Here is a 288,358-nt window from a genome sequence, read left to right on the forward strand (position 1 = left end):
CATGGGGGTGTGGGGTAGGGCAATGGCTCTTTAAGGAGAGCCTGACATTCCCTCATTTGCTGTCAAATTAATTAACTATTCCTTTCCTTTCCTCAAAACCTTGTCATTTTGTTTTGTGATATGACTTTGGTGACAAGGACCAGTTTTCAGGAACACAGAAACAGCCCTGAGATAGTGATGTAGTGCTGAGACCAACTGCAAAGTGTATGCAACTGAATCCAATTGAGGCTCCTCCACAAGCTTTTAAGAAGATGGGCCGGCATGGAGATCTACTTTTCTTGAGGCCACCCAAGACCAGCCTTGCTTGTAAGTTGCCTTGCTTATAAAGTGCCAAGGGCAGTCTGCACGGAGATGTGCCATTGTGACATCTGAGCTGGAAACAACCAAGGCCCAAAAGACTCAGACTGAAACTTTGACCTCCTTCCCCTCTAACTGCGTAAAAGTTATTTAGATGGAGGACCTGCTCCAAGAGGCGAGCTATCACTACAGGGAGCTATATGTAATGTAAACTAGGAGAGGTAGACAGCGAGGGCTGTGGAAAAGTCCGTTAAAATTCCCCTCTGGGTCCCATTATTTCTGTGTGGCTCATCAAGCATTTTTTATCCAACATTTAGTCTTTCATATTCCTGCAAATTGCTTCCCATTTTCTTTGAAGTCTCAGACCCCCACCTCCCTCTCCTGAAAGCTGACACACATTTCATTGTTCCTGACTGCCTATGCCATGCCCATGTGGATTCCCTGTATATATGTAATAAAATTTTAATTTCTCCTGTTAATCTATTTTCAGTTTGATTCTTAGACCAGCTAGAAGAACCTTGAAGGTAGAGGAAAACTTTTCTCTCAAACAAATGCACACCTTAAGATTAAAAGGAGAAAGCTAAGCTGATGGACAGTAACCGTAATGTGGTTGTTAGGGGGGACCTGATATAGGGGAGAGCATAGTAAACATAGTATTCTTCATGTAAGTGTAGATTAAAAATTAAAAAAAAAAAAAAAAGAAAGAAAGAAAGAAAAGGGGGATTACTCCTTAACAGGATAAAACTATTGGTAAATCAAAGATCAATGCATGCTTTAAATATCCTTAATGTTGATCACTTAAAGGGTGTCAGATGATCAGCTATGGAGGTACTCTTTTCTGATAATATTCCTTTCTCTTAATTAAAAAAAAAAAAAAAAGCAGTTACTGTGTGCTGACCTCCAATGAGTTCTGCACAGTGGTATAGAGGGCATGTCAAAGTGTGGGCAAAGGGACTGTTTGTTTCTACGCAGAAGATCAAGGCCTAGCTTGGATACCCAGAAAATGAACTAAGATACAATATGAGGAGGAGCTTCCGGCATCAGCACTCTCTGGAGGACTTGTGCTGGGGGATGATCATCAAAAAGCCTCCACAGGGATCCGGACGATGCTGCGGTTGTGGCTGCATCCAGTCCACCGTCTCCTGGACTTGCCATAAGAATGAGGAGGGAGATGTCTAGGCTGGCATGTGCATACAGTGAGACAACGAATTTGACCGGATCTGTACTGTTGGAACTCAACCAGGAGTTGGGAGGGGTGCAAGTTGTAGCACCCCAAAATCTCATGACTATAGACTATCTATGGTTAAAAGAACATATGGGATGTGAACAGATCCCAGAAATGGGCTGCTTTAATTTGTCTGATGGTTCAAGTACAGTTGGACAATATCCATCATATCATAGATACATTTTCACAAATGCCTAGGGTGCCTAAATGGTTTTCTTGGCTTCACTGGAGATGGATGGTAATTATAGATTTGCTTTGTTTATGTCACCGTATTCCTATTATGTTAATATGTGTATGCAAATTAGTTAGTAGTTTAAAACCTATACATACTTAAGGTACTATACAAGAAGATATGCCAAAGAAATAATCAATCCTCCCAAGTTTCCTTCATATGCTACATCTATAGCTTTTCTTCTTCCTTCCTAATTACAACCCTTACATAGAATTCGTGCCTCATATCGAATTTACCGAGTATCATAATTCCTCCAGGTGGTAAAGATACCTCGAGACAAGTGCTGGGCATAGAAGCCACAGGGCATAAATCTGCAAAGAAGTAAAAAGCTAACCTTTGCAAGCAATATGGCTTCTCTCTCACTTACCAACTTTACATTTCCCTGTATGGCCCCGGAAGATGACTGGTTAGCCAGAGACAGGTAAGATTCCTTAAGGGAGGAACAACCTAAGACAGGCACAGTCGCAGGGGGGCCATCAGGTGAGAATTAGGGGATCAACAGAGGTGAGGCTCAGAACCTCACCCCCCCTGCTTTGAGAGAAATCTTCTGCATCCGTGGATGTCTTGCTGCCCTTGTCTAGCCTGGATTAATACTTAGTCCATAGGCACACACCTGATCATCTGATCATCTACATTTGCCTTCTTACAGCACTAAACTATGTTTTCTACCTTTATCTTGCATCTACCTACCACTTCAGCATTTTATTAAAAATAAAAATAATAATAATAATAGGAGAAATGTGGGATCAACATATAAATCAAGTACAAAAATCAAACGAATATTCATATTTGACCTGATTGTTTATAGGTCATATTGCATGATCAAAACCAAAAGTTTCTGTGATGACTGCCCTTGTACTGTTCACCATGTAAGAATTTATTCACTATGTAAGAATTCGTTCACCATGTAAGAACTTGTTCGTTATGCTTCAGAAGATTGGAGACTGACGAGAATTAGGCTTGAGATAGATTAATGATTGACCCCCCTATACTGAATTTTATTGTTGTTAACAACCATTTGATCAATAAATATGAGAGATGCCCTCTCAAAAAAAAAAAAAAAAAAAAAGGAGAAAAAAACTACATAAATGCTGTACTCTAATTGATCATTTTACTTCTCACAAGAATTCTGGTCAGCAATTCTGAAACAACTTTATAACTATACTAAGGTTACATAAACCAGTAAATAAAGTTGTATGATTGTTGCCAGATTTCTTACATTCAGGAAACAGGTTACAAATAAGGTGGGGGACTTGCTAGAATGAACTTCATGGGGCTGAATTTTAGAAGAATATATCAGTATAAACTCATTTATCTTTTAATACACGTACAGATAGTAGATAAAGCAATTATTATAAACATATGTGCATGTGGTTTTTAGTGTATATACATATATTTCTTGGCCTTGTCCTCTGAGAGGGCCTAAATGCTGTGACACTCAGTAGCAACATGCGCACCTCACCCAGATAAGGTTTTCTAGGTACAGTTTCCCCAAAAAGGAACCAGGGGCCTCCATAAAAATGGAAATTTCTATGTCTGTAAAATAGGAATGAGTCTGAAGTGTCTTGTGGTTCTAGAAAATAAGAAAAATTTTAAAGGGGAGGGAGGGTTGCAGGCATATTAAAACTATACAAGAGCCAACTCAGCTCCCAATAGATAAAGCTAGAATAATTTTAGCAACAAAAATAGTCAGTCATAACCCAAAGAGTAATGTAAATATCCAAGAGTCTGTGAAAAATAACGAAGGAAAAGTGACATGGTGTCAGGCGACCAGCAAGGAGAGCTCACACCTGCCACCTCCCCTAAGTCTCAGACCCTACCAGGAGAGGTGGAGTCACACTATTTTAGCTACTTTACTCCCCAGAAGGAGCAAGGAAGATTTCTGTAGAAAAGGCAGAAACAAGAAAACTGAGATATTTTGAGTTTAATTCTTAGAGGAACTGCAGGCCCAGCAAGGATCTGGAAAAACATCCTGCCCAGACCTGATGACATCGCCGGGGCTCAAGTCCCACTAACTAAGAGATGGAAATTCCTGCACCTGAGTCCTGCCCAGGTTCTTGGGAACATCTACTTGGCTAAAGCCTGATTTCTATAAAAAGTAGAAATTAATCATGAAAGATGATACAAATGTTACTATGTTACTCCTAACCAACCTCGTCTTCCCCACATTTACTCCTTCCTGTACACTCTGCATTGCAAATAAAGTGGTTTTACTAAATTTCAAATATGTACATAGCCTAGCCATGTGTACACAGTTACATGGTAGAAAATATTTAACAATTGGGTTTCCACAGTTGGAGGGAGGGGATGAGGTGGGAATGTGACTGTGGCTCTTGCCAATCTCTGAGGTGTAAATACCCCCACCATAGCCAATTTCAAGCTACCAATAACATGTTGACCTGTGTTCCATGAAAATTTAAAATACTCTCTCACAAGTCAATATAACTCAGTCCAATGTCACTGCATGAATTTTCTTAAGACTCATAGAGTTATTCTGTTTTATAATCTCCTGGATGTATACACACTTCCTCTCTCTTCAAATGTATACCTTGCCATCTGCCCCTCACACATGAAAGTTAGGCACAGTAAACTATGTAGCTAGTTCCCTGAACATTCCCCAACCCCCCAGTTAGAGGCTTGCAAGAATCCCCTTCTTTCTTCTTTGTTTGCTTCTTCATCATGCTAACCCCCAGGCATCCCTAAGACCGCCATCCTTCCTGCACATGGACAAGGCCTCCTCAGCCTCACCTGCTGTAGCAGGACCAGCAGGACAGCATCAGCGAGTGGGGTGAGGTGGGGGTTCACCTCACGTTCGCTGTGCCTCTACTTAACCTTCATGACACCTGAGGAGAGTCTGGCATCATTACACCTGTTCCACAAATGAGCAAAAACAGGTCAGAGAGGTTACCTAACTTACTCAAATGCATGCAGGTAATAAGAGACAGTACTAGAATTTGAATCCATATCTGTGAGATTCTCAAACCCCTATTCTTCACTTTTCTACTTTTCATCAACGTTTGATGAACGAATGTTAATTTTGCTCTAAAGTCCCTAATCTACACCATCATTATATATCATTACAACATTATATAGGGTATGTGTGAATCTCAGCATCTGATTGAAATAAAACCTCTGAGGCTTTACCCTCTTACCTCAAATGTTGTGAAAGTTCATGTTGATTATGATGAATTTTTACATGACAGCTTTTACAATACGAATGTCAGCATAAGTCAAATAGTATTTCTGTAATGAAAAAAATCTGACCCATTTCTACTTCTCGTTGGGTGTTCAGAAGTTATTTTAGAGAGAATACATGAGATAGGGAATGTTCTACTACCCTCTTTTAAATCTTATAAAGCAATGGAGTAGGTGGGTAGGAAGAATGAGAGCTGATTTCTGGGGACCACATGGGAGTGTGATCATAGAAGTTACAAAACCTATAGTGCCTAAAGAAGCATGTTTTTCATTCCATATCCAGGACACACTAATGGGATACATATTTAGAAGTCAAAGGATTGAGTCAAGTGTCCAAATTTCCCATCATCAGTGCCAGGATTGCATTTCAAGGACTCATATTCTCCTGAGTTTGTGGAGGACTGTCACTCATTGGAGCTTTGAGGCTGAATTTGCTTGCATTCAGATTTTCTTTCATCAGGAGGCATTCTTGATTCCACAAGACTGGGAGGTGAGGAAATTGCCTGGAAAATAAAAGAACCTCAGTTGCCAAGATTAGGATCACTGCCTTCCTCTCCTTCCATACCTTTCTATTTTCATCAAGGTCATTGCCAATAATATTCATTCAGATTCTTAGTGTGCTGAAGTGTTATGTACATAGTCCTCACAACAAACATCAGAAAAGAAAGAAAATGTTCTCGATTTGCAATTAAGTTTTCTAAAATCTGGAAAGAATTCATGATTTTTCTTGAATACATAATTAAAAAGAGACAAATTACAAGAAAATAATTATACTTCATTCTATCTGGATAAAAAGGTATGGTCTTAGATATTAAATACACTGTTTCCTCTTGTATTTTCAGAATTCTTTCCCAGCCTTATTTCATCCTTCATATTCATGCCATCTCAAACTCCAGATTACCACATAAAAGTTCCTTTCCAGTTCTAAGAGTCAGAGGCTCAAATTCTAGAAGGAAGTTGAGACAATGTGAATTGCTACTCATTTAAACAAACTCACCTATTTTGGATTCTATGCATTTCGACACAACCAGATTATGGTAGAGATGTTTATGCACAATTCCAGTACGGTAAAGACCAGCATTAGAGACAACAGGCCCTAAGGGATAAGATGCTTCATATCAAACCCAATATAAACATTCACAGGGAAAAAAATGTCATCAGGAAACCAAATAACATCTCCCTTCCATAAATCAGAGCAAAGCGAGCCATAAATTAGGTTGAAGACACAAATTCATACCCGCACTCCATAACAGACACAATGTCAGTCTATATACATGGGAATACTGTGCCTGGAGAAAATGACATACTGTTTTTCTGTATCAGCTCATGTAAGTAAACACTGGGGGAAGAAGCTGTAGAAGCGAATTCTGAGCCTAACCCTACCATGTACTAATTTGAGTAACAGTGAACTAAGGAGATGAGTAGGAAGCTCAGGAAAACGGACATAAATGACCTCTCCATCATTTCATTAACATACTTCCTTAGAGGCTTGGGAATTTACATTATCCCTGGAAGTGAAAAGACTAGAGATAGTAAACACAATTTTACTAGACTGGTGTCCCTTCTATTATCACTGAGGCACCTATAAGAGGAAAATACAAAATTGCTCTGGAGGGAAAAAAACTGCAAAATCCAGGGAAAAATCAGACCCATATAAATATAGACTTAGATAATTAAAAATATGATAAAGAAAACGAGGACACCAGCTTCCATGAGTAGTCAGCAAACAGAAGGGTTAGGAGGGAGTCAGTAACTACAACTCATAAATCATCATGGAGAAAGTGGACAAGTTTGAAGGAAAATGTTAATTACTAAATGGACCTCAGAAGAGGCACCTAAACACAAACAACAACTAAAATAATTTGGAAAGGTTATTGAAGATCTTCCTTTTGAAAATCACACACTCAAATAAATTCAAAAGTGAAACCAAACTTCAATGAGTCCTTATTTGAAAATCCCAGACCACAGAGAAAATTATAAATCTCTCTTGTTAGTTTTCTTATACTATCTGTGAAATAAATTTTTTTTTAAATTTTCATCTCTCTGGGGTGTTTAGTAGTGGAAGTGATAGTAATTATATTAATAATAATGTAACACAATGTGCACTGTTTTGTTTATCAAATATTTATTTAATCCTTACACTGACCCTGTGAGCTTGGTACTCCACCATCCTCATTTAAAAGATGAAAAAGTTGAAACTCAGAGAGGTTATTTAATTTGCCCTTCATGCCAGAGCTGATAAGTGGCAATCCAAGATTCACATCCAGGCACCATGCATGGTACCTGATATATTATTTTTTTTCTGTACATTTTGGATCATTTGAGATTCTGTATAATTAAGTATAAGTTAAAAAACATACCTTGTTGGAGGTTCCCATGTAGAGGCATAAGTCTGGGGATTCTGAAAAAGGGCAGTGCTCCAATGCCTCACCATTAAATGCTAAATTGTCTGAAAGAAGAATAATCCCAGCTAGTGCGCTTGCAAAAATGAACAGGCAAGGGCAACAATAATTCTAAAAGAAGAATAAGAATTTTTAATTATTACAGGCAGCACATATTTCATCCTTTGGCTACAGTTCATTTAAATAAATACCAATTTAAATAAATACCAAGGTTGTTTCCACACCCACGATATCCCAGATGCTTGGGAAACATCAGTGAGCAAAGATCCCACCCCCATGGAGTTTACATTCCAGCAGCAAAGACAAAGGAAACAATTAACCACATGAATAGGTAAACTGTACAGAATTTTGGAAGTGATTGAGTCCTGTGGGATATTGAGCGGAGTGAGGAGGATCTGGGAATAAATCAGGGAGAGGAGGGGAGGCTTGTGACATTAAACAGAAATGACACAAGGTGGGGAGGTAGGGAAGAGCTGGGGGACTAGCCATGAGGGTGTCTGGGGGAAGTCCTTGCTGTCACACAACTCAGTTCAGAGCCCTGAGGCCAAAGGGTTCTGGGGTGTCCCAAGGAAGCAGGAGACAAAGGCACTGGAGGGCAGGGACCGAGTGACCAGTGTTAGGAAAGGAAGCTGCAGAGTGAGCAGGGGGCCTGGCGGGTCACGGGAAGGACTGTGCTTCTCACTCTGAGGAGAATGTAGAGCCCCTAGAGGACTTTGAGCAAAGGGGCGACACACTATTTATGTCTTAAAGGGAACACTGATGGCTCAATGAGACTAGGTTAGGGAGGCCGGGGTGGAAGCAAGGAGCCCAAATAAGAAAGATGGTGGCAGGTGGGATGAGGGGCTATCAGCACAAAGATGAGAAAAGGTCAGACTCAGAGTTAGCTTGAAAGTAGGGCAAACAAACCTTCCAATGAACTGAATTCAAGTTTATGAAAGAAAGAATCAGGAATAATTCTACAGCTTTGGCCTGAGAATCTGTAAGGATGGAATTCCAATCAGCTGCTATGAGGAAGACAGTGGATGCATTAGGCAGAAAGGCAGACATGAGTAGGGTAGAGGGAGAATAAGGCAGTGGAACCCACTAAAAGGGATTCAAAGAGTTAACCAGAGAAAGCCAGAAAGCCAGAGGGGCTCACAGAGTTAATCAGCTAAAGTTTCAAGGGCCAGGAGTGACTTGGAATGTCCAGACAGTCCCCGGATGACAAACTACTCCCCAATGAGACGCCTCCAAGCACAGGCACTCCTCAGCTACAGAAAAGCACAAGAGCACAGCCCATGTCTTCATTTCACCAATTAGATCAGGCCTCCAAGGCCAAAGATTGTCAATCAAGGACCTCTCTGCCCTGCCAAAAACCCACAGCCAACAGCCTACCTGTGTGACTGTAGGCAGTCCCACTCTGCTACTCTGTTACGGGTGCAGTAAAACCTACTTTGCTTTCTTTGATTTCATGTCTCACTTTATCTGACCTCCCTGCAACTCTGAACTGAGTTCCTTCCCAACAGATGGAGAAGGTTTGAAGAATATTAGGAGCAGAGTTTTGGACATTTTAGAACTGTATGTGGAAATGATTAGATGTGCCCGTCTCAGCCTCAGGAGAGAGATCTGGGCTGGAAGTATTTATTTCAGGGCTGTGCACATGCAGATGTCATTCAAAGCCATGAGAATGGGTGAGATCAGCAAAGGAGTATGCAGAGCCGGTGACAAAGAACTGAACTCTGAGCACCCCACCATTAAAAGGCCAGACAGAAGAACTAGGAAATGAGATTGAGAAGGAGAAACCAGAAGACACGAGGAAAACCAGCCAGGCCATGTGTCCTGGGAGGCAAGGGAAGAAACTACTGGAAGGAAGGGTGACCAACTGTATGCTTAATGCTGTTCAAGATAGATACGTATTGTGAAATAACTTCGTGTTACCAGTATGAAAGTCTTCAGTGACCACAAGGAGAAAGAGAGGTGTGACAGGGAAGGAAAAGCCTTATTGGAATGTGTTTAGTTCAAACTGGATAGAAGGGAATCGGAGTATAGATCATTTATTTAATGAGTTCAGGTACAGAAGGGAAAAGAATTATGCCTGTTGGTAGCAGGAGAAAATAAGGTCAAGATACAGTTTCCTTTTAAGAGGCAGTAAGTGGACTTTTATAGGTTGACTTGAACGTCTAATAGAGAAAGAATTGGAGTGATGCATTCTGTGGGAAAAAAGGACAGAATCTGGTATTCAATTAGGAATGCTGGCTTTGATGGTAATCACAGCAAGGTTAAGCTATGATAGTGGTCAGAATGGAAATAACATATTGGTGCACATCTGGTCCATGAGGTTGATATAATACTGGGAGTCTGAAATTCTCTTCCAATGGCCTGAGTTGCTCAAGATAGGAAGCAAAGTCATCAACAGAGAGTAAAGATGAGAAAAAGGGATCTGTGTTTGAGGAAAGAGTGTAAAGGTGAAATAGCCATCTAGGCAGGAGAGGGAATGAATAGACTGATAGTGTAAGTGGGTAGATGATTTAGAGAGCCCAAATAACAGAGACTTAGTAATTGTCTGATGAGTCACTAAAGGAATAGAACTTTGGCTTTCAGTTGTGGAACTAGTGGCGGGAGGGTGTACACTCAAAATAATTAAAATGGGCCAAATTTAACAATGCATTAAAACCAAGAAGCCTTTCACTAAGTTTTAGAATCAGCAAATATTCATAGTAATCATCCCAGTAATAATTTTCACAATCTAATTATGATGGTTTTCTGATGATCTACCATCTGAATATCTTAAGAAAATTAATTTTCTTCTGATAAAACCAAACTTGGTGTCTCAGTTGGATTCACCAACTTCTACTCTCCTGCTGTTAATGGATAACTTATTTTTACTCCTTTAATCATAGAAAATCTGAAACAGCTGTGATCTTACCAGTTCTTCGTTCCTCCATGCATAAAAAGATGAAATTCCTGAAATAATAAACTGTTTGAAAATAGGAAATTAACCAGATGAAGGAATATTAAGTCTCAACAATTTTTCCCATTCCTTCCTTGATTGGCAGATATTTAGCAATAGTCATACAGTACTTCTTTTTTCATTTCCCACCCTAGAACACAAAATTACATTTGATGCTCCTCATAATTTTATATAAATAAAATTTTAATTAGTTAAAATTTTGAGGAAATTTATATTTGCATTTTGTTTTATGACTTACTCCTTACAGGTTTCTGTGATGTACATACTCTAAAAACATAGTAAATACACATACTTAAAGTAAATTAATTATCCTTATGCCTTTAGTCATATTAAATAAAAAGAATATATATATGTGTGTATATCATTCTAATATTCCTACTCAAGCTTCAGATAAGGGTTTGATTTAGTGAATGAGATGTTCTAAAAGAAACTTCTAAAATCTAAGTGTCTACGTCAAGATATCAACTACTTTTTAATTTATTATTTTGATATGTTACTCTTTCCAAGACTCAGGTTCAGTAAGTTGAATTCACTACATGTTCAGTGTTCTCAAAAACTTCATTCTATTTTTTCCTCATAAAACTCACATTTACCGAGGCACTACTATGGTTGAGGGGAAAATTGCCAAAATCATGGAGAACCAAAGCTTGCTACTTAAAATACAGTTACTGAATTCTGGCAGAACATGGAGGAACAGGCTTTGAATTCCATTTCTAATAACAAAGAGGTTATCTCAGGAAGCTCCAGAGACACTGTAGCTTCATGGTTGAGAGTAGATGCTCTGTGTTCTGATCCCACCTTCAGCTCATATTCATTCTGTAACCTTAGACAGATTACCAAACTCTCATTGCGTCAGTTTCTTTTTGTTCTGTAAAATATGGATGTGCACATCCCCATGTTAATATTACATCCTTATAGCTATATGAGGATAAAATGAAATAATATATAAAAAGGTATTATGTGTTCAGCATACAGAAAGCACCCAAAGTAGTAACAATAATTAAAGTTTTTATATACGTTTTCCAATTTGATTTCACAGTGACACAAAGAGACGGTCCTGATATCATTTCTACCATCTCAGTGAAGAAACTTTTTAAAAGAGTCCATATACCTTCCCAAAGTCACACAGTTAGTAAGGATTAGTCAGAGAAAAACTGTGCAAATGAGGGATTCACACAGTCAGCATACAGCAGGGCATGCACTTAGAGGGAAGGGGGGCGATGAGGGGATCCTTGGAGGTAAGGCCAGATGTGAAGGCTTTGTACCAGTCCTGCACCTTAGACCTTGCTCAGTGGGTGATGCAGAGCCAGAGAGAAGGTTCCAGCAAAGGGAATCCAATGGTCATGTTCGAATCTGTGTATTGAGGGTGCTAAATTCTGGCTCCCTGACCATGGCTCATTTTTTTACAAACTAACTTCACTTTCTATGGGAAATAAAACCTCTTTTCTCATTAAATAATTGAAACAATCATTATTCTCTTTTCTACAATATGGAAACTTTCTCTTAGGCAATCAGGATTCATTACACACAGCAAGTGTGTACCCCAAGTTTTCTAAAAAATTCCTGATTCTAATTATTCAATCAAAAGGATGACATTAACTACCTAAAATTTTAAGAAATGTTAAATCCAGATTAACATGTTTGGGATTATATCCAGAAACAGAATATAATCTTTTGTTAGATTATGAAATCTGATTTGGGCCATGAGATAGAGTCTGCCAACTTAAAAGCAATTTCTTTTTAAATGAGATGTGAGGGTCAATGGTTTGGAGAAAAATAAAAGCATGAATAAATTAAAGGCCAAGACATTATAGATTTATTTGTTCTTTTGCCAACTACAGGTCCTATTCACTATTTTCAAATAAACTTTCTCAGTTCAGATTTTATGGTAGGAATTTTGTTTTCATATTCCATCCAAGACTCAACATGCATAAATTATAAGAGTTCTATCTGATACCAGAATTAACAAGAACAAAAAACAAGTGGTTGACTAACAAATACTTCCTATCAGCCACTTTTTTAAAAAATGAACTATCAGGTAAGTTATAATCAAATAAAAAAACTGAATAGATATATTTTTTAAATAACCTAAACTCAGATACTGTTTTACTGATTACATTTCAACCCAAGTGGCAGAAATTGCTTTTCTGATTTTCAGACATTAATCAACAGGCAAATCTCTTATTACCCAAACCAGGACCCTACTGGTTGCACCACAAGGCAATTTGCCAACACTCATTTTTCATTCAATTTTCTGGGAATCCACAAATTTAATACATGATATTAAATAATACTTGGGACTTAATCAGTATGCAGCAAATGTTTCTTTTAATCAGAACAAAGGGTGCTTTTTCAAAATTGTTTTTGTCAAGAATTGTCAATCTTACAGCAGGCAACTTTCAAATAACCTAAGAACATACTTAGTAATCAAACACATTTTTAGCAGTGGTAACTAAGAAATGATCTCTATTCATGGAAATTGGAATACTCACAAGTATAGGGCCCCATATTGGATAGCCTGAGTAGAAGGTAAAGAAAGAGAAGTACCCGAAAAAATCAAATACACCTTGTAGGGAACCCAGAAAAGCACCCAGAACCAGAATTATTGCTCCACTCAGGATCTCAATGACCTGTGAGAAGGGAAAACAAAAAGTACAATGATCATATACCAGTGGACGTTGAGAAGAGATTATTTTCATTTTTCTATGAAAGGAGATATCAATGCTTGAAATAGTTAAATATGAACAGGCCAGGAGCTCTCCCTGAGGGTTTTGTTTCATGCTGTTCCCACCAATCCAGGGGCCACCCCTCATCTTCAACTCCCCCCAGCTTCTGTGCATTCTCACCAACTCCTTTCAGAAGTGGCAGAAGCGGAAGGGAGATCTGGCTGATAACACAGATTGAGTCAAACTATCTTCCACATGCTTTGGGGCCACAGTATGATGGAGGCAGGCAGGCAGTGACCAGCATTCTACTCAGTGTTCCCTCCACCCAATTTTTTAACTTAACATATGGAATATGAGTTCCCAGAGCTCAGCCTCTTGAGGAGCATGGTCAGATTGGAGTCCATTCTCCAGTGTTATGTGAAAGGGTGTTTCCACTATGAGACTATGCCTCTGTTATTTCCACTTCCCAGAACTAAAAGATGCCCCAGTCTTTCCTTAAGGGAGCAACATTTTTGAATGGGAGCTGAGTGGCTCAGACAGTCCTCCTGGCCAGGCATAAACAAGGTTTTCTGCATGATATTTTCTCCTTTCTTGAAGCAAAATTTTACCAGGGTTGACTTACCCCAAAAGCTACTAATACTTCTTTGGAGGCCATCTGGGGTTGTTAACGACTGTCATGGAAGAGAAATACAAAGCTTTGAAGTTTTCCCTTTCACCATTAGCTAATATTTCTTGAGCTCCTCAAAGGGGTTCAGTTCTCCCCATATACCAAAATGACTCTCAGAGAGTGGGTCTGGGGCACAATAATGAGAGTTTTTACATTGTTTAATTCCATTCTGTCTTGGAGTGGTAGACATCATCAGATCATTGTGGGAGGAATGCATGCTTCACTCCACTTTGGAACACTGAGGAGTCAACTTATTTAAATAGCAAACACATTGATCCAGCAACTCTATGTTGAAATATTACCCATTTTAAAGATGAGAAAACTGAGACATTATGAGGTTGTGCAACTGACCCAAACTTATGCAGCTCATAAATGAGTTCAGATTCTATTAGAGATGTTAATCATTATATTATATACTGCTGTATGGAAGACATCTCTCTGGGTAGCTGTAGAGCACAGTTCAGTTTAAGCAGTAGGAAGAGCTAAATTCAAATCCAGATTATATGACTTAGTACCTTATGACCTAGTAAGGGAGACCTCAGTTTTCCCATCTGTAAAATAATTTACATTTCATATGAAAATTACAGGGGCAACTTTGATAATGAATGAAGTCCCCAACTTAATAAATAGTTGGTAAATGCTGACTTTTAACTTTACTATGCCTTGCGTCACAGAGGACTTGAAGTGTATATATGGGTCAACCAACAACCACCTCAATCATTACAGTTAAAAGAGATGTATCACTCATATATACATGGTATGATTACTCTTGAGCAACATAAACCCCTGGTATATAGCATCCTTTGAGACAAAATGATTGCAAAATGTTTATGTGCTTTTTCTCTTCATAAGGTATATAGTATGAGATTAACCACAACTCTTTAAATACTGCTGAATTCTGCCAAAACTATTGACTTTAGGTTTATAATAGTATCTTAATTTCCATTCTTTTTTGGAAATTAGGTGGCAGATCCATTTTCTAATAACTTTAATCATTTTTGTCAAAGTAAATCCATGGCACTTTCTTTGAAGATAATGAATGTATATCTTTCTAGTTCTCTATTGCAGGGGGTTTGTATCACACTTAATCAGCAAAGCACAGAAAGGTGAAGGTCAGAACACATTCTAATTTTATCATGTTGACAATTGCTACTGAAAACTTCATAAAGCTTTCCTACCCTTAATCTTAAATGTAAAACTATCAATTATTTTAGTAGGAATACCAGAGAATTGCAATTTGAGACAAGTAAGCTACAGCAAAACTGTAGGAAAACTATAGGCATATCCACAGAATAAAGGAGAGGAACACTCTTTTATAGAGGAAGATGCTCAGTTGGAAGAGACTCTTATAAACAAAAAGTCCATTGGAGGAAATTGGGAGTTCAAATATGGTGGCTTCCCATTGGCCAAACTGTGACAGTCACTCATTGGCTCATCCGAGAGGAGGCTGCTGGTAGGAAAGCAGTAGGTGAAGGAATATTGTCCTGTAAGGTCCGGCCCTTCCCTTTGGGGCTGCAGTTGACAGAGTGGAAGGGCCTGAGAGCTCCCCCTGCTGGCCTCCTGATGCTATGTCAGTGTGGTTCCCTGTATTCATTTTCACTCTACAATGCAGATTTTCATGCTAATGTTAAGGTACGTGTTCTATTTAAACATTCATAGATTAGAAATGACTAGAAGCCCTTACCTCCCATGCCCGATACTGTGCACAGAATCTAACAATGAGAGACAATTAAAAAGTTTACCACAAAATCTATTTTCATGAATGCCTTATACAATTCTGGTCAACATGAATAATAATAATGACCAAAAGTAGACTAGTTTTCTTTAAATTCCTCCTTATCCATGTTGAGCACCACCTTGTTTACAATTTAAAGCCCAGGCTTGAAATTCATTCATTGGGAACTATGTCTATATTTTAGATTAAACATCTAATATGCTAGAATGCAAATAATGTGGGAACATTGCTTATTCATAATAAATAGTACCTCGCCTGCCTCCCCAGCTTCCTTTGTCACCTCTCCCTGTCTCAGAGCTCAGTCCAGCCTTGTTTTATTTCTCTAAATCCTCCCAAGGTCAAACTCCCTAAAGTCTTGAGCCCTTCCCAGTACTATTCTCTTCTGAAACCTGTTTTCCCTCAAGTTCCACCCAGGTACGTTCTGCTTTTCTTCTAGACGGGATCTCGGCCACATGTCACACTTCCATGGAGGAGCTTTGTTCAGTCCCCGTAAATCTGGATGAAGCCCCTTTAGGAGCCCTCAGGTCGCCCTCCACTTCCCTTTTCCTACCACTTACCACTCTGAGCCTCACTGACTGGATGATTATCTCTCGTCCTTGTAACACCAGCACCTGGTTCGGTGTCTGTCATACGCAGGAACTCAGTGAATATGTGATTAATAAATAAATGAAATTTGGCCCAACCTGACACAGCCAAAGCTCACAGATGAAAATGGGAAATGTGTTTGCAAGGATTGGAGCTTATTACACAGAGAAACCCCAGAGTAATTATGGAGGAATAAAAAACCTATTCTAACCACATTATTTAATTTGACTTATTCAAACATCCATATATTTTAGGTAGAATGCTCAGCCTTTAGGTAAAATAAAGTATGGTCTATAATTTGAACAGTTAGGTTTTTTTTAATGGGAGACATGTAGATCTCCTAAGAATCTACCAGTTAAGACACTGTAACTAGCTCTTAGTGTATGTCAGGCATCATTCTAGTGTTTTACTCAGATTAACCACTTTAGCTCTCACAGCACCCTTATGAGAAGGTACTACTACTCTGATCCTTTCCATTTGACATAGGAGGAAGCAGCCCATCAGTGGAATTAAGTAATTTGCCCAAGACCACACAGCCAGCAATTTGAGGAGTAGGGATCAGAACCTGGTGATCTGTCTCCAGGATATCCTTACTGTCCCTCTGAGCTCATGCAGAACTCACTCATCAAATCCCATGCCCCAGGGATGTCCACACCATCCCTCTTTACCAGACCTGGAAGCCAAAGGGAAACAGCAGCTTGGATTTAATATATGTAAGGGGTGCATGTGTCCATCTCCACATTATCCAAAGAAATAACTATATAATCGCATCTAGCATTTTTTTTTACCAAGGCACCAGAGTAACACTCAAACTCTAAGGGGAAGCCATCCTCATCGCTAAATGGTCCATATCCCTACATAACAACCAGGCACAGCACTCTGCAGATGTCTTCAGTGGCCCACAGGGCAGCACCTCTAACAGCCAATAAAGAAAGGGGACTTTCTGCGCAGAGGGAATCTATAGGGTTTACCTTGCAGGCTTCAGGCCTTGAAGTCTTCTTTCCTCTCAAACCCCTTGTTTTGAGTAAGAGACACCAGTAATGACATGCGTGTCTTCAGGAAACAGCAGCCTCTTCTCACTCAGGTCTGTAGTCTCTTTGCCCAGTACAACATGTTAGATGAGTCAGCAAAAATGCTGTCCTGGTGGCTGGAGAGTGATAACCACACGTGCCTCTGAGGCCTCAGATCTCCCCGGGCTTCCAGAAGGCTGGTGTTGATTAAGAAACTGGCATTAGGGGAGGGAGGCATCTGCCTCTGAGATATCGCTTAATATATTGTTGGAACAAGACATACAGGCAGAAAATATGGGCAGAGGGGAGGGAAAAGGTTGTGGGATGGAGGTGTACAGTATTTGCACAGTAAGAAGAGACAGTCTGACAGTGAGAGCCGTGTCTGGAGGGGGCCGGTGGCCACGTGCAGTGTCACACTCGGTCTCATAGGCTCAGCCAGGTGAGTAGTTTACCGACATCACAGAGTTGATGTGCACTGAGTGATGACTGTGTGCCAGTCACTGTTCTAAGCGCTTCACTCACATTCACTCATCGTCCTCACCAGACCCCGGGCCTAGACACACCTACTCACCCAGTTTCACAGAGGACAGACCTGTGGCATAGAGGCGGGAGCCAGCTCTCCCAGCATCACACGGGAACCGACCCAGGCAACTCAGGATCCGGGAGCAGGGTCAGAGTCGTGGATGTTACCCCCGTGACTGTCACAGCACCTCCTTCCCTGAACAAGTGTCGCACTTTAGAAGGAAAATTGTATAATCATCCGAACCAATAAGTGTCCTGACACAGGGGATGGAGGGATCGGAGCCAAGAGCCAGGCAGTAGAGGAGACGGAGCCCATGTGATGGTGCAGAGCCCAGTCCCGAGGCAGGTCCCAGGCAGGGCCTGGAGGAAGGTCTGGGGTACAGCCCGGACCCGGGTGCAGGTGGGGCATCTGGGAGAAGGAGGGCTGCTCCCAGCAAATAGGTGAGGTCCCCCTTTTAGAATCTGAAGCCCATGGGGGGACTTGGTCACAGGAAGACAAAGAGGGCCAGATACCAGGGCCCAAGGATGTTCAGGGAGGGGAGTGTGTGAGCTCTGGGCGGGAATATACCCTGAGCAGGAGCCCAGTAGCCAGGAAGAGGTCAGGTGCAGGGGCTCTGGGCCCAGGGCTGCTGCCTGAGCCTGGAGCAGAGGCGCCAAGGGACTGATGACAGAGACTAATGTGACGTCAGGAAGAAATTCCAAAAGGATGATGGTAACGCTGTCACCCTCTCTTCTGCCTTTAGCCAGAGTCACCGCAGATGATGGAGTACTGAAGAAGAAAAGGAGAGATGGAAAGAGTGGCAAGTGGAGGAAAAAGTTCCTTTCAACCTTCATGTTGTAAATTTAACTGTACAAGGAAAATGCTCAGAAAGGAAGTTCCTCAAACTCTAAGATTTCAGTTATCTCTTTAGTAAATAAGATCATAGCACTTAGAGAACAGTACATATAAAGGTTAAGGATAGAAGGCATGTAGAGGTGTTAGCAACCAAGACCTTTAGTGTCCAAAATAAATAAGAATGGGAGTCTCTTCAGTTCTTTAAAGAGAGAATGATTATGAGAAATTGCTTTGTAGAGAATCTATGAGAAACAGATTCATAAAAATATCTTCCAGTTGCACGCACTAGCCCCCAAATACAAGAGAGAATATTTCCAAGGAGGCTGAATGGCTTTGGTGCTGAAATATCATAATGAAAAATCAAGGTCAAAATTCAAGTTGGCAATTGCCAAAAGGAAAAATAAATTTTTTTTAATAAAGTCAATATTTGAATTGTTCACTCTCAAGAGACCCAAGAGATTATTGGAAAAATGTATTTCTCAAGACGTGCTGGTCTTAATCCAGTTACTAAATATTATTGCTTGTAGCTTTGGTCTTACCCCTGCATTCACACCCACTACATACTATAATTATGCTCTTCTTGGGGCAGTATCTTTATATGTCTCAATATATGTATAAACTCTTGTTGGGAAAAATAATCAGTTAACCCTCTAAGCTGTTTGGAATATATGGAATGTGTTTATTTCATTGCCTAGTAGTTTATAACTTTGCAAGTTTTTGAGTCACTGCTTTGAAACCATGCCCTGACAGAAGTGACATTATTTACTGTAATTGTAGGATAATAAAATTATGTTATGATAGGCAAGAATTATTGTCACTGTGGCATGAAATAGAGAACCATCCAATCAAATGAAACCAATGATCAGAAATTAGCTCCACAACTGAATCAAGCTCTGGACCAGGGGAATTTCATGGGCTAACAAAATTATGCTCATAATTATGGAATTGTCCTGATGGATTTAGAGCTACTACGGTGTCTCCCTAGAGCACAGGGTGAGGTTAACTCCACCTAAATCTCAAGGCTGGCAATGATCTGAGTATACAATGGATGCTGGAGAGGCAATCACAACGTCCACTACAGGCTGTCAATGTTTTGATAAAAATTTGTTAGCAGATATCTTTCAAAAAATATAAAGCAATATTTTATTTATTTATAACATAATAGAAGACAAGTAGACCTTAATAGTGAAAGATGATAATACAAATAATACTATCTATTTATAACCAACTTTCTTCTCTGCCTTTATTCCTTCCAATACACTCTACATTGCAAGTATAATGATATTTCTAAATTTAAAATAAGTACATGGCTTGTCTTACTTACCCAATAGCAGTGCTGGTAAATAATTAACAACTGGCTTTCCACAAATGGAGGGAGAGGGAGAAAGTGGTAATGTTATTGGTCTTTTGACAATCTCTGAAGTGTAAATACTCCCCCCATAGCCAATTTCAAGCTCTCAACAATGCATTGACTTATATTCCATGAAAATTTAAAATCAGCTCTCATAAGTCAATATAAGTCAGCTCAATACCACTCCATACATTTTCAATTGCTTCTCAAGACTCAATTGCTCTGTCTTACATCCTCCTGTGATGTGCACACTTCTCTCTCCAAGCTTATATCTTGCCATGTGCCCCTCACACATCAGTAAGACACACTAAACTCTCTAGTTAGTTCTTGAACATCCCAAACCCCCTAGTTAGACACTTGCATGTCTCCCCCTTCTTTCTTTTCTTCTTAATCATGTTCACTCCCAGTCTACTCTAAGACCTCAGTACAGAAGAAAAGTCTTCTAAAAAAGTTACGAAACCAAGGATTTCATCGACATCCCATCTAATTAGGATAGAAACTCTTCCTATGTGTGTCCAAAGATTTCTATTCTTCCTATCATAGCCCTTATCACTCCATGTTGTAATTACAGGGTTTCTGTAACTTCTGTAGACAGGGAGTCTGTATCTCCCACAAGGAGCAGCCTGAGAGCAGAGGCGAGGCATCATTCTCTGTCATATGCCAACTCCCAGCAGAGCCCATGGCACAGGGGAGGCCCTCCCTGAATGATGCTGAATGGATGAGCAAACAAACAAATGTGTGTGTGGGTGTGTGGGTGTTTGGAGGAAGACAGGCAAGAATTACTAGAGAGCAGTGTGGAACAATCTGTGCTCAAAGAGGCAAGAGTAACTTATAGGGGTAAACTATGGACACCGTGGAGGACTCAGTTTAGTGTTAGGAGGGGGAAGTTATAAATCAGAAATGTAAGAACTTCAGCAGATTTAAAAATCAAACAGATGTATCAGGAGCTTTTATATCAAATTACCACCATTTTAAAGATGGCCGCTGACATCACAGGAGGGTGTAGGACCAGCAGCGACAGCATCAGTGAGCAGGTGGGGGGAGGGGTGCCCCTCACATTCGCTGTGCCTTCATTTAACTATCATGACACCTGAGGAGGTTGGCATTATTACACCCATTTTACAAATGAGGAAAAACAAGTCAGAGAGGTCAAGTAACTTGCTCAAATTCACACAGGTAGTAAGTGACAGTATCAGAATCTAAACACAGTTCTATGAGATTCCCAAGCCCTTAGACATTACTTCTTCCTTCTACTTCTCATCATCCTTCAAATGATGGATGTTGACAAATGTTGATGTTACTCCAAAGTTCCCATTCTATACCATGGATATGTATCATTACATCATTATATTATTAAAGGACATTCGTGAATCTCAGCAGCCGATTGAAATAACTCCTGTGAGACTTGACCCTCCTACCTCAAATAGAGTGAAAATTCATCTTAATGATGATGATTTTTGTTTATTTGACTATATTTGCAACACTGATGTCAGCTAAAGCCAAGAAACATCTTTACTTAATGAAGAAAAATTATCCATCTGCTTTCTCAGTGGGTGTTTGGCAGTGGTATTTTAGGGAGAATACATGAGATATGGATTGTTCTGCCTGCCTTCTTTAAACTTTATAGAACAAAGGAGCAAGTGGGTAGGAAGAAAGAGAACGTATTTCTGGGGACAACTTTGGAATGTGATTATAGGAGTTACAAAACCAGTAATGGTTTAAGGAGCGTGTTTGTCCTTCCATATCCAGGACATAATAGGACTCAGAGTTAGAACACAAAGGATTAAGTGGAATGTCCAAGTTTCTGAAGATTGGTGCTAGGTCTTCACTTCCTGGGCCATGTTCTCCTGAGTTCATAGAGGACGCTGTCACTCACTGGAGCTTTGAGACTGACTTTCCTTGCTTTCAGATACTCTGTCATCAGGAGGAATTTGTTACTCCACATGATCAGGAGGTGAAGAAGTCACCTGGAAAATAAAACAACCTCAGTCTTCAAGATGAGGCTCACTGCCTCCCTTGCCTTCCATCCATTCCTGTTTTCACCAGGATCATCACCAATAATATTAATTCACTGATTCTTACTGTGCTGAAGTACTATATACCTAGTTCAGAATATGGCACCTAATATATAGAGTGGAGGAGGAAGAAAAAGAAAGGAAAAAAAGAACCTTTAGATTGTGTTTGAAATAACATAATAAGTGAATTAAGTTAGACTGTTAGTAAAGAAGCTGCCCTTGAACCTTTGGTAATCATGAACCTAAAGCCTGCAATGGCAATAAGTATGTATCTATTGATAATCACCCTAAATGTAAATGGACTGAATGCAGTAATCAAAAGACATAGTTACAGAATGGATTTTAAAAAAAATACCTGTCTATATGCTGCCTACAAGAGACTCACTTCAAACCCAAAGACATACACAGACTAAAAGAGAAGGAATGGAAAAAGATATTTCATACAAATAATAGTGAGAAAAAAGCAGGTGTTGGCAGTACTTGTATCAGACAGAATAGACTTCAAAACAAAGAAAGTAACAAGAGACAAAGAAGGACATTATATAATGATAAAGGGGTATCATCAGGGAGAATTTAATCAATCAAGAGGATATAACCATTATAAATATATATGCACCCAACACAGGAGCACCTCCATATGTGAAACAAATACTCACAGAATTAAAAAGGGAAAAAGAATGCAATGCATTCATTTTAGGAGACTTCAACACACTACTCCTCCACAGGACAGATCAACCAGAGAGAAAATAAGTAAGGAGACAGAGGCACTGAACAACACATTAGAGGAGATGGACCTAACAGACATCTACAGAACTCTACACCCAAAGCAGCAGGATACACATTCTTCTCAAGTAGATAACATACTAGGCCACAGAAAGAGCCTCAGTAAATTCAGAAGCATTGAAATTGTGCCAAAGAGCTTCTCAGACCACAAAAATATGAAACTAGAAATAAATAATGTAAGAAAGCAAAAAGTGGTTCCTCCAGGCCAGGCTGGTGAGAGGAGGGTCCTGAGAGGCTGGTGGCCCATGGTGGCCACAAAAATACCCCTCTCAGATCTCTCACTGGGGAGCATAATTAACCAATGGCTTCAGCAACTGGACTCTGCGTCTTAAAGACAAGGAAGCCCACCTCTTATGTACATGTGGGGAAACTGAGGCTCAGAGAATGGGGTGACAGTGGTCAAGGGGCAGAGTGAGGGAGTGGCCACTTCCACAACTAGACGTAAGTATATGGTTCTTAAACTAGCTACACACTGAAAATTAACAGAATGAAGACTGAGAAAGAGGCCCTCACCCAGCCACATAAGCACTTACAGCATTCACACCACCACTTCAAAAAGGGCTTCCTCTGCATCAGCCACAACCCTGCTTTTCCATTAAGCACATCACTGTGTCACACAAGTCAGTGACTGATCACAGCAGGAATATAAAGAAGGACTGTTCCTGGGGGAGGGAGGAACCCCTCTGACAGACACCTTGGCCAGACTCCCCATTAGCCCTGCCGAACTTTCTTAGAACTGCTCTATAGTCAAAAATGCTTCCCCTCAGCCTGCGTTCCTTCCTCCCCTTCTCGCCTCCCCCTGCTCAGATCAGCACACTGGTCTGAGGCTCCCTCAGCCCGCACAGCTCCCTCCTCCTTTCCCCTCACAGATGTCCTCTAATAAACCTCCTGCACATCTAAAAAAAAAAAAAAGAAAGCAAAAAGCCTACAAACACATGGAGGCTTAACAACATACTCCTAAATAATCCATGGATCAATGACCAAATTAAAAGAGAAATCAAGCAATAACTAGAGACAAATGAAAACAACAACTCAACAGCCCAAAACTTGTGGGATGCAGCAAAGGCAGTCTTTTCAAAGAGGAAAGTATATTGCAATACAGCCCTACCTCAAGAAAGAACCATCCCATATGAAGCGTCTAAACTCACAATTAATGAAACTAAATAAAGAAGAACAAATGAGGCCCAAAGTCAGTAGAAGGTGGGAATAATAAAGATCAGAGCAGAAATAAATAAAATTGAGAAGAATAAAATAATAGAAAGAATGAATGAAACCAGTAGCTTGTTCTTTGACAAAAAAAAACAAAATAGATAAACCCCTAGCCAGACTTATCAAGAAAAAAAGGGAGTGTGCACACATAAACAGAATCAGAAATGAGAAAGGAAGAATCACTATGGACACCACAGAAATTCAAAGAATTACTAGAGAGCACTATGAAAAATTGTATGCTAACAAACTGGATAACCTAGAAAAAATGGACAACTTTCTAGAAAAATACAACCTTTCAAGACTGACCAAGGAAGAAAGAGAAAATCTGAATGGACCAATTACCACCAATGAAACTGAATTGGTAACCAACAAACTACCCAAGGACAAAACCCCTAGATGAGATGGCTTCACCACTGAATTTTATCAAACATTTAGTGAAGACCTAATACCCATCCTCCTTAAAGTTTTTCAAAAAGCAGAATTGAAGGGAATACTTCCAAACTCATTCTATGAGGACAGCATCACTCTACTACCAAAACCAGGCAAAGACATCACAAAAAAATGAAAATTACAGACCAATATCTCTGATGAACATAGATGCAAAAATACTCAACAAAATATTAGCAAACTTAATTCAAAAATACATCAAAAACACCAATTTTTGGTCCATCATAATCAAGTAGGATTTATTCCAGGGAAGCAAGGATGGTATAATATTAGAAAATCCATCAATATCATACACCACTGCAACAAAAAGGACAAAAATCACATGATCATCACAATAGATGCTGAAGAAGCATTCTACAAAATTCAACATCCATTCATGATTAAAAAAACTCTCAACAAAATGCGTATAGAGGGCAAGTACCTCAACATAATAAAGACCATATATGACAAACCCACAGACAACATCATACTTAACAGCAAAAAGCTGAAAGCTTTTCCTCTAAGATTGGAAACAAGACAAGAATTCCCACTCTCCCCACTTTTATTCAACATAGTACTGGAGGTCTAGCAGTAGCAATCAGACAACACAAAGAAATCCAGATTGGTAAGGAAGAAGTTAAACTGTCACTGTTTGCAGATGACATGATATTATACATAAGAAACCCTAAAGAATCTACCCCAAAACTACTAGAACTAATAACTGAATTCAGCAAAGTTGCAGGATACAAAATTAACACACAGAAATCTGTGGCATTTCTATATACTAACGATGAACTAGCAGAAAGAGAAATTAGGAAAACAATTCCATTCACAGTTGCATCAAGAATAAAATACCTAGGAATAATCCTAACCAAGGAGATGAAAGACCTATACTCTGAAAACTACAAGACACTCATGAGAGAAATTAAAGAAGACAGCAATAAATGGAAATCTATCCCATGCTTGTGGATAGGAAAATTAGTATTGTCAAATTGGCCATCCTGCCTAAAGCAATCTACAGATTCAATGCAGTCCCTATCAAAACACCAATAGAATTCTTCAACAAACTAGAACAAATAGTTCTAAAATTCATATGGAACCACAAAAGACCCCGAATAGTCAAAGCAATCTTGAGAAAGAAAAACAAAGGTGGAGGGATTATGCTCCCCAACTTCAAGCTCTACTACAAAGCCACCATAATCAAGACAATTTGGTACTGGCACAAGAACAGACCCACAGATCAATGGAACAGAATAGAGACCATAGATATAAACCCACACATATATGGCCGATTAATATATGATAAAAGAGCCATGGTTATACAATGGGGAAATGACCCCCTCTTCAACAACTGGTGTTGGCAAAACTGGACAGCTACATGTAGAAGAATGAAACTGGATTATTGTCTAACTCCATACACAAAAGTTAACTGGAAATGAATCAAAGAACTGAATGTAAGTCAAGAAACCATAAAACTCTTAGAAGAAAACATAGACAAAAATCTCTTGAATATAAACATCAGCAACTTTTTTATGAATACATTTCTTTGGGCAAGGGAAACAAAAGCAATAGTGAACAAGTGGGACTACGACAAACTAAAAAGTTTCTGTATAGCAAAGGACACCATTAGTAGAACAAAAGGCATCCCACAGTATGGGAGAATATATATGTAAATGACTCATCTGAAAAAGGGTTAACATCCAAAATATATGAAGAGCTCACACACCTCAACACCCAAAAAACAAATAACCAGATTAAAAAATGGGTCAAGGATCTAAACAGACACTTCTACAAAGAAGAAACACAATTAGCCAACAGGCACATGAAAAGATGCTCCACATGGGTAATTATCAGGGAAATGCAAATTAAAACCACAATAAGATATCACCTCACACCAGTTAGGGTGACCACCATCCAAAAGACAAGGAAAAAAATGCTGGCAAGGATTTGGAGAAAGGGGAACCCTCCTACACTGTTGTTGGGAGTGTAAATTTGGTCAGCTATTGTGGAAAGCAACATGGAGGTTCCTCAAAAAACTAAAAATGGAAATACCATTTGACCTAGGAATTCCACTTCTAGAAATTTACCCAAAGAAAACAAGATCCCAGATTCAAAAAGTCATATGCACCCCTATGTTTATTGCAGCATGATTTACAACAGTCAAGATATGGAAGCAACCCAAGTGTCCATCAGTAGATGAATGGATAAAGGAGATGTGGTACATATACACAATGGAATATTATTCAGCCATAAGAAGAAAACAAATCCTGCCATTTGCAACAACATGGATAGAGCTGGAGGGTATTATGCTTAATGAAATAAGTCTGGCAGAGAAAGACAAGTACCAAATGATTTCACTCATTTGTGAAGTCTAACAACAAAGCAAAACTGAAGGAACAAAACAGCAGCAGACTCACAGAACCCAAGAAGGGACTACTGGTTTACCAAAGGGGAGAGGTGGGAGAGGGTGGGGGAGGAGGGAGGTAGAAGGGGATTGAGGGACATGATTAGCATACATAATGTAGGTGGGTCACAGAGAAGGCAGTATAGCACAGAGAAGACAAGTAGTTACTCTGTAGCATCTTACTCTGCTGATGGACAGTGACTGCAATGGGGCATGGTGGGGAACCTGATGATATGGGTGAATAGGTAACCACAATGCTGCTCATGTGAAACCTTCTTAAGATTGTGCATCAATGATAACTTAATAAAAAAAAATTTCCAATTCTTAGAGACAACCCTAAACCCTAGAGGAGGTTGGAGAACGTGTGACTTGTTAGTTATCTAAACAAACCCACCTGTGACGATTCCAGTTGTTTTCCTTTACACCACATGATTGTCATAGAGATGGCCACGCAGGATTCCAGCAAGGTAAAGATCAGCATTAGAGACAACATTCCCTAGGGAATATGATGCCTCAGATCAAATCCATGCAAACTTTCAGAGGAAAAAATGTCATCAGAAAAACCAAACTACAGTAATTACCCTCAATAAAAGAGAGCAAAATGAACCATAAATTAGGTAGAAAACACAGATATACACCAACACTCTATGAAAGAAACACTGTCAGTCTAAAAACATGGACACAATTTCCCTGGACAGGATGACACTTTGTATTTCTCTATCAACTCATGTGAAGTAATCATGGGGGAAGAAGCTATAGAGGCAAAATTCTGATCCTAATACTAACATCTACTAATCTGAGTAACAGTAAACTAAGGAGATGAGTTGGCATCTCAGGAAAATAGAAAAAGTTGATCCCTCATCATTTCATTAATAAGCCTTCATAAGGTGTTTGGGTATTTAAATACCCATGGAAATGAAACACTAAACTGAGATGTTAAACACAAATTCACTAGGCTGGTGATCCTTCCATTATCACCAAGGCCCCTTGAGAAAATAAACACAAAATTTCTCTAGAAGGAAAATACCACAAAACCAGGGAAAATCTGACCCATATAAGTAGAAAGACAACTAAAAATATATTAAAGAACATAAGAACACCAACCCCAGAAACCCCACAAATCATTATCCCATAAAATTTTCTTTGCAATGCTAGGGAAGCAGACGGGAGAGTCAGCAAACATAAGGGTTACGAGTGAGTCAGTAAGAGCAGCTCATAAATCATCATGGGGAAAATGGACAAATGAAGGAAGATGTTAACTTCTAAGTGGACCTCAGAAGAGGGAGAATCGCTGACCACAAACAACAACTAAAATAATTTGGAAAGGTTATTGAAGACCCTCGCCTTTAAAATCACACACTCAAAATTCAAAAGTGAAGCTATTCAAGACTTCAATAAGTCATTGCTTGACAATCCCAGAACACAGAGAAAATTGTAAATCTCCCTTCTTAGTTTTATCAAGCAAGATGTGAAATAACATTATTTAGTATTTTAATCTCTCTTGGGAGTGTAACAGTCGTTGTGGTAGCAATAATATTAATAATAATAATCTAACACAATGTTTGATATCTTAATTGCTTATCAAATACTAACTTATTTAATTCGTACACTGAACCTGTAAGGTTGGTACTACACTATCCCCATTTCAAAGATGAGAAATTTGAAACCTAGAGAGCTTATCTAATTTGCCCTTGAAGACAGTGCTAATAAGTGGCAAAGCCAAGATTCAAATCCAGGTGCCATGCACTTAATATATTATTTTTCTGAACATTTCAGATTATTTGAAATATTTTATAATTAAACATAAGTCTTATACATACATTGTTTGAAGAGGTTATGTAAAGGCATAATGAGTCTGGTGATTCTGCGAGGAGGCAATTCTTCAATACCTTATTATTAAATACTAAATTTATCGAGAGTAAAACAACCCCCACTACTGTGATTGTAGCACTGGCAAAGTCTATCCAAACACGCTTGTGGATCTAAAAAAGAATAAAAATTTTCAATTAATACAGGTAGTAGTACATCCTTCCTCTGGCTAAAACTCATTTAAAAATAAATACATTTGAAGTTCATTTCCATGCCCACAATATCCTAGATGCTGGGCAAACATCAATAAACAAAGATCCCCACCCTCATGGAGCTTATATTCTACCAGTAAAGACAAAGAAAACAAGCAAATAGGTAAACCATACAGTATTTTTTAAAGCGATCAAGTACTATAGGAAAATAGAGAAAAATGAGGAGCCTCTGGAAGTAAATCTGGAGAGAGGGGTGGAGGACTGTGCTGTTAACGGGAATGGCAAAAGAGGAGAGGCAGTGAAGAGCTGGGGGACTAGCCAGGAGGGTGTCTGCAGGGAAGTCCGTGTCACATGAAACATTCAGTGCAGCTCGAAGCCCTGAGATGAGGCCACAGAGCTCGGGAAGCAGGAGGGGCCAGGGGGCTGGAGGGCGGGGACCAAACAGCCAGGATGAGGAAGTGAGCTGCAGGGGAGCAGGAGGCCTGGCGGGTCCTTGGAAGGGCCGGGGTTCTTACTAGAGGGTTCTGAGCAAAGGGGTGGCACGATTAAATAGATACCTGAAAGGGAGCACGCTGATGGTCCCAGGGAGACTAGTTTAGAGAGGGCCAGGGATAGAAGAGGGGAGTCCAATTCAGGAAGATGATGGTAGATTGGATGAGGGGTTATCAGCACAAAGATGAGAAAAAAAATCAGATTTAGCTTGACCATTGGTCCAGCAGGATCTGCTGACAAATTGGATTCAAGATTGTCATAGAAAGAGGAATCGCGGGTGACTCTAAGGCCTTGTCCTGGAATCCGGAAGGACGGAGCTCCCATCAGCGGACGTGAGGAGGACAGAGGGTGGAGAAGGCCTGACGAAGGTTAGGAGCAGAGCTTTGGAACCTTTAGAACTCTATTTGGAAATAATTAGATATGCCCGTCTCATCCTCAGCAGAGAGATGTGGGCTGCAAGAATTTATTTCAGGGTTGTGGGCATACAGATGTCATTCAAAGCCATGAGAATGGATGAGATCACCAAAGTAATATGCAGAGCAGGTGACAACATATTGATCTCTGGGGCACCCCACCATTAAAAGGTCAGAGAGAAGAACTAGGAAATGAGATTGAGGAGGAGAGACCAAAAGACAGGAGGAAAATGAGCCAGTCCAGGTGTCCGGGGAGGCAGGTGAAGAAATTACTGGAAGGAGGAGGGAATGACCCCGTGTGTGCTAACTGCTGCTCATGGGTCACAGTAAATGAGGATGGAGAGCTGACCTCTGTGCTACCAGTGAGGGAGTGTTCAGGGGTCTTAAAGAGAGATACAGAGGACATGGAAGAAAAAGCCTTATTGGAGTTTATTTAGTTGAAACTCAGGAGAAAGGAATCAGAGTAGATTCCATTTCTTTAAGGAGTTTAGCCACAGAAGAGAAATGAATTGTGCCTGTACCTGCAGGAGAAAATAAGGGCAAGATAAGTTTTCTTTTGAGAGTGGAAGTGGAGGCTTATAGGCTAATTAAAAGATGTATTAGAAAGAGAATTGGAGTGATGGAGTTGTGTGGGCATAAAGGAATGGAATCTAGTATTCATTAGGAGAGCTGGCTTTAATGTTAATCACAGAGAGGTGATGACCTCTGATAAGAGGTCAGAATGCAAAATTAGATACGGGTACAGAACTGGTTCATGAAGTACATGCTATAGTGGGGGTCTGCAAGTTCGCTTCCAGTGGCTTGAGTCTCTCAGAATGGGAATCAAGGTCATCAACAGAGAGTAAAGATAACAGAAAAGGGATTATAAAGGTGAAATAAAAGAATATAAAGGTGAAATAGCCATCTAGGCAGGAGTGAATTAATAGATTCATAGTGTAAAAGTATAAATGAGTGGATTATTTAGAAGGCACACATAAGAGAGACTTAGTAATTGTTTAATGAATCACTAGAGGAATAGAATTTATGATTTCCAATTGTGGAACTAGTGGTAGGAGAGAAGACACTCAAAATAATTAGAATTGGTCAAATTTAATAACATATAAAAATCAAGAAGCCTTTGCTAAGCTTTATATTCAGAAAATATTCATAGTCACCATCCCAGTAATTATTTTCACAGTCGATATGGTTTTCTGATGATCTACCATCAGAATGTGATAGGGAAAAAAATTATTTTTGTGAATAAAGAAAACTCAGAATCTCAGTTGAATTCACCAACCTCTATAACCCACTATTAATGGTTAACTTATTTTTACTTCTATGATCATAGAAAAATAGGAAAAATGCCATCTTACCGATTGTGTTCTGGCAGCAATAGAGAAAGATCCTGAAAAAATAAACTGAAACAGAAAATGAAGCAGATAAAGGAATACTGAATCTCAACCATTTTCTCCTGGTCCTCCCTTGAATTATCAGACATCTAGCAATAATCATACAAAAACCTCTTTTTAAAATCCACATCCTAAGACACAAAATTATACTTGGTGTTGCTCATGATTTTATATAAATAAAATTTTTAATTAATTTCAATATTGAGCAAATTATAATAATTTCATTTTCTTCTATGACTCTTCACAGGTTTGCATGAGTGTGGATACTTTAAAACATACAACAGACATATATTTAAAGTACTATTATTATCTTTATGCTTTAATTTATGTTAAATGTAAATAAAATTGATTTACATAGATTTTTACCCAAGTTTCTCATATTTTATAACCTTTTGATTTTTTGGACTAGATGTTCCAAAAGAAACATTACAATTTTAAGTGTCTACATTGAGATATAAACTACTTTTTAATTTATTATTTTGATTTGCTGTTCTTTCCGTGACACTAGTTTGATAAACTGAGCTTTCTAGATGTTCACAGTGTTCTCAAAAACTTCATTCTGTTTCTTACCTCATAAAACTCACAAATATTTACCAAGGTACTACTACAGCTGAGGGGAAATTTTCAAAAATCATGCAGAACAACAGCTTGCTACTTAAACATCAATTATTGGATTCTGACAACATGAAGAGACAGGCTTTGAATTCTATTTCTAATAACAAAGAGGTTGTCACAGAAAACTCTAGAGTCATGATAGCTTCATGGTTGAGAGCAAATGCTCTGTGTTCTGATCCCATCTTCAGCTCATATTCATTCTGTAACCTTAAATAGATTATCAAACCCTCTTTGTCACAGGTTTTTTCTTCTGTAAAATAGAGATGTGCATATCCCCTTGTATTATTTGCCTCGTATGGGAATAAAATGAAATAGTACAAAGATAGAGCTTAGATATGCACCCACCATACAGAAAGCACTGGTTATTGACAATAGCTGAGGTTTTGACATACATTATCCCACTTAATTTCAGTGACCCAAAGAGAAGGTCCTGATATCATTTCTACCATGTCAATGATGAAACTGAAGGATGACAGTTTAAACATCTTTTCCAAAATCACATTAGTAAAGATTAGTCAGAGAAAAGACTGGGCAAACAGAGGGACTCTCCCAGTCAGCACACAGCACGGTGTACATATAGAGGGAAGGTGGGAGATGAGGGTATCCTTGGAGGTAAGGCCAGATGTGAAGGCTTTGTGCCAGTCCTGGGCCTTAGACTTTGCTTGGTAGGTGATGCAGAGTTAGAGAGAACTTCCAGCAAAGGGAATCCAATGTCAGATTTGAATCTCAGTGTTGAGGATACTGAACTCCAGCTCCCTGACCATGGCTCTTTTTTTTGACAAATTGACCTCACTTTCTGAGAAAAAGAAACTCTTTTCAAATTGAATAATTGAGACACTTCATTATCCTCTTCTACAATATGAAAAGTTTCCATTTAGGTAGTCAGGATTCATTATGCAGACCCAATGTGTACCCAGATTTTCTTGAAAATTTTAAATTATAACTATTCTATCAAAATGAAAATATGAACTCCCTAAAAATTTCAGAAATGTTAAATCTAAATTACGTTTTGGACTGTATCCTGAGACAGAATATAATCTTTTGTTAGAATATGAAATCTGATTTGGGCCAATAGATTTTGGCCAATTTAGAAGCAATATCTTTTCTACAGAGATCTGAAGGCCAGTGATTTTGGAAAACTAAAAGCTTAAAGCCAACTTGTCATAGATTTCCTTCTTCTTCATTTGACAGTTACATGTTCTATTCACCATTTTTAACTGAAATTCCTCATCTTAGATTTCATAATTGTAACTTTGTTTTCATATTCTGTCCAAGACTCAACATGTATAAAATTTCAAAAGTCTAATACCAGAATAAACAAGAAAAAGAAGTCGCTGATTAACAAATAGTTCCTATTAACCACTTTTAAAAAATGACTCATCAGCTAGGTAATATCATATGACAAAGCTGAATGCAAAATATTTCAAAGCATGTATACTAAAATCCCATTTTACTTATTACATTCTCCCCACTGAGGGGAAATCATTCTTCTGATTTTCAGACAGTAAAAACAGGCAAATCTCTCATCTCCCAGAGTAGGACTCTCGGTTGCACCACAGGACAATTCAACAATGCTCATTTGTCATTCAGTCTTCTTGGAATTCATAAATTTAATACATGGACATTAAATAATGTTTGAGACAATCTGTATACAGCAAATGTGATTTCTTTTAATCAGAAAGAAGGGCGCTTTTTCAAACTTGTTGTGTCAAGAATAACAAATCAAACCCCCTCAGGCAACTTTCAGATACCCTGAGAACAACACTTAAATAAGCAAACATTTCTAGCGATGGTACCTAAGGAATGATCTCTAGTCAGGGGAACTGGAATACTCACGAACACAGGGCCCCATATCGGATAGCCTGTGTACAAGGTGAAGTAAGAGTACTGCTCAAAGAGTTGGAATATGCCTTGTATGGCACCCAGAAAAACACCCACAACCAGAATTATTGCTCCACTCAGGATCTCCAGGGTCTGTGAGAAGGGAAGCAAAAAAAGCACAATGGTCATATATGAGTGCATACTGAGAACAGATTATTTTTATTTTCTTCTGAAAGGAGATCTCAGTGCTTGAAACAGTTACATTTTCAAGCCTAATCTAACAGGCACGTGCTCTCTCTGGAGGTTTTGTTTCATGCTGTTTCTACCAATCTAGGTGCCACCCCTAATCTTCACCTCACCCCAACTTCTGTCCATTCTCACCAACTCCTTAAAGAATTTGAAGAAGGGGAAGAGAGATCTGGCTGATAACACAGATTGAGTCAAACTATCTCCCACATGCTTTGGGGCCACAGTATGATGGAGGCAGGCACACGGTGACCAGCATTCCCCTCAGCCTTCCCTCAATCCAATTTCTTAATTTAAAATATGGAGTATGAGTTCCCAGAGCTCAGCCTCCTGAGCTGAACGCAGAGTCCATTCTCCAGTGTGATGTGAAAGGGTGTTTTCTACCCTGAGATTATGCCTCTGCATTTCCACTTCCCAGGACTAGAAGATGCCCCAGTCTTTCCTTAAGGGAGCAACATTTTTGCCTGGGAGCTGAGTGACTCAGATGGTCCTCCTGCCAGGCATAAACAAGATTTTCCACATGATATTTTCTCCACCTTGAACCAAATTTTTAACTAGGGCTGACTTACCCCAAGAGCTAGTAGTTCTTTTTCGGAGGCCATCTGGGGTTGTTGATGACTGTCATGGAAGAGAAATACAAAGCTCTGAAGTTTTTCCTTTTACAACTAGCTAATATTCCTTGAGTTCCTCAAAGGGGTTCAGTTCTCCCCATATACCAAAATGACTCTCAGAGAGTGGGTCTGGGGCACAATAATGAGAGTTTTTACATTGTTCAATTCCATTCTGTCTTGGAGTGGTAGACATCATCAGATCATTGTGGGAGGAATGCATGCTTCACTTCACTTTGGAACACTGAGGAGTAAACTTATTTAAATAGTAAACATATTGATACTCCCAGCAACTCTGTTGCAGTATTATCATACCTATTTTAAAAATGATAAAATTGAGACATACAGAGCAACTTACCCAAACTTATACAGCTGAGAAGTGAGTTCAGATTCTATTAGAGACATTTTATTATAAGGTCTAATAGTTTGTAATCATTATACCATACACTGCTGCATGGGAGACATCTCCCTGGGTACCAATAGAACACAGTGCAGTTCAAGCAAAGGAAGGGCCAAGTTATCCAGATTTCATGACTTACTGCCTTACTATCTAGGAAAGGGGACCTCAGTTTTCACATCTGTAAAACAATTTAAATTTTATATGATATTGCAGGGGCAACTTTGATAATGTATGAAGTCCCCAACCTAATAAATTGTTGGTAAATGCTGACTTTTAACTTTACTCTGTCTTGCATCACAAAGGACTTGAATTATTGTATATATGGGCTACCAAACAACCACCTCAATCATTACAGTTAAGAGATGTATCACTAATATATACATGGTATAATTACTCTTGAGCAATATAAACCCCTGGTACATAGGGTCCTTTGAGTACTATTCTCTTCTGAAACCTGTTTCATCTCGAGCTCCACCCAGATAAATTCTGCTTTTCTTCCAGGCTTGTCACACTTTCATGAAGGAGCCTTGCTCAGTGCCCCCCAGGCTGGATGAAGCCCCCTTAGTGGCTCTCAGGTCACCCTCCACTTCTCTTTTCCTACCACTTACCACTCTGAGCCTCACTGACTGGATGCTTATCTGCACTTCGCTGTCTCTTGTCCTTGTAACACCGGGGCCTGGCTCAGTGTCTGTCATATGCAGGAACTCAGTGAATACGTAATTAATAAATAAATGAAATTTGGCCCAGCCTGACACAGCCATAGCTCACAGACGAAAATGGGAAATGTGCTTGCAAGGATTGGAGCTTATTACACAGAGAAACCCCAGAGTAATTATGGAGGAAAAAAATCTATTCTAACCACATTATTTAATTTGACTTACTGAAATATCCATCCATTTTAGGTAGAGTGGTCAGCCGTCAGGTTAAATAAAGTATGATCTATAATTTGGTTAGTTAGGTATTTTTTTAGTGGGAGACATGTAGATCTCCTAAGAATCTACCAGTTAAGTCACCATAACTAGCTTTTAGTGTATGTCAGGCATCATTCTAGTGTTTTATTCAGATTAACCACTTTAGCTCTCACAGCACCCATATGAGTAAGTATTACTGCTCTGGTCCTTTCCATTTTACATAGGAGGAAACAGGCCATCAGAGAAGTTAAGTAATTGCCCAAGACCACACAGCCAGCAATTGGAGGAGTAGGGATCAGAACCTGGTGATCTGTCCCCAGAATACCCTTACCATCCCTCTGAGCTCATTCACCAAATCCCATGTCTAACAGATATCCAGACCATGGGTTATTACCAGACCTGGCAGCCAAAGTCACCTGGATTTATATATATAAGGGGTGTGTGTGTGTCCAGGTCCACATTATACAAAGAACTATGTCTATCATTTTACCAAGGCACCAGAGTAACAATAAAATTCTAGGGGAAGCCATCCTCATAGCTAAATGTTCCATATCCCTGCAACCAAGCAGAATACTCTGCAGATGTCCTCAATGGCCCACAGGGCAGCATCTCTAACACACAATAAAGAAAGGGGTTTTCTGTGAAGAGGAAATCTATAGGGTTTACCTTGCAGGCTTCAGGCCTTGAAGACTTCTTTCCTTTCAAGCCCCCTTGTTTTGAGTGAGAGACACCAGCAACGACCATGCGTGTCTTCAGGAAACAGCAGCCTCTTCTCACTCAGGTCTACAGTCTCTCCACCCAATGAAACACATTAGATGAGTCAGCAAAATGCTTTCCTGGCAGCTGGAGAGTGATAACCACATGTGCATCTGAGGCCTCAGATCTCCCGGGGCTTCCAGAAGGCTGAGTGCTGATTAGGAAGCTGGCATCAGGAGGGAGAGGCGTCTGCCTCTGCGATATTGCTTAACATGTTGTTGGAACAAGCCATTCAGGCAGAAAATATGGGTAGAGGGGTGGGAAAATGTTGTGGGAGGGTGGTGGACAGTATCTGCACAGTAGGAAGAGTCGCGTCTGGAGGAGGCAGGTGGCCGCTTGCTGTGTCACACGCGGTCTCACAGGCTCAGCCAGGTGAGTAGTTTACCGACATCACAGATAGAGTTGATGTGCACTGAGTGATGACTGTGTGCCTGTCACTGTTCTAAATGCTTCGCTCACATTCACTCACCGTCCTCTCCAGAACCACGGTCGAGGCACACCTACTCACCCAGTTTCACAGAGGACAGACCTGCGGCGTAGAGGCGGGAGCCAGCTCTCCCAGCATCACACGGGGACTGGCCCTAGCTGTGTGCAACTCAGGATCCAGGAGGCAGGGTTCAGAGGCGTGCCCGTTACCCCAGTGACTGTCACAGCACCTCCTTCCCTGGACAAGTGTCCCAGTTTAGAAGGAAATTTGTATAAGCATCCAAACCAGTAAGTGTCCTGACTCAGGGGATGGAGAGATCAGAGCCAAGAGCCAGGCAGTGAGGAGACGGAGCCCACGTGATGGTGCAGAGCCCAGGCCCGAGGCAGGTCCCAGGCAGGGCCTGGAGGAAGGCCTGGGGTGGAGCCCGGACCCGGGTGCAGGTGGGGCATCTGGGGGAAGGAGGGCTATTCCCAGGAAATAGACGAGGTTCCTCTTCTAGAAACCTGAGCCCATGGGGGGACTGGGTCACAGGAAGACAAAGAGGGCCAGATACCAGGGGCCCAAGGATGCCCAGGGACAGGAGAGTGTGAGCTCTGGGCGGGAATATACCGTGAGCAGGGGCCCAGCAGCCAGCAAGCGGTCATGTGCAGGGGCTCTGGGCTCAGGGCTGCCGCCTGAGCCTGGAGCAGAGGCGCCAAGGGACTGATGACAGACACTAAACCAAAGTCAGGAGGAAATCATTAAAAGGACAATGGTAACATTGTGACCCTCCCTGCCTCCCTTAGCCAGAGCCACTGCAGATGGAGTACTGAAGAAGGAAGGAGAGGAGGAAATAGGAGGGAGTGAGGACAAAACGATCCTTTCTACCTACTTGTAAATTTAGAGCTGTAGAAGGAAGACCTCTGAAAGGAAGTTAGTTAAACTCTAAGACTTCAATTACTCATTTTTTAAGATCATAGCACCCACCTTAGTGAAGAGCAGATACAAAGATTAAATGACAGAATGCATGTAGAGGTCTTAGTAGCACAATCTTTAGGTGTGTTCAAAATAAATGAATAAGAATGGAATGCCTCTTCCATTCCTTAGAGGGAGAATGATAAGAAATCACTAACAAGAGAAGATTCATAGGAATTTCTTCCAGTTGCATGATATATCCCTCAATTACAAGAGAAAACATTTTCAAGGAGGCTGACTAGCTTTTGGTGCTGAAATACCATAATGAATAATCAAGGTCAAAATTCAAGTTGCTAATATCCAGAAGGGAAAAAAGAAATTTTGAATGAAATCAATATTCTAACTATTCACTCACAGGGGACCCATTAGACTATTGGAAATGTGATGCATTTGTCAAGACGTGCTTGTCTTTATCCAGTTACTAAATATCATTGTTTGCAGTGTTGGTCTTAGTCCTGTATTCATGCCCACTGATGTACACATATTTACTACAATTATGCTCTTCATGAGGCTGTATCTTTTTATATCTTAATATTTGTATGAATTCTTATTGAGAAAAATAATGGTAACCATCGAAACTTTTTGGAGTGTATGGAATGTGTTTGATTCATTACCTACTAGTTTATACTTTGCAAGTTTTTAAGTCACTCCTCTAAATCCACACCCTGCCAGAAGTGACATTATTCAGTATAATTGGCATACAATAAATTCATGTTCTGATAGACAAATATTGTTGTCACTGGGGCATGAAATAGTGAACCATCCAATAAAATGAAACCAATGATCAGAAATTAGCTTGATTCTTTTCTGTCTTGACCTCATGCTATCTTTACATAAAAGTAAAGGTTTAGGTAGAGGTTGGTTGATGTCTAGTCTTCAAATTTGAAGGAAAGCAATTCATTTTTGGAGTTCCTGAGGAAACCAGGAGAATTTATCACCACACAGGTTGGTAAAAAGAGAAAGAGCCTATATAGAAAACGTTTGTACACTGGTTCTAAACTTTTCAACTACCTAGTGGAATCTTCTGGGGAGTTTATAAGGCATGAAAACCAGTGTCCCTGGAGTGGACCCACTCACATGGCCCTTTTTGAAACAGTCCCAAGGTGATTCCAATGTGAAACCAGACTGGGGAACGTCTGGGTAAATCTGAAAGATCTACAAAATCAGAGGCTGGAAATGAGATAGGAAAGAAAAAATTAAGTTCTCCAAAAAAGTTTGTCCTTTCTACCAAGGTGGTTCACATATGGTATTTTAGGTGAGAAAACTGAATCTTAGCTTGAAGTTAAGGAAATTTCACTCATTGGCAGCCAATTTTGTAGGATTTCATAGTGATAAGTATATCCTCTGTGGTGCAAGATGGGCATTCAGTGAAGAATTACAGTTCAGTAATTCTCTCATATCTACCTGATGCCTTTGCCTTCTCCTCCCCACCAAAGGCAACCATTCTGTTTACTGCCTATTATTATATTTGTGTTCTTATGAAGTGCATATTTATGTTTACAGACATGTTTTAACTACATAAATGCCATGTGTTATAGATTTCATTTTCCTCTTTTTTTAGTCAGCTCTGTTATAACACCCTATGATATGTATCCTACCTAAGTCTCTACTCTGCTGCCTCTGACCGCTGCAACATCTTCTTTAGCGCACATTTACCATGTTTTATCTGACCACTGATCCAGAGATGAATATCCCAATGGATCCCAACCCAGCACTATAATGATTTGAAGATTCTTCTCATATCCATCTTCCTGAAATCTACATGAAAATTTCTTTGCAATATACCACCAAATCTATGATACCTAGGTCATAGGATATGTACATAGTTATTTTTATAGAGGATTAAAAAATGTTTACTCTACAATGCCTGCACACCCAGAAGTGCACATACAGTATAAACAGTTTCTATATTCCCACTTTCTGTCATCCACGGTACCACCCAGCCCTCTGTTTATACCAGTATAAGAGTTTTCCTATGTCAATTTAGCTAAATTTATATCCCAACTAAAAATAGAAGTGGAAGCCTATGCATATTCTAATTATCCCTGAATATTGATTGAACATAAGTCTGCAGCATGTTCACATGACTGGGTATTCTGTATTTTGATTTGCTAAGTCAACCTTACTTAGGACACAATTCCCTTGGATCATTTCTGACCATTGGCAGACAGGTCAGAGCTACCTACCATTCTGCAGTCTCTGCTCCATATGATTCCATGCTTCCAGAATTTTTCTATGATGCTGGCTGGGTTTGGGGGCTAAAGAGCTGGACTGCTTGCTCTCATTCTTGGTTTCAGAGGGGTTCTGAAAGTGCATGAGAAATATCAGAGCAGGAACCTCTCAGGGCCCTATTATTGCTCCTCCACAAGTGGGAAAGGGAACAAGTAGTGAATGAACCATAGTGAGTAATGGTTGAAATTTTTATAAATTGTCTACCTGGCCTACCTAAGGCTTTCCTCCAAGGTCAATTACACATGGAGAGGTGATGATGGAAAGGAAAAATGGGGAAGGACTAGAATTAGTTCTCTCAGCTTAAGCAGTTCCATATATTAAAGGAACTTGAGTTTCTTCTGCTAGTCATGCAAAACTGTATGATGTGGGCCTCACACCACATACTGAGTGCCTGGATCAATGAAGGAAATCTCCCAAGATGGACTCAGGCAGTGCTCTCAGCCCACGATGGCACTGAACTTCTGGTTGTAAGCAGCTGTGGGGCTTCTCAGGAAAGAGCAACTACTGTTTGCAGCGAGCTGAAGGTGACACACAGGGATCCCACCGATCTGCCCCAGTTCATTGGCCAACAATACCTTCTACATGTCTTCCAGCCGCTTCTTGGTAAGTCATTCTCTGAGTAAGTCATCAAGTCACTTTTGTCTCCTTCCCAGAGTCAGCCTGCAGATTTTCACTCAGTTGTTTTCTGAGCTTTTTAGTGCACTATTTTGGAGGTCTCTCTGCAAGCTACCCTCAAGATTCTGCTTGGGTCCATCCCTAGCTGGAATGTAGTTGAGCTACTGAAATAGAAGTTGCCAAATTTAAGGACCTGATGTCATTAAATCCTTGCTGCTTTTTCCTCTATTTTTCCATCTCCTTTCTTTATTTCCACCAAAAATCCCTGTTGGCCTCTCAATACTTTTCTTCTTTCAAGAGCATATATTTCATAGAACAATTTAAATTTTCTAAAAGCCTAATAAATCCCAGTCTAAAAGTCTAACATACACTATTAAATGAATCTCCATGCAGTTAGGTCCATATGGAATGGAGATAACTGTGCCTTATAGCCAGGCTAGCATGTTTTTTTATGTCAGGTTTATTGAAATATAACATATATACAATAAATTTTCTCCTTTTTAAGATGTATAATCCTATGAAGTTTGACTAATGTATACAGAAGTATAAAGACTACCACAATCAAGCTAAAACAGCTACTCATCTACTAATTCTTAGTATGTTGAACTTTTTTTCTCTTTATCTACAATTGATCTCAAACTCCATCATGTCACTAAAATCTACTTCTCAAGAAGAAGAATCTCTATTCTCACCTCTTTCTCCATTTCCCAGGGAAAATAGGAATATATGTTCAAGAAGAAAACAAGTCAACATCTATGCATATGAGCTAATCAACACTAATTCTTTGATAAGTTTCAATCATACCAAGTCCAGCTTTCCTACAGCAAAACTGAAAACAAAGTATTTATTATATGTGTGAATTATTTTGGGTTTTGTAAATATTCTTGATGAATTCATCCCTCAGTCACTTACACAGAATGAAACAGAGAATGAACATATACACAGAAACTTACATTGCTATAGAGAGTCTGGGCAAGCTATCAGCTACAAACTTACAAATATAAAATATTTAATCTGAGGGACAATTGTGTCATTTTATTATTTGCAATTTCTATTTTTAAAATACAGCAGTTAGGTAAGGAGAAAATGAAACTATCACTATTTGCAGATGACATGATATTGTACATAGAAAACCCTAAAGAATCCACCAAAAAACTATTAGACCTAATCACTGAATTCAGCAAAGTTGTAGGATACAAAATTAATACACAGAAATCTGTCACATTCCTATATACTAACAACAAAGTAGCAGAAAGAGAAATCAGGAAAACAATTCCATTTATAATTGCATCAAAAAGAATAAAATATCTAGGAATAAATCTAATCAAGGAGGTAAAAGACCTATACTCTGAAAACTACAAGACACTTATGAGAGAAATTGAAGAAAAAAACAATAAATGTAAATCTATCCCATGCTCATGGATAGGAAGAATTAATATTGTCAAAATGGCCATCCACCCAAAGCAATCTACAGATTCAATGCAATCCCTATCAACATACAAACAGCATCCTTCAACAAACTAGAACAAATAGTATGGAACCACAAAAGACCCTGAACAGCCAAAGCAATCCTCAGAAGGAAGAACAAAGCTGTGGGGATTATGCTCCCCAACTTCAAGCTCTACTACAAAGCTACAGTAATCAAAATAGTTTGGTACTGGCCCAAGAACAGAGCCATAGATCAATGGAACAGAATAGAGAGCCCAGATATAAACCCATGCATATATGGTCAATTAATACCTGATAAAAGAGCCATGGATATACAATGGGGAAATGACAGCCTCTTCAACAACTGGTAGTGGCAAAACTGGACAGCTACATGTGAGAGAATGAAACTGAGTTATTGTCTAACTCCACAGAAAAATGTAAACTCAAAATGGATCAAAGAACTGAATGTAAGTCATGAAACCATAAAACTCTTAGAAGAAAACATAGGCAAACATCTCTTGAATATAAACATGAGCAACTTCTTCATGAACACATCCCATTGGGCAAGGGAAACAAAAACAATAATGAATGAGTGGGACTACATCAAACTAAAAAGCTTCTGTACAGCAAAGGACACCATCAGTAGAACAAAAAGGCATCCCACAGTATGGGAGAATATATTCATAAATGACTCATCTGAAAAATGGTTAACATCCAAAATATACAAAGAACTCATATACCTTAACACCAAAAAAGCAAATAACCAGATTAAAAAATGGGCAAGGACCTGAACAAAAACCTCTCCAACGAAGAAACACAAATAGCCAACAGGCATGTGAAAAGATGCTCCACATTGCTAATCATCAGAGAAATGCAACTTAAAGTCACATGAGATGTCACCTCACACCAGTTAGGATGGCCACCCTCCAAAAGACAAGAAATGACAAATGCTGGTGAGGATATGGAGAAATGGGAACCCTCCTACACTGTTGGTGGAAATGTAAATTGGTGAACCATTGTGGAAAGCAATATGGAGGTTCCTCGAAAAACTAAAAATAGAAATACCAGTTGACCCAGTAATTCCATTTCTAGGAATTTACATGAAAAAAACAAAAGTCCCTGATTTGAACAGACATATGCACCCCTTTATCACTGCACTATTTGCAATAGGCAAGATATCAAAGCAACCTAAGTGTCCATCAGTAGATAAATGGATAAAGAAGATGTGGTACATATACACAATGGAATATGATTGAGCCATAAAAAGAAAAGAAATCCCACCATTTGCAACAACATGGATAGATCTACAGGATATCATGCTCAGTGAAATAAGCCAGGCAGAGAATTACAAACATCAAATGATTTCACTTATTTGTGGAATAAAAAAACAAAACAAAAGAGAAGGAACAAAATAGCAGTAGACTCACAGACATAGATAAGAGACTAGTGGTTACCAAGGGGTGGGGTTTGGGTGGGTGGCAGGGGAAGGGTGAAGGGGATAAAGGGGCACAATAATTCATAATCACAATATAAGTTGGTCACAGGGATGGTAGTACAGCATGGAAAATATAGTCAATGATTCTGTAGCATCTTACTATGTGTCAGATAGTAACCACACTAGAGTGGGGGATGGTTTAATAATATGGGTAATTGTTGAACCATTGTGTTGTATATTTGAAACCACCATATATTTGAAACCAAGAGAAGATTGTATATGAACATACTCTATTTTTTTAAATAGCAATTATTTAAGTGACACCTTAACCAAAACAATATTTTGAGGCTCTGAAATCTTTGAGTATTTGATTTATAACCCTATGATAGCTCTTCACATATTGGTAAACTCACAGGAGCCCACAATGGATTTTAGGCATGTTTTCACGCCTAAGTGCTGGTGACAGCACTTGTGGACAGGAAGCTTTCATAAAATAGATGTAGATGGAGCGTTGGGTTCCTGCTGCCTGGGAGTTTTGTTAAGACACAACTGACCTACCAAGTGAGAAATAAACTTCTGTTCTTTTAAGCCACTGATATTTCAGGGTGTATTACTGTAGCAGAACCTAATCAATGCTGTCTACTGCAGGTGGAGAAACATGCTTCTACTGCTTTATACAATGGGCACACTGAGACCTCAGATCTGAATTTTTCACTCCTAGATTCCAACTGTTCCAGCAACAGTCAAATTGCCCTGAACTATTATTCAAGAACAAGCTGGGGAATATAATTTCCCCAAAATTACTTTTTTAAAAAAATCATGAATTTACATGGGCGAACAGGAAAAAAAAAAGTCACGGGTGAGGAGCAGAATAAAAGGCTATTCATGTATTTTTAATTAATTATAAAAATACAGGCTTGATTTAAATTCTTATGCTTTGCACTCATTGGAATAAGAAAGTGAAAAACATTAAATAGAACTCAGTCAAGAAAAGAGATCCCACAATCATATCCCAACCCTTGTTTTCTTTTTCTCAGATGCCATTCAAAGTGATCTCTGACTATCCAGCCAATTGTTACCTCAACATCTCAGCTTATCATGGGCAAAATATTCTACCCTCAATCTTTCCAATATTCCCAAATACTAGTAATAATATTTACTATCCATACAATTGCATGAGCCAGACATCTAGTTGTCACGCTTAGTAAATTTATTTCTTACCCTACTTTAACTCCATTTGGAAATTCTTTCTTCTATCTCCAAAGCACATAGGAAATTAGTCCACATATTTTTCCATCTTTATTGCCAAAAAGTCAATTCATGATAACATCATCACTTGCCTTAATTACTTATAAAATCCTTACAATGCCTACAAGATACTGCTTTTATCCATTGTGCATAGGGTTCTAAGTGATTTTAAGATATGAATCAGATCATGTCATTTCTCTGCTTACAAGGCTTGAAATGGCTTCTGATTTCACTAAAACAAAAACTCTCTGTTCCTGTTGGTAGCCCTGAGAGGCTCCCATGATTTTGTGAGTTTCTGTGGACATGGACGTCTGTTTCTTCTTTTGATAAATGATTAATAAATTCATTAAAGATAATACATAAAACCTGGAATAATTCTCAAAATTAAAGGATACTTCCAGTTTTTGTGGAGGTAAACATAGACTTGGTATAATTAAACATTAACAAAGTGTTAAGAGTAATTGATTTAGATATTTACAAAATGATTTGTTTTCTTTTTAAATGTATAATATTCCTTGTTCTACTTGGGAGGAAAAGAGGGAAACTGAAATGAGCTCTGATTGAACCACATGAAATCGATACATTTATATAAGTACTTTCAAGTGTTTTAAACTAATAAATACAGATAATACAGGTAAAATGAAAATAACCAATATGGAAGAGGGAGAATTTGTGAAATGAGGAATGGACCTGGATTTGTACTGGCTTCATTATTAAATACTCATGTGAATTTAAGACAAATTGCTTTCCCTTACTGAGCATAAATGACACTGCTCATAAAATGAAGAGGTGGGATTAAAGGTCTTAGGGCCACCCTTCTAAAGCATCCTCACCATTTATAGCACAAAAGTACTGAGCAAACTTGTTCTCTCACAACCGATAAATTCCTTTGCCCAAAGCAATTATTCATCGTACCCTATACACTCCCAAACCTGTTAGCATAAATGTATTTTAGTTCCAGATTCAGGAAAAGGCACTGTCCAGAGCTAAACTTTAAGTTTTACTGAGGGCTGTGTAACATCTTTAATAGCAATTATTTCTGGAGAACTACAGTTCAGCAACTTAAAAGGATTTGAAGCAGTGCAATGTAGTGGCCAATAGCAGAGACTGATCGAGATCCAGATGGCCCAGTTTTGGTTTTGGTTTTACTAATTTTATACTTTAATTTTTTTCTGCTTTTTTGAGGTATAATTGACAAATAAAAATTGTGTGTATTTAAGGTGCACACTGTGATGTTTTGAGATACATTGTAAAATGACTACCACAATCAAGCTGTTATATATATATAATGTATATCCATCAACTCACATGGTTGCCTTTATTTTGTGGTGAGAATACTTATGATTTACTCTCAGCAAATTACAATTATATATTATTAGTTATTGTAGTCACCATGGTATATATTAGGTTTCTAGACCTTATTAATCTTATAACTAAAAGTTCATACCCTTTGACCAACATTTCCCTATTTCTTCCACATAGACTTCCCTGAGCCCTGGTAACTACCCTTATAGTCTGTTTCTATGATTTGATTATGTTAGATTCCACATGTAAGTGGAATCATGCAGCCCTTGTCTTTGTCTGGCTTATTTCACTTAGCATAATACCTTTCACGCTCATCCATGCTGTCACAAATGGCAAGATTTCCTTTTTATGGCTGAATAACATTCCATTCCATTATATATCCATCACATCATCTTTATCCATTCATCCACTGGGAGACATTTAGGTTGTTTCCATTACTTGACTATTATGAATAATTCCACAATAGACACTGGGGTGCATATATAAAGCAGATATATTTTTAATTTGTTGAGGAACCTCCATATCATTTCCCATAGCTGCTATACCAATTTACATTCTTAACAGTGTGTAAGGGTTTTTCTCCACATCCTGGCCAACACTTGTTACATTTTGACTTTTAGATAACAGCCACCCTAACAGGATTGAGGTGCTGTCTCACTGATTTTGACCTGCATTTCCCTGATGGTTAGTGATGTTGAGGACCTTTTTGTACACCTGTTGCCCATTTGTATGTCTTCTTTTGAGAAATGTCTATTCACATCCTTTGCCCAATTTTTACTCTGGTTGTTTTTTTACTATTGGCTTGTAGGAGCTCCCTACATATTTTGGATATTAATCCCTTACCAGATGTATAGTTCACAAAATTTTCTCCCATTCCATAGATTGCCCTTCATTCTGTTGTTTCCTTTGCTGTGCAGAAAATTTCAGTTTGGTGCAGTCCCACTTGTTTATGCTTACTTTTGTTGCATCCAAAAAATCATTGCCAAAACCAGTGTCATGGAGCTTTCCCCTACGCTTACTTCTAGGATTTTTAGAGTTTTGGGTCTTCTGCTTTACCCATTTTGAGGTGTATTTATTTGTTTTTTGTATGCTGTAAGATAAGGATCTGATTCCCCCCCCACCTTTTTTTTGGCATATGGAAATCCAGGGTTCCCAACACCATTTATAGAAAAAAATATGCTTTCCAAAATGTGCATTTTGACACCTTTATTGAAGATTATTTGGTCATATATGTGTGGGTTTATATTTGAACTAATTTTTCCATTGTCTGTCTTTATGCCAGTACTGTACTATTTTGATTACTGTAGCTTTGCAATATAGTTTGAAATCAGGAAGTGATGCCTACAGCTTTGTCCTTCTTTCTTAAGACTCCTTATGTTATCCGTTGCCCTTTGTTGGTTCCATTCAAATTTTAGAATTGTTTTTTATATTTCTGTGAAAAATGCCATTGGAATTTTGTTAGAAATTGCATTGAATCTGTAGATTATTTGAGGGAGTATGGACATTTGGACAGAATTAGTTCTTCCAATCCATTAATATGGAATATCCTTTCATTTATTTGTGTCTTCAATTTCTTTCAAGTTTTATAGTTTTCAGTACACAGATCTTTCACTTCCTTGGTTAAATTTATTCCTATGTATTTTATTCATTTTGATGCTATTATAAATAGGATTTTCTTAATTCTTTTTCAGATAGTTCTTTGTTAATATGTAGACACATACTGGTTTTAATGTATTTTTTAATCCAGCAACTTTAGTGAATTTAGTGTATTTTTTTTGACAGAGTCTTTAAGGCTTTCATGTATTAGATCATGTCATCTGCAAGCAGAGACAACTTTACTTCTTTCCAATTTGGGTGCCTTTTATTTATTTTTCTTGCCTAATTGCTCTGGTTAGGACTTTCAGTATTATTCTGAAGAGAAGTGGTGAAATCTGAAAAATTCAACATCTTCTAATGATAAAACCTCTCAACTAATGAGGTATAGCTGGAATGCACCTTAACACCATGAAGGCCACATATGACAATTCCCCAGTGAACATCATACCCAGTGGTGAAGAGCTAGAAGCTTTTCCTCCAAGATTAGAAACAGATCTCCAATTTTTTAAGAACAACTGGCAATGATTCAAACGCTGTTTGTTTTCTTATCTGTAGATTGGTATAATAATAACCCAAAGAGTTATTTATTATTAAGTCATCTGTTGCAACATGCTTGTAACATTGCCTGATACATATTAAGCCTTACAGAAGTGTTACCTTTTAGCTGTCTTTAACCGTCAAAAGTAGATGCCCATTGAGATGATGTTTAAATTCTGACATTCTTACTAGATGACAAGTAAACAATACAAGCAGCATTTTATTGGAAATAAGGTAACAGATTTTTAAATTTTTTTAAATGTTATGAAAATACCAAAGAAGAGTATCTTAGCAAAATCAATGTCCAGAAATTTGTAGCATCCAAAATGCACATTAAGAATTGAATAACCAATGGCAAAACTCAATTCTCGTAACTGATATAAGAAATCTCCCAAAAAGCAAGAGTATATTACATGGATATACTCCCTCTTTAGGGAAAAGGAGATGGCACAAGTAGTTGGTGATAACTGGTCATTTAAAGAATTGCTCTTAAGTGGCAGCATGATTCTAAGCTATACCACCTCAATAAGTCAATTATCTCAAGTGTAGAAGAATCAGGGAGAAAAGAAAGTCTGACATCAAATATCAGTTAAGGGAGTGGTTACTTATATTCTAGAATATGAATCTAATTTCCTTCTGCAATCATTACTCAAGTACGATGTACACTGAATTATTTTTAGGACTTCACTAATTAGGAAAGCCCATACATGTTAAAGTATCTTCACCTACAGGACTTTGTCTTGCCTGGAAGTTAGTATGTTAAATTTTGACTCTGCTCATATTTTAGTCCCTGGCACATTTATACATCTATCTCTGTTCTTTACTTCTACTAAAAAAATGTAGGACCTATTTCTTGGAGATTCATACCAGCTAGATCAAATTAATGTCCTTGAGGACATATTGCTAATCTACTATATAGAACAGAACAGAAAATAAAATTTAGATGGATAATATAAATTATCTAATTAACATTAAATTAATGAGCCATAACCCGTAAAAATACACTTTCACTGCATTAGGGATTTTTAAGCAACAAATATGTAAGGAAAGAGTTACACCAATTACTTTTGTATGAAAATGTTTTTTCCCACAAAATTCATGATACCAATTCCAAATTTCCATTTCTCTTTAGGGAGGGAGACAGTTTGGCTAGGGTTTAATAATCCCACCTCTTCTGGTGTTGTCTCAAAGTCAGCAATAAAGGGACTGGGATCCAATCTTATTTCATTATCTGTAGAAACTAGTGTAAGCCACACTGATTTCCTAAAGAAAAAGAGAAACAGAAAGCAGAGCATGTTGGTCTACCTGGTACCAGGTGTTTCTGAGTCTACACCTGGGGCCAGGTTATTTTTACCACTGTTTAACACACCAGGATCATTTTCAATATGGTGGTTTAGGAGGTGTGGCACAGTGCCTACACTTTCTGGATGAAGGATTTGTAATGCCTACTTTAGTAGAGTACCAAGTGCCCAGTAAAACAGACTTAGCCAAATGGATCCTAAGAATGCTAAGTAAAACTGTCAAAAGCTTTCTCTTGCCCACTGTAGTGATAACAAAGGTGGTGTGTGTGTGTACAGCAGTAAATTCATGCACCAAAAACCTAATCATATACTTTGCTGGACTAGTCTTCATTTTTTCTAAGGAAGATAAGCTACAAACAACAGCATAATAATTATCAAAATAGAAATGCTTCGATCACTATTAATCTGGTAGCCTAAAGAGCAGTGATAACTTAAGGGCATTAGGTCAGACTTTTTATATTACCCTAATATATAGGAATGCAAATGTGTGTGTGCATGTGTACACATGCATACACAGATTTAAGTGTTGGTTTCTATTTAGGGGTCAGCTACTTCCCAGAGTATCACTAAATTCCTCAGCCTTGGTTTTGTCTTATGAAAATAAGTTAAAGAGAAGATCAAGAATATTTAACAATGCAAAGGTACTTTATGTCACTGAACTTTATGCCCTAAAATGGTTAAAATGTTATTTTTTCATTTTTTTTTATTAAAATGATATTGCATAAGATCAATTTACTGATTCTACTCACACAAAAGGATTCTGATCCTGTTAAGATATTGAACATTTGCTCTGAGCTCTAAATCTTTTAAGTCAACACTTTCCATATCTTTCTTTAATATTTTTTCCTGTGGTTTTCAGGTGACTTCCAAGATTTATCACTCAGATTTATAACGCTCACTGTAAAATATTTTAGTGCCACAGTAAAACTGTTTGAGCGTATACCATTCCACTGATCTCAAAGTTCATGGGGGGTCATTTGGGGATTCAACGTCTGAGTTCCACAAAATTATAAGCCAAGTACATGTAATAATCAGGTTGATAAGCCTTTCCTTTCATGTATCTCCATGTCATATTAAAATAAAAGATTGGTTTTCTCTTAACTTTTAAGTCATTGACTCTCAACATGGAATTGAACTTTAAAATGTAGCAGAAAGAGTATTCTGAGGGAGAAGATATTAGAAGATCCTATCATGCTTGATTCTTTCATTTACTAAGGTAATGGAGTATTCAGTGATTCTGTTTTGCAGCCCAGTTTCTCTAAAATATCCTAGTTACACTGAATTGTTATGTTTTGGCCCTAAAATGAATATTACATTTAAAAATTTATAAAAGTAAGTGTTCTCAAAATATTTTTGTAAATGCTAATTTGGTGTTTGGACTCATATGTATATGGAAAAGTCTCTAAAATTGTTCTGCAGAAGCATCTGAGAAGTAAAGGTGAAGCTAACACATTCAAAAGGAATCTGTCTGGTCTCTTAGACTCACCTAGAGGCAGAACACTCCAAAGGGATTTTCTGACAGTCACAATGTGTATTCCTAGGATTAAAGTATATCTCAGTTTGAAAAAGGAGAGTATCCTCTGAAACAACCTAGGAGAGCACAAAGTTTATGTGGAAGCCATTTCTAGTAAGACATCAGGCATGCACATCTTTGAATAGAAATAGAAAGTATTCAAGGTCTCAAATTGACTACTGTCTACACATTAAGGTGTATGCAATGGTCTGACCACCCACTGGGACAGGGGAGGAATGTTATCTGTAAGAGTGAATTTAAAGTGCCTGGGGAAAATCTCAGTAGTACGAAGGAGCAAACTTACAGTGCTGCTGAGAGCCATCATTGTGATTTATTCTTGAGTAGGTTTCAACTGTTCCACTGAGAAAGATGATTTGGAGGTCAAATGACAGAGTGGGGTAAAGCACAAGCTCCATCCTGCTTTGGCATCTAAATTACCAACAACCAGCTGTGCATCCCTGGGCATATTGTTAAAACACCTGCTGAGGCCCCAGTTCCCTAAGGAACTGTGTTGTCATCTACCTATATATTACTATAACTAGAAGCAAAATTTGTTTTTAAAATAACAACAAAAGCAGGACAATTTTAGCACGAGGCATAAAGTTTCAAAAAAAATATTTAGAAGTTATTTTTACAAATAATCACTACTCTTACCTTTGTCCTGATCCCGCAGTCATGAACAGGGTATATAAAATCATATGCATATGTTTGTATCCGAGTCACAGGGCAACCCAGTCCAAGATACAATTCATCAGCAAATATATACAGACTGCTGCTGTATGCACATGGGCCAACTGAGACCATCACCCAGTCCATGGAACAGCTTATATTCACTGCAGGAAAAAAACCATATGAGAGAGTATCAGATGTGTATTTACATTAAGGAAGAACTCAAAGAATATACAGCTATGCCCTTTGTGAGAAATACAAGGTATTACTTTCCTAGCAAAGGTAATCATGGCTTAAACAATAGTAGGCAAAAGGTCTTCACATTACCACTATTTCCCAAAATATCTGTATTATTATACCCTCAAATAACAAGATTTCAGTTATTTCACAGGGAATAGAAAATCATAATCTTGTAGTCCCCTGCCTCCTCTTACAGAAATTAGATTCCTAAGAGGGTGGTATGTCAAGGACAACACTAAGGGGCAGACGTGAATGGCAAGCATTAAAATAGGAGAGATGTATTAGAGGTATGCCCAGTGATGCTTTCTGGAGAGAGACGCAGAAAGGGTGGTAATGGTGGAATTGAGATCGTCTGAAGAGAAAATCTACTGTCTGGGTTGGAAAGTCTATGACAATTTTGATGTGAAACCCATTCTTATCCTTGACATTGAAATCTTCAGTAAGTCAGTAATAACCACTTGTTCGTATGGGCTCATGTTTCTTTTGCAAGAAGTAAAAGTGTGCTGGATTTTGACTTCATGTGCTGGCTAAACATTAACCAGAAGTTCCGAGGGGGTGATCAGAGTCAAAGGTCATAGATCCTTCTGTTGTTGAGAAAGAAAATGCAGATTTATTAGCTTTAGCATTTAAAGATGCATGATAAGTAGCAGGGGAAAAAAACCTAATAAATTAGACAGATTACAAAACTTCCAAGTTGGAGAAGAACAAAATAGAATGAAAGACAAAAATAAACAAATTTCAGAAAATCTCAAAGGCAAAAAAGGAGGGGAGAGAGACAAAACATGAAACAAAAATGACAAAAATAAGCAATAAGATGGTCACAATAAATGAATTACAAGTGTATCAGAAATACTAATAAGTGAACAAAATAATCCAGGCCAATGACCAACAGCAGAATGAAGAATTATAAAGTACTTAGATAATCAACTTCTACACAGCATGGAAAATATAGTTACACATATAAGCAGATAAATTTAAAAGCAATTGTGGAAAAGCACATCACAAACAAACCTTACATAGTGACTGATACAAAGTGCCAATGAGAGAAAACATTTTTAAAAGATTTTTTTCCAAGCAGCTGGAGAGCGTTCTTAGCCAGCAGCTGTCCTTTACTTATTATGGTGTTAGAATCATAACCCAAAACCCATCTCTAGATCTCATCTGATAGAGCTTCCTGTTTTATAAAAACCAAAGTAATGGGGCTTAAATCTTATCTTCCTGTTTTGGCATTAATATAAGTAACTCTAACTCAACCTGTCATCCAAGCTAGAATATATAGTTGGAACATGGATTTTCTTAATTACCCTTATAGTCACAGCTGTACAGAACACAGTAAATGTTGAATACACACACACACACACACACACACACACACACACATAAAATCTGAGTTGTAGCCCTTGCTGATGGTACTACCTGTACCAGGACTTCTAGATGAACAGAAATGATACACTCTCCACTTTAGTTTTAAGAAAGGGGAGGGCCAGGAGGGAGGGACAGGCTGCCTGGAGATCCAGGCTTTAGGGAGGCACCATTCTCACAGCTGGGTGGACAGGGCTTGAATTCTGTAGACACACAATTATTAGGTAAGAAGAAACTGGTTAAAACTGCGATACAGTGTATTCACGAGTGAGTGAAGGCCACCCAGTGTGGATATTCACAGTCAAGTTGAGAAGATCTGGTGATTTAACTAAGTGTACTCAGAGCCTTAGACCGATGTATGCACAGGCTGAACTGGTTAAACATGCTGTCGAGGTGGCAGTTCCTCCAGTTACTAACTGGAAGGTAAGCTACAGCAGGTTTGGATGACATTTAGGACCACTTTCCTATGTTCTCATATGTCTTCTTAGTTCTATGTGTTTCAAATACAGCCTCAACTAAAGCACTTGCACGGCAATTCTCTTTGGCGCCGAACAAACCTGCCAAGTAAATAAAGTTAGTAACCTTTTATTCCACCAATAAGTAATTTGGATTACTTAATGAATGCCTGCTCTTCCCCAGGAGCACATCTTTAAAGACAAAACAAAATAAAACAAAGAAACAATAGAAGTATGCTCAGTGATACTCAGGTATGATGATACTAGCCATCGTCTCCTGCAGAAAGGATACAGGGTGGTGAGTAAATTGATAAGTAAATCGGTCTTGCCCTTGGAAGACATAAGAGGCATGGAGTCAGAAAAATTATTAGGTTAAGATTTCCTTCCTAATGCAACTTAGTAACTTGCAACTGATGTTTTCCATTATTCATGCCAATCTTGCCAATACACTATATGTCAAACATCACGAGTTTGCATATCACCTAAAAATTAAATAACATGTGCTATTAAGCACAAATCATACATGATTGACCTTGACCTTATTCTCTTCACAGATTCACTTAGTAAACTGTCCCTCTCTGGTAGCTGTAGAAATGCTAAGATCAAAGGATGATTTTTTTCCACAGTAAGAGTTCATTAAATTATTTCCCTGTAGATGAATCTTTCAATAGTGTAGCAATTGACAACAGGTGGCTGTTGGAAAACAGTCAAACAACTGTATTTAAAAATGACCATCCGCTATTAGTATTTCAGTATCTCGTGCTTCTTACAAATAAGCCTAACGTGACTCTGAGCAAGCCTGAGGGGCTGACTGTCTCTTTATCATCTTCTTTCTGGTATGACTGGTGCTCACTTACAGGTCCACTGCAAAGTAATAATAGTAAGTCAGATCACACAATTCAAAGACTAGGTAGGGTTCAAACCCTGACCGGGAAAGCTCCTAAACCAGTCATAGGGACCAGTAGACTTAGAAGCTATTCAGGATGTCCTTAAACCCTTTGGAGGATCTGAATCTTCCCAGCATGAAAGAATATTTTTATGATTAGTGTGAGAGATCCCAACACCATTTGAGCCTGGAAGTTCTCAGTCTTTCCATCAAGAAAGCAACTGGGGAAACAATGGGGCTGAAGAAGGCAGGTGCTCTAGATTAGGGACCGTAACATCGCAACCACATCTCTCCATGTGTTTGAAATATTATTCTAACGTCACCCAGGTAAGATTATCAGGAAAATCTTTTCTAAAGAGAAAAAGGCTCCAACAGTTGGGGTACAAGATGAATCCAAAAGGATAACTGGACATGGACACACAGGAAGCCTGTGCTTCAGGCTTCACTACTTTTTTTCATACTAATATTAGAATCAAGTTTCAGTTAGACATCCTGGGACTGTCTTGGCTGAAAAGTCACTTGAGAAAAACTTCGGAGCACCCAGAGCTGCTGCACACATTAACTGAAGCAGAGTCTTCCCTGCCTCAGGTATCATGTACCATAGTCTGGCCTGAATGCCTCAGTCACCTGAATTCTAGTCATCCCAGCCAGCCAGAATTTTTTCCTTTCTCCACAGGTGCTGGATTGAAATTACTGACATTACTGAAATATCAATAACTAACTGCTACACATCAGCCATATTATTCTAGGCATTCTGAAAGATTCATCTTACATAAAACAGAAGGACCAGAAAGCATATGTAGTCCTCAGACAGTTTCCAGGCCAGATGGGTAAAGAAATTTACACATGAATTCCAAAAAAAAGATCCCACTTGAAGAAGCAGACATAGCTAAGTGACTTTTAAAAAAGCATACAGAATAAACAAAATAATATTGAAAAGCTGCCTTAGAGTAGTTGACATGTAGTTAGGCCTCGAAGCTGGAAAGCATTTGGATAACACAAAAAACGTGGAGACGATCCCAGGTAAAATAGAAAACTTATAGACAGACCAGACATTGATTTAGATTTATCCTATTGGCTTTGCAGAACCACTGATGAATTTGACATGAGTGAAGGGCAGACAGTATTTTAAAAAGAACAGTATCATCAAGAGGAAATACAAAGAATCTGGAAAGTCAGTTAAAATACAACCAAGTATCTCACAATACAATCAAGTACTGATAATGAGCAGGGGTTCAAAAAGGCAGCCTGACACATAGAACCAAGAATGGTTTCTGAGGTTCTTCTTCCACAAATTAGGATCAAGACAGAGAGAAGACCACAACAAAGGAGAAAACCTTCAGACATTTAGGTAGAAAGAGAAAAAGGGTCTTCGGTACATTGACTCCAATCACAATGGCCCAGAAGTATTTCTCTTCTAGCAACAGTAAGATCACTCTCTGCAGGGAGAAGAGTGCCTGCCTGCAAAGCCATCATATGAGTAACTCTTCCAAGAGAGTGTTCTCCAAAACTGGTCATTTACCATGGATGTTCTCAGCGCATGGCCAAATCAAGGCAGCAAGGAGAAACAAGACGCCTAAGGCCATAGAGGCCTCCACCTGGGCAGCCTCCCCGCAAAGGACTTCTCAGGAAAGAGGAAGTGGTGACTGGCTCACGTGATTTTATAGGGCATCTCAAGCTCAGCTGCCTTCATTTTTCTACTTACTTAGGTGGCCTGGTTCTCTTACCACAGGGTCAACCACCTAAGGGCTGATTGCTCAAACACTGAAGCTCAAAGCTATCAGGCTGACCAACATCCAAAAGACAAGAAACAAATGCTGGCAAGGATGCAGAGAAAGGGGAACCTTCACTGCTGGTGGGAATGTAAATTGGTGCAACCATTGTGAAAAGCAATATGGAGGTTTCTCAAAAAACTAAAAATAGAAATACCATTTGACCCAGGAATTCCACTCCTAGGAACTTATCCAAAGAAAACAAGATCCCTGATTTGAAAAGATATATGCACCCCTATGTTTATTGCTGCACTATTTGCAATAGTCAACATACGGAAGCAACCTAAGTGTCCATAAATAGATGAATAAAGATGTGGTGCATATATACACAATGGAATATTATTCAGCCATAAAAAGAAAAGAAATCCTACCATTTTCAACACCACCAATGAATCTAGAGGGTGTTGTATTGCTCAGTGAAATAAGCAAGGCAGAGTAAGACAAATACTGAATGATTTCACTTATTTGTGGAATACAACAACAAAGCAAAACAGAAGGAACAAAAAAAGCAGCAGACTCATAAACACCAAGAAGGGACTAGTAGTTACCAAAGGGGAGGGTGGGTGGGGAGGGAGAAGGGGATTAAGGGGCACTGTAATTCACAATCACAATATAAGTAGGTCACAGAGAAGGCAGCACAGCATGGAGAAGACAAGTAATGGCTCTATAGCATCTTCCTACGCTGATAGACAGTGACTGCAATGGGGGAGTGAGGACTTGATAATATGGGTGAGTGTTGAAACCACAGTGCTGTTTATGTGAAACCATCATAAGATTGTATATCAATGATACTTTAATTTAAAAAAAGACATATAAGGCAAAAGGAGCTATTTGATTATTGTGTCTGAACATAGTCTATATAGTATTTATGGTAACCCCTACTTTGTTGGTGATGCTCACATAGAGGATGTCTAAAGTTAACAGTGCTTTAAGATTATACATTTTTTAAAATATCCTTTTTTCCTGTCACAAATGAATTCTAGTTAACTTAACAATAGGGGAAAAGGATTGAAATATATTTTATATCAGAATTTTAATGTTATTATTCCATATACCTCCAGCATCCAACTTGGCCAGATAATTCTGATTCATTTCAATAACCATTTGTAAGGTGTGTTTGCTGTATAATTTGAGGATATTCAATTTGACTTTTGCAAGCAAACAAGAAAGTGGTTAAAACCCATAAGACATGAGCAAGAAAGAAGTTTGTGAAACAGAATCAGAGTCAATAAGATGTGTTTAATATAAGCAAGTGAGTTACAAACTAGAGGCACACCAAGGATAGACAGAAGAGACAGAAAATATAATGGAACAAATGAGAGTGTTACTTGGGGGAAAAGATGGAAAGAAAAACTTTTTCTGTCATACCATCAAATGACCCAACAACTCTGTAACCCCAAATTGTCCACCCATTTGTGACATCTAATATGGTCCCATTCTGGCCCCAGATGTGCTCTACTCTACCACACGGAGATAAACCTCTTGGTGTTATACCCAGCTGTGACCACTACCTCTCGTGTCTCTGATAGAGCAAACATGTGTCACTGACCCCAGGCACTTCTGTTTGTGGTCCCTCCTCAGTCCTCAGCTTTGCTCCTTGTAACCACAGAATCACAGTCAGTGGAGAAAGCCAATGCAGCAGACAGATACAAGATAAACAGGGCATACCTCGGGATTGCGGGGGCGTGCTCCTTCCATCCTGCTTGCCCCCATCCTAAATGTGTCACCTCCCTCCCACCCTCATTTATTGCTCCCTGATTCTTGCTGTAAGTTTTAGACTAATTTACACACTCTGTAATGTCAGCACCATCCTTTGGTCTGTGTTCGCCAGAAGAGCTCACCTAATGTGCTTCAAGATAATTTTCAACACCACGTTTCCTTTTTTAAAATTTTGATCTTATTAAAATATTTGGTGAGTTATTTCCATCCTTAGTCTTCTAGAATGTCAGCAACTTGGGTCTAACCCAAAAGTACTTAGGATGATGAAAGACCTAAGAAGTAGAGAAAATGCTTTCTTAAATATAGAACATTCATTACAGAAGGAATTTCAGTGACTCAAAGAGCTAAAACACACTGTATCCATATCAAGTAGAAATGAGTGACCTCATTCTGATGTTCTAATGGTTGATTCTCCAAGGAAAGAAAATGAAAAATAATTTCTTATGAAGTGGAGTAAAAGTTATGTTCTTATATTCAGGGAACATTTAAGTGTTTAAATGATTGAAAATAACAAAAGAAGAACATTTTGTGATAGGTGAAATGTAGATGAAATATATAATTAGAATTTTATAATTAAATTTTCAGTGTCCATAAATTCAGTTTTATGGGACCACAACCATGCTCATTCACTTGCTCGTTTACTGAAGGCTACTTTCACACTCTGAGGGCAGAGCTGAAGAGCTGGGACAGAAGCCCTGCAGACCACCAAGCCACAGATTTCCTCCCCGGCCCTGCATAGGTTGGCCCTCGCTGCTCTGTCACACAGGAGCCGCGCAAGCAGCTTTATAGCCTTCTACGTTTTTATAGTCTTAACAAGCAGCTAGTGCCCCCTGGCGGTAGGCGAATGGAGGACGACTTTGAGTGGAGACACATCGACATTCTCAAATGACGACTTTGAACGACTGCCTCCTCCCTAAACAAACCAAGAAAAGCATAAACACTCACTGTGGCAGTCTTCAGATGATGAGAGTAAATCTTCATATTGGTCCAGACAACATTTTCCACATTTCCTCAAAAAAAAAAGTTATTTCTCAAGAACATAAAAACCTATTTAAAGTATTCTTTTTAATTAGATGCATCTCTTATTCATCTAGTATTCAAAGGTCATGCTCACTATCTAAAGACCTTTTAGAATCTAGAGAAAAGGTTAAAAACCCTTTCTTGATGATAATAAATGAGAACTTTGAGGTACTAGGATTCAAACTCACGTGACAGGCACCCTAGCCCCTCGCCTCCCAGGAGCCGTCCTGTAAACCAGATGTTAATTCTTCTGGCTGCTTTGAAGTGACCCTCCTTCCCACTGGGAAGACACCTTGCTGTGCGAATGTGTCCATTTTTCAGAGATGTTGGTTGAACCACTAATTCCTAACAAAATCTTTAAGTCAATTTACACACTCCATTTGTCTCCTCAGATCCACCCAGGGAACGGTCCCCCTTTTTGCATCTGAAATCATCTTTATATCAAAGTTATCTGATCTTGAAGTTTCCATGCCTGTGGCCTGTGTGGTCTGCCGGCGAGTCTAGAATGCCAAACGGGTTTTATATTCCCTCAACTGCCTTCATCTGGTTAGGGGAGGAGAGGAGAGCTGAAGCTGAGAGACTGAGTTACAGGACAGGGTTGACCAAGCCCTCATTAGAATCTTAGTCCCCTGATACCATGTTATTCTAAGTTCTTGGTCTTCCAGCTCTGTGACTTATGACCAGTGTGACTTTGGAGCAGTGATTAAATACCTCTGTGTCTCAGTGTCCTCATTTTCAAAGTGGAGATAATAGTGCCTACTTCACAGAACCGTGGTGAGGAGTAACTGAGATCATGCACCTGCTGGGGCTATTATACCAGTTAACCTATTCGATGTAGTATGAAGTCCCTGCAGTAAGACTAGTAGGACTAAATTTACCATGTACCTAGAACTCTTAGACTGAGAAATTATAGACTGTTCTGTATTGTATTTAGATAATGTATTATATATAAGAATAATATTCAGATATATATTTATAACTGTTAGAATTTTCTAATTTTATTTAGTGTTCATATTACAAGTTCTATTTCTTATTTCTTATATCTTAGCAAAGACCAAAGGGGAATAGAGTTTCTGATTAAATCAGTGATGAAAACAGGCTGATCACTATGAATTTATAGGCTAAAGAAAAAGGTTTACTAGAACACTAGTTTTAACTATTAAATATTTTAACTTTCTCCTTGATCCATGGCATAGGACTCTTACTGGTTCATTTAGACTCTGCTCTACAGATGGTCTAAGAGCATCAGATTTAAGCTAATGACTTCTGAGGAAAAAATCTGGTGGTGTGTTTGGGAGGACCTTCTTTTATACAAAGTTTACTAGGTTCAATTATTAAACTAAAAACTCACTTTCTAAAATGAGGACACGATGACCACACTTCATAATGTTCTGCCCCTCATAGAAAAGGACACTGGCGCAAAAACAGGAAAAGTAAGGATCAAGGGGTTGGCTTCAGGTTTTGGACCTCAGTGACCAGGACTTGCACAGACCTTCATCCCATTCCTCTTTCTTTGTCCTCTTTTCCTGTTCTGTAGCCAGCAGCTCCTATTGGAATTGTCCTAGGAAAAAAGGCAAATAAACAAGGTGGCCTTAAAAAAACAGGAATAGCAAATTTATACCTTGGAGAGAAAATAAGCAAAGTAGTTAAGGTAGGGTTACTTACGGTGCATAGATTAATGCAGCCCAAGGATATTTTATAACACCAAACAGTAAGATTTTTACAAGGAAATTATATAAACGCCATGCTTCCAATTCAGGAAAAGCTGGTTGATGCCAGGAATCTTGCTTACTAGGGGTGTGCGTTAGTCTTCTTAGCACCCCCTATCTGGCATCAGTTGCCTTAACTGGCATTAACCACGTGACTCAGATTGTCCCTCAGGAGCCTTGGAGGTTATGGCAAGAGAAGGAACAATTTTACCAGAATCAACATCAACAGAATATTAGATAGAAATGTTTTAAAACTAATACCCAAACCACAGAATGTGGACTTTGATAAAATAGATAATCCATGATAGTGGTATGCATAAATGTTTTAAACTCACTGTCTTGAAAAGATTCAATGCCTGTCTGCCAAAGAGTACACTTCCTAAATTATAGGGATTTCCTTCTTAGATAGCTGAGAGGGAAATTCTGATTATTTACAGATATGTATATTACAAATCTTTGGATGTAGCATCCCCCGGAAGGAAAAGAGCTATTTAATAGAGAGATGGTAACTATCTAACAATATAAAATCATATATATATTCCATATATCTATTTCATAATTAGGAGAAGCAAAAATATTTATATCCCTAGACATATATAACCCCTATATTAATTTTTTTAGGATATGATGCCTACCATTACCTCTTTTCTCCCCACCCTCCCTATCCTTCCCTGTGACTTAGAAACACTAGGTCATCTGCAGCAAAAAATAGGGAACTACATTGTAGCTCTGATTCTTTTTCTCTTTGCAGATTTGCTACTTTTAAAATCACACCCTTCACCTTTCTCCACCTGAAAATTTGGAAGCTAATACAAATCCCTATAGCTGTGACTGCAGGGGGATTGCTTTATAGAGGCTGGAATACTGTCTGAGGATCATGTATCTTATCTTACATTTTAAAATGTGTTAGATGATTTTATTTTTAATGAATTGCTCTTTGTTGTTTTACGATCCCTTTATTTAGAAGGGTCTGCCTCTGTTTTTAACTTCATAAAAAATGTGTTTTCTTTTAGTGGGTTAAATATCATTTCTTAATACCCTGTGCTATGGGTCTCACCATATGTAAAACTTGGTATATGCAAGTTTATGTTTTCACTAGCTGTGTAGTGGCCGGTTAATCCTAGTTATGCTGAATAACATAGCCTAGAAACCCAGCTAATCTATTTGGGACCAGTTAGAATAAATGGAAGAACTGCCAGAAACAAATGAAGTTAATGTTGTGGGTGAAATTTTCCTATTCCAGCTCAACTCTTCAGTTTTGAAAAGAGGGAGGAGATGGAAGACAGCTGGAAATGTTCCCATTTGACTGACAGAGCTTCTGGTGGCCACTACGGAGACAGGTTCAACGGGAGACTATCTGAGCAGGTGGTGATAGCTGGGCCAAAATGAGGGTGCTTTGACTACTAGTCAGCACCACTGACAAATCCACAATTAAACTCCAATCTTTTCAGTGTTCTCTGAACAGAACTGGTCCTGAGTTTAGGGTGTGCCTCTTTTAGGTAATTTTGGTAACTGTTTCCAAAAATGCCCTGTTAGCTGTGTTGGGGAGGAAATTTTTTCCTCCACCCTTCAAGGTTCTTCCAACTGGTCTAGGAATCAAACTGCCAGGACATGGATGGATTAACAGGAGAAAAAAAAAAACCAAAGTCCAATGACATGTGCATAGAGGCCCAATAATGCAATTAAGATCCAAAGAAATGACCAGTTTTTAAACTTTTTAGACAAACATGGTATGAATTTATTATGTCTATTATGTCTTAGCATACTATATATATAAAATATCATGCATATTATGTATTTGATGTTTAATATGTATCACAGATGAATGTTTGGGTCCCCCAAATGAATATGTTGAAACCGAATCCCCAATCCTCCCCTGAGGCAGAGCCCTTATGAATGGGATTAGGACCCTTATAAGAGACCCAGAGAACTCCCTCACCCCTTCTACCCTGTGGGGACACAGCAAAAACACATTCTGGGCCATCTATGAACCAGGACTCAAGCCCTCGCCAACCACAGAATCTGCCTGCACCTTGATCTTGGACTTCTCAGCCCCCCAAAACTGTGAAAAATCAATTTATGTTGTCTATAAGCCACCCAGTTTATGGTATTTTGCTATAGCAGCCTGAATGGCCTAAGATATGGATGTAAGTTATCTATTTCAGTGATTTTTCTTACTTTTTAATAGGACAACTTACTGATTTACTATTTTAAATTTAAATTTCTCTTATTATTTACTTATTTAAAGCCAATTACTTCGAGGCTTCCAGTTACAATCTTTTTTTTATTATTTTGGTATCAATAAAAATTATGTACAATTTTTAATGTACATTTACATAAGCAACATTAATGTACAATTACATAAGCAACATTATGGTTACTAGACTCCCCCCATTATCAAGTCCCCACCACATACCCCATTACAGTCACTGTCCATCAGTGTAGTAAGATGCTATAGAATCACTACTTGTCTTCCCAGATACAATCTTATAATCATAAAATACTTTCCCCCATCCTTTTAAAGCTAAGACAGATGTTGATTATCTCAAAAATCGTAAGTTGGTGGCTTCCTGTGACTAAACTCAGTCACTCAGTGTTTGGCAGGATTAGATAAAGTCAGATGACTCTGGGGCCTGTCCTGTTAGGTTTTTTCCTAAATAATGCAAGCTTCAAGCCAGAATGGCACAAGGGGCTCCCAATCTCCAGGAAGTGTCCAAAGGTGGAACCTCTCTGGAATATCCAGTTATATGTATATGTTGGGCAATGCATCAGGGAAGGTAAGCAACCAAATTTCATTTCCACATATGGCCAATCTCTTAAAAGAATAAAGCATCAAAGAATGGGAAGGTACAATGTGAATGGTTAGGCAAAGGATGTGATGTTGTGTGTTATGTTCCTTTAAGAAAGGTCATAGACTCCTTGAGCTTCTTAAAGAATGTAATTTTCAGGGTAGATAATGAAGCCATCACTCCCAGAGTGGACTACATGTGGGGAAGGTAAGTTCAGGGATCAACCATTACAGAACTACTGTTCAAGAGGGAAATAACACACATTGAGCAACTACCATATGCCAGACACCTTACATCATTTATTCCATTACCAAAGATCAAATTTTGGTGCCTAATGGAATTATTTTGGCTTAGTCTGTCTACTACTGCTTTCTTTAAATGTTTGGTTAGTAGCCAACATTTAAAAAGTGGAACACTTCATATTAAACTTCAGGACTTCTGCATTCTCTTGAAAATTAGAAGATCTACAACATTCGGACTTGAGCTAAGTACAAACTGCACCCTCAAAAAATGGTTTAGGCTCTCTGGGCTACCTCAGTTTCCGTCATTCCTTACTTATTTATATTACACACCTAGACCCTACTTATTTTTAAGCTGTGTCCTTTTATAACACTACCTTCCAAAACTAAAGGATATAAGTCAATGTGTAAGATTTACATAACTTCCCAAAATACGAGTTCATTGAATGGGGAAAAAAAATCCATGCAAATGCTTTTTTCCTCTAGTACTTTGGGTCCTTTGGCAGCTTCCTGGCTTTGGGACACTCATCAGGGTCACCACTGTCTGACTTTTGTTCCCATTCTGGAGTTAGTGGGCTTTTCACTTTTAAAGAATGATGGAAATCTTAAGTAGAAATAATTTTTTATGAATGTAATGGATTCATTCCAAATGAATGCTAGATAAGGAGAATCAATATGCAAACTATAAGCACCTTTAGCCCTCGCTGATGCAAAATCCTTGCATATATCCATTGCAGAAATGAAAACTACTAATTAGTGTCATCATTTTCTGAATTTATCAGCCCCTGGTTTCCATTCTGGAGTTAACTGAGGTTTAGGGAAGGGAGTCTGAATATGATGTTGAAATTTAAAGGATGATGGAAATGGCAAGAAGAAATGCTTTTTTATGAAAGTAACAGGCATCCTAAAAGAATTCTGGAAAGGAGAGAAAGGGGGAGGGAGAATAAGCAAACTGTAACAACTTTAGCCCTGACACATTACAGAAACCCTTGCCAGTCCCCATTACTACAACAGACAGTAGTCATCTCTGCTAGCACAGGAAGCTCACATGTGTTGCTTACCCTTATCTCGGTTCCACATCGGCACCTTGGAGCTGAGAGTGCATGAATTAATCCAGACTCACTTTCAGGTTCTGACAGCAGGAGGCACTGCCAGTCATTTTCAAATGACACACATCCAGCCTCTCCCTACTTACTGTTTCCACAGGCCTGCAGTGCAATCAAACTTTCTACTCTTATCCCCGCCTTGATCCAATGATATTCATTTCCACCTTTGTTCCCAAATTTTTCTTAAAGGGTTTAAGGTACAGACAGTAAAGTATTATTATGTTACTACTGAATTTAAAATATGACTTGTGCACAGTTCAGAAAACTACTGAACAATAGAACGTTACTGCCCACATCTGCCAACATTGATAACATTCATGGGAAATTAAAGTACAAAAGATATCATTCAGTTCTAGCTTTGCTTCTTGCTAGCAAAGTGAATGTGGCAATTCACCTTCTTAAAGCCTTGTTCTCTTATTTGGAAAATGACCTTTGTAAAAGCACGCTGTAAAAGTGTAGATTTATATAAGTCAGTAATATTGAGGTTCTCTACCCAAGCAGTAATGTATAGGAAAATGAAAAAAATATTTCAATCATAAGATTGAAGGATATAACATTCAAATACCCACCACTCAACTTTAACATGTTAACATTGTGTTTGTTAGCATTTTCTTTTAGAAATAAAATATTATGGTGGATATGTCCCCCCATATTCTATTTAACCCAATTTTCCTTCCTTCTCCTGAGATAACCATTCCATGCATCGTTTTACAGTTTTACTAAATGCATATATGTAGATAGTATTGTATATTTAGCACATATATTTTTTAAACTTTACAAATGATGTCATACTGGTTATATCATTCTACAACTCATCTTTAATGTTGATAATAAACCTATGGCTTATTCACTGTATCTGCTATATGAGTTAACGTTGGAACAGGTCCTAAAATTTTTATATAAATTCATAAACAGAGGAGTCAAATAACCTCCCCTGAGGCACAGCTGGTCAGTGGCATGTAATCTGAATGGAATAAGGGTTCATAGTTCAAGATGGGTTTTAAAAAAACAGATTAATACAAGTGCTAACATTGAGAAGGGTTCCAGTGTGAAGGGGCGCTTAATTAAATGACAGGCGTGAGCCACTTGCTCACATTCTCAAAGCTCTTCATCAGTTCTATTTTTTCTGATGTCTTCTCCACTCCCCGTAAAAGTTAAGCTAAAAGAATTATAACCCATGAGCAGGCATAGGCCAGCATTATCTCCATAAATGGGTTATTGAACAGTTACTAACAGCGGGGTGGGTGTCAGTGACTCTTCCACACCAACCTCCCAGCTTAGGCCCTATTCTAAGGTCATCACTCAGACATCAAGAAGCGTAGCCTCAAAGACACAGCATGTTTTATTTGTAGAATCACCTCCACATAAAAATCATATACAGACATCTTGTCATGAATATGAAAGGACTACCTTGCCTCTTTGTTTAAAAGAACACTTGTTAAAAACATATGAAGTATTAGGCAACATCCCAACCCTGACTTCTAGATGGCCTCCCAGGAGGTGGGAAAAGTTCCAAACTCTATAGTGATTAGTTTAAGATTAAATTTAAGAATGCTATAATAGAGTTATCAAGATTACCACAGAACAATCTAGAACACAGCCACATTTGCACTCTCACAGACTAGAGAATGAGGCATTTTACGCAGAAGTGACTGATGAGATGTGTTCACCTGCAGAAGAAAAAGATAGGTAATTAATGAACAGCTGCAATGGAGCTACTGGCTAAATGGTGCAAAAATACACTAACAAGTTGACCAATGACAATTGAACATCTACTATGTGCCAGCTACTGGAGGGGAAGGTTGAGGATATTGAGACACTTGGCAGCTTTTAATCAAATGACCAAGCACTATTTAAAGTGAATGGTTTGATCATCAGTCCAGATTATCTTTAAATCTCTCAGACCAGAGATTTAGTTAATTTGACATAACTGAGGTGAGGGAAGATGGATCAGTAAGACCAGAACATATACAGACACATGGAAGTAGCATACATTTCCAAACATGATTATAATTAAATAAGATTCATCAGATTATATAGCTTGACACTATTTAAACAAAAAACACATTAGCAGAAATTTAAGCTTTGTTCCTTCCGTATGCCAGCACTGTCATGCCTTGCCTGTTCTAAGGCTCCTCACCGAGGAGTGCTGGAAGTATGGGACCCAGGGCAATCCAAACAGGCACGTGTCGGCCAAGTTCCAGGAAGAACCAGCAGAGGGAAGATCATTTTGGGGCTGTGTGAGATTGTTGCTGGTAGTGCTTGGAGTGGTATCCAAACATGACGAGCTATACATTTTAAGGAAGAGAGAATTTGTACATCAGGGTAAATTTAAAAATAAACCATTAAGTCCCATTTTGGCTTGAGTCATTGCTGTCCACCCTACTTTAAGAGTAAAAGCTTTACCACCATTACCAGGCTGTGTCTGTTTGGTTTTTTTCATTGTTGTTTTTAAGAATAACACTATTAAGTTTCCCTCTCTCCTTCCCAATACCCCACCACTGGGGCATCCCATTCCCCAACAGAGAGAATCTTGGCTCCGATAGCCTTATGAAGAAGTTTCCCCAAAGACAACTCTCATAAGCTTAAAGCAAGAGTCCTAGATCTTTCAAATTTTTCTTTCATAAAATACTAGAGCATTAAAAGTGTTATTTCACTGACACTTAAAAAATTTAAGAAGTTTTCCCAAGAACCAAAGATCATAGTATCTATATTAAACAAGCACCTTAATCTTTTATTTTTAACTTTTTTTTCAATCCAGTTATGCCCATTCAAGGGTACAGGATTTATGTAAGTTAATCAAAATTGGAAAACATTAGGTCTTGTATAGAATAAAGATCATAAATGAGGATTTAATTCTTAAAAATAGCCGGCCTTAAAGAAGAGACTGAATGGTTCTGCTACCATTTTTCCTTCTCCAAGCATCTCCTGATCTGAGAGGCAGCTGTGTGAGGAGGCATGTGCAGGTCCTGACTTGACATTTCCTAACTAGATGATCTTGAACCCATCAACCACTGAACTCTATTTAACCCATTCAGTATGTCTTTGTAGGGTTCCTCAAAAGCAGAACCTGACAAGGACATTTACATACACATGATTTATTACAGAAGCGCTCCCAGTATGGAAATGAGGGGAGAGGAAGATGATGATAATGACAGTATGCTACTTCAGGCAAAGTCCCAGCCTCAGCAGAAGCTGCAAGAGAGTTCCAAGGTCAAGTCGGCCTCACAGTTCCTTCCCGACTCAAGCACCAGAGTGGCTTTCACACTCCACTCAGTCAGGGCGGTGGGGAGAGGCTAGTGAACTCCCAGGCCCAGCTGGGGTCATTAAAGGCCAAACTGCACAGAAGCAAGAGAGGGGACACACAGAAATGGTGAGGGGGGCACCAGGGGACCTAAGTAGAGCATTTGCACCCACTGAATGACATGGAGGAGAGCTTCACTGGACTGAGCAAGGATGTAAACCATCATTGCAGGGCTCAACCAAGCTTTCACTTTAATAAGTGAAACTTATTAAACTGTGAGGTCACTTTAACTGTGAGGTCGACTTGACCTTGGAACTCTCTTTTACTTTTCACTTAAAAAGTAAAAACTGAACCAGCTGGTCCATTACACTCACCTGGAAACAATACACATTAAAGGAATTTTTCCAGTGACTCCTTTGCTCATTATGTTATAGTAGAGAGCTGAATAAAAAATCACTCCATAGGAAAAAACCTAATGGGACAAAAAGTCCTTTTTAATTGACACATATCATTTCACACAGGAGTTTTAAAGAAATCTGAACAAAAACACAGATAAGTCAAGATGTAAAATCTTCATACAAAGGTCAATCCGCCTGGACCCTAAAGAGACTGTTTTCCCAGAGACCAATAACAGAACGCCAGGTCAGACTCTTCCATTAGTGCAGCCAGTGAGATTTATGGAAACCGAAATCATGAAATTGAAATCATGAATTGCCAGGCTCGAAACAAAGGCTGCAAATTCTACTTGGATTTATTCTGGGATTTTTGCTTCCAAGTGTTGCCACAGTGCTAGGTCCCAGGAAAGATTAGAGAGAGAGGCACTTTTAATTTAAAGCTGTAATTGGAGTTTTGTGTGTTCTGAATATGTGCTCATTGTGGAGACATTTGAAAACATCCTGTTACGGCAAAATTACAATTCCCATAATCCTAACACGGGGATAAATCTGTAAACACATTTAGGGGTATATTTTTCTGTTTCTCATTATCACAAATACATCATAATAGATGACCATTTTTCAACCTGTTATTTTATGTAATAAATATTCTCATGTAAATAAAATGATTCCAAGGACATCTAATTGAAATATAACATTCAATAACATGGTTATTTGTCCACTGTGTTGCTACTGAATATATTATTTTAGTCAAGAGTCTATAAGTTGCATATAAAGTATGGGAAATAGACACTATATGCCCCTTATTTTTCCTACCTATTAAAAATGTATTTTAATAGTCACTTCTAGTATGGCAGAGTAAGAACCACCAAAAATCAATTAAAAAAAAAAAAAGTCAACTGACAGAAACTGTCAAAGTCAACTTTCCCAAAACTCTAGAAATTAACCTAAGCTTGCAACAATCCAAAGAACATGTATTGAAGAAAAACAGCAGTATCTCAGTAAAAATAACAATCTTTGAGGCATTTTAACTTGCTCTATTTCATTTTCCATCTCCCAGCTCCATGGTAATCATGAAAACCAACAGCTTAGCTGAACCCAAAGAGAAGAGTTTACAGCTCCCTAAAAGCCCGATCCCCAGAAAATTAGCATTTTGACCTGTCTGGCAGTTTTCCTGAAAACTGAGTCCTAGCAGAGAGAGAAGTGAGCATTGGACGTCACCATGGACCCCAGCACCAGGCCCACACCAGTGTCAAGCCAGCCTCTAGGTTAGCCCCCTGAGGACCCCCAGTCCCACCCTTCCCAGTCTCCAGGCCAACCCAGGCTCAGGCTGACTGTCATGAGAAAGAGCATATAAATACAAATAAAGTCATACAAATCAAAAAAGTAAAAGTAAAATTGTCTCTATTTGCAAACAATGTGATTTTTTAATACAGAAAACCCTAAAGACTCCACAAAAACAATCTATAGAATCAATACAATCTCATAAAAATTTCAACAGCATTTCTCACAGAAATAGAAAAAAACTCTAGAAATTCATATGAAACCACTAAATACTGCAAATAGCCAAAGTAGCAACAGTAAAAGTTGGAAATAAAACTACCTGATTTAAAAATATACAACAAAGCTAGAGAAATCAAAATAGCATGGTACTAGCATAAAACCAGTCATATAGACCAAATGAACAGCATAGAGAACCCAGAAATAAATCTGTTTACGGTCATTTATGGTCATTATGACTCATTTATGGTTGATTTTGATCTTCACAAAGGTGCTGAGAACATACAATAGGGAAGGACTGTCTCCAATGAATGGAGTTGGGAAAACTGGTTTTCCACATGCAAATGAATGAAATTGGACACTTATCTCACTCTATATACAAAATTCAACTCAAAGTGGACTAAAGACTTAAATGTAAGATGTGAAAACACAAAAATTAGAAGAAAAAAGGAGGAAAGTTTCTTGACATTGGTCTGAGCAATGATCTTTTAGACATGACCCCAAAAGCACAAGCAACAAAAGCAAAAATAGACAAGTGGGACTATATCAAACTAAAAACTTCTGCAGAGCAAAGGAAATAATCAACAGAGTGCACAGAAAACCTGTGAAATAGGAGAAAATATTTGCAAACCATACATGTGATTAAGGTTAATATCCAAACTGTATAAGGAACTCAAATAACAGCAAGAAAACAAATAACCCAATTAAAAATGGGCAAAGAACTTGATGGACATTTTTCAAAAGAAGACATACAAATAGCCAATAGGTATAAGAAAAGGTGCTGAACATCACTTATCAGGGAAATGCAAATCGAAACCACAGTGAGATATTACCTCTCACCTGTTAGGTTGGCCATAACAAAAAAAAAAAAGAAAGAAAAAGAAAACAAGTGTTGGCCACTTGTGAAGAAAAGAAAACCCATGTGTTCTGTTTGTAGGAACATAAGTTGACATAGCCACTATAGAAAACAGTATGAATCTTCCTCAAGAAATGAAAAACAGAATTACCATATGATCCAGCAAGCCCACCGCTGGATATATAGCCAAAGGAAACGAAATCAGTATCTTAAAGGTATACCACTCCCATGTTTATTGCTGCATTATTCACAATAACCAAGATTTAGAAACAACCCAAATATCTAACAGTGGATGAATGGGGAAAGAAGATATGGTATATATATACACAATGGAATATTAGTCATCCACGTGAAGAAGGAATTCTGCCATTTGTGACAATATGGATGAATCTGAAGGACATTATGCTAAGTGAAATAAGCCAGACACAGAAAGACAAGACTGTATGATCTCACTTATAAGTGGAATCTGAAAAAAACAAAACAAAATATCTGAACTCATAGAACCAGTGTAGAATGGTGGTTACCAAGGGCTAGGGAGGATGGGGGTCCTGGGACGATATTGGCCAAGGGTATTAAGTTGCAGTAATGTAGGGTGAATAAGTCTAGAGATCTAACGTATGGGCACAGGCATGATCACTATATATAATTATACTGTACTGAATACTGGAAATATGCTAAGAGAGTAGATTTCAAGTGCACTCATCACAAACAAAAAAGCAGTAACTATGTGAGGAAATGATATGTTAATTAGCTTGACTGCAGTAATCATCAAAGACTCACAACCATAAAGCTCTCAGATGAAAAAAGTCACAAATCTTGACTGTGGATTAGGTGATCATTTCTTAGATATGACATCAAAAGCACAAGCAGCAAAAGAAAAAATAAATGAATCAGACTTTAAAAGTTTAAAATTCTGTGCTTTAAGGATGCTATCAAGGAAGTGAAAAGACAACCCACATAATGGGAGAAAATATTTGCTAATAATGTTTCTGATAAGGGACTTGTATACAGAAAAAGAAGTCTTACAACTCAATAATAAAAAGACAACTCAAATTTTTAAAAAGATAAGATCTGAATAATCATTTTCCAAAGATAAATACAAATGACCAATAAATACATGAAAAGATGCTGAATACCATTAGTCATCAGAGAAATGTAAATCAAAACCCAATGAAATACTGTTTCATACCCACTAAGATTATTAGAATCAAAAAGAAAGGAAATAAGTATCAGCAAGCATGTGGAGAAACTGGACCCTCATACATTGCATATAAAATGAGATAGTTACTTTAGGAAAGTCTGGCAGTTCTTCAAAAATTTAAATATAGAATTACTGTATGACTCAACAATTTTACACCTACATACTTACCCAATTGAAACATATGTTCACGCAAAAACTTGTAAACCAAAGTTCATAGTAGCACTATTCATAATAGCCAAAAAATAGAAACAATCCAGAGGTAGTATAACCACACAATGAAATATTCAGCCATGAAAAGGAATTAAGTGCTTATATATGCTACAACATGGATAAACTTTGAAAACATGCTAAATGAAAGAAGGAATCACAAAAGGCCACATCATATTACATCATTCCATTTATACGAAATGGCAAGAATATGCAAATCTATAGAAAGAGAGATTATATTAGTGGTTGCCACAGGCTAGGGGGAGGTGAGACTGTGGAGTGGCCATTAACATGTATGGGGTATCTTTTGGGTGTGATTAAAATGGGAGATGGTTGCACAACTTTGTGAATATACCAAAATCACTATATTGTTCACACAGAATTTACTGCTTGTTCAACTGAGTGCTACAAGCCTGCTTTTCATTTTGAATGCTAACTAATGAAATTCTAGATCCTGCCCTAAAAATGGAAAAATCTTCTTAATAAATAATATAGAAAGGAAGGCATCAAGAGAGAGGCATCCTCTGTATCATAAAAGTCACTCAAGTAATCTGATTTGGTAAGGTGTTAAACCAAAATACTCACAAAAATATCAACACTGATTTTTGTGTACTATGGCAAACTTGAGAATTTTCAAAACTATTAACGAAGTTGTTACACACATTACCAATCTATTCTTGGAAGTCAGTTCCAAGGGAGTGCTGTCATGCTCTGAAAAACCTTAAAAATGGTTTTTATACACTGGGAAAATACTCTTCAAAAGAAATCTGTGGCTCTGGTGGTCTTTCTTCACAGTTTGTTGTTCCTATAATGTTACTGTGGTTGATCTCTGGATCTCTTAGTGTCACTTTTGCAGTTTGTGTAAATTTTGTTAAGTCAGGCTATTAATCCTTTAGCTCTGGAATTTTTTGTCCTATGTCCCTAATAAGCCATGTTTTAAAATACTGGAAAGGAAAATAGAGGTAGAAAAGTTAGAAATAGGCAAACCTCCACAAAAAATAAGTTTTGAATTAGTAAGTTTTGTGGAGATGAAGTAATATATGGAAGGAAATTAGAATTGTTTTTATAAAACATACACATGCCTCTAAATGGACAGTTGGAGTCTTCTCTACTTAATTTTCTTACAGTTATATTTCTTTTGAGTTCATGTTGTAAAACCCCTTGCAGAGTCCACTTTATCATGCCCCACCAAAGGTCACTGTTGACTAGTCTGAAAGTTGCTGTCAGAAAACCTGGGCTTACTCCCCAGCTCCCCTGCTCCCAAGGTCTATGACCTTAGACAAGTCACCTGGACTCCACTTCACACTAATCACATAACCCCAAAGGACAATGAAAGCTACAGGAGGTTTTGCCTCCATGTCCTATTGAACATTCAAGGATCAAAAAATTCCGACCCTACATGAACTTCTCCAAAACATGACAAGGAGTTATTAGAAATGGCAATTGCAGGCCAAGCTCATTCAGTGACATAGATATAAAAATCATACACAAGATGCTCTCAAACATCCTCAGATCTTCCCTTCCTCTGAACTCCCCTAATGCTTTCTCTCTCTGATGCACGTTACGGAGTACAACATCTCACTGCTGTCTTCAAAGGAAGACTGTAAATTCCAACTTAGTACCTAAGCTTAAGACCTGTGGGAAATTGCTAGCCCTTTTAGATTCAGTTAATTAACATGAAAACTGAAAGTAATACCTTCTTTACAATGTTTCTAGATTTTAGGAGAGGTAAGGACAAAAGAAGACATAAGAGTGCTTCAAAAGTCCTAATATTATACATGTCAATATATTCTCCTCTAACAGGCCATAAGTGCTTCAAGGACAATTCCTGGATCCCCTTGGTCTTTTCAACCTAAAAGTACTAAAACCAGGTGTCATAAAAGTGAGCAGGGCCTTCATCGTTGGTCTCCACTCTACCTGTCTTGCACTGCAAGGTAAGATCTGAGGGTTAGTTTATTATTTGAAATGGTCACAGATCTTACCTCTTTCTGAATCCCACACTCGGTGACAGGGTAATTAAACTTATATCCCCTCGCAGTTACTTCGGTTACAGGACAGCCAGTTCCCAGAGACACTTCATCAGGATGCAAAACTTGATCTTGACCAAGTAGTGTTGGTTCCACCATAGCCCAGAATGTAGAACAAGTACATCCCACTGACACTGGAAACCAAAAAAGAAAGACTCAGACAGAAATTTTTGTCCTAGAGGATGCTCAGAGAAAATCTGAGCATAGCCTCTTACAGAAAAAAGAAAATACGCCCTGAAACATCCTTGACAGAAGCAATGTGATCATTCAGATGAAGTCCTTTAACAGGTGTGAATAAAACATTCACATCGGATCTACCTGAGGACAATCTCTGTTGTCCCCACCTCCCAGCACCATTTCCTTGAGAACTAGAGTTCAGCTGCCTCTGCTGTGAGGACTGGCCCTGCGCTGGGGGCTCCTCAAGTTGGGGTGTGTCTACAGGACCAGGCCAGCATAAATCAGCGGCACACTGAAGCTCCTCTGCAGCTTCTGGCTCCGTCCATAGCAGCCCAACACAGCTTTTGCAGCTAAGGGTGAAGGAAACCATTTATCTGAGCAGCTCTGGATCTGCCAATGAAATGAACCTGCTATGTCTCCTGCCTTGTATCCTGTAAAGCAAAATGAAGAGGCCTTAGATAAAGCCTATTCCTGCCTGGTGAGTCTATCTTCTCGAATCTATCCACAGTTGTGGTGCCACATTAATTCTATCACCAGGAATAGATCCTAAGGCAAGTTTTAAATAGACATGCCATGACATATCCTACAGGTAAAGCTATCCATTATACTTTGATAAGGAAATACTAGGAGTAACAAAATATTCACTGTCTCTGCAGTACTTTCATCCAGTGACTTTTTAATGAAAAGATATATTGTTTAGGTAAGAAAAGATTACTGTAAAATAAGCCACAGGTGGGACACATGGACAAGGTAAGGAGACTGCAAATAAAATACGATACTAAAAAAGGTAAGTTTATGAGTCAGAAAAAATAAGATGTTAGAAGAGAACGAATGAACAGCTTCGTTACCACACCCCATTTAGAAATCACACACACTTAGGAGCGGATGCAGGTAACTGCGTTATGAGTGGATCAGGGTGGGATAGGGACGGGCAAGCTGAAACTTTAAATGGGGAGATCTTTCTCCCCAGCCCAGGTGAGGGGGGTGGAGAGCTACACAGTCATCAACACCTACATATAGAAGGAAAGATTTTTAAAAATTAGGTCTTTCCCAAGTATAAGGGGAAACTAGATAAATCACTTGCTTTGTGGGGAAGGGAAGGGCAAGGAGAGATAGCAACCCTACAATAGAAAAATTGTATGAAAAATAACATGAATGGCAAGTCACTTCTACTCAAAACAACAGTGACAGGCCCAGCAACCTCTGAGGAACTACACCTTCAAACAGCAAACACGAGGTTAGCTCTTGTACCTGACTCTTGCTCAGAGAAAGCCAAAATCACGCACAAAAGTAAAGACGATTGTAACCCCGAAAAATCCTTCATGATGTCAGCTCCCAACCGAGGACCCTTGAAAACACAGGAAGCTGGAAGTGCCTGTCCTGCTTTGAGTAACTTTCCCCCTCCCCCCAGCTTTGAGTAATTTTATACCCAGAGCCACACCCAGCTGACTATATTTACAAATCACTTTTTTCTGATTGTTTTATTTTCTAGGAATATATGCATTTTGTTTTGCTGATCCAAATTCCTTAGTATCTGGAAATAAGGAAAGTACAAAGCACAAAATAAAACTCTTTATAAAAGCCAATCATTTTTATTTGCAGAGAAAGACTTCTTTCTACCTCCTGAACTTGATCACTCCGGTCCCAAAATCAGCAGTGCAAATAAAAGGCCACCAGCACATGTCTGACAAGTGTGACTTCTCCAGGCCCTCTGCAGTGCGTGGAAGAACAAAATGTTCAGGGACTGTCAATGCCTCCTTATTGAATTGTTGGGGAATGAGGTTTAGGGAGCTATTTTAAGCCAGTGGTTTTCCAACTTTAGCAGCATCTGAATCACCTGCAGACTTGTTAAATTGTGTCCCTGGAGAATGCTATTCTGGGCTTCCATGGGGCCCATGAATTTGCATTTCTGAAAGTTCCCGGGTGATGCTGAAGCTGCTGGTCGCAGGACCACACTTTGAGAACCACCGACTCAAATAATATCCCTTTAGAGAGCACCTTGTTCAATGGCTCCCAAATGTTAGATTAATTATCAAAATTATCTGGAGTGCTATTTAAAAATACACATGTCTTAGCCCCACTCTCCTCCAGTGGGATCTGTGGCAGATGAAAGCTTGAGAGTATATGTATGAATCACTGCAGGATCTTCTCAAAATGGTAAATTCCCAGAGTCTAACCCAGGACAGGACCCAAGAATGTACATTGGTAGCAACTGCCCCCAGGTGACACTGACAAACCTTGAGCAGAGGTCCTGCTGCTAAGAAGTGAGCCAATTCTCTTGCAATAGTTTCATTTCACTGTCATGTTTTATATTAGAGGCTTTTTTAAAAACACCAACATTATAAATCCTCTTTGTCCTCTAATTTGAGGTGTAAGATCATGATTTTAAATAAGAACACAGATGTACTTAGGGGCTACTCAATAAATGTCATCTTTGATAAATCAATGAAAAATTAAAAAATGAATCCAAATCCTACTTCTCTTCATATAGTCTCCTGGTATCTCCAGCACCTGGTATCAACAATATAAACATTGTAAAGCACCTATGCTATTTGTGCTGGTAGTTGTGGTCTTTTGAGGATCTGGACTGACCTAAAAGAAAACAGACCAGTCCTACTAGCATGATCCTGGGCCAAGTTCCAGACTCAGCAGCCTGAAGTGTTTCCAGGAGAGGGAAATGTGGGGAAGATGGAAGTTTCTAAGGCCAGGATCCTCACCTGACCCTAAATGCCTTGATGATGTCACTGACCGACTGCTAGGTTACTGCTTCCACACCTGTAGGCAATGAGCTATTATTGGCTGAGTCACTATATAAAGAGCTCTGCCCAGTGTTCTGGGTGGAGGCAGAGACCGAGGAGGATTATGGACCTGAAGACTGCTGGTCACAGCTGTGATCTTAGTGCTCAACCTACCCCCCAGGAGAATAAAGCTGGATATAAACCCTTTTACCAAGAACACTTTGTTGTCATTTATTGGTCTCACTGAATCCATAGTGAACTTGCCTGGGGCGGGAATCTTCAGGCAAGACAGAAAAAAACCCTTTGCCCAGTGTAGTATTTCACACTTCCCTTCCAGTTTTAGTTCTTTCTAGACATACACAGATTATAGCAGAAAAAAAGAGCTGGGATAAATTAGCCTGCCACCATGACATTTTGTATCATCCTCAGCTCAGGAAGGAAGGACTTGGGCTCAGGGACCCTCTCGGACCTCACTCTGGCTTTCTCCACAGTGCTCTCGGGGTAAAAACTGTGCTGAACTAGGGACACAAGCCCTAAGAATTACCTGCCCAAAGGGCCTGAGTTCACATCCAAGGCCTGCATGAGCACTTTCCCCGAGTCTCTCCTCCCAGGTATGCCTGCCCCTGGCCCAGTGGGTGGCCAGGAGGCACTGTCTACTGGAAGTATGGACAGAGCATGGGTGTGTCACCTGTAGTGTCCATCACATGCACTCCTTGCCTGGGAGGCCCCTTACACTTCAGGTCAGAGTGGGGTCAGAAAGACAGGACAAATCGGTCCATGAGTCACGGGCAGGGGAGATGGATGGTAGCTCTTACTATGTTAATAATGTGTCAGCATGGAACTGTGAGGACTCAGAATTCTCAGTTAAAATCTGTCTTTCCATGTCATTATGAAAGTTGGTTGGTCAAAATAGGAGGGCAGAACCTATTCGTTTAAGTTTCTTCAAAAGATTTATAACCTTTACAAGATACATGGCGTGTGTGCCTCTACCTGTAGCCTTACTCCACCCCCACCCATGCTAGAAAGAAGCAGACCTGGAGCCATTTTCACTCAGTTCACAGTAACCTGCCCTGGGCCATATCTCCTGACCTCCCTGGGAGCTCTTAGAACCTTGTCTTGCTTTGTCTATAAGCCTTGAATCATGGTTCTTGGCTTACTCCTCAGTGTTCAAGCCAATGACCAGAATTACATAACTTGCTTGGCAGCATAGACAGAGGCAAAACAAAAGGAGTATAGATTATATCAAAATGGATCTTCTTGGTTAGGTAAAGAAGTGCTGAATAGAAAACTCTAACATACTTACTATTTGGGTGACCGTCACTCCAAACCCCAGATGCATGAATCCCAAATTCTCACTCCATCCTGATGGAAGTCACCTTAATCGTTACTTTTATTTCCTAGTTTGCTCCTGTACACACTTCTAATATTTATTCCAATGAGATTATCTGCCAATAAGTGTTACTAATTTATCATTTAGGGTAAGGATCTGCAGTGGTTCCTTTCAGCAAATTTTGACGACCTCTTATGTAGCAGGCATTTTGTGTGGTGCAATAGGAGATACAGCAGTGAAGAAAGACCTACCCTTGGCCTTTGAGGAACTCACAGTCTGGCAGGGAGACACACCTTAAAGAAACACAGTTAAGAAAGAATTCTGCAGGTGACTAGTTGCAATCCTTGTAAGTGCTACAAAGGGAAGTAGAGAATGCCGAGAGTAGATAATGGGGCACAATCAGGCCTGGGGGCGCAGAGGGAGCCGCCATGGAGGAGTAGTGTCTAAGCTGAAGGAGGAGTAGGCTGTTCGAGGGAACAGAAGAAGTGCCACCTGGGAGCAAGCATTCAAGGGACGAAAACTACACAACTAAATGAGCCTTGGCAGGAAGGAACTTGGCACAAGAGAAGAACCAAAGGTAGTGAGGCTGAAGCACAACGTACAGGATGGACAGGCAAGGGCCCGAAGGTACAGTTTCTCAGAGATCACACTTAAAATAGGGAGTCTTATTCAAACTGCAGTGGAAGCCTTCAAGGTTTTAGTCAGGAAGCAAATCAACAGAATTCTGGTTTTGAAAATCACTGTAGGTGTGAAATTGAATACTCGGAGCCCAAGGAGTCACAGACACATTTTCAATTCTATGAGGATTTTAATAACTTTTTAAAAACGTACCTCTTCTGCAAGGAAAATTTAAAACTGACATTTTCATACATTAAAAGTCTTGGGGTAGTGTATGTCAAACTGTGTTCCTTGAGAATTCCTTTTCTTTAAATGGAGTCTATGTATTAATGAAGTTTGAGAAATACTGCTCTGGAAGTGGGATGGAGAATATTTTGGAGGGGGATCCAACTGGCTAAAACAGAAACTCAGAAGTTATTGTGAGGGTGCAGAAATTATGGTAATTTGGACCAGGGTAATAGCAGGGAAAGCTGAGAGAAGCAGATGTTTCCAGAAGGCAGAATGTTTGACACTAGTGATTCAATTAGATCAGTAATCAAGAGAGATAGCAGTGTCAGGCTTGACAACCAGACTTCCAGTAGACAGAGCTGAGTTGATGGTTATTAGTGAGACGATAAGAGCTAACAATTATGTTCTAGGTACTATTCCAAGCACCCTTACGGTAACTCATCAAATTCTCACAAAAACTTGGGAGATAAGAACTATTATTATCTACATTTTACTGATAAGGACACTGAGACCAAGTGGTTAAAATACTTACCTAAGGTCACACAGCTATTAAACAGCAAAAATGGTACTAATAAAGCTGCAAGTTAGAAAGAGAAGAAAAAGATTTCAATTTTAGATATGCTGAGATTCTTATTAGGAATCCAAGCAGAAATGTAGAAAAAGCATTTGTCTGTAAGTTGGAACTCAAGGGACTCTAAAATAGAAATTAAAATGTGGGAAATATCAGTATATTTGAAGGCTTCAACCTGGATGTGAGAACACCTAAAGTATGTAACATGAGAAACAATACTAAATATAAGAAACAAAAAAGCCCAGAGGATATACAACATCTAATATTTTTTTAAATAAATTAAGTTAAAGCAGGAAGTACAAAGAAGGAGCAGTCCAAAACCCTGAGTAGATAATCGGGGGCAGAAGTTGATGTTATTATCACAGAAATCAAGGGGAAAATGTATCTCAAGTTAGAGAATCAATTATATTCAATGCTTCTGAGTTCAATTACAAAAGACAACCCACAGACTGGGAGAAGATATACAAGTCATATATCTGATAAGGGACTTGTATCTACAATATATAAAGAACTCTTACAACTCAATAATAAAAAAACAAATGACGCAATTTGGAAATAGGCAAAAGATATTTTTGGAGTGCTGAAAATGTTCTATAATTGATTGTGGTGATGGTTGCACATGTCTGTGATGCTCACATCTATAAATACATGAAGACCATCAAACCAAAAATCACTGAAGCCACTTTACGTGGCTGAATTGTAAAGTATATGAATTATATTTCAAAAAAAATCTTTTTAAAAAGTGGTCAGGTTAGACAAAAATTGAAAGCTGTCCTTTACATTTGGAAACAACTCGTTGGTAACATCAGCTGAGGAGCTTGGTACAACAGTGGAGGCAGAAGACAACTGCGGAAGTTCAAGAGTCTGCTGGTCATTTAATTACTGCAAGAGCCATTTCCTGCCCTTCCTCTGCTCTGCTCTCAGAGAGCTGATTCTTGCAAACTTTTTCCCAGACCCCTCTACTAACTGGGTTCCACTCAGGAGTAACCAACGGGAAACTGGATGGTAATAGAAAGCTGGTCTGTGGCCTGACATCTAGTTTTCATGAATGCTTGGGGATCTGGCCATGGCTGACTCTCCTAACAACATTAACTCAAGGAATTGTCATGAGTTTACCTATACCACATAGAAAATAAATGACAATCTAAATAAAGACTTCATTGCTGAAAAACTTGAGAATAAGGGCTGGTCACATATACCTGAGGGGCTGTGTAATGTGGTACGTACAAAAGGTGACGAGACCCTGACACTGATGGTGCTCCTGAGCTCCAGCTGTCCTCAGACACTCAAGCCCTCTCACACGGCCACGCCCATGCCCATGCAGAACATCAGCACCTCAAAGCTGCGCTGGGAAGTTAGCATCCTCTCCATATTGACATGCATGCTGAGTTCATGTCCTGCATCCTTCCTTACAGCCAAGTAAACTGGATCCTGGGTGCAGCCCATTGTGCCACATGAGTCGGGTTGTGACTCTGCATCCAACCTCACTTCTGCTGGCAGAGCAGGGTGGACACTGATTAGCCCTGGCTGGAGACTGGAGGGGTGGGTGAGGAGGACCTGAAATCAGTAGAATGGGATCAGTATAATTAGCTTAGTACTTAATCATAAGAGACAAAGTTAGAGCAACTACTGTCACTGGCAGCAAAACAAGAGTGACAGTAGGAGTGTTTTGACCCCACAGAGACCTATGACATCAGCTAATGAATTATGAAGTACCTAGGAATAAATCGTCAGCTTACTAAAGGATTGCTTGAACTATATAACTAGAAAAAATTCTGTATATTGCATTTCAGTTATCTACAGCTGCATAACTAGCCACTCCAACACCTAGTTACTTAAAACAATCATTCTCTCACAAATCTATGGGTCAGCAATTTGGACTAGGTTCAGCTAGATAGTTGTCCTATTAATCTTGCCCAGGGTTATTTATGTTACTTTACTCATCTGGTGGCTCAACTAATGGTAACTTATCTAAAATCACCTCACTTAATGCCAGGTAGGTGGCAGGCTGACAGCTAGAATTCGTCAATTCTCCTCTATGAGGCCTTCCCAGCAGTCTTAACACATGGTGGATCTCAAGATTCAAACCACGTAACTCAATGCAAAAGCAATTTGCAAACTCCCTTACACTCTATTTGCTAACTTCCTATTGACGCAAGTAAGTCACATGATCAAGCCCAATTTCAAGTCTAGAATTACGGAGATGTCCTATCTGGAGATAAAAATTTTAGTAACATCAGTATGTAGGTGTCATTGAAAGCCTCGAGACTTAATAAGAGCACTCATAGCGAAAGTAGTTATAGGAACTGAACTCTAGAATATTACAACTTCTGGAAAATTCAGATACATTAAAAGGAACCAGTGAGAGAACACCAAAAAGGATCAGTCAAGAAGGTAGGGGGAAAAACTCCATAAAAGGATGGTGTTTCAGACAAGTAAAATAAGTATTTAAGGCAAAGAGAGTACTCAACTGTCAAGTGAGATAAATGAGAATTTTAAATCAGCAGTATGGCAGTGACTTGTGATGTTGATAAGACCAGTTTTAGTGTAAGGGCAGGAGATATTGAAGTCTAAATGGAATAGCTTAAAGACAGAAATGAGAGAATAGCTGGTAACTGCAGGCTATTGCGTCTGATGCCATAACTAGGGGAAAAATGGCAAATAAAAATAAACATATTTTGAAGAGATTGGAGAACTGTGGGAGTAATGAAGACTAAATGAATTGGAGTAAAATGTGACCAAAAAATGGATCTGCCCCTTGTAATGGGCAACAGGGGCAAACCCATAGGGATCAACACTTCAGAGTAAGCAGAAGAAAATGGAGGAAAAGATGTAAAAAATGTTTAAAAGTTGGAGAATTTCAACACGGAGTTGGAAGGTATAAAATAGAATTAAGTGACCATTCCAAAATGGAAAAAATATGAAGTTTGATAGTAAGAACTTGGAATTCTGAAGCACAGAGAGTGAAAAATAATGAAAAGAACAGAACAGCATAATAGGAAGATGAGCCAGAGATGGCCTAAGATGCATACAATTTGAGACCCAGAAAAAGAGAGATCGAGAATAGAGCAAAACAAATAACTGAAAAGATAATGGTTGAGAACATCCCCAAACTGGTAGATCAACTCACAGATTCAGGAAGCTCAATGAATGTCAAAAGAAAGGGGGAAAATATCCTGGGGACAAATGTGGTGGGCTAAACTGTGTCTCTCCAAAATTTGTATGTTGAAGTCTTAATATCCAGTACCTTAGAATGTGACTGTATTTGGAAAGAGGATCTTCAAAGAGATAATTAGGTTAAAATGAGGTCATTAGATATCAGACTTCTAGGCTTTGGATGTCAGAAAACAAATTTCTGTCATTTAAGTCACCCAGTTTGTTATGGCAGCCCTAGCAAACTAATATACAATGAAAATTAAATGGAGATCAAGAGAGAATTAAACAGTTTTTTCAAGAAATAATAATATCATGTTTTTATGCTGATGGGGAAAGGAAATAATCCACAATGCCAAAGAGAAAAGACTAGTATGTCTGAGAAAGCACTGTAATCCAAGAACAGAGGTAGGCAGGTTCTTCTTAGCTAAAAGCAAGGACAATTCCTTTGTATCAATAGGAAGACAGAATATCTGGACATAGATTTTCACATGGTTGTAGTGAGATCTTGTAGAATCATCTCCTCTTTTTCCAGTTTTCTCAGAAAGAGAGGAAGCAAGATCATTACTGTATGATCATAGTATTAAAAGGTATTAAAGTAGGTATCAAAAGTCTGAGGAGAGAGGATAAGATGTGATATAAAGGAAAACAGTAGAATGAATTATGTAGAGAGTTACAGTTAGACTACTGTGGGGGAGGTCATCAAGGGGACATGACCACCATTTGACCCAAAAGCTGGATCCAGGCAACTGGAGGCTCCTCACCCTTTCCCCTGCCCTTGAAACATCTGTTCTGCCTACTATTCAAATACGAGCAGCTGTTTCAAGGACACAGCCTTGAAAGAGTAATGTGTTATTGAGACCATCTGGACTGTACACACGACTGAATTCCATTAAGACCTCTATATAAAACTTCTAAGATTCTGGTGGGAGGGTGTAGAGATCTACTTGTCCTGCAGTCACCCAAGGTAAGCCTTTGTCTGTAAATTCCCTTCCTTCTTAAAATGCCACCTGCCAATCTGGAATGGTCTCTCTTTCTTTGGTCTCCCCTTGCCCTCCATATATAGGGCCTAATTTCAATTTTCACCCGGAGAAGTCCTGAGATTTTGAATCAGTAATTGCCTGACACTGGTACGGGTACAACTGAGGTTAGTGAGCATGAATTACAGATAAGTCAAATCAGCACAATGCATTGTGTTTCTGTAGCCTATTGAGCTATCTGGATAGGCAGTATCTTATCAGAATAGACAGAGCTGAATTCAACCAGGTTTGTGCCAAGAAAGTATGATAACTCAAGAGAGAAACCAAGGAACTGAGGGTATATGTAAGGAAGTGACTATAAAGATGAATCCTGCAAAGTCAGCTGAATATGGACCTAAGTGAGGTCCTGGGTGGGGTAAGGGTCAGTGGAAAGAGGATACTACCATGCTTCATACACCTCCTGGAAGCCAGAGTCTATTGAAAAACTAAGATGTGTATGACATTATCCCAACACAAAACTTAAAACTATGTAAAGACTAGAAGAATAGTCCTTAACTAGGGGATGGCAATTTTGCCCCCAGGGAGCACACAGCAGTATCTGGACATAATTTTTACTGTCATGACTGGGGTGAGGGGTGGTACTGAACACCAGTGCTACATGTTTACAACCTACAGTGCACAGGATAGACTCCACAACAAAGAATTATCTGGTGTTAATATGAATGTTAATGTATATGTGAATAGAATAGTGTCACTTTTAAGAAATTTGGGCTCAGAGTCCTTGTTTTATTTATCTTGGTGTTCTCTTCTATTGTGATACCTTACACAAAGAAGAGTCTGTAAATAATTGTTGAAACTTTATTTCCTGAATGCCTATTGTGAACTAGACAATGTGCTATGCAGGAAGATACAGTGCAAATAGTGAGTCATTAAGTCCTTAACAAGGATAACACATTCTCTTTTTTCCCAATTTTATTCATACAATTGACAAATAAAAATTGTATATTTTTAAATTGAACAACACGATGATTTGATATGCATATATATCATGAAATTACCACAATCAAACTAATTAACATATCCATTATTACCATTTTGTATGTTGGTAAGAACACATAAGATCTACTCTTAGCAAATTTCAAGTATACAATACAGTATTAACAACTATAGGCACTATACTGTACATTAGACCCCCAGAATTTACTCATCTTACAGCTGAAAGTTTGTACATTTTGACCAATATTCCCCCTTTTTACCAGCCCCCAGCCCTTGGCAATCACTATTGTTATTTGCTTCTATGAGTTTGACTTTTTTAGATGCCATATATAAGTGATATGCTATAGTATTTCTCTAATTTATTTCACTTAGCATAATGCCCTCAGGTCCATATATACTGTCACAAATGGCAAGATTTCCTTCTTTCTCATGGCTGACTAATATTGCATTGTATATACATTTCCTATCCATTTATCAGTTGACAGACACTTGAGTTGATTCCATATCTTGGCTATTGTGAATAATGCTGCAAAGAACATGGGGTGCAGAAACCTCTTTGAGATACAGATTTCATGGCATTTGGATATATACCCAGGAGTGGAATTGCTGAATCAAATGGTAGTTCTGTTTTTAATTTCTTTAGGGACCTCCATACCATTTTCCATAATGACAATTTCCACCATTATACCAAAGTTCTTTTTATTCATTTTTGAGCACCTTCTCATGTACCTGTTGGCTATTTACGTGTCTTCCTTGGATAAATTTCTATTCAAATCCTATTCTTCCAGTGGGATTATTTGGGTATTTTTGCTTTGGGTTGTAGAAGTTCCTTATGTATTTTAGATATTAATCCTTTATCAGATATATGGTATCTAATAAATATTTTTTTCTCCCATTCCATAGGTTACCTCTTCATTCTGCTGATTGTTTCCTTTGCTAAGCAGGAGCTTTTCAGTTTGATACAGTCCCATTTGTTTATTTTTGCTTTTACTGTTTGTGTTTTTGTTGTTATACCCAAAAATCATTGCTAAGCCCAATGTCAAAGAGCTTATTGCCTATGTTTGCTTCTATATGTCTTTTAGGTTTATTTATTAATTTCCTTTGACGGTGTCATATTTGCTGCTTCTCTGTGAGCTGTGTGGCCTTACATTGGTATCTGTGCATTTGAAGGAGCAGATACTTCTCCATATTTACAGCCTATTTGACGTTTAACAGGTGAAGACCTCCTGTCAGGCCCCTGGGCTGATTGGATTGCCTCTGGGTTCACAGTCAAACAGGGTTGAAAATGGGTCACCTGGCTGCTGCTGGGTCCTCAGCTGGGTCTTCAGACAGCAGCCCTGATATTGGTGCATGGATGGTTGTGGCTCCTGCTGGGTCTTCTGGACAGGTCCCTGCATAGGCAGGACTGGCCCTGAACCACAGCTAAAGGGGGCTGAAGCCAGGTTACAGGGTTGCTTCAGGGTCCATAGTGGGACCAAGATCAGCAGGACTATTGCCCCAGGCTCCAGTAGGCATGACTCCTCCCAGGCCAAACAGGGCCGAAGCCATAACCACAACGGGACGTGGCTGTTTCTGGGTCTGTAGCCAGGACCATGGTCAGGGAGTCTGCCTTCTCAGGATATGACAAGAAAAATGACAGTCCAAGAAGAAAATAAGAGTTGGCAGTTTCTGTGCTTTGACATACATGAACACAAGTGTGTCTTCTTTGGTGTGCCTTAGCACAACCATTCTCAGCAGCTGCACTAGGTTTTTGCAGCCTCCTACCTGGAACCCAAACCTCCCATAGAGAAACTTTTGTCCATGCATGGCCGCTAAAATTGCTGTGTCTGTGGGAGGATATGTGTGGGGGACCTATTCTGCCATCTTACTGACCCAGAGCAAACATTTTAAGGCCAAACTGATCAAATTTTCTAATAGTTCTTGAAAGAACTATGATAGATAACACTCCTCACAGGTAGCATGCAGCATCTTTCCCAGCAAAAATCCACATTTGATAGGTATTTATGTGGTTTTCCTCCCAGGCTAGGAAATTCTCAGGACATCTGTCTTAGGAGAGAAGCACAGGTCAAAACCACTAAGCCAGATCCTCCCGTGTGCCAGTCTCCCCCATCCTTCATGCTCCAATTTCAGACTTAAAACTTCTACTTCCATTTCAATATAAGACCACATCTAATCTCTCAGGACACATAAATAAAACATAACCAAAGTAGAATGGAAAGGAAGGAAACATTACTGAAAACAGACATTCACTTAATTTATTTTCATTGGGCTGAAGGCAAAGAATATGAACCCTGAAGGTTTGGGACAGGAAACAAAGAAAAATTATATCCTTGTTCTCCCTGACTATACTTTTCAAGTCTTCTTCCTGGTTTATCACACTACTTGGACAAATACACTTGACCACACCTCTTGACATTACTTAATATATTTGCTTGAGTAAAAGGAGCTGAGGCAAGCTGAAGGAGGAGCATTCACTGCGCTCTGTCCATCACCCGATAAACAGCCAGCGGAGCCCTCACCATTCCAGTACACTGCTGGAGAGATGAGACAATTACGCCAGCTGCCCCTAGTGGGGCTCCTGTTGTTCGTTCTTCTCCCAAGCCAACTATGCAATATCTGTGGTGAGTATGCTTTGAGCAAAAATTACTTTCGTATGATAATCTCCTGAAGGATTCTGACAAGGGACTGTGTGTAGAGTTACCTGAGGTAAAAGATCCTATTCCAGTTCTGTTATGTGGTTGGATTCCATGAGTAACCTAGAGGGTGGCCGGAGATGGTGAGGAAATTTCCACAATGTATATTGTTTTAAGAGGGATCACAGACTCATTCTTAACTTGCCTAAATATTCTTCCTCCACTCAGATCTTCTCTACCGTAGCAACCCTACCAAGTAACTGTCTATTCTTGTTCATTTTCAATAATAGAAAAATTCATGATCTCAGAAATTTTGCAAGGTCCTGGGAAGTTATCTTTTGATTTTGAGATACAATCTATTTTTCTGAAGTATAACTGATGGGTTTTGGATTTACACCTTGTAACTGCACAGAAAAAAAAATATTAGTAATCCCTTTCAAATAATGAAGACTGTTCTCTTGTCATTATTGATTAGATGTTCCAAGCTACACATCTCCTTCCCTTCAATCATTCCCCAAAGAACATGGTACAAGCCCCATCATCTCCACTCTGGGTGTAGTCTCCAGAAATTGTGTGATTCTATTAAAAAATACTAAGTAGGAGCAAGAAAAACCAGATTCAGGTCTAGTCCAACCCCTGGGTAGCTGAATGATCTAATATTTCTGCATTTGCTTTAGTTTTATCCACCAGAGAAGGATAATTGGGAAAGGGTGTTAAAGCAGGTGATTTCTGTAAGTTTTGTCTAGTTATCAGGTGCATGATTTCTCTTTTGTAAATCTTTACCCTGGAACTGAGCTTCAAACCAGTCCAAAGATGACTATGTAGATGTCACAATCTATGACATCTTTCTGGTACTGTGTAGTCTACAAGATGTGATAGACACCACAGCAGAAGGACTCCTATTCGCACAGGCTAAAGCACAGAATCTACCAATTTTACTTTTTCCTTCTGGCATATCATTTGCTCTATTGTATCCTAAGAATGTGGGCTCTCTATGGAGGCTTTGAAGTTGAATTCATTGTGCAAAATAATTAACTTTCTCGTTAGGGGTGGAGGAAGCTGAATTGAGTAATTAACCAGGAACTAAGAAGTCTGTTTCAGTGCCAGAAAATCTGAGATGAATCACAATTGTCCAGTTGTTTCTGTTACAACCAGGACCTTTCTACAGCACTCACACATCTTCCTGACTCTCTCTTACAGGGAAGTAAGGTGGGCAAGGGAAATCACATTTCCTGGATTCTCTAAGTGTAGTTACAGCAACTCCAGGCAAGGTAGAAGTAATACTATGTGTAGTATTTTACAGTTTATTAAGTAATTTCTTATCCAATATTTATGAAGTAGGAGTTTATATCCACAATTTTAAAATGAGGAAACTGACGATCAGGAAACTTACATAACGTACATGTGGTCATAAATTAAGAAGCACAGAATCCAGCCAAGGTCCGGCCAAGGTCAAGCTGACCCACAGCTCTTGTTCTTCTCACTATCTACTAACCCACGAGATAATCTGGAGATGGTTGGGACTTTCTTATATATTTAGAAATGTTTTAAGTGGTAACTAACTCTTCTTATTCTCTTCCAGCTCTTGGGGTCTCTGGATTCTATTTTTCTTCCAGAGTATCATGTGACTCCCTCCATCCTCTCCCCTGGGATTTGGACATGTAACTAGAGATTTTCCCAAAAGGGATGTACTGCTGAATAAACGATCTTATGCCTGGCCAGTTGGGCAATCAGACAATTAAGCTTTGGCATCAATGACCAATGTAATTTAGAATTTTTGGTTCTCTCCCTTAGTATTAACCCAATTGAATTAGAAGAAGATGGAGAAGGAAAAAACTGAATCCAGGAAGTAGAAAGTGCTACAGACTAGGAGTCAGAAGATGCATATTCTAGCCTTAGTTAAGCCTCCAATTATAGAGATTTCCTTAAAGACATCCTGTCTAAGCCTCACATTCAAAATGAGGGTATGATACTACATCTCCCAGGCAGGACAGATATTCTGCTAGTAAGCAATGTTAAGGCTGGACCAGTTTTTAAAATATTGAAAGACTTCTGTGTTAGCTGGTAAAGGAGTAATATTCGGCACCGCAGGGGCTCCAGGCCCCCCTTGTATTGCTCCAGCAATATAGCCAGTGACCCTGGTGGGTCTGTGTCCGGGCCATATCTGTTACTAAACCCAACCCTATTCTACCCTTCATATTTTCTGAGTGTGTGCTTCTTGCTCCCTCCCTCCCCTGCCACAGAGGTACAGGAAGAAGATTACTCCCAACTAGACCCTCTGATAAGCACAATGGTCGAATCAAAATATACCAGAGGAATCCAAGCTGCCAATGTTTTGCTGTCCCTCAAACTTGCTGGGATATCTGACCTAAGCTCAGAAGGACGGATGACCCGACAAGTCGAAGACGATGTGACAAACAACAGTGAGTGCCTAAACTCTGGAATATTTAGGAGAAGACTTACCTATCTGTAACAATTATCTCCAGGGAGTCCTAAAAACTGTGTTCAAAGTATCTCAGCTACATCTTTCCTAGCAGACACTGAAGTAACAGGAGAGTGCTCCAACACATCCGTCCCCTGCCACCTACTCTAGAGCTGGGCCTCAAAGCCATTTTCCTTCAAGGGGTCCAGAGGAAAAGCAAACTGTACTTTCCTATATTGAAAATATATTATATTCTTATATTAAAGAATGTACTCTAACCCGTTATTACTGTTAGAGAAGATGGCTGAGTTCACAACCAGATAGGGATGCGGACCACATCTTTGCACGCTGGCAATAGAGAGGCAACCACAGAACAACAGAGGCAAGTCCAGGCTCCACCCTGAGCCTTCCCTGTCCATACTGAGCCTCTGCTTTCTAAGGAATATAAGGGGAAAATGGAGCTACCCCTACATACCTCACAATATTATCATAAGAATAGTGAGAAGCCTGACAGTTCTGGTACTCTATAAGGCAGAAGCCACAAGTCAATTACCACTACCCTGGCAAGATGGCACCCACAAAGAAAGAAAATCCCAAAGTTTCATTATTTATCTATTTTTATTCTTTTCTCATTTTTGTAAGAATTGCATGATTCTAGAAAGATCTGTGATTTCATGGGAAAAACTAAAATCCAGTTTGCATTTACTGTACTGCTAGAAGGGGCTCTGCTTTGGGAGATAAAGAAGAGAACAAAATATCAGGAAAGAACAGAACAGAAGAAAGAAATGACAGACAACACAGTCACAAGGAAGGCAGGAGGCCAAAAAAAGAAAATCACAAGCATTTACTTTGTTAAACTTGAATTGCTTTTCTTTGCAGAGTCAAATTTGACCTCGGGACAGCTTGCCTTGTCTATAATGGCTTTGGGAGCTTGTCAAAACCCCAACACGTACTTTGAACAGGATCGTTACCTGATCAGACAACTAGAAACGAAATTCGAAGCTGAAATTGAAAATATGGGTGAGAATCAAATGTCCAGAGACCCTGGACAACCTTGTCTTCTTCTCCACTGATTCAAAACAGTTTGGAACTTCGCTCCTTTCTTCTCCCCTTCAGCCTGTATCTTTGCAGACCACATCCCTTCTTTCCTCTTTCAACATGCATCTTGAATTTTCTTTTCATATATATCCAACAGAGCATTGAGTCTACATCAAGACTACTTTGCATATGACGATAAATACACACATATGCAAACATACAGCACACAGTCTCTTGTCCTCCAGAAGCTTGGCTTTTAGATAATGAATTATGCCAGAAATATCTGAAAAATACAAGATACTGTGTCATAAGTACCAAGTATAACAGCTAACAATCGCCAGATGTACTTTTATCACTAGGAAAAACAGGTTGTCCATGATGGCTGCTAGTGAGGTGCACTGTTTTGATTTCCACTCCCACCCAAATATTCACTAAGTCTCTCCAATCTCATCTTCCTTGGAGGAGGCCTCTACTTCTACTTTTACTTACAATATGTTAATATTGAAAATGCAGGAGGCTTGGAGGAGGGAAATCTGTGTCCTAGTCCAGCTTTGTAATCATCTGAATATCAGGACAGTATTTTAATGTCCTTTGTGCCAGGTCTCCTAAGTTGTAGAATGAAAGGAGCTGACTTTGGTGGTCCTTAAGAGCCTTTCAACGTCTCAGGCTTGCTGACTCCATGAGTGCTCCCTTCCCCTTTATTACTCAACTCTCCTTAATGTAAAGAAATGGGAATAAAGTAAGTAGGAATAGATGAAAAAGTTTTACTCCAATACTACTTCCATGAGTAAAGGTATTTCTTTTCTTTCTGCCAGAAAAAAACAATGGCAATCCCCTGACTAACTATTACCAGCTTGGTTTGGACGTTTTGGCCTTGTGTCTGTTCAAAGGGAACTACTCAACCACCAAAGTTGCTGAACTCTTCACTCCTGGAAATAAAAACTTTCGTCTTGGTCACAAGTTCTCCGTAGGTGAGTCATTAAACTCAGTTATCTTGTTATAGAGAACACAGTCACCAGTAGGTCTTATCCTTCGAGTTTTCTTCCAGTAAGTACTTTGGGGTTTTTTTCTACTCTTTTTACCCTAGTGTCCTCAGAAGAAAATTTTTTTTGAGCAGAATGGATATTGGGTGGCATTTAAGCCTCTTTGTAGATGTGCAGAATAACCTGGTTCTTAGCCCACTTCTTTGTTATGTAACCAATGGTGTTAACTCTTGACTTTAATTTTCCCACCTGCAAAATGGAGCTAAAGCATAAGAATCTTCATATAAGACAACTTAGGAAGTATAAGTGTTAAAGAAAGAGAATGCAGTGGAATTCATATATCTTAAACTGCCACTTTCCCTAAGTTATTGGGACCATTTGGATGTGTGGGTTTACTTGAACAACATGACCTCTCCAGGGACAAGGCCCAATACTGTGATCAATTCAGTGTGTACTCACAGGGGAGAAGGACCAGAAACTTTCTTGCTCACACATCACACATGTTCCTGCTCACACATCACACATTTCACCTAACACATCCAAGAAGAAATTGCCTCCAGACAGCTAGTGTTGGTGCTCAGTCACTATGGATCCAGATACACATGTTCTTCTTTCCCCAAGAAGCTCAAAGAAAATCACCACTCAGTATCTCTGGTTAGTAAGGAGAATGTGCAATTTCTCATATTCCTTTTCCTAATGAGAGAGGGCAGGCACCACACATTAAAAAAAAATGCATCAAGAACAAAATAATGAGCCAGAAAAAAAGACCCTAACGTCCCTTCTTCTCATCTCTTGCATCATCGTTCCCCTTAAGGAGGTTTCTTGGAAAAGAATTCTCTTAAGTGCTATGTTCTCATCAGTCTAGTGGAATCCTTGGAATTACAAAGGCATATTTTGATTGATGTACTATCAAACTCTTTGCTAATATGGCTGAAAGATGAAAAAACTGAGAATAACCAAGGAGTATAAGTAGAAGACTGTCCATGTATATGCACCTATAAATCCACATGTTTCTATGACCAAGAATTATTACTCAAATAAGGAAAGAATCTTGAAATATTTGAGTGGTTAGAGCTGGAGAGATGATTGCTGTGTCTTTAATTCCTTTTTTCCCATCATCAACTCATATGCCTGGGTTGTCTTTTTAGCACCTTAAGTCCCATATACCATAAAAGCCCTCAGTCCAGGGCAAACTGGGATGACTGGTCACCCTTTGACCAATGTTGTTTCCTGACAGATACTGGTGCAATGGCTGTTCTGGCTCTGACATGTGTGAAGAGGAGTACATATAGGGAAAACATCAAATGCCATAAAAAGGATTTAAAGCGTATCAAATATAATATAGCATCACTGGTAAAAAAGATTCTGCGTGAGAAAAAAGCAAATGGTCTCATTGGAAACATATATAGTACAGGAGAGGCTATGCAGGTAAGTCAGAGGATCGAACAGGAAAGTGAGAAGGGAATTGTGGAAGAAAACAGTATCTTTATCCTTATCCATGCTGTTTCCTATACTAACTTTGATTTTACTCACGTGATTTCCCTCACCTGCCTGAAATGTGTTCTCCACAACTTCAATCTTTACCTTTCCATTATCAATGCTTCTGTGAAGCTTTTCTTGGCCACAACTTCTTTAAGGAATTCTGGGATCTACTACAACCTATCTTGCTCTACTACAGCAATTTTACACTTTACCATATACCATTGTTTTATGTTTTCATTTTGCCTCCCCTGTTAGGTTATGGTTGTAATAAGCAATAAGTGGTAGTGGCAGTTAAGAGCGTCTAGTACTGATTGAGACTAACTCATCCATGCACTCAACAATAATGAGGAAAGAGTCATCACCTCTGTTTCCTGGAATAAGAGTGTGAGTCACAGAGTACCAGGAACGTGCCTAACGTCACAAAGCCAGAGAGAAATGCAGACAGGGATGGGACCTAAACAGCTGGTTTCAAAATCACACTCAGCACCTAAACCCTGTCCTGTGTGTGTTCCTTGAAGTCTGGGACTTTATTCTGTATTCAGTCACTGATCTTTTCAACTCTAACGGCAGATACAAGAAGAGACCAAGGAAGGTTTACAGAAAAGAAAAAAAAAAAGCCTCACTGAGTCTCTAGTATCTTGCCAGGCTGACTCAGGGCAAGAGGACTTTCAGACGGAGAGAGCATAGCAAGGAAAAAGATGGGAGACACACAAAAAATTCCATATTTTAGGAAGACCAAGGTGTATGGCCTGGCCAGCACAGGATCCTCAGGAAAAATTACAAGATGAGGCGGGGGATGTAAGTTGGGGTCTGGTCATAAAGGTGGTTTGTATTGTTGTTACCACTTATGCTGTTTTCTGTCTTCCTAAGTTTAAACTTAATATAAAACAGTGGTTTCTAGCTACACATTTGAATCGCCTGGAGGAGATTTTAAAACACACGAATGTTTAGACCCCATATCAGAAATATAGGGGTGGATCATGAGCCTTAGTCTTGGTGATATTAATTCACAGCAGGGCCTAGAGCTACTTGCCGACAATACACTTTTTAAGAGATGTAATATGATCAATTGTATTTTGTTTTATTATCCCACAAATGCTTGTTGACTCCTTGGTTAACTTTAAGGGTCTTCAAGAAAAGATGAAAAAATTAAAAAAGAAAGAAAAAAGAAAAGATGAACAGGGGGACTGTCCTTCCCTGAGAAATGACCGAGCAATGTCTGCACATCCAACCCATTTCAGTCCTTATCTTACTTTAATACTCTTCTCACTTTTCCTACCCCTTAATTCTGCTCCTTCAATCCAGTTTATATCTGCTGCCTCAGTAGTTTCTGTTCAAGAACCTATTAGACTCCCCACTGTCAAGCAAACGATGCCAGAGACCTCACCCTGAGGTTCAAGGGTCCACCCAGCTGGCCCCAACCCCCTTTCCAGCCTGCTTATCCACAGCTGCTCTGAGTCTTCCCTGTAGACCAGGCTTCCCAGGCCAAGAGCAGTCCTCCAGGGATTTTGCTAAAATACAGGAACGGCCCTGGCCATTCCTACTGTAACACCTTTGGTCATGTTGTTCCCTCTGGATCTAGGGCTCCCCTCCTCACGTCACCTACCGAAATGCCATCACACCATCAAGGCCTACCTTAAGTACTGCCTCTCCACCAAGCCTTTCCTCGGCCTCACTAAATGTTGATCAGCTCTTCCTCTTTTGAGGGGCCATGCCACTAGATGCTTCTCTTGGGGAATGCATCTTAGGGGCTCCCTTACAATAATCTGTCTGTTAACAATATTAACAACACCTCCTCTACGACAGGTATTGTGCCAGTGGTGGGGTTACAAGAGTGAACACAGTAAAGAAAGTCTGTTTTCATTGCCATTATTATCATTTGCAGTTCTCCATCTCCCCACCCAAACTAGTTTACAAGCTTCTTGATGGCAGGAAAGTTATCTTAGTTGTCTAAGGTGCCTCCAAGTAGTCAGTGTCCAATAAATATTCGCTGAATTAGTTAGATGTATGCTTTCTCCTTATTGGAAGTTTCTTTCATTCATTGTCTCTCTCTCTTATTCCCTCACATTAGGCTCTCTTTGTCTCATCAAGACATTACAAGGAACGGGAATGGGAGTGCCAAAGAACTCTGGATAAAGTGCTGGAGGAAATTTCTCACGGAGCATTCCGTATGCCAATTGCTGCAGCCCAGGTCTTACCTGCCCTGATGGGAAAAACTTTATTGGACATTAACAAATACTCTTGCTGTATCAATAATACAGGTATAACACTAAACAGCAAACTGTTTTGCCTTTCAATGTAATACCCAACGCATGTGAGATTTAGGTGTTCTTGGGTACTCAAAGTGACCAGATAAACCTCTAAAGCACAACCATTCCCAGACAGAAGTGAGTCTTCCATATGCCATCAGTAATAACAACCACTTGAGGATATGTTCTCAGTAGACTTCAATCTATGTGAATTGAAGGATGACAGCTCTTAGTTCAAATACTGATAAATGAGGTAGACTTGATTAAATGATGTCTATTTCCAAAGGGAAGTTTTCTGATTGCTGGATACAGAGAGATGTTCAGAGAAACATTCCATCTTCAATTAAGTATGGTGTCTCTGATTTCCCACTATGCACAATAAGTGATCCCAAAGGGAAATAAATGTGTGGAATGAACATGTCAGTATTATAAGAAAACCACAGCATGAATCATTTATTTAAACAACTGATTTTCAACAAAGTATAAAGGAGACTTTTCTATCTCTGTTCATTCCTGGTTTAGCCACATAGGTTTAGAGACCTTGGACAAAATTTTTAACCTCTAAGCCTCAGTTTTCTAATGTAAAAAATACAAACAATAATAGTATTCAACACCAGTTTTTTTTAAGGACTGAGTGAGATAATCCATGCAAAATGATTGCCACAGTGCTTGGCACTTAATATGTTTTTGATAAATGTCAAGAAACAAGAGCCAAAAAAAAAAAAAAGGAAGCCTTTTTGTATGTTATACCAAAGCAAAAGAAAATAAGGAGCTTCTGTGAGAAATGGGAAATGGGACAACTGAATTGCTTAAACAGCTGGGAACTGAGCCAGAAAAAGCATTTACAAGCCGGTGAGTATCTGGTATTCATTTCTGCTATCGTCATATGAGTGATCTGCCCCTTGACTGATGATACTTGGTCCACGGAGAAAATCCTCCTGTGCATAAAGGAATCATTGGACAGGGGTTGGATAGGTGTGCAAACTCTTACATCATTTTTATTATTCTGAATAATAGTTCTTTCCTGCTTTTCTGCCTCTGACAGGTTACTTCAACATCTCCCCTGTAACTGCGACGCCTACCGTTTCACCCTCATATATCAAAGTACATTACTCTGTGAAAATCAGGGAAACATATTCTACCGAAGTCACTGTGAGAAAGGGTTCTGTCTTCCTAGATGTGATGGAGGAAGCTCAGAAAATAAATAAGGCTGAATTTGGGTATGTCTGCACATAACCTAATGTTACAGTAGTTAGTGTGATTTTGAAAGACTCAGCAAGAGTATATAAGCACCGGGTACATTTAAAACACTTTTTAATCATCACGTTTGTTACATTTCATGGCAGGGGTTAAAAAAAAAGGAGGTGGGTTTTTTCCTCTTCTAGCACATAGTAGGTATTACATTAATGTTCCCTTAATAAGTAAGTTCCAGGGCTCTGCTTGTGTCAGTAAAACTCCTTCAATACACAGAGCCTCTCAAGTCAGGCATTTTGTGTCTTGAACAGTGGTTCTTAAATATTTTTGAATCACTGGTTCTATTGACAATCAGATGAGTACAGTAGATGCTAATCCCAGAAAAGTGAACCTACTCAAAAATTGTCCTTTAAACCAGAAGTTTCACAAATGCCCTGAAGTCTCTCCATGCTCCCCTTTCAGGAGAGTCAAGGACACCTAAATAAAGTTTCCCTGGCCAGAGAACTCAAATATTAAAATTATGAAATTGACTTTGCCTCTGAAAAATATGGTTCATTTGGCTCCTTAAATCCTTAAGTCTAATGGACAATTATTTACTGGGTCTAATAACATGATGTAAATGCTGTAAAGAAAACCATATAAATAATACATGTATGTATATGTACATATATACAAATACATATGTGTATATATAGTATATAAATTATTATAAAGGTTGCTTTAAAGGCCTCCCAGGAAGGTAGAGAAGTGTGACTAAGGAATGTGAAACCCACACTGACCATGTCGCTTCTCAATAAACACAGCCTGAAACGTCGAATTATTCTTTCTAATTTATGGTGCCTCTGGGATATGAGGTTAATTCTTCTACTGCTTTAGTGTCTTCAACAGGTACTAAATTGGGGTAGATTAGAAGCTGATGATGTAAAGTGTCTGCTACGGGGGTAGGCGGGGCAGAAACCACAGGCATCATTTCTCTGAGCTCAGATTGTGGAGTGCCTGCACCAGAATCACCTGGAGTGTTTATAAAACATGCAGATTCCTGGTCCCAGCCCAGAGCTACAGAATCAAAGCATTTGAGGATAGGGCCAAGAAATCTGCCTTCTTTTATAATAGCTTCAGGTGATTCTTGGGTACATTGAAATCTGAGAAATGCCCATGTCTGCTTGCCTTTGAAAATTCTAAATTCCTGCAACCTGTTCACTGTTCCTACAGCTTCACATCTGTGGAGAGCTCATGGGGGCCCTACATCACCTCTGTTCAGGGCGTAACAGCCAACAATAACAACAGAACCTACTGGCAACTGCTGAATAATGGCAAACCACTGGACCAAGGTATGGGAGAGGATGCCAAAGCCCCCCAAGGTCAAAATGCCCAAAGCATTCCAATGTGAGGGTATGAGCTTTTGTGGGAAAGGTGTTGAGGAGCTGGGAGAGTGATATCCATTATTTGGTGATTTGGTGATCAAATCGTGAGATCCACTTCTCATTCTTCCTTTTCAGGAGTTGGTAGTTATATTGTCCATGAGGGAGACAATTTGGAGGTTCGTTGGAGCACCTACTAAAATACTCAACCCTTCCTCAGCTGGATCGGATCCTTTTGCAGTAGAATTCCACACAGAAATTGTCTTCATGCCTTTTTTTTCATTTATCTCAATCATAGTAGGAAAGTCAATAACCTCCCTTTCTCTCTTTGCATGTTCAATAAAAGATCAAAAACTGTACAAAAGAGCATGTTCTAATCATTTCATTTTAAAAGGAGATTATTATTAGCAGGCGGACCACCTTAGGAAGAAGTGACGTGAAAAGAGACTAGACCACGTGTCTAATAAGTTGAGCTGTGCTCAGGATTCCTCTGCTAACCATCTGCTCACCTGCTGGTGACCATTCGGCAACTGGGGAAATGGGGCTAAGTTTCCAGGTCTACTGTTGCAACAGCAATCAGCGAGACCTGAAGGACAAAAGCTGAGGGAGACGTTGCTCTCTGGGGCCCACAGGTGAGGTAGGAGGCAAGTGGACCGACTGACCTCAGACAGGCAGTGGGTAGACAGAAAAATGTAGTTCTAGAGAAAGGGAAAAGTGAGGCTTATATGTAAAAAGTGTGGTCCATCAGGTTTGCTCCTCAAAGGAGCAATATCCTTCCCTTCTCCCCCTGTCTCCCTTGGGCTCTTTTTGTTCTACTCCCACATATATATTCCTGTTCCTTCCCCATGAAAATCACTCTGATATTCATATCATCCAAATACACATGCAAAAAAAATTACCTCTGATGTTCACTTCAAAAGAGTTCAGGTTTTTTTAAGTTGAATTATATCTAAGCACCATGAAAAGGTTACAGTTTTTACTGAATAGCCGAACTGCATGCACATGCTGTCGGGGACCGGAAGTGCCTTTAAGATGTGCTTCACATAAAGCAACCCATTTAAAGCAACCCCCAAAAGGAAGATGCCTTTGGGCAGGATTAAATTACTTTAGCAAGGTCTCCCTCATTCTTCCTGTGTTGACTTCATGATGATCTTAGCTTCCTCCCCTCCACCAGCAACCCTGCTTCACAGTCAGGGTTTGAACCCTCTTCCTACAGACTGATTTCTGGTACTGATCCTCCACACTCTGTGTGACTGATGCCCTCGTAACTAGACAGCAACAGATCCTGTCCTCTCAGGTCTATGTCTCATCTCAAAAGCTAAATTAGAGATGAGAGACTATCTCTGTGAGCATGGGGGGCAGCTGTCAGATCTGTTTGTAGACTCTACAATCTATGTGAATTGAAGGATGACAGCTTAAGGTGACAAATACACAAAATGTTAGAACTGACCTTACTGTCTATCATAAACAGTGTGAGCACACAATGCACCGTCCAACCACAGCACTGTCAAGAGTGAAAGTGAACATGGTTAATTATTACAATAAAAAGAAAAAAATTAAAAACTGGGACTATTCTGGGGAAACCAGTACCTATGAGGAGTTTTGTCCATAAGGAAAAATAAGGAATCTGAAGCGAAAACTTAAACATACAAATATGTCAAAATAACAGAAAGTATTGGCCCTGCAATTGACCAGTGAAATTGAATTTCAATATGAGATTGGAATAGATCCCTGACTCTCTCTTGATAATTCTAGCTCACTTTCAGTAATAATTGGTCAACACCAGCAAAGCACCCCATTTGCACTGGACCTATTTTCCTAAATCTGGGATAAAAGATTATTCTAATTGCTATACTGACATAGCATCAAAAGCATTCAGTCATAGCCTTTAAAAAGGGATTTCCTTTGTAATTCTAATTTAATTCTTTTCGCTGGATCAAACACAAAAATCCCACTTGGTGCCACTGTTTTCTAACACTTCCCTCTAGCCACTAGCTTCCTCCATTCTTAATCAGAGAGGGCTGAGTGTCTCCCAACCAGTGTTCTCTTAGTAGAGTGGTAACACTGCCGGCTGATAGAAGTGCCTTTAACCTCAGAGACAGACGTGATGGTTAATGGAATAACCTTCCCTTAGCATCCCACTAACATTGCCCAGGTAAGCCTACCTCTGGTCACACTTGCTTTATGAGGATCTCCTACAGCTTGGGACCATGACAGAGCCAAGACTGCCTGAAAGGAGAAATGTCTACCTGCTGCCACAGCGAAGGAAAATCAGCACAAATAAACCTTTCAGATGTGCAAAGAAAGTCTGGGTGCTTTGATACCAGAAAATTGGGCATAGGACAAAATAAGCTAATAAATAATAAAGAAGCCCTTTCAATAGTTAGCCAAGGGCTGTCAAAACATGTTAAGAAATGTATGGCCCGTCTGGTTCCTGCTCTGGAAGTTATTTGCTAACTGAAACAGTTGTATCATAATGGGTCTTACAGCAACAGTGACTGTATGATTAAAATAAGGAAGTGTATGTTTAAAGATTGGCACACTAAGTGGGTGTGGGCCATCTCAGGATGGTCATGAGCAGGCTCGGAAATCCAAAGTCAGCACCACACTGGGTTCTTAATCCTGTAGTAGATCCTTATTATCACACACTGCCTGGTTTAAGATCAATTTATTTTCGTACAGTCCCAGAGGTCAGAAGGCTGAAATGGATCTCACCGGGTAAAATCAAGGTGTTCAAGGGCTGTGTTCCTTCTTGACATTCTAGCAAAAAAATCCATTTCCTTGCCTTTTCCCGCTTCTGGAGGATGCCTGTGCCCCTCGGTTCACGGCTCCCCCCACCCTCAAACCCAGCAGTGCTGTCACCCTAAACTCTGCTTGTGTCATCACCTCTCCTGCCTCCCTCTCCCATTTATAAGGACCTCTGATTACACTGGGCCCACCCAGACAGTCCAGAATAATCTTCCTATTTTAGGGGTAGCTCACTAACAACCTTAATTCCCCTTTGCCATGTAACCTAACATATTCACAAGTATCAAGAATTAGGACATGGTCATCTGGGGTGGGGAGGGCAGGGGTAGTTGGGGGTGGGGGGTTCAGTATTCTGCTACTACTCCTTGGTATGACATACAATCCCTCCACCATGCAGACCCTAACCATCTTTCTGTGGTCTCATCTCCCACCATACACCATGTATTAGTTATATGTTGTTGCATAACAAGTCACTCTAAAAGTTAAAGGCTTAAAACAGTATTCATTATCTCACAGTTTCTGTGAATCAGTGTCTTTCAAAAGGCTGCAATCAAGATGTTGGCTTAGACTATGGAAAGCAGTATGGAGATTCCTCAAAAAACTAAAAATAGAAATGCCATTCAACCCAGTAATTATACTTCTAGGAATTTATCCAAAGAAAACAAAAACCCTGATTTGAAAAGATATATGTACCCCTATATGTACTGCTGCATTATATATAATAGCCAAGATATGGCTATTATATATAATAGCCAAGATATGGAAGCAACCTAAGTTTCTATCAATAAATAAATGGATAAAGATGATGTGGTACATATACATAATGGATTATTATTCAGCCATTAAAAAAAAAAAGAAATCCTGCCATTTTCAACAACATGGATGGATCTAGAGGGTATTATGCTCAATGGAATAAGCCAGGCAGAGAAAGACAAATACCATATGATTTCACTTATTTTTGGAATATAAATACAAAGCAAAACATAATGAACAAAACGGCAGTAGACTCACAGACACTGAGAAGGCACAGGCGGTTACCATGGGGGAAGGTTTGGGGTGGGTGGGTGGGAAGGTGAGGGGAATAAAGGGGCACAAAAAAATATCAATCATAATGTAGGTTCATCACCAGGATAAGAGTACAGCATTGAGAATACAGTCAATGTGCTGTAACATCCTCCTATGTTGACAGATAGTAGCTGTACTAGTGTGGGGGGTTAATAATATGTATTGCACACTTGAAACTAATTCAAGATTATTTATCAACTATACTTCAATTCAAAAAAGGATATTGGCTGAGGCTTTGCCTCAAAGCTCGACTGGGGAAGGATCTGTTTTCAAGCTCAGTTATCTAGGTGTTGGCAGGATTCCTCCCTCCCTGGCTATTGGCCGGTGGTTTCTCTCAGTTCTTTGTCACATGGGCTTCTCCACGAGGAAGCTCCCAGCACGCCAGCTGGCCTCATCAGAGCAAGAAGCGAGACGAGCCAGAGAGACGGCAAGTCTTGCCTTTTCCAGAGTGAAGCTGGAGTTCGGTAACCTCATCCTACCTAGCACTTTTTCTGTATTATCATCACTAGAAGCAAGGCCAGTCCACACTCTAGAGACAGGGATTCCACAAGGGCATGAACACCAGGAGATGGAAACATGGGGCCATGGTAGCAGCTATCCAGCACATTCTAGCATGTATGCTGTTTTTTTCACCTCATAAAATCACCAATGTTCCCTGAGAAAAAATGCTTTATAACCCTTGTCTTGAATTGGTTCATTAATTCACCCACCCAGACAGTATGTATTAGATTCCTACTGTGAGCTAGGTGGTGTCTGAAGTGCTCGGGACAGAGCAATGAACAAAGGAAACAATCCCCTTCCCCTTCGGCGTGGACATTAAGTAGAGAAGGAGACAGAGGGTGGGGAGTTATAGCAGGTGGATGTACACTGGTGAGGGTGGTGGGGGCTTTCTGATACACCATGGTCAGGGAAGGCCTCTCTAAAAGCTGGACTTCGAGAGGAGACATGAAGGAAGTGAGGGAGCCACCATGAGAATATTTGGAGGAACAGGGTCCTGGGAAAAGGGGGCAACGTGTGCAATGATGGATGATGGGTTCAAGGGAAAACAGGGAGTTCAGTGTAGCAGGAGCAGAGTGAGCAGGAGAGAAAGCCACTGCAGGTGGTGAGAAAGGCAACCGGAAGCCATGGGGCCTGGGAGGTCATTTAAAGAACTTTAAATTTTATTCTAAGGTGAGAACCACTGAACAGTGTCCCCATAAAAGGAGCTGCTTAAACTCATGGTTGAAAAAAAATTATCCCTCTCCTCCATAATCTTAACATATTATTTCTAGTTCCCTTATAAGAAAAGTATACTTTGTTTTATAATATAGCTACACTTCTGAAAAATACATATACACTTCATACAGTTTATTGATCCCACATTTTCTAATCACTTCCTTTAAGAGATAACATCTGAAAGCCCTAGCGTTTGAAATGGCTTTTGTCCCCGGATAAGGAAAGAGACTTCAAAAAAAGGTTCTGGGGAAACTGCGGTCCACTGTTTGCCTAAAGTCAAACAGCTTTTAAGAGCCAATGCTAGAACCCAGGTCATATCAACTGAATTAGACATCACATAAAGCCAGACTTCACCTGGCAGATGCTCACCGGAGAGAATACAAGGGCGCACTGTGAAGCAAATGCCTTGAACCATAAAGTGAGGTGGTGCCTTAGGAACCGCCCAGACCTCAATGGAGTGGTTGCTGATAAACAGTCAGCAGGTTGTCTGACTGGATGGAGAAGGTCTGTGAAGAGGTCTCATCTATATGCACACGCACATTAGTCAAGCTCCTGATATGACACCCCAGAATTTTGGCAAATGGCACTTTGTCATCACTTTCCTCATTGCACACCCAGCCCAGGTGTCTCATCTGACTGTACTGCCTAGAAGTCACCTTCAGACACCATGAAGAGTCTGTAGTAGGTAAAGGGAGATAAGCAAATGGATATGAGTTTTATCAGGGAGACAAAGGTCAGCACAGGGGTTAGGAGCAGCTGCAGTGTGGGGGGTGGGGGGATAAACTGCTTTACAAAGAGAAGCATATATAAGAGGAAAAAAGAGAAACTCTCTACCAGCAAATGGGGATTTGTGGACAAGAGGTGCAGACAGAACAGGAGAGAGTGGGATGGCCTGGTGTAACCTACACTTGCTGAACCTTCTCTGGGCTCTAGCTGGGACCAGCATGCAGACCCAAAGCTCATGCTGTGAGTACTTTTTTTTCCAAGGGGGCCATAGAAGCAGTTATCCCGGAGATAGGCAGAATCCTCAGACACTGAGGTTTGCTGATGAAAAAGTGGTTGAGAACAGCCACACTACAGGAGCTCCCAAAGGGGTGAGGCAGGGTGTGAGTGTGTGGTTCACCTTTCCTGACTTAACAGCTGTCGGTAAAATTGCAGTATGTCCAGAATCTCTCACCTGACCTTACTGCATCTCCAAAGAGTGGAGAAAAGTAGTCTATCTTCATATCAATAAGTGATTACAAGGGTTTGGGGAGGGAGTGTATATCTGGACTGGAGAGGTTTTGTGGGGTCCCTTTATGCAGCCAGGTCACAAGAGACACAGGCAAGCAGAAGTGGGTGACTGCTTGTAAGCAATAAATGGATTCCTCCCATTTTATTTCTCCCTTTGACTGACTTTGGTTTCAAAGGTTATTTGCCCCAGGCTGGGAACATATCTTTCCCCCAGAGTTACAACAGCATAAGTTCTTAGAGAGGCAAATCTGTGCATTTAATATTGCGAGGTTGAAATATGGTTGTAAGAATGATGGTTGACAGTGCAAAAGAGAGACACTCAGCTGTTCTGACCAGGTACAGGTAAACATGTTGGGTACTCACTGAAGATAAGTCACATCCCAAATCTTTCATATTTTTCATGTCAGACTGAGAAAAAGAAATGGATGCAAGGAAATCGCTGATTTCTAGGAATGTGCTAGAAATAATATGAAATGTCCTTGAGCCATATTGCTTGAAGTTATTGAGAAATCACTGGCTTAAAGATAACAGCCATTTGAGATGCAGGAACTAATTAGCCTCCAATGAAAAATCTCAATGTTTTCTCCATTTCTCTTTAATTATTATCCCTACAGGGGTGTCTCTGAGGATACTGATGCTAACCGTGTCCTCTCCTAAAAAAAGCAGGAGAAGTTCCTGAGAAGAGGGAGTGAGGGTTGGGGGGTTAGTAAATGGCTTTTCTCTTCTCAGCTGTTCCCTCGGCACAGCAGCCCTTGGTTAATGGCATACAAGTCCTCATGGAGAACTCTGTGACCAGCTCAGCCTACCCAAATCCCAGCATCTTGATTGCCATGAACCTGGCTGGAGCCTACAACTTGGAGGCCCAGAAGCTCCTCACTTACAGGCTTATGGCCAGTGACACAGATGGTGAGAAGGCAGAGCCCTCCACGTGCCCCCTAGACCCCCACCCCCAGATGCCGTGTCCCCCTGCCCAACTGCTGCCTGGGATTGTCCCTGAATCACTCAAGCACCTTTTCTTACATACCTGGAAAGTAATGTGTGAAGTCAGGGCATTCAGAGAGGAGGAAGGTAAAGGAAAAATAACTCTGGACCAGATGTAAAAGGAGTGAGCTTCCAGTCGGCCTCTACCTACCAACTCTGTAACCTGATCCCATCAACCTCACTTCCTCATTTGCAAAATGCAGACAATTCTAATAACAATACACTAATAGTAATATCACAATGATAATAGTCCAATCTCTGTCCTGCCTACCTCACAGGAGTCACCTTGAGGCTCAGGTTAGATAATAAAATTAAAAAATTATTTTGGAACTATAATTTTTCATTTATGAATTTGTATGGGTGTTCTTGCTGCTTTTCTGAAAGATACTAGGGATTTGGGATTCTTGATGGCATCATCAAGTTACAAAGAGGCCACTAGATTAAACATTCCTTAAGTAATTTTCCATCCTTCTCTCCTTAAGAAAGACAGATCAAAAACTATCTCATCACATTAGTTAAAAATCATAACAATCTGGTTAAGAAGCACAGAGCTCAGCCCTGGCCCCTGGTGCTCTTTCCCCTGAGATACCTTTGTTTATCTATTTTATTCTCTTCTCTGAAGACCTGACCATTGGTCAGCTCGCCCTCACCATTATGGCCCTCACCTCCTCCTGTCGAGACCCTGGGAATAAAGTATCGACTCTACAGAGGCAAATGGAAAGCTGGACCCCTTCAGGTAAGACTTCAACAGCAGGGAGGGAAGAGTGAGGCAAATAGTCTTCCCTGAGAATTTCAAACCTAGAAAGGAAAGGATGGGAGAGTGGCAAGTTGGGGAAGAGACACAATGTACCTCCACTCAGGTTCTCTCTGAAGTGAGATATTCATTCGCAATTCAAATGAATTGGCCACTATCCTGGGGACACAAACTTATGTCATCACCTGAAGATAGCATCACCCCTTTTGTTCTATTCTTGTGCCAGATGACATTCTTGTTCTGAGAAACAGTGAAGTTATCTTTTGCCAATATGCTGTCTTTTTGCACAGGTTTTCTTGAAACTTCTATTTAAAAGGTTTGCTTTTCCTTTTTCACAAATGTCCTCATGGTGAATGTTCATCTCATCAAGGCTCTCTATCCCTTCCTAAGGCTCCAATGCCCAGGCTTCAACCTTCTATGGGCCCAGTCTGGCAATCTTGGCGCTGTGCCAGAAGAACCCTGAGAAGACCTTACCAATAGCAGCCCGCCTTGCCAAGATCCTATGGAACAACTTCTCTCCCTTCAATGTGGGTGAGTAGGCCACCACTTTCAAACACTGTCCTGAGCTGGGAACATCAAGGGCACTGAATGGTGGAGCTGGAAGGAAAAGTGGGAGAGAGGACTTTACATGATATGTCTTTAGGTGGGAGCTACTTAACAAATATTTGTCTGGACCTGTGAATTAAAGAATAAATGGAAAGGAGATAGTAAAACAGAAACCAGGACAACATTTGAAATGTCCAGCCATTCCAGAATCTCCGCTGGGAACAATAAACATGTTACCCAAGTCAGGAGTGGTTCCCAGGCAAATTATTAAAGCAATGTCTAGACTCAGCCCTGCCCTGGACTCTCTCTTTTATCACTACTGATGTGTCCACACTCTGTTCTTCTCAATGCTTCTCCTTATAACATCCAAATATTCTCTTCCTATTAAAGAGTTACTCTCTAAACCCTAAATCCACAATGCTCCCCTTCAGGGAAATGCTGAAACCATCTTATTCCTTCCTTTGGCAAGCAGATGGCTGCTTGTGAATGGAACCTTTTCCTCTACAACACCATGTCCTTCCTCTGCTGGCCCTTCTGCATATAATGATCCCTTCTCTATACAATGCCACTGGAAGTCACTGTCATGTCTTCATTCCGGTCACCTTTCCACCTCTGGCACTCGCCAAGCAACAGCATTAACTCAGGCATTAACCTCATTTGTTGCAGGCTCTTTTCTACCAACAAGCAGGTAGGTATTTATTCTAGTCCCCTCCCTATGGGTGGAGAACAGACTGGCCTCTGTTTCCCACCTGGGACCTCACTGGAGCGTATCTGCCAGTTCAGGAAATTTGACTTTTTTTGTCAATACTGGTTTCAACAATATCATCACCCTTAGAGAGATTATGCAACTTTCAGGTGGAGATGAGGGCAGGGAGGGCAGGAACAAGGAAAGAAAAGGTGTCATGTGGCAAGTCTTTTAATTTGTTCTAGCCTTGTCATGCCAGAGCTTACACATTCCAACCCGAAGCCTTTTCCTATGCAAATAATGAAAACGTCCCTGTGCTGGGTCCTCTGGTAGATGCAAATTTTCCACCATCCAAGGGCTCACAGAGCACAGAAAAAACAAAACACAGTAGAGACGGCCGAGACTGCAAAACAGGCACAAGGAACCAATGCTAAAGGAGCTTGGAAAAGAAACCTCAAATCCTGTGCTGGGATGACCAGAGAAGGCTTCACTGAGAGATAGTGAAAGCTGGGCCTTCAAGAACTGGTGCCATTTCCAAAGATAAACATCAAGACTTGTCATACTTGAATGTAGATTTGAATGTATTGCCAGTCTATATCAATAAAAAGCATGAGCTGTGGAGTCATACAAATTCTAGGTTCGGGTCTTGGCACCGCTACTTATTAGCTGTGTGGTCTTGGGCAGTTACTTAACCTCTCTGAGCCCCATTTCCTCATCCCTGAAGCAGAGGTAACTGTAGGTCCTATTTCACAGGTTGCCCTGAAGAGTAAAGGAGATAATGTAGCTGGACTGCAATAAGCACACAATATGTTAGCTGTTCATATTGTGTGGTGGGGTGGTCGTCTTGTCCTTTTTGTGATTCAGACACAGGAGCAATGGTGACCTTGGCTCTGACCTGCATGTACAACAAGATCCCTATAGGTTCAGAGGAAGGTTACAAAGCCCTGTTTGTTGAGGTCCTAAATAAAACTGTGGAGCAGATGAGCATGAGGATCGAAGACAACGGCATCATTGGAAACATCTACAGCACTGGCCTCGCCATGCAGGTAAGCCCATCACTGGTGTTCTTCACTGAGTCCCTGCCAGCAAGACTGGATGGCAGGATCATGAGACCAGGCTTCTTCTAACACCTCTGGAAAAGGCCAACACGGCTGACTCAAAGCAGAGTCTGCGTGGTGACTGTGCCTCAGTTTCTCTGCTGGTGTAATGCACGAATGTGCTAATTCCTCCCTACCTCAAAGGTAAAGTGAGAGAACATATCTTCATGAATTTCCCTTCCTGGGAAAACGAAAAAGCAAATAAACCCAAGAAACATATTGCTTTATTTATAATAATGATCAGGGTGTTCATAAATCATAGACAAATGTAAGTTTCATGTATAAAAAATAAGGCTATTAAAGTAGGTCCTCAAAAAAAATACTGAATTTTCTGGTTCCATCTTGCCAGTCAAGTGTTCTTTTCTCAGCCCTTTATCTTAATCCCAAAAGGGCAGACTTCTAATGATTAATGAAAAATCTAAAATTGGCTGGATGTCTAATCTTTATCTAACTCTTTTACAATCTCAATCTCGCTTCAACCATACAAAGAGCCCTAATAAATGGCAGAGCCAGGTGTGTCTGGTAGTCAAGCCCATACTCAGCCCTGTGCTTTCCTAGTGTAGATTCCCAGGCTTGGGTTCTATAAGATTCTGCTTGATGCAGCTGCAAATACAAACACCTCCTCCCCATTGATTAGGATTAATTAGGGCAGAATCCTAGCATGGAATATAAATCAGTGATAGTGGGAAAAGATAACCAACTACAATCACAAACTAAAGGGTCATTTGTGGCCATATCCTCTAGTCCAAACTAAGAAGTCTGTGCTCCAAAGTCTCGAAATGCCCTTGAGATTAATACAAAATACTACGTCATGACCTTCAGAGGAAACAGAATCATGAAGTTATAATGCCAGCCCTAATTCTAACATAGCTCTGGACTAGTGTTAGAAAGAAATTTTCTGGTGGGGTAGTGGAGACTGGTATTGATATTCCACACATTAGAAATCAGTGAAGGGCATAAACAGACTAGAAATTAGTTCACGTTAAATATGAAGAGTAAATACAACATCCCCACTCCAATGTACCATGTATAGAAGCACCTAATGAGAACAGAGTTTCTATTTTGTGTCACAGTTACTGGAATTTTCCAGTGGAACAAAACACTGTTTGTTACCATGGCTGAATCATAAAAGACAAATCCCAGGGCTCAGGTCTAGAAAGCTTTGCGGGGGAACAAAGGCAGTCTGGGTATAAGACAGATTTTATTTATCTCACTTAAAATAACCTTTCTTCACCTTAGTACTAACAGAGAATTGTTTGCTTTGACTAATTTGACTTGTGAATTCTGTTTGGGATTTTATCACCTGCAGGGTACACTCTGATAAGATGTACCTGGGAGCTAAAGCTTTTCCTATGAAAAGGCAGACCTCATTCATACCAGACATCATAGGCCACATGGATTTCTTGTCGGTTAAGATACATAACCTCTCCCTGTGGTCTGTATCTGGAGTTTACCCAGGTAGCTGAATTCTGAAATCACCAAATGTATACATAATCTTTTTCCAATGTGAAGTGTTGGGGGGTAGAAAAGTAAAGCACGCTGGAGCTGTTAACAACTTGAATTTGAGTCCTAGATCTGCAACTATCATGGGAAAATGCTGAATTTCTCTGAATTTCATTTCCCCCGTAGTAATAGGGTTGCAAAGATAGAAAAAATCATGGGCACAATGTGTGCTCAATAATTGTCCACAGTCCCTCCCAGCAGAAGACTGTTGATATCAAGGCCCCTCACTCACGATCTTCCAGGACGTTGGTGTCCTTCACATGGCCTGGGCCACCCACACGGCTTCCCAAGGACACTCATGAGGCACTTCCTCTGTTCCAGAATGTCTCCTCTTTCTCCCGTCAGTATTCCAATGCTTTCAAGGGTCCTCGGACAGGAATTTAACTTAGAAAGAGATCTGATAAGCTTCTTCATACCATTATTAATGGCTTCACACAGCTTCATGCATTACTTTTCCCCAGTGTTGGTCTTGATGATGTTTTATCCCAAGTAGACACGTCTTACTTAGTGGGATTTGGGAGGTGAATATGGCAAGTGGATGAGACAAGGTAGGAACTGCTGAGAAATACCTACCTGATGCCCTTTAACCAAAACTGCCTTGTAAAGTGGCCTCTGGCATGAGCCAGGGTTCATAGTTGCCAAAGTTAATAGTAATGGTCATGCCCATCAAAACTGGTTGCTCATACAACTGCCTCTGGCTCCCAGAGCCGTTTCTGACTCCCTCTCCCTTCTATTTCCCATGCTAAGTTTCAGATGAATCAGTCCCAGCAGTCCCAGACCATTAACATGTTCTGATAGCAGCGGTCAGCACAACCCTATAGGGAGGGAGGTGGTAATGACAGCTCACACAGCACACATTAAAAAATGCTTTTGTATATCATCCCATCTGAACCTGAAATGAAACTTCCCCTATGAATCAGGGAGGAATTACACTTTCTATTTTAGTTCTGAGATACAAAACTCAGCAAAGTAGTTTTATAGTTGAATTGCTTGGTGTATTAATCAGGGATCATTTTGCAAATAACAGAAACCCAAATCATTTTTGCATAAGAAAACATGGGTATTTACTATTTCACATAAACTGGGAGTTCAGGCCTAGATTCGGTGGTTTAGGATTAACCAGAGTCAAGGATGCAAATGACTTCAGGGACCACTCTTTTTTCATCTCAGCCCTGGTTTTCCTCATTCTCTCCTTGCTTGGCTTCTTCAGAGTGGCTAAGAGAGTCACTAACAGATCAGTGCTCACCCACAGGGTCCCAGCTGATAAACTCAGCAGGAAAAAAAAGCTCTTCTCTCCCATCATCTCTGTATCAGGGAAGGACTCTGAGGATGGCGCTGAGAAAGGTCAACTTTCAGCTGTGCCTAATAATTCTCATTCTCTCTTCCTGTGCCAGGCTCTCTCCGTGACACCTATGCAACTTAACAAACAGTGGAACTGCAGGAAGACCATGGATACAATACTTTCGGAGATTGACCAAGGGAAATTCCACAACCCCATGTCCATTGCCCAGATCCTCCCATCCCTAAAAGGCAAAACATACCTAGATGTGCCCCACGTGTCTTGCAGCCCTGGTAAGAACTCTTAACATCTGCCTCTCCTTATGTCATAAAGTGTCACATTATCCAATAATGATATGTGGATCACTTTTAAGTAGCATACAGGCTTTTCTCTCATTACCCCCATGTAGGCAGAGACACATCTGACTTATAATCCCCAAAAGTTGTGTGCCAACACATGGCCATGCCATCTTGCCCTCAGAATTCAGCCCCCATGTCTACTTCATTCAGTGCACATTTATTGTGCACCTCTAAGGTAAAACCTTCTGTGGGATGTTGGTGGGGAGGGAAGGTCCATGGCCCAACAATCATATAACATATAACTTCATTCATTCATTTGACAAATTACCAACATTATGTAGTATCTTATTATATTTTCTCTTTACAAAGTTTGGAGATAGATATGTGGACAAAAACTACAATATTTGGAAGAATGAAATAAAACAGAGGCCACACACAGTACAAAAGAAAAGAAAGTGTGACTAACCACTGGCCATGTCTGGGGGGCTAGGAGAAGAACAGAATTGATATTTCAGCCAAGACTTGGAGATCTAAATTTGAAGCCTTGGTGCTCACAGCACACCAAAGGGGTGGAAACCTGCCATGTTACCTTTTTATTTGAAATATCTTTTTCATCCAGATATAAAACAGAGATACTTAAAAAATTCAGACATTAGAGAACTATGAATGGAGAAAGTGGGAGTCCTGCATAAAAATGTTATCACTACAGAGATAACTAGTCTTTGGTATAGATTCCTCCAACTCTTCTTTATAATCAGAATTAACAGAATATATTGTTCATCTTATGTTACATGGACTTCCTAAAAGAAGCAGAGATTAATAATCTCCTTGTCTATCTTGGTGAAGAATCTACAGAAACCACCATCAAGCAAACCTATCCTAGTAAGACCAAACACAGCCACATTCACCTCCCTCCCTAGGCTGATGCCCAGTGACTTCCCATCTTTAAAAAAGTGGCCATGGCATCCTTCTTAGGATTCTACACTAGTGACCCAGATATTTTTTTAAATGGCCTAAAATGTATTGCTTTTGCTCCAGACTCTTAGGGTTCATAAACACCATAGCTGAACAGTGAGTTCCATGTAAAATACACGGTTTAGGGCTCACAATCCTCTCTTCAGGTTACAAAGTTTAACAAAATAAATGTTCATTGTAAAACTGTAAGTTCTGCAGCTACAATCAATTCTCTAGAATGAGAGCTTCATAGATCATACCAGACCCTCAGAACAATCCACAAAGGACACAAAATCATTGCCATTTCTTGAAATGTTTCCTGGGACGAGTTGTCAGTAACAGAGCCTTTGCATCTAAAATACAAACCCCATAATCTTTAGCAAATTTGGCCTTTTTGTCTTCACAGAGGTGCAACCCACTCCACCCAGCCATCCCAGTCCTGTCCCCACCTTAGCTTCCAGCATCACTGTCATCTACACCATAAACAACCAGCTGAGAGGGGTGGAACTGCTCTTCAATGTGACCATCGAAGTCAGTGTGAAAAACGGATCAGTGTTACTTGCTGTCCTAGAGGAAGCACAGCGCAAAAGTCCCACGTTCAAGTGAGCAAAACAAGTGACAGTCACCGTGGCCCCCAAGCCTGACCTGACTGCCCATTCTCTTCCTCTCCTCCTTTCATTTTCTTGCTTTTATTCCTTCTGATAATTTAATAGATCTTTGTTTAATAGCCCCTTGAGGAGCCTACAATCTCATGAGGAGGCAAGGCTTTCATGAAAAATTATATCATACAAGCCAATACATGACGAAGTTTTAGAGACAGGAATGAGCAAAGAATTCAAGGCCAATGAGTAGAACAGCCTGACAGGAAAAAAAGAATACAGGATTTAATTAAGTGAGTGATATCTGGAAGGATAAGCTGGGTGATATTGTAACGTCTGAAATGCCAGGCTAAGGAGATTGGACGTCATATTGCAGAGAAGCATTGCAAGTTTGTGAGTAAGAGCAGTCCTGGTATAAAATGTTACCTGGGTTTGAGAGTGGAAGACGGGAGAAAAGCTGGCCTTGACTACAGTAAGGAAGCTGTTAAGTGAGGGGGACTTCATCCAGGAGAAATGGACCCACCCATACAAAGGAACTCCGCTGGGTGCTGTGAGTACTGATACGGGAGTCAAGAGAAGCAGTTTCAAAACTCTTAAAAGGAGTGTCAGGAAGAAAGAATGTCTTTCAGAGAAAAAGACTTGTTCCTTAGACATGGTTCATTGTGGGTGTTAGAAACAGAAACATTAGAAGGCTTTGGGGGGATAGAGGATGTCCTAAAGAGAAAGGTCAGGACAGGCTAAATAGATTGGACAGTCGTCTGATAGAGGTGATGATCAAAGTTCAGGAACTGTGCACAAAGTGGTGGAGACAATGTTCCCAGTAAAACCCTGAGACATATCTACTCACTCCATTTTATGGATAGAACCACTTAGGCCCAAAGAGGTTAAGTAATATTCCTAAGACCACATAACATGTAACTAACAGAGCTGAGATCTAAAGCCTATTTGACTGACTTTGAAGCTCATGTTCTTTCCACTGCCCTGTTGAGAAAGGACAGAATAGAGAAATAAGTGACAGGGGAGAAAATTAAACACTGGGAAGAATTTATAGTTTGCAAAAAGAGGAAGCAGTAGAGAAATATGGAGAGAATAAGCTTTAGGAGGAGTAGGGGGGAAACGCCAGGTCATGGGGCAAAAAATAAGAGGTATTTTCAAAGGAAGGATGACATGATCCAAATTCTGCAGGGAGGTGTCAAGGAGAAAGACTGACAAAGGCCAAGAAATTGACAATTGAGTGATACGCGGGATCTACCCCACAAGGTTAGGTCAAGTACATAAGTACTGCCCTCAGCCTGGCTCCTGAACTTCCCGAACTTCTGTACACAGGTCAGGAAAAAATCATAATTCAATTTTAAAATTGAAAATACTTTTTAATTAAAAAATTAAGTCAAATACTTAATTTTCAAACCACCCTGAGTATACTTTATGTTTTCTCTGAGCTTAGCTTTAATTTTGCCTGATTCTTTCTTTTTCTGGCTCTAGATGTCATGAATGCACATAGTAGACATTCTTAGGGAGGAAAGCCAAAAAGAAGAAAAGCCATTTAAGTCCATCCACAATAAAATCAATGTTGATATTTTTCATAATTTGGTAGGTATTTTTTCTACACATATTGTATAACAGTTATGATCCATCATATACATGGGATAGACAGATATTTCATATAAGGTTTACATAAATTTAACATTATTGCACAAGCATGTCCCCATATCACTTAAAGTTATTGAAAAATACAATTTTCCTAACTGTAAAATATTCAATTTGGGACATTCATTCTATCACACACATAGTTATTCACCCACTATTGGGCATTTACATTTTTTAAATATTTTTTGACTTTTTTTTAATTCCATTCATTTCAATTCCATTTAATTCCAAGTGAAGTAATTCCACATTCATTAGTCATTGCATTTTCTCTTTTTAAACATGATTTTATCAGATCTCTAAAACATCTACAGTATCTCTGCCCCTCCATCTTACCCATTATTGTCTGACTTAAGGTGAGATGTTAACCATACAGGACTCTATTCTTACAGATTTGAAACCACAATGACATCTTGGGGCCCTGTTGTCTCTTCTATCAACAATATTGCTGAAAATGTTAATCATAAGACATACTGGCAATTCCTTAGTGGCAAAACACCTCTGAATGAAGGTAAGAAAAAAAAAAGGGATCTGGGCACTTCCTCCACAGTTTGAAGGTTACATTCTTGCATTTCCTTATTTCATTTATTAATTCAGTTATTCAACAAATAATTGTGAGAATGTATGTGTATATACAATAGCTGTATTTTGAGTGATTATACATACATGTACATATAAATATATGTACAGTGGTTAATTAGGTAGGTAGGTAGGTAGGTAGGTAGGTAGGTAGATGATGATAGGTAAGATGATGGGTGGCTATCTAAAATAGCTTTTTCAAATCAAGAATTCCGACTACTAGGAGCCAGTAGGAATATATCTAGTGAACAAGAAAAGCAGATAGACCTACATAAAGCAGTAAGAGCTGAAGCAGGAGAAAGGAGATAATGTGAGAGAGACCAAAAAAAAGAAAGAGACAGAAAAAAATAGTATGTGATCTAAGAAGATGGCAGTTTGGGGCTTAAAAATTAAATGTGTGTGTGTAAAACAAAAGCACACTGAATTCATAGCCAGTGGGAACAAATATGAGGGACAGGAGTAATAGCTTTTTGTAGGGTGATGTTATTTCATACATCAACTCTGTAGGTATTGGTGACTCTCTTTTTACAGAGAAAGAAACTAAGTCAGGGACATTAATGGGACTTGTACAAGTCATGCATCTAGCATGTCACAGAGTCAAGAGTCAAGTACAGGTCTCCAAACTCTACACTCCATAGCTTCACTCAAAATTCATTCTTCACCTTCTTTTTGCTCTAATTGTTTACTAAAAAATCTCCAGAGAGAAGAATGTTTATTCATACATGTTTGTGAAGGGAAAGCAGGAAGAAGAAAACTCAAGACTTCAGCGAAACCTTAACATTCTTTAAAATGTTGCACAAACACTAAAATATCCTTCAACTTAAAAGGCACTAGTGTATGGTTTTATACAGCCATGACTGTGACTTTGTAAAGATGCTTCATTATCCAAGATTACAATAGGAGAGATGCTATTCTTAGAGCCTATCCTGTATATAACAAAACCTAGCTAGTCAGAATTTATGGAATTGCAGCAAAGCATATCATAAAGATCTTGGAGTAATGCAAGTCTTGCTTAGAAGCCCCTTCTCTTATTTACTAACTGCATATAGCAAGTAATGAAACTTCTCTGAGCCACAGTGTCCACAGCTATAAAATGGAAACAGCAATAAACATTTTGAGATGGGTTATTGTGAGGATTAGAAATAATGTTTTCAAAATGAGTAAGTACAATGTCTCATTTTGGACTTACTCATTTTAAATGTTCAAAAATGCTAATCATTATTATTATGAGTTCTCCTACCACCTGCATCTAGAGAACTGCCTCAGGAACTTAAATCAGGCTTATTCTCTTATCTGTCAATTTTCCCCTCTGGGGGAAAGGACGGCAAATGGAAAGGACTCTGAGATCCGAAAATATTTGGGCATGGAATTGTCCTTTCTGGTGCCTGGCTGCTTGAAAGCTAATCATCAATATTGTCACTATCTTTCCTGCCCTGAAAGACAAGATTCTTCTCAATCCACTGCCCTTCTTTATTTCTCACAGAATCTTCAAAAGCGGAGAAGAGTTCCTGCTTTGAATGCTCTAAAATTGGCTTAAATAAGCTATTTTAATAATAACCACTGTTGACTGCACACTTATTATGTGTCAGGTTCTGTAGTAGGCACCTGCCAGTCATTATCTCTAACCTGAAAATAATTCTCCAAAGTAAATATTTTTAGCACAAAATATATATGAGGGAAAGGAGGCTGCACAATTTAAGGGGCTTGCCCAAAGACATGCTCCACATGGCAACCTAGAGCCTGGAGAGGCCTCCCTAACTCTCAAACCCGTGCTCCTTCCATACCAGCCATGCTGCCCAGTTCACTCTAGGATGATTTTTCTCCTCTAGAAATGGGCTAGTCCTTTGGGAGGTGGGGGTGTTATACACACTCATGGCCAACTCATGTTATTTATCCTCTACTTCTTTCCAGGAGTTGCTGACTACAAACCCTTCAACCACGAGCATATCACAGCCAATTTCACACAGTACTAAGGAGGTGGGTTCAGGCCCTACTGAACATCTCCAAAGGATGGCAGGAATTTTTTCACTTCATTTCAAATCTATGCAGAAAAGTGGATATCTATAGTGTTACCATATTCCTACGAAAAGCTCGGAAACCACTATACTGAATAAGTGATGTAAACTTTCCTAGCGTCTCAACATCTATGACTCATCAAAAAAAAAGCCTAGCTTCTCAAGGCAATGACTGCCCGTGATCACTGAAACCTAGGGCGGGGGGAGGAGGGGGGCCCAGCTGATATCTTTGCAGATCGTTCTGATCTTTCTTGATTAACCAACACACTCCTTCATTTCCACAAATAAAATGATACATTTTAAAAACTCCTATTTCTGTTTCTTATGCCAAGTACTCCTTTACAGATCACTTAGTGTAAAGATACATACACACATGAAATGGCCAAGAGTATTTCATATGAGACTCCCAGAGAGCTCAGAACCAGATAAATGATATTATGTTATAACTCTCCCCTTCCATTTCCAATATTTTTTCTGGATAAAATCAAATTTAAAATGTAAATTTATATGTATAAATACATTAATATAACTTTCACTTAATATATAATATGAAGATTAATATTAGTGCTTTACATATTAAATATAAATTATAATCCCACCACATATGTATAATATATATTTTATATATTAAATATATAGATCTATAACCACACCTTATATGTATACATGTATATATGTGTGTGTGTAGTACAATTTTCTTTTTTATATGTACGGTGTTTATATATAGGGTATTATAGATCTTTTAAAGAAATTTTTAAGCTTTCAAAGATAATCAGAACTCTAATCTCTGCTGGTAGGAGTCAACACATACAAACTTTATAGAGAAGGACATGAAAATTTGTATCAGAGGATCTAAAGTACACTCAGTTTTTGACCCCCAAAAATCCCAATTCTGAAAGTCATACAAAGGTGAAAATCATAAGAAGATACAGATGTACAAGAATCGAAATGTCCACTGGGACAATTAGAGCAGGGACCTTAGATAGGCAGCCTCGGTGATTTGCCTAGTACTGAACCCAGAAGCAGACAGACCTCACTGTCCTGTCACAGGTCTCCCCTTTCGGCCTCCCAGAGCAAGAACTGCTCTCTGGTAACAGTCTGGCTCCCAGGAGAGAGGTGAGAACCACACAGGCCCAGGTCCTCACCCCAAACCTACCTGTAGGTAAGTCACTGTACCCCACATAAGGCAGGGACTGTGACTGTAGTGGAAGGAATCTTCAGGGAGTGGTGAACACGTGTTCTCTTACAATATATCTAAATGTTTATAATATGGAGAAAATGGAAACAATCTAGATGTCCAACAACAAAGCAATGGATAGGTAAGTCCTAGTAGATCCCTAAGACAGGATACTTAAAAGTCATTAAAATTCACCCTACTTAAAAGTCATTAAAATTCATGTTGAATATAAACACTTGCTGACACAAAAAGACACTCATGACGCATAGCCAAGGGAGAGAAGCAGACTACATTATAATGTCATCCAGGCCAGAGGACTGCAGTGCTTTCCTCTGGGTGACTGATTTTGTTTGCTTCTCTGTTTCCTAAGTTTTCTCCATTCAATACAATAATAACTAAGCGACTGCAAAATATGGGGAAAATTATTTTAAACAAAGATGACTTTCTCTTGTTTAACCATGAATTGGGCAATGAAAGGAAAGTGTATGTAGGTGTGTGTCTGTGCGTGTGTGTGTGTGTGTGTGTGTGTGTGTGTGTGTGGGCAAGAGTCCCACCCCTAACTTCTAATCTGATAGAAGCTAGAGGAACAAGAAAGGCATGGAAGACAGTTAAGATGGGGGAAATCATGATTTCATATATGAAAACCTCGTTTTTAGGCACCTGCCTAGTAATTAACTGCACGTGTTCATCTGTATTGGCAGGGGTGGGTGCAGGGGAGTGAGGCTGACCTTGGGCCTGCTATGAGGAGTTGCAGGGCCACCTTGAGGAAGCACCTTAATATATAGTCTGTGTGAGCTCATCACTGCGATGCATTTGGTTTAGTTTCAGTGACCGTAAGCACTTTTGTGACCTCTACTGGCCATGGCTGGTAAAGGCTAAACTTTCTTTAGGGGAGTGGTCAATTATGCATATTTATTTTTATGAAGATACAGGGGGGAGAGGAGGTAAGATTACTACCAAATACTTCCCCCCCCCCATTTAAAAATTGTATACAGTTGTACTTGCCTTTAACTAGATATATGAAGGACCTACAACAAGTACATGACTGAAGGTAACACACTGACCAAACAGACCTCTCTAGCCCCTGCCAACTGAGATCCCATAATTCTTGGAAAGAAAGAAATCTTGCTCACAAGTGTAAATGGCTCTGAGACTAAACAAATGAAAATAAAAATAATAAAAATGGAAAGAGAAAAAGAATGGAACCAAATAGCTCTAAATTGTGTCTTGGAGACCAAACATGCACTTGAAAAGGGAACACTTTCTTGAAAACTAAAGTGAACTGAACCAGACATATAATAATATGTAATAAAGTGACAATAGTTAAAGCAGTGTGGAACTCGTTTCAGATCAGGGAGAAGAGGGGAATGGAATAAGATGTCAAAGGAACCAAAAAATTATGAGGGAATTTAGTACCTTATAAAGTCACATATTAAATAAGGGTTTTCAACTTGGAAAAAGAATTACATTACACCACTACTTCTAGCCCTTACAAGCATATGATCAGAATCAGAAACTCTTAGAAAAATTACTGGTGATTTTCCTGCATAAAAATTAAACATGGTCATACCTCAAAAAAATTAAAGGACATATTAAAACCTGAAAAAAAGTCACTGAAACATAAAAATGAACAGGAGTTAATATACTGAATATATAGCAAGCAGTTTTGAATCATTAAGAAGAAAATAAATAGTATGTTTGGAAAATAGACAAAGAACATAAGCAAGCAAATATATGCAGAAAAACATATGAAGCCAAAGATATGACAAAAAGTTCAACATTACTGGTCATTAAAAAAAATAAAAAGAAAGCAAAACAACCTACAACCAGTATGTAAGTTACATTAAGTAGGACTCAAGGAAATGCTATCAGAAATCACCTTTAGTTTTCCTGGTGACTCCTTATCCAAGCCAGCTCTGTAAGGTTGGTGTCTTGCATTTTCTTATTACTCAAATCAAAAAAAATTTAAAGTTGAGTTGCCTTTTCTAGTCACAGAAAACATCCTCATTCCTGTAACTAAGCTGTCCAATACTGCGTTACAGAGTCAAAACTCTGAATTCCATTTAAAAGTAAAGCTGCCCCACCACCCCCCAGCTTAGTCCTGCTCCAAATAGTGAAAATAAATAGTTGGGGGGTTGGAGGGCTGTCTCTGTTTCTGCCCCTGATCTCCCACCTCTATTTCTGACCCCTCCGGGAAGGCTGAGGGGCACAGCACTTTGGAGTCCTAAGCCCCGGAATGTCAGATGTGACTTTATTTGGAGAAGGGTCTTTGCAGAGGTAGTCCAGTTAAAATAAAGTAATTAAGAAATGAGTGACGCACAAAGCGTGACCACATCCTGTCAGCCAAGGGGGCTTTTGGGGAATGGAATGTTGACTCCTTTTCTATGTTCCTAAGGGTTGTGGTGGTGGACACAACCAGCCTTCCATTTTTCATGGATGTATTTTTTCTTTTATTTAAGCTTTACTAAGATATAACTACCATATAAAACGGTAAAATATTTAAAGTACATTGTGGTAATTTGATATATGCATATATTGTGAAAGGATTCCATTTAGTTAATAGACATGTCCATCACCTCAGAAGCAAAATAAAATAAGGTAATTAGGGTGGGGCCTAATCCAATATGACTGGTGTCCTTATCAGAAGGAGAAATATGGACACACACAGAGACACTCATAGAGGGAAGGCGATGTGGTGAAACACAGGTCATCAAGGCCAGAGGCTGAGACAAAATCTTCCCTCACATCCCTCAGAAGGAACCTACCTGCTGACAACTTCATTTCAGACTTCTGGCCTCCATAACTGGTAGGAATGAACTTCTGCTGTTTAAGCCCCTCAGTTTGAGGCACTTAGTTACAGCAGCCCCCAGAAAACCCATACAGCACCCAACAGGAGGTGACTGAAGTCTGGGTATAATTTAAAGTACAACCTTTCTCTCATGTGTGCTTTATGGATTCTTCAGAGAACCAAAGAGCATGTGCACACGCATTCACACACACACACGCCCTATCCTAACTGCTGAGATTATCTCATCTGTAGTCCCCTTGAAACAGGCAAATTCGTCTCTGCTGAATGGCTGGCTGGTTGTATAGGATTCTTCCCTTAGGCCCCAGACACCCATCATTACACCTCTCCCAGCTTCTCTCTCTTTGCCCCTCAATGGGGTCCTATTGGAAAGAGTATAAGAAAGCCCTAAACTGGCACACTGTGTGGGGTCCACATCTGGTCAACATGATATATACACCTTTGACCTGCCACCAATGGAAACATGGCTTCTTCCCAACTTCAGCCCTCCGCTCTGATGCCACAGGCAGCTTTAATCAGCCTCCACAGACTCCTCTCAAGCCTGTGTCCAACACCAACCCCTTTCAAGCTGCACAGGACCCACCTCGAGCTCTGTGAATGGCCTTGAAATCGCTCTCATTAAGCATGACAGAGCATCCCCATCCGCAGCCACTGGGAGGGACAGTGAAACTTACAGTACACTAGAACTCTATACAAAGAAATCTTTACTGTAATCTCCAGTCTCCACTTCCTTTCTTCATTTTTCCAGTGCTTTTTATATGCTGGAGGAGACTGGCGAGCTAAGAACAGCAAAGCCAGTTGCTACTACCTCCTTCCTAAATCCTGCCTAGGAAGGAGTTCCAGCACCTCACTTCGGAATGTGGAGATAGTCACATACTTTGGGGCCCCAGGCAAAGCTGAGTTGGAAACAATCCTGTTTTAACAACCTGTTATAAACAAAACACTGGATGTGGTTTTTCACCTTCATACAGGCAAGTTCTAAAAAAAGGGTGTACAGGAAAGCTTAGCAGAGGTATGGATAAGTAGGCACTCTGATACACTGCTAGTGAAAACCAATTTTGCACCACTGTATGAAGCAAAACATTTATGAAGAAATTACATTTCTGAAGTGAACATCCCCTTTGATTCAGTAATTTCTCTTTTTGGAATTGGCCTGAGAGAAATATCAAAACAGTACGAAAAGTGTATGTATAAAGATGTTCATTGCAGCATGATCTACAACGACAGATTTATCAATAACTTGACTAGGCAATAATAGGGTATCATTCATTATGGTGCAACCATTTGTAGGAACACCATGGATATAGTCTGTGTAATGCCAAGACAAAAACAAGCACAATAGTTGGCATTGTCCCTCTTCTTGGTCAAACAGTTCAGGAGTTGATACATTCTTTGTGCCTGTTAATTTACTCATGCAAAATACTTGAAATAGTTCTCCTATAAAACTTTAGTAACTCCCCAAGTTGGGACTGAATCTGATTTAACTTAAAAGTTCTGGAATATGTGTAGATATATTTATTTTGCTCATGGCAGTAAGGTAAATACTCAATACATACTTGTTAAATAAATGAAGTCCTTTTTTTATGCCTCATTTCCAACATTAACATCTACAAAAAGGATTCTAACAAGATAATCTATGTATATATGAGAACCCTTTGTAAATAGCAAATCATCCTAATATTTTAATTATTAACATTGCATTACAGTATGTTGTTTTTTGTTGTGGAAAAGCCTCTGGTGCTGTTGTCTTTTAGAAATGCTCTTCACAATGTGGAAGCTAAACTGATGGAAAAGCTAGTATCAACTAGCCCCTTGAGAAGGTTCTGTGGGCTTTCTGGGGCAAGCGAGTTACATGGTGACTTATTACATTATGATATTATGGTTAGAATCTAATAAGCAAAAACCCCATCCTATTATTAAAATGAAATAGTGCACAAACATAACACATACACATGAGCATGGCAGTAAGGAAAATGCTCAATACATACTTGTTGAATAAATGAAGTCCTTGTTGAATAAATGAAGTCCTGCAAATAAATGCCACTGAACTACCAGAAGAGAAGTGTAAATAAAGGGCTGTGAGAGACTGAAGAAGGGAAAATCATTTTCAGTGACCAGGGAAGATCTCGGGTTCCTGCTTCAGTTGTTCACAACCGTTTATTTATACTTCTTTTCTGCTATCTCAACATTAGTTATTTGTATGCTCATCATATCTTCCCTGCCTAAGTACAAATTTCTAAAGAACAGGATCACCATTCTTCATCTTTCTATCTTCCACTGTACCTAACTCAACTCTTGCAAAGCAAAATAGGTATTTTCATAGTTACTATTTAAATGTAGAAGTCAAGTTAACTTTTCAGCTTTTTTAAAAATAAACAATGAGGTGGAGGCTTTAGGGCACCAAAACATGTAGAAACTGATCAAAGAGTGACTCTACTGCCCGTTTATTTCCCATCCAAAACAATATACACAATATTCAGCTTGAGATTTTTAAATGCCTGAGCACATTTGGATCTCCCACTTCCGGTGGAGGGGAGAAGACAGCACAGAAGAGCTGCCCAGAATCTGACCCTGGCTTGGTTAGGGGCCAGGAGGGAGGGGAGGTTGACCCTTTTAGAACTGCTCTTGGGACAGAAATGATTAGCGGTGATGAGGGAAAATTCTGAGATGTCATAAAATTAAGTAACAAAAGGTCTGGGGAATGGAGCAGAAAGACAAATGAAGGTTATCAGTTAATAGCCAAGGGCCAAAGCTAATCAGAGACTCCATGTTCCAGGATGAAGTCATTGCAACACGAATCTAGAAGGCCCCCAGAACCACTGCATCCCTCTACCAGGTGAGCAGTCCCTGAGCAAAAGCCTTCTCTGTGGACTAAGCACCTATCCCAGGACTCTCCCCACCTGGCATTCACCTGCCTTATTCATCTACAGTCAATGTAAATTTAAACAATTTCCTTTCCTTGGATCCCTTAAAACTGTTCCTGTTTCTTGAGTCTGGCAGATAAGTTATTTCATTAACTAGCCTAGTTGCTGATGAAACAAATTTCCTGCCCAGGACTCAGTCCTTTTTCTGGATAGCATCTGTAATGGTTTAATAAACCCTTTTATTTCAGAGATCTCTCAGTCTCCAGAGTTTTGGATTTGTCTGCTATAAAAATGTCCATTAACTCTTTTGAGACAGATTCAGTGTGCAGATAATCAAGAAGTGCCTAAGTTCTCCTAGTAGCCTTGAAAGCATTACAGGTTTTATTTGTTGTGTAAGAATAGAAATAGGTTAGCATAAGCATAGCCATCTTAAAGGCCTAGAAGCCATTTTCTGAGTATGTGACTTAGAAAGAAAAACTGGAACTGGGTAAGGCCTTGAAAAACAAGTTAATCATGAGCACCGGGTGGTGGGCAGCTGTGACCCTTGGTCAGCTAACCTTGGTCAGTAAATCTTACATACCAAGCTTATCGTGCAGAACCTCCCTAACCATTGAGGAGTAGTCTTACCCTGCCCTTGCTTAACCCCAGGATATATGTCTTGCAAGAATAATGTATAGTTATAGAAAATTGCTATGAGTTAAGTGCTTTGAAATTGCTATATAAACCCTTGGCTCTGAGTGCTCGGGGTCCTTGTTGAGACCCGCTGCATCGGGCTGACTTGGACCCCAACTAGTTGGCTGAATAAAGACTTTGCTTGAATTTACATCTCTATGCCTGTGTAGTTTGTTCTCTGGGGAAGCCTCGGAAGCCTGGACCCTAACAGTTGCAATTTATGAAATTAATCCTTGGGGGAAAACATACAGATTTAACATGACTTGAGTACAAAAGACATCAGTTTCAATTTGCTAATCCCATTTTTTGTCCAAGAAGTCTAGAAAAAGATCCTGTCTCATTCTAAATATTACAGAGCTTCAGGCCCTTAGAAATAACTTGCCCACCATTCCTTCAGAATAACTATGTATTTCACTTTACCTTGATACCAAGCTTTGGTATTGTCCAGTCATTGGGGTCTCTGGAGTCATACAGATTGTGCTCAAATTCTGATTATACAGTGGGTGACGCTGGAAAGTTAAATCCGTTGATCCCCGGAATGCAGTTGGCAAAATGGATGAAATTACTTTCTTATCTCATGGATTTGTTTGGAGAACTAAATGCAATAGTGAGGTACTCAATGCCTGACATACTTCAAGCGCCCAGGAAATGTTAAAGCAATGATAAATCAGTGTTAAGTTTTCCTAATGGCCCTGACGGGGCCTCCTAGAGAAGTGGCGCGATGTAGATGAATCTTAAGGAACCAGCATGCTACGTAAACCCGCTTTCTCGGGAGGCTACTCCGCGGAGAAAACTCCCTTCCCTGCCACCCTCACCTAGAGAAAGACCTCTGACTGGATGGAGAACCCCAGGGGGCTAAAGCGGCGCCCGCGCGCGACTAGCTGACACCAGCACCGGACCCCAAGCTCCAAGGCTCCGGTTTCTCCCACTTCCGTCGGGACTCTCTGCGGAGGGACCGGCGCCAACGCAACTTCCGGTTCGGTCGAGCGCCATCCTAAGCCAACTCCTGCGTGGCTCCTGAGTCCCGCACTCTGCCCTCGGGTGGGGGCCACCGGGAGCGCGTTGCGGCCGAACCTGGGGGACCATGTGGCGGCTGCTGACCCGCGCCGGTGCGCCGCTCCTGCGAGGGCAGCTGCCAGGTCACAGATCCCTGGGGCCCTCCAGAAGACTTCCCCTGCCCTCCCCTCCCGGCCTCCACGCTATACTCGCAGCCTCAAAGGAGGCCGGGTGAGGGTTGCGCCACCACCCCGCCTTGGGGATTTCTGCGAAAGGGCCACAGCGGGATGGGGGTCGGCGCCCCCACGCCTCCGCTGGCCTACGGGGACCCGAGCCTCTGAGGCCAGTTAGTGGAGCGCGCGTCCCACCCCTCTCCCCGCTTCCGTCAGGATGTCTTTGGCCCGGGTGGTACCAGGCCGTCTGCCTTCGTCGTTTAATTTTATTCGTCTTTGTAGATTCGTGGGCAGCCCCGCCTGCCAGTGCCGGCCTGAAGACGCTGCTCCCGGTGCCGACTTTTGAAGGTGAGAGCTTGTCGTGTGCACGTTTGTGTCTTCTCTGATGGAACCCAAAGGAAAGTAGGTGAAGACGTAGGAATGTTCTTGTTCTTCCTGTCCCCATTTACTCACTAAACATGTGCTGAGGACATCCTGTATGCTAAGCATATAAATAAGATGTACCACATATACTGTAATAATGTTAGCAGTATTATGTGAAAAGCATTAATTTGCTAAGTATTTAAGGTAAGCCACAAATCTGTAAATCTAATTTACCTTTTTTTTAAACATATTGGGAATCTTCAAAAAATGAAAGGGGCCTTAAGCTTACTCACAAAATTGTTCAATGCCACATGCTTGGAAAGTACATAGGGACTTAGAGCAGAGAGAAAGCATTACTAAGCATCTCTGTAGCTATATATAAAAAGGGGAGGAGGAGCAGTTTCCATGAATAGCCATTAATAATTTGATAATTCCTTTAAGTCTTTTTGTATTTGGCCCCATCATGGAGCCTTGCTTCTTTTACTATAAGTGTTTTAAATGATTTACAAGTTAGTAGTTTTTCCCCAAATTGTCAAAATATCAGATGTGATAAAGATAGAGCATGTCTAGCCTACCTTTCAGCCCACCCACCCTCACCCAGCAGGTGTTGTAAATTGTAGGAAATGTGCAGATCTCAGCATGAAAAGCCCCTGTAAAGGAAAGAGTACTGATCAATGGACTCCTAGGTTGTAACTTTGCTGACCAGAATGTGGCAGAGCAGAACTTAGATTTTTCATGTACATTATATTATTCCTTCCACTACTCCCACCCAGAAAGACATGGTATTTAAAACAACAACAACAGCATACTGTCTGGTTTTGCTGTTTTCACTGAATGACTTAGACCAAATTATAAAATGTCTCTAGGCCTCAAGTTCCCCTTCTATAAAATGGAGATTAAAAATACTACCTGCCTAATGTTGATTCTTGATTTGGGCAATAGTTACATAGGTGTGATTATATGTTCATCTTGTAATAATTCACTGATCTGCACATTTTTTATTTGGCCCTTTGATGTATATGTGTTAAACTTTCAGAAGTTCAAAAATTTTTTAAAGGAAGTCCTAAAAAAATTAACAAAGCTCTAAAGTTGTTTTAAAGACTAAGTGAGATAATGCACTAAAAGCTTTCAGTTCAATGTCTAACACTTAGTATAACATTCAAAAAGAAAAGTTAAGATTGTGTTATCCTGTGACAGTTGTATCTCTTTTATGGTGTTAGGCACAGAGTAAGCGTTTAATAATGCATTTGGGTTTGCAACTTAAAACGTTGCTATCTTCAGAGGTTCAGATACTGCATTAACTATTGCTATAGCCAATGTCCATGAGAAAAAGCTAATATACTTTTGGAATTATTGTTCAGTGATAACTTGTACATTTTCACCTAATAATTATACATCTTTCTAGGAAGAAAACGACTCCTTTGAGATGTGCAGTTTTACTTCTTCTTGGTTGTCTCTGCTCCTTTTAGATGTTTCCATTCCTGAGAAGCCCAAGCTTAGATTTGTAGAAAGGGTACCACTTGTGCCAAAAGTGAGAAGAGAACGGAAAAACCTGAGTGACATACGGGGACCTTCCACTGAAGCCACTGAATTCACAGAAGGCAGTTTTGCAATCCTGGTGAGTTCAGCATCAAGCAGCTTCAGGATGGAAACCAAGGGTTAACAAAATCTCATACTCTTTAATTCTACTCTTTTCTTCCCAGGTTTTATTAGGACTGCCACCAGTTGCTCTTTAAACTGACATGCAGTACCCAGTAAACATTTGAGTTACTATTTTTTAACACAGAGTGAAAATAACATCAAAGCAGAAGAAAGAGGAGAGGCTACCTATATTACCCCATAATCAGACCATGAGATCCCAAGCCTCTGGTAAAAATAAGCCTATCCATGACTTAGGATGTAGGGCAGAAGTTTCCTTACTCAGGTAGCCTCTGTGAAGGCTTGATGTTAAAAGCCGGTATGGACTAAGATTTGTAGAAAGGGTACCAGGCAGCCAGAGCAAGTTTTAAAGTCCTCTTCCCACAGCCGGCACCATCAGCCCCTGCTACCCTCTCAGAACCTCAAATCCACTCCCTTGCTCACTCTACTCCAGCCACAGTGGCTTCTGCTCAGAGTCACCAAGCCCTTTGTCAAGGCCTTGACATGCCCTTCTTCTGCCTGGAACCCTTGTCTGTTTTCTCCTGGCTAGTTCTTAACCAGTCTGGCTTCAGCATTTGAGGAGGACTTCCCTGGCTATCCATTGATTCTCATTTATTACTGTACTCTAGGCTTTTCCTTGCTCGTATCTATTAGAACATTTCTTTATTTTCATGTACACCATTGAAGCCAATTACTATTTTTTAAAAAGACACATAAATCCAAGTCCTCATGTGTTCCTAATTATGTTCACTTTAAGGCACTGGGTGGCGGTTACCTCCATTGGGGCCATTTTGAAATGATGCGTCTGACTATCAACCGCTCAATGGACCCCAAGAAAATGTTTGCCTTATGGCGAGTGCCAGCCCCTTTCAAGCCTATCACCCGCAAGAGTATGGGACAGCGCATGGGGGGAGGCAAAGGTGCCATTGATCACTACGTGACTCCTGTGAAGGCTGGCCGTCTCATAGTAGAAATGGGTGGGCGTTGTGAATTCAAAGAGATACAAGGTTTCCTCGACCAGGCTGCCCACAAGTTGCCCTTCCCCGCAAAGGCCGTGAGCCGTGAGACTCTAGAGAAGATGCGGAAAGACCAGGAAGAACGAGAAAGTAACAACCAAAACCCCTGGACCTTCGAGCGCATAGCCACCGCCAACATGCTCGGGATACGGAAAGTACTAAGCCCCTATGACTTAACCCAGAAGGGGAAATACTGGGGCAAGTTCTACCTGCCTGAGCGGGTGTAGTGAAAAGGTGAGAAATGCGTGTACACATGCTGTTGAGAGACAAGGGGTCTGTGTATTTAGTCCTCTCAGCCTACCCTTCAGCATCCTTGAGCAGCTCTGATGTCATAACCAAGGAGCAGCACATGAGTAGATGATTTCTAAACAATTGTTTATCTGTTGATTTCTCTTTATATGCGTTATATTCTTATTTAAATAAAGTTTGAGCATCACCTCAGCAGTTACTTCTCATTGGTCACTCTTAATCCCATAAATGATTAAGGAACAAGCCTGGTTGAATGTTAGGAGTTGTGGTATTTGTGGCTGTTAAGATGACACTTGCAGGGCTGAAGCAGATGTCTGCCTCATTCAAGTTGGACTCACATCTGTACTCCCTTATACATGTACACACACTTCAGGAACTAGTTTCTGTGATACTTTACTAGTTACAAACTAATGTTTTTGGAAAAGCAAAGGAAACAAAACAGTACATGGGTTAACTGATACAACAGGTACCCATCTTCTCTCAGCCTTGGGAGGGGGGATGTTGGACAATATGACAAGGAACATAACCTTGCCTTTTAGCAAAAGGAACTGATAAAAACAAGTTGACATGTGGCTTTTCATAGGTCTCTAGGTCTCTGAAATCCTCCGAGGAAGGAGATTTGGTTCTGATGGCTTTTATCTTTGTTTCCCTGCATGTTCTGGGACAGCGTAGCAGGCCACACAGCTGGCCAACTAAAGGCCCCATGTTGTCAAATCCCCATGGTTCTACGTCCCTGTTTGCCTTGAACAGGATTAACCTATTTTCCAGACCTAGCCAGCAGTCGTTTTCTTCCCTTTATTAAAATAAAAGCAAATGGATAGAAGTATTAAACCATTTGCTTTTGTAAGTGGGTAGAAAACACACTGACTTAAGCTGTCAGAAAACACACTGACTTAAGCTTAATTCTTAAGCTTAAGAATTTCTTAAGAAGATAGATCTCCAGCAAAGATAATTTACCTTCAAAAGTATAAATTTATATGAGCAGTCTTATGGTCCTCAAGAGTTTCAAGTTTTTAGTGAATCCCCTGTAAATAAAACATCACTAAATTACATTAGAACACATCTTACCCTTGAACTGGGGACACTGGAACAGCTCCTGTTCGCACACTGCTGGCCAACAAAGTTTCGTCAACAGGAATCCGGTGAGGAGGGATATGAGCGATAGCCTCCTTTCACCTTCCTGACCTAACAACTCAATCTCTTGTTTGTTTTGGTTCTGTCATGACCCTGAGCATGATACTGATGACTACCAGAGTTCAAACAGTATAAACCTGATTTTTTTTGTTTGGGGTCAGTGTTTAGTTACTGAACCACAATGCTGGGGCCAGCTGTCTTTGCAGAGTAAGGCTGTTGGTAGAACTCCAGTGGAACCACCCATAAAAAGGACTTTATATGTTGCAGTATTGGGGGGCCTATTGTATTTCTGCATAAGTGGATCAGCCAATTCCCAGGCATTTTTACACAGTCTGATACAAACCATTTCCCTTTGATGCCTTAAAGTGTTTTAAGAGTTAAATCCAAGGAGTCATCCATTAATAGAAATCAAAGATTAATTATAGGTAATTAAGTCAATATTTGAGCACCTGTAAGTGGCAGGTCATGTGCTAAGCACTAGGGACACTGCAGTGAGCAAGACATGATGGTACCTGTCATTAGACAATCTTTATTAGACCCTGAAGAAGGAAGGAGATGTAGGGTTGGTCAAAAGTGAGACCTAGAAGAACCTGAAGAGCAGAAGTAACAAGTACCCTGATGTTGCTCAGCTTAAAGTAGTTCAAACAGGATCCTGATGAATTAGTATGCTACAGTATGTGCCTCCAGAGCCACAGTGCAGGCTCTTAAGTTTTATTTCCTGTACTGTACAGGCACCTACTCTTTCTCTTTACCCTGCAGTCCCTTCCTTTAAACCATCTTTTTAGCCCGCTCCATGTTGCTGTACTCCGTTTCTTCATCCCTGCCCCCACCCAGTTCCCTATTGCCAAAAGTCTCCTTTTGCGTAATTTATAGTAGGTAGGTGATCAATGACCTGGGTCATAGGAGGTTTCACAATGGAAAGAGTAGTAGCTGTCGAGGAATCAGTAGTGGAGAAGTGATGGCACCACAGAGGTGGCAGAAGGATTAAAAATGCCAGCTGAGGATCCATCTGTGGGGGCTGAAGGAGCTAACAGGAAAATGGAGGAAAAAAATCATAGATTATATGGCAGGGTGATGGAAGCGGGAATCTCCAAACCTCTCTTCTGCAGGGGAAAGGGACTACTCAGGAGGCTGCATTCACCTCTCCTAACCTTGTGAGGGAGGAAATTTATGCACTTTATGCATACTGTGTAGCCCTTTTCCTAAGACTTCAGGATGCTTCTAATACAAGAACTACTTTTTTCCCCTTTGCCATCCCCAGGTGCCAAGGCTCAAATTTTGTTGCAGAAAGTCAACATCCTTACCCAAAGCATTCTGCTACGAGACCTGGTTATGGAACAGGTTGCCACCTCCCCATCCACCTACTACCAGCCAACTCATTCTGCACTCATTTCTCTCTCTAGGAAGCATCTCTCCTTAGTTTTCTTTAGCCTTTTTCTAGTCTAGCACCTAATCCCACCCAGATTAGGGTGCCTGGTGACCAACAACGCCCTAAGGACACAAAGAGGTTCAAGGAAGGCTCACCTTTTTCAGGCAAAAATGCCCCCAATGGTAGAAGCTAAGATGACTGCAAGGATAACACAGCAGATCATGATCATGATCTTCTTCTGCTCATCCAGACGAGGAAAGAGAAAGTATATGAGAAACATCACTGTGCGTGTGTGCGGACAGAGGTCTGCAGGAAGGGCGACAAACGTGGGCCGGGCGTGGAAGAGGAGGTCATGAAGGAAAGGGAGATGGATCTGGCTTCTAGAACCCAAAATGTTCATGGAAGTGTTACTTTCAGGTTAGAGATTCAAAATCAGATAGACAGCAGTCTTGGAGTATGTTTTTTAGGTCACTCTTCCTCCCAGATAGCATCCTATCAGGCGTAGCCCGTTCCCTCCCAGAGCCAGATGCTCACAATGAGTGGGCGCTCTTTTGGGGGAGGCACCTCAGTCTGAAACTCGGCATTCTTTGAGATTTGAACCAGTTTCAAAATTAGGACTCCGGATCTATCTAATCCGCACACGGTTAAACAAGATTTCAACCTCTTTCCAAGACCTGAACAAAACCACGTGGTAACACCTAGTCACAGAGCATTTTGCAGGGCAACAGAGGCGGAACTGTTTTACAATCAATATAGTCATTTATTTTTAAATTAGCAATAAAATAATCAAGTTTACATTTAAAAAAATACAAATGACAAAAAAAAACCTTCACTTGTTGTATTCCAAACCATAAGCCCCAGGCCTCCACCTCAGGAGAGCAAAGGCCTGTGATTAGAACTGGTCTGCCCTTGCTGCTGGAGTCGGTCCACCATCGACTTCATAGCCATGGGCAAGGGGCCTCTCCTTGGCTCTGTCTGAGTACAGGTGATGACTGGGAGTAAGTGGCTTCTGCAAAGGAAACCAATGGGCAGTGCCTGGGTGAGGGTGCTCACCCTATCGCAGAAAGCATTAAAGTCAAAGCTGAAATGTGAAATCAGGCTGGCAGGAGCCAGCAGGGAACCTAAGGGACTCACCAACTGGCTCAGCAGTCACCACACTTGAAAATTTCCCAGCCGATGCTTCCTCCATGACAAGAATTGGGGGAGCCAAAGAACCCATCAAATTCACTAAGCTGGTAGCAGAAAGCACTAGGCTACTCAGTGGCCCTTGGTCTCCCCCAAGTGACTCTGCCCTAGAGACAGGACATCCCAAAGTCACATGAATGAACCCAAACTGTTGTGGGATGTTCTCAGACCAGCCTGGCCTAGGCAGCATATGGGGAGAGGCTTCATAAATTGTCACACCTTCTGCCTGCTATGCAGAGAAATTTAAAGGGATCAACTCAGTCCTCACCCCAAACATCTATGATTCTCCCAGTATTCATCCAGAAAATAGCAGGTATCCTGATGATATGGGAAAACCCTACTTCTACTGATTCATCTGCAAGTAAGCAAATGTCTTTTAATTTTTGACCTAGCTTAAGGTTTTTTGGGGGATACTTTTGAGGTTACAACAGTCTCCACTTCTGGTCTCTTGCTTCCTGAGACACACATGTATGTACATACGTCTCACACACATGACTAGGAAAATACACCTGAACACATGAAATGAGTGACTCTCTGGTCTGCAACATTTCCAGAGCCTGAGACTCAAGCACCTTGTCCCTGGTCCAGTTTAAGTGCTTGGTTATTTTTGGCCTCAAGGCAATGGCTTCACAAAGCATCCATCTAATAATGAACAGCCAGTTTCTGAGACCCAGACATGGAAACGTGTATCCCATACCCCCAGCCTTTACAGATGGTAACCTCTGATAATATATCATCCTGGGGCCTCCTTGAGTAAACTTAAGAGAACCAAACAGAGACTGAAGCTGGCCACCAAGCTGAACACACTAAGAGCTTAATTCAAGGTTGAATTTCAAACAAGTCAGCTTCTAAGACCAAGATGACATCTGCCAGTCCCTCCTAATTTCAGGTTATGGGACAACAAACTGTGAGGATTGGGGTCCTGCCAGGTAGAAGTCTCAGGTCAGGCCTCATGTTGCCAAACTTGAAAAACCCTTTCACTTTGTTATAGATACCACCCCCCAACCCCCCACTAAAAATAAAACACACTGCAATTTCTGGAAGAGCATTCCATGAGGTAGACAACACTGCGACCTGGGGTGGCCTCCGAAAGGCTCCCGAGGTACACAGGGTAATGTGACACATCGGAAGGAAGAAAGAGAAGCTGGTTGGTTCACAGTCCAGGACAGAAGGTACTTCAGAGTTGGTGGGGCAGGAGAAGGTTTGGGGGACTCAGGGCTGCATCAGGTAGATCAGATTCCTCCAGGGCTAAATCACTTGCTGGATCGGGTCCCAGGATGGTCACAAGGCAAAAAAAGGGACAGGTGTCCCTCTCAAGGACAGTTCACATGCTGTTCCCGTCTGAAGACAAGGGTGGCCACACCAGGCTGGAGTAAGATGGAGTTCTAAGAGAGGCGGGGAAGGGGGAGCTGATCAGTGTACAGGATGACGGTAAACAGCGACATTAAGAATCAGTCACAAACCTAGAAGCTGAAGAGGAAAGATCAGAAATAACTACAGAAAGAGGGAACAATGGGAAAGTCAACACTAAACCTGAGACAGCCAATAGACAAACCCATGACAGGACCTAGAATTAAATACTCCAACTGTCCAAGAAGCAAAAAGCCCTATTATGAGAAAGCAAAATTAATCTCTGGCCTTTTATAGTCCTTCACATGGGCTGTCACACACCCACACAAGGACTTGTCACAGTCCTGTTCTCTGCAGGGCCCATATCAGCACCTTTCAAATCCAAGTTTTAGAAGCTTTCTGGTACTTGAACGTTCTTCCCTATTCTCCCCCCTCCTTCCCCCTTCTCTTAGAAGGCAGGAAGGCAGAGTGAAAAGAATAGGAAAGGGCCAGGGGTCACTAGGGCTGCTCCACCTTTTGAGCTGTGCAGGCTTGGGGCAGGTTTCTTAACTCCGCAGAACTTCGTAGCGCTTTCCCATCTGAAGATGGGGTAATGCTATTATCCTAGAGCAGCAGCTGGCACACACTGGGGAGTAGCCCCGCAGGCTGGCTGCCTTCCCTCCTTTTCAGGGGCCTTGGTCCATGAGGTCACATGGAGAGTGAGGGCAGTAACAATCCATCCTGACCCTCAGAGCACATTACAGTCAGCAACTCCACAGCTTGGCCACTTAGAGATCAGGTAAGACAGCTAAACAATACGTCAACTTGTCCCCTCATTTTAAAAAGCAGTTCATTTGCATTCTGAATTCTTGGAATTAGGTATATAAGGGACACTGAATTTGCAAGGCATCTTTTATCCAAGGAGATGGAAAGGTATCAACTATTATGTACCTTTTCTTTATTTTAACATCCTTTCCAATAGTTAAGAAAACAAAGACTGAACCTTACAAGGAAAAAAACATCAAGGGCTAGACCCCAAATGCCAGGGAAAAACAAAAAAATTGATTAATTTTCTGAGAGGTTTATCACCTCACTGCCACTCTCCTCTCAAGAAGGTGATGTTCAGTGCTACAATATATGACTTTCAGACTCTCGGATCACATGGAAGCAGCAAGAAGGAAGAAAAGGCACATGGAAGCAAAAATAAAGCAAAGGGTCACCCTGGGTATCAGCATGGGAGTACGTATCAAGTCTTAAATTTATATCTATGACCTCAGGAACCCAACCGGTGAATTTATAATAAAGAGAAAGGAGAAATAAAAAAAATATGTTCATCATACTGTTGGTTATAGCAAAACAGTAATAACAAACTCCCAACATTGGGGAAATACTAAATAACTGAGAGCATGTTCACAATCTTGTGTTGAAAATTAGACTTGCAAAGAGATTTTTGTGATGTGGAATGATGATTAAGATTTTGTTACTGGATACGAAACTACAAATATTGTCTAAATTATGTAAAACTATGTTTGAGTATGAACATGCCACAAGGTTACTGGCAATATCAAAAATTAATTCTGTTCACCTTTTCTGTATTTTGTAGGTCTTTTTTAATAATACTATATTGTATCCAGAAAAATATTTAAGAGACCACAAAACTCCTCACTGTTCCAATAATTTTATTGTTCTTATCACATAAAACTCTGGTTCAGGGCTCAGCTCTATTCTTTTTAACGAGAGTTTAAAGAAATTAATAGTCTAATTTTAAAGCCACTACCCTCTAAGGTTCTCTGGACTTCGTAGACAATTATAAATGGCTACCTTATTTGACAAGAGAGGCTAACATAGAATAAAGGGCTCTCCTAGGTCCACTATTAGGTGTATGTTTGAACCTAGCCCTGTTACTTTTTGAGCCTGAGTGTCCTCATCTGTAAAATGTGGATAATAACATTACCCACCTGAGCAAGTGTTGTGAGGATTCTACGATACCTGTGTAATGATTTCAGGACATTGTCTGGCACAACTCAACGCTCAAAAATGTTGGCTATCATGTCATTCAAGATCCAACCAGTCAGCCACAAACAGAACCCTACAGACCCAGACCCCAATTCAAAGCTTCATTTACACTGAAAAGGTACAGAAAGCAAAGGCCAACATCCACGAAAGCCTGTGAGAATTCAGAAGACAGAACCAGACCCAAGACGCAGACAGTACCCAACTTAGGAGCGTGCTTGCTGGGTGAGTGAAAGTGAGGTGCTCAGATACAGCTGGAGAGGCCGTGAGACAGAGCAGGGGCAGAACCCACAGGATGGCAGCAAACAGGAGACCCGGCCCAGAAAAGAACTGTCCCCCAGCCAGAACCCGTGCGTAGAACTATAAGGGGATGAAAGAATGCACAGGCTGATGAAAGCTTTAAAGGGCCCAGTGTGTCCAAGGACAATCACCAGGAGGAAGAAGTAGAAATGGAAATTCCAGGCCAACTTCTCAGTCCTGACTGCCCGAGAACCTTCCATTTACTTACATTTCAGCGCAGCAGCCTCTCAGGCTGCCCTTATTTCAGCCCAACGGAAAGTCCAATAATCAATGCTAAAATGCCCAGCAACACAACCACTACCACAATGATAATTATCAGTTTCTGGAGAGAGGGATAAGAGAAACAAAAACAAGTCATTACTACAAAACTACAACACAGTAATAATTCATCCCAAACCCAACCCCTCCACGCTACATAAAAAGCATTTCACCCATCCAAATAAGAAGCCTCCATCTCTATATAAAGACATTCTGTATTAGAATATTTTCTATTTCTCAAATTACCTCCTGGCTGGCAATGCCAGCAGATGGCAATCTGGAGCTTCCATCAGCTCTCGGCTACACTACAGTCTTGCAGATGCGAACGGATTCAAGAGTAACCATCATGGGGCCTCCAAGCACCAACAAGCCAAGATATAAAGATAAAGTGACTGTGTTTCCTTTTCAAAGTTTCCTACACAGTCATCTTTTTAAACTGCCATCCAACTCTCCCCTGAAGTACACTCAGTACAGCAACTGGTTACAGCCTGGATTCATCATGTAACATAGCTTCCCAGCTCCTTGAACCCCTGCACAAGCAATAGGTAAAGTTGGAAGAAAAACAGAGAACTGAAGAGCAAAGATATCAGAGCCCAGGAGAAATAGAAAAGAACAGTCTGTAAAGCACAAGCCACCAGAGGCACAGCCACAGTCAACAGGCAGAAAAGTTTAGAAGTCCTCAAGCCACACGGGCACCAGTGGGGGGGAAATATACTGGTATAGTGCAAAGAACATGATTAGAATCTGAATCTGAATCCCACTTGTATACTTACTAGGTGGCCTGAAGCCAACTACTTAACCTCTGACCCTCAATGGAGTAGAAACAGAGTTCATCTATAGAGTAGAAATAACTGTTGCTCCCTAAGACATGAGGTAAGAGCCATCAGCACAGCATTGGGCTCACGGTAGAGAAACAGTAGGGAGGCGCCTGAGCGAATGGAGCAGAAGACCTGGGGGAGGTTTCTGAAGAACAGAGAGGGCAGGCATGCCATCGCGAGCTCTGCCTGGGAGACTAGCCGCAACACCTGGGCCGGCTCAGAACTGCCTTCAGGTCTGGGTCCGTGGATAGAGAGCATGTGAGCCAGATCCATGCAGGGCACACCTGGGAAGGACAGGGGGCTGCTCTCTAGGGAAGGCTGACGGAGGTGTTTGGATGAGGCCAGGACAGAGAGGGAAGGCAGGGGCTCCGGGACACAGGTGGGGTGACCAGAGAGAAGCAAGTACGACCAGCTGAGGCCAAGCGCTCACCCTCCGAGCTTCACTCTCATACTTGACAGCCTTTTTGGTGTCTGCCACGGCCCGCTCCACGAATCCTACTGACTGGTCCATGTTGTTTTCGATACGGTCGATCATGGCTCCCTTTCCCCAGATGCAAGAGGTGGTGGCAGCAGAAATAGAGAGAGTAAGAAGGAAGAGAGAGAGAGCGAGAAACGGCAGGCAACATGGACTCTCTTTTCTGAAGGCAGCAGGAGAGTCTCACCTTCCGGGCCTGACCCTGGTATTTCACAGCTCTTTTTGTTTCATCCCGTGCCTTCTCCACATGGTCCACTGTGTGCATGACATTCAACTCTATGTTATCTAACATCTCACCCTGCAAAGAACAGACACTGGTCACACCCAGCAGACCTACCTCGGGACAGTCCTAGTGTATGTGGGGAAGGGGCTCTTCCTTCTCTTCTTCACTGTCAGGAACAACATCCAGGAACCCTGACCCGCAGCCCTCCATGGGGCACACTTCCACCTTTTCCATGTGACTACCTACAGTTCCCCCGTCCTTGGTGATGGTCACCCATTCAAGAAACATTCCTGAATGACTTCCCTGTGTCAGGCACTGTGCTGGCCCCTGAAGCACACTTGTCTAGATGCAACTACATATCCTGACGGATCCATCATTTCATTTTTAATAAAGTGTGTCAGATGGGAAACCAAAATAAGGACATCTCATGTACTTAGGACATTACCAGGATGCTGGCCTCTTCCTGGCCCAGACCTGAACCAAGTTTATCTGGCCTGAGCTGAGTATGTTCACTGCTATAGAACAGTGCCTGGCACACAGTAGGTGCTCAATAAATATCTGCAGTTGAGAGTATTTTCTTTCTCTAAGAGATATTCTGAGTCCCCTTAAGGGACAGACACTGGTTATACAATTTGGTTACACCTTATATCTTTGTAACTTTTAACTTATTCAGATGGTTATATCTTTGGTTCTATCTTGTATCTTAATAACTACACTATTAGTTATTAATAGTGTATATCTTATATTAATAGTGTATATCTTATATCTGTTTGGGTATTAAGAGATAAGATTTCCAACCATCCCCGTTGTTACTTTCTGATGGGAGGTTTGGTCACTCCAGTTAATTTCTGGGCATCTTAGGAAGGGACTCCCCCTCCTCTGCCTAGACCTTCCTCAACCCAAGTCAAAAGGCACTTACCATCACTTGAATCTCACACCAGTTCCTCGGCAAGGCAGTACGGGGAGAAAGAAAGCAGAGTGGGGATGGGGGACTTACGATAATGTCTCAAAGGCCAGAAGGGGGTGGAGGAAAGGCACCTGGGCCGGAAGCGGGTGTCAAAAACCAGCCAGGCAGCGCTCAGACTTCAGTTAGGTTTTACAATCTTACAAAGGAAGCAGTTTTCAATCCTTTCTGGGTGGCAAAGAGGCTGGAAGTCCATGGGAACAGGGACATGACACCAAGACCCTGTGGCACATGTGACTGTATCATAAGGACTGAGGACCATCTGACTGTGAAACCAACGTGCTGAGCAGGTGCGTCCCTGAGCAGGTGCACCCAGCACCTCAACAAACTGCCAAATGCAGCACCGTGCATGTTGCAAGTTTTCGATAAACACTATTTTGCTGGCCTTCATTTATTTTGTCGCCTCTTATTCCTTTGCCAAAAGTGTAAACATTTTTAAGAAAAACAGAAGGAAGAAACAAAAAATGGGAAAAAATAGAACCCGTTAAATCTAACTCTTCACGGTGAACTAAGGAAATGATGATGTTTTTAACATTACCAGTGAAGTAGCTCATGTCAGGAAACTGTTTTAAGGTGTCCTCATGAAGAACTCATATCTCTTAATTTTTTTTAGAAAATGAGAGAGAAGTCCTGAGGCCTTTGGGAGCTCGGCACTTCACCAAGCACATCGAGCCCCATATTAAATAGAAGTATCTGCCAGGCCACAGTTCCAGGCAGTAATGACAAGGCTGAGATTGGCCAAAGTGTCAGCACTCCAGAGTGCACCCTTTCCCTGGGATCCTGGGGTTCTGTTCTCCACCAGGCAAATTCCCAATGATTCTCCCACCCCACCCCACCCCACCCCACCCCACCCCACCTTCCACTTCTCCATCCCTTGCCCTTCTCAGGCGGCCCAGGGCTTGCCCCTCCCAACTGCCGGTACCCGCTGCCAGGTACCCGCTGCCGGTTACCTGATTCTCCACCAGCATGGCAATGTCCACGAACATGTCGTGAAGCTCCTTGATGCTGCTCTCCAGCCTCACGATGTCCTTGTGCCGTCCCTCGATCTCACTGAGGGCTTGCTTGGAAATCTGAGAGTCGATGATCTACGACAGGACCGCATAGAGACCGCCCATCAGCCACCACCCTGGCGGCCGCAGCCTCCTGCCACCGCAGCCCACCCTCCACTGGCTAACTCAGCACAGAGACACCCATGCTGCCTTGTGCTCCTCGAGCAGGGCGTGCACCCCAGCTCCCGAGGCACTCACCCCAGAAGTGAAGATGGCAGGGTTTCCACTCTCCAACATCTCCTCCAGCTCCTCATCTGTCGTCTTTTTGCCGGCTTTAAAACAAAAACGGAAGAGCACCAAATACAAGATCAAAGCACACCATTTCAAAAATTCCCTGACAACTAGGGATATGGCAACTTCCCTCTATAGACCATAGCTTTCACTTCACACCCCCTGAGCCTCCTGACTCGCTTTCCTCTGATACTCCCCCAGTCCAATCCATCCTGAACACCATCAGCAACTACCTTCCTGAAGCACATATCTGATCACATTCCTTTTCAGCTCAGAACATTTACTGGCCCCATTCACATTGCCACAGAGCCCAAGGAACATGGGACAAGAAGCCGGTTCCCGGCAGAGCCCTCCACCCTCATCCATCGCAACCTCACACTCCCCAAGCGCACCCTTCTCCCAGGCAGGACAGCCCACCCCCCTGCACACACTTGCTTTTCTCTGACTACATTCTCATTCACACAGGTCCTGTGCTAAAGCACATTCCACCCTGCAGGGCCCCGCGTTATTATTAAATTCCTAAAGGCATGGCTTTATTAATGTCTTTATTCCTCACAGCATCTAGTGCCACACCTTTTACTTCATAAATGTTCTTTGCTGTCAGACAACAAAAAGATGTCCTGAGTGTACAGGAGAGCAACTGCATAGCAAGCATTTCCCTTCTGTGTATGAGGAATTGCTGGCTCCCACAGGAATAAAATGACTTGGGCCTGATAAACACTCTGCCTCCTTGCAGCCTAGGACGCAGCACCCGGAGGCACTGATGCCTTAACACCCGTCCTGGGCTTGGCCACAAGCAGGGTCACTGCTCCTTCCTGGGTCTCCCAGCCTGAGACGGGCAACCCCGTGGCAGGAAAAGCTGATGGGCGCACGCAAAGCCTCAAACACGTACTGATTTCGAGCTGCCGCTGGATTCGCCCCTTGCTGCGCTCGCGGAAGTCCACCTGCGCCTCGTTGTATTTGGTCATGACCTCCACAAACTTCCGGGAGAGGACGGAGTGCTGTGGGGACAATGTCGACTGCATGAGCCCCCAGGAGGTGAGGGACGGGAAGGTCCGGAACTTCCCCTGCCTCGCCCGACAGCCTAGTCTACAGCACCTCTGGACTTTGAATCAGAAGACCAGGGTTAAGACGCGACTTTTCGGCTTACTGACACACCTGGGAGAGTCTGTGGGCTTCCCAAAGCATGTGCTCAGCATCTGCCTGTCTGCCCTGCTGACCGCCTATGGTAACTGTGAGGCCAAAGGAGGCCTCTGTGAATCTCAGAGCCCTGCATCCACCCGGACTAGCAGTATTTTACAGCCACTACCCTTGGTGTGCTTCCTAATGCTGCCAGACTCCCTTCCTACATCCAATAACTGCCAAAGATCCTTGAGTTCTTATCACAACTGATTTCCCCAAGTTTTCTTGCTTTTAACTAGATGCATTCCCTCAACAGCCCTGGGTGCCTAAACTCAAATCACAGTAATTTTTCTTCCTTGCCCGCCTCTCAGCATCAAGCACTACAGATTTCTCCTTGGAGACCCAGCTGCCTTCTGCTTCTTCTCCACTCTGATCCGGCTTTCATACAGCTACCAGGTTATCTTCCTAACAGACTGCAAGCCTAAGTAAATGCATGCAGGCCACTGGATCATATCCGAATTCCTCCACATGTATTCAAAGACCTCTGGCTCCACAATCTCTACTGAACATTCAACGTCCACTCTCTCACTACCAACTGTTTTCTCTAGACAGGATGTCCTGTTCATGTCAGCCCCTCACTCCATCCCTGCCTCTACTGCCACCAACACCACAGCCTGCTCCTGCCCCCATGCCTCCAAAGGGAACTTCTACCTCTTAGCCTGTCTGTGTTGACACTCCTGGCCCCTCCAAGGCCCAGCCTCCTCTGGCTACCCCAAGACCTTTGAATGCTGAGAATACCACGCATTTCATTATGTCTCCCTACACTGCTATCCTGCTGGGTCTTATGTAATCATTTCCTTATGCCGCTTTAATGTCATGCCAGCTCTTTAAGGACAAAGGTCACAGCTTTGATGACCACCAAAGAGCCCAAGTCCCAACTGGACAACGAGTGGCCAGAGGAGGCAGGGAGGAGACCTCCATTTCCTCGCCTGGATGACACGCACACACTAAATCCCCAGCTGTGCTCGCGGGAGCCTCAGAAAGCTCTCCAGGGGCCTCCACAGAGAAAAGGGTGAGAGAGCAGCCAAAGGACGGGACTCCAGCCCTGTCCCTGCCAGCCAGGCAGCTCCCCTTCGCCAGGGCTTCAAACTGAGTTCCACATAAGAACTGCATTCTTTTAAGACACCATGGCTAAGAAAAAACTTAATTAAAGATTGGCGTAGCTGATTGCTGGCCACGGAAAAATCTGACCTGGGATTTCCGAATCCGAAGGTCGGCGGATGACCGGCCCTCATCCTCTTCGATGTGCCTCTCCATGCCTGCAGAGGAGGGAAGGTCATTCCAGCAACACAAGTGCTCCTCTCTTCCAAGAAACACACCGTTCGATGCAAACCGCCTCGCTCACTGACCCACACCCAGCCCGTGAAGATGGAACAGCAGGCAGACTCGACCTCAAAAGGACAGCCCCCGTGGGAGCCACAGGATCTGCACTCCACGCCCTTTCCCATGACCAGGTCTTCCCTGCACGTATCTTGGCACCAAGGTTCACAGCAGGAGTCTTCATCACCAATAAACTTAGGCTCAAATCCTTGCCCTGTCATTTACTAGCTGTGTGACTTTGGGAAAGCCACTTAGCCTCCCCTAGAGTTCCTGTTCTCTCATCTGCAAAACGCAATAAATAACAGTGTGTCCCTCACAACACTGATGTGAAGACAGGACGAGGATGTACAAATGGCTTGCACAGTAGCAGACACACAGTTAATGCTATTAAGGGAAGTTGCTACTAATGACCCCCACCTCCATCCCCATGAATATAGGTACTGCGATTTGTTTTTTGAAAAGAAATAATTAACTAGGCAAAGTAATGCTGTTTTCACCCTCTGACCAATATCATGCATTCACCAGCTACAACTGGGCAAGAACACGGGCTACAGCCATGGCAGGAGGGAACTGACTCTATGACAGTGGCTTCACTGAACACCGCTCTCAACTAAAGGGGTGGGGTTGCAGACCTGGCCCCAAGCAATGTCTGTAGGCTGAATAACAATGTCTTGCATGCATCTATCTCTAGCATTACTCTTCAAGTGTATGTGGTGCTGGGGAAGCAGGGACAGTAAGAGAAAGTCCAGGGACTAAGTGGGAGGACTGAGTCACAGAGCTGCTCAGGAGCTGAAAGCACCTTTAATTCTCATCTAACTTCAATCTGGACCCTTTCAACTACAGTCAAGGACAGGTAAAATTTCTGGGGCTATCATAAGTCATTCCGGGGACAGTGCGCAAACCACAAGCAAAGACGGAACAGAGTGGCATTTTCATCAGGATGCATTTTGGTCCGGAGGGGTTGGACCGGGTGGCTGTGAGGTGGATGCAGGCGTGGGGGGTTTGCTCCCTGCTTACTCTTCAGTTTGTTCCGGACATTGTTGGCCCTTTTCTTGATCTCAGTCGTGAGCTGCTCTAGGTCATCTTTGGTCTCTGGATAAAAAAGACAGAACCTGTTAGAAAAGACTAATTGCTTTGTGTGCAACAACAACTGTTGTTTGAGAGGAGGTGGGGAGCCTTCTCAAGCACCACCGCCCAAAGCAGTACCAACCCCGTTGTGCTCCCCCGACACCCAGCCTCAGAATCACAGAGAGCTTATTTAAAAAAGGCATCTTCCAGGCACTCCATCCCATATCTACAGAATAAAAACACCCAGAGTTGGATCCCTACAACCTGCCTTGAACAAGCCTCCCCAAGTAATTCTCCAGCACATAAAATGTTGAGAACCTTGCTTTTAGAGGAAATCACCTGGTTTACCATGACAAACGGCTTTAGCTCAGAAGGTGGGAAAGAGTTTTTTAAGACCTCTGAGAAAAGCAGATTTCAATCAAGGCTCATCAACCTAGAATCAGGCAAATATTTATGACAACCTACTATGTACACAATGCTGTCCTGCAGTGAATAGAGCAAATGATTATGAGCCATGACCATTCAAGCAAAACCACTCTCAGGCACTTCCTGCGAGCTTGGAAGTGAGCTAAAAACTAAGACATTGGGGAGAAGATACAGATCCTGCCTCCAAGGTGTTCAGAGTCTAGTGGGGGATGAGGGACCAAAAAATCAGCAGTTCTAACTTGCCGTGTGGAGTGAAGCATGAGTTCTGGTGGGGACACATGGGTGGTTATAAAGAGGCCCTTGGCACAGCCCACAGGGATCTAGAAAGGCTTCTAAAGACACATGATAGGAGGATTAAATCTCAAAGAAGGACTAAGAGGTAAGCAGGTGGAAAGGAGGCAAAGAGTGGAGTCTCAGGGAACAGGAACAACGTGGAAAAGACATGAGGGGGCCAAGAGGCATTTGGGGCAGAGCCAAAGCTTAGTGTGGCTAAAGTGTAGGTGGCAGGGGCAAGGCAGGCAGGAAAAAAGGGTGGAGAGGACAGCAGGAACGTGACCGAGACAACTGCGTGCGCTCTGCTAACACATGCCAACTTTAATCTTTGGGTAACAGAGAATCACTGATAAGTTTAAAGAGTGAAACGACAGTATCAGGGTTGTTCCTTGTCCTCAAGGAACCTAAAAAACAGCCCTAGACCCTACTGTAATAATGTGAAACAATTAGGGGGAAGTAAGTTTGCCTCAGTGGTGTTTAGACACGGGAGGAATTGGTGTGAACCTGAACCATTTTGGGGAACCTGAACACCTCATGGGGAAAAAATGGACTTGATCTCGGGGCAGGGGAAGTGGCACAAAGCCTGGAGGCAAAGTGGGACAGAGATGAGGAATGTGAGAAGTAAGAGTCATCGCTGGTCACGAGACAGACAAGCCAAGAAGAAGAGGAAAGTCTGGCTTGGGCGAAGTGGGCCCCCGAGGAGAAGAGCTGGCTGGCTGGGCTCAGGTATGAGCTCAGGTGGGATGAACGAGACTAGAGAATATGTCTCATTAGGGTAAAGTAACTCATACACTCCCCTGCTGTTCACAGAAGGGAGGAAACCACGACTGGCTGGGCCCCGATGCCAAGGGTCATCGTGGGGTGACTCAGCTCAGGGTAAACACTCACTTGGCTCTGGAATTGGTGCAGACAGAATGATGCTGTAGAGTTTCTTAGCCTCCTCCACATGCTCCGAGATCTTGTCAATGTTGAGTCGAGCCTCCTCGATCTATAATCAGAAAGATAATAGTCTTTGTCACCAGAGAGGCAGCCTATACCCGTGACTGAGACAGAAGCCAAGCAGAGCTACCTCATGAAACCTGCCTACCTCCTGGGTTTATAGAAGCAAACGATGAGTTTAAAAGTCTTGTGCTGCCCAGTGAGCACCCCTCCCAGAGTCAGATAAACTAACCTCAACAGAGCTGTCACTGAAAGTCCACACTCCTCGTTTCTGAGGGGGTACAGTCACCCACTTCGGACCGGAGGATTCAGGCCAGAGTCAAGAACAGCCAGGAAAACCCATGAAGAATCAGGAAGCAAGGGCCTGCAAACCTACGGAGCAGTCCTTCAGCCACCCCCAAAAGGACAACAGCAGAGGGGGAGGATGGGAGAAGGAAAGGGCCCAGACGGAGAGAAGAACACTGGGGAGTGAAAAACGGAGAGAATAAGAGGAAGGGCAGCCACTCCGTGATGACCGCCAAATCCCATGGACGTAACAACTCCTCATACAAAATCAACTTCCTTCATACCATTTGGCAAAATGTTGCTAACTGTTGGACACAAAGAAATGATTGCTTATGGATGAAGAGGAAGATAAATATTACTTCAGTGTTCTTCAGGTTTACTTCCATGGAAAAAAAAAATTAACAAAATACAAAACCAATTTCCCATGGCATCAGAAACATGTTGTAAATTATTATGCAGTAAAGAGTTAACTCAGCAAGTCTAGGTTGTCTAAACCCTGCACATTCCAAAGAATTTTTGACTGTTGCTCAGCTCTTGGAACCTCTAAGAAAGTAACCTCTAAGCTCTTGGAATATCCTGCCTGATAAGAGTGTCTTTCTTTACCTGGAAGCCTTGGACTAGCCAAACAATAAACGTTGTTTATGCTACTGTTGTGATTTAAGCTGGGGCCCTTAGGCCACAGGTATTATCAGCTTCACCTCTGGAGAGGCTGAAGACTAAGGTTGGTCTCAAGGGCAGCCACACATGCTTAAAAGCTCTGGACACCAAGGCTCAGGTGAGCCTCCCTGCTTAGCAGCACTCCATACGTGGTGTCATACATTGTGGCTGGGAGAATTATGTACAGTCTGCATGACTTCACTGAGAGAGGACAACTGGAAGCTTGTGCCTGGTGTCTCCAGGACCCTGCCCTCTGTGCCTTTTTCTATTGCTGATTTTAATCTGTGTCCTTTCACTGCAATAAACTGTAAACATGAGTATTTAAAAAGAAAGAAAGAAAACAAAGTGAATGAGAGGAAGAGAAAGACAGAAAAAGAGAAAGAGACAAAAAAGAGTGGGACTAAGCAATGACCACCTCAGGAGATGGCCTGGGCGTCTCTGGGACATATGTTCCGGTGGAATGCTTCTTACTACCCACAAATCATCAGAACCCAAATGCTCAAGCTGTAGAGCACTTCTGGACATTTCTGAGGTTCCTTATTATGCAAGTGCATATCATAAACTACTTCCAGCAGCCATTCATTCCCAGACAGAATGCTATCAGGATGCTGCTGTGTGAGCAAGACACACTGCCTCAGCAACCTCTTTGGAGGCCCCTGCCATGTGGAAGCAGCCCAGGATTAAGAGACCTCAACCCCACTGTGAATATCTGCCTCACCTCCAAAATGAGGGGTGTGTCAGCACTACAACAATTAACCAACAGAGATCTTGCATGATGGCAGACAGTGGGGTCTTAACATCAGACATGCAAGGAAAATACAACTCAGTATGCAGCTTTCTGCATGCCTTTCTTCCAGTGAATAATTCCCTTGTTTTTAAAAACCTGGTGATAGCTCCAAATTAAAGAGAAAGCAAGAGAAATAAATCTGAGTTCCCTAACCCCCAGATGGGTATGTTTGCCAGGGAGCAGCGGATATGTACCCTGTACAAATCTTCTGGTTTGCCATACCATAGTTTGAGAGTAGAAACACTCACTTTAGAGGTGGAGAATACAATTCAGTGTAACAGTATCATTGGAGTGTAAATACAAATAGCTGCCCACACCTTTGTGAAGCACTTTAACAGCTGGCAAAATGATCCACAGTATTGCCTTAGGGGCATTATTCAAATGATGAAACTAAAGGGCAAAGGCAAAGAAGTCAGAGGTCACATAGTCAAGGGTAGGGGAATCACCCAAACAGTGCTGCTGTCCAGATTCCAACTGGGATGCTTTTCCCATTATATTGCAGACTTAATTATTTGGCTTCTCTATACTATCCCACTTTTAGCAGAATCCCAAGCCTAGCCAACTACAAAGATGGCCTCTGTTACCACCCACAAATGTTGGCAGTCTCCAGAGGTGTCACCACCTCAGATTCAGGCCTTGCGTGATCCAGAAATTGCCACCATCCCCCCCCTTCCCCTTTATACCTCACAGCAAAACCTAGTTCCTCTTACAACTCATAAACTGCCATTGCATCAACCATGTTTCCATCTGCATCACATGACTGTCTTGCTAAAGCAATTACACTATGAAACAGGACTGAGAAAAGGCCTTCTAGAATAAAATGCACAAACCATTTTAAAAGGTATTTAACATATTTTAACACACCACAGGCATTAGATTTTGCATGCTCAATGGATTGGATGTCTTAGAAAATATATTCTGGAAGATTATTTCATAAACTGAAGAGCGTCCTAACCCACAGTTGGGTCAGTGATAGAAAAAACAAGAGAGGAAGCTTCCAGGCTGAGCCTACTGGACCCCAAGCCCAGAGTGGCTCCAGACATTTGCAGGACAGTCTGGCCCGGTGGCTCCTCCAGCCCTGGGGGCTTTGTCCTCAACCTGCCTGTAGGACTCAGGGCATGGGGCATGGGGGCACCCACCACCACCACCCTGGCTCCACCCCATGTACCTGCTCTCTCCCCTGTCCTCATCAGGCTCACCATTTGGAGGCATTTTGGGGGGATTCTGACTTAATAATCTAGTGATTCAGCCAGTTCACCAAAACACCACAGAACCCCTTTAGGACTTCAGGATGGGCAAATGGCCAGTCACGTAGCTTTCCTTTCCTGAACTTTGTGTCCTTTTTTTCTTGGAAGTGTAGTGTTGGTTTTCCTCAATCATGACTTTCTGAGTATTTCATGGTGACAGCTACATGCAATTCATTTCCTTTTGTGCACTTGCCAGATAACCAAAGAATCATGGGGTGGGGTGGGGGACCTACTAGGAAATCTACAAGTGCTGAAGCTAAAAGCTCAAGGGCTATTTGTGTGCTTGTTTGAGGTTGCTTTACATATTCTGACACTGCCCTGTATAATAACAGACTGAGAACAAAAACTGATCTAACTATCCCTGTATCAGAAACAAGTACTTCTGTGAGGTTGCCATCACTGTCTCCTTTTTATGCCTGAAAACACTGCAGCTCAAAGTAGAGAACTCACTCAAGGTCATACTGCAGAAAGAGGCAAAAAAGAGGTTTGAAGCCAGGCGTCTGTTAATACCAACGCCTGTCTGTCTCCTGAACCAGGTAATGGTGCAAGACCCACCTATGGAAGGCTCCTCGATATTCTCTCTCAAATCCACGTGTTTTCCAGCTTGTGTCAGGTTAATGCAAGTACTCGACCCCTGTTTGTGAGCCTGGCTCAGGCCCTTCTCTGAGATCATGCCCTTATTTCTTGGTTTTCTAACCAAAGCTCCCAACAGAGAGCCTTGTACTCAAGGAGTACTCAAGAAACACCGGCGATCGAGGGAACCATCCAAGATTTTTAAATCCCCCTCTGCTATTTTGCAGCTAAAACAGTCTCACTGTCTATTATTATTCCTTAAAATGTATTTTTCAATAATTTGACAGTAATGTGGCAATCTAGATAGTATAATTTAAGAAAATAAGAACCAAGCACACAGGGTTCAAGGTTCAGCTCCACCTCTTAGCAGTTTATAACCTTGAATAAGCCTCAGTTCCCCTTCTGTGAAAGGAGCATTGTCATAGTTCCTACTTTCTACAGTTTCTGTGGGGATTAAATGAGGTAAAACATGTCAAGTGCTTAACACAAAGTGCACACTCAGTAAATGAGATGATGATAATGTTAAAAACAAAAATAGCCAGCAATTACTACACATTTATTGCAGGTCAGGTGCTACACTGTGTCCTTACAAGCACATCTCATTTAATCTTCAGAGCCATCCTGATGTTAACACAAAGCTCTGTGAGGTCATCAGCAGCCAGCCCAGGAAATCAGGGCAGCATGTCAACCAGCCGCTCTTCCCAGGGGGTGTTGCCCCACGGAACCAACCCCAACTACTGCATCATCCTATCACCCTCATCTAAAGGAGGCAGCTGCTTTCAAGGCATGGATGGCCTCTTCCCCCCTGGGACCTAATAAGCCAGTGGAATTTAAATGGACAATGGAAAGCAGAGGAGGTACTACTTTGGGGAACTGGCAGATCGCCATTGTGTAGGGCAGAAGGCGTTGTCCATTCCACTTAAGAGTTGGTCTCTGTCTCCCCTAAGTTCTCATATACCTCGTACATCTAGCTAGGCCTTAATTCCTGCACATGTACCTATTGAAAAGTATTATGTGCCACTCCTTTAAGGAGATAAATGATTCCTCCTTTTCACAGTTCACACACCTTTACTTTTCCCCCAAAACAGATAATCCAAAGCAGCCCTCGTATTTGAAGTTCTCAGTCAAGCCCTTGTCAACTTGTTTGCATCTTTGCATTGGAAAACAAACATTGCCAAGAAAGAGGAAAGAGAAGCCTCAGTCAATGGGGCAATAGAATCAAGTCCCTTAAGAGTTTTATCAAGACTGGTGATACATTAGTTAGACCAGTGTTTCCACCCTCCTTTGATGAATAAAAGAAACGAATGATCTCAGAGTTGCACTGACCAGTGAAAACCACTATTCTTAGACAATAACCTCAAATCAATTAAGCATAGTTGGGCTCTGAGTCACTCAAAATTTAGTCAGTAAAACAAAAACCTACAGTTTTTTTTGGCCAAAATAATAGAATAGAGGGCATTCTTTCCCCAGGGATGGAAGAGCCAGGAAGCCAAACTGGGGAGGGGGAGGCCTTCTGGAAATAAGCAACACCAGGTTGGAGAGACAAAGAGGAACCGCAGGTCACCAGCACCTACGGCCAAGGGCCATGGAGACAGAGTCTACCCAGGGAAGGTTGAGGCCATGGAGGAGACACATCTGGGGAAGCAAACCACGGCCTCTTCCCTCCTCTTTGAGTCTTCTGCCAGCGCCTCCCCAGGGTCAAACACACCAAAAGCCAGTTGGCAAGGGAACCTGGGAAATGAGTTCCCTGCAATACAGAGCAGAGCACAGGAAGGGTGGGGAATGGACCCAAGAGCCAATAGGTAAAAAATGGGCAAGGGCTTCCTGCCTGCCGATTCGAAGAGCCCAGAAGTTCACCTAGTCACAGAAACATTCTACTTAGAAGAAAAGTTAATGATAAAGATATGTAATTGCCTTAATGCCTAGATTCCCATGTTACATCCACTTTGGGCTTCCTAGTTTTGACAAAAAAAAAAAACAAAACCTACCTAGCAGATCCCCATGCTTTCAGGATTGCCCGCCTCTGCTCACCTCCCAGCAACCCTGACCAGGCGCTGCTCCACAGCACTCTGCCCGCACCCTGTCCACTCCTGCTCCAGCGAGAAGTCCCGACTCAGATATCCTCCAAGGCTGGGACCATGCCCTGCTCACCTTGAACTACTAGATATCATCAGTGTGCCAAGCTCATGGTGTCACTCAGTGTTAGTTTGTTGAACGAATAGATGATTTTTTTAAGCACATCCAAAGAAGAAAACTTTATAATAGCATTTTCCAATCAGAACAGACTCCAAAATGTATTCATTTCTCACTCCTAATGAAAGTTACATGACTGTGAACGAGTTCTGTGAAAAATAAATGCTGACATAGTCAAGTTAATCTGGTTTCCTTATTACAGGTTTTCTCAGAGCCTTTAATAATGTGCATTTTAAATCTCCAAAGGAGGAAAAGAGTATGAAGCATTCACAGACCTATTTGATCACAAAAGCCTTTCTGCATCTCATACTGCCATCAGTAAGCACTTTGACTGATCCACCAAAAAGCCATCCCCCCAAGACCCTGCCTGCCTTTTCTTATTAACAGAAATTTGGGCAACAATGTTGCCAGCCCCAAAGGATTAATCATGACAGGTTCTATGGCAATCCTGGCAATCCTGTCCCTTCGCTAAGTACTCGCTTTCCTTGTCTCACAGCTAAGAGTGGCCATGACTAGGTTATCCACTGCCAGTCAATGGGCCACAAAGGGAAGTCAGCTTGGAGGGTTTTGGTAGCTTTCCTTCTTGATAAAAGGATGTTTGGACTTTTCTAGCTTCCCCCTTGCTTGTGATGCTGGTGCAGGGTGATGCCAAATGGAGCTGTGACTCGATGGTCTTAAAACATGGCACAAATTCTTTAACGCTTCCTCCTTTGACATATTGCTCTCTTGACCTGGCAGGCTGTGACTGCTACGACAACAGATTTACAGTAGAAGTGATGTGTTTTCTGACTTCCATAGCTGGAGATCTGAACATGCACATAGCACATAGGCAACCCTTGCTGGCCATGCTGAGAACCCAAGCCCAAGAAAGGGGTCAGGGTAGGTACTTCAATGACAGGCTCTGCTGAGCTTTCTCTTAAGTCACCCAACTCCGGGCACCAGATGTTTGAATAAAGAACTGTCTAGAAGATTCCAGTCTCCAGTCTCTGACTGTTAAGTCTTCCCAACTAAACCCCCAGAAATTATGGAGCAAAAAGAATCCAACCCCACTATGCCTTGTCTGAATTCCTAATCCACAGAGTCTGTCAGCATTACACCTGGTTGTTTTACACCACTAACTGTTGGGGCGATTTGTCAGATAGCCAACAGCTAATCGGAACAGACTGCATCTCTCAAGCCCAAGAGAAAGGCCAAGAGGATGACAGAGATACTAACCTAGGAGCCCAACACCTCTGCTCCAGGCACCACCCCTAATCCAGGTTTCTTCATAGGTGAAATAATTACATATCTTTAGTGCTTCATTGCTTGAAAACACACTGGTCCTATGACTTCACCTGCACCTTGCAATTTTCAGTGGAGGATGGCCTGGGTGACTTGACCAAGACCAACTGCTAGTAAATGCCTGAGGATGGACTCAGGTGTCTTGAAGGCCAAAGCCCACCATTCTCACCCTCACAAGGAAAACTGCCTCTCAGGGACCCTTTTACTGGTTTAAGGGAAGAGGAAGAATATGGTTATCCGCAAAGATTCTTTATCTTAGGGAAGAAGGTCTTTAATGTACTGGTCTCCAAGGCAAGATCAGAGGGACACTTACAATGACATCAAACATCTCCTTAAGTCCATTCGCACCACTGAACAGAAAGACATTTTCCTTCCTTGCTCCACACCTGGAACAACACTGGACTCACAAAACTCACTACATCTCCCTGACCAAAAGAACAGACCCACCCACAGAGAAAGTAAGGATTTATGGAATATTCACAGCCAGCTTCCCAGTCAGACCAGCACCCATTCAAGTTGGCTCTTAAACCCACTTATTCTAACAGATGAACTGGCACGAACCATCAGCCCTGCCCCACTCCATCTAGACAAGATCTAGAGGATGATCCATCCATATCCGCAATCTAGAGGACAGGAAGCACCCAGTCTCCCTGCAAAAAGAATACGATGCAAAAAAGAATAAAAGCCTAAACAAAGAAACTATAGTTGAGTGGCAGAAACTTCCAAGACTGAAATTTTTGTGGTTTTATTTTGTTTTGTTAAAATATCATTCATTGACCACATATACGACAGATGCTACCCTGAATGTTCTACAAATATTACTCCATTTAATCCTCATAATAACCCTGTGGGGAATTATATTCTCAATCAAAATGTGCAGATAAGGAAACCAACCAAGCGTGTTAAGGAATGTTGACAAGATCAACAGCGGGTCAGAAGCAGGGCTAAGAATTGAACGCAAGTCTACCTGGCTGTACAGCCGGTTTCTTTCCACCGTTCCCATCTACCATAGCAGGGCATTGTTTCCAATGATCAAAGATTATGTGAATCTGTAGACATGGGCAACCCATCTTTGCCTCTGAGGAACCTCAAAAACATTAATTGGTAGTTTCTTGGTTTCTCAGTTTCACTGAAATTAAGTCAAAGAGACTGAATTCTTGGAAACAACAAATCTGATCTAGGCCTAAAGATGCACTATTTTTTACACTCATGGCTGTGACCCCAATGGTTGATTCTGTATTTAAATTATGTAATTTAGGCAGGAAAGGATATCACTAAAATATTTTCTTGCAGCATAAATCTTTAAAAGCATTTCTGTAATTATATATAATTACCTTCTGCTTACTTTCTTCAGTAAGATTAAAAACCGAATTCTCTCCCATAAGTATTAAAAAGAATTGCTTATAACTTCTAAGTCTGGCCACCCCACCCCAGCAAAAGACTGACTTTCTTCTGCTACCCTTGAAAGATCAGGGTTTTTTTTATTCTTTACTAAGGAAGTGGTGTTTCATTATGTACATTCATAAAAAAACACAGGAAGGTTGCCTACCTCAGAAAAGAACTCATCCATGAAAGCTGTGTTGTCAATAGCAATCTCGACCTCGTCGGCATCATCATCCTGTGTCAGCTGCTTCTGTGAGAGACGACAAAACACAAGAAATCGCTGACAGCAGTAGATGCTCACCAAGGACCAGGAGCTCCATCTGTATTAAGCACTTTACATACATAATGTCCTATAACACCCGTAACACTCCGTGATGTAGCAAACACTGACGCCACATGAAATCCCAGCTCCTCCACTTGGGATTTTTTGCAGGGTATTTGGGGAAGGAAGGGAGGGAAGGAGGGGCAAGTTACTAACCTGACTGGGCCAGGTTTTGTTATCTGTAAAACGTCAGCAATACGTTACCTACTTCATAGGGTTGTATAAAAAATAAAAGAGATCATGAATAAAACCACTTTTGCATGGTGCCTGGCATACTGTCAAGTCCTCAATAAACGCCAGATTTTGTTGTCGTTTTTGGTGGCAGTGGTGACATTAGTGTAACTCATTCCAGTCAGGGAGCCTAAAACGGAGAGGTGAAGTAACTTGGAACAGGCACACTCTAGCCTCTTTCGGATTTGGGCCCCATGTTCTAACCCTTTCCCATGGTGTTCAAATGCATAACCCACCCTCTTTTAGAACAGTTGCTAGCCCAACTTTTCCAAAGCACTTGCTTCAAGTCCTCACAGGAGCAAAGATTGTCCTGTTTTCAAAAGCCAGCCACTGCAAAGCAAGCAGCAGTGTGTGTCACTCCAGCAGAGCTCAAGTTTTTAAGGAAGACGAATCCCCCCACCAATCCCTGGGGACCCCAGCTTTCCTAATTTCTGATCTTCCCCTGCAAAATCACAGAATGACTATCTAAAGGAGGTACCTCCATTCCCACCTGGCAGCGAGGGCCTGAGCTTTTCCACATTCTTCCCAAATGTTCTTCCCAGACTGCTGCATGACCACTGCCCATTTCTCAGCCCAGGAAGAACTGGCTGTTGGCAGTGGAGGCGGGAAGCGGGTAAACCCCCTACCCCTGCTTCTTCACAATCTTCAGTGGCCTATGGCCTCCTAAGGGAATGCACGTCACTCTCAAACACTCAGAACTCCATGGGCAATGAAAGCCACCAGGGGCCTCTTTTCTTTACCAGCTACCATCCCCAATCTGCAACAGTAGATGCAGTTACTGGGAATTCACATCCAAATCTGGAACTCTCCAGCCATCTGGGGGGCCTCTTTTGACCAGCTCCCCATCATCTCATTCTCTGGCTTGTCTGTCTGGAACTGTCAGCAACCCAAGTTGAACAGCCAGGACAAAGGAGATGAATTTGAGGGCCCTGCTACAGCCCCATACTCATCATCCTCCACCTTATGAGCATGTCCTGCAGCCACTTAGTCATTCAATGACAGCACCTCTGGGATTAAAAGTCCCAGGGCCTAACAGAGCACACAGGGTCTTTTAAGATCCGGCCCTGCGCATGTTCCTCTCTCTACGATGTACCCTGTAGCCAAGGCATGTGGAACTCCTTGCATTTCCTGTACACACCATTCTTTCATACTGCTGAACTCGTACACAGGGACTTCTTCCTGAAAACATTTATCCAGCTGGTGAAATTTCACTTAGCCTTTAAAACTCGATCTTGAATAAGCTTCCATGTCTACCTTACTTGACTCCCTCTCCAGGCAAAATTTAAAACCTACTCTTCCAATGCATTTTGTGCAAAACTTCCACAGTATCCCTCACCACCTACTATTAATGATCTCTTATTTATCTATCCTTCTTCATTGACTATCAACTCCTGGAGGTTCCAGGTTGCTTTATGTACCTAGAGTAGAGTAGATACTCTGAGTGTGCATGTCTGCCCAGAACACCTTCCTTTGCAAATATAAACCTTCACCTTCTCCCACATGAGTCTGGGAAGGTTACCAAACATGACCCAAGCTCCCTGAGGAACGTGAATCATGAAGTGAACAGAGCTGAGTTAACCAACGGCAGCACCCAACAGAGACGTCTGGTAGTTCCCAGAGCAACCCCTTCCTTCCTGAGCCACCCCTTGGCTTCCAGCAGGTTCTACAGAACTTTCCTGGCATTCTATCAGTGTGCTGAATAGTATCCTACTTGTATTTTTTTATTCATTTATCCAGAATCAGCTTTTGTCCCTTGCAATTAAAATTGCTTGCACGTGTCATTAATTAATTTATTCCACACGTCTACTGACCACTTACCATGTACTTGCTAGGTAACAGAAATTTAGTCAAGTTTAGCTGATTAAATAACTAGCTTCCACAGAGACCAGCAGCGTGGATTCACCCAGCAGTTTCTCAAGTTGGAAACAAGATGCTCCCTTTATAAACTATCACCAGCACTTGAGGCCCTCAGCAGCCTCTAGAGAACTCCATCTCCCAAGAACCTCCCTGATCCACACTAGGAGTTACCCCAGTACACATACACCCACATACACTGACACACCCGAGCATATCAATTCCATTTTCTTCAAACAGGCAATGTGCTAAGGCAGTGGGAAGAGGCTACCATCATGGGGTGGACTAAGGGAAGTCTCTGGAAGCTGGGAACAACTGTGTGCTGAGCATGGGAGGCAGGCACCTGGCTCTCCACCATGACACAAAGTTTTGAGACCCCTGGATTCTTCACAGAGATTCCCCATGTCCAAGGTGGACATCTCTTGGCTTGGAGCAGGTCCACCTCCAGTGAGACAAAGTGTGAACTGGGAAAAGAGAAGTCTTTACACTCTAGGGCCAAAACCTGTCCTTACCAATTACTGGCTGTGAGACCTCAATCAAGTCCCTTACTGCTCTGAGCTTTTTACCTGTAAATGGTAATAACACCACACATCTTAGGAATTTTATGAGGATTGGAAGAGATCATGTATGGAAAACTTCTAGCACAATCCTGGGTACAAAGCAATACCTAATAACTGTCAGTTTCCCCATCACCTAGCTGTAAACACATGATGTCTATAAGAGTGAGTTCTCCTCCTCCACAGGAAGATCTCACACTGAAGGCTGAGTCATAAACGGACTCCACAGCATCATGACAACCAGGTTCTGTAACTCGCCCACCACATACTGGTCACTGAGCCTTAAACAACTGGTCTAACATCTCTGAGCCTCTATTTCCTTATCCACAAAATAGGAATGATAGCACCTATCACAGCTTTTGTGAGGATTAAATAAGATACTATTTTTAAGTTCCTAATGCAATGAATAGCACATAGTAACAGCTCACTTAAGCAACTGTATCCATCCAAATCAGCTTCCCTATATGTATAGCTTTAACCTGGATCTAAATATCTTTAAACAGGAAAGGAAAGAAAAAAAAGATATAGGACTTTTAGAGTTGAATGCAGCCTTACAGATTCAAAATCTCTTCCCGACGGGCAAAGGCCCAAGACCAAATAAACAGGTGTTGACACAGTCAGGACGGAACCCAGGTTTCCTGATTCTCATCTTCCATGCAGAGGTTTTCCCACTGTGGTGTGCTGCTTCCGAAAACATAAAATAATAACAACAAACTTGAGTCCAGATCAGAAAATTCAAGGAAGAGAACATTACCACTGGTTATCTGGAGCCACGTGACCCCACAACTACAACCAGGCTTCTCTAGAAGGGGACCCACCAGACCCCGGGGCAAGGGCTCCTGCCCTTCTGACAGTCCAAGGGGCCTCAGGGACCCCAAGGGCCAGGGAAGCACACAATGCTCTTATCTTCAGCCCACATGACTGAGCACAGCCCAGAAGAGAACTTCAGCATCTTTATCAGAGAATCAAGGCGTGTGTGGTAATAAAAGACGTTAGTTACAGTAGCTGCAACATCAGCCACAGTAAAAACATCCACGAGATAGAGAACCAACCACGAGCCCAGCCACCGGCTTCCTCTCCCCCATTCCCTGGCCAACCCTCCGGCTGCCACTCCGGCCAGGGGATGGGAGATGCTGCCAATGACAGAGGCAGCTCTGGGCCAGAACCCAGGACCTAGCACGACCCTCTGCCTCTCAAATGTGCCCCACGTTTCAGTGAGGGGCGCCAGACTACAACCTCCTCCCTGGACAGAGTGGGAGGAGTTCAGGGGCCCGGAATGCAACATGAGGCAGCTTAAACAGCCATTTCTCTCACTCAGCACTCACTACCTTCTCTCTCTTCCTTGGTCCATTTGGCTGTGGCTCCCTCTTCATTAGTTCCTTTAATAAAAATATTTGTCACTTTAGTGCCCCTACTAGGTGCTAGACGGCCACAACACTCTAGCAGCTTGACGCACACCTTGTCAGCAAGTCCCATCATCTTTATGTTGGAGTTGAGAACCTGCAGGTCAGAGAAGCTCTAACTCATTCAGTCTCCCAGCTACTGATCTGCAGTCGAGGCTCAGGCTCAGGCTCAGGCTGTCTTCCAGGGCACCTGCCCAAAGCAGCCGACCACCAGCACAGCAGCAGCCTAGCCCTCTAGGAAGCTGGGCTGGGAAGAGGCGCTGTGGCCCTGGACACAGTACTCGTCTCCATGCAGCCTCGGCTTCTCACCAAGGAAGGAGCTTGGCTTTCCCATGAGGCTTTGCGGAACCCAGGATGCCTCTGATGGGTCAGGCAGCACCCACAGGAGTCAGAGTGGAGACCACGCAGGGAGGCCCTTGCCCCCTCTTCAATCTGCAGAGCTTCACTTTTACCAGCATCATACACTAAGGCTGAATATAATGTTCATTTTAATGAAGTCCTCTTGTCAAGAGAAAAGAAAGGAAATAAAAAGAGGAAGAAGCAAGCAAGCTCAGCCAGAAACCATGGAAGTGAATGAATGGTGGCTTCTCAAGAAAAGGTAAAGAATGGTGTGTCCCCTCACTCCTTCCCAAGTTCAAACATAGCTAATACAACATTTTACAGTATCAGCAATTCCCTAGGGACCATTACAAATCAAAACAGCAGGACAGAGAAAGGGACAAAAGAGGACAAAGGAAGCCATCCCAAATGCGGGGGCCACCATGGTTCACTGGCTCTGATCCTGTTCCTACCACAGGTGCCAGGCCCCAGGGGAGACGAGGGGTCCCAGGACATGACAGAAGGTCCAGGAGCCCTCAGGGACAGTTTCTGGGTGAGGGAAATAATAGCAGAGAAGGAACAGCTGTCTGGACTAGGCGGGGACACCTGGTCCTTAATTTCCCACAGTGGGGTATTAAAGATTTGTGGCTGTGAGGCAGGACCCTCCTGGCAGAAGCAGTGAGCGCACATTCTTGCACCTCCTCCCCTTCACATTTACACAGTTCTTTGCTCTGGAGACACACACTCCTCTGTATCAACCCAGCTTTTCCTACCAATAAACTTGATTCAAAGAGACAGTGAAGTGATCTGCCCTGTCCCCGCTGCCCCACTTCCCCCACCTGCCTCCCTCTCAGATGAGGGTCTGTGGATTCCCAAAGACAAACGCCACTGCCTCCAAGGAGTCCAGACACACAGACACATGCTCATGACACAGTGACCAACATCTGGTTTTTCCAGTCCCTCTTCTTTAAAAAGAGCCAGAAATTCTGACACACTTGTGTCAGCTCTCAATAGGCACTCGGTGTTCTCTGTTCCCCTTTTAAAGAGGCTGATGGCCCTTCTCCAACATCCATCCTCCCTCCCACACTTTTCTCTACCAGTGAAACCCTCCCAAAGGGAACACTTCCCCTTTCCGCTGAACTGCACCTTCCCCAACATCCTTGTCAGATGAGTCAAGTAGAAACTGACCAACAGCCATACCCAGGTGAGCCTTACACTTTTACTCTCAAGATGTTTGAGCTGAACAATTTCACAAGACAGTTGGCCCTGTTTGGATGAAGACATGGAGGAATAAATGCATTATCAGATTTAGCCCAAGGCCAGCGAGTCAGGGGACAATTGGATAAAAGCCAAGTCCCCAGTGCCCCAGCTCCACACATTCTGCTGGAACAATACCACTAAATACTATATATTTTGTTGCAGACACTCTAGTGATTTCAAAAATATTTAATTCCCACATGAACTGTATGAGGGACAAATATTACTTTCCCCATTTACAGATGAGGCAACTAGTTATTTAAGTTAAATAACGTGTCCAAAGTGATCACTAGTAAGTGGCACCGTTAGGACTTAAAAGCAGGTGTGTGGGAGCCCAGGGCTCCAGTTCCTTCCCTCTACTCTCCATCTGAAGATTCTCTTCCCACTCTGGCTCAGTAAAACACCCACACTTATTTCAGGGGATGCCGCAATGTCAATTAAAGTAAATTGGACTAATCTATGTACATGAATGAAAAAGATTCCTGTGCATATAATCATATCAATGTGCATGCATGTAGAGATACAGAGACACATCTGACTGCCTGAGTTGCAAACCCAGCTCTGACCTTTAGTGTGATCTTAAGCAAGTTACCTAACCTCTCTGTTCCTCATTTGTAACATAAATGATCTGCTCACAGAACTGTTACAAGGATTAAATTAGTTAATACATGTGAAATGTTTAGAGCAACGCTGGTGCATGTTACATGCCCAAGACCATGCCACGTGAGGCAGAGAATCAGGCTTTGCCTCTCTACAGTTTCTGCCAAAGATGCAACTCTGAGGCCAGTTCTCAGAAGGTGATGGATATCTTAGAATGAACTGAAATTTAGTTCATTCATTTGAATGAAGTCATTTTTCTACTATATGCCCTTAAAGAAATACAGCTCCCTCTGAATTTTGTTCTGCTACATCCTCAAATTTTGATTATTTACTACTTATTATCATGCATTTCTAAATTGTCATTCCCACTGTGGTTTCCTTTTAAACTGAGAGTTATTTAGAAAGTTGTTTTTAAGTTTCCAAAGCAGGTAAAATGGAGAGGACTATTATATTGTTAATTTCTAATTTCACTATGTCACTGTCAGGGAACATGGACTACATGACTTAGTGTTTTGTGGAATTTGAAATTTCCTGTATGTCTTAATACCTGGCCAATATTAGCTGGACACAAAAATCATCAAGTTTCATCCCCACATACCATGTTAATTCCTATCTGCATTTGCTTCTGGGACCCAAGCTAGGTGCAGAGAATGGGCAGAGAAAAGGGATGCAAGTTCACCTAAAGAAAGGAAGGTGAGGGGAAAATGCCCTCTGGACAGATGTGACCTGGACAGATGAACCTGCAGTTAGAGAAATTAAGTCATCCACAATCACACAGCTAATAAGGAACAAAGCCAGGTCTGGAACCCTCCTTGGTCCAGTCCATTGTTCACAGCACATTACCTTAGAGAGGGATCATGGGGTCTCATAACCAACCACCACAACCACCATGTTCCACCACAAGGTCCCATGCAGAGTAACAGATCCATTAGTTCTTTCATTCATCCAACGGTGTTTTTTGAACAGCTATCATATGCCAGGCACAGTATACATGCTGGAGGTGCAGCCCAAACTCAGCTCTCAGGACCTCATTGACTCAGCTGGGAAGCAGACAGGCACCCAGGCCATTACGACTGTGTGTGGTGAGTGATGACAGCACTTAGGACAAGGAGCTATACACCCAGGAGAAGACGGGGCGTCCTGTCTGGCCTGAATTCCAGGCAGAGCCTAGGGAGGATGGATGCCTTTTAGAGAATGTGTGCAAAGCTGACTCCCTGGGGAAACTTTGGAGGACGAGTGGATTGATACCTACCAAGGATACCTACAGGAAGGCCATTTGGGGTAAGATGACCACCCCATTTTCCTGCTCTCTTAAATCCCAGGGTCATCCAAGGAGATAAACAATACCTTCTGCTTCCCCCTGGGGAGTTCAGGTGCCCACCCAGCACCCACACAGCATCCAGGGCTCGAGGACCCGGAAAGGAGGAAGGAACTAATGCCACCTTCTCTATGCCATCTCCCGCCTTCTCCCCACACTTCCTTTCAGCCCCTGCCCCACGTGACCCTTCTAGAAGACTTCACTTACAGTTACCACAGGTAACATTCATTGAGCACTCCACAGTGGGCTGAGGATTCCTCTAACAGATAATGCTTTTTGTATTTACCACGGTATGAAACCTCTGCAACAATCTTCTGGGGAACCTGTGATGTCACAGCTGAGAAAAGTAAAGTGTAAAGATATAAAGATGCCAAGCAACCTGCACGTGGTCACATGGGTCACGGTGAGGGTCTGAGCCGGCAGAGCTGGGCAGCTGGCCGGGCTCCACGCGGCTGGTGAGCTGAGTCGGCAGAGCTGGACAGCCAGCGAGAGGGCCCTGCTCTTAACCACCAACACGACGCCCCCACCCGGGCTGTACCATGCAGCACTGGCCACCTGGGCCGCATTTCTGAAGCACTACAAAACAGATGCCACACCGACAAGGTCATCAAAATCACGGAAAGATAGAGAAACTGCCACAGGCTGGAGGCGGCTAAGGAAACATGGCAACTAACTGCAAGGTGGTGTCCTGGATCCGATCCGAGTCCAGAAAAAGGGATGTTTGCAGAAAAACCAGGGGACTCCAAATAAAGTCTGGCATTTAGTGAACAGTAATGTGTACTGATATCAGTTTCTCAATTTGGACAAATGTTTCACGGTATGTATGGCGTTAGTGATGGAGAAAACAGGGTGAGGAGTAGAGAAGAACCTCTCTGGACTATCCTTGTGACCCTTCTGTAAATCTAAAGTCAGACTAGAATAAAAAGTTAGTTTTTTAGAAAGCAAACCTGATGCCATACCAAGCTGCCCTAAGCCAGACAGCTAAACATATTCACACAGTATCCGCTCCACTAATCTCACGTTGAACTTTACTCACAGTCTGCAGACAGGAACGTTGCTATGGTAACAGCCCAATGCCAGAAAACAAGCTGACGGGACAATGAACATTGGTGAGGAGTCAAAAATTGCAGAGGGGCCTAGTATTAGAGAGGCTGGCGATAAGGCCCCTGGGGGACTGCAAGTTGATTTGCATAACATCCCCATTCATTCACTTGACCCTGGGGTTTACAGCTTTCCCTGCTATGGGCTGGGAAGTGAAATACCGGGGAATGAGGCATGTGTGGTCTGCGCTCTCTCTCAGGGAGAAACACACACAGGGCAGGCAGCTTCTAAAATCACATTCTGGCTGCTTTTACATATCAACAAAAATAAAGAGTTTGTGGAAGCCCCATGGAAGGCATGGAAAAAGCTCTCAGCTCTGGATCTGGAAGCTGCCCTGCAGTGATGACACACAAACTGAGCTGAGAGGGATGTATATGACCTTGTCGGGGGGAAATATGGGGTTAGCTAGACTTTCCACTGTGGTATCCACATCTCCTTCACTCTCTTTCCGAACAAGGGTGGCCCTCCAGGATGTACAGGGCTAGGAGGTTAGGTCAGAACTTGGAACCCATCCATCCTTGTCCTTGAGGATGGAACCAGCGACCTCCGGCTTTGTCAGCCAATTTCTGGGTGCCCTGAGGAAACGTGGCACTTCATGTGGACAGTTTCACCAACCCGCAGGGAATGCGGAGGAAAGAGTAGGTCATAATGATGAATGAGGGGGCAGAAGGGCCAAGCTGTTGCTGACCAGGCAATAGACAAATGTTTACTAGATAACTAGCACGCGGCACCAAAGGAATACGGCATCTGCAGAGGAGCAGTGCAGCCACGGAGATGATCCAATGCAAGGCAGGGTAGGGTGATAGAAAGAAGACAGACCCATTCAATTCTTGATCCCACCACTTCCCAAGTGGAGATTTCAATCGAACGTGTGCCTCAATTCCCTGCGTAAACAATAGGAACCACCACCTCACCATGCAGGGTTGAGAGGATTAGAGACAGCATATGTAAGGCACCTAACACAAATCCTGTCCAATCTTAAGCAGTGGCTCGATAAATGGTCACTGTCCCTCTAATTGATACAGTGAAAGTACTAGAGCCATAAAGTCTTAGTCACAACAGGACCTCAGAGACAGAGTCCAATCCATCAAATCGGTTTTAAGCCCACTCTGTGGTAACAAAAACCCCCACTAAATTAATAGAAGAAAAGCATTTTGCTGCAAAGCAATATACAGCCCATGTGGCTGCTGGATTGGAGAGAGAGTATTCTAGGCTGCAGTTAGGGAGAATTACTTGTAATTTTGATGAAAGCGAAAGGGAGAGAGGACAACAGGAACATTTCTCCCCTGGCTGCTGCAGTCCCCACCTGCCCCCACCCACAGGAATAAAAATAAAACTAATCCCCTTCTCTCCAAGCATTGCCCTTCTGGCCTCTGGCTGATGGGTCTGTAATCCCAACTCAATCTCCTATCGCTCTCATCTCAGCTCCACTTGCAGATCTGCTCACAGCTAAACACCTCTCCCAGGGAATCAGTCATCCTGGGGAGAGAAAAGGGGAGGAAGAAATCACTGCCTAGGAAGAAATCTTACCACTAAAGGATGGATTCTCAATGAAGAGATGCTTAAACTGAATCTCAATATTCTCAAATCACAATGTTAGGATTTGCTTACAATCAATCCAAAGCACATGACACAGAGTAGGGGCTCAATAAATACTTATGGAAAAAAATGAAACCTTATTTTTTAATTAAAGTATCATTGATATACAATATTATGATGGTTTTACATAAATAACACAGTGGTTTCAACATTTACCCATAATGTCAGTCCTCACCCCCCAACCCACTGCAGTCCGTCTATAACGTAGTGATGCTAGTCATTACTTCTCCATGCTGTATTTATTGTCTTCCCTGTGACCTAACTGTGCTGTGATTGCAAATTACTGTGCCCCTTAATCCACTTCTCCCTTCACCCCCACCCCCCCAACCCCCTCTCTTTTGGTAACCAATACCCCTTTCTTCATGTCTGTAAGTCCCTAGCTTTGTTCTTCCTTCTCAGGATTGCTTTGGCTATTCGGGGTCTTTCACGGTTCCATATGAATTTTAGAACTATTTGTTCTGGTTCGTTGAAGAATGTTGTTGGTATTTTGATAGGAATTGCACCGAATCTGCTTTAGGCAGGATGGCTATTTTGACAATATTAATTCTTCCTATCCATGAGCACAGGATAGATTTCCATCTATTGGTGTCTTCTTTTATATCTCTCTCATAAGCGTCTTGTAGTTTTCAAAGTATAGGTCTTTCACCTCCTTCATTAGGTTTATTCCTAGCTACTTTTACTCTTTCTGATACAATTATAAATGGAGTTGTTCTCCTGATTTCTCTTTCTGCTAGTTCATTGTTAGTATATAGGAATGCAACAGATTTCTGTGTATTAATTTTGTATCCTGCAACTTTGCTGAATTCAGTTATTAGTTCTAATAGTTTTTAGGTGGAGTCTTTAGGGTTTTCTATGTATAATATCATGTCATCTGCAAACAGTGACAGTTTAACTTCTTCCTCACCTATTTAGATGCCTTTTAGTTCTTTTTGTTATCTGATTGCTGTGGCTAGGACCTCCAGCACTATGTTGAATAAAAGTGGGAGAGTGGGCATCCTTGTCTTGATCCCAGTCTTAGAGGAAAAGCTTTTAGCTTTTGACTGTTAAGTATGATGTTGGCTGTGGGTTTGCCATACACAGCCTTTATGTTGAGTTACTTACACTCTATGCCCATTTTGTTAAGAGTTTTATGAATGGATCTGTATTTTATCAAATGCCTTTTCAGCAACTATTGAGATGATATTATGATTTTTGTCCTTTTTGATGATGTTGTATATGATAGTAATTGATTTACAAATATTGTACCATCCTTGTATCCCTGGAATAAATCCTACTTGGTCATAATGGATGATCATTTTGATGTATTTTTTAACTTAGTTTGCTAATATTTTGTTGAGGATTTTTGCATCTATATTCATCAGGGGTATTGGTCTGTAATTTTCTTTTTTTGTGGTGTCTTTGTCTGGTTTTGGTCTTAGAGAGATGCTGGTCTTATAATGAGCTTGGAAGTATTCCCTCCTCTTCTACATTCTGGAATACTTTAAGGAGGACGGATATTAGCTCTTCTTTAAATGTTTGATGAAATTTAGCTGTGAAGCCATCTGGTACAGGCATTTTGTTCCTAGGTGGTTTTTTGATTACCAATTCAATTTCATTGTCTTGGAAGGTTGTACTTTTCTGGAAAGTTGTCCATTTCTTCTAGGTTGTCCAATTTGTTGGCATATAATTTTTCATAGAATTCTCTAATATTCTTTGTATTTCTGTGGTGTCCATTGTGATTTCTCCTTTTTCATTTCTGATTCTGTTTATGTGAGTACACTCTCTTTCTTGACAAGTCTGGCTAGAGATTTATCTATTTTATTTTGTCAAAGAATCAGCTCCTGATTTCACTGATTCTATTGTTTTATTTTTCTCAATTTTATTTATTTATGCTCCCATCTTTATTACATCCCTTCTTCTACTGACTTTGCGTCTAATTTGTTCTTCTTTTTCTAGTTCCTTAATTGTGAGTTTAAACTGTTCATTAGGGATTGTTGTTCTTTCTTGAGGTAAGCCTGTATTGCTATATACTTTCCTCTTAGCATGGCCTTCGCTACATCCCACAGGTTTGGAGCTATTGAGTCGTTCTCATTTGTCTCCATGTATGGCTTGATCTCTGTTTTAATTTGGTCACTGATCCATTGATTATTTAGGAGCATGTTGTTAAGCCTCCATGTGCTCGTTGGCTGTTTCGTTTTCTTTGCATAATTTATTTCTAGTTTCATACCTTTGTGTTCTGAGAAGCCGCCTGGTACAATTTCAATCTTTTTTAATTTATTGAGGCCCTTTTTGTGGCCTAGTATGTGATCTATTCTGGAAAATGTTCCAAGTGCAGTCAAGAAGAATGTGTATTGTACTGCTTTTGGGTGGAGTGTTCTGTAAATGTCTGTTAACAGTCCATCTGTTCTACTGTATTGTTCAATGCCTCTGTCTCGTTATTTATTTTCTGCCTGGTTGATCAATTGGTGTGAATGGTGTGTTAAAGTCTCCTCAAATGAATGTGCAGCCTTCTATTTCCCCCTTCAATTCTGTTAGTATTTGTTTTATATATTTAGGTGCTCCTATATCGGGTGCATAGATACTTATAATGGTTATATCCTTTTGTTGGACTGACCTCTTTATCATTATGTAATATCCTTCTATGTCTCTTGGTACTTTCTTTGCTTTGAAGTCTATTTTGTCTGATCTGAGTATTGCTACTCCTGCTTTTTTCTCCCTATTATTTGCATGAAGTATCTTTTTCGATCCCTTCCCTTTTGTCTGTGTATGTCTTTGGGTTTGTAATGAGCCTCTTGTAGGCAGCATACAGATGGGTCTTGTTTTTTTTATCCATTCTGTCACTCTACATTTTTTGATTGGTGTATTCAGTCCATTTACATTTAGGGTGATTATCAATAGATATGTATTTATTGCCATTGTAGACTTTACATTTGTGGTTACCAAAGGTTCAAGGATAGCTTCCTTACTATCTAACAGTCTAAATCACTGATTACTCTATTTCAAACACAATCCAAACATCTTTTTTTAAACAAATGAAACTTTAAAGGAAGTATAGCTCCACGTTTCATATGGGCTCATACCATAACTGCTCTCCTGGGGAACTCTGATGCCCAGAGATCCCTGAACTTTGAATGGGGAAGGAGTCCAAGGACAAGCCCTTTTAGATACTGCAAGACACAAGACAGAACAGAAAGGATAAAAGTCTGGCCTTTAGAGTGCCAGGTGTTGACTTCATTAGTGTGGTCCTATTGGTTCTGGCCTAGGAGGGGCCATTATATCTCAAGTTATTTCCAGTCCTCCTTAGACCAATGTCAAAGGGGGCCCAAAGTCCTTGACCTTTATCCCATACATCAGTGGCTTCTCTGTTACCATTATCTGCCTTTGATTTGGGGGTTCTCTTTTCATGAGATGCACCCCTTTGTTTTCCCTATATGATCATTTACTCTTTCAGACCCACTTGATACAACACTGCCTGCCACAATGCCCAGCAGGATGACATCAAAAAGGATGAGCATGAGCATGAGCATGGCCAGCACATCAAGATCAAACAGCACCGACTGTGGTATATGTGAAGCCCTCACCAACGGAGAGCATCCAGGATCCCTGCCTTCTTCTCAGGAGACTCTACAGGCTCTGGAAAGATCAGACTTGATCTTAACAAGGGCTTGAATAGGGACCTGACCTCAAACATCACACATCCCCCACTCCCTAATGCCCTGTCCCCAGCTGGCCAGCCAACGGGACTTCCTGTGGTTGTTTCTACCACAAGGATGACATCTTATTATCTGTTTCTTGCATGTCTCCCTATCTGATTTTGAACTTTCTAAGCTCCAGGAATATGTGTCAATCACCATTATACCCCAGCACCTAGCATAGTGCCTCAGACAGGGCAGGTGTTTAGTACATTTGCTGAATGGAAAGAGGCCAGGCAAGCTGGTCCTGGAAAGGAATTGTCTGGACATTGGAGAGCCTAAGTTCAGCTAGTGGGATATCAGCAACAACTGCCTTGTGGGATAGGCTGGTCAGCACCACACATTCCTAGCAAGCCTGGCCCAGTCTCTGAGGCAGCAGGCTGCTGGGGAAGCTTATCAGGAGGAGCAGTACAACACATAAGCAGCGTCAGGTCTTGTGACCCTGGCCTTAGGGAGGCAGGAGAGTCAGTGTGGAAGCTGCCCCCAGCAGGTCAAGTTTGGGAAGCTCCCATTTACTGTGGTGGTTATTATCACAGACTATCTCATTCACCTCACAATGGCCCTATGGGGGAAGTATGATGACCCACTTTATAGGTATGGCTCTGAGACCTCAGTCCTATGGACTCCAGAGCCTCACAGTGCTCAGGACAGGCTCACAAAGAAGCATTTTAGAGAAGCACACATCCTCAGAGTTGACTGAGGCCTTAAGTCAACTTGTTCATCTCCCCTCCTGCAAAGAGATGCTCAGGTTTCTACCAACATTCAGCATCCCAAAGAGCTTCTTGCCTCCCTCCCAGGCCTGAGGGTGCACAACCTCTCCAGCCAACCCAGCGCATCCTTGGGCAGCTCTGACTAGTAAAAATGCTCTCATGAAAAGTCCTTATTTCTACCCATCAGCTTCACATCCTCTGCTGGTATTTAACAGAGCAAAGCTAATCTGCATAGACAGCCTCCAGTTCTCCAGAGGAAGTTATCACCCCACCTCCCCAAGGGTTTAGAAAGATCACCACAGAAAGAGATTGCAAAGGCTGCTCAGTATGAAATGGTTTCATGCAGGTTAACAAATATCTTTCCTTGATAAAAAGTATCAGAGAAGATATCCACGAGGGCAATGTAGGGGGTGGGGGGGGTAGGGAAGTAGAGCAGCAAAAACCATAAAACCTGAACAACAGTCTTCACAGAAAACATTAATATTGCCAGATGGAGCTTCTGGGAGCAACCGAAATCCTTGTGTTACAAAGGAGGAACTGAAAAGCAGACAGCCAAAGTGACACGAAGGAACACAGCTATTAAGCGTCAGGGCCACAGTCAGAACCCTTTGTACCCACAGCCCAGTCCTCTGCCCAGTGCCACCACCCATCTCCCTGCTCCAAAATGCTAGAGCAGCACCCCAGACTATGGAACAGCACCCATAATAACAGCACTGGTATGTCTCACTTTCACCACATCCCCCAGAGGTAAAGGGAGGAAAAAGTATTGGCTCCACTTTACAGAGGGTAACAATGAGGATCGGAGAAGTGAAGGCACGCCTTGGGTTTTCCTGGCAACGGAATTTATACTTGGAACCCAAAGCCCACTTAAGACTCTGCTCTTTGTTGACAATGGGCTATTGAAAGGGGCTGTGGGGTATCTTTCTCTGGAAAAGGCTTTACTAACTCAAGGAAGGGAGCCGCCTCCGCCTGCTGTGCAGGTTTGCATTGTTTTATGATTGCTGGGCGTGCTGATCGAGGAAGATCTTCAAAACCACACTCCCCTTTCCTTTCCAGCTCCCTGAACAGCACACTTCAGGGAAAGAGCCCCGCAGAGAGAGAGCATCAGGAACCGGGGTCCTTCTGGTGGTGCCTGGCCGGCTCTGGGACCTGCGGCATCCCTCCCACCCAGGCTGAGTTCTGGTTTCGTCTTCTTAAAAAACAGGGGCAAGAAATTCTGCCCTGTCAGTAATTGGGATGTTAGGAAGCTCCGATGACAAAGAGCAAGCAGGAGGGGAAGCCTCACTCCCACAGCAAGTGTCCCTTTGCTTCTCCCCCTTCCCCATCGCCTCCTTGGAAGCCCTGAGGAACAGGTGAAAGGGCTGTAGGTGAAGCAGGTGAAGGTCTCACCCAATACCATGGAGGAGGCAGAAAAACAACTGCGACACCCTCCCAGTAGTCCCTCACACTCATTCAGGGCCTGTATTTTTCTAAAGAGCTTTTACAGTAATTCACTATCTATTAGTCCCATTTGTGCTTTGCACCACACAACGGACTCTGCAGGATCTCTCGCTTTCATCCTCACAACCACCCATTTTAAAGATGACAAGATTAGGCTCAGAGGTTAAAGGAGAGCTACTAAGCAGTGGAGACAGGAGGAAACGTCAGTTCTATTCAGGCCAGGGCTTCCCAAATTTTAATTTGCTCATGACTCACCTGGGGAGACCTGTGAATAATCAGACTCCTGATTCCGTAGACTGAGACTGGGCTCTACACTTGCAACAAGCTCCCAGGTAAATGGACTACTTTGTATCTGGGGCTAGATTTAATTTCCATTAAGACAGCGCCTGTCTCACCCAATCCCCAGGGCTTAGCACTGGGCCTGCCCCATAGAATGCACTCAATAATTATTTGTTGAATGAGTCAATGAGTACCTGACTCAAAAACCAATGCTTAAACAATTCTCTGTATCAAGTCCCATTACGTCATTGGACCTAGTAACAAATCTCTAAGGTGTGTTCATCCCCATTTGACAGATACGGAAACAGGCTCAAAGGAGAAACAGCCTAGGGTTTTACAGCTTTTGCAACAGGGCTGCAGGCAGTCTACATTCAGATCCGTCGCCCTGAGCACAGCTGTCCCAAGGATGAGGGGGAAAATAATAACTAGAGACCGCAGGAGGGCGAGAAGCTGGACCTATCCGGGCATGTGACCAGCTCACGGCGCCGGTCACCCAGGAGCTCCGAGCTGCTCCCCGGGGGAGGGGTACCCAGGCTCTGTGCCCCCGTGAGGGGACACGGAGGAGGGAAGAAGGCCGGTCCTGGGCAGAGCGCCTGGCAGCGGCGGGCAGGTGGCGAGTGACCCCTGCCCTGACGGAGAGCCCCGCTGGGCCCAAGCACCCCCGCGGGTCCCAGCTCCGGTCTGACGCTGTCCAGCACGGGGTGTGGGCGGGCGGGGGAGGGCCAGGGGCATCCCAGGAAATTGCAGCCTGGCGATGAATCACCCGGCCAACGACCCCGCAGCGGAGGGTGCGGGACGGGCGCGGGATGCGTCTGGGCTCGGGGAGCGCAGGCCTCGCGCCCGTCAACCTCGCTCGCTTTGGGGCGCGAGGGGAAGCCTGCCCCGCGCAGCCCCAGTCCCGACCCCCGGGTTTCCCGGTGGGGCGGCACTCACGGCCTTCAGCTGCTCCAGCCGGTCCTTCATCCCGGCGTCCCGGCGCCCGGAGGCAGGCGAGCGCGTCCCAGGTGAGCGCCCGGAAGTGGCGGCCGCGCCGGCCGCGGCCAAGGAGCTGGCGGTGCGGGCGGAGGCGGGCGGCGGCCGAGGGCAAGGAGGAGCGTCCGAGGCCAAGGGAAGCTCCGCCGCGCCGCCCCCTCCGGCCCCGCCGGCGCCGCGCGCTCCAAATCCGGCTCCGCGGCCGGCGCGCGGCGCTGATCCTCCCGCGGGCCCGCCCCTCACCTGGCCGCGCCCCGCGCTGCTGCTTAAAGGGCCCCCGCGCGCCCGCAGTCCGCCGCGTCTGGCCGCACCTTCCCTCGCCCGGTGTCTCTCCGCGGCCCGGGAAGTCCGTGCAGGGTCCGGGCGCTGGAAGATCGCCGCAGGGCCGAGGAAGAGCAAGTAGGCCGGCTGACCTCAATTCCGTCCTGTCCACGGGGCAGCCACTCGCTACCTGTGCAGCTCTGAACAGACTCCTGCAGGGCTAGGCGGCGCCGACGTCCGTAAACAAAGGACTCTAAGATCTTGTCTTGTGTGCTGAGTAGGTGCGGGAGAGAGCAACTCACTCCGCCTCAGGGAAGGGCATTCCAGCAGCGGAATGCTCGCGGGCCCTGCGTGAGGTGTAGAGAGAGGGTTTCCTGGAGGAACGAGCGGCGACGGGGCGGCACCGGGCATGCGGGGACAAGGAACCTGGATTTCGTGCTGTTGGTAGTCGGGACCACCAGGAGAAATAAATGTAAGCAGTTCAGTGTTCACGTCAGAACACCTGCCACTAACAATCAGTTTCACTCTGGGAAAATCACTGTCTCTCTAGGGGACTCCGTTTTTATATCTATAAATCAGAGAAACTGCTGCGAGGCCTGCCGAGGAGGAATGGGTGGTAACGCACAGGCAGGGCTGTGAGATAAGGATGTTTGTGTTGTAAAGCTAAGCCGTCCTCATCTCCTAGGCGGTGTGGACATTCCCAGGCGGGTCGTACCTTCTGGAAAGGTGTGCCGGCTCCTCGCACAGCCCCGCCCTCTCTACCCCGTCTCCTCCGCCACCCCTCTTCCTTCTCCGTCTTCCTTCTTGGGAACAAATGACACATCCGGCAGAGCGGCGCTCCGTAACTGGGACTGACAGTCCAAAGATTCAGTTCTCAAGTCAAGACAAGAATCTGCTCTGTGCATTCAGGTTAAAAGGCTGTCACTTCTGTTACAGAACTCTGCCCTGCTGTGCGCTCTCTGCGCGTGCTGCACGCTAACCTCATCGCCGGGTGTGATAACAGAGGTTGCCTGCAGCCCCTACACTTCCTTCTACTCCACATTCGCTGGGTGGGTTCGGTCTTTAGTAAAGGGAAGGCTTCTGCGCCCCCTGGTGGCCATAAATGAGAAGGTGACTAAATCATAAATCGTAGCCCACCTCCTTCCCTTAACAAATTTTCGTTCCTGGGTGTAGATAAAATTGTAACATTTCCAGAATATCTCGCCGAGCTTTAGTACATCTTTATATCAATAGGCATTCAGAGGTGGAAAAGAGAATGGCTTTAGTGCATTTGCATCATTCCTCATGGGTGGAGAGTTCATCTCCACATCAATGGGTAATTACCTGGGCAACAGAGGGCTTACCTGTACCTGAGAGGTGAGGGGGAGGGCCGATTTTGCTTCTGCTGGAGCAGGAAAGAGAGCCCTGGACTGGAGTTTGTAAGCAATAAATGGGTTTTAAACTTTATTTCTCCCTTTGACTGATTGCGGTTTTTAGAGGTATTTTGCCCCAGGGTTTCCTTTCCCGGACTTACACTGGGGATAGCTAGATCCCCACGCTTCAGACAAAGAGATTTCCCCGAGAGAGACAGTATGTGAGCAACTCTTTACATCAGAAGTCTGAAAGGGACCAAAGGAATCCAGTAAGGATCTGGGATGGCCATTCAGCCTTGCCTGAACACATCCAAGGATGGAACATCCAAGCCTCCTTGTGAAAGATAATTGGCTTTAATAGAATAAAATTATGACTCACAGACAACTATAAAATGAACACACATCAAAGATTTTATTTAAGTCATTCATTAGTAAGGGAACCATTAAGGTATCAAAAACAGGTTCAAAGAACCCAAAGAACACACACACAGGCAATCAGGAATGCTGAATGGAATAAGTTAAATGCAAAACTGGCTTCAGGGAAGGGGTGAGGGGAGTTGAATTGCACCATCCTTGGAAAATTCATTGCATCTCTACTATCAGTTTTCTACAATTTGAAGAACTGTGAACTAGCTGCAAGACTATAAAAGGCATTAGAGAAGGCCTAGCAAGCTAGCCACCTAATAATCTTTTTTTTTTTCCGTTGTAATTTTTTCAGTTTTTCCAGACACTCTGTGGGAATCATCTACCCTGGTGGAACAACTTTCCTGTTAAAAAGATTCTTTTCACACAAAACAAAAATTTTCCACCCTACAACTTCCACAGCTATTTCTTGCTTCTGACGTTTGTCCAAGCATTTAAGTTAATCTGTCCCTCATAAGATGGGTCTAACTCCAGAGGGAAAATCCTGGGGCAAAAATACCTTTGAAACCAAAATCAGTCAAAGGGAGAAATAAAGTGGGAGAAACCCATTTATTTCTTACAAGCAGTCCACTTCTGCTCTCCCGTGTCTCTCCCTACCCAGCTGCAGAGGAGGCCCCCCACCAACCTCTCCAGTCCAGATAAGCCCTGGCCAGCCTTTGTAATTACTTATTGATATGGAGACTGACTACTTCTCTCCACCCCTTGGAAACACCTGTTGTATGGAGATGCACTAAAGCCACGATTGCAATTTTACCCACAATGGGCTTTCCATGAAGGGAGAGTTTTCCATGAAGATCAAAGCAAAAACTCTAGAGACCAAGAGATCTGTGAAATAAGGTTTTATTGAGCCTTTACAGATGCTAGCCAGGTAAGGACTGAGTCCTGGGACGGGACATTTCTGCTTCACCAGCAGCAAGGCCAGTTAACAGAAACCACTTGTCCACCAGACTCAAGAAACAGCACATTGATGAAGGGTCTCAAGGAAAGAAAGTTCATTAAATTCACATTGGCTACAGATAAGGAAGGCGGATGAACTTGAAGAGGGGAAAGTCCTGGGATAGGTGGTTAGTCCACAGAGAAGGCTAGTTGGTTGTTAATGATGATCAGACACTGGTCATGTGCAAGGGGGCTGCGGTGGTCCTGGGGACCTTCTAGATGCTTATTGAAATGATTCATCAAGGAATGTGGAGTTTCTGGTTAGCTGCAGCCTGCAACTATTGACTGATGACCTACCCTCTCGTGCCCTCATTCTCTGGCCCTTAAGTCACTTAATTTAAGACATACCAGAATTTTGCCTTGTCAAAGGGTCAATAGGACAATACTGCCATGTAGCCTGAGTCCTGACCTGGAGCTTCTGCTACAAAAGAGCTGTCACTTGACATCATACAATGTACTTTCTCATCTGCGAAATAAGAGGACTAAGCAAATCAGTGATTCCCACATTTTCAAGATCAACAATACCATATATTCTTTACTTTCATTTGTGGATATCTTGTTTTGGAAGATTCCCTATCCCTAGCAAAATATATTTGCAAGTAATCAGAAATTTGGTTTCCTTAAACTCATAGATACAGAGTCGGTAGGGGGAGAGTGGGGGAGACGGGGGGCAAAATGGGTGAAGGGGGTCAAAGGGACAAACTTCCAGTTATAAGATAAACATAAGTCCTGGGAATGCAATACACAGCACAGTGAGTATAGTAAAGAGTACCGTATTATATATTTGAAAGTTGCCAAAAGAGCAGATCTTAAAAGTTCTCATCACAAGAAAAAAAATGTGCTCACTATGTGAGATGATGGATATTAACTTACTGTGGTGATCATTTTGCAATGACCACATATCAGATTATATCTCAGTGGAACTGAGAAACCAAAGAGAAATTTGGTTTCCTTTGAGAGGATGTTTCCAGGAAAAGAGAGAAAAAAACAAAACGACCTTTTGGTTAACCTATGTGGCCATAACAGAAATGACTATATGATTTTCCTTAAATTTTTAAACATTGAAAACAGCATTAAGAAACTTCTTAATTGCGACTGGAGTCCAGAAAATCGTGAAAGGGTATCAGCAGAGTTCTTTTATTATGGCACTCTATGTGAAGGTAGTTTTAAAAGCCTTCAAGCCTTCTTTAAAACTCTTATTAGGTGTGAGCCCTGTTTTGTTCATTTTGTATTAATATATCAATATTTTCTCTTCCCTGGTAGGCAAAAGTCTGGATTCCACCTGCTACTGGCATACAGGAAACTGAAAATTAAGTCAAGTGACTGCAGGACAAGGGACCTGGGTGAGGAGAGCCCTGGGCATTGAGGAAGACTCTGCTCTTGAGCCCAAGAAGTCTGGAGGGTCTCCATGCAGGCGGACAGGGATGAAGGTTCCAGGCTTAGTAGGAGCCCCTTGTCCCTGATGTGTTTTGATTTCTCTGCCCCATCCACTACATCTTAGTGCAGCTGTCTCCCTGTTAAACAAATACTGTCAAGATTAATACAAGTGTCTGCATTTTGGCTATCAGTCAATCAGGTGACACTTAATTTCACCTTTACAAACAAACCAAAGAGATAATCCTGGGATTTGGGAGCTCCATGTCCCTCTCTCTCCTCCCCTAAGCCTCTTTCTTTCCCAATGGAGAAATGAATTGAGCCTTACCCCATCTGGACCTCCAGGGCCTGCTATGGAACAAGTGAAACCACTTTCGGGCTGGTGGACCTTGAGGCAGTATCTCCTCCAGGGCGTGGTGTTCAGTAGAAAGAGATACGGGAGGCAAGGGAATTGAAGGGGAAGATCCCTTTCATTCCCTACTACAATCCCCCCCTCAGGGAGGATGGAGAATAAACTTCCTGACTTGTAGCTTTCTCCCCATACCACTTATATTAGTTCTCTATTGCTGCATATCAAATTGCCCTAAAACCTAGTGCTTGAAACAGCATACCTTTATTATCCTCTGGTTTCTGTGATTCAGGAATCCAGGGGCAGCTGAACTGGGTGCCTCTGTCCAAGGTTTCTCACAGACTGCAGTGAAGCTGTTGGCTGGGGCTGCAGTGGGTCTCATCTCACGGCTTGGCTGGGCAACTGGGCAAGGATCTGCAAGCTCACTCACATGGTTGTTGGCTGGATTCAGCAACTCAAGGGCTGCTGGCTGAAGGCTGCCCTCAATTCCTTGGCATGTGGGTCTCTCCCTCTCTCTAGGGCGCCTCACAACATGGCAGCTGGCTTCCTTCAGAGCAAGCAGGTAAGTGAGATAGTGAAAGATAAGGAGAGAGAAAGAGATGAGAGGGCAGCTCACAACATGGCAGCTGGCTTCCTTCAGAGCAAGCAGGTAAGTGAGATAGTGAAAGATAAGGGGAGAGAGAAAGAGATGGAAGCTAAAGTATCATAACCTAATCTCAGATGTGACTTTTGCCCTGTTATTCATTCAAAGTGAGTCACGAGGCTCAGCCCACAGTCAAGGCACAGACACCACACAAGGGAATGAAGACAAGGAGCCACCCCAGTGGCTGTCTAGTACACAGTTCAAATCCCAAATTAATGCCAGTGTTACACTATTTCACCTTCTTAGGGCTTTCTTCTCCCCATATCCAACCCGGACAACTCTGACCCACTGTCCAGGCCTCAGAGTAAATGCTCCCCTGCAGGACTGAGTCACATGTCCCTCAAGCACTCCTCTCTGGCACCGTGGACTTCATCCTATCCACTCCCATACTACGCAGTTACCTGGCCACTCGTCTGCCTCCTGCACCTTCTGTAAGCTCTGTGAGGACAGCAACCTTGTCACCTCTCTCACTGATGTGGACCCAGACCCAAGCGCAGGGCCAAAATGTGCTAGACACTCAGTTATTGTTTACCAAACTTACTAAGTGAATCCTCTTGTTATACAGCTCCATTTTTCTTTCTTCTGATTAAAACTCCTCAGTGGCTTTGCATAACAAAGAGTAGGGAGTGTGCACTCTTCTTAGAATAGCATTCAACCCCTTGCCCAGTCTGGCCCCAGCCCGCGTACTGTCACTCCCTGTAATACACATACCCCATTGTCAACCCCACCAGGCTCCTGGCTCTTCTCTGAACCAAATGTGCCCAGGGCTTCCCTCCCACCTCTGCCAGATAGGTCCTTGCTCCATTTCACATCTGAAAATCCCTATTCCTCCTTCACGACTGAAGCCCCCAGGTCACTCAGGTGGTCTCCCTAGCCTCTCTGCCCACCGCCCCCAGCAGTACTTGTTCAGATCTCTTTTTTAAGCACGCTGTGCTATCTTATTCTTAGTTGCTTATACATCTCTCTCCCTGACTAGACTGTGAACTGCTTGAGAATTGTTCACCATCCAGGCCTACCATGAAGTAGGTGCACTGCAAATATTTGGAGAAAAAAATCAAAGACTAGTTGATTAGTAACACACATGCGCACACACACACATATGCACACACACACTCACTAGGGATCCTCCTCTCCAGTCCCTAAGGAAGAAAGAAGATCCTGGATCCTAGCTCTGAAAACTAAATGCAATTGCTACTCCATGTGTCTTAAAGGATCAACTCAACCGTCACCGAGTTGAGTGTTGAAAATAATGTGTTTTATTTATAAAGGTGTTTTGTATCATGCTATGCAGATGTTTTCCTAACATGAATCTCCATACACCAGGTACCTATGTTTATAATTTAACAATATAAATAATTTGCACCCTATAAATTTGTTTTTATGTTGATAAAAACTCCTTAATCCCTGCAACCCTAAAGCACACAGTGCTACTCTAAAGAGCCTGGTGAGGGTCATGGGAAGACCCAGTGGGGAGCCTCACACAGTGAAGCCTGTTACTTCTGAGCCGCAGAAGACATGTTTGTTTATTACAACACCTTTGAAACACCTGTTATGTGTTTAACAGGATAAATGTAGTGGCGTATAGGTGAAAAGCAATTGAATAATCATGGCTTTAAACCTTTTGCGGTTCACAAGAAGGTTAAGGTTAAGTCATCTAGTGTATTTCTCCATTCTGATGTTTGAATAACCACATTTATCTTCTCTTGTACTTTTACAGTCTTCCTTTTATTTTTTCCTTTTTTCACCAAGATCTCACAATAACTCTGGGAGACAGTAGATATTGTTGTCCCCATTTTAGTATGAAACTTAAGTACAGAATAATGAAGGGATTTACCCAAGCTTTCATAGGTCAGGGATAGCGCACAGAGAGAGGTAGTGGTTTTGGGCCCAGGCTTTGAAACAGCACTGCCCAGGTCAAATCCCAACTCTTACCTTTAGAGGTGAACTTGAACACATTATTTCACCTCCCTGTGTCTCAGTTTCCTTACCTGTAAGCAGAGATAATATCCATCTCGTGGGTTTTTGTGATGATAAATGGGTTAATACATGGTCATCATTAATTCTGTATTCAATCACTTGGAAAGAAGCCTATGAACCTCTGGTGACTACACTGTTTTTTCAAAAAGCATAGGGAATTGAAGTGCCTGGAATATTTCAATCACTGATGAAAAAATAACCCTCAGGATATTCAGTCAGCATCATGTAAGGCAGCAGTTTCCAAAGTAGGTTCAACAGGATAAAACATTCATAACATACTCCAAGGAATAAGAGAGGTTGGTGATGACAGAGCTTGGAAAACGTGGCAAAATACACCCTTCATCTTTGAGAGTCATGGTGGCACAATAACATGTTACGGGCACTGAGAAAACACGCAGTGAACCGCTAGTTTGGTATGACATACCACAGGTGGGTACATAGTACATAGTAGCATTTAATAAGTAGTTTATTACTATCTTGTTGACTAGTTGAATGAACAAATCTGTCACTAATCAATGGGTAGAGGAATGACTGATCTTGCCCTACCTACAAAAAGATGGTGAGCCATCTATGTTCTGATGCCGTTGCCTTGAGACAAATGATGATCATGAAAATGACCACCCTCCCACTCACAGCCATGCTGAGTCCTTCCCCCACCTCCGCTGTGTCCAGTCAGTGCTTGTCTTCACAGATCTGAACCAACGTTACCCTCCTTTTACCCAAAGAAGCTCAATTAAAGAAGCAATTTGTCCATATAATGCATACTTAGAAAGTGTGTTAGCCCATTCAGGGTGCTATAACACACCACCACAGACTGGGTGGCTTATAAGCAACAGAAACTTATTTCTCAAAATTCTAGAGGCTGGAAGTCTGAGATCAGGGCACCAGCACAGTTGTATGAAGGCCCTTTTCCAGATCACAGGCTTCTTGTTGTATCCTCATCCTCACCTGGCAGAAGGGGCCAGGGAGCTCTGTGGGGTCTCCTTTTATAAGGGCACTAATCCCTCTTATGAGGGCTCCACCCCCATGACCTTGGGACTCCCAAGTCTCCTCCTCCTAGTACCATCCCACTGGGCATTAGGATTTCAACAGTTGGATTTGATGGGGACACAAATATTCATACCATTATTCATACCATAGCAGCGGTGGATAGAAAGGGAGACTATGAGATACATGAGTGTGTGTGTGTGTGTGTGTGTGTGTGTGTGTGTGTGTGTAGGCGAGAGAATGAGAGAAAAGGGACAGAGTGTGGGGAGAATGAATGGGCCTGGGGAGAGGGATTTAGAGGCAGACTAAGACTCAGAGATTGAGCTGCAGGCAGATTACTCTGGGTATAAAGGTAAGAAAAGGGAAACTACCAAAACATTTAAACTCCAGCGCTATCCCTAGAAGATAATTTAGGATGAAAGATAAACAATTCAAAAAGACATAAACTCAGCATTCACACCATGCAAGTCATGAGAGAGGGTTGGGATGGTCCCAGTTTGACTTGCATCTTATTCCTGGCCCTGCCCCTGCCCAGATGTGCGGTGGTTGAGGTACTAAGAGCCTGAGGATTCCATCTGGAACGAAGCCCAAAGTCAGACGCAGACTGCCCGGGGGATGGTGAGGGTAGTCATGAGGACATCTCACTGCTGTGTCTCCCTTCAAATGTTACTAATTGTTTTCACTTAATACACCTTTTGGGCCTCATAACTACTCCCAGAATTTAGATTTTATGGGCATTTTAATCCTTATTTTAGAGATGAGGAATCTGAGGCTAAGAAAATGAAGAGGACTTTTCAAAACTAGTATGACCCGGAAGAAGTAACAGTATAAAACTCATGAACTCTTGGCCCGCATCTCCTCCCCTTTCCAACAGCACACCCATCTGTCTCCACCCAGCATTGCTGTCGAGGAACATCCAGGGTGTTCAGGACCAGAGGAACCTCATCCTCGCTCTCTTCAAAGCATCCTTAGCTCTCTCCTCCTCATGCTGTAGATCAAGGGGTTCAGCACAGGGAGAATGAACGTGTAAACCACAGACACTACCTGGCCCATCTCTGGAGCGCAGCTGGAGCTGGGGCACAGGTAGCTGAGGCTTCCACATCCGTACCGGAGCGGGACCACAGTCGGGTGGGAGGAGCAGGTGGAGAAGGCCTTGTGCCTCCCCTCTGCGGAGCGGACCCTCAGGATGGCAGCCACGATGAAGACATAGGAGAGGGCGATGAACAGAAAGCAGGTGGTGAGGACGGTGATGCTGACCACAGAGTGGCCTCATGGACCCAAGTGTCTGCACAGGCCAGTCGTGACAGGGAGGACATGGCCATAGAACAGGCTGATTTCCTTGCTGCCGCAAAAGAGCAGCAGAAACATGAGCACAGTCAGCTGCATGGCCAAGATGAACCCAAGCACGAGAGACCCCAAGGCCAGTCGGACGCACAACTGCCGGCTCATCGTGAGGGTGAAATGCAAAGGGTGACAGATGGCCACAAACCGGTCACAGGACATGATGGCCAACAAAATGCAGTTAGTGCTGCCCACGAAGATAAAGAATATCTGCCACAGCCTGGCGGGGAGATGAGGGTTCTCTCTGTGGACAGGACACTGGCCAGAGTCAGAGTGGCAGATCTCCAGAGCTGTGAAGTAGGCCAGTAAGAAGTAAACGGGGGTGTGGAGAGAGTAGCTGACCTGGATGATGAGAGAAATGGAGATGCAGCCACTGATGCTGACCAGGTACATATTCAGGAAGGCCACAAAAATCAGCCTCTGCATCTCAGGAGTTTGGAGAAGGGGTGGAAGTAGAAGTGAACCACTCCTGTTTGGTTTGCACCCTCCGTGCCGTCATGCATTGGGCCTCCTAATGGCCCAAGTGCTGCCCCAGGGGATAGACAAATGTCAGGACCCAGAGCTCTTGCTGGGTGGTCCACTCAGCTCATGGCCTCACCCTTTGTGACCTCCTTGACTCCAACCATCTTTACCTCCAGTCTAAATTCAGCAACTCACTTCTGCAACAGCTCTCTTGTTCTAATCATCCAGAAATAGCTCACCACCGAAATCTTTTCTTTTTTAACTGTGGTAAAATATATGTGACATGGTATTTGTGATTTTAGCTCTGTGTAAGTGTACAATTCAGTGGCATTAAATACATTCACAATGTTATGTGACCATCCCCTCCATCTACCCCCAAAACTTTTTTCTCATCCCCAATATAAGCTCTACACCCATTAAACAGTAACTCCTGATTATGTCCTCCCAGGTCCCAGTCACCTTGCTCCCGCTTTCTGTCTCGATGAATTTGCCTCTTCTAGGTGACTCACCTAAGTGGAATCTTAGAATATTTGTCCTTTGGCATGGGGCTTATTTCACTCAGCATGTTTTCAAGGTCCATCCTTGCGGTAGTATATATGAAAATTACATTCTTTTTATGGCTAAGTAATATTCCATGATGTGTATACACCACATTCTGTTTATCCATTCATCTGTTCATGGATGCTTGGATTGTTTCTGCCTTTTCGCTATTGTGAATAGTGCAGCTGTGAACATAGGTGTACAAGTAACTGTTCAAGTCAGCACTGAAATCTTGAACCACAATACACCATTCCCAGACCACGAATCCCTTTACTCCCTTAGTCCCTTGCCTGGCTGTAAAGAGCACAGCCTCTGGGGTCAGACCATCTAGGCTCTAACCCCTGGTGTGCCATCGACCAGCAGTATGACCTTGAGCAACTTGTTGAAGCTTTCTGCTTCAGTTTCTTCATCTATAAAGATATCAAAAGGACACAAGTCTTAAGATTCTTGTGAAAAGTAAGTGTGTCTGGCCCCAAGTAAACTCTCCATAAGTGTATGAGAGTTTAATCAATAATCATTAATATTACTCTCCTTCCTTTTCCAGACCCCATTGGTGTCCCTAGTTCCCCCAAATAAGCCTCCCTGGGCTCTACTCCCTGCCCCATCCAACCAAGACCTATGGTTCATCTCTTAGATTAGCCTTTTGCCAATATTGTCATAATCCTTGCCCCCTTGGTCTTCTTTCAACCCTGCTACATTCTGTAACATCCAACATATCTACCCCAAGCTGGACATGACTACAGAAGATCACAAAATTCTGCTGACTGGTGCCACAACGAAGTGACATTATCAACCCCAGCACTGTCCCCAGTCCTCCAAGTCAGCTCCTCCTTCTGGTCAACACCAAGACTAGTGCAGACTTCCCTGGGCTCTTCTAGTCCTCTTTTGCAACCTCCTTCCTCACTGACAGATGATCCAGCTTCCAGCTTCACAGAAAAAAATGACAGAAGCTACTGGGAGGCAACTTACCACGATTCTCACAAACCCTATAACATTCCTCGCCTATCCATATATCCATAACACATTCCCATATGCCCCGGTGGAAATGTCCCTGCTCCTCTGCAAAGCTAATGGTCTCAGCCCCTCCTGCTTCCTCCAGGATCTTGCTCCTCAAAGTATTGCCTCAATTTCTGATATCTGCCTCTCCTCCTCCTCCACAGCAACTTCCCTCAATCTTATATCATCCTCTAAAGCCTCCCTGTCACCTTCCCATTCAACCATTGCCTATTCTTCAACACAAACCATCTGGCTTCCATCTTGCTCCCTGAGACCAAGGTCACCAGGACTTCCGTATCGCCGAATCCAATAGCTACTTTTGACTTGACTTGCATTTGCAACTGTTGTCAACTCCCCACTCCTTGAAATTCCTCGCCTCTGGCGTCTATGACGCTGTTCTACCCAGGCTCTCTTCCCACTTCTCCGGACAGTTCCTTTCCAGCACTTTCAGAGCCTGGTCTTCCTCTTAGTGACTTGCAAAGACAAGGTTTGGTTGGATAGTCTGAGTCTGCCCCACAAACCCACTCCCCACCCTGCCCTGCCCCATGGGAGGCTGGTCCCTAAGGGCCGCATCAGCCAGGCTCCCTCACCCTGTGGTTTGTGGTTGGTTTGGCCAATGAGAGGTACTTGCAGGAGAAGGGAGAAGAGCATGAAGAGAGGGAGAGTGTTTATCCTCCCACACACAGGCCACCACCCCCTTGTCCCTCTTCCAACCCGGTTCTATGACACAGCTCTGGCTAGGTGGCTGTCTTCCATGGCTCTAGGTTTTGCTGGGCTCCAGGAACACTGTTCCCTTACCTCATCTCTTCAGGCCTGAGGAAGGAAACTCCTTCCCACCACTGCTAGCCCTGGAGTACCTCACCATCCCTTCCACATGCCCTCGATTCTGCCCTCACCTCTGTAAATGGTCCTGACATTAAATGCTAAGTCTTGTCCATGATGACTAACTTAGAGGAGGTTTTGATAGGCAATTGTTGAATGCATAAAGGAAAAGCATCTTATATTTTAATTTATTTTAGAATCTCTTTATCCAGTTTTCTTACCACTGCCTGTGATTACCAGGAAAGAATTTCAGGGCAGGTTTATATGGCATCCAAAACAACATGTCCTGACTACACACACGCACACACACCACCACCACCACCCACCACCACCACATCTACTGTAGAAACAAAATCTGATGCTAGGCTTGCTTCCTGTGATTAAGCACTTCACATGCCACAGTAAGGGGTGGAGGGGCCACTTTGTACCCTGATTAAACAAAAAACTAACAGAGTCACTGAGACTGGTTGTAGACCCCCAAAAGAATGTATTTTCACTCATTTTTGCTGGGTGGTTGTCTGAAGATTTGTCATGACCTTGTAAATACGCTAATCATGAGAGGAGGTTGTTTTCCACCATAACATTAGTAATGCTGGTGATTTACTGTTTTATCCTTTCAATACGTGTTACATTCTCTGTCTGGTAAGCCAGTCCTTTCAAAGTCTGACTCCCTCCAAGCTGTGCAGTAAAGTTTCTCTTTCCTTTCCTGAGTGCATCAGCTTCTGCACTGTCGTGTGTCTCACACAGCCTTATGCGGGTAGAAAAGTGGGAAGATGGGTGGCATTGTGGTAGGAAAATTGTCTTTTGGAGTTTCCAAGAAACTTTCATTCCTTTTCTGGGAGCAGCATTAGGAACACACACCTGCGTGCCTCTCTCTGTGAGAGGAAGTGAGGATGCGCAGCACACCCCCTACCCCATGAAGTAAACACGACGGGGCACGTCCAGTACAAGAAGAAAAAGGAGAACTTTCGCCTATAACCAGCTTTACCCTTCCTGGAGTGTTTGCCTCCATTTTCACTTGTGTATTTCTGCCCCCTCCAGGGACTCTAAGCTCCCCGAGGGCAGGGACTGGCTGGGGTCCATTCTTCTAACACCAAGGACCCAGCCCAGTGCCAGGCACTATGTAACTCTGCGCTGACAGGAACGCTGAGATTGACTGAGGCTCTATCAATCCCAGTGACAAATATTCAGTGCTTTTGAAGTAGAAATAATAATCTTCATTTTAGTACTCTGATATGAAGAGGGCATATCCTTTTTGGAGAAAAAATAAGCTGTTTCAAGAAGAGACATAAGATGTTATATGAAATAATCTGGAATAGGAGCCAAAGGCATAAAGATGTGTGCAGTATGCTCTAAAAATAATTTTTATAAGGAAACAAAACAAATGCTCCACAAAGGTGACATTCCAGTCACCTGAGGTATATTCATATGATGAACTACTATATTGCCATTAAAGTAATTATAATTATGTTTAATAAAGTGAGAAAGTGCTTATGATACAAGGTTAAATGAAAACAGAGACAAAATTGTATGCAAAATGTGATACCCATTATGTCACCAATCTAAAAGGAAACAATGGGCTCTTACTGGTGTTTTTGAGAGAAATGGGAGATCACTGTTTTCTTCATGCTTTTCTCCACTCTTCAGATTTTCTGTAAAGAATAGGTGTTTGCTTTTTAAATTATAAAAATCCTATTGGTTTTTAAAATTCCCATTTGACAGCCAAGAAAACTGAAGTTACACAGCACACCCCAAATTATATAATCAGTCACTGTTGGAACCAGGATTAATATCCAGATACAGTGTACAATCTACTCACTCACAATGAGGCAACCCCACACTGTGCTGAATCCAGGTATTTATACGTGTGTTCATTTCTAGACACGGGGCTGATTCGTTGTTGTGTACTTACATTTCCTTTCCTTCCTTCTTTCCATCCTTCCTTCTCTTTTGTTTCCTGTTTTTCTTCTTTCTCTCCCCTCTCTTCTTAAGGCCAACCCTTTAAATTTAGTTCATCATTCTAGCCCATTGAGGTCTTTTACAGAATTCTAATTCCTAACTTCAACAAACAGTCAATTTCTTCTCACCATTGCCTACAAATTTAATGAACATGTTTCCCAAAGCTCTAAGTGGACATTAGACCATAGCTCCTGGAAGCCACATCCCTCAAGCATAATACCCTCCACATCCCTCAAAATTTTCTTTAGAACATGAGTCAATTTTCAAATCGGTTTCAAAATACAAGGCTCTTTGTGTGGAATGTCTCGGAGCACTTAAAAGCTCCAGTGAATTCCACTGCAATAAACAATCACATGGATTGTACATGGGACGTTCAACATTCTTGAGATAAAGACTCACCTGAGTTCTCAACACATTCCCCACACCCTCATCCAGACACACACGTATCTCTCTTAATGAACACACACTTGTATGTCAGCCCACTTGACCTTGAAAGCTACCTAATTCATGTTTCCTTTTTTGCCTTAGCTGCTAGGAAACCCAAAACTAAGTTTTATATTCAATTGCTTATCATTCCTCACCTCCAGTATCTCTGTTTATACTTACCTTTTGCCTTTTATACTGTGCAAGTTGGTTTTGATCTCATTGGACCTAGGGTTGTATCATAAGGCACTCTATTTTTAGGAGAATTCAAAGCATAATAAATATATCATACAAATAAAAAATTATTCTTGACTTTGTATTGTCATCAAATGAATGAGAAATCGCTCTACTCTCCATTTCCAAGTTTGCTCCCTCTCTGGGTTCTTCTCAATGGTATAAAAATGACAATACTGTGAGCTTGGTTGTCTTAAATGCTCTCTTCCACTGTCTTATTCTGCCTTTGCTGCATGATTCCTCGCTGCTTGAAGGCTGGATCAGGAAACTCCAGGCCTCTTTTTACCCAGGAAATATAAACCCTTGGTAATGCTGCACCTTCTTCCATGAGCCTCTTCTGTGGGTCCAGTGCTGCTTCCAAAGACCTGGTGAAGGTTCTCGCAGAGAGCCCTTCCTTTCCCGTAGAGACCTTCTCAGACTCTTCTACCTTCTTCCCTCACAAGGTGTAATTAAGAGGCCTGTTTCTGCATCTGCTCTTTGACAAGTACAATTTGAGCATCTACTATCAACTAGATGTTGGGTGTGTAACTTGAAAACAGAGAAGATAACACTGTTTTCTGGGTGTACCCGCAAAGCATGTACTCCTCCTAGAAGAAAGGCAGATGACTCTTTCTCCCCTCTCAGGTGGCCTCTGAAATGGGTCACATTTCAGGGAGAGAGATTTATTCTACTCTGACCCTCAGCAGTAAGGGTCTGTTTGAAGACTTGTTTGTTGTTAGTGTATTTGGCATACTGTCACTTGATTAGCTCCCAGAGATTAAACTAATGTTCCAATTCATTTGTAACTCCACACCAGGAAGCCCCTCTCAGGACCAGGAAATCTCAAGGTCAGTAGGGTTCACTGGTCCATTCCCCAGGGCCTAGACCATACAACTTCATCGGCCTGGTCCTCCTTTTACCCTCCACACCTTCTGCCTAAAGAGGCTGGCGGCCAAACCCTTCCCTGAGGCTGAGTGAAGCCCAGGTGGAATCCTCTTCTCAATATCTTGGGAACTGTGGAGCTGAATCACTGAGAAAGTGCCCAGCACGGAGGGGGGCACACATCTACATACTGCTAATCCTTCCTGCTGCTTCTTCTCAAGGGAAGAACGTAGGACTTGGGGATCTCTACATTCAACCCAGTTTTCCCAAACGCAACCACAAACCACAGTGAACATAGTTGGCAAATGTGCTGTGTCTCTATGCAGTGAGGGGGGCAGCAAATACTGCTGTTGACAGATGAGGTCTTGACCTTTATCTTGACCTATATCTCATCTCTCCAGGAAATGCAAGCAGAGACACTCCCGCAAATGCTGTTGGCCCCAAAGATCATTTTCCTTGCTAAGAACAAAGATCATGAGTGGAAAGTTCTGAGTTTCATTACACAAAAATCATTAGATCATTGGTTTTACTATTCTTTCTTGAAGTTTCTCAGTTTCTAGGTCAAACTTACCTATCAAATCTTAAAATACATGTTAAAGGGTTTGTGTTCAGCAACAAGAAGGAGGACACAAGTCTAATGGCTGCAGTTTCAATTTGCTTATGTATTTTATTTTCTCACATCCTCATTTCTGTTACAACAGATTCATTTCATTCAGAGCCGAGGGAGAATTCTATCTGGTACCTCAATATGTGCTGTTAGTCATTTACACAATCATTTCCCTAAGAGTGTTCCTGGAAGATTATCTTCATCAGGTTAAGCTAATTGGGTGGAAAAGAAAGAAAGAAAGAGTTCTCATTATCAATTATTTTGGGAAGCCCCAACCCTGAAAAGATCGCTCTGCTATAGAATATCCCAGGCAATGTGCATGTGAATCTCCAAGGGGAGAGCAAAGTATATATTTTTCCTACCTTTAATTCGCCATGGCATTGTTTTCCAGGCCATCTGGGAAGTCAGCCTTTTCAAGCAGGCCAAACTTTAAGAAATACTTCTTTATTCTAGAAGAGAAGATGATACGGCTTCCTATGGCAACTCTTCTTTTCAGCAGCATTTGAGAATTGTAGGACCTTTGCACTATTGGAATTTGGCACACTTGCCTCTTAGCTTGCAGTCATCTACAATATAAAAATTTTAGAAGAGCAAGAAATGACTTTTGCTGTGGGGAGCAACAGAATCAAAATAAGACCTAGGTCATCTGAGATCAGATGCTGCAATTCACATAGCACTTTTCTATCCACAATCTCACTTGATGATCTTTCAGCCAGGCAGGTTAATTTTACAGATGAAGACACTGGGCATTCACAGCCAGAAAATGGGCACACAGCCAATAAAGGAAGAGCAAAAAATCTGAAAAAACTCCTGACACTTAGGTGATTTCCTCCCTTAGCTTCTAGTGTTCTGCACGGTTCATCTAATGCTCTCTTCCATGTATTTGATCAGTGATGCGCAGAAAAAGTCAGTATGTTCTGAGCAGTAAGAACCTTGTGACCTTTTTCTAAAGCATCCTTAAGCAATTTATTCCTTTATTCCTTATGCTGTGGATCAAGGGGTTCAGCACAGGGGTGATGAACATGTAAACCACAGACATTACCTGGCCCATCTCTGGAGAGCAGTTGGAGCTGGGGCACAGGTAAATGAGGCTTCCTCACCTGTAGCGGGACCACATCGAGTGGGAGGAGCAGGTACAGAAGGCCTTGTGCCTGCCCTCTGTGGAGCTGATCTTCAGGATGGCAGCCACGATGAAGACATAGGAGAGGGCAATAAGCAGAAAGCAGGTGGTGAGGACGGTGATGCTGACTGTATGATTTGTGTGATAATTTAATATTTACAGTTTTGCACCACATTTATAATTACAAAGCAATAATTACAAATATAATGTAATTAATATTTACAGATATAATTGTTACATTTATATTTCATTTTAATCTTGTAATACCTTACTGCATATGGTGTGTAGTATTTAATACATCAGCTCTACAGATGAGGAAACCACAATTCACCGAAGTGAACTGACTTGTCCAAGATCAGTGGCTGATCTGGGATTTTACACCAAGACTTTGGACTTCATATCCCACCCTCTTCCATTCAAGGTGAGAGAATAGCAAGAAGAGGCCTTGGATATCAACACGGGGCCCATCTAAAGCTGAGTTACAGCCTGCCTGATATTTTCAGTTAAAAAGGAAAAGGTTTTCTTAAATAACTACTCTCTATAAATTAGTCAGGCAGTAGGGCCATGGCTTGGTTAGCTCCAGCTGTTGTTATAACAAAGTGCCATATATCAGGTGGCTTCTAAACAACAGAAATTTATTTTTCATGATTCTGGAAGCTAGAAGTCTGAGACCAGAGCACCAGCATGGTGGGATGTCTGATGAGAGTCCTCTTCCAGTCACAGGCTTCTAGCTGCATCCTCACATGGCAACTAGGGAGCTCTGTGGGGCTTCTTTTTTGTAAGAGCCCTAATGCCATTTATGAGTGCTCCACCCTCATGACCTAAGCTCCTCCCAAGGTACCACCTCCTAATACCATCACATTGAGGATCAGATTTCAACACGGGAATTTTGAAGGGACACATTCGGTTTAAATAAGCCACTTCCTTCACATAACTAATGCCACCAGGGTCCAGCAGGCTCAGACCAGTGAGCAAATAAAATTTAATTAGAATATAGTGACATTATTTCATACTGTTCAAATCTGATTCCTGTGGAATGGCACTATGAAATCAGAGCATACTGGTGGGTGTGTAACGAAAGAAAAAGGCCAGTCATGTCCAAATCTTGTACAGTAAGTACAACTTCCTGACTCATTATTACTGCAGGATATGTGTATTCCAACTCTTGGCTAGAAACTATAACCAAGATAGAAACCATAACCACAGCTGGTTTTCTCCAGGCCCTATCAAGACCCTGGTTGAGTAAACTAGTGCTTGTGGATCACTTCTTGAATGACATGCTGGCTGGTCAGGCTCTAATGGCTTAGTTTTAGTCCCTAAAATCAAGTTAGAAAATCAGAGATCTATATCCTTTTACTGACTGTGATCCTCTCTTTCAGAACTGTTTTAAGTTCTTATACATCAATGTCATGCCATCAGCTACCAGTGAGAATTGGCTCAAGAAAATTCATTTCATATTTAGTTTATGTTATAGAGGTTAAGGCCACAGGCTCTAGAGGGAAACTGTGCCAGCATTTAGCTGTGTGATCTTGGGGAAATTACTTAACCCCTCTGAGCCTCAGTTCTTTACGTGTAAAATGGGGATAATAATGACACCTACGTCATAAGGTATGTGGGAACCAAGTGAATTAACATGTACTAAGCACCTAAAACAATGTCTGGCATGTACTTTGGTGTTTGATAAATGATAGCTAGTGTTATTATTATGGTTACTCGTGACTTGTTAAATATACCAAATCACGTTCGAAAAGCTATGGGGAAAGGTTCTTTTATATCTGAGATTTAAACTAAAATACTGTTAATTATCCATATGTATTATTATACTAACTTTGAAATTCTCACATTTAATTGTACTTTATTCTTTCCCTTGACTACCAGGAAGCTCAGACATGTAGGTGACCACTGCATAAACTTCAGAGGAGCACCTAGTGCATTTCTGCAGAGCAGTCTTACTACTGAGCTATTCATAATCCTGCCTAAATTTTTTCTTCAGTCTTCTTGAGCAAATGTTTTTAACTGTTGTATTTGATGTGTTTTTAAGCTGCTTCACATCTTTGGTGGAAACATTTTGGGCATAGACTAAATTAAAAATTGGGAAACAATTTGTTAATTCCAATACATGCCATTGCTATCAATAAAATACTCATTGAATCTCCATGCAAGAAAAATACTTGTACATTCTGCACTTCTTAATCTTGCTACCTGGCCAAGGGCCTAGAGAACTCGTACCATCAGTCTTCCATATTGTTTTCCCCATTTCCCCCTCTTTCCTGTGTGTGGCACAATCAGATAATAGTGTGGCTTTTATCATATACTGCATTTGCCACATCAAGAAGAGAATGGGATTCTTTTTCTCTTGTTGAGGAAGCTACCCTGGAAATACCTTACCCTACTGTCAATCCTCCATGTGGTTCTCTCCACCAGTCTCCTAATGGCTTTGTCCATTTCCTGTTAGGGTTTTGGGGTTCTCCTGCAGGGATCACAGGAGCCAATCTCCCATGAGGAGAAGCAGCTGACTCTATGACCTTGGGAAGGCCTGGCATGACCATCGGGAAGGTGGGACTTACAGCTTAGTAAAAGCTATTCAATGGCAAGTGACTGAAGACTTCAAATAGATAATTGACAGATAGATGAAAGATAGACAGATAGATAGATAGATAGATAGATAGATAGATAGATAGATAGATAGATAGATAGATAGATATAAATAGATATTGTGTCTTACTCTGCAATTTGTTTTTATATTTTTACATATCCATTATCTCATTTGACTGACATGCCAATCCCTTGAGGTAAGAAGGCTGTGCTTATTATCTTTTTTACATAAAGGAAAGACTAGCATTCAAGTTTGTGTCTGGATCCTAAATCTAAGTGCCCAGCACTGCGCCAGGAAATACAAAGAAAGACTAAACCATTTCTTCTCCCCCTCGGGCCTTTTAGACATTATAGAGGCAATCCCAAAATATATGCAACTCAGTTGTATAAAAACAAGTACAATTCAGTGAAAAGAAAAAGATCACTGTCAGCATGGGCAGCCAGATTTTATTAAGGCGGTGGGACTTGCACAGGCTTTAAATGACAGAGAGCGGCCTAAGGACATTTGCTTTTGTGAATCCGCTGGTCTGCATGCCAGTAGGGATACAGGCCCTTAAAGCAGGTAGCAGGAAAGCACCCACAAATCAACTGCTGTCGTCACCCCATCCGTTCATGCTTTTCTTCGCTACATTCCTGTCCAGCCCTGTTCTAAGTACTAGGATGAGACAGGGGTCTGGGGAAATTAATCTATTACTGGAATCTAATAAAAACTGGGTGAATTAATTGCTAACGAGCCATGGAGACAGCCATCGCTCCACTCCTTCCTTTTCTTCTTTTGATCTTTCTTCCCTTCAGATCACGCCCCCTACCCCTGGTTTGGGGAGTATTTTTTCTAGGAAGGAATATTTCTGGTTTCCTGAACCTGCGCATTGTTGCCATCAGTCTCCATACTGCATCCATCACCTCTTGATTCCTTATGCTGTAGATCAGGGGGCTTAGTACTGGGGAGAAGAAGGTGTAGATGACTCCCGGCCCTCTTCTAGGGAGTAGCTGGAGCTGAGGCTAGGGTAGGTCAGGGTGCAGCAGCCATACTGCCCGGGGACCACGGTGAGGTGGGAGGGGGGGGGAAGGGGACCCGGCGCTGTCGCTCACCTGAGTCCAGCTTCAGGATGCTCGCCACAGTGCAGCCCTAGGAGAGGCAGGTGAGGAGGAAGGGGACAACCGCGGGGGCCGCACAGATGGCACAGAGAGCTGCCTTGTGCATGCGGGCGTCTGCACAGGCCACACGCGAAACTGCAGGCATGTCACAGAAGAAGTGGTAGATTTCGTGGTGGCCACAGAACAGAAGGTGGCAGATCAGGATGGTCAAAGGCAGTGACAGCAGGAATCCCGGCCCCAAAGAACCTAAAGTCATCTGCCCATAGAGCTGCCAACTCATGATGAGGTCGTAATGCAGTGGATGACAGATGGCCGTGTACCTGTGTAGCCGTGTGAAATGCAGCAAGTAGAATGCCGTCAGCCCCTCTGAGAAGGATGAAGAACTTCTGGGCCCCACAGGCAGGGAGGGAGAGGGGAATCCTCCCCACGGACAGGACGCCAGCCAGAGCCCGGGAGCAGTGTTGGTGGAGCCGCCATCTCCAGCACGGCCCGTGTGAAAGGCAGGAAGTAGATCGTAGACGGGGTGCGGAGGGAGGGATCTGGCCGGACTGCGAGCCCACGTGACGGGCCCAGCGGGGCTTCCAGGTGCAACAGCAAGAAGGTCACACATAAGAGGGAAGCCACCGCGGGTCTGTTGAGAAGGGGTGTAAGTGGAAGAATAGCCTCCATCTGGTTTTCTTGTTCCATTAGACTTGGTTCAAGGAAAGAAGCCATGGGCAGAGTGATTCTCCTGTGTCCTTGTGCCTGGACCAGGTCCAGCTGTGTTAGAAGCACAGTCTGAAGTCACTGCGTACTTATCCTCTGGAGTCTGGGTGACATTATCTTGCGTCCCCGCTGTTTAATCTCCTACCGGCGTGACCTTGGAGCAGTTACGGGCGTCGGCATTCTCATCTGGAACATGGGAAGATCCTAGCACCCACCTCGGACTTGAGGTGGAAATTGAATGCAATCCCGTCTGAAAGTGCCAGTCCCGATGCCAGGCATGCAATGGGTTCTCAATAGGGTTTCCTATTTTCCTATTTTCATTCTTCCCTCAATTTTCATTCTTTTATTTTGTAAAGCAAACACTCCTGGTCATTCCCATGCCTCTTCATTACCATGATTATCCAATTACCACGTGAACATTTAAAAAATGCATATTTATACAAAGAGCACATGATTCTCACATTGAGCCAAGAAGGTAGGCAGTACAGGTGTTTCCTTTACCTGTTACAAACGTGGAAACTGGAAGCCCAAGTAAGTTAAATAGCTCACACTACTACCTTCTCCATTCCCCAAGCCCAGAATTTTAGTATCTTTTCTTTTTTAAGTTTGAATTTTGGATAAACAACAAATAAATTCTTAGTATAAGTATGTCCCATGCACTATTTGGGGCGTTTACATTTTGCTAAACTTGGCAACCTGAATGACAATGATAAGTATAAATATGTCCTAAATATGACATAGGCTGTTTAGTATCATTTTTTTAATGAAAATGTCAATAATCTAATTTTTTGTTTTGTTTTACTTTTTTTTTTTTTTTTACCAAATATTAACGCTATTCTTACCTCACCTTCTTTCCTATAGCCTCCCCATTTACAGTTCAACAGCATCCATTGAGAAGGGGCTTTCATCCCCTCACATGTGGCTCACCTCCCACCCACCCAGTTTATACTTTGAGATTAATTTACCTTAAACACTATTTAAATCAGATGATTCCACTTTGACCCTAAGCTTAAAATGTAAAGGAGCCTCAATTTTGTCAATTACACCTCAATAAAACTGAAGAAAGAGAAAGTAAAGAACCTCTTATTCATCTGGTACCACATACAGTATTTATGGCCTGGTTCACAAAATATTTTAGTAAGTGAAACTAGCACAACTTACTGGGGGTATAGACTCAGGAAACCACTCAAGGAACAGGCTCCACCCACCATGCCTCCAAATATACCTTCGCTTTTTATGCACAAGATCCTTAAATTTTTTTGAGTTCTAATTTGCTGCAAGGTAGACTTGCATGTGCATTCAAATATTGTCCTGGTTGTGGATTGCCTTTCAATTTTGTGACAAAGGCCAAAGGCAGCAGCCTACAAAGAGGTCTTTGCACTGGTCTCCTCAGGGGTATACTCAGAGAGGCCAGGCCTTGCCAAGAACACCTGTTCTGCTAAATTAGCTAGGTGGGGCAAAAATTAAAACTGCTTGCCACCATTATTTTTTTTTAACAAGTGAGCCAAGTACTAATATCATGTTTTCTTTTGGTTTGGTTTTACTATTGATCCTCAGTGCTGGCAAAGTTGTGGTAAGACGAGCATTACCAAGCTCACGGATGGGAAGAGGAAAAGTTCAACACTTTGGGAAAGTTGTATTTTTTAAAAGCTAATATTCTGTGGAAATAATGACAATTTTCCAAGCTAGGTCATGCATCCACAAGCATGCATTATACTGTCCTCTTAATTTGTGTAGGTTGGAAATTTTCCAAATAAGAAATTAGCACTTGACCTTAAGTTTAGTTACTACATTTCAGGAGTCTCAAATTAGAAATTCATCTAAAACATAACAACAATAACAACAACGAAAACCTTTGTACACAAGATAAAAATCACAGCATATTTCAACAGGGAATAATGAAGATAGCCTAACATAGAATGCCAGATTCAGATGATGAAATGCTATGCAACTGTTTAAAATTATGTTATATAGAGAAAATGCGATAATGTGAAAATGTTTGTCATATATACTAAACAGAAAATGAAATTTTAAAAATTACATTGTAAGAAGAATCCAGTTTTTGTGTGATGAGACTGAAAGATTTGTTTTCTGTTCACTCTTTTCCAGTATTTTTTAATGAACATCAGTACCCTTATTTTAATTAAGTACGACATAAGATAAAAGAAGCGGTAAGCAGTTGTCCTCAAAATATGGAGGACCATACTTTGCAAATCTTAGAGGCAAAGTAAACAATTTATACAGAATCTTTTCCTAAGAAAAGTGTTTGTCTAGTCACAACTGAGCACTGTATTTTCAGTAAGAATAGTGTCATTGTGTGAATGTATGGGTAGACCTTCACTCAGAGAACTTCTCATCAATCACCCCAGGAAAGGAAGTGAACAAAGCCTACTTTCCCTGAATGCCTACTGAACAGTCCCACCAGGGCCACCAGAGCCAGAAACATCCTTGTGCCTCTTAGCAAAGTGCTGAGACGGAAGCTTGAAACTGGCCCTTCCACCCTGGGTACCCCGTCAACACACCCTCTTCACTCTAAGTTGTCACTTTGGAGTCATTTGTGTCTATGCCTGCCTCCCCAGTCACTCAATACACCTTTAGCTCCTTTGAGGGCAGATTCTATTTTGAATTATATTCTATTTTTGCCTTTACACACACACTCCATTTGATTTGCATATAATAAATACGACTCCATTTTTTTTTTTTAAGTTAAGCCCGCTCAGCAAAAGCCAAGTATCCTAAGTCACATCAGGGAAAACTGGAAGAAAGAATTAAGGCTAAAATACCAGTAAGGTGTTATATATATGCATGACTGCTGATGTCCTATGCATTACAAATAATGATAATTAATGTTCAGCAGGCGTCTGGTACTGTTTTAGGCACTTTATGCCAATTAACTCATTTACTCCTCATAATAAACTTGTGAGGTAGATGCTATTATTGTCTTCATTTTACAGATGAGGAAACCGGAGCACAGATTCCAACCCTGGCCCAAAGTCTGCAGAATGTATACACTTACCTACTACTCCGTGTTGACTTGCCATCAGCATAGCCCCACATTTACACCTATATCTGTTTAAGCTTTATATATACAGCTTTGGAGAAAATAATAATTTGCTATATTCCATCTATAGGAGTTAACACATCATCTATTAGATGAGAATCTTAAAAATACATTCAGGCACTTAATATTGGGAACTCATTCTAAAGAAGCAAGTCAAAGGGATGAAAAAAGCATTCATATAAAGCTGTTTCTAGCAGTATTGTTTCTTCTCAAAGAAAGTACATCACACAGCCCATGGGGAACGAAAATGTCCAATTGTTAAAGAATAATAAAATAATATGCTGTGTGAATTCAATGGATTAAAAGGGCTTCATTAAGAATCCAGGAGACCGGGGTGAAATACAGAAGTGTAAATAGCGGAACGTCAGTTTAGAAGTAAGCAAAGCATGCTAAACCCTACCCACCACAACCAAGCCAGCAGGACACATCTTTGTAACCAGACCAAAGCCATAAAACCAGCGATAGTTATAAAGAGATATGTTAAGAGAAATGAGTACCTTGGCCTGTTTTTTTGTAACTTTTTTGTATATTTGTTTAATCTCCTAGATTTTTTTAAAGTCAACTTGTTTTTAATAAAAAGGAAGAAATCCACCTTCCAAGAGGCTTTTCCTCAACAAAAGTCAAAACTTAACTCAAGCTAGTTGAAAATCACCAGGAGGCTAAGTTAGCAGAGGGCTCCTTAAGCATTTATTTCCCTCGAAGCTTAGAAACCTGATACATCATTTGGGGGTCTGAGAGGCAGAACTGCTGGAGTCTCCTGAAATTTCCCCTCTGTGACAGATGCTGGCATTAACCACAATATGTCCTTCCTTCACTTGAATGCCCATCGAATTCATTCATTCGACATTTGTTTATTGAACACTTACTCTGTGTTCCTAGTACTAATGTAGGGATGGTACAGGACAGAAAAGGTTCTTGGCCTGATGAAGCTTATATCCCAGTGAGAAAGAACAGACAATAAATAAGAAAAAAATAAATAATATTGTTTTAGGTAATGATAAGTGCTACATGGAAAATAAAGCTGAGTAATAAAGGTTGGGGGTGGGCAACTCAAGCTAAAGGAGTCAAGGAAGTCCTCTCTGGGAAAACAACCTGCGAACAGTCCTGAGAAGCTGAAACAAAAAGAGCAAGTGCAGAATGATTACCTTCTAGAGATCTGCCACTCAACATCATGTCTACATTAATGATACTGTATTGTGCACTTAAAAACATGTTAAGGGGGTAGATCTCATGTTAAGTGTTCCTATAGCAATGAAAAGTAAAAACAATTTTACAAGGCTGTCAGAATGTGTTTAAGAACAAAAATGAAGTATGGAAAGAGCACTCTGGGGACAAGAATCGGCCCGTGCAAGTGTCCTGAGGCAGGGGTTTAGTGAAAAACAGGAAGCACAATACAGCTGGAGGGATGGCGAGGAGCAGACGACGGGGACAGAGGAGAGAAAGGAAGTCAGGGAGGAAGCTGCAAATCATGCAGAACCTTGAGGGCCACAGTCAGAAGTTAGGATTCCATTGTAAGTGTCACCACCGCATAGGAAACCACTAGAGGTTTTAAGAAAGAGAGTGTTACGATGGCCCTGGTGTTGCAACAAGGTTACGCAGTTATGATGCAGATGCCAGACCGTGGAAGGGAAAAGAGGAGGCAGGGAGATAGTCAGAAGGCTGGATCTGCCACGGAAAGACTTGCGGCCCTAGAATCAGGCTCTCCCAGCTCCTTACTTCCCTCCTTCTCTCCATCAAAGTTCAATTATATGGAATGAAAAACAGTTGAACTCATAGAAACAGAAAGTAGAGAGAGGGTCAGGGGGTGGGGGAAATGGGGAGATATTGGCTAAAGGGTATAAGCTTCGTTATAAGATGAAGAAATTCCAGAGACCTAGTGTACAACATGGTGTTTATAGCTAATAATCATGTGTTCTATACTTGGAATTTTCTAAGCAAGTAGATGTGAAGCATTCTAACCAAAAATAAATGAATAAATAACTCTATGAGGTTGTCAGTTGCACCTCAGTGAAACTGAAAAATAAAATATTAGGGTGAATGTCTAGCCCTCAACATTCTCTGCACCAAATGAATTTTACAGTGTTTTCTCCATGAATCCCATAGTAATAATTTTAAAGCTAATAAAGGGCTAGTTAACATGATAAATGCTGCACATGCACTATCTCACTCAATCTCTATGACTACGCTATGAGAGCAAAACAGCACTATCATTCCCATTCTACAGATAAGGTCACCAAGGCTTAGAAAGGTTAATTAGCTTACCCAAGGGCACACATCCAATCAGTGACTCTTTTAACCATTCCCATATGTATTGCTTCCAGCCTCAAAGTTTTGGAAATTACTATTTGTGAAACTCTATCTTTTAAGCAAATAAAAAATTAGTAAGCAAGTAATAATAATAATGATAACAATAATAAAAATGCATAAAGTTATCCCAACAAAATCGATGGCATGTTTTAGGACTTTTGAAATACTAAAATTACTTTGACAGTGATTCTATAACATTTTACTACATTGTCAGATAGTGACCCCACCAGTGGGGGTGAGGATTTAATAATATGGGTAACTGTTGAACCACTGTGTTGTATATTCGAAACCAACATAAGATTGTATATCAATGATACTTTAATAAAGAAAAAATCCACATTGATTCACTCAGGACCATGGCCACTAGCAAAAACAGTGTCAAAAGGAAAAGAAGCTAGGGTTACAAAAAAAAAATTTACCTTGAAAACTCCTGTAAAAATCTGTAAGGCACTTAGAGATATGGGGATCCAAAATGATAACCACTAGATGACTTCTAAAATCCCTTCTAATTCTATGATTTCATGAATGACATTAAAAAGAAAGAAGCTCTACACTTTTTACAATAGCCAAGATATGGAAGCAACCTAAGTGTCCATCACTAGATGAATCGATAAAGAAGATGTGGTACATATACACAATGGAATATTATTCAGCCATAAGAAAGAAACAAATCCTGCCATTTGCAACAACACGGATGGAGCTGGAGGACGTTATGCTCAGTGAAATAAGCCAGGTGGAGAAAGACAAATGCCAAATGATTTCCCTCATTGGTGGACTATAACAATGAAGCAAAACTGAAGGAACAAAATGGCAGCAGACTCAGAGACTCCAAGAATGAACTAGTGGTTACCAAAGAGGAGGGGTGTGGGAGGAGGGGTGGGGAGGGAGGGAAAAGGGGACTGAGGGGTATTATGTTTAGTACACATGGTGTGGGGGGTCACGGGGAGAACAGTGTAGCACAGAGAAGGGACATAGTAGATCTCTGGCAACTTGCTGCACTGATGGACAGTGACTGCATTGGGGTATGGGTGGGGACTTGATAATGTGGGTGAATGTAGTAACCACAGTATTTTTTCATGTGAAACCTTCATAAGAGTGTATAGCAATCATACCTTAATAAAAAATTTTTTAAAAAAAGAAAGAAGAAAGAAGCTCTAGATGGTCTCTTTTTTCCCTAAGGGGCACTAAAAGAAAACCATGTCTTCAGATGTTTTACATGAAATTGCATGAAACTGAACAAAGCATTAGTAGTATTCATTAATTTCAATAAATATTATTGAGAGACTACTATCAGGATTTGAATGGTTAAATACATAACACTGAGTAGATGGTGGGTGGAAAGTCCTGTTTTAGAACTTTTATGTTCTTTATGTTAAATGTAGGATACTTATTAGTGAACCAAATAATGATGTCTGGTAAACAGTAGATATAAAAGTCCAGAGTTTGGGGATGAGGTTAGGCTGGAAATTACACATGTAAGAGTTAATCAGTCTGTTCTTTATATTTAAAGCCAAACAACTAAATTGGATGACCTAAAAAAAAATTTAAATAGAAAAGAGGACCTAGACCTAGACCCAACTTGAGTAGAAGTTCAGGAAGGAGGAGAAGCGGGCAAAGTAGACTAAGAAGGAATATCAGAAATATGGAGTAATATTAGGAGGAATTAATTTCCCAGAAGCAAAGAGAGCAGCAGATATTATGAAATATGGCAAGAAAAAAAAAGAAGAATTCTGTATGTGGAAACTTTCTTTTTTAAATATAGTTTTAAAGTAAATCAAATGAAAACAACTTTTCTTTTCCCCAACTGACCTCATCATCGAACTCATCGACACCTTACTACAAGATAATCCCCAGGGAAGATGTACCAATGGAATAATCCTGATGTAATTTTAACTCTTAGGAACACTGCACTTAATCCTCTTGCTGTATGCTTCCCAAGCAGACGTGTCATCTCAGGGGGACAAGAATGTACTGCAGATAGATTGGTTATGAATATTATTATTTGATGATAATTTCAAGTCTGAATGTCAGGGGAACTTCAAAGGTAAGTTCCAGGCTACAGAGAAAGGATAAGTAAAGCCTGATGTTACTTGGTACAAAGGAAGAGGCAGGATAGAACATATGCCCAGTCCAGGAGTTGATCGGATTGGAATCAGGTACAGTCTGAGAAGTGTTTTAGCACAGTGCCCCTTATCAGCAAGATACGTGAATCTAGAAATGGTCAGTATGCCATCCCAGAGGATCCTCTGAGGACAGAAGTCTCTTGAGACAGACCCCTGGGGTCCTCGGTGCTTAGCAGAGGATCCAAGCGAATCTGCAATGGCTTGCAGTCCACATGGGTCCAGTGAAAGGTGAGTATCTCCTCCCAGACTCCAGACTCTAGAATATTAGGAAAATCCCTAGTTTATAACTAGGCCAAGCCTTGTGGTGGACATTGGTCAGAGAGCAAAAGCTAAGCATGGAGTTTTTGACAGAAAGAGTCAAAGTCCAGTTCCTGCTCAAAGGAATGATTTTATACTAGACAGTTTAAGGCAAACTCAAGAATACATCCTGTAAAATCCATGCTTTTCAGATTGATGAAAGGCAAAGAGGAGGCTCTGTCCAAAATGGGCATGGAATCATAATCTAGATCTAATGAAATGAGTTCAACACTAACTAGCCTTAAAATATAGAGATGTCAATACTTTCAAGAATTTCTCCAGCCTAAAAAAAATAGATGCATTTTTCCAAATTTCAAACTTACAAAAGCCAAAAAATTAGAAAATATCTACCTCTATTATAAAAGGAATGGCTAAATGTTGAGAATCCCCCTTCAGCATTAAAACATAATCCTAATTACATGCAATTTTTCAAAAAACATTATTGCAATAAGAGAGACATGCCCGTGCTTCCAGGCACATTGTCCTTTTAATGACTGCACTTCACTGTATCTGACCTGTATTATTTTTATTAGCATATCTCTCATTCAATCAAGAGCTCTTTGAACACAGGCACTCTCTCATTCTCTACACTCCCTCTTCTCCCAGAAACTAGACCTATGCCTTACATAGAGTAGGGCCTTCGTAAATGTTTCTGAAATGGATTTATTAAAGTAAATATTGTTGATTAAGTGAATAGCTGGTGAGAGAGGAAGAAAAGAGGCACAAAGGAAACCGAGAGAGATTACAAATTAGGGTACTGAGCATTGACTTTGTAATGATCTGAGGAAGTGTCGTGGCACAACACTTCACAGTGAAATAGTTTGTTGTGAAAAGACAATCAGAATGAAAAGATTTCATCTCTAGGACACCTATCATTCAGCCTCCCACACAGCACACTGCTCAGTGAGGTACAATTTACTTTACTGATAGAAGCTTAGATTCCCAGACTGACCTAGGAATGAAATGCTACTTTGCCACCAACTAGCTGGAAAAGCTAGCTAAACCTGTGAGCCTGAGTTGTTTCACTTAAAAAAATAGACAATAAATTTACATAGGACTGAAAGACTGCTTAAGTGAAATGATACCTATAAAATGATTAGTGTAGTGTGTAAGTACCCAATAAATGTCACATTATATAGTAGGAAATTAATAACCTTTTGTTACATGTCTACATATTTCATTTCATATACTCAAAGTACATTTATAAGGATATTACATTGGACCATGTGAAATTGCCTATATGCTACCATTCTTGACCTTCAGAGACAAATTCCATATGATTCAACATATTAGCTGTAAAGGAATACAATTTATGATTCTGCTTTGTCCCAGATACTGTTGCCAGAAAATACTCTTGGCAAATCCCCCAGAAAGTAAACAGTCCCTTTAGACATATAATCTCTTCAGGGTTTAGGCATATATGAACCCTGAATTTCATTTAATGAATGATAATTTTTGAATTCATAAATTCACATGTGAAATTCATATATATTCAGACATCTAGAAAATATTATTCAAGCATGTCTTGTAAGGACAAATATATCTTTTGTTTGGGTCCATCTGATGTGGGAACATTTCTTTGACTAGGTATGAATAGATCTTCCAGCTGGTATGAGTATCTCCAGAAGCCACAAACACCTGTGCTGCAAGCACGGCTTCTGCCTTGTGAATAATGATTACAACAAGGTTCTACCTTCTCTGTTCATCTCACAATTAAAGTTCTCAAAATTAAGATTTTTTTTCCTCTTTAGGTGAGCCAACCAAATCTGCTAAGAGATATACCACATCGGTCAATTAGGCAATGTAGACATACCTAAAATCAAGACATTTTACATAAACTATCTTTTAACTATAACAACTAGCTGATAAGGAGATGAAACAGAAGTAAGTCATTGTTCTTCCTACCTAAAGAGGGTTTCTGCAATATAAAGTGACTTAGGAAACTAGTAGCGGAACCAGATATGACAAAATCTCTCCCAGAAAATGTTAGATAACTCTGCCAAGCATTGCATCCACTGGGCAATGTAAATCTTTTTCAGTCTCAAGATAGATAAAGAAGAAATCAATGAATCAATATACCTTACTGAGCAGTTAATATGTCCCAGGCATTCCAGCAGGTTCTCCGAAGGACATTGTTTCATTTGCCCCTCACAACAATCTCCTAAAATGGTGAGGTGTTATTCTGAGTGAGGGGGGTCTTACAGGGGGCAAGAGACTTAGTGAGATCATGAAACTAATATGTAGCAAAGCAGGAATTTGAATACACATCATTCCATCCCTACTTTCTACTAACTTTCCTGAAAGCATTTTTTCCCCTATATTTTTATGCTCTTTATTTATGCAGTCTCCTAAAATCTGGTTGTATAATCAGGCAGTTTATTAACTTGGTTAAAAAACTACGTTTTAACTACTTTTTTCTCTCGGTATGAAATGTTGTCTACAATTTAAATTGAGAGAAACTGAAAAGGTTGCTACAAGGTGTTGTAAACAGAAAAGGAATAAGGGGAAATCTAGCTGACAATCTTGTCCCTGTGACTCCGTAGAGTAGATGGCATCTCAACCCCCTTTGCATCCCCTAGGGCACCTTGTATACTTAAAAGATGAAAAAGAAATGACCCACTTGTGCAACTTTAGACAAGTCAGGCAATCTCTTTGGAAGTGATGGACCAGATGACCTGACAGAGCTCTGACCTCTTGGGCATCTGTGACCTTCTGTGGCTGCTGGTCATCTTGCCCAGAGATTACATAAAAGGCAAAGAACTCTTGGACATGCTCTTGGTTACATAATGGCAAAGTCTCAAGAGATGATAAAACATCTTTCCAAAGACTAGCTATACCCTGGGAGCTTTCTCTGGGTCATAGCTGTCTTAGAAAATGTTGATTACTATTTCCATTGTTTTCCTTGGAATAATAATGGAGAAGCTGTTCTGAGTCAAGATTTTAGATTTAGGAAGTTTGGGGAATTGTACTTTCCACTGGGTAATAGCCAATCTATGGCCTAAATCAGTACATGTAAAACCTTTTTACTTAAGTACTCTAATTAGCACAAGAGACAATTTATATTCCTGAGCACTTGGTGATCAGCCATGAGTAAGAAATATCTTAAAAATCTTATGTTTTTGTCCACCAAAGCTCATATAGATCTTCCTTCTACATATACTATCTACACTTTTTTAAAAAATTTGAAATCATTTCCTAAAAATTATCATGTTAAAATTGGCCTTTAAAAAAAAGCTGCACCATGTTCGCCTGGGACCTGACTTTGTCCTGGACACAATTTTACCCTTTAGATTCTAAAATATGCACATGCTAATTTAGGAGGCATGCATAGAGCCAAACAGCCACTGCCATTCCTCCAGATTTACGTACAGAACAAAGTCAGCAAAGCATTCACTGGTTTACATGATGCCCATTGTATGGCTCAGCATTGTGGCATCAGACGCAAGGAAACCTGAGAGCTACAGACCGTCTCTTGAAAAGGGTGTCTCGCTGGTTTCTTCTTTGCAACAACCAACGGCACTTCATGTTTTCTAAGGACAAGACAGCTTCCAGATGGGACCTAACTTACATCTTTACCTTGTCCACAATAAAGAGACGACAATGAAAGGGGAACTTTTGTACAAAGAACTCAAGAGAAGAGTTAGATAGTGTAATGGATAATGGGGATTTCTTATGCAGTGCCCTGCATTTGGGTATTTCTCCATGTTTGATTCCTTTCCCTTTTCTAGACCCTATAATGAAATGAAGCCAAGATAGGCTATGCATTGCATTGAGACAGAAGTGTTTTGAGGAAATTAGATGGATTTATGCCCAAGATGTGGGGTGGACTTCCTGAGCCCAAGGATGTGGTAACTGAGAAGAACATGAACAGAAGGCACCATTGGATGGCTTATCTCTAGTGTCCTTATGGATTGAATAATGCATTTGTACCACCTGTATAGCCTTGGTTCAACCGAAAGCCACTGTCTTGGTTTGGGGACTCTTAGCCACCAGGAGGCAGGCGATTGAAACTGCAGGCACTATAAAAACGGCATCACTCCGGACTTCGGTTCCTGGCCCCAGAGGATTCTGCCTTCTCTCTGCTCCGTCATTCAGTCACTCTTGCTTTGAAGGGTGAATTAAACCACTTGCTCCCCACCTTCACCCAAAACATCATAGTTTTTAAATAAACACTTTTCCCCAACCTTTGTAAAAGAAAGAAAAGAGATTGTTTTTTGCACTGGCAGGGTCAGGGTTTACTAGATAAGCCACAGGGTACATTGTAATTATGCCTCTCAAGTCTGAAAATAATGTAATTCAACATCTTGGTCTCAGATCATAGCTGCTCGTTTTCCATTAGTTACTTCTAGAATTCTACTAATGGCTGAAATGTAGTAAAAAACAAACTAATAAACATGAGAACATTTGGAGGCAAACTCTCAATATTTAGGGACAAATTGGATGAAGGAGAGGAGCAGAATGATTCAATCGAGGTTCTAGATTTTGAGCTACATTAGTCTGTCCTGCAATATGGCACACAATGTACTAGTATGACAATTCTCCTTAAATTATGGCATACATCTACTTATTCTTTCCTAAAGTTTTTTTTATTTCAAGTTCCACATAATGCATTGATATCCTATTTTGCCCATTTTGTAACTTTGATCTTTAGGTTGACTTCATTCCCTAATTCATTCGGGAGACACTGCCTGTCAGCCTTTCCTTGTCAGGCATTGGCTCTGCACTGGAGTGTAAACAAAGGTGCCCAAATCCCCACCGCTGAGGACCTCTCAGGCTTTGCAGCCTGAAGGTAGAGAAAGAAAGGTGAGAGGGTAGCAAGTGTATAAATTATATTACATGATCTACTGTAAAATGAAAGTGTGTACGTAGCTGCCGAGATATCTCAGTAAGTGCTCTAACACTGGACGGGGGAGTTGTGAAAGAGTCATGACAAATGACAGGTGCCTAGAGACTCATGTCATCTTTCTTTTTCATAGTTCCACTACTAATTATGGAAGAAATAAATAAAACAGCAAAAATACAATTCTTCTTTCACCCATTCTCAACTGACCCTAAGGTACAGTTGGTGATTTTTGCGGCCTTCCTGGTGATGTACCTGACCAGTGTCAGTGGGAATGCCACAGTTGCCGTCATTGTCCAGGTCAACCACTCCCTCCACACACCCATGTACTTTTTCCTGGCTAACCTGGCAGTTCTGGAAATTTTCTATACATCCTCCATCGCCCCACTCGCCTTGGCAAATCTTCTTTCAATGGGCAAAACTCCTGTTTCCGTCACTGGATGTGGCACCCAAATGTTTTTCTTTGTCTTCTTGGGTGGGGCTGATTGCCTCCTGCTTGCAGTCATGGCTTATGACCGGTTCGTAGCAATCTGCTACCCTCTGAGATACACCCTCCTCATGAGCTGGCCCTTGTGTGTGGAGCTGATGGCGGGGTCCCTGGTGCTGGGGTTCCTGCTGTCCCTGCCACTGACCATTTTAATCTTCCATCTCCCCTTCTGCAACAACAATGAAATCTACCACTTCTACTGTGACATGCCTGCAGTCATGCGCCTGGCTTGTGCAGACACACGTGTTCACAAGACTGCTCTGTATATCATCAGCTTCACCGTCCTAAGCATCCCCCTCTCTCTGATCTCCATCTCCTATGTCTTCATCGTGGCAGCCATTGTACGGATCCAGTCAGCAGAGGGGCGCCACCGAGCCTTCTCCACCTGCTCCTCTCACGTCTTAGTGGTCCTCCTGCAGTATGGCTGCACCAGCTTCATCTATTTGTCCCCCAGTTCCAGCTACTCTCCTGAGATGGGCCGGGCAGTGTCCATGGTCTACACTTTTATCACTCCCATTTTAAACCCCTTGATCTATAGTGTGAGGAACAAGGAACTGAAAGATGCCCTAAGGAAGGCACTGCAAAAATTCTCGGAAGGATGATCCCATGACTTACACAAACCAGGATATTTTCACAAGTGAAATGAAATACCACTAATAATTATGCTGGGACAACATGCATGAGCCAGGACTCTTCTCAGCCAACTGACACATGGCCTGTTATTCTAGGAGCACCAGAGGAAATGAATGTTACTGTCTCAGTAAAATAAAGCTGTATCACCTAGGGTGACTGATGTCCTCTGCATAGATGAAGGAGCATCAACATTAACTGACATCCACCTTATACTAGCACTTTATGTGGATTATCTCACGTAGGTACGTAATCTGCATTATTTAGTAAAAGAAATTAATGTAGCTGACAAAAGACACATCCAGGGTGAAAACACAACTATTTAGAAATCTACAGTAAGCTGTCTTCACACAGTGCCGCTCCCCTTGCTCTGGCTTGTGCTGCCAGTGGGAGTGTGAGCAACCGCGTGCAAGTCTCCAGCTCTCTAGGTTTCAGTTTCCTTCCTTAAGAAGTGTCAGAGCTGAGCTAGAAGATTCCATGTGTTTCTTCCAAGGTCATTATGTTCTAATTATTGGCCCAGCAGGCCCTGAATGTGAAAAAAAAAGAAGTTTTTCAGTTAGCAAAGGAAGGCAGACTTTACTTTTATAGGTTTTTAGTTTTGTTAACCAAATGAAAACTCATGATTCTGTACATAACTTTTAAAGCACTCCAAAAAAAAAGGATAATAATAATGGAGGAAATGTTACTTATTTTAGTAAATGAAAGTAGAGGAGAGGAAGAAAGTGGGCATTGTTGAATCTTGGATTCCACAAGAATCTCTTCCAAAGCATGTCAGTGTTCCAGACTCTGCTTGAGCTTCCAAGGAGAGAGATTATTGACTTGCAGGATGCTCCGTTCCTTGATAGATGACCCGGGTTCTTAAAGCACTCTACTTTATCTTGAATTCAAGTCTATCTACAAACAAATTCCTCCCAGTGATCCTGTTTTCACCCTTGCAAGCTCTCCTCTACCACAGCTCTTTGCATGTGTCAGGACAGAATCTGCATCCTCAATAAGACTTCAGTCCTCTTTTCTTCACAGCAAGTACTCCATCCACATTTCCTCCAGGAGATTACATCTGATCCTGTTCATGACAGTGGTCACCTTCTAGATATTCTCTAGCTCCATAGCCTCCTACTGATTTTCATGCAGAATAAACACAATACAATGGGAATATTTTTGTTCTGGAGAACTATTATTTCCCATGAACTGTAAACTCTTTCCATTAATTTGTCTACATCACTTTAGTGTCATAATTGGTGTCCAATAAAAACTAGAGTACATTTGTCATAACTACTTAACCAATATTGACACATTAGGATTAACTAAACATCATACTTTATTTGAATTACCTTATCTTTTAACCTAGAATCCTTTTTCTTCAAGGATTCCATGCAGAACACCACATTACATTTAGTCATCATGTCTCCTCAGGGTCCACTGGGCTGTGAGAGTCTGAGATTTACCTTCTTCTCTATGACCTTCACAGTTTAGAGAAGTCCTGGTCAGGTATTTTGTAGAATGTCCTTCAAATTGAATCTGTCTGATGCTTAGACAACGGGTATATGAGTTTTCGGAAGAAAGACACAGAGGCAGAGTGTCGCTCCCATCACAGCACACCCAGAGCACACACTACAAACACTTCCCTACCTGATGTTGGCTCTGGGCACCCGCAGACATGGGGTTTGTCACTTCCTCCCATGAGAACATACTCTTCTCTCCCTTTCCATTTCATATTATGTGGAAAAAGGTCATGATATTTAGCCCATGCTTAAGAGTAGGGAGTCAAAACTGAGGGCGAAATAGCTACATGAATCATTTGGAATTCTACTTTTGGGGAGATTTGTCTCCTCTCCCCCATTTACATTTTCTCTGAATGCTGTGTTTATATCAGCACATAATCATGAATGTTTATTTTATACTTTAGGTTATGGAGGGAGCAATCAAAGAGAGGAATTACCATCAAGAGACTACCTTTTGTTCATTCTGTCTTTTGGACATACACCCATTTCAGATTATCTGAATTATTAGATCACTATTAGGGAATAAAAGTATATTTAACTGTCCAAGGCATCAAGAATTCAAGGAATAAAATAAGCAAGATACTAGGGTTGCATAACACATGAGAAAGAAGAACAAGAATATAAAATTGTGCAGTGTCTTAAAAATGAGTTGTGCCAATGCATGAAACAAGAAAATATCTCTGAACTGTTGACCCCAATATTTGGGAACGGGCATCCTTTAGATATGTGCTAAATCTTTGTTCCCAATTATTATCATAGTTCTCTGTTTTACAGTTAATACAAACTCAACTTTATTCTTGAGTCTGATAATTATGCCTTATGCTCACACAGTGTCATTTGAGGATCATTATATCATGCCCACATATACATTTCCCTAAAGGTCCTAACTTCATTTTATAGGCCCAGGGTAAAGGCTCGGGGGAGTGGGTAATTACTGACAGAAGCCATGGTCTCATGAAAAATCCCTCATTCCAATATCATGAAAGGATGTTGAATTTTGTCCAATGCTTTTTCAGCATTGATGGAGATGATCATGCGGTTTTTGTCCTTCTTTTTATTGATGTGGTGGATGATGTTGATGGATTTTCAAATGTTGTACCATCCTTGCTTCCCTGGAATAAATCCTACTTGATCATGATGGATGATCTTTTTGATGTATTTCTGAATTCAGTTTTCTAATATTTTGTAGAGTATTTTTTCATCTATGTTCATCAAGGATATTGGTCTGTAATTTTCTTTTTTTTGTGGTGTCTTTGCCTGGTTTTGGTATTAGAGTGATGCTGGCCTCACTCTTCTACTCTTTTGAAAACTTTGAGGATGGGTATTAGGTCTTCACTAAATATTTGATAAAATTCAGCGGTGAAGCCATCTGGTCTAGGCGTTTTGTTCTTAGGTAGTTTTTTGATGACCAGTTTGATTTCGTTGCTGGTAAGTGGTCTGTTCAGATTTTCTGTTTCTTCCTTGGTCAGCTTTGGAAGGTTGTATTTTTCTGGAAAGTTGTCCATTTCTTCTAGGTTATCCAGTTTGTTAGCATATAATTTTTCATAGTATTCTCTAATAATTCTTTGTATTTCTGTGGTGTCCGTAATGAGTTTTGCTTTCTCATTTCTGATTCTGTTTATGTGTGTAGACTCTCTTTTTTTCTTGTTAAGTCTGGCTAGAGGTTTATCTATTTTGTTTATTTTCTAGAAGAACCAGCTCTTGCTTTCATTGATTCTATTGTTTTGTTCTTCTCGATTTTATTTATTTATGCTCTAATATTTATTATGTCCCTCCTTCTACTGACTTTGGGCCTCATTTGTTCTTCTTTTTCTAGTTTCCTTAATTGTGAGTTTAGACTGCTTATATGGGATTGTTCTTCTTTCCTGAGGTAGGCCTGTGTTGCAATATACTTTCCTCTTAGCACGACCTTGGCTGCGTCCCACAGATTTTGCAGTGTTGAGCTATTGTTGTGATTTGTCTCCATATATTGCTTGATCTCTGTTTTTATTTGGTTATTGATCCATTAGTCATTTAGGAGCATGTTGTGGAGCCTCCATGTGTTTGTGGGATTTTTCATTTCTTTGTGTAATTTATTTCTAGTTTCATACCTTTGTGGTCTGAGAAACAGGTTGGTACAATTTCAATCTTTTTGAATTTACTGAGGCTCTTTTTGTGGCCTAGTATATGATCTATTCTTGAAAATGTCCCATGTGCACTTGAGAAGAATGTGTATTCTGCTGCTTTTGGGTGTAGAGTTCTGTAGATGTCTGTTAGGTCCATTTATTCTAATGTGTTCAATGCCTCTGTCACCTTACTTATTTTCTGTCTGATTGATCTGTCCTTCAGAGTGAGTGGAGTGTTGAAGTCTCCTAGAATGAATGCATTGCATTCTATTTCCCCTTTTAATTCAGTTAGTATCTGTTTCACATATGTAGGTGCTCCTGTATTGGGAGCATAGATATTTATAATGGTTATATCTTCTTCTTGGAGTGACCCCTTTATCATTATGTAATGTCCTGCTTTGTCTCTTCTGACTTTCTTTGTTTTGAAGTCTATTTTGTCTGATACAAGTACTACAACTCCTGCTTTTTTCTCTCTCTTAGTTGCATGAAATACCTTTTTCCATCCCTTGATTTTTAGTCTGTGTGCATTTAAAGTGAGTCTCTTGTAGGCAGCATATAGATGGGTCTTGTTTTTTTTATCCATTCAGTGACTCTATGTCTTTTGAGTGGTGCATTCAGTCCATTTATATTTAGGGTGATTATCAATAGGTATGTACTTATTGCCATTGCAGACTTTAGATTCGTGGTTACCAAAGGTTCAAGGTTAACTTCCTTACTACCTAAGAGTCTAATTTAACTCACTTAATATGCTATTACAAACACAATCTAAGGGTTCTTTTCTTTTTCTCCTCCTTTTTCTTCCTCCTCCATTCTTTATATATTAGGTATCATATTCTGTAGTCTTTGTCTATCCCTTGATTGACTTTAGGAATAGCTAATTTAATTTTGCATTTGCTTAGTAATTAGCTGTTCTACTTTATTTACTGTGGTTTTATTACCTCTGATGACAGCTATTAAACTTAGGAACACCTCCATCTATAGCAGTCCCTCTAAAATAGACTGTAGAGATGGTTTGTGGGAGGTAAATTCTCTCAGCTTTAGCTTATCTGGAAATTGTTTAAACCCTCCTTTAAATTTAAATGATAATCTTGCTGGATAAAGTAATCTTGGTTCCAGGCCCTTCTGCTTCATTGCATTAAATACATCATGCCACTCCTTTCCAGCCTAAAAGGTTTCTGATGAGAAGTCTGATGTTAGTCTGATGGGCTTTCCTTTGTATGTGATCTTATTTCTCTCCCTGGCTGCTTTTAACAGTCTGTCCTTATCCTTGATCTTTGCCATTTTAATTACTATATGTCTTAGTGTTGTCTTCCTTGGATCCCTTGTGTCTGTGGATCTGTGGATCTCCATGGCCTGAGAGACTATCTCCTTCTCCAGATTGGGGAAGTTTTCAGCAATTACCTCTTTAAAGACACTTTTTATCCCTTTTTCTTTTTTCTTCTTCTTCTGGTACCCCTATAATGTGAATATTGTTCTCTTTAGATTGGTCACACAGTTGTCTCAATATTCTTTCATTCTTAGAGATCCTCTTTTCTCTCTGTGCCTCAGATTCTTTATATTCTTCTTCTCTAGTTTCTATTTCATTTATCATCTCCTCCACCATATCCAATCTGCTTTTAATACCCTCCATTGAGTTCTTCAACAATTGGATCTCTGACCAGAATTCATTCCTGAGTTCTTTAATATCTTTCCGTACCTCCATTAGCATGTTAATGATTTTTATTTTGAACTCCCTTTCAGGAAAAGTCTTGAGGTCCTTGTTATCTTTCTCAGGGGTAATATTAATTTTACTCTGTACCAGGTTCCTTTGGCATTTCATATTTGTGTGTGGCACCCTCTAGTGTCCATAAGCTCCACTCTCTGGAGCTGCTCAGCCCCTGAAGCAATGTCGGGGGTCGCAGGGGAGTGGTACTGGTGCCTGGGTGGTGGAAAGAGCTGTTTCCTGCTTCCCGGCCGCAATGTCTGTCTCCACTTCCTGAACCAGTCGGCCGAGCACACAGGTATAAACTTTTGTCCAGAGCAGCTGGATATGGATCCCTGCTTTTCACAAGTGGCTGGAATCTCAGTCTCTCCAGGAATTCTGCCTGTGTTAGCTCTCCAACCCCATAATTATGAGAGTACCATGAAAGCACCATGAAATGTAGGTTTGTGCTCCAAGAGCAGATCTCTGGAGGTAGGTATTCAGCAGTCCCAAGCCTCCACACCCTCCCTGCTCAGTTTCTCTTCCTCCTGCCAGTGAGATGGGGTGAGAGAAGGGCTTGGGTCCCGCCAGGCCACAGCTTTGGTACGTTACCCTGTTCAGTGAGGTCTGCTCTTTTCTCCAGGTGTATGCAGTCTGGTGCAGTCCTCTTTCCTATTGCTCTCTTTGGATTAGTTGTATTAATTACATTTTCATATTCTATACAGGTTTAGGAGGAAGGCTCTGTCTCACCTCTCAGGTCACCATCTTTAATCCTTCCCCTCTTTTCAATGTCAACATTCAAAATTCCACCTTCCGTTTATGGTTCTTGTCCATGTTTTGAAACCTTTATTTCTTTTGTTTCCTTTTTATTTAAAAAACCAATGGCATTTGATTATTGCCATTCCCAGCTTCATTCATTAAGGTGAGTGAAAAGAAGCAATGGCTGTACTTCCAGATGACTTAGCGCTTTGAACATCAAAGTAGAGAGTGTGGACAGCTTTTCTCCACATAAAAAGTTCTTCTGAGAATATTATCATGTTAATCCTTTTAGCAGAATCCCTATGAAACTGACATTATGATATACATTTGTCAGATTGGGAAATGGAACATCAAGACAGGTAAAGGATTTGCCCAAGATCATGCATCTAGTAAGGGACAGAAGGAGACCTTCAACTTAAATGTCCTAATTAAGTCCAGCTCACACTGGAGGCAGTATATAAAATTGCAAAGGGATATGTTTGGGTACATTGTATGGTTCTAAATATGCAGCTCCATACTCTACTCTATCATCTGCTTCATGAAAACTTGGATCCCACAGTGTACTTGGTCCACTTGCTCTCACCAGATCTGCACACAACGCATGAATATCAAAGTAGGGAGACAGTCAACAAATCAACCTAATGACCATGAGCATATGCTGACACTATACCTTCTATGCAAAATTACTTTGGGTTCCAAAATTTTGTATTAGGCATTTTGCCACAAATTGTTTGTCATAGAGGGCCCTTATAGATCCATCACCTTATAGACACAACTGAATTCATTCCCATAAAATTCAAAAACTCCTAAATTTTGCAAAAAAAGAAAAGTAGGGAGGATTCTCAAAAGGTTACATGGCTAGTTACTAGAAACACCAGAGCTAGAACTGAAGCTCACCTGGTCATCAGCCCAGGGCTCATTGCAACTGACCACATGAAATGAAAGAACAAGACAATTTCTCATAGCGTACTATCTGGAGCAGGCTACTTAAGGTTCTACTTAGGAAGTCTAGCTAGGTCTCAGAAATAATTGCAATATTTTACAATTGTACAGCAAATTTTCATTTACAAAATGTTTTCATACGTACGTGATCCTCAACACTAAATGTTCCTGGTTTCCTGTTACATTACTCTCACTTGGCGTACAAGGAGCACACCTACATTCTGAGTTTAAGTGCTTCAAGGATATGGTTTTTTCCAAATTTTTCATGCTTCCTTTTCAGTAAACTAGTAATAGGAATGTTAGGGAAGACTGCACATTCAAATAAGCAAACAGTCTTGCCCGGGATTTTAGGTTTTATGTTAAATTTAAATATAACATCATGATTTTCATTATCAAAGCAGTTGATAATAAAGAAAGTGTTTAAATGGGAAAATTTAAGAATTTAAAAAATCACCTTTATTCTCACCACTAAACTACAACTGTTACTCATATTTTATAAGTTTCCATCTAATCTCTCATATAGCATATTTTTGACATACTGGTCATTACAGCATGCTTTCACTCAAGGTTATATTCATTTTCTATGTCATTACAAATCTAATGTTGACATAGTTTTTGATAACTAAGATTCTGTTGTGCTCTTAAGAAGTTATTTTTTCAAGTGACTGTGGCTCTGCTTTGGTCAAAAAATTATCCCTTAGAGATAGATCTGCAAGAATGTGATACCTAGGAGTTAAAATAATCCAACCAGGGAATTGACTGGAAATATAGATGAAGAAGTGTTCCCAGGAGTTGATAATTGTTGAAGGTGAGTGTGGGTTCCTGGGCATTCACTCTATTCTTCTTGCCACTTTGGTATGTTGACATCATCCACAATAAAGAGTATTTTTTTAAAAAGGAAAACATCCCATCATGTGACTGTAAAAGCATGTGGTAGATTTAGAGTGTTGTTCTCAGTTCTTTGTTCTCTCGTGTGCCCTGTAACCACGCAGGGCCCTAGGCGGGGGCAGAGTCAGTAGGTAACACCGCTGATGGTGGTCCTGGTCACGTGACTCTATCTAGCCAATGGAATGTCAGTGGACATGAGGGAGCTCGGGCTTCAGACATGCTTGCTTAGTTTGCTTAATTCCTTACCTCCCTGTATCACAACGAGTAAGGCCGCTTCCTCAAGAAGCACTGGACACTCCAGTTTGTTTCCAAAACAAGACATGGGCAGCCGACCTGAACACTGTCTGAAGCGTGGAGCCAAGCGTAGCCAACCTGCAGCCTGAAGCAGAGCTGCCCCAGCTGCCTCTCCATCACCTGAACAAACAAGTCGGGAAAAAAATGCGTAAATAAATGCTTATAAATCACTCATCTTGGGATTAGTTCATTATACAACTCTTTGTAGCAACAGCTGAGTAACATGGAGTCAAACCATTTCCCCAAAACTAAACATTTTAGCTATTTCCAGTTTTTCAATAATACAGATAAGGGACTTTTATTTTCCCTTGTAAGGCTTCTCTACTCTTTCTGGTCATACAGTTCACATACAATGTTATGATGCCATTTAAATAAATAGGCTGAGGAAGCCTCACCTGTGGACATTTTTCTAAAAAGGAAAAGAATGAAAAGTATTAGAACAAATTCTTTGTCGCTTGATGTCAGAAAGACTAGCTATCGTTTTTTGGCTTTCTGGACAAAAATGTTCTTTCCTGTTTTTCAAGGGGCTCTGTAAAACTAGCACCTCTGTTATCTCACTCAAGTTCTGTCTCGTTCTCCCCAGATCTCAAGGACAAATAAAAATTTTGTTTTCATTACTGGCCTGATCGTGTAGGATCATCCAAGGCTGAGGCGGATCGGCTTATTCCCTTTCAATGGGGGTCTTCACTTGGATTTTTCTAGAGATTGATCTCTCTTTATAAAGATTGATCTACATACCCTGTATGTTGTTTACAAAAATTGGAAATGAACCAGTGAATCACATCCACAGGTAACATTATTCACCTGAAAACCTCAGGAATGTGGCCAACCGCTAACTGGGCCAAAAGCATCGCAGTATCTATGGGCAGTGGAGTCCAGTGTCCAGTGTTGCAATAACTTATGAATAATTCTTTCAAGGAAAAGTCTAGATTGAAAGGGCAAGAAATTCCTTTGAACCCAACAGTGCAACCACGTCCCTCGTGCCCCTCCTTTATGTTGTGGTTTCCATGTCGGTTCCATTTTTAAAGCCTTTGGTGTGTTCATCAGACATGATCCACGTGTGTTCCACCCACTGGCCAGTCTGGCACCTGGAACATGGTTTATCTTTTAGTTCAGTTCTTAAAGTCTTTACTTTGCTCTTCACAATCATATCCACACATATGTGGCTCAGGGGTGAGCCCTGGAGTTTGGATACAGTGTTATGGGGTCAGTCTCCTGAGCTCCTCCTTCTGCAAAATCTCCCTGGTAGTTTCCAGTTCCCTGGGGTTCTCCTATCTGGTCAGGAGACTGAGGCTTCCTTTACCCTGCTCTGAAGGGAGTTCCCTCCACGGCACCCATGTCTGAGTCCAAGCAGGAAGACAGGCAGGAGAAAAAATCAACAGGGGGTTCACCCTACCTTCTAGGGACAACTGGTCTTTGGACTGGAGAAGAAGGCACCCTCCCTCAGAGTTTTAGATGAGTGTGTGTCGTCCCACTGCTGCCACTGTACCCAGTAGGAAATCCCTTACTCACTCTTCACATCTGAATTAGATGTTCCCTCTTGGCACCCTGTCTATCCATGTCAATGCCCACTTCTGGGTTTCGGGCTGCCTTGAGTTCAGGCCAGAGAACACTGGAGAGGGAACCAAAGGGCTAAAGCAGCTGCCAGTTCAGTTGTACATTTGGTGTCCTTCCCCCATATGCCAGCTACGATTTGCTTTTGAGAGTCTCAAATGATCTCTCCTTGCTTTCTATGCAGCTTTTTTAGCCTCTTCCCATGGATGCTTACTTCATTTAACCAGAACCACAACCAATCTAGAGAGTCCTTTTTTATTGAACTAAAAACTATCTCTCTGTAATTTCTCCTTACTGGTTTTTGTTTTACATCCTGGGCTCTCACAAAATAAAGCTTATTTTTCTTCCTCTTGAAATCTTCACCCCATATCTTTAAGTTTCCTCTTATAAGTTAAGATTTCAAGTGTAGAGGTTTTCAGTTTAGATTTCTTATTTTATGATAAAAAAGTTGAACCACAGATAGACTAGGTAGGTACAATGTGAGTATCCAAGTTTTACTGCTTTTTGATCTCCATTTGATGTTGGAAAGTAGACCCTGCATAGAGTTTCTTTTCTATCATGAGACATATCAGGATTAGCAGAACTTCTATACTTACGGATAATCTTAGCAACCCCATCCTCAAAATCTGCTTCTTATTTGGATTTAGAGATGAACCCCATGATCATCACTGCAGTCTCAGTCTCATTCCATATAAGTTCAACAACCACTCTGGAGAAAAAAACGGTTTGCATTTCTTATGGGTTTTAGCAACCCTGCATTGACCTTATACTGACTGGCTCTAGTGGAAGCTTCAATGGTTCTGGGCTCCAGGAAGTCCAGTTCTTAACCCTGATTTGTTCAATTTAACCAGAACCACCACCAATCTAGAGAGTCCTTTTTTATTGAACTAAAAGCTATCTCTCTATAATGTCTCCTTAGTGATTTTTGTTTTCTCTCTTTATAGACTTTCTTTATAAGAAAGACTCTCTTTGTAAGACTTCCAACATACATTTACTGACTGGATTCCAAGTAGCTTAATTCTTCCTGTAATCTGACCTGTTCATCATTGGGTCTTCTACAGCATCTGCACCTCGTCTCCCAAAATTTTCCTGTTGCCTCTTAGGCTCCATTAATTGAGACCATTTTTCTGTGAAATTTCCTTTTTAAAATATCTCTCCTCTCACCAAGAGCAGTCCCAGTCTTTCTAGAAAGCAAACCAAAGACATACTTTAGAAAACATCTGGTTTTGAATTCACTTTTCCAAGTTATAATTTGGCGTAAAATGTTATGTAAATTAACCTTGTACGCAATGTGATTCAGGCACCAAAATTTCATTCTACATAACATCTCGGAACAACCACAACAAACCAGTGACACTTACAAAATCTATGGATTATTGATGCCAAGTAAGATTTTCAGAGTCTCTGAACCTGATGGCGACTTCTCCAACATAGAAAATCAAAAGGAAAGAGGAAAAATGGGAGCAACACCCATTTCAGCTGTGAATTATGAATCCCACAATCAGCTCACTGCTTGTCTAAAATGTAGTTTCAAATCAATTTATTGTTTTTCTTTCTTTGATGCAGCAATATTATCCTTCAAAGAAAGATTTATAAGACTAAGAGAATTTTGTAGTCTTTTCAGTATCCTAGTTGATGTGTAACTTAAAGGATTATGAAGAAAGTAAACTACCGTGGTCTTATGTAAAACTTTATCGTTGTACCTGAGTGCTGAACACAGTAAGGAATGTGATGTTGATATAAACTCAGCGTATGAGAGACTTAAACCCATAAATAGTTTTCTAAACTCTACTACAAGTTCCTGATTCAGTAGCACAATAAATTTACAGACACAATTTACTAGACACATTTTTAAATACTACCTACTTCTGAGGATTTATTAACTCTCATTTTTAACTTTGCCATGTCAGTTGCTAGTGGAGAACATAGTTTCCTGAATTTAATACTCATTAAAAACTTATGGTCTATAATGACATAAGAAAGATGACTGTCAAATTTAGTGATAACTTCTATTTGAAAAATGAGATACTAGAACTAATAAGTATTGAAATACTCATAAAAAATTCATTTCCATGGAAGCAAATGTGTAATATTTTATAACAAATTTTTATATCCTAGTAACTCTGAGTACATATTTATTATAATAAAAATTCAATTTTTCTATTATTTATGTTCAATAAGTTGATCTTTGTACATTATGCAAAGGAATTCATGTTTGTTCCAATGGTTATTGAAAAACAATTTGCTTTAACATGAAAATGTTTCAAATTCAGAGATACTTTATAAGACAGGTGAGCATGAGCATAATTCTCTTCTAGGAGTTAGAAAGAGGAATATAGAATGAAAAAGACAAAGGGTAGAAGGAGAAAAAGTTACTAGAGAGAAGCTTCAATAAAATGAAGCCTAGAGAGCTTAATATCAATATCAAGTGGTAATAATTATTATACACACAATAATACAAACTAAAGGCAGCATAATATAAGAAAAACAAGTCCAAGTTAGGAAATGTGAATTTCAGCCCTGGGTCAAGCACTGTCCATTACTTAGCCTGGATGAGTTTCTTTGACTCATGTGTCAAATGATAAAAATGATAACTTCAACTTCACAAACAGTGTTCGAATAAGTGAGTAATGCAAGAGCATTTCAAAAATATTTCGTGTTGCGATATATGCACATTTTACATATGTTTTGACTAATTTTTAAATTATTACTTTCTTAATTGCACAAGAATTGTTCACTGCTTTTTACCTCCAACTTCCCCCTTCTATAGAAAAGGAAATTTTCAATTCCCTTGAAAATAATGGTGACATCCTCCTATTGTGGTAGTGATGTGAAACCAGTTTCTGAGAGAAGAAATGATTTCAGAAGTTTATACACATACACCAGAGTTTTGCAGGCAAAATTTCAGAATATCTGAACAGGAATAAGATACTCTGTTAATCCAAAATATTATGTTCAGCACACAAAATTTGGCTTGTGCTAAAATAATCAGGTGTTTGACTCAATCTCTCAACCCTCTATCAAGGTAATTAGCTAGCATATTTTTAATATGATTTTTCTTTATGAAAATGACACACTAGGAATCTTACTCCAAAAGACTATTCTGGCTGTTGCTTTCTGGCTTAGTGACACTGTCACAGAAAATAACACCCTAAGAACTATTTTGAAAACCATAGAGAAAGGAGATGACATCATCAAGACAAAGTACCAATGAAAAGTCAGTCCCATCTTAAGAAGCCACTCAACAAGGCTGATAACGGCTTTTTGCATTTTCTGCTTTGTATTTCTAAACCACTGTTGGATATAACTTTATTTGTGGATAAATTTGACCAGGCTCTAGAGGGTGAATACCTCATATTCACTAACACAGAGTAGGATGCAAAACTGCCGAAAGGATGCTTTGATTTTACAGAAACTCCTGAAGGTGAGTCTGACTTCTGAGAACAGTGACGAGGTGTATGCCACGACCTGGCACTCATTTGTGGGCAGGGATCTAGGGACACCCAGGAAATTGGTCCCAAAGGTCCCTGCAGGAGTTGGAAAGGCTTAAGGATTGAGGGAAAGCTTCAGAAATAACACTTGGATTAGAAGATAGGTTCATTTCTAGGGGAAGGTAAGTGCTCAGCCAATTCCAACGAATTCCAATGAAGTCCCCCCTTCCCTAGATATGCAAGTGAGAAATCTCTCTTAGCTGCCTTCTAGGGTGTCACATTCCTTACCTCTCTGCTCAATAGCCAGCTGTGAAGGTTCAGATTATAGTAAAGGAGTTATGACATTAGAAATCTTGAGAACAAATCATATCACTTTGATAACAAAATGATCCTCATTAACCCTTAGAATAATAAAAATTCTACTATTGACTTTGGTTTTTATAACATCTGTAAAATTCGGGAAGTCTGGCAGCACCACAGATATTTGATCCGTTCTCACTCTCTATCCAGATAATCAGGGACTTGCATGACTTACCACTGATGATGGCACCTTGTCCTCACGAGTTACTCCAAGCGAAGACAGACAAAGGGATCAACAAGGTTTACTTTGCTTTGAACAATTTCTAGTTTGGATTCAGATTGGAAAAATGTCTGATTACCTCAAAAAGAACAAAACTGAGAGGCTGTGCCTCTCATTTTCATGGGTTAACAGGCTAACTCCTTACCATCCCATTAATTAACACAAATCTGTGTGGTCCTAAGGAATCAGGTGGAAATTCTCTTGACTCTGGCTCCAAGATTCAGAATGTTCTAGAAAAATTCCCTACTATTTGTCTTTTCTTATGAGGTTCATACTAAGACCCTATGTTGAACCTCAAGGTCCTTACAAGAGGATCTTACAAGAACCTCAGAATCTCCCAGACTATGCTATGAATTCTCCCCTTCCTAGATATACAAGTGAGAAATCCTGCATTCATGCACGCATGCATTCATTCTTATATTGTCTCCTGTGATCCGGTACTATGATGGGTGCGGGGTGGACAATGGGGTGTACAAGATATGAGGGCCATGAGTCCCTCCTTCTCGAGAATGTGAAATAAGAGAATATATAAAATGAACAGCCTAAGTCCTCAATTACAGTAATTAAAATCCAGAAAAGTAACGATACACTGGACACTTCTGACAGAGTTAGCAGTACCTTTACATAAAAGTGTGGTCCCTGGATTGCCTCAGAGGGCTAGGTTGCCTGGGTCCAAATTGGAGCAATAACAGTGCCACATACTTATGCTTTTCCTGTGGGCATAATCAGATGCAGGAAGACGTGTTATTGTACATAGAAAGCAGGCCAAAATGATCATCTCGGATTTTATCAGAGTAAGAACTCATGCTGTCATGGAAAGACTCACACAGAACCGTTAGTACAGCTTTTAAAAAATCAGTTGTGTTGCTGCTACTCAGCCTATAATGACATCACCACCTGACACTGTGCAAATCACTTTATAGTCATTGCCTCATACAATCTATACAACTTCACAGGATTGATGTTAATATTATTTGTATTTTGAAGATTAAGAAACTGAAGTGCACAGAGGTAAAGTTGTTATGGTCAGACAGCTGGTAAACAGCAAAAGCAGGTGAGAATCCAGGGCTGCTCGATTCCAGTGGTCAAATTCTTAAATCTACTAGGCTTCACTGCCAATTTTGTGGACCAATCAGTCTGACTGTGCTTTCCGAAATCAGAATTTGGTACTTATGGCACCTTCAACCACAGCTATAATTTTCAGTGTACGTGAACATCTTAGAAGCTAAGCCATGTCTCACTCATGCAATTTTTATTTGATTCCATAGTTTTTTTTTAATAGACCAAGCCATAGAAACCTTGTAGATTCAGGGACTTAGCTACACATTCTGGGTGGAATTCTCTTTATCTTTTTCTCTAGTGTCATTAAAGTCATTTTGCTATGTATATAAGAGCCTTGACCTGGGAAAAGCCATTCACTGGCTTACCCTGACTTCATTGGGAGCGTTAGTGACAAGATCCCAGCTAGTTTGTACTCCCGTGACAAGAATCTAGCCAAGATTTCTGTAATCATTAATAAACACAAGGAGATGTAAATGTTAGCCTGTCCTCCACCTCTAAATCAGTGCAAGACCCTGGTCAGTTTATCACCCTCTTTCTGCTTCAGTCACAAGACATATGTATGGATCGCTGCCTTTCCACCTACTGACCACTTGCAGAAACTTAAATGAGACAGCACAGCATAAATACATTGAAAAAGCATATAACAGTCTATAAGAAATGGTCCCTGAGTTGCTGTAAGATATCTACTCATTCTCCAAGGTTTATACCCAGCCTGTGCTACTCTCCCCTCTCACATGCAAAGTGCTCCAAAATGTACCCCCTTTTCAGCACCTGAAAGAGAAGAGGAATTGATTCTGGCAAATGAAATCAGGTAAGGTGCTTCTGATAGATACAGTGGTGTGATATCTGACCCTCTTAATTTATACCCCTGTCCCATCCATGTGAGCTCACATTTTCATTTTTGCTGTGTAAATTTTCATTTTATCAGGGAAGGAACCAACTTTATGAATGAGGGTCTTTATGAGGCCATTCAAATCCTACCCCTTAGGTAAACGTCTAACATTCATTCCTGTAAGGATGAGCCTGACTCAGATCCAAGCAGTAATTCACAAAACCGTAAGAGTTTGGGGGACCTCCTATGTGATGATTGTTCAGTGGAGTGAAGGAAATGTTTATGGGTGTGACAGCAACTACTAACAGCCGACACAATACCCGGGGTGTTTTCATTCTCTAGTTTTCCTTTGAGCATCTATTCTAACCTATTGTCCTCCCAGTAGTCTAGAGAAAGCTTGCATACAGTATTCAGTGCCTTTGAGTGGTGAGGCCCAGAGCAGGGCAGGGCCCAGACCAGAAACACACATCAGCCTGATCGCCTTCAAGCAGAGACTCAGGGAGAGGCAGAGAGATGATATTTTCCTCATGCAGGAAAATAGTTTGTGATTTGAGTACTGAATTTAAAAGTCAAACTGGTAAGTAGGAAAATGGGCACATTTTCAATGACCATGTTTTCTAAACCCAGAGTAACTAAGCTGCACCAGGCTTGTATGAGCAATATTTTCCTTTCATGAACACTTAATTCACACTTTACAAGACCTTGCGCTCTGCCTAAATGGAAACCTATCCAGGTTGTGAAAAACACTTCTTCATTTATTGATTGATTCAATAAACACTTACAGGTCACCACACTAGGCATTAAGAAAGAGATGAATAAAATACAGTCCTTATCCTGCAGGAGATTATGTATTTATAAGAAATAAGACAAAAAGAAAACATATTATAATAAATATAGGGTGAAAGTTTGTTTTAGGAGGGTGTACAAACTCTTGTGCTTGATACTTTCTTTACCATATATGAGAACGTGGCCATTGTCCACTTCTGATAGCGGGAGGAATTTGTATAAACTCCCCAAAGCGGGAGTCTTTATTGGTGCTGATTTTTGACTTGGTGTACCTCCCTTGACTCTTGCCAAGAGGCACAGAGAAAGTTTATGAAAGGGACGGGGATGTGGTGGCTGTGGGTAAGGGTCAATGTACTGAAAGGCTTGGAGCTCTTTCTTCAACCACCAGCCAGTAATGGAGTCATCATACTCGGTGCTGCTGAATTAGCACAAGCTGACTGCTTTCTCTCTAGGAAGATGACCCTGAAGAGAAAAATCAAGCGTACTTATTATGGGACAATATAACTCCCAAAACGAAGATCATTATGACTTCATATTGCATGGCCAGTGTATCATTTCTAGGCACTGTAGAAGTTTAGACATTCAGGGGTTCTAAGTTCAGCTGCTTCTTGCAAAACAACACTGAAGTCAAAGTCCTGAGCTCGGCTGCCACATGGGGCAAATTAGCCTGGCTCCTGTTCATAGTGAGAGGCTTTATACTTAAGCTCAGACAACTGTCTTGAAAATGTGAGTTGACACACACAAGTGAGAATAGAGAGTGGCCAGCCCAGCATAAACTCATCTTCAAAACTACTAAGGCTATAGGTGTTAAGACAGTTTCATCACCTTTACCCTACAGCACACAGCACTTTCTTCCCAAACATGTTTTGTTTTATTTCTTTTGTCCTAGGAAGCTGAGTGTGCCACTTTTATGGGGTACAAAAATCAAACCATAGAGATCCAGTTCCACTTTCACCCATTCTCACCCATCGTGGAGGTACAAATGTGTATTTTTGTGGCTTTCCTGCTAATGTATACTGGCAGTCTCATTGGGAATGCCACGATCTTTCTCACTGTCTGGGCAGAGCGTGCCCTCCACACTCCCATGTATTTCTTCCTGGCCAATCTGGCAGTGCTGGAGATCTTTTACTCTTCCACTGTTGCCCCTCTGGCTTTGGTCAACCTCCTGACCATGGGGAGAATACCCATCTCTTTATCTGGCTGCGGCACACAGATGTTCTTCTTTGTCTTCCTGGGCAGTGCTGACTGTATCCTCTTGGGGATCATGGCTTACGATCGGTTTGTAGCTATCCGGGACCCCCTGCGCTACACCCTCATCATGAGGTGGCAGCTGTGTGTCCAGCTGGCTACCGGAGCCTTGGGCCTTGGCTTCCTTCTAGCCTTACAACTCACAGCTCTGATTTTCCACCTGCCGTTTTGTGGCCACAACAGAATCACTCACTTCTACTGCGATGTACTCCCGGTCTTGCGGTTGGCATGCGGGGATACTAGAATGCCAGAAGCCATGATCTTCATCGTCAGTGTCACCATCCTTACCATTCCCTTCTGCCTCATCTCCATCTCATACATCTTCATCGTCGCTGCCATTTTGAAGATCCGCTCAGCCGAGGGTCGACACAAGGCCTTCTCCACCTGCTCTTCTCATCTGACTGTGGTTCTCCTCCAATATGGCTGCTGTAGCCTTATCTACTTACGCCCCAGCTCTAGCTACGACCCAGAAATGGGCCGTGTGGTTTCTGTTGTCTACACCTTCGTCACCCCTGTGTTGAACCCTTTGATCTACAGTATGAGAAACAAGGAGCTGAAAGATGCACTAAATAGGGTGATGAAAAGACATTTACTGTGCTAGGAAAGGTGGGAGTTTCTGGGCTCATGTAAACGGCAGGAAACAATTCTTCGGAAAACTGTGAACTCAGGGATTAGACGACCTACACATTTGGAGAATTGGATTTACTCCTTCCTCATGCCTCAGTTCCTATTTCTGGCTCCCATGTATAGTGTGTGCTCATGAAAGTGAGATGTTATCATTTACAATAAAGGAGAGTTAACTCTTGATGGGCAGGTATTTCTGTCTGGTTTCTTCACTGATACATCACCTACAGTAAACACTCAATACGTATTTATTGAATTATTGAATTCCTTCAAGTGATAGCAAAGAACATTCCTGTTTCTTTCTTATCTCCCCACAATGCCCTACAGAGATTTTCACATACTGGACATTCCGTACATACTTGTAGAATAAGTGAAAGAGGTTTCCTCTAAGAACACTAATGATTCGAGTTTCCACTCACGTACTCTTATTTTTCTCTTTTCTGTTGACTGAGTGCTGGGATTTAAATGTTTATTCTGAAACCATTCGGTGTTGAGAAGTTGTAAAAATATAATACATAGATATCTGGAGTGTATTATCTTATCATTTAAAAAAATGTTTTTGGTGGTGCTTCAAAATTAGAAAATATCTTTACCCCATTTTCTTCTTATTCAGAATGGCAAATTCCAAGAAGCAGTGAGGGGCCCAATGGTTCTTTGGCAGAACTAGTATGAAAACTTTTCTCCTTCCTTGCCAATGTCTTGTTTTGGTTCTACTTTTAAAAATAAAACCTTGTCATTTTTAAATATAGCATACATCCATTTTAGAAAAATTGGGAAGCATATACATATAGACAGAGAAGTTAACAAATCATTTATAATGCCACCAATTGAAAGGAACCTCAGATACTATTTGGGTACTTCATACATTGTGTTTATTATATTATGAGGAAATTTTACAGACCGATTTAAATACAAATATAAGCCACGCTGAAGTAGGCTTCTAAAATATGATTCTTAAATCCTTTGAAATGATTTATTCTTTTATGGTTGTAAAGTATGGAAACATAATACTTTAACGGAAACCCTAATAAACGGCACATGCTACAAAGTCTACTTAGGTGCTTTATAGGTTGGGATGCTTACATCACTCAAACTTGCCAGTGCACACGTCTCAGCCCAGTAAATGTCCCAGCGATGGGGAAGAGGATTGCTGGAAGGGCAAGGTCATGCAAGAGTGGCATGGGCCATTCATGCTCACAAGGTATGGCAGCCAGAGTCTTTCTGATGAAAGCAAACCCTGCCAGTTGGATGGTGACTTGGTGGGCACCATACCTTGAGAAAGGATTTTTTGTAAATATCCAATATAAAGGAGTGTTTTGTAACAACTGGGCTGTGCATCCCTGAAATACAATAGTTTGTAATAATGTCAGCATGTATTTAATTGGCAATAGAAAAATTGAAACCATTTGTCTTATTGTCAAAAAATAAGATAAAACATGGTTGTTGAAACATATCTAATTACCTTGATTGGCATTTCACAGGCTACCAATTTTTCACTATTATAAGTATCACTGTGGTAAACATTCTCATATATAATTTATTGTGTGTAACTGACTACTTCTTTGGAGTTAAAATACTTTAAAGCCCTACTTACACATTGCCAAACTGCATTCCGGAAGACTCCTAATTTATACCCCCCAAACTCTTCACTAAAGTACTCGTTTTACAATTTCAGGGTCAACACAGACCTGGTTCCTTTCTCCCTCCCTCCCTTCCACTCTCCTTCGTTCCTTCCTTTCTTCTTTCTTTCTGTCTTCCTTCCATGTTGTCCTTATTCCTTTCTTTCTTTCTGATTCGTCAGTTTTATGGCCCCAGAATAGCAAATATACTGTTTACATATTTCATTAAGTAAATTGAACTTTTACATGTTTTAGAGCCACTTGAAATTTTTGTGGGTTTTTCTAAAATGCTTAAGGAATTTTAAAGTTTATTTTTAAGACTCTATTTTATGTTAACACTGTTTCTATAATACATGTAGATGTAGAAAATATTTTGAACATTTTGTAACTTGATATATGTTATCATATAGTTGTTAGCGTTATGGAATTCAGTATTTATATTTTTGCTTTGTGACTTTTCTATTTTTACAGTAGATGATGAAATTTAACCCTGAATTCATATGACTATTCACTCATATTTTGTCCATGCTGCTCTTTGATTAAAATTTTACGTGGAACTTATTTCTCATTCCGGCATTTATCCTGTAGTACACTGTCCTGTAAGGCTTGAGCTTTCCTCCCAAAGTGAGCAACCAGTTCCTTCAGATTAATTTTCAAATCATGTTTACTATTGAATCGAGATGTCAACTTTACCACATACTAAATGCACATTTATGTTAAGATTACTCTTGGCTTATTACTCTGGTCCATAAATCAGTCTGTATATTCCTGGCTGACAGTCTTGTCCCTGTGACTCCATAGAGTAGGTGTCATCTCAACTGCCTTTGCATCCCTAGGGCATCTTGTGTACTTAAAAGATGAATAAGAAATGACTCACTTGTGCAACTTTAGACAAGTCAGGCAATCGTTTTGAAAGTGATGAGCCAAATGACCTGACAGAGCTCTCACTTCGTGGGCATCTGTAACCTTCCGCAGCTGCTGGTCACCTTGTCCAGACATTACATGGAAGACAAAGAACTCATGGACACCCTCTTGGTTGCATAAAGGTAAGTTTGCAGGAGACGATAAAACATCTTTCCAAAGACGAGCTGTCCCCTGGGCCATAGCTGTCTTACAAAATGTTAATTACTACTTCACCTGTTTTCCTTGGAATAATAATGGAGAAGCTGTTCCGAGTCAAGATTTTAGATTTAGGAAGTTTGGGGAATTGTATTTTCCACTGGGTAATAGCCAATCTATGGCCTAAATCAGTACATGTAAAACCTTTCTACTTAAGTACTCTAATTAGCACAGAAGACAATTTATGTTCCTGAGGACTTGGTGATCAACCACAAGTAAGAAATATCTTAGAAATCTTGTTTTCACCCACCAAAGGTCATGGAGATCTTCCTTCTACGTATACTATCTCCACTTTTTTTAAGAATTGAAATCATTCCTCAAAATTATCATGTCAAAATTGGCCTTTAAAAAAAAGCTGCACCATGTTCACCTGGGACCCGACTTTGTCCTGGACACAATTTTACCCTTTAGATTCTAAAATACGCAGATTCTAATTTAGGAAGCATGCATAGAGCCTAACAGCCACTGCCATTCCTCCAGATTTATGTACAGAACAAAGTCAGCAAAGCATTCACTGGTTTACATGATGCCCATTGTATGGCTCAGCATTGTGGCATCAGACGCAAAGAAACCTGAGAGCTACAGACCGTCTCTTGAAAAGTGTGTCTCGCTGGTTTCTTCTTTGCAACAACCAACGGCACTTCATGTTTTCTAAGGACAAGACAGCTTCCAGATGGGACCTGACTTATATCTTTTCCTTGTCACAATAAAGAGACGACAACGAAAGGGGAACTTTTGTACAAAGAACTCAAGAGAAGAGTTAGATAGTGTAATGGATAATGGGGATTTCTTATGCAGTGCCCTGCATTTCGGTATTTCTCCATGTTTGATTCCTTTCCCTTTTCTAGACTCTATAATGAAATGAAGCCAAGATAGGCTATGCATTGCATTGAGACACAAGTGTTTTGAGGAAATTAGATGGATTTATGCCCAAGATGTGGGGTGGACTTCCTGAGCCCAAGGACATAGTAACTGAGAAGAACATGAACAGAAGGCACCATTGGGTGGCTTATCTCTAATGTCCTTATGGATTGAGTAATGCATTTGTACCACCTGCATAGGCTTGGTTAAACTCAAAGCCACTGTCTTGGATTTGGGACTCTAAGCCACCAGGAGGCTGCAAACTGAAACTGCAGGCATTATGAAAACATCTTCAGCCAAAACATCATAGATTTTAAGCACAATTTTCCCCCAACCTCTGTAGGAAAAAGAAGGGAGATTATTTTTGTTGCACTGGCAGGGGCAGGAGTTACTAGATAAGCCATAGGGCACATTGTAAGTATGCCTCTCAAGTCTGAAAATACTGTAATCTAACATCTTTGGTCTCAGATCTTAGCTGCTCTTTTTCCAATAGGCCACCTAAAATTCTATCTATGCTTGAAACATAATCAATAAAATAACAAAACCATTTAGAGGGGACGTAGGGTAGTATACAGAGAGAGACAGTAGAGTATAAAGTATACATATGATCGTGGAGAACAGGATGACTATAGAAGGAAAGGAAGTGAAATGGCAGATTAGATAGGAGGTGATCCAAGAATCAGAATGTAAGGTCCAAAGGACAGTACTGATTGGGGCGATGGAAGAGGACCAAAGCAACAGACACGAGAACATTTTGGAGGCAAACTCTCAATATTTAGGGACAAATGGATAAAGGAAAGGAATAGAATGAATCAATCGAGGGTCTAGATTTTGAAGTGGATTAGTTAGTGCTGCAATGTCACACACAATGTACCAGAAGGACAATTCCCTGTAAATTATCACATGAACCTACTCATTCTTTCCTAAAGTTTTTTTATTTCAAGTTCCACATAATGAATTGATAACCTATTATATTCACTTTGTAACTCTGAACTTTAGGTTGACTTTATTCCCAATTCATTCAGCAGATACTGTCTGGAAACCTTTCCATGGCAGGCATGGGCTCAGCACTGGAGTGTAAACAAAGGTCCTCAAAATCCCCACCACGAGGATCTCTCAGGCTTTGCAACCTGAGGGTAGAAGAAGAAAGGTAAGGGGGTGGCAAGCATATAAATTATATTACATGATTGCTTTGGCTATTTGGGGTCTTTTGTCATTCCATATGAATTTTAGAACTATTTGCTCTAGTTCACTAAAGAATGCTGTAGGTATTTTGATAGGGATTGCATTGAATCTGTAGATTGCTTTAGGCAAGATGACCATTTTGATAATATTAATTCTTCCTAGCCAAGAGCATGGGATGAATTTCCATTTATTAGTGTCCTCTCTAATTTCTCTTGAGTGTCCTGTAGCAGACTCACAGAACCCAAGAATGGACTAACAGTTACCAAGGGGAAAGGGACTGGGGAAGGTGCGTAGTAAGGGAGGGATAAGGAGGAAAATGGGGCATTACGATTAGCACACATAATGTACGGGGAGGACACGGGAAAGGCAGTATATACAGAGAAGACAAGTAATGATTCTATAGCATCTTACTACGCTGAAGGACAGTGACTGTAATGGGGTATGTGGGGGGGACTTGATAATGGGGGGAGTCTAGTAACCATAATGTTGTTCAAATAATTGTACATTCATGACATCAAAATAAAAAAATAAAATAAATTATATTACATGATTTGGTGTAAAATGAAAGCATGCACGTAGCTGCTGAGATATCTCAGTAAGTGCTCTAACACCGAACAGAGGGGTTGTGAAAGCATCATGTCAAAAGTCTGGTACCTAGAGACTCATATCATTTTTCCCTTTCATAGTTTCAGTACTACCCATGGAAGAAATGAATGAAACTCCAAAGATACAATTCTTCTTTCACCCATTCTCAACTGACCCTAAGGTACAGTTGGTGATTTCTGCGGCCTTCCTGGTGATGTACCTGACCAGTCTCAGTGGGAATGCCACAGTTGCCGTCATTGTCCAGGTCAACCACTCCCTCCACACACCCATGTACTTTTTCCTGGCTAACCTGGCAGATCTGGAAATTTTCTATACATCCTCCATCACCCCACTGGCTTTGGCAAACCTTCCTTCAATGGGAAAAACTCCTGTTTCCATCGCTGGATGTGGCACCCAAATGTTTTTCTTTGTCTTCTTGGGTGGGGCTGATTGCCTCCTGCTTGCAGTCATGGCTTATGACTGGTTCGTAGCAATCTGCTACCCTCTGTGCTGATGAATGTTAGCTAGACTTGTGATATCGTCTTCCAATACAGGCATCCTCCACTTCTTGAAAGTTTGTGTTACACCACTTTGCTTTTACAAAAGACCTGTTTCTGCTGAGTGAAAGAAATCCAAAGAGGATTTTTGCTTTTACAAAAAAGGGTGAAAAGCAAAACTAGCTCTCAGTGTGTGTTTTGCACCGAGCTATTACACAGGCAGAGTGCACTGCAAGCAGCAAGAGCGACCCTGCCAAGCTCCTTCCCAGAAACACACTCAGCATCCGGGCATCAGGCTATCAGAGCTTTGAATTGTGTCCATGAGCATCTGTGCTTGATCTTAATTTATTTCATGCATCTACAAGCAAGATGTTTTCTAAGGTATCAGATAAGCCTAAGCAACATTAGATTTTGGGTCTGAGAGTGCTCAAAAATTTTTCCATGGTAAATGAATAGTAACTGCTTCTTCACTTTGTGCCATTTTGGGTTACTAAAGCTTCCACAGGAATGCTCTACTTTCAGATAGCGGGACAAACCTGTATATATGAATATTAAGTAATTATGTTGTATACCTCAAACTAATATAATGTCAATTATACCTCAAGAAATTATATCTCAACAAAAATTAATAGGAAAAATTATATATCAATAAAAAATAAAAGATAAAAAGCAAAAATAAAAGAACATGATGACAGTGGGGGCAGCAGATAACCAGCTATAACGTGTGTGTGTGTGTGTGTGTGTGTGTGATATAAATTACAAACTTGAGTATTCTCCGTGTGTTTGGCTGGTGTGGGACAATTCTCTAACATGTAATTTGCCAGTGTAGTTAGACAACTTACCTACCCAGGTACTCTACTAGATGGTCTTTGCCATTTGAGGTCAACTTGATGTGTACATAATCTATTCCAACCACCATCTGGTGAGTCCTCACATACTTCAAAATCTATAGAGCTAAAAACTCCCAGACTCCTTAGCTATTTGAAATATAGTTTCCATTAATCAGATGCACTCCCTCAAGACATGAATTAAAACTGAGTAACTTGGAGAGAGAGATGCCCTGAGTATGAGGCATGCATTTTACTGGAGAGTCTAGATTGAGAATGTTTCAGTCTATGATGGTATACATTTGTTAGGACAGAAGGAAGGAACGAAGGAAGGGAGGGAGGAAACAGAGCCTAAATGAAAGGCAATTTTCCACTGTCTCTCTTTAGAGAAAGCATGAAGTATGTTCTATTTATAATGTACTATAATGAGTTAGTTTTACTCCAGTTGCAATGATGTTCCAAGTCTTGGTTACAACTATCAATAATTCCTTCATTCATTCATTCAGCAGTCATTTATGGAGTATCTACTATGTGTGGCAACCTGGAACATACTGTGGATGCAGCAGTGAGTGAACTGAGATCTTTGCCCTTATTGAGTTTACAGTCAAAGATGCAGAGTAAACAAATAAAAAAGTAATTGCAGAACATGATAACTGTTTTGAACACAATTAAGTTGGTAATTCAATAGGAAGTAATTGACAAGGGACCATCTACTTTAGGTAAGACTGAATGTGTATACACATAAGTAACATTCCTATACTATCTGTCATAACTAATTAACCAATATTGACACACTAGGATTAATTAAACATCATACTTTATTTGAATTACCTTATTCTTTTACTTAGAATCCTTTTTCTCTTCAAGGATCCCATGCAGGATACCACATTACATTTAGTCATCATGTCTCCTTAGGGTCCACTGGGCTGTGAGAGTCTGAGATTTACCTTCTTCTCTATGACCTTTACAGTTTGGAGAAGTCCTGGTCAGGTATTTTGTAGAATGTCCTTCAAATTGAATCTGTCTGATGCTTAGACAAGGGGTATATGACTTTTTGGAAGAAAGGCGCAGAGGCAGAGCGTCGCTCCCATCACAGCACACCCAGAGCACACACTACAAACACTTCCCTACCCGATGTTGGCTCTGGGCACCCACAGACATGGGGTTTGTCAACTTCCTCCCATGTGAACTTACTCTCGTCTCCCTTTCCATTTCATATTATGTGGGAAAAGGTCATGATATTTAGCCCACGCTTAGGAGTAGGGAGTCATGCTCCCCAAAACTGAGGGGGAAATAGCTACATAAGTCATTTGGAATTCTACTGTTTGGGAGATTTGTCTACTCTCCCCCATTTACATTTTCTCTTAATGCTGTGTTTACATCAGCACATAATCATGAATGTTTATTTTATATTTTAGGTTAAGGAGGGAGTAATCAAAGAAAGGAATAACCATCAAGAGACTGCCTTTTGTTCGTTCTGTCTTTTGGAAATACATCCATTTCAGAGAACAGACGCAGGTCAAAAATTAGACCATGCACACAGGCACTGTGTTCCTCCCCTCTCTCTTCTCATTTCAATCCCACACTCAGAATCAGATATTGAATGAGATCCTAAGACTTCAGGATGGTAGACAGGCTCCTCTTTGAGAAGCTTACAGACTAGATGGGGTAACACTCATGCTAACACAAGACCGTGATTTGGGACAATAAAAGCTAAAGTTGAAATAGGAATAAAATGCTGTGATAGGATGGGGGGAGTGAATTACAGCCTGGGGTAACCAGGCAAGTCTTCACAGAAGGTGTCATATTACAGCATGTGAGAAAAGAAATGGCCTTTCCTAAGATAAGAACTGGACAACAGCACTGGAGGGAGAGACTGACATTTGGACTGCCAGGAGGAGCTCACAGAATTGCTTGCTTTTCTATGAGGGAAAAAAAGTATATTTAATTTTCCAAGATATCAAGAATTCAAGGAATAAAATAACCAAGATACTAGGGATGCATAACACATGAGAAAGAAGAAAAAGAACATAAAATTGTGCACTGTCTTAAAAATGAGTTGTGTCAATGCATGAAACAAGAAAATATCTCTGAACTGTTGACCCCAATATTTGGGAACTGGCATCCTTTAGATGTGTGCTGAATCTTTGTTCCCAATTATTATCGTAGATCTCTTTCTTAGAGTTAATACAAATTCAACTTTATTCTTGAGTCTGATAATTATGCCTTATGCTCACACAGTGTCATTTGAGGATCATTATATCATGCCCATATATATATATATATATATCCCTACAGGTCCTAACTTCATTTAATAGGCTCAGGATAAAGGCTCGGGGAGTGGGTAATTACTGACAGAAGCCATGGTCTCATGACAAATCCCTCATTCCAAAGTCATTCAAAATTCCATCTTCCATTTATGGTTCTTTTCCACGTTTTGAAAGCAATTATTTCTTTGTTTCCTTTTTATTTTAAATTCCCATAGCGTATGATTATTGCCGTTCCCAGCTTCATTCATTAAGGTGAGTGAAAGCAAGCAATGGCTGTACTTCCAGATGACTTAGCCCTTTGAACAGTAAAGTAGAGACTTACCGTGTGGACAGCTCTTCTCCACATACAAAGCTTTTCCAAGAATATTATCACATTTATCCTTTTAGCAGAATCCCTATGAAACTGACATTATGATACACATTTGTCAGACTGGGAAATGGAACATCAAGACAGGTAAAGGATTTGCCCAAGATCATGCATCTAGTAAGGGACAGAAGGAGAAATTCAACTTAAATGTCCTAATTAAGTCCAGCTCACATTGGAGGCAGCTGATAAACTTGCAAAGGGATATGTTTGGGCGCATTGCATCTTTCTAAATATGCAGCTCCATGCTCTACTCTATCATCTGCTTCATGAAAACTTGGATCCTACAGTGTACTTGGTCTACTTGCTCTCACCAGATTTGCACACAACGCATGAATATCAATGTAGGGAAACAGTCAACAAATCAACCTAATGACCATGAGCATATGCTGACACAACCTTCTATGCAAAATTACTTTTGGGTTCCAAAATTTTGTATTAGGCATTTTGCCACAAATTGTTTGTCATAGACAGAGGGCCCTTATAGATCCATCACCTTATAGACACACTGAATTCATTCCCATAAAATTCAAAAACTCCTAAATTTTGCAAAAAAAGAAAACTAGGGAGGATTCTCAAAAGGTTACCTGGCTAGTTACTAGAAACACCAGAGCTAGAACTCAAGCTCACCTGGTCATCAGCCCAGGGCTCATTGCAACTGACCACATGAAACAAAAGAATGAGACAATTTCTCATAGTGTACTATCTGGAGCAGGCTACTGTGGTTATCAACCTTCAGGTTCTACTTAGGAATTCTAGCTAGGTCTCAGAAATAATTGCAATATTTTACAATTGTACAGCAAGTTTTCATTTACAAAATGTTTTCACACATATGTGATCCTCAATACTAAATGTTCCTGGTTTCCTGTTACATTACTCTCCCTTGGCGTACAAGTAGCACACTTATGTTCTGAGTTTAAGTGATTCAAGGATATGGCTTTTTCCGAATTTTTCATGCTTCCTTTTCAGTAAACTAGAAATAGGAATGTTAGGGCAGGCTGCACATTAAATAAGCAAACTGTCTTGCCCAGGAATTTAAGTTTTATGTTTAAATTTAAATACAACATCATGATTTTCAGTATCAAAGCAGCTAATAATAATTCAAGAAAGTATTTAACTGGAAAAATTTAAGAATTTTAAAAATCACCTTTATTCCCACCACTAAAGTACAACTGTTACTCATATTTTATGTTTCCATCTAATCTCTCATATAGCATATTTTTAACATACTGGTCATTACAGCATGCTTTCACTCAAGGTTATATTCATTTTCTATGTCATTACAAACCTACTGTTGACATAGTTTTTGATAACTAAGATTCTGTTGTGCTCCTATGAAGTTATTTTTTCAAGAGATGTGGCTATGCTTTTGTCAGAAAATTATCCCTGAGATAGATCTGCAAGAATGTGATATCTAGCAGTTAAAATAATCCAACCAGGGAATTGACTGGAAATATAGATGAAGGAGGGTTCCCAGTAGTTGATAATTGTTGAAGGTGAGTGTGGGTCCCTGACCATTCACTGTATTTTTCTTGCCTCTTTGGTATGTTGACATTATCCACAATAAAGAGTTTTTTGTTTTTTTTTTAAAAAAAGGAAAACATCCCCTCTACTACAAAGCCACAGTAATCAAGACAATTTGGTACTGGCACAAGAACAGACCCATAGACCAATGGAACAGACTAGAGAGCCCAGATAATAACTCAAGCATATATGGTCAATTAATATACAATAATGGAACCATGGACATACAATGGGGAAATGACAGCCTCTTCAACAGCTGGTGTTGGCAAAACTGGACAGCTACACGTAAGAGAATGAAACTGGATTATTGTCTAACCCCATACACAAAAGTAAACTCAAAATAGATCAAAGACCTGAATGGAAGTCATGAAACAACAAAATTCTTAGAAAAAAACATAGGCACAAATCTCTTGGACATAAACCTGAGCAAATTCTTCATGAACATATGTCCCTGGGCAAGGGAAACAAAAGCAAAAATAAACAAGTGGGACTATATCAAGCTGAAAAGTTTCTGTACAGCAAAGGTCACCATCAGGAGAACAAAATGACATCCTTCAGTATGGGAGAATATATTCATAAATGACATATCTGATAAGGGGTTGACATTCAAATTATATAAAGAGCTCACGCACCTCAACAAACAAAAAGCAAATAAGCTAATTAAAAAATGGGCAGAGCAGCTAAACAGACACTTCTCCAAAGAAGAAATTCAGATGGTCAACAGGCACTTGAAAAGATGCTCCACATCGCTCATCATCAGAGGAGTGCAAATTAAAACCACAATGAGATATCACCTCACACCAGTAAGGATGGCCAGCATCCAAAAGACAAACAGCAACAAATGTTGGCGAGGATATAGAGAAAGGGGAACCCTCCTACACTGCTGGTGGGAATGTAAACTAGTTCAACCATTGTGGAAAGCAGTATGGAGGTTCCTCAAGAAACTAAAAATAGAAATTCCATTTGACCTAGGAATTTCACATCTAGGAATTTACCCAAAGAAAGCAGCAGCCCAGTTTGAAAAAGACATATGCACCCCTATGTTTATCGCAGCACTATTTATAATAGCCAAGGAATGGAAGCAGCCTAAGTGTCCATCACTAGATGAATGGATAAAGAAGACATGGTACATATACACAACGGAGTATTATTTAGCCATAAAAAGAAAACAAATCCTACTATTTGCAACAACATGGATGGATCTAGAGGGTATTATGCTCAGTGAAATAAGCCAGGTGGAGAAAGACAAGTATCAAATGATTTCACTTATCTGTGGAGTATAAGAACAAAGAAAAAAACTGAAGGAACAAAACAGCAGGAGACTCACAGAACCCAAGAATGGACTAATAGTTAGCAAAGGGAAAGGGCCTGGGGAGGATGGGTAGGAAGGAAGGGAAAAGGGGGAAAAAGGGGCATTAGGATTAACAGACATAATGTAGCCTGGGGCAAGAGGTACATGGGAAAGGCAGTATAACACAGAGAAGACAAGTAATGATTCCACAGCATCTTACTACGCTGATGGACAGTGACTGTAATGGGTGGGGTATGTGGTGGGGACTTGGTAATGGGGGGAGTCTAGTAACCATAATGTTGTCCAAGTAATTGTGCATTAACGATAGCAAAATAAAAAAAGAACAAAAAACAGAAACAAAAAAACCCCCACGTTTCCAGGGGAATATCTTATAATTTCCACATTCTTTTTAGATTAATGAATGTTTCCATTATATGTCAAAAAAAAAAAAAGGAAAACATCCCATCATGTGACTGTAAAAGCGTGTGGTAGATTTAGAGTGTTGTTCCCAGTTCTTTGTTCTTTCCCGTGCCCTGTAACCTTGCAGGACTTTAGGTGAGATCAAGTCAATAGGCAGCCCGACTGATGTTGGTCCTGGTCACATGACTCTCTCTGGCCAATGGAATATCAGTGGATATGAAGGAGCTCGGGCTTCAGACATGCTTGCCTCGTTCGGTTAATCTCCTTAACTTCCTGTATCACAATGAGGCCGCTTCCTCAAGAAGCAATGGACACTGCAATTTGTTTCTAAAACAAGACATGGGCAGCTGACCTGAACACCATTTGAAGCCTGGAGCCAAGCGCAGCCAACCTGCAGCCTGAAGCAGAAATGCCCCAGCTGCCTCTCCACCACCTGCACAAACAAGTAAAAAAAAAAAATGCGTAAATAGATGCTTATAAGTCACTCATCTTGGGATTAGTTTATTATACAACTTTTTGCAGCAACAGCTGAATAACATGGAGTCAAACAATTTCCCCAAAACTAAACATTTTAGCTATTACCAGTTTTTCAATAATACAGATAAGGGACTTTCTTTTTCTATGTAAAGCTTCTCTACTCTTTCTGATCATACCGTTCACATACAATATTATGATGCCATTTAAATAAATAGGCTGAGAAAGACATTTTTCTAAAAAGGAAAAGAATGGAAATAATTAGAACAAATTCTTTGTTGCTTGACGTCCGAAAGACTAGTTATCGTTTTTGGCTTTCTGGACAAAAGTAATCTTTCCTGTTTTTCATGGCGCTTGGTAAAACTAGCACCTCTGTTATCTCTCTCAAGTTCTGTCTCGTTCTCCCCAGATCTCAAGGACAAATAAAAATTTTGTTTTCATTACTGGCCTGATCGTGTAGGATCATCCATGGCTGAGGCGGATCAGCTTATTCCCTGTCAAAGGGCCTCTTTACTTGGATTTTTCTAGAGATTGATCTCTCTTTATAAAGATTGATCTACATACCCTGTATGTTGTTTACAAAAATTGGAAATGAATCAGTGAACATTATTCACCTGAAAAACTCAGGAATATGTGGCCAACCGCTAAATGGGCCAAAGGCATTGTAGTATCTATGGGCAATGGAGTCCAGTGTCCAGTGTTGCAATAACTTATGAATAATTCTTTAAAGGAAAAGTCTAGATTGAAAGGGCAAGAAATTCCTTTGAACCCAACACTGCAACCACGTCCCTCGTGCCCCTCCTTTATGTTGTGGTTTCCATGTCGGTTCCATTTTTAAAGCCTTTGATGTGTTCATCGGACATGATCCACGTGTGTTCCACCCACTGGCCAGTCTGGCACCTGAAACATGGTTTGTCTTTTAGTTCAGTTCTTAAAGTCTTTACTTTGCTCTTCACAATCATATCCACACATATGTGGCTCAGGGGTGAGCCCTGGAGTTTGGATACAGTGTTATGGGGTCAGTCTCCTGAGCTCCTCCTTCTGCAAAATCTCCCTGGTAGTTTCCAGTTCCCTGGGGTTCTCCTATCTGGTCAGGAGACTGAGGCTTCCTTTACCCTGCTCAGAAGGGAGTTCCCTCCACGGCACCCATGTCTGAGTCCAAGCAGGAAGACAGGCAGGAGAAAAAATCAACAGGGGGTTCACCCTACCTTCTAGGGACAACTGGTCTTTGGACTGGAGAAGAAGGCACCCTCCCTCAGAGTTTTAGATGAGTGTGTGTTGTCCCACTGCTGCCACTGTACCCAGTAGGAAATCCCTTAGTCACTCTTCACGTCTGAATTAGATGTTCCCTCTTGGCACCCTGTCTATCCATGTCAATGCCCACTTCTGGGTTTCGGGCTGCCTTGAGTTCAGGCCAGAGAACACTGGAGAGGGAACCAAAGGGCTAAAGCAGCTGCCAGTTCAGTTGTACATTTGGTGTCCTTCCCCCATATGCCAGCTACGATTTACTTTTGAGAGTCTCAAATGATCTCTCCTTGCTTTCTATGCAGCTTTTTTAGCCTCATCCCATGGATGCTTACTTCATTTAACCAGAACCACAACCAATCTAGAGAGTCCTTTTTTATTGAACTAAAAGCTGTCTCTCTATAATTTCTCCTTACTGGTTTTTGTTTTACATCCTTGGGTCTCACAAAATAAAGCTTATTTTTCTTCCTCTTGAAATCTTCACCCCATATCTTTAAGTTTCTTCTCTTAAGTTAAAATTTCAAGTGTAGAGGTTTTGAGTTTAGATTTCTTATTTTATGATAAAAAAGTTGAACCACAGAGAGACTAGGTAGGTACAATGTGAGTATCCAACTTTTACTGCTTTTTGATCTCCATTTGATGTTGGAAAGTAGACCCTGCATAGAGTTTCTTTTCTATCATGAGACATATCAGGATTAGCAGAACTTCTATACTTACGGATAATCTTAGCAACCCCCACCTCAAAATCTGCTTCTTATTTGGATTTAGAGATGAACCCCATGATCATCAGTGCAGTCTCAGTCTCATTCCATGTAAGTTCAACAACCACTCTGGAGAAAAAAACGGTTTGCATTTCTTATGGGTTTTAGCAACTCTGCATTGACCTTTTACTGACTGGCTCTAGTGGAAGCTTCAATGGTTCTGGGCTCCAGGAAGTCCAGTTCTTAACCCTGATTTGTTCAATTTGCCTGAGATACATTTACTAACTGAATTCCAAGTAGCTTAATTCTTCCTGTAATCTGACCTGTTCATCATTGGGTCTTCTACAGCATCTGCACCTCGTCTCCCAAGATTTTCCTGTTGCCTCTTAGTCTCCATTAAGTAAGGCCATTTTTCTGTGACATTTCCTTTTTAAAAAATCTCTCCTGTCACCAAGAGCAGTCCTAATCTTTCTAGAAAGCAAGCCAATGAAAGCAAGTTAGAAAACATCTGGTTTTAAATTCACTTTTCCAAGTTATAATTTGGCCTAAAATGTTATGTAAATTAAACTTGTATGCAATGTGATTCAGGCACCAAAATTTCGTTATACATGATGTCCTTGGAAGCAATTGAAGGAACCAGTAAGTTCTTTCAAAAACAACCCACAACAAACCAGTGAGATTTAGAAATCTATGGATTATTGATACCAAGTAAGTTTTTCACAGTCTCTGAACCTAATGGTGACTTCTCCAACCTAGAAAATTAAAAGAAAAGAGGAAAAATGGGAGCAATACCCATTTCAGCTGTGAATTACAAATCCCACAATTAGCTCACTGCTTGTCTAAAATGTAGTTTCAAATCAGTTTATTGTTTTTCTTTCTTGGATGCAACAAAATCATCTTTCAAGGAAAGATTTATATGACTAAGAGAATTTTGTAGTCTTTTCAGTATCCTAGTTGATGTGTAACTTAAAGGATTATGAAGAAATTAAACTACCGTGGTCTTATGTAAAAATTTATCATTGTACCTGAGTGCTGAACACAGTAAGGAATGTGATGTTGATATAAACTCAGTGTTATGATAAACTCAGTGTTAAATAGTTTTCTAAACTCTACTACAAGTTCCTGATTCAATAGCACAATAAATTTACAGACACAATTTGTTAGACACATTTTTAAATACTATCTACTTCTGAGGATTTATTAACTCTCATTTTTAACTTTGCCATGTCAGTTGCTAGTGGAGAACATAGTTTCCTGAATTTAATATTCATTAAAAACTTATGGTCTATAGTGACATAAGATGACTCGCAAATTTAATAATTTCTATTTAAAAAATGAGATATTAGAAATAAGAAGCATTGAAATACTCATAAAAATTTATTTCCATGAAAGCAAATGTGTAATATTTTATAAGAAGTTATCATATCCTAGTAACTCTGAGAACATATTTATTATAATTAAAAATTCCACTTTTCTCTTATTTATATTCAATAATTTGATCTCTGTACATTAAACAGAGGGAGTTCATGATTATTCTAATTATTACTGAAAACAATTTGCTTTAAACATGAAGAAGTTTCATTTTTTAACATGAAAAAGCAGCATTTTTTCTAATTCAGAGATGGTTTATAAGCCAGGTGACCATGAAAATGACCCTCTTCTAGGAGTCAGATGACCAAGAGAAATACAGACTGAAAAAGACAAAGGGTAGAAGGAGAAAAAGTTACTAGAGAGAAGCTTCAATAAAATGAAGCCGATAGTTTAATGTCAAGTGGTAATAATTATTATACACACAATAATACAGACTAAAGAAAGCATAATATAAGAAAAACGACTCCAAGTTAGGAAATGTGAATTTCAGCTCTGGGTCAAGCACTGTCCATTACTTAGCCTGGGTGAGCTTCTTTCACTCATATGTCAAATGATAAAACTTCTAACAGTGTTAGAATAAATGCATAATGCAAGAGCACTTCAAAAATATTACATACTGTGATATGTGCACATATTACAAATGTTTTCCTTATTTTTAAATTTTTACTGTCTTAATTGTACAAGAATTTGTTCACTGCTTTTTAACTCCAAATTCCCCTTTCTATATAAAAGGACATTTTTGAATATCTTGAAAATAATGGTGAAATTCCCCTATTGTGGTAGTGATGTCAAACAGTTTCTGAGAAAAGAAATAATGATTTCAGAAGTTTACACACATACCCCAAAGTTTTCTGGCATAATTTCAGAATATCTGAGCAGGAGTAAGATACTCTGTTAATATAAAATATTATGTTCAGCACACAAAATTTCAAGAGGCTTGTGCCAAAATAATCAGGTGTTTGATTCAATCTCTCAACCCTCTATCAAGGTAATTAGCTACCATATTTTTAATACGATTTTTCTTTATGAAAATGACACACTAGGAATCTTACTCCAAAAGACTATTCTGGCTGTTGTTTTCTGGCTTAGTGACACTCTCACAGAAAATAACACCCTAAGAACTATTTTGAAAACAATAGAGAAAGGAGATGACATCATCAAGAGAAAGTACCAATGAAAAGTAAATCCGATATTTAGAAGCCACTCAACAAGGCTGATAATGGTTTTTTGCATTTCCTGCTTTGTATTTCTAAACCACTGTTGGATATAACTTTATTTGTGGATGGTGAAACACTCCTAGTGACCAGGCTCTGGAGGATGAATACCTCACATCCGCTAAAACAGAGTAAGATGCAAAACTGCCGAAAGGATGCTTTGATTTTACAGAAACTCCTGAAGGTGAGTGAGTCTGACTTCTGAGAATAGTGATGAGGTGTATGCCACGACCTGGCACTCATTTGTGGGCAGGGATCTAGGGACACCCAGGAAATTGGTCCCAAAGGTCCCTGCAGGAGTTGGAAAGGCTTAAGGATTGAGGGAAAGCTTCAGAAATAACACTTGGATTAGAAGATAGGTTCATTTCTAGAGGAAGGTAAGTGCTCAGCCAATTCCAACCAATTCCAATGAATTCTCCCCTTCCCTACATATACAAGTGAGAAATCTCTCTTAGCTGCCTTCTAGGGTGTCACATTCCTTACCTCTCTGCTCAATAGCCAGCTGTGAAGGTTCAGATTATAGTAAAGGAGTTATGACATTAGAAATCTTGAGAACAAATCATATCACTTTGATAACAAAATGATCTTGATTATCCCTTAGAATAATAAAAATTCTACTTTTGACTTTGGTTTTTATAACATCTGCAAAATTCGGGTAGCCTGGCAGCACCACAGATATTTGATCCGTTCTCACTCTCTATCCAGATAATCAGGGACTTGCATGACTTACCACTGATGATGGCACCTTGTCCTCACAAGTTACTCCAAGTGAAGACAGACAAAGGGATCAACAAGGTTTACTTTGCTTTGAACAATTTCTAGTTTGGATTCAGACTGGAAAATATCTGATTACTTCAAAATGAACAAAACTGAGAGGCTGTGCCTCTCATTTTCATGGGTTAATAGGCTAACTCCTTACCATCCCATTAATTAACACAAATCTGTGTGGTCCTAAGGAATCAGGTGGAAATTCTCTTGACTCTGGCTCCAAGATTCAGAATGTTCTAGAAAAATTCCCTACTATTTGTCTTTTCTTATGAGGTTCATACTAAGACCCTATGTTGAACCTCAAGGTCCTTACAGGAGGATCTTACAAGAACCTCAGAATCTCCCAGACTATGCTATGAAATCTCCCCTTCCCTAGAAATGCAAGTGAGAAATCCTGCATTCATGCACGCATGCATTCATTCTTATATTGTCTCCTGTGATCTGGTACTATGATCTGGTACTATGATGGGTGGACAATGGGGTGTACAAGATATGAGGGCCATGAGTCCCTCCTTCTCGAGAATGTGAAATAAGAGAATATATAAAATGAACAGCCTAAGTCCTCAATTATAGTAATTAAAATCCAGAAAAGTATCGATACACTGGACACTTCTGACAGAGTTAGCAGTACTTTACATAAAGGTGTGGTCCCTGGATTGCCTCAGAGGGCTAGGTTGTCTGGGTCCAAATTGGAGCAATAACAGTGCCACATACTTATGCTTTTCCTGTGGGCATAATCAGATGCAGGAAGACGTGTTATTGTACATAGAAAGCAGGCCAAAATGATCATCTCGTAGTTTATGTACTACCATATCAGAATAAGTACTCATGCTGTCCTGGAAAGACTCACAAAGAGCCGTTAGTACAGCTTTTGAAAAATCAGTTGTAGTGCCGCTACTCAGCCTGTAATGACATCACCACCAGACACTGTTCAAATCACTTTATAGTCAGTCCCTCATTTAATCTTTGTAACTTCATAGGATTGATGTCAATATTATCTGAATTTTGAAGATGGAGAAACTAAAGTGCACAGAGATAAAGGTGTCAAGGTCACACAACTGGTAAACAGCAGAGCCAGTGATGGTCCCAGGTCTGCTCGATTCTAGTGTTCAAGTTCTTAAATCCACTAGGCTTCACTGCCAATTTTGTGGATCAATCAGTCTCACTACTTTCAAGAATCAGAATTTGGTACCTTTGGCACCTGTGACCATAGCTATAATTTTCAGTGTACCTGAACTTCTTAGAAGCTAAGCCATGTCTCACCCATGTAATTTTTATTTAAATTCATAGTTTCCTTTTTTAAATGGACCAAGCCATAGAAACCTTGTAGATTCAGTGACTTAGCTGGAAATTCTGGGTGGAATTCTCTTTATCTTTTCCTCTAGTGTCATTAAGGTCATTTTGCCATGTATGTAAGAGCCTTGACCTGGGAAAAGCCATTAACTGGTTTACCCTGACTTCATTGGGAGCATCAGTGACAAGATGCCAGCTAGTTTGCAGTCCCATGATAAGAATCAAGCCAAGATTTCTGTAATCATTGATAAACACAAGGAGATGTAAATGTTAGCCTATCTTCCACCTCTAAATCAGTGCAAGACCCTGGTCAGTTTATCACCCTCTTTCTGCTTCAGTCAGAAGACAGAGGTATGGATCGCTGCCTTTCCACCTACTGACCACTTACAGAAACTTAAATGAGATACAAGAACATAAACACATGAAAAAGCATACAACAGTCTATAAGAAATGGTCCCTGAGTTGCTGTAAGACATCTACTCATTCTCCAAGATTTATACCCAGCTTATGCCACTCTCCCCTCTCACATGCAAAGTGCTCCAAAATGTACCCTTTCCAGCACCTGAAAGAGAAGAGGAATTGATTCTGACAAATAAAATCAGGTAAGGTGCTTCTGAGAGACACAGTGGTGTGATACCTGACCCTCCAAATTTATATCTCCATGTCATCATCTTAGCTCACATTTTCATTTTTGCTGTGTAAATTTTCATTTTATCAGGGAAGGAACCAACTTTATGAATGAGGGTCTTCACGAGGCTATTCAAATCCTACCCCTTGCATAAAAATCTAACGTTCCTTCCTGTAAGGATGAGCCTGACTCAGATCCAAGCAGTAATTCACAAAACCGTAAGAGTTTGGGGGACCTCCTATGTGATGATTGTTCAGTGGAGTGAAGGGAATGTTTATGGGTGTGACAGCAACTACTAACAGCCAACACAATACCCGGGGTGTTTTCATTCTCTAGTTTCCTTTGAGCATCTATTCTAGCCTATTGTTCTCCCAGTAGTCTAGAGAAAGCTCCGTTCAGTGTTCAGTTTCTTTGAGTGGTGAGACCCAGAGCAGGGCAGGGCCCAGACCAGAAACACACATCAGCCTGATTGCCTTCAAGCAGAGACTCAGGGAGAGGCAGAGAGATGATATTTTCCTCATGCAGGAAAATAGTCTGTGATTTGAGTACTGAATTTAAAAGTCAAACTGGTAAGTAGGAAAATGGGCAAATTTTCAATGACCATGTTTTCTAAACCCAGAGTAACTAAGCTGCACCAGGCTTGTATGAGGAATATTTTCCTTTCATGAACACTTAATTCACACTTTACAAGACTTTGTGCTCTGCCTAAATGAAAACCTATCCAGGTTGTGAAAAAGATTTCTTCATTTATTGATTCAATAAACGCTTATAGGTCACCACACTAGGCATTAACGAGGAGATGAATAAAATACAGTCCTTATCCTGCAGGAGATTATATAAGAAATAAGACATAAAGAAAACAAATTATTTTAAATATAGGATATGTTTGTTTTAGGAGGGTGTACAAAATATGGATACTTTCCTCCCCATAATAAGAATGTGGCCATCGTCCACTTATAGTGGGGGGAAGAATTTGTATAAACTCCCCAAAGCTGGAGTCTTTATTGGTGCTGATTTTTGACTGCTGTACCTCCCTTGACTCTTGCTAAGAGGCATAGAGAAAATTTACAAAAGGGAGAGGGATGTGGTGGCTGTGGATAAGGGTCAATGCACTGGAAGGCTTGGAGCTCTTTCTTCAACCACCAGCCAGTAATGGAGTCATCATACTCGGTGCTGCTGAATTAGCACAAGCTGACTGCTTTCTCTCTAGGAAGATGACCCTGAAGAGAAAAATCAAGGGTACTTATTATGGGACAATATAACTCCCAAAATGAAGATCATTATGACTTCATATTGCATGGCCAGTGTATCATTTCTAGGCACTGTAGAAGTTTAGATGTTCAGGGGTTCTAAGTTCAGCTGCTTCTTGCAAAACAACACTGAAGTCAAAGTCCTGAGCTCGGCTGCCACATGGGGCAAATTAGCCTGGTTCCTGAGCTTTATACTTAAGCTCAGACAACTGTCTTGAAAATGTGAGTTGACACACACAAGTGAGAATAGAGAGTGGCCAGCCCAGCATAAACTCATCTTCAAAACTACTAAGGCTATAGGTGTTAAGACAGTTTCATCACCTTTACCCTACAGCACACAGCACTTTCTTCCCAAACATGTTTTGTTTTATTTCTTTTGTCCTAGGAAGCTGAGTGTGCCACTTTTATGGGGTACAAAAATCAAACCATAGAGATCCAGTTCCACTTTCACCCATTCTCACCCATCGTGGAGGTACAAATGTGTATTTTTGTGGCTTTCCTGCTAATGTATACTGGCAGTCTCATTGGGAATGCCACGATCTTTCTCACTGTCTGGGCAGAGCGTGCCCTCCACACTCCCATGTATTTCTTCCTGGCCAATCTGGCGGTGCTGGAGATCTTTTACTCTTCCACTGTTGCCCCTCTGGCTTTGGTCAACCTCCTGACCATGGGGAGAATACCCATCTCTTTATCTGGCTGCGGCACACAGATGTTCTTCTTTGTCTTCCTGGGCTGTGCTGACTGTATCCTCTTGGGGATCATGGCTTACGATCGGTTTGTAGCTATCCGGGACCCCCTGCGCTACACCCTCATCATGAGGTGGCAGCTGTGTGTCCAGCTGGCTACCGGAGCCTTGGGCCTTGGCTTCCTTCTAGCCTTACAACTCACAGCTCTGATTTTCCACCTGCCGTTTTGTGGCCACAGCAGAATCACTCACTTCTACTGCGATGTACTCCCGGTCTTGCGGTTGGCATGCGGGGATACTAGAATGCCAGAAGCCATGATCTTCATCGTCAGTGTCATCACCCTTACCATTCCCTTCTCCCTCATCTCCATCTCATACATCTTCATCGTCGCTGCCATTTTGAAGATCCGCTCAGCCGAGGGTCGACACAAGGCCTTCTCCACCTGCTCTTCTCATCTGACTGTGGTTCTCCTCCAATATGGCTGCTGTAGCCTTATCTACTTACGCCCCAGCTCTAGCTACGACCCAGAAATGGGCCGTGTGGTTTCTGTTGTCTACACCTTCATCACCCCTGTGTTGAACCCTTTGATCTACAGTATGAGAAACAAGGAGCTGAAAGATGCACTAAATAGGGTTATGAAAAGACATTTACTGTGCTAGGAAAGGTGGGAGTTTCTGGGCTCATGTAAACGGCAGGAAACAATTCTTCGGAAAACTGAACTCAGGGATTAGATGACCTACACATTTGGAGAATTGGATTTACTCCTTCCTCATGCCTCAGTTCCTACTTCTGGCTCCCATGTGTAGTGTGTTTTTCTGAAACTTAAGATACTAACATTTAAAATGGGAGTGATTTAACTCTTAATGGAAAAGTATTTCTTCTTTTCACTGATCCCTCACTGGTGCCTAGCTACACAGATACACAATGCATATTAATCAAATTACTGAATATACTCAAGTGATAGCAAAGAACATTCCTGTTTCTTTGTTATCTCCTCAGAGTGCTATAACAGAGATTTGCACATTCTGGACATTCAATTAATATATGTAGAATAACTGAAAGAGGTTTCGTCTAAGAGCAGTAATGATTCAAGTTTTCATTCATATACTCTTATTTTTCTCCTTTCTATTGACTGAGTCTTGGGTAATGTTTTTTCTGAGACCAATCTGTGTTGAGAAGTTGTAAAAACATAATACATAAATCTATGATATGTATTGTCATTTTTTAAAATGTATTTGATGATGATTCAGAATTAGAAAATATCTTTACCTCATTTTCTTCTTATTCAGAATGGGAATCTTCAAGAAGCGGTCAGAGGACTAATGGTTTTTTGAAGAACTGGTATGAGAAACTCTTTTCTCCATTCTTGCCAATGTGTCTTGTAATAGTTCTATCTTTAAAAATATCACTTTTTCATTCTTAAATATAGTGCACATCCATTTTGGAAAAATTGGAATATGTACAAATGTAGACAGAAAAAAGTTAACAGATAATTTCTAACCCCACCAATTAAAACAAACCTCATATACTATTTGGGTACTTCATACATTGTGTTTATTATATTATGAGGAACTTTTATACCCTACTTCATTCTCTAATTTGAAATACAAACATCTGCCACACTGAAGTAGCTTTCTGAAACATGATTGTTAAAACCTTTGAAATGATTTTCTCTTTTATGGTTGTAAAGTATGAAAACATAATACTTTTAATGGAAACCCGAATAAATGGCACATGCTACAAAGGGTGCTTCATAGGTTACATCACTCAAACTTGCCAGTCTACACGTCTGATCCCAGTAATTGCCCCTGTGATGTGGTAGAAGATATCTGGAAGGGTAAGGTCATGCAAGAATGGCATGAGCCATTCATTGTCACAAGAAAGTATGGCAGCCAGGTATGATGATAAGCAAACCCTGCCAGCTAGCAGAAACAGAATTACTTGAATTCAGGACTTGTGTTGTTTGAGGGATGGTGACTTGGTGGGCACAACTTGAAAATATTTTCTTTTAATATTCAATATAAAGGAATGTTTTTAAAAACTGAGTTGTGAATCCCTGCAATAAAATTGCATGTGATATTTTTAACATATTTAACTGGCAACAAAAATCTAAACCACTTATTAAAATAAAATAAAACATGACTGTTAAAACATATCTTTAACTTTATTAGCATTTTGCTGGTACCAATTTTTCACTATTATAAGTATCACTGTGGTGAACATCCTCATAATATCATTTATTTTGTGTAACTCTGGTTACTTCTTTAGGGTTACAATATTTTAACCCCCTACTTACACATTGCCAAACTGCATTCTGAAAGACTCCTAATTTATACTGCGGTAAACTCTTTACAAAAGTTTTCATTTTATAATTTCATAGTCAACACTGGACTGGCTGCCTTCCTTCCTTCTTCCCTCCCTCCTTCTCTTCCTTCTTTCCTTCTCTCTTCCTTCCTTTTCCTTTTTTTCCCTCTTTCTTTCTTATTTATCAGTTTGATGGGTTTACAATAGCAACTATTCTGTTTACATTTACTTACTAATTAAATTGATCCTTTATATGTTTTATGGCTACTTTTAAGTTTTTATGGGTTTTTATAAAATGCTTAAGGAATTTTAACATTTATTTTTAAGTCTCTATTTTATGTCAACACTGTCTCTATATGTATATGTAGAAAATATTTTGAAAGATTGCTAATTTGATATATGTACACATACACTTATACATATACAGATAGTTGTTATCATTATGGAATTCAGTATTCAAATTTTTGTGTTGTGAGTTCTCCATTTTTATAATCGATTATGAAATTTAACCTGGAAATCCTATGAATATTCATCCATATTTGTTCTTGCTGCTTTAGGTTTAAAATTTTATATGGGACTTATTTCTCATTCTAGAATTTATTCTGTTGCAGCTGTCCTGTAAGGCTTTAGTTTTTCTCCCAAAGTAACCAACTGTTTCAGATAATTTTCAAATTGTGTTATTGAATTGAGATGTCATCTTTATCACATAATAAATGCACATTTATGCAACATTTTCTCTTGGCTTCTCACTCTGGTCCATAAATCGGTCTGTATATTCCTGCAACCAATACCTCCTTATTTGCACCAGTGATATTTTAACATCATTTATTTCATAATGTTGCCATCTATCTTTCCAGAAATTTGCCACAGATAAAAAGTTTGGAGTTCGCCTTCAAATAGGCTGTCGTGGTTTTAAAATTTGTCTACAGATTCTTTAATACTCCTTCCTTTACAAGGTGGAGTCCAATACCCTCCCTTTGAGTGGGGCTGTATTTCTAGCAAATAGAATGGGGCAGAAGTGATAACCTCTGAGTTCTGAGGCTTGGTCATAAACTAGATTGTGGCTGCAAGCTCTTCCTTATATTATTCACTCTGGGATAAGCTCCCATGTCCTGAGAAAGATCAAGAAGTCCTCTGGAGAGGTCCATGCGGTGAGGAACTGAGGCCTTTTGCCAACAGCCATGTGAGTGGACCATCTTGGGCACAGATCCTGCAGTCCCAGTCAGGCCTTCAGATGACTACATCTCTAGCTGACATTCTGACTGCTACCTCCTGAAACACTCTGAGCCAAAACTACCCAGAGAAGCTGCTCCCAGATTCCTGATCCCCCAAAGCTTCATGAAATAATGTATGGTTTGAATTTTAAGCTGCTCCATTTTGAAGTAATTGTGCAGCAATAGGAGTGTTAGTGAACATAGCCCCCACCACTTTGGGAGTGACTGGAATGAATACAGCCTCATGATAAGCTGCATTGTAGGGGGATTTTACATGCGCATGGCCTACAGTCCACCACAGAAATCAGGGCATGTCCTTACCAAAGATAAGCTCCAAAATTCCAAAGCTTTCCCAGGTCTCCTCTGATTCTGTCTCATCCTCACATGCCATTATATAAACACAGATAGTGGGGCTGGTGGTGACTATTTGAGGGGAGAAAAATTTTTGTCTTGTAAGGTTTGACTTTTGTTTCAAGAGTTTTCTTCACCAATCTTATCCAAAAAGCCTTGTCTCCTATCCCTTGGCCCCTGTGGGAACTTATTTTCCAAAAATAACTGTGGTGACACGACCCTTCCCATGTGTTCTCCTCATATTGTGATTTTAACACTCTTCCCATTCATAGGTGAGGTCCATCTTTCCTCCCCCAAATCTGGGTGGGCCTAGGGCAGAAGTGATGCTATAGAACTTTCAAGACTAGGTCATAAAAAGGGGACACACCTCCAAGTGGCCCTTCTGGGACACTTGCTCTTGGACCTCAGCCCCCATGCTGTGCATAAAGCAAGAAACCACAGGGAAAAGCCCACCCGGAAGTACTCTGGCTGAAAAAACCACTGAGGTCCCAGGTGACAGGTAGCACCAACTGCCAGATAGAGTGAGACTTCACATGATTCCAGCAACCAAGCGGTGCTACCTGGAGCAGAGATAAGCTGTTCCCATGGTGTCCTGGCCGAACTGCAGATTCATTAGTGAAATAAATCAGTATTATTTTAATCTACTAAGTTTGGGACAGTTTGTTATATGTATTAGATAACTGCAACATCCCAAGTTAACCATAAAAATCCTCAGTGTCTTGTGCTTTACATTATGGGCATCTTAACTCACTTAATGAGAAAGAAACAAAAGAAACCTTAGTGTTGGCATCTTCTCAATCAGTTTTTCTGTGTCAAGTGGCCACTAATAGGTGAGGGGAGCAAGTGTGCCTGAGTTCTTAAATATCCTTTTACTTTATGTCGGGCTTCTGTATGGTTGTTAATAGAATGCCTCGAGACTTTTCACAGTGTTCATGGAATTTTGGTTAATTTTCAGATTTTGTTGAACAAGTCTCTCTTCCTTTTGCAAGGTTTGACCAAAAAAGAGAGACAGCCACAGTCCCTCCAGGATAGCAGTCTCAGCAAACAGTCTCAATCTTTCTTTGCTTTCTCCGACTGCCCCAGGAAAAAGCCAGAAACCAGAAGCTAACCTAACCCCCCCTCACTTAGGTGTGGGGAAACATGGAAATCTGACTAATTCCCAAAACACGCTAAGCCTTGCTAGCACAGGGAGTTAGTCAACAGAGGCTGCTTCAGCTTTCACAGGCTTTCCTCCCTTCTTCCCTATGTTCTTCTTAGTCCTCCTGTGATCCCATTCCCCATTTCTTTGGCACCAGCCATTGCCAGTAAAATGGGCAAGGATATATTTCGAATGGGATTCTGCCACCCAACCCTGTTCTGGTGATTCTGCAAGAACTACAGGAAACCAAGGCACAGAGATACTAAAGGGCACTTGAAGAGGACCTGGGCCTACAAGGTGTGTGAACACAATTCCCAGTTAATTTTTTATTTTGGCGTTTCTTTTCTGTATATTGGTTTATGATGAAAAGAACTCAACAATGTTTGAACACTTAAGTGTTGAAGTAGACAAAGTGGTGAGAATAAAATGGTGAATAAGAAATATATAGCTTCTTCCCTCAATCACTTATCCTCAGTGGGAAGGGCCCACAAAGGTGGGAGTCATCACCCCTTTCCTGGGTTGTAGATAAATGATGAGGGAATAGCTTTCTAGGCTCTCATCCCTGCCCTGCAATGGTCAGAGAATGAAAAGGAAATAATGGAAGCAATGGCACTGTGAGTCCCCCAACCCCCTTACCAGTTGAGGAACAAAGTGTGCACCAAAACTGGTCTTCTTCGTTTATTCTCCAATGCCATGAATACCCTGGAAAACCACCATATTTTGTCACCTCTAAAAGACAGTCAACCTCATACTAATATAAGAGGGACGTCCCTATAAGCCATCCCACTGTCAAGGCCTGGAGCACTGAGCTGCCCTTCTGGGAGCCATGGCAGAAGAGTGGGCCTGCACGTTCTCTCACTCATTCCTCATTCTCCTTTTAATGACCCTTCACCGTTTCACTTAGTGAAATTTCCTTTTCATCTTTAAATGGTATAAAAACAGATACTTTACCTTTAAAATATTTTCTCATTATACTGCCCAAATTCATTTTGGATACCCCCATTGTTCACAAATACATTGTGATTGGCTGAGAAAATGCCTCCCCCCCACCCCTCAGAGATGTCCATGTCCTGGAACCTCTGAATCCTCAGAACCTCTATGTTACTTTATATGGTAAAAGGGATTTTGCAGATATGATTAAGGAACCTGAGATGGGGTGATTATCCTGGACTATCCAGTTACACCCACTATTATCACAAGAGTCTTTGTATGAGGGATACAGGAGGGAGGGAGAGAAAAATTAATGAGGAGAGTTAGAAAGGGGGAAGGAGAGATTTTGGAACATGCTATGCTGCTGGCTTTGAAGATGGAGGATGGGGCCCCAAGGCAAGGGATGCAAGCCACCTCTAGAAGCTAAAGAAACTTAAGAAAACAGATTCTTTCCTAGAGCCTCCAGAAGGAACAGTACTGTAACCCATTGGACTCTGACCTCCAGAACCAGAATAAACTTGTGTTGTTTCAAACCAGTAAGTTGTGGCAATTTGTTACAGCAGCAATGGGAAATTAATATACTACAGTTCAGCACTTAACTCGTACTAATCAACTATCCGCCCTTGCTCAGGACATTTTATGTAACAGATTCTCAACTTTTTACATAATAGATTCTCCACAAATATGTACTGAATTGAATCTCCCGAAAAATTAGTGTTCAATATACATGTTTGTTGAAACATGATTTTCAACAACTCATTCAAATATATTACAAGCATGTGTCAAAGATTTATTTCATCAATGAAAGAATCTACAGAATGGTAAAGCTGATTCAAAAGAGAAAGTAAGAAACCATCAATTATACATAGTAGGGAAAAAATGCTGAAATTGTGATCCAAAAATTAAATATGCAGTTAATGTCTGGCAGGGCAATAAAACTGTTCCCTTTGGGATTATCTTTCTACCAAAATGAAATCATCTCCACCAAACAAAAATAATTTGCAACTTATCAGTCTTCCACAAATTAACATCTAACTTTATTGACCCTAGGACTTCAACAGTAAATACTAAGTCCAACAAAGGTACCTGGTACCTCCCCCTGGAACTTCAAATGACCTTTCAGCTGGATTGTCAGATAATGCTCTTACTTTAATGTTGAAAAGGTACACAAAATCTTTTTTCCTATTTCCTAGTTGTATCTAATTTTTCAAAACAGACTTCTTCTGGCTATCTATTAGTGAGTAATAAAGTACTCCAAAATCTTACAGCTTAAAGCCACAACCATTTTATTATATATCGCATTATTATGGGTCAGGAATCTGGGAAAGGCTCAGCTGAGTGATTCTTCTGCTCCACGTGGTGTTGCTCAATGATTTTCAGCTCATGCTGAGCCAGTCTAGAGAGGCCAAGACAGTTTTGTTCACTTGTCTGGTGTCTTGACTGTGATAGCTAGTAAACTGGATTTCGCTGGATCCCTCCCCCTTTCATGTAGTCTCAGGGCCGTTCTACGTGATCTCCTCAGCAACGTAACTGGGCATCTTATATGGACTAATACTGTCACTCTTCTTGAAGACTAGATGCAGAACTGGCATAGTTATCCCCTCTCCCATAATCCATCTGTCAAAGTAGTCACAGTCCAGTCCAGATTCATGGAGAGGAAGAACAAAAATCCACCTCTTGATGGGAGAACTGCCAAAGAATCTAAGGCCTTGTTTAATCCACCACAAGTTTTACCCTGTGAATTTTTATTTCCATGATATTGCTTATCTTTTTGTCCTAATATCTGTCGCACTGAAGGTTTCCATAACTTTCTGGGACATTTGCCATAACACAGTTGACTATGTGAGAGATGAGCCTCTGGGCAGCCCACCGCTCTTCTCCCTCCCTACAACCCTTGGCAAGCATTCATGGACAATGTCTTAACGCAGTGCTTATCAAAGTAGAACCAATAACATCTGTATCACCTGGGAACTTGTCATAAACACAGTTAATTCTCAGGTCCCACTTTAGAGCTACTGAATCAGAAACTCTGTGTTGGGGCCCAGCAGTCCGTGTTTAAACAAGCCCTCTTGGTGATGCAGAGACACTGATTTAGAGGTGTACGTTACTTAATAAAATTAATACCATCTGAAACTAGTTTCACAAGAAAGTGTTTTATGTTTCCTACATATTAAAAATTAAAGTTTTACAATTATTAAAAAAAATGTAAAGCCTGTAAATACCGCCATGGATTATTTGCATTTCACAGAAAAAGGATAGACAAAACCAAAGAATGCCCAGTGGCTTTCTCTAATTGATGCCCTTTCTCAGCTGTCAAAAGCCTCTTCCGCCAACCCCTCCTACACACAGGAAGGACCACTCTTTCAGCCTACTCAAGGAACACTCTCCAGAGGTGTCACACCTTATTTCTAAAGAATCACTTGTGCAAAGAACTGGTACCCTATCCATCTTTAAAATGGGCCTGTGACCCAACTTTAAAAAAACACATTATTCCTTCAAAGGGACTCCCATAACTTTGTTGATCCTCTCCACCCTGTTTTCTGTTTCTTTGATTTTGTATTTTATTATTTCTTTCCTTCTACTTTCTTCAGCTTTATCCTATTCATTTATATTCAGGCTTTCCTATTTTCTTACATAAACTGCCTTAGCTATACCCTACAAATCTTGATAAGTTGATAAATAATAACATTCTGTTCTAATATTTTCTTCTTTCCATTATGTTCTCTTTTTACATAGTTTGTGAATTAGAGGTGCTTTTCTTTTTTCAAATTTCTCATTTTGAACATAATGATAAGAAAACATGACCTACATCATCAAGGATTAGCAAAGTTTCTGTAGATGATCAGATAGTAAATATTTTAGGCTTTTTTGACCAAATGGTCTCCATTTTAAGTACTCACCTCCACCTTTGTTGACCTCAAGCAACCAAAGACAGTACGTTAATAAATTAGGGCAGCTGTAGTCCAACATGACTTGACATACAGCAAGTAACTGGCCATATTCAGCCAAGGACCACAGTTTCCCAACCCTTGTCTATATGACACCAATTATTTGGTCATTGTGGCTGTTATCTAGAGCTCATTTTGTAATGTTCCATGCATGCTTGAAACCATCATCTTACCCTTGTGCTGCTCCACTCTAAAAGTTCAGGCCTGGCACGCGTAAATATTTGCTTTTGTTAAAAATTGTCACAGTGATTCAGAGATTGGGTTTGGGGATCAGATATACCTCAGCTGCCAGCTTTGCCACTTACCACTGGGTAGTTTGGGGCAAAATGCTAAACATCTCTAATCCTCAGGGTCGTGATTTACTGAGAAAATAATAGTACCTACCTCACGGGGTTGGCATAAGGAAGGATTCGGTGAGATAATCCATACAAAACACCTAGCAGAGTGGCAGGCAGACTTCCATTGTTGTTATTAGAATTAGCATCATCATGCCACTGAAGCACTATTCTGTGAGGCAGGGATCATTAAACCTATTTTATAAAGAAATTAAGACTTAGACACGTCTAGATAACTTGCCCAAAATTTTACAGCCAGTGACAAAGCACTGATTCTCACCCAGCATTTCTATTTCCAAATCAAAGGATCCAGTACTCAGGCTCTGACTAATCCAGTCACACTAACATTTAAGGAATTTACTGTATGCCATTCCTAGGCGAGGCTGCATTTTAAGACACCGGGAGAAAGGAGTTGCGAAATGCTCAGGAATTCTAGGTGGTGCAAACAGTCCTTCCGGGGAAGGAGCTCGTTCCGTGAGCTCAACGGGACGAAAGGGCATAGGAGGTGCTAGCGGAGGTAACATGCCACTATACAGAGTCCTGGCACCGGGGCGCCAGATCTTACGACCTGGACAGACACCGTTCTGGACTCGAGGCTCCAGGGAAGTGGTGTCGCCCAGCGGCGCCCACAGGCTGGCGCTCCCCAGCTCCAATGACCTTGCCCGCCGGCCGTGCTGCCCTTTTGTGCTCTCCCGCTCCCCGTGCCCGCAGCGCCTGGCGCCTAAAAATATCACCCTGGGTGAATCTCCTGGAACACGCAGTCAAAATTTTTTAAATGGGCGCCGTCATTACTTGGAGACATAATTCACAGCCCCGACCTGCTGGTGATTCAGCGAGTGAAGTGCCGCTGAAAGTGGCGACGGATTCAGCCCCTTTCGATGGCCTAACTTTTCATTTGTTTCCCCTCCACTCGGCGAATATCATATATCGTGAGGAATGCGAGCAGCCCGAAGACCGCACTGGACGCAGGAAAGACAGCCTGGGTATCTCCATTTCTCCGGGCCCCGGCTCACCCCGGCACTCTTCAAAGCCAAACCCTGTGACAATCACAAGGGTTTTCTCCGCCCCGTCAGTGACGGAAAACTCGTGACTCTGACAACCGCGCGGGGCTGGCGCAGAGAAGCCGAGGGCGGAGCCACGAGTTGGGTTCGCGAAGAAGGCACTGACGGGCAACGCGTGCGCAGTCGCTCGCCACGGGACCTCCTTCCCGCCGCTGAGACTAGGAAGCGGGACGCCAAATCTGTCCCCGCGCAGCCGCCGCCGGGCGCCAAGCGGGGCGGCCGCCCTCCCTGAGGCGTGTCTGTTCACGTTCCCACGCACGCTCCGGCGTACGGCGGCGGCCCGGGGTCGTGAGCCGGCGAAGACCCGCGCGCGGAGGAGCCGGGAGACTCAACGTTTCTTCCCTCCCTCCCCCATTCCCTTCCCCGCTCCCTCCCCTCCCAAGAATGTTCCGCTACGAGGTGAGCAGTTGCGACCGGAAGTGGCGCCTCCCTCTCTCCCGCGCCCCCTTTCCTCTCACACTCCCGCGGGTCCGTCCCGTGCTCCAGGAGGGAGGTTGAGGGGAGGCCGGGTCGCGGAGTGTGGCGCCTGGGGTCGCGGGCTTCATCGGTGGGCTGTGAGCTGGCTTCAGGGGGCGGGACTGCCCTTTCAGTTGACGCTAGGGCGAGTTGGCCTCTCTTTTGGGGCGGGGAGGGCCCGTTAAGTGCCGTAACTAGAGTGCCGGCCACCCCTGCCGGGAGGAGCCGCACAGGGGAGAGCCTTGCGCCCACCCGGCGGCTCTTCTAGAGGAAAAGTCACTCTGGGAAAGACGTTTCCCGCCCTGGGCGCGGAACCACCTCCGCGCCAGTTACACACAAGGGGGTTACGGGGGCCTGGTCTTGCCCTTTGACTGGGACCGGAGATTGTTTACTAAAGGGCTCCGAGTTGGGAGGGGGCGTGTCCAGGAGAAGTTCCTTCTGGGCGAGTGAAGGGAAACCGTGGGTTTGGTGGTGATCCCGGGAATGTAGCAATAGTCCTGACCCTGTCACTAATTCACTGAATGACCTTGAGCGACTCTTAATTTCTGGACGTAAAGTTTCTGGACTTGTAGAATGAAAGGGCTGGTCTAAGTAGTCTGTAAGAGTCTAATTTTAAAAAGCAGCGATTTGATTAAGTGGATCTTTGTGATTTGGAAGAGAATGTTGCTGAAAGTTGCCTCTGATGGGGAGACAATTGCATCCTTGTTTTGGGTAAGTTTGGGAGGGCTTAAGACGGGTAGAATGGCCCATTGGCTTAGCCTTTCCTTTGGGAACAAGTTTGCTAAGAGGAGGTAGGTTAGCAAGATGTATTACAAACCTACTTACCGAGATAGTGTGAAATTCCGATTCGGAAGCCTTTGAGGTTTGGGGACATATACACTCGGTACTCGATGGAAATGGTTCAAGACCAAACTGTGTAAACATGGAGAGAGATAATGAGATGTGGTAGGCAGAGTTGCCAAGAGAAAAGGAAACTTGAGAAATAAATAGGTGAAAACTGAAGTGGAGGGGAGAATCATTAAAAATAGAACACCACACCAGAGTTGTTAAGGTGGTATCTAGCATTTTTTAGCAATCCACAATCTTTGCTTCATTTGATCCTCACCTCTCTGAGGTAGGTGGTATTGTCCCTTCATTACCACTTAAGAAACCGAGGCTTAATTAGAGCCTGAGACACAATAGGCACTCAAGAGGTATTTGATGAATTAATCAGAAAGAATGAGACTTTCCCAAGTTCAAAAACTTGTAAGAGTGGAGCCAGAACATGAACTTGTTATATCACAGTCTTCTAGAATTCACTTAATTGTGGTTGAAAATTTAGCTTTCTGGTTTAACAAGAGTTTGGGTCCTTAGGAAGCGAAAGAGGAGAATGATGGAAATGAAGAGAAAGCATTAAAAGGGAATAATAAAATAGCTGAAAAGCTGATGTGAAAATGGGGAAGATGAGAATTTTGTTGAAAAATATACATAAAACCCAAGCAAGATAATAAAGTGTTTATTTTTAGTTGTCTTTACTATTCCAGTCAGTGATGTAAAGGAAGTTGTGGGCCTAATTTCTTGATTGCATGAGGAAATGCTATTCTCAGATTCTTGATAGAGAAATGGAATGTTTGGGGGGAGGGGGAAGGTTAAATGAAAAAAGGACTAGGAAAGAGAAACTGAAAGGAGATGCTGATGTCCGGGATATTGGGGGATAGAAAAAAATGCCATCTTTGCAAAAGGTCATACCATTCTGTTGATTGGGAAGGTAAGATAATGTTTCTTAAATGAGGGTGTGAACTTCATGAATCTCTAATTTTTTTTCTCTTTTTCTTAGTCTTTGGAGGATTGTCCTTTGGATGAAGATGAAGATGCATTTCAAGGTCTGGGAGAGGAAGATGAAGAGATTGATCAATTCAATGATGATACATTTGGAGCAGGTGCAGTTGGTAAGTGACATCTTTGTCTTATGTCATCTTGATATCTTGATCTTTTCAAATGCTCTCATTTATAAGTGCTTTGTCAAAATAGGAGTAATCTCATTCACAGATTTGGCAGAATATTCTATTCTTGATCCCAGAATAGTCCAGTCTTCTTTGAAAGTATCTACCCTGCTTGTCTGGACCTCTTTTTGCCGCACTTGTAAAACCAGATATTCTCTAAGCCCTATCCCTTTGCTATATGACCTTTATAGGTTGATACTCTTAAGTAATTCAAAATGGACATTTTACAAAGGTTTAAAATAATCTAAAAGAGAGAAGTTATTCTTTGTGGAACATGTTTAGGAAAACTTGTGTAGTGGGCTAGGAGAAAACTTGGATTCAGAAATGTATGTTTTAAAATTCAGTTATCAATGATATATTGCATGACCTACTGTATTGTCTTATAGTATCTTCAATAAAGTAAAAAGCTTCTTATCCAAAGAATTACGGTGGTAGAACAAAGTCTTCATCAGTTAGAAAAGTACTGTGCACACTTGAAATTTTCCCATCCTGGATGTAGATAAATATTCTAAGAGGTGGAAAGGGTTAAAAAGTTAAAGCACCAAACTAAGCTTATAGGACACAGACTTAAAATTACTGATATGGGAAATGTAGGGAGCAAGCTTATATGATAATGTTCAAGAATTAGAGATCCTAGAACAAGTATACTAATAAGTTAAAATTGAACTACACTTTTAAGAAAATGGATAGGTAGTAGAGTCAATGCAAATGCTTTTGCTATAGCTGTTGGTGTTAAAAAGCAGCAATAACTGAATATGTTGGGACATGTGATTTCTTTGGAATCACAGCACTTCTGTCTATGCAACAAATATTCAAAGTTAAGGGATAAGAGGAAATTTTGCAGTAATGTGTAATCCCAAGATAATTGATTATCAAAAATAAATGAGGTCTTTAAAGTGTTATGATAGTTCCTGGCTTTGTAATGATGCAAACAGCTTAAATTTATTAAAACTTCACTGAGTTAAATGATCTGGCAAAAATGAAAAAGTATACTGTTGCCAAGTAGGGTATACAAAATTCAGGAGAGATCTAAAACTGCCACTGTTGGGAGCAGTAGCAGAAGTGGTTAAGGTAGAAGCTGGGCTCAGTACAGAAGGAAACCAAAGCCCTTTTGGATGATAGCCACAGCTTAAGAGGTGAGGTCATCCAAGAGGATGACATGATCTAAAATGCTATTCTCTCTCCATGGAGATCACAGCAAAAGGGAAGTAGAATAGAATTAAAAAAGCAGGAAACTGATGTGATTTGCAAATTGTTTTAGAAGTTAAGTTAGTAATAACCTATAGAAGACAACAGAAGCTGTAAACAATGTGTGCTTGTTTCTAGAACTCTTTCTTTTTAAAATACTGTACTGACACCATGTTTTGGCAGATTCCTCAGTATTAAAGTGAGGTTGATGGAACTGGTTATAGATATATTAAGATGAGGCAGCATAGTAATATGTCCTCAGTTTTGAACCTGGACAGAAGAGGAATAGTCTTGCCCTCTTGACTTCCTGAGTACTGTGGACAGTCTTCTTTTCTGAATTTCTGTGTTCCAAAATGGGGAAAATATTGCCTTAGGGTTAATAAGGATGTTAGAGTGTGCTGACCTCTATTTTTATATGATGGGAAAAAGAAAAGTACACAGAAGTTGAAAAAGTAAAATAACAGATAGTAAAAAAAAAAAAATAAAGGCAGTGAAATAGCATATGGTTTAGCCCACTTTGTACCCTGGGGTGTAGGAGTGATAAGAAGGATTTCATGGTCAGAAAAGTTTATAGTGGAGAAAAGATTTCCAAATGTGAACCCTTTCCATTGACAATATAACATACAGAATTATAAAGCAAAAATCATCTTGATATAAAAACTATATGGGTTTATAAAAAGAAAATTGTTTTCTAAGTCAACCTATGACTTGTTTTGTATACCTCTACAGGTAGATACAGCTGGTACAGAGAATTTAAACCAGGAGGTAAAATGGCAGAACTTCAAAATGTTTTGGTTTGATGTTTTTTAATTCAATGAATGAATGTCTTGAAAATACCTATTAGTACAGTAGTTGTTTTAAGTCCCTGGCTACAAATGCTCTGATGTCACCTTTTCTTAAGAAGCTAGTCCTTGACTTCTGCATGGAAAAATACTTGCATCATCTTATGGCAGTAATGAGCCACAGTAATCTCAACTCATTCTCTAAAAATAAAAACTTACACTTCAAAGTGCTTATTACATGCGAGGCACCATTCTAAAGGCTTTACATATATTATTAATCCTCACAGCAACCTTGTGAAGTAGGTAGGTACTGTTATTATCCTCATTTTAACAAATGATGAAGGAAAGTGCCAGAGAGGTTAAGTAACTATAAATACAATTAGTGTAAACTATCAGTTCTGTTTAAACGGTCTTTGGGGAATCTTTGGGAATCTCTTACCTCCACTTGAAAGGGCTCCCCATTCTTTCTGCTTCCCTTTTATTGATAGCTGCTATAATCTTCAGGGACTGAGATTGCCTTAAAATTAAATCACCTCTACTTCCTTTTCATTTTGTTTTTGTTCAAAAATATTGCTGAGACCGTCTTCAGGGGAATATTAGAAGTATAAGTTTATAGAAGCAGCCAGGAATTTAGCAACTCACATCTGGGCATATAGGTAATTAGTTGAAGAAAAACAGTTACTTCTTTCTCTTCATTTCTCTGTTACTCTTTTGTCTTCCCTTTATCATTTCAACTAGTGTGGATTGAGGGTCAAGTATTTGGCATATCTGAGTAACTGTATTTTTAGGTCATTTGAAAAGAATACAGAGTAAAGTATCCTCTGGCATGCAATCTCTGACATACTGCTTCAGATGATTTTTCACAAAAGCAAGAAAAATCCAAAATGATGATGGTAATTTCTAGCATAGATTCCTTTGCCTACTTGTTTGAAAAGTGTAATCAGTTCGCTACAGAGCCATTCTAACAGTGTTTTTTAAATGTATCACTAAGGACAAACAGACTGTTCATCTTTGGTAGATTTATTCATCTGATAGAGTTAATAAACATGAGTATGGAAAGTAGTGAATGAAACAATGCAAATTAGAACTCTGCTGCATTAGAATCAATCCATTAACAAATTTTTAAATTGGAGAAATGTAAGAAAATCCCTTAATTCAGGATTATAGACTCCTATTTTTTTGCATTGCTAAGTTAGTAAAATTGCAAAAAATAATTTGTCCTTTAAAAACTTGTTCAGCTTATTCTTAGCAAAGATGATACAAATATTAATGTCACAGTTGATTTTTAATCACACTCTTCTTCAAATAAGTGATAATTCAAAAAATACTATAATTTTCATCTTTTTCCCTTTACCACAAGTAAAGGGATACATTCAAATCTACCACAGTGTCCAAAGACTAGACAGTGGTTCTGATCATACCAAATTATAAACTTGGAAATCCCACTTCCCTTGCTTTTTGGAACACTACTGTTATGTGGTACATTGTTACGTAATAAAAATAGCAAATTTTAAATGTTTATAATCTGATCCTGAAAGGGACTTAAATTAAATATTTAAGATGTTAGGGTATGTGTAATATTCATTACTACATTAATAGTTACATTGAAAGTTTGCAAATAATCCAAATTTCCAATATCAGTAAGGGATAAATTAAATTTGTTCAGCAGAATAAAATCTTACATAGATATTAAAAAGAACAAGATGATATTAATCATTTATGTGTATATATGTTCATAAAAAGTTATCTAAGATATATTGTTTAAATAAAAAGAAACAGGTTAAACTTTATAGTTTGCAATTTGAGAAGTTAATATACTTGTGGAATTATAGGGACTTTCACTTTCTAAGTTACATATTTGTGTGATTTTTTTGAGTTTTTTAACAAATGTGTATTTTCTTTGTCAGCAGAGAAAAAACAAAGATAATTTTATCAAGTTGTACATGAGCCTTACAGAAAATAGTCAATAATCTAAATCTTTTTTTTGTTTTTAAATAGCTACCATGTATTATAGCCTTAGTATATATCAAGTACTTTTCTTTTCCCTTGTCATGGTGCCTCCAGTTCTTCCTTCTCTTTCCTTTTAATGAGGTATATAGAAAAATTATTTGGGGAGTTTTGTCACTGAAGACACTTTTTCAGACTTTTGTGTTTACATATTAGTTATAAAGGGAATTAGCTGTTACCCTCTTGTTGAGTTTTATAGGACCTACAAAAGAAAAACTAAAGTAAGAGTAAAATATATAACATTTACAAAAGAATAATGAGGGGTTTTTTGTGTGTATGTGTGTGTTTCCCTTAAGTTTTTTTTTTTGGGTATCATTAATCTACAGTTACATGAAATGAGGGTTTTTTTGGGTTTGAAAGTCGTACATGTTTAGATGAGGTGAAGGTAGAATTAAAATGAAGAAGTTAATTCAAAGAAAGCTTCCTTTAAGAGGAAATGCTTGAATGCTGAGCTTGAATGCTGAAAGGAGCAAAAGGGTGAGTGGAGCTTTGGTGATAGAAGCAGAATGGACTGATGGCACCAAGGAGGATGGCGTGAGAGCAGTGATGGGGATCTAGTTCCAGAGAAGCTGACAAAGGGTTCTGAGGATTTTCATCTATGCTGTAACGGGACTAAAAATAATGCTGTGTCAGCATGGCAACAAGACCGAGCTACAGACTGTAGAGTAGCGTGCAGCAATCGCAAAGACTGACCCAGGTCCAGGTCACCATCACCTTTGTGTACTGCAGTGGCCACCTGGCAGGCCTCCATGCTTCTGTCATTCCTGCCCCTTTCCAGTGTTCTCAACACAGCAACCAGACTGTTGCTTTCAAAAAGTCAAGCCACATCAAAACTTGCAGTGGCCATCCATTTCCATCCAGATAGCCCAGAATACCCTGCAGGAGCTCCCTCCTAGTACCTTCCTGACTTCATTTTCTTCTACTCTCCCACCTTGATCATTCTATTCCAAACACAGTCCTTGCTGTTTCTCAGAATTATCAGTCTCTCATCTTAAGGTCCTTTTATGACTGTCCCTCTGCCTGGAGCACTCTTGTCCCAGATATCCACAGGACTGACTGTCTCATTCTTGAATCTTTGCTCAAACGTTAACCTTTCAATGATCTCTTCTACTCCATAATTCTGTGGCTTTTCATCTTCTAATATGTTGTCTTATGTACTTATTCATGTTTTATGTACTTATTTAATGTCTTATGTACATTAAACCAACAGGTTGTAATGTACATATCTATCACCAGTCTGGAAATTGGTTTCAGAATATATAGAGTTTGGACACCATTGATCATGTACTAAGCTATTATTCTACATGCTTGTATTTTATTCCTGGTATGGTGTTACTTGTTTTTAATAGTGAAAAGCCCTTTTTAATACACTGCTTAGTTTAAACTTTATTTCATGTCTGTAAGTAGAAATTTAACTTTCCACCTGTCTTCTGGAGTTGGAATTATTCATTCGGTTAACAGAGGGGTTTTGTTTTTTTAGTTCCCATATGAACTATGTTTCTTGTTTATGGTTTCCTTACAGATGATGATTGGCAGGAAGCACATGAGCGCCTGGCTGAATTGGAAGAGAAGCTACCGATGACAGTTAACGAACAAACAGGCAATGGAGAAAGGGATGAGATGGACTTGTTGGGTGACCACGAGGAAAATCTTGCAGAAAGGCTCAGTAAGATGGTGATTGAAAATGAATTAGAAGATCCAGCTATCATGAGGGCAGTGCAGACAAGGCCAGTTTTGCAAGTGAGTAAGTTACTCTGATTTGAGAACTATAGCAGACTAATAATTAAGTGAAGCATTGAGCTTTGCCATTTTATCTCATGAACCATCCTAAAAGAAATACATATGCCATAGAAGATTAATACAGTTCCATATGATAGCAATTCTAGAGATAAAGTTGTGGAGTAATGTATATTCTGGAGTATTATACTTTATTATTCTCAGCAGTTGAGACTGTTTTGGGTCCTTGTTCACCAAAAGCAGGTAAGTCGCCCAGGGAGCCTACATGGTTCCAGACTTTGTGTATATGTTTTCCTTTTTTGTTAGCCCCAACCAGTTAGTCTCAATTCCAGCATCTGGGATGGATCTGAAGTTCTCAGGCGAATCCGAGGACCACTGCTTGCTCAGGTATTAAACATTTTCTTTTTGTATAGAATTCCTAATATCCAAAAAGTCCATGTTAGCTTCTGTTGTCATTCTTTCCTTATTGAAACAATGTAGAGATGTATTTCATTTGCCAGTATTGTGCTAATTACCTCATCCAGCTCTCATTGCTATACCTGTTGGGTGCACACTTCCTCAGCCTGCATGGTAAACTTGACTGTGCTTTATCTTGAAAAGGTTGAAAGAGAGCCATTGGAACTCAGATTTGTCAGTTAAGATTTGAATTACTTAAAAATTCGTTTTGAGGCAAAACTATAGGGACAGAGAACAGATCAGTGTTTGCCAGTATTTGATGTAGTGGGAGGGGTTGACTACAAAGGGACAATACAAAGGAACTTAGGGGAACAATGAAAGTGTTCTGTATCTTAATTATGGTGGTAGATCCATGACTGGGCATTTACCAAAACTCAGAAACTGTTTACCAAAGAGTAAATTTACTGGATGTAAAATAAAAATAAATGAAACTTTTAAAGAGCATTTTTCAAGATATTTTTGGCATCTGTGGAGATTATTAAAACATTTCAAGTTGCTGATTTCTCTCTGTCTTTTAACTACTTCCTCAATTAGGAAATGCCAACCATGTCTGTATTAGAATATGCCTTGCCTCAGAGGCCCCCACAGGGCCCTGAAGATGATCGGGACCTTTCTGAACGTGCATTACCAAGGCGGTCAACTTCACCTGTCATTGGGAGTCCTCCTGTTCGAGCGGTCCCTATCGGCACCCCACCTAAGCAGGTGGCTGTACCCAGCTTCAACCAACAGGTACCTCCCATTAACAGGAACTCAGCCCAGGATATTGGGAATCTGGGCAAAATTATTTGGGAAATTGGTGATGCTGGGTGGAGGGTGGAAGTGTCGTGTAGGCTTTAGATGAGTAAGAAGATAGCCAGTTAGAGAAGTTAGTGCAAATAAGAGACACACTTCTAGTGCCCTTTGCTGGTGCTGCTCCTATTGACGCTGCCTCTTAACTGGGGGAGAAAAAGGTAGTTAACCACATATAGTGTATATATCCTTTTTAAAGTGTTTTGCTGGCTGCCCAAAACATTGGCAGAGAGGTAACTGAAAGCTGGGGGGAGTGGGGACACCCAGCATTGTCCACATCCCTTTTTACCTTTAAGATATCCCTGCTTTCCCTAGAGCCTGTGCAGTCCTGTTCCATAGACTTTCCTCCACCTGAAACCAGCAGCTGAAAAAGGAAGGCCAATTTGGAAGGTATGGGGGGAGGGTGGTGTTGGTATGGCCTAGTTAGGCTCAATATCCAATGAAATGGTGGAGTCACATTGTGTCACCAAAGAGCTGAGCATGACGGCCATATCACAGGGGCTTTAGAACAGGACTTAGTTAATCCTCCAGCTTTCTTATCATTCCTTCTCCCTCACTGCTACCAAAATATATACTCTTGGAGAGAATTTGCAAGTCAGAATATCTGCTGGAACCTCCCTCAGATAGCATGGAAGGGTGGGGATAACTGGAGAATTAGCTAAATCTTCCTCGGTTAAAATTGGCACATTGGGTGATACTCCTGAGAGGAAGTGACCTAAGGTTCTAGTGTAAACCCATAGCCATAGCAGTGTGCTTAGAAGAGGGCTTTGCATTGAGTTCTGTGTTTCTACCAGTACTTGAGGGGAGGGAGTGTAGGTGGAGGAAAAACTGACTTCACTGAGTGTAGTTGTATATATGTTTGTCCTGATAGATTCTGTGTCCGAAGCCTGTCCATGTTCGGCCCCCAATGCCACCGCGCTATCCTGCTCCCTATGGTGAGAGGATGTCTCCAAACCAGCTGTGCGCTGTCCCGGTATGTCACTTCAAAGCCTAATGAAAGTGTCAAGTATATGTTTTCCAGTCATCACCATTTATAGACATCTCCTAAATTATATACATTTTTTGTAATTTCTGGATCTTATGGTCCATCATGTTCAGTTATTTCTTACCTGAACTCTTTTCTTACCTTTAAAAATCTAAACTCAGCCAGTTCATCTGGTGTCCTGCTCTTTCAGTCTCTCATCTACTGTTTTCTTTTTCATGTTCATGATCATACTTTCTTCCTGATTTCCAGCATTACTCTTTTATCTTCCTTCAGTGGACAGCTTGACTGTACAGTTTGAGTGTTTTTATATCGTTTATTTTGCATTCCTAGAGTTCTCTTATTATTAATTTACCTGTTTCACAGTATGAATATAATTGTTTTTTTTCTTTTCCTTAGAATTCTTCCCTTCTGGGTCACCCTTTCCCTCCTAGTGTTCCTCCTGTTCTCAGCCCCCTCCAGAGAGCACAGCTTCTTGGAGGAGCACAGGTAAGCCTGTGGTTAACTGACCTGTAGAAAGGTCTCTTACTTTCCTAAGGTTCACTAGAGGACATCCCCCTTTTTGACTATTAATCAGTCTACTGCCTCTTCTTTCTTTCCTTTACTTTTTCAAACAAAGTCATTGATGGAAGCAGTATTTACTTTTCTGTAGGTAAAAGCAGGGGGCTTGCTGCTTAACTAATCTGAGATCTTGTCTCTCTTTGTAGCTGCAGCCTGGACGGATGTCTCCCAGCCAGTTTGCACGGGTCCCTGGATTTGTTGGTAGTCCGCTTGCTGCCATGAATCCCAAGTTGCTGCAAGGGCGAGTTGGGCAGATGCTTCCCCCAACACCAGGCTTCCGTGCCTTCTTTAGTGCTCCACCCCCTGCTACACCACCACCTCCTCAGCAGCCCCCCTCTGGCCCAGGACCTCACCTGCAAAACCTAAGGTTATACAAACAAATGCCACTGTTTATCCATTGTTGGCCAAGTCTCTTGATCATTGAGGTTCAGTGTTACTGTAGCTTCTTGATATTTGCAAGGGATATATTTTGAGATGTTATTGGATCCTCAGGTTGCTGAACAGAGTATAATATTGGCAGTCTCCAGGCTTTCTTATGAATCACACTCCCTCGAGTCACATGTGTCCTGTATATATTTGCATATTGTTCATCTGTTGCCTCTTTTTATTTCTTCTAACATTTCTCATGTCTCACTTTACATCCAGATTACAAACATACACATACTTACATATGCACAAAGAGCTTATTACTTAACGAGAATTACCTAAGGAACAGATCTCAGTGCTGAGTAGTCAGTTAATATCTGTGCAAACCAAGTTTACTTCTACTCTGGTTTGTAACAGAGGTGTTCAAGTTCCTGCTTCAGCAAAATTGTCTTTTATTACATACCATATTGTATCAGCGTTCTCCAGAGAAACAGAACCAATAGGATGTGTGTGTGTGTGTGTGTGTGTGTGTGTGTGTGTGTGTGTGTGTGTGTGTGTGTGTGTGTGTGTATAAAATAGATTTATTTTAAGGAATTGGCTTATGTGATTATGGGGGGCTGGCGAGTCTGAAATCCTTAGGAAAGGCCAGCAGGCTGTAAATTCAGGTAAGAGTTGAAGTTGTAGTCGTGAATCTGAAATTTGTAGGGTAGGCTGGCCGTCTGGAAACTCAGGCAGGACTTCTGTGTTCCACTGTCACGCCAAAATTCCTTTTCTGGAAAACCTGTTTTTGCTCTTAAGGCCTTCAGCTGACTGGGTGAGGTCCACCCACATAATTGAAGGTCATCTCTTTTTTTCTTATATTCAATCAGTTGTAAATGTTAATGGCATCTACAAAATATCTTGACACCAACATCTAGACTAATGTGTGACCAAACAACTGGGTACCATAGCCTAGCCAAGTTGACATAAAATTAACCATCACACGCATATTTTCAGTGTCCTTCTCAAATAGTTGAAACTAAGTACGTTAAATCTATTTAGATACTTCTGTTCAACAGAAGCTAAAAGAAAAACTATACTGCTTTACTGTTAATTCACTCAAATTTTATGATCCTTTTCTTAGGAGTTGAGAATTAGCCCTTACAGAAGACATATAAAAATACAGTTGTGTCTTCTTTCTGAAAGATCTTAGTCTAGACTTTAACATTCCCTTGGGAGATTGTATGAAATTATCCTGTACTAATAATTTTCTTGAAAACTCCAAGTCATCAGAACTACAGAATTAAAAACTTTTTCCCTTTCTTCTTAGAACTCAGGCCCCTATGTTTAGACCAGACACAACTCACCTTCATCCGCAGCACCGTCGACTCTTGCATCAGAGACAGCAACAGAATAGAAAGTAAGTAGTCATCCTGCTCCTTTGTGGTTTCTTAATTCAGCTTTTAATTTTGACAGTGTAGTGTAATAAGGTGTTTTCCAAGTTACCATAATTCTACTGATCATTAACCAGAAATACAGTTTAGATGTGATTTGATTTTTGACTGAGGAGGGGGTTGTCAACATTTTATATTCATTTCTTATAGAGTTCTTAACCATACTCTTAATTGCCTTTTATCATCGCAGCTCAGAGATAATCTTGAAATACAGTAGCTAGCCTTACATTTGGTTCTTATATGAAACCAACAGTTATCTATTTCTGCATCTAATTTTTTAATCTTCATTCAGCAATACCGATATATATTTATATATGTAGTCCCAGCTATGTACCAGGCACTTTCTTAAATTTGGGGTATTGAAAGAAGAACAAGATATTTCAAATTCCTGCCATGGAACTGATTTTCTGTAGTCATTCATACATATAAAATAAGAAAATTAAATAGAACTTTCAGACTTCTTCCACCTTCAGTTTTAAGGTTCTGTGGTGTAGTTCCTTACATTAAGTAAAGAACTAGAGTATTTTTTTGCAGGGAAAAAAATACATGCTCTCTTAAAACAAGACACAAAAGGTACAAAACATAAAGGAAAAGATTAATACATTTGACTACTGTTAAAATATGAAACTTCTAGTGCCTATAGTTAATATGGTGGTGTATACTTTAGAATTTGTTAGGAGGGTGGATCTCAGGTTAAATGTTTAAAAAAAACAGGGACACAGGCAGGTGTTGGGTATATCTCTGTTACCTTAATTGTGGTGATGGTATTAAAAGTGTTTGCATAAGTCCAAACTTTCCAAAGTGTATGCATTAAATATGTGGATATTTTCTGTATATTAATTATACCTTAACAAAGCTGTTAAAAACTTACCAATATTTTTAAAATATGTGAACTAATGTATAGCAAAAGATACCATATACAAACATGCAGTTTCCAATAGCAGAAACCTACATGGCTCATAAAAATGAAAAGATTTTCAAGCACACTTACAATTAGAAAAATAAAGATTAAATGAGAAAACCATTTTACAGCATCAGGCAAAAGTTGAAGTGGCTCAACACTGTCATTGTTGGCAAGAATGGAGTATAGAGCATCTCTCTAGAGAATTTGGCAGTAAATAATAAGGTTGAAAATGTGGATACACCACATCATAGCAGTTCTACCTTTTAGAATATACCTGGGTATGTTATCAACGTGGATTAATATGAAAAGCATATTGAGTAAGAAGCAAGGAGCAGAAGTATATGTCTAGTACCATGTATGTAAAACTTAAAGGCATGATGGAATAATACTGTATAATATTTAAAGATGTACGCACAAATAATAAAAGTGTTAAAACCTTTCAGGGAGAATACCTACCAAGGTCAGGATAATGGTTCCTCTGGGAAGGAAGGGAAGCTGAAAAATAGGACCCAGAGGGGTACAAGAGGGCCTTCAACTGTAAATGGAACGGTAGTTGCTGTAATAATCCTTTTTTAAAGTCTGAAGCAAATTTGGCCAAGTAAGTTTTTTTTCTTAAGTGTAGGTAGTGGATAATGGACATTTATTAGAGTATTTGCCGAATTTTCCTTTACACTTGAAGTACTTTGTGATTTTCAACAAGTTTAAAAAAAAGTACACAGACTGGAAGTCAAATTGACCTGTGTTCAGATCTTTTGCTCTCCACCAAGTGTACAGCTTTGGACAAGTTACTTGATCTTTCATGGCCTTGGTTTGTTGTATTAAGTCGAAAAGATAAAACTACTTACCTCATAGGGTTATTGAAGGGCTTATACAAAAGTACCTGGGTGAAAGTGCTTAGCATATGGTAAGGCACTGTATCTCAGGTTTATTTCCTTTATGTATTGCATAGCTCTTTGCTTTCATATTCTGTTAACATTTAGTTCTTTTTCATGCCTCTTTTAACAAAAACAAATAATTTTTTTTATTGGCCTGTTTTGTTCCTGTATTGTTATAAGGCAGAGTTACTGTACCCACTTGGAGTGAATGTGGCATATGTTTGTTTTCAGTCAGCATCGGACTCTCAATGGTGCAGGAGATAGAGGAAGTCACCGGATAAGTCATCAAGATCATCTCCGAAAGGATCCATACGCCAATCTCATGTTGCAGCGAGAAAAGGACTGGGTCTCTAAAATCCAGATGATGCAGCTGCAAAGCACTGATCCCTACCTGGATGATTTTTATTACCAGGTAAATACTGTGTGTGCTCTTTTTGAGGATAACAGTTTAATCCCTCACTCTGGTGAAGGCACTCATTTAAAAATTGGTAGAACTAAGTATTGATAGAATTTTCTTTTGAGGTAGTCTTCAAGTGAAAAAGAATTGACTAGGCAAATTTTGCCCTCTTCACAAGTTGGAGAGCCTCTCACACTAGTCACTGAAAGGTTTGTGTGTGTGCCTTTTAGTTCTTACACAAAGAGGCTGTTGGATCAACATGTTTAGATCCCTCTGGCATGAGTAATTTGGTTCTTCCAATTAAGAAATTCGCAGTTGAACTTTAAAGATATTTCCATTGATTTCTGGCTTTTCTGAAGGCTTGGATTTTTTGATAAAGTAAATCTATAGCAGTCTAACAAAATTTAGTTATCAGTACATTTATAGAGTTTGAGTTACTACTGCCACTAGTTTAATTATTTAATGATAAAGAACAGCCATATTCTGTGCTTGTTACAACTGAAATGATCTACTCATGCGGTAGAATTACTTTGAAAAACTGGAGAAATTGTCAGCTGCTGAAGAAGTGCAAGGTGAAGGCCCTAAGAAGGAACGCACCAAGCTCATTACACCTCAGGTGGCCAAGCTGGAGCATGCCTATAAGCCAGGTAAGGCAGTTAACCCCAGGCCCATAATAAGAAATTTGACATACTGCTGATACGATAAAATATGACCAATTGTATAGGTGATTGGAGAGAAATGCTTGAAACTGCTTTATAAAGTACCATTGTCCTTAATAAGTAAAGATCAGCCATTATTAAAGCATAGAATGAATAGTTTAGCAGATGACTTTTTAGATCCTTTTTTACTTGAGATTCCATAACTATAAAACCGGTTAATAATTTCTAGTATCCTTAAAACAGATAAAGGGGAAATACTTCAGATTATTATCTGATTATCACCAGCCCAAAAATGGTAAAGGATAGATTTTTAAAGATTGCTTTTATATAATACATAGATTTTTGTAATAAATTTTTAGACGGAGGAAAGAGTAGAGAATATAAAAATCCCTTTTGTAAATTGCCTGCCTGCATTGCTGAGTTTTTATTTATTGGAAATGTTTTGTCCTTGCAGTGCAGTTTGAGGGCTCTCTGGGAAAGCTTACTGTCTCCAGTGTGAATAATCCGCGAAAAATGATTGATGCTGTTGTGACATCTCGGAGTGAGGATGATGTAAGTTCAGCAGAAGTGTGTGTTTAAGAAATTCTGGGTCATCACTGCTTCTCTTGGGGTCATTGTGGAATAGAATCAGGCATAATGGAGTTTATCATCTTAGCTGGTAGCTTCCCACCTGGCCTGTCATGGCATTCTGGCTTTCTGCAGATTTGTCAAGAAATTAACACCTTCATCTCTAAGGCAGCCAGGTAGGACCTGGGGTGGCAGAAATGTTACAACCGGGTAACTAGCTGCAAACAGAATCAGCAATTTACTACAGTTTTAAAAATTAACATTTTCCATGTGTTTTAAGATTATCCTATAGTATTTTCTTCTACATTCTACAATTACCTTTGGCCTGTCTATGAGTTCAGTTTAGTTGTTTGTGTGTGGGGAGGTGATTCAGTCAATTCTGTATCTTTGTCCACAAAAGACAAAGTTTTTGATGATTAACTTTCAAACAATCAAGATTCTCAAAGTATTGTCACAAATGGAATTATATACGCACATGTAGAAAATTATTTTTAACAGAGGTAAAGAGTTCACAATGAATAGTCTTGTCTTTTTTTTTTTTTTTTTTTTGAGAGGGCATCTCATATTTATTGATCAAATGGTTGTTAACAACAATAAAATTCAGTATAGGGGGGTCAACGCTCAATGTACAATCATTAATCCATCTCAAGCCTAATTCTCGTCAGTCTCCAATCTTCTGAAGCATAACGAACAAGTTCTTACATAGTGAACGAATTCTTACATAGTGAATAAATTCTTACATGGTGAACAGTACAAGGGCATTCATCACAGAAACTTTCGGTTTTGATCACGCATTATGAACTATAAACAATCAGGTCAAATATGAATATTCGTTTGATTTTTATACTTGATTTATATGTTGATCCCACATTTCTCCCTTTATTATTATTATTTTTATTTTTAATAAAATGCTGAAGTGGTAGGTAGATGCAAGATAAAGGTAGAAAACATAGTTTAGTGCTGTAAGAAGGCAAGTGTAGATGATCAGGTGATCAGGTGTGTGCCTATGGACTAAGTATTAATCCAGGCTAGACAAGGGCAGCAAGATATCCACGGATGCAGAAGATTTCTCTCAAAGCAGGGGGGGTGAGGTTCTGAGCCTCACCTCTGTTGATCCCCATGTCTTTTTTTTAGGAGACAAAAGAAAAACAAGTTCGGGACAAGAGACGAAAAACCCTTGTCATAATTGAGAAAGTAAGTTTCAGAATTTGTTGGTATAGTATCAAAAAAGGAGTTGTCAAATGTACATGTATGAAAGAAGTGGAAAAGTAACCAGTCAGTCGTGTTCTGTGAGTTTAATTAATGAATGTGTTCTTGTTAAGTGCCTATTGTGTACCAGAGCACAGTAGAAAGGAATGTGGACCTCCTCAACTATGGCCTCATGGAAAGAACACTGCAGTTAGTTAGAAGTACTTGATTTTCATCTGAGTTTATTCATTTAACAGATGAGGGTCACCTTTCTAAGAAAATGTAAAAAAAAAATTACATTGTTCCACAATACATCTATTGGGCACTCCCTGGGTGCTGGGTGCTAAGAAAAATGAGGTAATACATAGACAGTTAGAGTTTGTAGAGTATAAATACCATGTTGCAAGGCCTTAGAGCATAGTGATTAAGAGCACAGACTCTGGAACCAGACTGCAAATCATGTCTTTTCTACATTTCTGAGTCTCTTGACTTGAAGCAAGTTACTTAACCCTTCTCTGCTGTCCTCAGTTTCTACATCTGTAAAAATGGAGATGATGTGCTATATACAGTATCTTTCTCACTGGGCTGTAATGAGTACTCAGTGACTGAGTACTTAGATTGAGGGCAAAGTGCTTAGAACAGTGCGGGCACCCAGCAGTAAATACTACCATTATGTAAATGTAGGTGTCACCTGGACCGTAGTGTGTGCTGTTGGTATTACTGTGCTTTTTGGTGCTGACTGTTGGCAAAGTGTGTGATCTTTCATTATCACCACCTTCTGGATTAGACACAGAGGAGGGGCAAGGAACGTTGTTGAAAGAGTTCTTAACATTATTTCACACCTTTTATCTCTCGGTCTTACTACAATGCATTTCCACTTGTCTTTACCTGGTGGTCCTAAACTGTGAAGTTACTTATCTCATACTCTGCAACCCTGACATAGCATTCTGTGGTCTGCTTTGTGCCCCACTTAGACCTATAGTTTACTCCTTGATGTGGAGGATTATGAAAGGCGTTATCTCCTAAGTCTAGAAGAAGAACGACCTGCCCTGATGAATGACAGAAAGCACAAAATCTGTAGCATGTATGACAACTTAAGGGGGAAATTGCCTGGACAAGAGAGGTAAGAATTGGGCACTTTTGAGGAAAACATGAGACTAGCAGGACTCCTTACTCACTGAACCCAGCTATGGACACTTCTGCTTTTTCCTTCCTTAACATCCCAGTAAGCTCAAGGTATGTCCTGTTAGCCTAACTCAAATGCCATTTCATATGAAACATTTCATAATCTTCCAAGCCAGGAAAAAATATCCCTTCATCCTGAATTCATTTATTCAGTAAATACCTATTCAGTATCTAGTAGGGGCTGTGCTTGGCACAGAGATACAGTGGGGAACATTATTTGGTTTTTGTTTTTGAGCTTCCAGATTTTATTTGGTATATGCTTACTAGCATGTTCAACCTTGTAGTCTTTGTATACTTTCTTCTCTACAAAAATGGCAAGTGTGAACATTTATACTTCCTTGAAATTTGCATGGAATGCTGGAAACCAGTCAATCTTACAGTGGAGACTAAGTTTCTTACTACATCTTTTTTCTGTCACTGTCTCTCCCCAACCCTGTATCTGGAACAGAATGTTACTAATAGTAAACGTTCTGTAAACCCCAATGAATTTGGCGAATGCAAGAGGACTGTGTCCCTTTCCCTTTGCCCATTCAAGAGAATTAATGATTCTTCTAAGCAAAGAATCTAAGCCAGAACATATGCAAAACAGCACAATAAGAAGAGGCACCTTCTTTTCAACACTTCTCTTCTGGAGTTTGTCTGACAGGCAACTAGTTGAATAAATATGGGTTCATCCACTGATTGGAATATTACACATCCATTAAAGTGTATGGAGTTGATGTATATTCATTGAAAAAGTGTCACAGGATGTTGAGTGGAAAAAAAAAACAGGTGACAAAGCTGTTTGAATTCTGTGGGCTTTTTTTTTTTCTTAAAAGGAAAAAATATGCAGTACACAGCAAAAGTCTCTTCAGAATGATAGCACTAATAATAAATTAACCTTGGGATTATTTGTTTACTATGTTTTCAGATTTTGCTGCATTAACCGTGTTTTATATTTATGTAGCTACTTAAAAGTTAAAGGAAATTAATGCATATCCTTTAACCAAGTTGTTTTAACATACAGTTTGTGAAATGATGATTCTCTGCATTTTTGAAAATTGAAACATTACTTTTTGGTTGAGTCTTATAGAAGAAATTTTATTTTGTAGTACAGATAATTACAGAGTGAAAATGAATGCAGTATATTCATTCAGTAAGAAGAAAAGAGGATTTTTGACATTGTTCTTGCTGATCTATGTAAGCAAACCTATTTTTCTTCCTCTGCAGGCCAAGTGATGACCACTTTGTGCAGATCATGTGTATACGAAAAGGGAAGAGAATGGTTGCCCGCATTCTTCCCTTCCTCTCCACAGAGCAGGCAGCTGACATTCTCATGACAACAGCCAGGAATCTCCCTTTCCTTATCAAGAAGGATGCGCAAGATGAGGTGATCTACTATGGGGGCATCTTTCCTTTGGGTCCTCATAGTTGATAAGATCTCTAGAATCCAGATTTCTCTTCCTCTTCTCTTTCCTTCTGTGTTGTTTTGTCTGACATTTCATCAGTATGATTTGATTATTTAAAGCAACACTTTAATCCAGGTCTATATTTTTAATCCCATTTTTGGTTCAACAGACCTTGTTCCTAAACACAAGGAAAGCAATAATTTCATTTTACTTGGTGAAGTTGTGATGCTCTGTTCTGTATTATAATTACTTGGGGAGCATCTCTTTCCCAAACATGCTGATTCAGAATTTAGAGTGGAACGATCAGGGCTTCTGTGTCAATAACAAGGCCCCCAGCTGAATCTGATGCTCACTGAATTTGCAAACTTATGGTTACTTTGCTGGATATAAAGTATCACTCATGGGGCAGTTACCAGTAATTTAACATTGGCCGATATAGACTTGTTTGAATGGTATCCCACAGGAATTGAGCCAGCGCTTGTAAGTAACTTTTATCAGTCTAAAGGAGGCTGGAATTTGAAACATGACAATCAAGATCACAAGTTAACTCTTCCTAAGATTTGCTCTTAGCTTACCCTTCTCATAACAGTTGAAAAGAGTAGCAGAATTTAGAATAGTCTTAGACATTCAAAGCAAGAAGTCGATGAGTGTAACATAAAGGGCTAGTATTATTAAGTGTAAGATTCAAAACAATATAATTTATGAGAGTAAGCCTATATTGTAGACTAAAAGTTAAGTAATAAGCAACTGGTAATAGTACCATGAAAACAAATGATGCCAAGATTCCTAAGTGGTATGGTAGGAAAGAGTTGAAAATTACTCCTTCTGAAATAATAAGCTGAAATTTATTATCTGCAGGAGAAATGAGTATGAAGCTTTGGGTTCATCATCAAAGAAATGACATGGGATTGAGACAAGTACATATTTTAAATATTTCAAGAATAAAAAATGAGTTGGAGGAAAGTTGAAGGATTTGAGGTTTATCCTAGAAAATAGAAGATAAGATTAAAGTAACAGTGAGGCAGGCACTCTTCTTCATAAGATCAGAGGAACTAAACAATGGAAACAAGTTTGAGAAACTTTATTCATGTAGCAAATATTTATTCAGCACCTCTGTATACCAGGCACTATTTTAAGGTCCTAGAACAGGAGCACCTAACTCTAGGTGCTAGGAGCCAGGAACTCAAAGATGTTTGCCTTAGTGGAGCTTACCTGCTAGACAGTGTCTGTATATGTATTTACCTGATTAAATATAGAGGCTGTTTTTGCTGGTATGTGTTAAGAGTGATAGAACATCTCTACATTTCCTGAGATAATAGCTTGCCCCAGGTCTGAGGTATTAAGTATACAAGGTAATCTGGAATATCGTGTGCCAGAAAGCAAGAAGCTACCAGATTACTAGGGTCCTATGTAAAAGATGGAAAAAATCAACTTGAAGGGACTCCTGTTGGCCAAAAGTGGGATAATTTGCATCCGAAAGAAAATTATGGCAGTGGATTGAAATATATCAAATATATTTAATTTAATGAGTTCATAATGATACCAAAAGATATGTTAATCACCTTGAGATATTGTTAAACCATCAACTCATTATTCTGAAAACTAGTAAATAAAGGAAAAGAATCAAGCCTTTATCCTGCCTGCCTGCTCATTAACAACCAAAAATCCTGGTAACTAGAGAGTTGATAATACAAAGTTCTTCAGATAGAAGAATTTCAATAATATGCAGTAAATGAAAAGAAATTATAATATTAGAAAATGACAATTTTACAACTCCTAATGGAAAAGCAAGCAGTCATCAATGCGGACAGCAGTCATCACTATTGCTAAAGGCGTTTAGGTAGTAGAGGAGATGGGGAACTTTACATGGTCGGAGCAGGCTGACAGTACCTGACCCACTGATCACTGTTCCCACCAGGAAGGGAACAGCTAGACTATGCTCCGTGACGCGACGCAGCAGGAAACACACAGCTCTCTCCACGGAGCCTTCTTCCTCTCCTCCACCCACTCCCCCATTGAACTTGAATCTAATCAAACCTCTAATTCTCATCATCAGTTTTTATTTATTTCACCCCAAGAGTTGGAACTAGCCAGGACCAACTGGGACAAATGACCCGGTTTCTTCAACAAACAAATGGCATGAGAAAAGGAGGTGAGCAGTGGCAAAGGACCTGTTAACAGATTTTAGAAGCTCTACCAGCGAAATGCAGTATATTGATCTGGTCTGAATCATGATTAGAATAAATCAGCTGCTAAAAGACATTCCTGAGTCATTGGAGAAATGTGAATTTGGAGTACATATTGGGTGATACTAAGGAATCCCTGCTAAGCATTAGGTGCAGTGATATTGTGAGAGATTCCACTAAAGATACAAACTGAAGTAGTTACGGATAAACTGGCATAGGAGGAACATAAGTTTCATAAGATGGACAAAATGTTGATCATTAAATTGTTGTTGAAGTTGGGTGGTGGAGAACCAGACTATGTTATGCTGTTCTTTATACTTTTGTATATATTTAAAAATGCTTTAATTTTTAAAGCTTTGTATATTTAGAGTAGTAGATCACAAAAAGTCTACTCCCATCTAAAGTAACACCAGCCATCACTTTTTACACCATGGGCACTGCATGCTAGGAGCAGTCTTCAATGCCTTTCATGCGTTACAACCTAGTATATTGGAAGCTCTGTGCTCTAGGCCGACCCTCATGACTAAAAGAAATGAATAAAGCAGGCTAGAATTCAACAGCCGGGATTCAGGTTTTGGCTACCAACTTTGTAACTCTGAACATGGGGCTTCTGATCGCTTAGCTTCTCTACTAGTTTATAAAAATGGGGTTATCATTTTTCCATTTCCTCACTGAGCTTTTATAAAGCAAGATAAAATTAAGTTGGAAAATACTTCTTAGTAATTCTATAGCACTCAGAATTTTCCTTAGACTGCTTTTCACACTATTCAGATAGTCAGTTTACTTGTTTCTTCCCCACTGTACTTTAGGTCTCTGAGGGTCTGTCCTGTCTACCTCTTACTTTTAGCACATAGTGCTTGTCACATTGTAGGCATTTACATATTTGTGGGATGAATTAAAATACTGGTGTTTTATCATGAATCTTGCAGTGTGTTAGAGAAGTGATTTTACACCCTTGGTTCACAAAGTCCTGACATTTCCTATGCAAATTGAGTTGAAAAATCTCAGTAGGTACCTGAGAACCTATTATTACGACACTATTAGTATCTGCTAGACTTGGCAGCCCTTTTTTGTTCCATTTTGCTTGAGGCAGTTGAGCATACAGATGATCATCCCCCATCCACTCCCACTGCTGGAGGATGTTGGATAATGTTGCAGGTTATAATGCTCTCACTTGGTATTTTGTAGGTGCTGCCATGCTTATTGAGTCCCTTCTCTCTCCTCCTCTATCACCTTCCATCAGTGACTGTCACCAGCCTTCTGCAACAGCTAATGAACCTACCTCAGAGCGCAGCTGCACCAGCACCCTGCAGTCCTCACCTCACCGCTGTGCTCCAGAACAAGGTGGGCTTGCCCTCCTATGTCCTTGAACTTTGCGAGGCTTCTAGGTTGGAGTTACAGATAAAATATTGGCTGTCACAGCTGGGGCAACTTGTAAAAGAGGCATTTGTCACTCAGGTGTTAACAGAAGCTAGAAATAAAATAGTAGTTTCAACAAAATAAAATGTGATCTATCTCATGGAATAAATCTGGTATAGTATCTCCACAGTGTGGTCAGGGAGGTAGGCTCCTTGAGTTTGCCTTCTCTACCATCCTTGGCGGTGGCTACCATGCCCGTGGCCTCTCGGGGTCCATGATGGTTGTCAAGTTCAAGGCTTCACTTTGCGTCAGGAAGAGAGATACATGCACAGAGCCAAATGATGTGGACTAGCTGTCTCCTGTTTGGACTTAATGTCTCCTGTTTGGACTTAATCTCAATAGCCAGGTCTTAGTCACACATCATATCCAACCTCAGAGAAGGCTGGAAAATATCTTTCAGTTCACACCATTGTTACTGCAAACAAAAGCAGAGTTATGATGTGAGGAGGAAAGCATATTAGGTAGATAAGGTAGCAGTTTCTATCATAAGACTATAAATAGTAGAACATCCCATTTCATATTTCACTTACATTGGGTTAAAAATCCAGAGACTTACAGGGAAAGCATGATAAATAAAGAAGAAAGAACGTAAGCTTTTAGATTCCAGATCTCTTACCCTGAACAGGGTATTTCACTTTGCAGAGCCACAGTTTCCTGATTCATAAAGTAGAGGTGATGAGGTCAACTGGAGAGTTGTCCTGTTAGATGAGACAGCAGCTGTGAATAGTCAGTATAATGCCTGGTACATAGTTGGCATTCACAATGGGCCATCACTACAATGGGGGGAAAAAGCGTTCTCCAGGCCTTCTCCTTCACAGCTGGAAACCTGCTTGAGCATGACTGAAGGGCAGTACATCAGTGGCCAAGAGGTGCCAGTGCCTCAGGGGCCATCAGATGGAGGTTCTGGGGTAATCGGTTATGCCTTCCATGTTGTTTGACTCTTAGTTCAGTTTTGATAAAGGCAATAGAAAACCATAAGATGAGATGAGATGACATAGTGCAGTGTTGTTTTTCTGTCAGTGACATGAGGGACATGAAAGGAGGTTTCCTTTCCTTGAGGTGAACTCAAGAGAGGTAGGATGGAATCCTAAAATAGCCCCACATACCGTTTATGATCAATTATAGCTATGAGTCATACACTGAACTTATTATTACCCCTTTTTCTTTTCATTCTGTGCCCCTTGAGACTCCGTCTTTCCTGCTTTTACTGCCCACCAAACAATCTAATGAAACAAATCTTTGTATGTTTCAATCTCTAAAGCATGTTGCTAAATTTTAATAATCCCAGATATGGTGAATATATGTTTATCTTTTCTCTCTTAATTTTTTAGACTCCTGTTAACATTCTGTGTAAGCTTTTATATTTCCAGATAGGTGTGTCCTTTTTTAAGGAAATTTTCTTTCATACCATGATTGTTTCTGTTACCTTTCTTTGTGCATTTTCCCACAGGTCTTAACACCTTTTTACTTAATTTAGTATTTTTAAATCTCTATTCAGTGTTTTTTCTTTTTCCATGAACTGTAATTTTCTGTATCAGTATTTATCTCCATTTGACTCTTAATCCATTTGTTCTAGTAAATTGGAGAAAAGCTAAATCCCACATTATCTATGATAGGAAAAACTACCTTTTCATCTCAAAGTGGGGTTGGGAGGCAGAGAGGACACTGAGCACTGGGATTCTTCTGTTTCCATTGACTCTGCTTTTTGTTGCTGTGCCAGGAGCAAGAAACAGCCTCTTAGCTCATGGTTGTCTGATTTTCACCTATTTCTCAGAAAAGCACAACAGTGGGGTAATTTTAATTTAGTGCCATTCCTCATCTGGCACTGGGATCCCCCAAGCAGTGGTGGGGGCGAGATGCAGTGTTGAATTTCATTCTGTTTCCTCTTGTAGTTTGGCCTGTCACTACTCCTTGTCATCCTGAGCCGTGGGGAAGACCTACAGAGTTCAGACCCTGCTACAGAATCGGCGCAAAACAACCAGTGGTCAGTCTAGGCTGTGTTTCTTTTCAGTTCTTTCAGATAATCTTTTCATCCTTTTTCTCATGGTTATTTGTTTTCCCTGTCAGGACGGAGGTGATGTTCATGGCAACCCGAGAGCTTCTGCGGATTCCCCAAGCAGCCCTGGCCAAACCAATCTCTATGCCCACAAACCTAGTATCCCTCTTTTCTCGCTATGTTGACCGACAGAAACTGAACTTGCTGGAAACAAAGCTGCAGTAAGTTTGAAACAGGAGAGTTCCACATCTCACAGAAGTTGGCACTTTAGAGGTTAATGATAAGAAGGCGGCGGGGGCGGGGGGGGGCATAAAACTGAATTCAATGGAAGAGACTAACAATTGTTATCGGATACATGAGTATCTAAATATAAAACACAGGGCTGGGTGCAGCTGCACCCTCATCATTGCTACGTGCTAAAGGTAGAGAGGGATCTTAGGTGTTTTGTTAGAATTCTTATAAGGGTGTAACTTTAATGCAAAAGATTGCCTTCTGTTTTAACTCATTTATACAAACAAGTTTCCTTTCTCTCTTTATACCCATAGGCTAGTTCAGGGGATACGATAAAAGATCTCCAAATGTGTCCTGTACCTCCTTTTGGCTGCCACCTGCACTGCTGCCACCACCAATGGAGTGTTTTTAATGAGGGAGGGAAGGTAGCTTACTCCCCAAAGCCTCTTGTGGGACCGATTCCTGTTCACAGGGTTTGTCTCTAAATGCCAGGTATTTCCCTACTCCTCTGTGAAACTTGGCTGGGTGATACTTCTGCTGGTTTCTTGCCATCTGTGTTACAGTTCTGCATGTCCTACTTTTACTCAATTCTTCTCAATTTTGCATTTTCTTTGCCCTAGAGACACAAATACAATCTCTCCCTTTATCCCACTACCACTACTCCAGCTCAGAGTAGATGTAGCCTGCCAAAGGTTTCCTCCCCTCATCCTGTTGAAGCCTTTTTTCATTGCCCCATATTAATATGACTATAGGAGAGCCAGTTAAGTAGAAATCAGTATGTATATGCGTGTGTGTGTTTGTGTATGTTTGTGTGTCTCAACACACATAGACACACACCACTGCATACATTTATGTGGTCTCCTGAGGATCCTTAAAGAATGAATTTTAGATTGAGACATATCCCTCCTCTGAACACAAACCAGCTGATATATTTTTAATCTGTTTATAGTCCATCGTGTAATTAATTTGGGGGGTTCTACTTGTTTTAATATAAATAGAGGGTGTGCAGCACATTAATAAAGTCAGAATTCTTAATTGGCTGATACCCAGCTCTAGGCTGAGAAGTCCTTTTTCTCCTCCCCATGTGTCTTCTCTTTGTTTCTGTCCACCTCAGTGGAAACAACACACGGTTAAGCCTTTTTTCTCACTACATCTACAGTGTACTTAAGCCTGTCCCCTCAAGTACATGCAAGATGCCCAAAATGATCCTAACCTAAAGCCTGCTTCCACAGTGTAACTTTTGCACACTTGCTGTCTTCCTGAGACGACTTCAGTAAGCCATGCTTTTACTTACCTCTTCCCTGTTATTTGGTATTATGGGTTGAAACCTCCAAATGTAACCACGCAAGCTAAGCTTGGCTTGTTGTTGCTCTTCAGTCTCCCCTACACCATGAGCAGAACTGCTGTCCTGCTTTGTCTCACCCAAGTCCCTTTCCCAGGCAGCCAGGGGCCTGGGTTTGCAGCCCAGCAGAGACAGCCCCCGTGATTCTTTCCACTTACCCTTCTTCCACTCAGCAACCAAGATGAGGGCTTTGATGTCTAGTGATTACAGCCCTCAAGAAAAGTTCACCTGAATTAATCTTTCCTGACTGTCCTGATAGACTTTTTGCTATTCATACCTTTTCAAGTGTAGTGGGTGGGACAGGTTATATTTAAAGAGAAGAAACATTTTGCACATATACGTGTTGTACAACAGTAAAATCCTCTCCTCTGTTACAACCAGCTGTCCTTGTTCCTGTGTCCATTTTTCCCATTTCTGTAGCCCCAGGCTGCACCAGCTGTTCCCAGTGACATTACTTATCTGCTGACCATTTCCACTATGCACCTTTCCTACCTTCCCTTCACAACTAATCAAGTGAACACTTGATTATTCTTGTTTTCTGTGCTTTATCTTTTTTGTTCAGTTCTAATTAATTAAAAAAGTTTCTAAATTTACATTTTTATAGGGTATTGTAAATAAATGAATTGTATACTTGAAAAAAATGTGTGCCTACTTCTACTTTGTTGTTACTTCTGAACATGATTTTTGGTTTCTGGTTTGTTTAGATAGACTGGCAAACTTCTTGGTGTTGGGAATTGGTAAGGATATTACTGTTTTAGTCTTTTTATTTTGTTGGAAACATCTTTTGTTTATATGGTAACCTTCCTTTAAAAACCTAGGGTGCTTTCAGTTCCCCCACCTCACATTTCAGCTACAAAACAATTATAAATTGTAGCTGATACCCTATAGTTCATCTTCTCCATCCCATCTATCTCTAGACATATGTGGCTATTTTAAGAGCTTTGTGTCACCCAGTTTGGCCTTCAGCTGCCCTGAGAGTTAGCTCTGACATCTCACATTTCATCTCCTCAAGAGAGATGGGGAAAGTTGGTAATTCTTCAGCATAAATTTATGCTAATTTCACACTTGAATATATTATTCTCAGAAGCCCAAAATGCTTCAGCTCTCTCCCCTTTTCTCTACCATGGTGGTGTATGTGGTTGACTCTTTTCCTCGCCACATTTTCTCACTAGTCTTTCAGGGTCAAGCAATTCCTGGCCAAGGAACAAAAGCAGGATTGTCCCATTCCCCAGTGGATTCAGATGGAAATGAAATAAAATCTGGTACAACTCCCAAGAAGAGACCCTAAAGAAGATGGAAGGTGGATCTCCAAGGACTCGCAGGAAATGGCACACATGTTTATGCTGTGTCCAGGTCACTAGCATCTTAACCATATCAAGCTGTTATCATCACTATAGTCTGGACAGTTGGAACATGTGTCACTGGAAAAATGATTTTTCTCTTTGTTTCTATGCTTCTCCACTAGTGGACTGGTTCAATAAGAAATACGTGAGGCCTTTGGTTTGGGAAAACAAAAGATTGAGCAAACAAGAAAGGCAAATAAAAGTCTAAAATGATAGAGAGGGGGATAATTTAACATGTAAGTAGGGTGCGTACTTACAGTTTATTTTTTCCTGATGAGTGGACAGGCCTCTTGGGGTTAAATAGCTTACTTGAGGTGACACAGCTAGTGTGCAGAAGAACAGGGGACTCAAAAAGGATATTCTCATTCCTGTGAGGGAGTAAAACTGTCGTCTCATAAGATTTATTCTCACCTCTTAGATGAAAGAACATTAAGGTCTCATTAGATAGCTCTGCCATGTTAGGGTGGAACTGGCCCTGGGCTGCTCTTTCATTCCTGGAAGACCAGACTGACAAGGTCAGAAGTGAAGACAAGATCCTGTGGTTCACATGCAAGGGAGCTGAAGCTCGGAGAGAGCATGACGGTCCCGTGACTGGTTAGTGAAAAGCCAAAGGAGGAGCTCAGGCTTGCAAGCCCTCTGCTCCCCTCTAGATTACGATTCTCTACCACAGTCTAAGAAATGCTGGGCCTAGTCCAGAAAACAAATGCTCTGTTTCTCATGAGAAAAGACTGAGTTGAAGAAGTAAATGCTTCTACTTTATGAATATAACAATAGCTGACAATAACTGCAAACTGATTTTTGAGTCATGTAGTGTATATGAAATTAAGTGTTTGTTCTAGGTGCTTAAAGGGTTTTTTTAGACTCAGTAACCAAAGACAACAATATCAACCTCCCAGCTAATGTATGTCCAAAATAAATTAGGTGATGCATTAAAATAATTTATGATATGGCACACCATTGAAAACAGATCAGTGTATGTAATCATATAAAGTAAGACCCTGACATATGCTTTGGTTATGTAACTGTATTCCAATTATGTTAATGTGTATGTGCAATTTAATTAGTAGTTTAAACCTATACATGCTGAAGTTACTCTACAAGAAGATATGACAAAGAAATAATCTTCCCATGTTTTCTTCCGCCTGCAACTTCTATAGCTTTTCTTCTTCCTTCCTAATTACAACCCCTAAATAGAATTCGTGCCTCATATCGAATTTACCGTGTATCACAATTCTTCCAAGTGGTAAAGATACCTCAAGACAAATGCTGGGCATAGAAGCCACAGGGCATAAATCTGCAAAGAA

General features: G+C 40.9%; 11 protein-coding genes, 2 long non-coding RNA genes and 2 pseudogenes across 29 annotated transcripts; 8 read left to right on the forward strand and 7 right to left on the reverse strand.

The window, feature by feature from the left end:
- Window positions 1-19,438: 19,438 nt before the first annotated feature.
- Window positions 19,439-37,387, reverse strand: MS4A3 (membrane spanning 4-domains A3). The gene is made up of 7 exons (XM_073228320.1): window positions 36,091-37,387; window positions 34,075-34,123; window positions 33,275-33,412; window positions 30,788-30,832; window positions 28,330-28,491; window positions 26,904-27,005; window positions 19,439-21,639 (listed from the first exon to the last, which is right to left on the reverse strand). Exons 2-7 carry the CDS (start codon window positions 34,105-34,107, stop codon window positions 21,607-21,609), a joined length of 513 nt encoding a protein of 170 aa, XP_073084421.1. The 5' UTR covers window positions 34,108-34,123; window positions 36,091-37,387; the 3' UTR covers window positions 19,439-21,606.
- A 10,626-nt stretch (window positions 37,388-48,013) lies between these two features.
- OOSP2 (oocyte secreted protein 2) lies at window positions 48,014-57,859 on the reverse strand. The gene is made up of 4 exons (XM_073228370.1): window positions 55,906-57,859; window positions 51,426-51,604; window positions 50,745-50,848; window positions 48,014-49,220 (listed from the first exon to the last, which is right to left on the reverse strand). Exons 1-4 carry the CDS (start codon window positions 55,967-55,969, stop codon window positions 49,019-49,021), a joined length of 549 nt encoding a protein of 182 aa, XP_073084471.1. The 5' UTR covers window positions 55,970-57,859; the 3' UTR covers window positions 48,014-49,018.
- A 143-nt stretch (window positions 57,860-58,002) lies between these two features.
- LOC108386213 (oocyte-secreted protein 3-like) lies at window positions 58,003-125,947 on the reverse strand. 7 transcript variants are annotated; one of them, XM_073228367.1, is made up of 7 exons: window positions 125,456-125,947; window positions 74,123-74,301; window positions 68,356-68,453; window positions 66,878-67,025; window positions 60,246-66,407; window positions 58,820-58,884; window positions 58,003-58,146 (listed from the first exon to the last, which is right to left on the reverse strand). In XM_073228367.1, the coding sequence occupies exons 2-5, from the start codon at window positions 74,264-74,266 to the stop codon at window positions 66,327-66,329; spliced, it is 471 nt and encodes a 156-aa protein (XP_073084468.1). In that variant the 5' UTR covers window positions 74,267-74,301; window positions 125,456-125,947; the 3' UTR covers window positions 58,003-58,146; window positions 58,820-58,884; window positions 60,246-66,326. The 7 variants fall into 7 exon arrangements, with proteins under 7 accessions (XP_073084468.1, XP_073084467.1, XP_073084469.1 ...); XM_073228366.1 differs by having other exon boundaries at window positions 58,820-59,239; XM_073228368.1 differs by lacking the exon at window positions 58,820-58,884.
- On the forward strand, window positions 87,421-98,684 carry TCN1 (transcobalamin 1). The gene is made up of 9 exons (XM_017643984.3): window positions 87,421-87,579; window positions 89,835-90,014; window positions 90,893-91,033; window positions 91,867-92,022; window positions 93,272-93,462; window positions 95,588-95,777; window positions 96,811-96,985; window positions 98,172-98,290; window positions 98,459-98,684. The coding sequence occupies exons 1-9, from the start codon at window positions 87,501-87,503 to the stop codon at window positions 98,518-98,520; spliced, it is 1,293 nt and encodes a 430-aa protein (XP_017499473.3). The 5' UTR covers window positions 87,421-87,500; the 3' UTR covers window positions 98,521-98,684.
- CBLIF (cobalamin binding intrinsic factor) lies at window positions 104,149-117,924 on the forward strand. The gene is made up of 9 exons (XM_073228319.1): window positions 104,149-104,314; window positions 105,311-105,487; window positions 106,185-106,298; window positions 106,707-106,847; window positions 108,412-108,593; window positions 111,542-111,719; window positions 113,086-113,281; window positions 115,315-115,433; window positions 117,413-117,924. Exons 1-9 carry the CDS (start codon window positions 104,236-104,238, stop codon window positions 117,472-117,474), a joined length of 1,248 nt encoding a protein of 415 aa, XP_073084420.1. The 5' UTR covers window positions 104,149-104,235; the 3' UTR covers window positions 117,475-117,924.
- Window positions 125,948-125,993: 46 nt separating the features above from the next.
- Window positions 125,994-129,662, forward strand: MRPL16 (mitochondrial ribosomal protein L16). Of its 3 annotated transcripts, none has more exons than XM_017643990.3 (4): window positions 125,994-126,174; window positions 126,487-126,552; window positions 128,037-128,185; window positions 128,963-129,662. In XM_017643990.3, exons 1-4 carry the CDS (start codon window positions 126,120-126,122, stop codon window positions 129,446-129,448), a joined length of 756 nt encoding a protein of 251 aa, XP_017499479.1. In that variant the 5' UTR covers window positions 125,994-126,119; the 3' UTR covers window positions 129,449-129,662. The 3 variants fall into 3 exon arrangements, with proteins under 3 accessions (XP_017499479.1, XP_073084464.1, XP_036867785.1); XM_073228363.1 differs by having other exon boundaries at window positions 126,068-126,262; window positions 127,973-128,185; XM_037011890.2 differs by having other exon boundaries at window positions 126,075-126,174; window positions 127,973-128,185.
- Window positions 129,663-130,395: 733 nt separating this feature from the next.
- STX3 (syntaxin 3) lies at window positions 130,396-172,394 on the reverse strand. Of its 7 annotated transcripts, none has more exons than XM_073228372.1 (11): window positions 172,026-172,362; window positions 154,599-154,682; window positions 145,976-146,075; window positions 144,338-144,412; window positions 143,192-143,259; window positions 141,711-141,819; window positions 140,786-140,859; window positions 140,489-140,623; window positions 138,307-138,417; window positions 132,129-132,211; window positions 130,396-131,631 (listed from the first exon to the last, which is right to left on the reverse strand). In XM_073228372.1, the coding sequence occupies exons 1-10, from the start codon at window positions 172,053-172,055 to the stop codon at window positions 132,134-132,136; spliced, it is 864 nt and encodes a 287-aa protein (XP_073084473.1). In that variant the 5' UTR covers window positions 172,056-172,362; the 3' UTR covers window positions 130,396-131,631; window positions 132,129-132,133. The 7 variants fall into 7 exon arrangements, with proteins under 7 accessions (XP_073084473.1, XP_073084472.1, XP_073084476.1 ...); XM_073228375.1 differs by lacking the exons at window positions 130,396-131,631; window positions 132,129-132,211; window positions 138,307-138,417; window positions 172,026-172,362 and adding exons at window positions 132,713-134,543; window positions 137,009-137,122; window positions 138,539-138,649; window positions 172,376-172,394; XM_017643986.3 differs by lacking the exons at window positions 130,396-131,631; window positions 132,129-132,211; window positions 138,307-138,417 and adding exons at window positions 132,713-134,543; window positions 137,009-137,122; window positions 138,539-138,649 and having other exon boundaries at window positions 172,026-172,294.
- LOC118971221 (uncharacterized) lies at window positions 172,354-176,939 on the forward strand. Its single transcript, XR_012127651.1, has 2 exons — window positions 172,354-172,797; window positions 176,300-176,939. It is a non-coding gene; the product is annotated as an uncharacterized lncRNA (long non-coding RNA).
- Window positions 176,940-178,481: 1,542 nt separating this feature from the next.
- On the reverse strand, window positions 178,482-182,210 carry LOC108386208 (olfactory receptor 10V1-like; annotated as a pseudogene).
- Window positions 182,211-188,975: 6,765 nt separating this feature from the next.
- LOC118971217 (olfactory receptor 10V1-like) lies at window positions 188,976-194,584 on the reverse strand (annotated as a pseudogene).
- A 12,323-nt stretch (window positions 194,585-206,907) lies between these two features.
- LOC108386207 (olfactory receptor 10V1) lies at window positions 206,908-207,846 on the forward strand. The gene has a single exon (XM_037011883.2). It carries the CDS (start codon window positions 206,908-206,910, stop codon window positions 207,844-207,846), a length of 939 nt encoding a protein of 312 aa, XP_036867778.2.
- Window positions 207,847-225,163: 17,317 nt separating this feature from the next.
- On the forward strand, window positions 225,164-226,156 carry LOC140847621 (olfactory receptor 10V1-like). The gene has a single exon (XM_073228335.1). It carries the CDS (start codon window positions 225,201-225,203, stop codon window positions 226,137-226,139), a length of 939 nt encoding a protein of 312 aa, XP_073084436.1. The 5' UTR covers window positions 225,164-225,200; the 3' UTR covers window positions 226,140-226,156.
- A 4,229-nt stretch (window positions 226,157-230,385) lies between these two features.
- On the forward strand, window positions 230,386-249,013 carry LOC140847626 (olfactory receptor 10V1-like). Its single transcript, XM_073228343.1, has 2 exons — window positions 230,386-231,998; window positions 248,427-249,013. The coding sequence occupies exons 1-2, from the start codon at window positions 231,647-231,649 to the stop codon at window positions 249,011-249,013; spliced, it is 939 nt and encodes a 312-aa protein (XP_073084444.1). The 5' UTR covers window positions 230,386-231,646.
- Window positions 249,014-255,553: 6,540 nt separating this feature from the next.
- LOC140847620 (uncharacterized) lies at window positions 255,554-258,617 on the reverse strand. Its single transcript, XR_012127650.1, has 3 exons — window positions 258,393-258,617; window positions 257,624-257,769; window positions 255,554-255,687 (listed from the first exon to the last, which is right to left on the reverse strand). It is a non-coding gene; the product is annotated as an uncharacterized lncRNA (long non-coding RNA).
- A 186-nt stretch (window positions 258,618-258,803) lies between these two features.
- On the forward strand, window positions 258,804-286,352 carry PATL1 (PAT1 homolog 1, processing body mRNA decay factor). Of its 3 annotated transcripts, none has more exons than XM_073228334.1 (19): window positions 258,804-259,034; window positions 260,908-261,019; window positions 266,573-266,790; window positions 267,094-267,174; window positions 267,778-267,972; window positions 268,904-269,005; window positions 269,414-269,503; window positions 269,722-269,942; window positions 271,251-271,340; window positions 273,385-273,565; window positions 274,074-274,197; window positions 274,664-274,761; window positions 275,911-275,970; window positions 276,939-277,087; window positions 278,359-278,518; window positions 281,912-282,067; window positions 284,035-284,126; window positions 284,210-284,359; window positions 284,684-286,352. In XM_073228334.1, exons 1-19 carry the CDS (start codon window positions 259,020-259,022, stop codon window positions 284,703-284,705), a joined length of 2,316 nt encoding a protein of 771 aa, XP_073084435.1. In that variant the 5' UTR covers window positions 258,804-259,019; the 3' UTR covers window positions 284,706-286,352. The 3 variants fall into 3 exon arrangements, 2 of the variants coding, with proteins under 2 accessions (XP_073084435.1, XP_073084434.1); XM_073228333.1 differs by lacking the exon at window positions 258,804-259,034 and adding an exon at window positions 259,127-259,802; XR_012127649.1 differs by lacking the exons at window positions 258,804-259,034; window positions 284,210-284,359; window positions 284,684-286,352 and adding an exon at window positions 259,122-259,802 and having other exon boundaries at window positions 281,967-282,067; window positions 284,035-284,052.
- The last annotated feature ends 2,006 nt before the right edge of the window (window positions 286,353-288,358 follow it).

This window comes from Manis javanica, unplaced genomic scaffold (genome assembly GCF_040802235.1).
Source record: "Manis javanica isolate MJ-LG unplaced genomic scaffold, MJ_LKY HiC_scaffold_25, whole genome shotgun sequence".
In the NCBI taxonomy this organism is placed as follows: Eukaryota; Metazoa; Chordata; class Mammalia; order Pholidota; family Manidae; genus Manis; species Manis javanica.

Coding starts and splice junctions, on each gene's coding strand:
- MS4A3 (XM_073228320.1), bottom strand. CDS start 34,107: ATGGCCTCCGAAAAAGAACTACTAGCTCTTGGG. Junction 30,833..33,274: donor CGATATGGGGCCCTGTGTTC/GTGAGTATTCCA, acceptor TTTCTGTTTCAG/TTTATTTTTTCAGGATCTTT. Junction 27,006..28,329: donor ACATAACCTCTTCAAACAAT/GTATGTATAAGA, acceptor CATATTCCCTAG/GGAATGTTGTCTCTAATGCT.
- OOSP2 (XM_073228370.1), bottom strand. CDS start 55,969: ATGGCCTTAGGCGTCTTGTTTCTCCTTGCTGCCTTGATTTGGCCATGC. Junction 51,605..55,905: donor ATGCGCTGAGAACATCCATG/GTAAATGACCAG, acceptor TTTTTCCTGCAG/TGAATATAAGCTGTTCCATG. Junction 50,849..51,425: donor ACTGCGGGATCAGGACAAAG/GTAAGAGTAGTG, acceptor GTGCTCTCCTAG/GTTGTTTCAGAGGATACTCT.
- LOC108386213 (XM_037011892.2), bottom strand. CDS start 75,668: ATGAAGGATTTTTCGGGGTTACAATCGTCTTTACTTTTGTGCGTGATT. Junction 74,302..75,595: donor TTTCTCTGAGCAAGAGTCAG/GTACAAGAGCTA, acceptor TTTGGTTTCCAG/TGTCAGTGGGATGTACTTGT. Junction 66,408..66,877: donor CATACTTCCAGCACTCCTCG/GTGAGGAGCCTT, acceptor TTTCTTCTGCAG/GTGAACACATCTCATCAGTC.
- TCN1 (XM_017643984.3), top strand. CDS start 87,501: ATGAGACAATTACGCCAGCTGCCCCTAGTGGGGCTCCTGTTGTTCGTT. Junction 95,778..96,810: donor TTGCTGTATCAATAATACAG/GTATAACACTAA, acceptor TGCCTCTGACAG/GTTACTTCAACATCTCCCCT. Junction 98,291..98,458: donor TGGCAAACCACTGGACCAAG/GTATGGGAGAGG, acceptor CTTCCTTTTCAG/GAGTTGGTAGTTATATTGTC.
- CBLIF (XM_073228319.1), top strand. CDS start 104,236: ATGGCCTGGTGTAACCTACACTTGCTGAACCTTCTCTGGGCTCTAGCT. Junction 105,488..106,184: donor TATGGCCAGTGACACAGATG/GTGAGAAGGCAG, acceptor TCTTCTCTGAAG/ACCTGACCATTGGTCAGCTC. Junction 113,282..115,314: donor CGCAAAAGTCCCACGTTCAA/GTGAGCAAAACA, acceptor CTATTCTTACAG/ATTTGAAACCACAATGACAT.
- MRPL16 (XM_017643990.3), top strand. CDS start 126,120: ATGTGGCGGCTGCTGACCCGCGCCGGTGCGCCGCTCCTGCGAGGGCAG. Junction 126,175..126,486: donor CCTGCGAGGGCAGCTGCCAG/GTCACAGATCCC, acceptor TCGTCTTTGTAG/ATTCGTGGGCAGCCCCGCCT. Junction 126,553..128,036: donor CCCGGTGCCGACTTTTGAAG/GTGAGAGCTTGT, acceptor TGCTCCTTTTAG/ATGTTTCCATTCCTGAGAAG.
- STX3 (XM_017643986.3), bottom strand. CDS start 172,055: ATGAAGGACCGGCTGGAGCAGCTGAAGGCC. Junction 154,683..172,025: donor GGCTGGAGCAGCTGAAGGCC/GTGAGTGCCGCC, acceptor CGTCTCTCACAG/AAGCAGCTGACACAGGATGA. Junction 141,820..143,191: donor TTCGGATTCGGAAATCCCAG/GTCAGATTTTTC, acceptor TTGTCCCCACAG/CACTCCGTCCTCTCCCGGAA.
- LOC108386207 (XM_037011883.2), top strand. CDS start 206,908: ATGGAAGAAATAAATAAAACAGCAAAAATACAATTCTTCTTTCACCCA.
- LOC140847621 (XM_073228335.1), top strand. CDS start 225,201: ATGGGGTACAAAAATCAAACCATAGAGATCCAGTTCCACTTTCACCCA.
- LOC140847626 (XM_073228343.1), top strand. CDS start 231,647: ATGGAAGAAATGAATGAAACTCCAAAGATACAATTCTTCTTTCACCCA. Junction 231,999..248,426: donor TGATTGCCTCCTGCTTGCAG/TCATGGCTTATG, acceptor TCCTCTTGGGGA/TCATGGCTTACGATCGGTTT.
- PATL1 (XM_073228333.1), top strand. CDS start 259,752: ATGTTGCTGAAAGTTGCCTCTGATGGGGAGACAATTGCATCCTTGTTT. Junction 275,971..276,938: donor CCCTTGTCATAATTGAGAAA/GTAAGTTTCAGA, acceptor TGCCCCACTTAG/ACCTATAGTTTACTCCTTGA. Junction 284,127..284,209: donor TCGGCGCAAAACAACCAGTG/GTCAGTCTAGGC, acceptor TTTCCCTGTCAG/GACGGAGGTGATGTTCATGG.